Source organism: Hypanus sabinus, chromosome 5 (genome assembly GCF_030144855.1).
Source record: "Hypanus sabinus isolate sHypSab1 chromosome 5, sHypSab1.hap1, whole genome shotgun sequence".
Lineage (NCBI taxonomy): Eukaryota > Metazoa > Chordata > Chondrichthyes > Myliobatiformes > Dasyatidae > Hypanus > Hypanus sabinus.
In genome coordinates this window covers 138,445,070-138,733,427 of record NC_082710.1, presented here as the reverse complement: position 1 = coordinate 138,733,427, position 288,358 = coordinate 138,445,070, and the positions used below count along the sequence as shown (strand labels likewise).

Sequence of the window (288,358 nt, the reverse complement as noted above, 5' to 3'; positions counted from 1 at the left end):
TTGCTTCTGCAAGCAGATAGAAGGTAGACGAGCTTCAGGAATCATACCACCAGGTTTAGGAACAGTTATGATCCCTCAACCATTGGACTCCTGAACCAAAGGGGATAACTTCACTCAGCTTCACTTGTCCCATCACTCAATTGTTCCCACAACTTATGAACTCACTTTTAAGGAATTTTCATTTCATGTTCTCAATATTTATTGCTTATTTGTTTTATTATTATTACTGTATTTGCATAATGTGTTAACTTTTACATGTTAGTCGAAAACCAAGGTTGATACAGTCCTGCATTCATTCTGTTATGTTCATTATTCTATTATGGATTTATTGAGTATGCACGCAAGAAAATGAATATCAGGGTTTTATATGGTGACATATATGTACTTTGATAATAAATTTACTTTGTACTTTGAAGTCTGAAGCTTTTCCCTTACCTTATCTTAATGTACTGATGTGCTGAAATGAACTGAATGGATAGCAGACAAAACACATTCTTTCACTGCACATCAGCATTGGTGACACTAATAAATCAATTTATTAACTTACATCAATGAGTTTACATGACACATACAGGTCAGACTGGCTATGGATGATAAACTTATTTTTTATGAAGAACTCTAAAAGACCAGATGGGTTTTTATCAGATTCTAAAGGGTCAACAGTTACTGAGAATAGTTTTTTTTTTCACAAACGAATCTTGATTTATTTAATTATCTGAATTAAATTCTCCTTCTTTCAAAGTGTGATTAGAACTGGTATTTTATAATCAATAGAGACCTTCAGTTATTATTCCAATAAATTTAACCATAAATGAAAATCCATAAAATAAATTATAAATGCTGGCCATCTGAAATAAAAGCAGAGAATGCTGGGAAAACTCTACAGGTCAGGGAGCGTCTGTAGAAGGGGAAACAATTCACATTTCAGGCTCAGTCACTTTCTACCAAACCCACTAGAGGGTCCAATCCAGAAAAGGTAACAGTTTTTCCATTAACATTGCCTTACCTGCTAAGGGTTTACAGCATTTTCTGATTTTATCTCATATTTCCATCATCTGTAGTTACTTTTTTTGCGATTCATTTACTGGTTAAACTTGTTTAAAGCAACCATTTTCTGATTTTAATTAACTTTAACCACTTTAAACTTGCAATTTAAAAAAAATGCTGTAAAGTTGAATTGGTATTAAACTGCTTTTTATGAACAACCCCTTTACTGAAGGCTTTTATGTGACTCAAGCCACGAGCCTCAAACTTGACCTGTTGGATGTCTGGCAACAACTGAATTCTGATCAAGATGACACTGAGCTGCAATGTTTGTCAAGGCTGTGCAGCACACTTAATTGCTTTTAGGTTTTTAGGGATAGTTTGGGGAATAAAGTGAGGAGTTAAAGGTTAGGTTAGGGTTTAGAGACAGAGGTGAGGGTGATTTAGTGATCAGACTGGAGTCTCAGTCAAAGGACTGTGAAAGGATACTGGGTCAGCAAGTGCTGTGGATGAAGACCAGTGATCTGTGATCAATGACCGAGGTCGATGTACCCCAAGCACAAGGCCTGATGATCTTAGAGGTCAGTGTGTCTCCCATTTTGGCAGGTCCCAGGATCAAAGGTTTGTGCAGGCAGGAGGCAGGAAGGACAGTGACTCCTGCAGGTCAGTGAGTCCCGGGATCGGAGGTCTGTGCGAGTCTGGAGATTGTGGTTGTGTGTTGGGTGTGCCCTAGTGTTGAGACCAAAGGTTAAAGCACACATTCTGATGCCAATGTTGGCCATTGCATGCCTAATATTTCAGTAATATTTGAATAATATTGCAAATATCTTGTTTGATTAATTATTCTTTGAGGTTTATGTAATGCATTGCAGGTTATCTGCAAAAATAAGTAAATGACATATGTCATCACACCACTATGTCATACGTGTGTACCTCACTTAAAGTAAACATGAAGTTAGAATCGCACTTTGAACCCCCATCTTTTCCTTTCAATTAAATTTATGTTTTATAGTGACAAAAAATAACAGTGATGACAAGGTATTTTTATAATGAACCAGAGACAGCTACCTACATGTGGATGCACAGCAAGACGTTCAAGTTTAAAAAAAAAACGGACAGTGCTACATATCTTATTCAGAAGGGAAGACGGAAAATTCAAGAATTCATGGGCTCATGAGCAGTGAGTACCGGGTGATAATAATCATGAAAATGGAACAGAAATGAAAAGCATCGGAAAGATTGATGTATTCCATTACACAACAGATAACTGGATTTTGTATATTGAGTGAATTGAGCAGTATTTTAAAGTAAATGAAATAGATGATGAAAAACAAGTGCCAGTTTTGCTGAGTGAATTGGATTTAAAGGCATGTAGTGTTGCAACGAATGAGGTAAACCCAAACGCTGGACACAGGCACAGAGATTGAGTTAGGATGCAAAGGCAGGCATGAGCGTTGAACGACAAACAGGAGGGAGTGCAGGGAAGCAGAAGGCAGGCAGAACTTATCTTGACGTGGAGCATGGAAAGGGGAATGGCAAACAAAGCTTTTCTTAGCACAGAGAGATGGAGTTACACAGGTAAACCATGGTGCCGAAGTAAAACTTAGGATACTACCTTGACATGGAGAGACAGAGTTTCACAGGTAAATCTCAGTACAGAAGCAAAACTTAGAACGCACAATCCTAAACGGCTGGGAAACGTGAATTAGCACATTGGCAAAACTAGCAATCTGGCCACTTGTGGGTGTAAAGCTGGGGTTCTTATGCTGCAGGTCTTGATGAAAACCAGGTGTGCCGCTAACAAAGGAAATCAGGAGAAAATGGGGAATTAACGGTCAGAACCGTGGCATACAGTCTGTTTCGAAGTTTGACTGCTCCAACCAAACCAGCCAAGATGAGCTTTGTTGATATTGTGAACGTAATGCAGGAACATTTAGAACTGAAACTATTGTTGATTATGGAACACTTTAGGTTTCATAAGTGGAATCTAAAGGAAGAGAGTCCATTTCTGCATACATGGCTGAATAGAAGAGATTGGTTGCCTGTCAGGTCAATTATGGGTTTCAGGATGCAAATAGAGATCATTCACTTTGTGGTATCTTAAAAGAAAACATTCAAAAACAGCTCCTAACTGAAGCACAACTTATATTGTTAGAATAGTTAGAATTGTTAGAATGGAAACAGCGGGCATGAACAAAGTTGCAATGTCTAAACCGAAATTGACCTGGCCGAACAAATGGCGTTACCCCTGTGGCAGGGGCTCACATACACATGACCAATGTAGATTTAAAGGCGAAACTTGCAGAAAATGTAACAAAGTACTGTACATGCAAAGAACCTATTAGGGAGACAAAAATAAATAGACTGCACAGGGAAGAGAAACAGATTAAAAAGTCAAGTTGCAGTTTCAAAAAGAGTTCTAACATGCATGCTGTTGATGAAAAATCTGATAATAGTGAGTGTGTAGCCTTGAGATTTACAATGTGAAAACTAATAATAGACAAGCAATATGGTTTACACCAGAGGTGTATGGCAAATGAACTAAAGTAGAATTGAACACTGAATTGGCTGTTTCTGTCATTCTACAAATTGTGTTTGATTGACATTTCAAAGATACTAAACTGAAGCATGCAGATATCCAGATAATTCCTATGAGAATGACATTCATAACAGTGAAATAGAGCAACCAACAAGCCACATTGGGTTTCTATGTGGTAAAAACAGAAGGGCCAACATTGTGGGGTCATTTGTGGCTGAGAAAACTACAACTTGATTGGAGATCCATCCACAATTTACATATTACATCCCCAGCAATAGAGTCAACTGAATGCAAGTTATGAAAGGTACTGGAAGATACCACACTGTATACCATGAACTGTTGCCCAAAAGAGAGAAAACAGGTGTTAGTGTGTCTATGCCTCTGGTTGGAAAGAAGCATATCAGATCAAGGAAAGAGAATGCTGCTCAGAGGAATTGTGAAAGAGACAAAAACTGTGGTCTGACTGCAACAGACTTTTTTTGTTGGTAACAAATCTGGAAAACCATTTGATATGTTAATTAGGCAGTTACCTGTGAAATGTGGCTTGGTTTTAAGCGGGAAGAGAATTCAAGGAGCTTCAGGAAAATAGCAAGCACTTGGCTTTTGTGAGTATAAAGATTCAGAATCTGGTCTCTGTGCATTAAGACCAGAACTTCAAGTGGGAGACAAAAAAGCTGCTTGTGAAAGTAGAGGCAAAGATCAAAGACGGGCTGGATGAATGGAAGACCAAAAAGTAAGGAGTCCTCGGACCAAAAACAGAGGATTTGTCAGATGATATTGTGGATGAGGAAACACAGAGGAGAGGTCAGGTCATAAAGGGAGCAATAGAAAGATTAATAATAGAATACTCCAGTGAACTAAAGGCACCTCCCTAAGATCAAGATGCATATCCTAGAAAGAAAAAAAAGGAAAAAAAAGAGGAAAGGAAAGAGGATGATATTAGTTCCGTGGAAATGGAAAAGGAAAATGAGACCGAATTTCTCGAGAAATTAGAAAATTCAGAGATACTCACAAGCAACTAGAAGAAGAAAAAGGAAGGCAAGAAAAAGAAAGAAAATAAATTGAAAAGGAGAGAAGAGATAGAGAGAGAAAAAACCATGTGTTATGTGTGCTGAACAGACCTGATGGAAATGGGGTGCAGAGTTAACCATTCCCACCCCCCCGGAGAACTATGAACGATTGCTGTTGCTATGCTGCTAATGAGAGAGAGAGATGGAGCACAGAGGCAGGGACATCTGCTGCAGATAAGAGAGAGATGCACACACAGTTGATTTATGTATTTTGGCTCTTCACTGATTGTTTACCTTTTGCTATAAGGACATTATTTTGCTCGTTAACATTCCTAAGGAGACAGCAGGAGTGGCCTGATTTGATGGACATGGTCATTTTTAGTTGATGGATGGCTAATACCCCGTCAGAGGAAATGAAAGACAGGTGTGGGGACACCACTCAGACACACCAGTGGACACTGACTGAGTGTTGTACACCCACAGTAAGGTGGGGGCTTCAAGGACCGAATCAGGAGATCAGTCAGTAAAGCTCACAGTGTGACAGCAGGGCTGGTGGGGACTTGTGTGTGTGTCCACTCATGCCAGAGTGATGAGTCCACCACAGAAGAACGGTCTGGCCGAGGGCGGAGGGGTCATAACAGAATGACCACAAAGGTACGACGGAATCAGAATACAGCAGAAGGTTTGCTGGCTGCAGCTGCTCGATCTCTTGCTCGCTGTCTCTCTCCAACGAATTACAATACAACAACTGCAACTACCTCAGCACACATGAACTGAACTGAACTTTATATTCTTCAATGACAATTCATTTACCCCTAGACATTGATAGAGCTTGTTCGTTATTGTCGACTATTATTCCTACATTTCTATGTTTATTATTGCTAACCTGCTTTATATGTATATTTGCATTTTTGATACTGTATTGTGTAGTTTACTAATAAACACCTTTAGTTTTTGGTACCACCAGACTCCAACGGATTCTTCTATTTCTGCTGGTCTGTAAACCCAGTTACTGGGTACGTAACACATGATAGGGATCATTGGCGAGATGAAGAGAAGGAAATAAGCCTGGACATGGAGAGAAGCAAGGATTGAAGAAGATCCAGACAGGAAATGGGGAAGAAGTATGTCCAGAACTGTCAGAACCACTTGCAGTCATAGAGTCAGCTCCTACAATCACCATGGAGGAGGCTCCAGAACCTAAGATTGTTTTCACAATCATGTCTCATCTCCCTTGCCAGGATATCCTCCTGAGCAATTAAATAGGACAACTTAAAATTTATAATGCTGTGGATATCTGTATAGTAGTTGTATGATGTAGTTTACTGCATCTAGATGTTGAAGTGAGATGCCTGTGAATCTGCAAGTCCATTGAAGGCTGGAGGTCCAGAGACCTTGTGGTGGAGTCCTGACGGTATGAGTGAGTGGGTAGGTGGGCAGGGGGAAGGAAAGGGGCTTGTTTTACTGTGGTTTTGTTTTGTTGCTGTTGTTGTTTTGTTTTTGTTGCTTGTGTTGCTCTGATGAAAATTGTGGGCATGTTATATTGCCGTCAGAATGTGTGGCGACAATCGTGGCTGTCGCCAGCACATCCTCAGACTGTGTTGGTTGTTAACGCAAATGACACATTTTATTGTATGTGACAAATACTTGAATCTGAATCTGAATCCAACTACTTATTACTTTCAGCAACGTACAACTCAGTTGGTCAAACTGCATCTCGGAAGAACCATAGACAGTTGATGTTTCTAGTCAAGACCCTTCATCTATACTGGAAATAAAGTGAGGAGAGAGCCGGTATAAAAAGGTGAGGATTAGAGGTGGCCAAGATCTGTCTAGTGATTGGTGGATCCAGGTGAAGGGGTGAAAGGCTGGTGAGTGATGGGAGACTGATTTAAAAAGCTGGCAGGTGATAGGTGGAGGTAACAAAGGGCTAACAAAGATGGAGTACATTAGGAGAGGACAGTGGGGCATAGGATAAAGGAAAGGAGTTGGGGCTGGAGTGGAATATGCGAGTGATAGGTAAATGGAGAGAGAACAGAGAGAGGAAAGAGATAGGGGGATATGGACCAAGTAGGTTACAGAAAAATGCCAGACGTTATCAGAAGTTCAATATGTTTTTGTGATGTGGTTGCCTCAGGTGACACTGAGGGAGCAAATGGGGAAAAGTGGGGAGGCAGACACCTTGCAGTGAAGAACCACAATGGGACTCAAGTTCTCCTCCACATATCTGTATTTTGATACACAGATCCCCAGAATGTAACTCTGTACTGTATCTTCTCAGGTTGTTTAGCCAGTACAGTGTGGCAGCTTAGATACAAAGTTTGTAGTTCCTGCCTCACAACTTCACAAACCTAGGTTAATTCCTGACCTCGGATCATGCCTGCGTGGAATTTTACATTCTCCCTGTGACCACATGGATTTCCTCTGGGTGCTCTGGTTTCTACCCACTTCCTAAAAACTTTGTGCTGTATAACTCTATGACTCCCTGAAATTTGGGTAAGGATCCTATTGGGTTCTGTGTCAAAATACAAAAGATTCTGATTTAACTCAAAGCAACACCAGCAGCAACCAGCATCTACAGAGCAGCCAGAATGTAAAGAACTGTCCCATTGGAGGGTCATCAAGCAAATTAGTCCCATTAATTCTACAAAACATTCTACAGGAGTGTGTTAAGGCCATTTGGAAAATTATTGCAGTTGAATGATTGAGTGGTAATGCTCAGCATGATATGGTCTTTCCTAAGGCTATACCTTGCCCTATTAACGCAGCCAGCATAATCAAAGGCCCAGATATTCTCTCTTCTTCTCCTTCCCATTGGGCAGAGATACAAAACCCTGAAAGCATGTACCAACTGCTTCAAAGACAGCTTCCATCTCACTGTTATTGGACTCTAGAACCGAGCTCTTCTATGATAAGATGGACTCTTGACCTTACAATCTAACTTGCTATGACCTTATACTTTATTATTTACCTGTTCTGCACTTCCTCTGTAGCTGTTACACTTTGTTTCGCATTGTTATCATTTTACTCTGTTCTACCTCAATGCACTGTGTTATGATTTGATCTGGATGTGCAGAATGGAAGACAAGATTTTATACTGTATCTTGGCACATGTTACAATAACAAGTCAATACTAACATTAATATCCCAGCAGATCCCTTTCCACTGTTAATACCCACCCTTTCTCGCTTCCAGAAAATTAATGTGTTCAAACTTCTCTGTCTCACTTGGACAAGCTCCTACTTCATGCTGTAGGATCTGTTTTTCAAGAGGGGTATGAACAACAGAAGCTACAGTGAGCATTGTGTCATATAGTTATTTATCTTCCAATTAGCCTTAGCAAGAATCCCCTCAGAGAATGAAGTTAAATCTTAGGCTCAAACTCTGGTCTTTGTAATTGAGCATCAGTCAACAGAAAATGATCTGTATCTGCATGAGATGTTACACCATAATAGCTGACTGACTTCTCAGAATTTGCATTGAACCCCTGATTCTTTAGCCTCTTCCTGCATGCCGTCCTTCCAAATTCCCTGTAACTATTTCCCTCTTGATAATGGAATGTGTTTTATTATCATCAGTCATGTAATGTTGAATCCAGAAATTCTTTGAAAGTCCCAGAGTTTTTCTAGAGAAAATCTCACAGAATTGCCATGCTTTATCAATGCACTGTGTCCTTGCAATCAAAATGCTCCACGTGCAGCTGTTGCAGATAGTAGAGCTGCTGCTTCACAGGTCCTGTGACTCAGGTTCAATTCTGACCTCTGTCCAAAAGGTGTGTGTGCTTGGAGTTTAATAGACCGCTCCAAGTTGTATGTAGTGTGAGGAGCTGGTGGAAATTAAGAAAATATGGGGAAAATAGTTAAAGGCAAAATGTGCGGAGAATAGCTTACAGATAACCCCAGCTCAATACGTCAAATATTCTCCGTCTATGTCAAAGGGAAATAAGGAGAATAATTTTATGGAAAATTAATGCCTAAAATTTACTAAACTTATATTACTGCCAGTTTATAGCCTTGACTCTTAACTTATGAGGTCTTTGTGAGATCATTAACTGTCCTAATTGGAGCAAGATGCTAGCATGGCTATTATCACTGATCCTCTTCTGAGACCTTCTTCTGCATGGTACATGGCTGGCTGCCTTGCATTATTTCTTCTCATTCCCCGCTGATTAATCTGAGTTAGAATACTATAGCAGTGACAACCTATCCCCTTCCTCCAAAACTAAAATGTTCACAAAGTGTTGAAAAGAAAGTCTAATGAGTCCTTTAAGGATGTGCAGAATAAGAATCCAGTCAGGCTGTCTATCATCATCTTTTTTTATGTGAAATCTGTGGTTTTGCTGCAATAGTACAGTTCAAAGGTATACAATTATTATTATAAATTATAAAATAAATATATAGTACAAAAAAGGGAATATTGAGGTGCATAGTTCAGGGACCATTCAAAAATCTGAAGACAGAGGGGAAGAAGCTGTCCCTGAATCATTGAGTGTGGTTTGTCAAACTCCTGTATCTCAAGGGATATGAGGGCCAGAATCAGGTTAATTATCACTGACATAGGTCATCAAGTGTGTTGTTTTGCAGCAGCGGTACTGTGTAAAGCAAAAAATATAGTAAATTACAATAAATTGTAAGAGTGAGAAGAGCTAAAGATGATGCCAGGGGTTTTCATGGACCTGGGCGACTTCTTCCAGTTCATCCATAGAAGAGTTTAATTATTCTCTTCTCATGTCCTGATTTTTCTTTTCAAGGAGGCTGGGGTGCTGTCCGACCCCATGATTTACAGCAGAGCCAAACCACGGTTCTTCATGGGCAGTGTTTCTTGCTCTGCGAACTTGCCGAGTGGCATGGCGTTTCGATGTCTCCAGTTGTGGCCTGGAATTTGTATGCCTACAGGGTTTGGGCCAGTAGACGACTTGATTTCTTGCTAGTGTCGCTGACTGAAGCACTGCAGGGGATTGATATATCATGACAGCAGGCAGGCAACTGTTGAAAGAAAGCCTCTGCATTCCAACGACCCCCCCCCCCCCCCTTTCCCTCTCTCTGTCTCTTTCAATGGTGAGTTTCAGTCTGCTGGTCTCTGAGTCTGGGAATTTGGACAAGCAATGCAGCAGATTGTAACATTGAAACGGCAAGCAGCTGTTCCCCCTCTTGTTGTGGCAGGAGCAATAAATCTCTCTCACTCACTGGATAGAAAGAGAGACTGTCTGAAATGTTGACGTATTTTGTTAGACAATAGTTTTCTTTTGATGGGCTCTAGATCATGGGCTCTGGGGGTTTTGCTGCTGCTTGCATGATGGGTGGTGGGGGTTGATGCTTTTGCTGGAGCAAGTGGGGGTTAATACTTTGTTGTTCGTGTGTGGGAGGGGGGAGGGGCTTTTGGTGTTCCAATGTTCTCTGCCATTCATTCTTTTGTTTTTTTTTGTTTTGTGGATGTCTGTGAAGAGTAAGAGTTTCAGGTTGTATACTCTATGCATTCTCGGAAATTTAATTCAACCATTGACCATTGAAATAAATAAACAATGCGAAAGAGGAATTTTGAGGTTGTGTTCATGAGTTCATGTTCTGTCTAGCAATCTGATGGCAGAGAGGAAGAAGCTGTTCTTGAACCTTTCAGTGTGGGTCTTCAGATTCCTAGACATCCTCATTGATGGTAGTAATAAAAAGTGGGCATATCCCAGATGGTGAGGATCCTTAATGATAGATCTCAACTTCTTGAGGCATTATCTCTAGAAGATGTCCTCAATGGTGGGAAGGGCTGAGTCTATAACGCTCTGCAGCCTCCTGCAATGCTGTGCATTGGAGCCTCTATTGCAGGACGTGAAGCAGCCAGCCAGAGTGCTCTCCACTGAATATCCGTGGAAATTTGCAAGAGTCTTTGGCAACGGAAGGTCTTTCCAGGCAATGTCGCACTTTAGTTCACAAGACATCAGTCTGCACACAGCAAGAATCACGGCGACCAGATAATGTGTTTCAGGGATACTGATAAATGATGGCCAAGTCAGGAAGGATGGATGTACTGCCACAGCATGTTTTACACCTAGATGAAAGAAGAGATAGATTTAGTTTAATGAGTCACTTGAAATTCAGTGCCTCCTACAGTGCAGCACTCCCGTACTGTTTCTTTGGAATGTCAGCATAGATATTCAATCCCAGAAGGCAGGACTGTCTTACTCATCGTCCAGAGGGCTACCCACGTAGCTGCAGTATATTTCTACAAAGGAGATGCTTGCTGAGCAGAACACTTGAAATTCATCTAGCAGAGAGTGGATGAAGCCACAAGAGACTGCAGATACTGGAATCTGAGCAACACACACAAAATGGGAGGAACTCAACGGGTCAGGAAGTATCTAAGGAGGGAAAATGGACGGTTAGACCCTACATCTGAACACTGAACCATCAACTGTCCATTTCCCTCCATAGTTACTGCCATAGTTCCTCCATTGTGCTGTGTATTGCTTGAGTGTATGAAACCTACATTGTGTGGGTTGTCCAGTCACTCTGGGCTGTTGATAAAACATTCAGAGAAAATAGGAGAAAAGGTCAGATTTGTTTTCCACCCTGTGAAAAGATAGGTGGAGGGGCAGGTAGTGTTGATGAAGCAGTGAGTCGACAGAAGGTTTCGGACAGATTAGAAGAATGGACAAAGAAATGGCAGATGGAATACAATGTGCAGAAGTGTATGGTCATGCACTTTGATAGAAAGAATAAAGGCAACTAGTATTTTCTAAATTGCAAATGAATTCAGAAATTGGAATTGAAAAGAGACTTAGAAGCACCTGTGCAAGATTCCCTGAAGGTTAACATAGGTGAGTTGATTGTAAGGAAAGCAATGTTATCATTAATTTCAAGAGGACGAAAATATAAAAGCAAGGATATAATACTGAGTTTTTGGTCAGACTAAATTTGGAGTATTGTGAGCATTTTTGGGCCCCTTGTCTGAGAAAGGATGTGCTGTCGGTTCTATTCAGTGATCTTGGGGAAAGTGATCTTATCAATGGTGGAAATGCTGCGAATTTCACAGAACATTACCGCCATTCCCATTCCTCCCTTTATTTCCCAGCTCTTGCATTTGACAAGCAATGTTCACTGATTCTCCTGCCCTCAACACCAGGGGAAATAGCCAAATAGAGTATCTGCTGTTTGAGGATGTGACAGGAAACCAGCGCACCCAGAGGAAACCCACACAGCCATGTTAAGAATAGACATACTCCACACAGACAACACCAGATGCCAAAGTCCATCTTAGGTTTATTGCTATATGCACAAGTGCACGTGTGCACTGGTGCAAATAAAAACTTGCTCGCAGCAGCGTAGAGGCATATAGCATCAGACAAATCACATTCACAAGAAAAACATAAATTAAATATAAAACATACACAACTTTTACAAGAAACAACACAATTAGAATGAAAAAAAAACTATGAAGTTCATTTCAGAGCAAGCTGAACAAAATGGTCAGTGTTATTATTCTGGGTTAATGATTGGGGTTGTGCAGCTTGGTTCAAGAACCAAAGGGTTGAAGGGAGGAAGTTATTCTTGTGACTTTAGGCTTCTCTACCCAGGTTACTGAAACTGTGTGGAGCTATTCACTGACTATTCTACAATGCTCCAGCCCTATGCTTACTGCAATCTGCTTCCTTAATTATGCTTTCTGAGCAAATTTATTTTTTTCTTAATTGATCCTTTCACTGGACATGAATGTCATTGGTTTATTACCAACCCCTTCTTGAGTTCACCTCTGTGCAGAAGCCTGAAGGCATACATACAATGATTCAGGAACAGCTCTGCTGATTTCTCAATGGACATTGAACCCACGATCAGTACCTCAGTACTTTTTTATTTCTATTTTTGCACTACTTATTTAATTTAACAATTTTACTATTTTATATATACACACACACATACTGTAATGCATGTTTTCTTCTAGTATTATGTATTGCTTTGTACTTTTGCTGCAAAGGCAAAAAAATTAATAACATATGCTAGTGATATTAAACCTGATCCTGATTCTGATTATTTGAACTCCTGGTTGAGAATGGCAGATTTTCCTCTGAGAAAATGATTAACTTTTGTGATTTTCTGTGTGATTGAGATTAGCATTACTACTTTTAAAATTTGATAGTTATTTATTAATGAATTTAAATTGAACATCTCCTGTGGTGGAATTTGATCTCAGGTTCCCAGTCTATTAGTCTTCTAATATAACAATTACCTAACTTAGTACAGGCCTTTCTTGTGTTACAAGCATCCAATTTATAGGCATCACTACGTATACAAATCAGCTCAGATTATTAAAATCAAATTTCTGACACATGTATGTACATTCTTTCCTACAAATGGCAGAAATAGTTATCCTTTTCTCTTTGTCTCTCCCTCACTCTCTCTCTTTCTTTCTCCCTCTCGCTCTCTCTCTCCTCCCTTGCTTTTTCTCACCCCCTCTCTCTCTCTCTCTCTCTCTACGTCTTATGTGCTTTTTATGCCAATCATTACAATATTGTGTTAGTACAGTTATGCTACTAAGTAATTTTTGTGTACTTTCTAGTTTATGGACAAAAGTAACTTAAGGTCATTGGTTAAAATAGAACCCAATCATAAGCCATGGACAGCCTGTAGGTACAATATTTTGTATACGGTGTATCATACACCATCCTTCATTACCCCACTTTTCCACTTTAACAGAGTTTAACAGAGTTGTTGACAAATTCTTTGAAAATTCAGAATCCTTATCTGGGGCAGTTCACCAGACCACTGGACCAGTATAACAAAACTTAACTGTTAAAATGCCACAGCAGTAATACTTGTCTCAGGTAAAATAGCATTCCACTCTGTCATGCTTTGGTATCCTTCAATATATCTCTACATCAAGGATTTGTAGTCACTTGAAGTTCTGAGTTATAATTCATGAAGGCTGTAAAAATGCAAATGATGTTGCTTTGTCACTGCCTCAAAGTAGCATGCAATTTGTTGGCTTGTCTTGGTTATCAATTAGCATGTCACATCCATCGTGTTGGGGGGCTGTTACTGTCCAGGATTCATTTAAAAACAGCAGGTGAGGATTGCTGAAAAAATGCAAATACACTGACAGTCGAGTAAAAGCATTTTTCAAATAGAATGGTGCAATGTGAATAAAACAAGAAAAAGTTGGAAACACTTTGCAAGTCACGTAGCATCTGTGGAAAGTGAAACAGGGTTAATATTTCAGGTCAAAGTCAAAGTCAAATTTGGATTTATCACCATAGAGTCATGGAACACTACAATACAGAAAACAAGGACTTTCAGCCCATCTATTGTGGACCTGTACTCTTCCAGGTTGAAGAAGAGGGCGGGGAACATCATAAAGGACTCCTCCCATCCTGCTGTTTGAACTGCTTCCGTCTGGTAGGCGCTTCAGATCCCTCCAGACTAAGACTAATAGGCACTGGAGAAGTTTTTTCCCTACTGTGGTCACTTTGCTGAACAGTTAACTGCCGGTTAACTGTTGGCTAACTATTACTTGGATTGCACTACTTGTATGTATAATCTATATTTTCATTTATATTTATCATTATTATTGTTATGAGCAGAGAGACAACATCTGCCTGTATGTGTACAGGTACTTGGTGATTAAAGTCTGATTCTAATTCTGAACTAGTCCATGCCAAATCGTTAATCTGCCTAGTCCCATTGACCTGTACCTGGACCATAGCCCTCCATACCCCTCTCATCCATGTACCTATCCAAAATCCTCTTAAATGTTCAAATTGAACCCTCATCCACCATTGTCCAGGCTGCTTGTTCCACACTCTCACCATCCTCCGAGTGAAGAAGTTCCCCTTACACATTTGTCCTTTCATCTTTAACCCATGACCTCTAGTTCTAGTCTCACCCAACTTCAGTGGAAAAGGCCTGCTTGCATTTGTACCTATAAAATCTATACCTCTCATAATCTTGTATACCTCTTTCAAATCTATACCTCGCATAATTTTGTATACCTCTTTCAAATCTTTCCTCAATCTTCTTCATTCTAGATAATAAAGTTCTAACCTATTCGACTTTTCCCTACAACTCAGGGCATCAAGTCCTAATAAGATTCTTGTAAATTTTCTCTGCACTCTTTCAATCTTATTTGTATCATTCCTGTGGTTAGGTGACCAAAACCGCACATAATACTCCAAATTAGGCTTCACCAATGTCTTATACAATTTCAACATAACAGCTCAAATTATGAATGCCATTGTAAAAAGCGTTCTTTATGATCTTTCTACCTTCGGCACCACTATAAAGGAATTATAGATCTGTATTCAACTGTTCAAATGCAGTCCTCAGTGCCCTATCATTCTCCATGTAAGACATACCCTTGTTGGTCCTCCCAAAGTGCAATACCTCACACTTGACTGCATCATATTCTATGTCATTTTCCAGCCCATTTTTCCAGCTGGTCCAGATCCTGCTGCAAGCTGTGATAGTCTTCCTTGCGCTCACCTCCAATCTTGGTGTCATCTGCAAATTTGCTGATCTAGTTTACCACATTATCATCCAGATAACTGATATAGATGACAAACAATGAGGGATCCAGCACTGATCCCTGGAGCACATTACTAGTCACAGGCCTCCAGTCAGAGAGGCAACCATCTACTACCACTGTCTGGCTTTTCCCACAAAGCCAATGTCTAATCCAATTTACTACCTCGTCTTGAATGCCAAATGACTAAACCTTTCTGACCAACCTCCCATGCTAGACCTTGTAAAAGGCTTTGCTAAAGTCCAGGTAGGCAACATCCACTTCCCTGCCTTCATCAACTCTCCTGATATTGTCCTCAAAAACCTCTATTAGTATTGGTTAGTTCTGACCTGACTATCCTGAATCAGTCCCTGTCTATCCAAATCCTTATACATCCAGTCCCTTTGAATAACCTTCCCATTACTGATGTCAGGCTCACCAGCCTATAATTTCCTGAATTATTCTTAGAGACTTTCTTAAACAACAGAACAATATTAGCTATCCTCCAATCTTTCAGCACCTCACCTCCTCCAAACTTTGAGCACCTCACCCATAGATAAGGTCATTTTAACTATCTCCGCCAGGGCCCCTGCAGTTCTGCATTGGCCTCCTAGAAGGTCCAGGGGAACAACTTGTCAGGCTCTGGGAATTTACTCACCCTAATTTGCCTCAAGTCAGCAAATATCTCCTCCTTTATAATCTGTATAGGGTGCCTGACCTTGCTGCTGCAAGTCTATTGACTCTGAAAATCATCCAAGTAAATACAAATGCAAATAATCTGTCTAAGATACTCCCCCATCTTTTTCAGCTCCATACGTAGATTATCACTCTGATATACCAGAGCAGTAATTTTGTCCCTTGCTGTTAATATACCTCTAGAAGCCCTTCGGATTCTTGTCCACCTTGTCTGCCAGAGCAACCTCATGCCTTCTTTTAGCCCTCCTGATTTCTTTCTTAAATGTTCTCTTGCATTTCTTATACTCCTCAAGTGTCTCATTTGTTCCTGCCTGCCTATACCTGCTGTGCACCTCCTTTTTTTCTTAACCAGGGCCCCAATATCTCTCGAAAGACAAAGTTTGCTAAATCTGTTACCCTTGCCTTTTATTCTGACAGGAACATGCAAACTCTCTACTCTCAGAATTTCACTTTTGAACATCTCCCACTTACCAAAAACACAAACAAAATGCTGGTTCACTTTCCTTGTGGTTGCTAAAAGTCCTTCATCAGAATTAACAAGGATTACGTGTGGAGGAAACAATTTTGAAAAAGGATCTAGTGCTTTCCCAGCATATCTGACAAACAAAATTCTTTTTGGGCTTCCAACCAGTTACAGATATTGACTTTAATCAACGTTTCAATGACAAACTCTGCCATCTTCATCAAGGATGATGCCTGGACATGTCAAGTTCAGTGAGAATAATACCCCTGTAATCCATCCCTGCTGATTGGTTAGTCCTTATCCAATCAGGTTTCCACTGTCCCAACTTGTTTACAATCAAATTCCAGTTCTTACTTAGAGCAAGACCTTTGTCTTTGTTAAAATTCTTTTTCTTTAGTTTTATTTCAAAGGCTTCCTTCACCAGGCAGTCCCAAAAGCCATTGGTGCAGCACAGTAATTTTGTGCCACCAAAATCAATCCCACGGCCATTGCGAATGCAATATTTTCCTACTGCCAATTTCTCTAAATAACCCGAACAGATACGCCTCCTGTGCATCTTGATATGGGTTTCCACCATGCACCCCCTCTGGCTGATATACACTGTTCTGCATTCACAGGGAATCCTGTAAACATCAGCCATGCTGAGTCATCTTTGACCCACATAAGCTGTGATTTGAGCTTCCTTATGGGTTTGTGGATGGTGTTGATCCAGTATTTCTTCAGGATTCTGGCGATCCTTCCAGAAAACATGGAAATATAGGGAAGACAGGTGGTAGCGATGGGTTCCTCCTTGTTGTTAGGTTTCCTGGTTTTTCCTTCAGCCATCTTAAGGGTCTGATTGATTTCCTTCACCTTGTAGCCATTCTGTGGGAATGTCATGTGTAAGCAACCTATTTCCTTGCTGAGATTCTCCAGGTCCAAAATAGTTTTCATACAGTTAAACGAAGTAGAAAGAACCACTCTATGTTGGGAGGAAATGATGATAGCAGTTTTTGTTGTAGTATATGTCCGTGGAGCGGGTGTCCCTGAGATTACCATCCGGTTTCCATCATATTAGCATGTCCAGGAATGGAAGGTAGTCATTCTTCTCCATCTCCATCGTAAATTGAATGTTTGGATGTATGCTGTTCAGATGGTCATGGACCTGGTGAAATGCCTGGAGGCCATGAGGCCACACTACGAATCTGATAGGGCCATAGGATTGATTTTGATGGCACAAAACTACTATGCCATGCCAATGGCTTTTGGGACCATCTGGTGAAGGAAGCCATTGAAATAAAACTAGAGGAAAAGAATTTTAACAAATCAAAGGTCTCACTCGAAGCAAGTACTGGAATTCAATTAAAGACAGGATGGAGCAACGGAAGCCTAATTGGATGAGGATTAACCATTCAGGAGGGACAGATGACGGGAGTATAAATACCACCAGAGCAGACATGGCCAGGCATCAATCTTGATGAAGAAGGCAGAGCTTGTCATCGAAACATCAGTTAAAATTGGCATCTGTACTGGACTAGAAGCCTGAGATGAGATAATTCATAGAACTAATTCTGTCCCTGATATTAAGCACTCTGCATTGTGGGAGAATCAGTTTATTTGCAATATGGAGATAAAAGAGACTGCAGATGCTGGGATCTGGAATGAAAAACTAACTGCTGCAGGAACTCAGCGCGTCAAGCAGTATCTATGGAGGGAAATTTACAGTCAATGTTTCGGGTCGAGGCTCTTCATCAGGACTGAAAGATAAAGGAGAGATAGCCAGGATAAAAAGATGAAGAGGAAGGCTGGAGCAAGAGATGGGAGGTGATTGGTGATTCAGGAGAGGAGGAATAATAGGCTGATGGAGAAGGGAAGGGTGGAAACAGAGGCTGGGAGGTGACATCTACACCCAAAATATTGACGCACTTTCAGGCGTCAATCGTCTGATTCTGTTTCTCATACTTCTTTGGGGCCTTATTTTCTGCAGTCCCTTTAAAGTTAATAAATTTACTGGAAAATCTATTATTCTACCCTGCGTCATTAAAAAAATTAAAACTTCTCGGAATAGTATTGTATAAATAGAATAGAATAGATATTATTTAATAGAATAGTATCCAATTATCCAGAAAATCTGCTAATTCGGCATGACCATTGTCCTAACTATGCCAGATTAATTGGAGTTTTGCTGTAAAGCTACAGTTTCACTCTTATCCAATGTATTCAGTGATGATAGTTTTGTGATTTCATACTTATTACGTTAGACAAAGAAACATTCTGTAATTTAATAATTGTGGGGCCCGCTGAGATAGACATTTAATAATATGCATCCAGCTAGATGTCGAAGATTGCACAGACGAGGACATTTGCTTCTATAGAGGAACCTGGTTTAGCTTTCAAAATTGCAAACTTGTTTGCAAGGGCGGATATAGCAAAAATATTTCTACATGTTAGGGAGCATCAACTTTAGTTAAAATGTAAAATTATATCTAAGAAATCTAGCACATAATCTAACCTGGACTTATCTTCAAAGAGGCATTATAAAGAGATACGTGCTACCATATGTAGCAGTTGAGTTGAATTCCAACTAATGACATTGAGGCAAAGTTAAATGAATAGATGGAAATAAAGGTTATGCAGATAGAATGAGATGAGGCAGGGTGGGAGGAGGGTCATGCACATCAAAAGTAGGGATTTGATGGGCAAAATGAACTGTTTATCTAAAAGCAGCAGGACTTCTCTGAAAACAACAGTCAAGCAATAGCAATGGTTGATGCTTGGAGACTCAAAGTGGTGGTGTTGTGGTCCTGAGTCTTAAGCTGTGATATACATTGCACAAGGCTATCCATTTAACACAGTATACACCTAATATTTTGATTTATCATTTCAGGAGACCATTGAGTATGTTGAGGATCAGGATATCGAGTCTGAAGGTTTTCATGTCATTGAAAAGAGCTGTGTAATGCTTTGTATGTGTTTGCTTGGCCAGTCTTTTGAGATACAGTTTAGAAAATAAGGACTATGCAGTGTATACCACAAGGCAGCATGATTGATAGTTTATGTTTTGTGCAATGAATCAACAGCAAGTCATCTTGAGTGCCTGAGAGATGTGACAACAACAATGGATGATAGTCTCATAGAGTTGCAGAGAGATACAGCGCGATACAAGCCTTTGGCAACCCAGCCACACTAATCCTATATTAATACTGAATTTTATTTTCCACACATTCTGGAATCTCCAACTCACCTACACAGTAGTGCTGATTACCAGTAGCCAAGAAGCCTATGGATCTTCATGTCTGTGAGATGCCGGAGGAAAGCGGATGAAACCAATGAGGTCACAAGGAGAATGTGACATCTCCACATGGTCAGAAGTTGAGGTCAAGATCGTGCCCAGGTCACTGACGCGGCGAAGCAGTGACTCTACCAGCTGCACCACTGTGGATCCCAGTGGCCATCTTGATATGGTCAACCAGCAGAGAACAGCTCAAGCATGTAAAGGTCTCTGAGAGCATAAACTCAATACAAACAGTCCAAATTCCTGTCCCAAAATGGTTAACAACAGCATGGAGCTTACAGGCCAACTGTGCATCCGAAAGGTGTACGTGATGTTGAAAATGACATTTAGTGTTAGTTTATGATTGTCCAGCATGCTTCATACTTGAAGATGAACTCTTGACCTTACAATTGACCTGATCATGGCCCTTTCACCTTATTGTCAACCTGCATGGCACTTTCTTTGTTACTGTACACTATATTCTACATTCTCTTATTGCTTTTCCCTTGTACTACCTCAATAGATTTACAGTATGCTTTGAAATGGATGTTCTGCAGACTTGAGCATTTCAGTGCACCTTCTTTTATAGTGACAATAATAAACTGATACCTATAGCAAATTCGAAACGTACGCAGAGTTCTCAATATGCAAAGTCTGCAATTTCCCACAAAGGTAGTTGGTAGTATCTCCATCCATTTTCTCATTCTCCTTATACATTTATCCTGCCATGTCTGGATGAGGCCTTCCAGGTTGTGCTCCTTCACCAGACAAAGCTGTGGGTTATGCAATTCAGAACAGGTCTCCAGGCATATAATAAAGCACCGCTTTGTGTTGCTCAGACATTTGAAGTGATGATTCAAGATCCATACAGCATGCTTGAGATAGCTTGAATATATTATTGTTGATGCCCACGGTGTATAGTCATACCTCTCAAGAGGTATTCTTGAAATCCTACTCACTGTCCAATAATCCTGATTTATCTCCAGCTGCCTGGGAGTCAGGAGTTTCCTTGAAGTTTGCAATCAGGCTTATAAGCTGGAATTCAAAGGCAACACGAGTGAATTTGCTGATGCTGGAATTAAATAACAACACAAAATGCTGGCAGAACTCAGCAGGCCAGACAGCATCTATCGGAGGAGGTAGTGACGACGTTTCGGGCCGAAACCCTTCATCAGGAGTCATAGGAGTTCATAGCTGGAATCTTGTGATGTCACAAGGTTATAATAACATCCATTGTTTTGGATAGTGTTGGGGTACAGGGTGTGACTACTGCAGAGGAAAGCTACTGCAGTCAAGTCTCTGGGTCAGTGGCTCAGAATGGAAGAAGGGGAGGGCAGTAGTGATAGGAGAGTCATTAGTTTAGGAGAACAGACAAGAAATTCTGTGGGTGAGAATGAGACTTCTGGATGGCATGCTGCCTCCCAGGTTCCAGGGTCAGAGACATCTCAGATCAAAGAGGCAGGGTGAGTAGCCAGAGATCATTGTACTCACTGGGACCAGCAGCATAGCTCGGAAAAGGGATTTGGTCTTGAAGAGTGAATATAGGGAGTTTGGAAGGAAGCTGGAAAAGCAGGACCTTAGGGTAATCATTTCTGGATTCTGCTTGTACCATGCACCATTCAGAGTCAGAAAGGGATGAGTTAGCAAATGAATGTGTAACTGAAGAGTTAGTACAGGGGGCAGGGGGCAGGGCTTCAGATTTGTGGATCGTTGGGAAGTCATGACCAATACAAAAAAGATGGAGTCATCTGAACTCAAGAGGGACTTATATCTTTTTTGGGCAGGTTTGCCAAAGCTGTTGGGGAGTGTTTTAAGACCCTAAAAGCATAAGATATAGGAGCAGAGTTAGGCCATTTGGCCCATCGAGTTTGCTCTGCCATTTCATCATGGCAGAGATACATTTTCCCTCTCAACCCCTAACTCTTGCCTTCACCCCCCCCCTCCCTCCCCGTGTCCCTTGATGCCCTGACCAATGAATAATCTATCAACCTCTGCCTTAAATACACATAAAGCCTTGGCCTCCACAGCCGTCTGTGGCAACAAAGTCCACAGATTCACCACTCTCCGGCTAAAGAACTTCCTCCTCAATTTCCATTCTAAAAGGACACCCCTCTATTTTGAGCCTGTGTCCTCTGGTCTTTGAATTAAGAGGGTGTTCACAAGTGAAAGTGCAGGGACTGGAGGGATGTGCAGGCAGAAGAGATTTAGCTTAATTTGGCATTATCTTTTGCACAGACACTGTGGCTGTAGAGCATGTTCCCATATTATTGCCTCTCTCCACCCTGAGTCCTGATGTAAGGTTTTGACTAGAAATGTCTACAATTCCACCATCCCATCCACAGATGCTGCTCAGCCTGCTGAGATCCCCCAGCAGATTGCTTGTTGTTCCAGATTCCAGTATTTGTAATTGCTTGTGTACTTTCCGCATTAATCAGCCGTGTACAGCTATCCACGGTCAGTTTGGGAGAGACCTGATAATTATGCAGTCAAAACCGTCACGGAAATGATTCTAAAAATGCTGTGCACTGACATTCTTCCTGAAATGTAGGAGGTGCACGTTAAATGGTGACCTCCTGACAGCTGAGAAAGGGCGCTTGACCAGGAAGCGCAATGTCAGGTGGTTGCATTATTGATCACCTCTTGCCTGTCAACCTGTCAGCCTTGAGGGCACACCGTGTGGACTCTGCTCCCAGCAAGGAGCCCCAATCAACAGAGGCTGGGTAAAAGCATTTGACTTGGAGGTCAGCTCACCCGCCTCACTGACCCATGCTCCTGTTGTGAAGTTCCCGGCTGGTGATCTGCACTCACTGAATCTATCCTCTGCTGATGAACCTGCTGAGACCGGCAACTCACTATCTTTAAAAATCGCAACTACAAGTGTCAGCTATCAAGGCTGATCCGACCTGCATATTTCACTTCGTGGAACATGCTTTCAGGATATGTTCCTTGGATACCAACTGGTTTAAGTTGAGCTTGAAATTCCTGGAAACACGAAGGTGGGCCAATTAGAGCTATTAAATGGGGTAACCGCTGGAATTTAGATGCCTTCATGTCAAAGCTTTTCCTGTCATACGCCTTCTATGTGAAGGTTTTAATCATTTCTTGCATCTGAATAAGAAATCATTTCTCTTCTTCCTCTATCACTTGGAAATCTAAAGGTTTAGCACTCAGTAGACCTGTGTTCAATTTATAGCAAACAGGGAGTCAGCCACTTTAATTGATTTGATATTCAGGAAGGTAATATCTATCACCAAAGAACCCCACCATCTGGACCATGCTGCCTCTCGCAGCAACCATTGGGGAGGATGTACGTCCTACAATATCAGGTGAAAGAACAGATCTTTCCCTTCAACCATTTAGTTCTGCATACACCGACTCATCACTTCATGGTAGCAACACTATAATCATTTTGTACTACAATGGTGTTTTTTTGCTGTAAATGTCTTGTATAATTTTGAAACACTGATGTATAGAGTCAAAGAATCATAGAGTCATAGAGAAGTACAGCACAGACACAGGCTCTTCAATCCACCTAGTCCATGCTGAAATCATTTAAACTGTCTATTTCCATCTACATGTGCTGAGGGCAAGCCCTCCATTTCTCTACTATCCACATTCTTATACAATCTTCTCTCAAACATTGAAATTGAGCTTACATGCACTACTTGTGCTGGCAGTTCATTCCACACTCTCACAACCCTCTGAGTGAAGAAGTTTCCCCAATGTTCCCCCTTAAACTTCTCACTTTCACCCTTAACCTATGAATTCTGGTCATAAAATATATTTAATCTATGCTCTTTTTCTTGTAATGCCGTGCCTCTAGTGCAAAGTGCCAGTGATGATAATGAGGCGGCAGTGCTGCTGCAAGAAAGTTTTTCATTGAACCTGTGCAGACATGCACTTGTGCATATGGCAGTAAATGACTTGAAGACTTTCTCAAAACTTAAGAAAGAATTGCTTTCATATAGCTTGCTGAAATACTTCACAGTCAATTATGGTCTTGGAGCAAACAAAATGGTATGGAGCCACAATTGATAGATACATTCACCCCCTTGTTCCTGCTCAATTAGGCTGCTTAGCACACAAGCTATCCTAGGTGAAGTCTGTAGGACTCACCAGGAAATATCAGTTCCTTAATGGAGCTGCCAGTGATGCCTCATTTGCAAGTGCTGCTGGAATCTCTAAGTAGAACTCAGTCTCCTTCTTGCTTGGCGTCTCAGCCATTGGTGGGGTCGGGATCTGGGATACGATATCCAGCAATCAGAGACTTGGTGACCTTGCTGGAACTGATTCAATTCTCTGGGCCCAAGTTCAGCTCTCACCAGAGACGTATTGCAGTGATGGGCATCGGTACATCATTGTAAAAAAAGGCATACCATTGATGGGTTCATGTTTCCTCTTTTCTAACACTGGGGTATAATACTGGTGGGTGTAGGTCACATTACGTGGAGTTGTGAAAGGGTAGTGAAGAGCAGCAAGTGGGGAAGAGAGCGGAGAAGTGAGGACAATGTGTACTACGGTGAGAAGGATGGCATTCGTGTCCTTAGACGTGCCTGCAACTATTAATATTGAGTTAGACATGGATGAGTATCTGAAAGGAAAGTTTTGTTAGGCATAGGGGAGATGAAGGAGAAGAGAGGCTGGCTAGATGTCCTTTGTATAGAGCAGGTATACCCCGATGGCCTCCTTCCACAGTGCGCCCAGGCTGTGATCCTGAGACACAGTCCAGACTTGACATTCACATCATCTAGCTGCCCATGCTATTCTGCCTGTAGCCCAAGGGCAGACTGCACTGAACATTGTATCCAAGAGCTGCCCAGCAACGTGGAACTGGCTACAGCCACCAGGCAATGGATCTTGAGTTTCACCCTGAACTACTCCATCAGAAACACTTAAAAACAATTTAAATAGCAGAAAGTTGTAGAGTCAAACACCACGGAATCATGCCCCTCAGCCCATCTCAACCACGCAGCCAAAATGCCCAACAATCCGAACTAGTCCCATTTCCCTGTATTTGGCTGATATTTCTCTCAGTCTTAGTGTGGTAAAGTCATAAAGTCATAGAAAAGTAAAGCACATAAACAGGACCTCCAGCCCATCTGGTCTGTGTCAAACCACTTAAACTGCCTATCTCATCGACCTGCCTTCCATACCTCTACAATCCATGTACCTATCCAACCTTCTCATAAACATTGAAATCAAGCTTGCATGCACCACTAGTGCTGGCAGCTCATTCCACATCTCACATGCTTCTGAGTGAAGATGTTTCTCCTCATGTACCCTTTAAACTTTTCGCCTTTCACCCTCAGCTCATGATGTCTGGTTGTGGACCCACCCAGTCTCAGTGGAAAAAGCCTGCTTGCATTTACTCTATCGAAGACCCGTTCCTAAACATTGCAGTTGCACCCGCCTCTATCACTTCATCTTGCAACTCATTTTATACATCCTCCAGTTTACTGTGTGAACAAAAAATTTCCTCAGCTTCTTTTAAATAATTACCCTCTTATCTTAAATCCATGCCCTCGGGCTTAGATGTCCCTTCTCTGGGGAAAAGACTGTCATTATCCACCTTACCAATGTCCCTCATGTTTTCACCTCCATCTGTAAGGTCACCCCTCAGTCTCCGATGTTCTGGGGATAAAGGTTCCAGTCTACCCAGCTTTCCTTGTAGCTCAATTAAGCGCTGTGTACAGTTAAATTAAAATTATAGGCCAGATTATACTTTTCATTCTCCCCTTGAGAAATCTCACATTCATTAAGTCATAGAGTTAGCCTACTAGTTTCATTTTACTTATGTACCCTCGTTAATCCTAAAGTTTACAGATGACATGATTGTAGTTGGTCTCATCTCTAATAATGATGTGACCTGGTATCCAAGAGAGGTAGCCATCTTGCAGCATGGTGTGCTGCCAGCAACTTTGAGTTTAGTGCTATCAAGTGAATAGAAATGAGGATTAACTTTCACTCTCACCCTTTTACCTGCCACACCCCCCCCCCCCCCCCCAGTGAAAATTAATGATCAGGCTGTGTCAGTGGTCAGGTCATTTAATTTCCTGGGGACGTTGATCACCAATACACTGAAATGGGACAAACACATTATGGTCATCACTAGGAAATCCCAGCAAAGAGTGTTCTTCCTACACCACCTTAAGAAACTTAATATCTCAGGGCATATGTCACACCTCGTATCAGGTGTGGGTAAGCAGGTCCGACAAAGATCACCAGTTTGAAAAAAGAGCAGGTGCTAAGTCACAACAGCACAATAGTGCAAGGGATTTTATTTAGTGTCAGGTGAAAAAAAGAGCAAAAGCTGCCCAAAAGTTTTGAGGAAAAGAAGTATTTACAAATAGACAAATGAAAGCAAACATGTACAAAAGTTTACAAATATACAGAGGCTTTCTCCACGCCACACTTTGCTGTTAACTTTCCAGTATAACTACTCACCAACTGTCAAATCCAGTCTCCACACCCCTCAGCAAAGCCAAACTGAGGGTTTAAATCTGCCTGTTGCAGGAGTAGTGAACTCACTCCCAACAACCTAGGCATTATTTTAGGATGCCACAAACTGTCTTTCGGGTCCTTTTGGGGCCGTTCTGAAATCTACAAACTGACGTAACAGTGTGAGTGAAAATAAATAAAACTGGTTGGAATGCCTGTGTCTGGAATCCATACATTTTATGTGTATTAAACCAGTTGAGCACATTAACTGAAGGAATTGTTTTGATTAGCCAAGCTAGCAATTATTTTACTGTTGGGGTGTGCAGATGGCGAACTCCCAAGAACTGCAGAACTGGAGGGCAAAATGTGTGAATAATGGGGGAAACTAGACTAGGGACAGAACGAGGAGGAGTGAATAACCAGGCAAAGGAACAAGGTTATGGGGAGAATTAGCATTGCCAATCTCATCTGTCACCTCTTCTGGATTGCTCAAGGTGGGTAATCGGAAGAGATAATCTGCCCTGATGTTGTGCTGGCCTGCTTTATGACGAATGTTGAAATGGATTGATTGTAGAGCCATGTACCATCTCATGATGTGTGCATGTGGTCTTTCATGGAGTGGATGCAGGTGAGTGCTTTGTGGTCAGTCTCCAGAATAAATTCCCTGCCTAGCAGGCAATACTGGAAGCTCTCCAAGGTCCATTTTATGGCAAGAGTTTCCTTCTCCACACTGGAATACCTTGTCTCCTGTGGTAGCAGCTTCCAACTAAGGTAAAATACTAGCTGTTGTTTTCCCTCTTTCCCCTGGGCCAGGACTGCTCCAATCCCCACTGCTGAGGGATCAACTTGGATAGAGAATGGATTGGTAAAGTCTGGGATGATGAGGACCAGCTGGAAACACAAAGCCTCCTTACGAGTCACCAGAGCTTCCTCCATACTGTTAGTCCACTGGACCAGATTCTTCGCAGACTTTAGTGTTGGTTCTGTTAGTGGGACTAAACCGAGTGATAAAATGTCAATGTCAACAGGACTGGACCTGTTTCTTCATGCTGGGGTGGGGACTATTTCTGATGGCTTCAACCTTGTTGGCCAGAGGCTGAATTAGACAATAGACGATAGGTGCAGAAGTAGACCATTCGGCCCTTTGAGCCTGCACTGCCATTCTGAGATCATGGCTGATCATCTACTATCAATACCCGGTTCCTGCCTTGTTCCCATATCCCTTGATTCCCCTATCCATAAGATACCTATCTAGCTCCTTCTTGAAAGCATCCACAGAATTGGCCTCCACTGCCTTCCGAGGCCGTGCATTCCAGACCCACACAACTCTCTGGGAGAAGAAGTTTTTCCTTAACTCTGTCCTAAATGACCTACCCCTTATTCTCAAACCATGCCCTCTGGTACTGGACTCTCCCAGCATCTGGAACATATTTCCTGCCTCTATCTTGTCCAATCCTTTAATAATCTTATATGTTGCAATCAGATCCCCTCTCAATCTCCTTGATTCCAGCAGGTACAAGCCCAGTCTCTCTAGCCTCTCTGTGTAGGACAGTCCGGACATCCCAGGAATTAACCTCATTAATCTATGCTGCCCTTCCTCTATAGCCAGGATGTCCTTCCTTAACCCTGGAGACCAAAACTGTACACAATACTCCAGGTGTGGTCTCACCAGGGCCCTGTACAAATGCAAAAGAATTTCCTTGCTCTTGTACTCAATTCCCTTTGTAATAAAGGCCAACATTCCATTAGCCTTCTTCACTGCCTGCTGCACTTGCTCATTCACCTTCAGTGACTAATGAACAAGTACTCCTAGATCTCTTTGTATTTCTCCCTTACCAAACTCTACACCATTCAGATAATAATCTGCCTTCCTGTTCTTACTCCCAATGTGGATAACCTCACACTTATTCACATTAAACATCATCTGCCAAGTATCTGCCCACTCACTCAACCTACCCAAGTCACCCTGAATTCTCCTAAAATCCTCATCACATGTCACACTGCCACCCAGCTTAGTATCATCAGCAAACTTGCTGATGTTATTCTCAATGCCTTCATCTAAATCGTTGATGTAAATCATAAACAGCTGTGGTCCCAATTCCAAGCCCTGTGGCACCCCACTAGTCACCACCTGCCATTCCGAGAAACACCCATTCACTATTACCCTTTGCTTTCTATCTGCCAACCAGTTATCTATCCATGTCAATATCTTCCCCCTAATGCCTTGAGCTCTGATTTTACCTACCAGTCTCCTATGTGGGACCTTATCAAATGCCTTCTGAAAATCGAGGTACACTACATCCACTGGATCTCCCTTGTCTAACATCGTGGTTACATCCTCGAAAAACTCCAATAGTTTAGTCAAGCATGATTTGCCCTTGGTAAATCCATGCTGGCTCGGCCCAATCCTATCACTGCTATCTAGATATGCCACTATTTCATCTTTAAGAATGGACTCTAGCATCTTCCCCACCACTGATGTTAGGCTGACAGACGATAGTTCTCTGTTTTCTTCCTCCCTCCTTTCTTAAAATGTGGGATAACATTAGCTATTCTTCAATGCTCAGGAACTGATCCTGAATCTAAGGAACATTGGAAAATGATTACCAATGCATCTGCAATGCAAGGACTAACCAATTAGTCCTTGCCCTATCTGGTAGTCCAGATCCAATGTCTCAGCAGAGGCCCTCTCACACTACTCGATGTTTAATGATAAGCCAGGAGGTCAAATCTTCTTCAGAACATCCTCAAGGTGCTTCAGGTGTTCCTCTCAGCTGGTGCTGAAGATGGCCACATCATCCAGGTAGGCTGCACAATGTTTCTTGCATCCCCTCAGCACCTAGTCATTCAGCTGTTGGAAGGTCACTGGGGCTCTATGAAAGAGGCCAAGGGGAGTGCTGAATGTGGTTCTACTCACGAGAGTCCTTTGCCAGCGGGATCTGCCAATAAGCCTAACAGAAATCAAGAATGGTTATAAATTTGGCATGGCCCAACCTTTCCAGCAGCTTATCAACCTGTGGCATGGGGCAGCCACGGAAATTGGAAATGGCATTAATTTTTTGGAGGTCAATGCAAACCTTCAGGGACACATTAGGCTGTGGCATACCTACCACTGGGCTGCACTGCTCACTGTCAGAGGGCTAGACCACTCCCAAGTCCAACATGGTCAGGATCTCAGCCTTAAGTGGTTCCTCCAACCTCTTTCAGACTCAATGAAGTCACTGCTGGATGGGCTGTTGTCCTTCGAGCGAATGATGTGCTCTGCCATTGGTGTTTGGCCAGGGTGGGACTGGAAGAGAATGGGGAACTGCTTGAGAACTTCGTTCAGTCCGTCCTGTTGTTGAGGGATCATATAGCCCAGATTGGGCTTTTGAGAAGCAATCCAAGACTCCAGGTCTTCAGTCATCTCTCTCCTGTTTTCCTCTACCTTATGGATCATTCAGGAAAGCTTTATGCCCTCTCTTTCCTTCCATTCCCTCAGCAGGTTGACATGAGAAAATGTTTTTCTTTCCTCAGATGGAGCTCTTCATGGGTGACTGGACATTGTTTCCTCAGGACTTCAAAAGCCCCTTGTGACTTGGCCAAGAGCTTGTTGATGGGGGTGTGAAGTAGCGGAAGGGCCTTCTGACTGGGATGAACTCATCTTGCTGTACCTTACAGTCGTACCAACTCTTCTGATTCTGTGGGCCCCATTCCAGATAGCACAAAGCCTCCCCTCTGTTGGTCTCCAGGCATTCCCTCATTTGTGAGACATAAGAGACAATGCCTTCATCTGTGCTGCCTTGGGGCGTGACGTCCCACTGGTAGTGGAGCAAATTGAGGGGTCGTTGGACCCCTACAGAATACAGAACCTCAAACAGAGAGAAGCCGGTTGATGCCTGGGGAGTTTCCACAATATGCAAAAAGGAAGGCAGGCAGCCACTTATCCCAGGCTCTTCCTGTGTCAGACACAAACTTCCTCAGCATGTACCTAAGGGTTTCATTAAACCTTTCAACAAGGCCGTCAGTTTGGGCATGGTAGGGTGTGGTGTGGACACATGAAATACCCAAGATTGCAGTGGAGTCAACATTACCTAATAAACCCACCAGGACTGATAAATCACTACCAATTACCACATCTTTTGGAAAATCATCAACCATGCCCACCATCAGTTGGTATATATTGTCCTCCACCCCAAGAGTAACATCAGAAGTGGGATACCTTTAAACATCCCCATCCACACAATGAATCATAGTATGTTTGCAGAAATCAGCAAGATTAGGTGGTACAAATTCTGTTTTGACCAAGGTAACCTTGGAGATGTCCAGGAGAGCATGCAAACCCTGGCCATTCACCAAGACTAGTATTTCAGCAGAACATTTACCTGGTTCTCCTCCCTTGACACATAACAATAGCTTAGTTTAGTTTTTTTTGTTTCTATAGGTACATTTAATGTCAGAGAAATATATACAATATACATCCGAAAATTCTTTTTGTTCACAAACATCCAGGAAAACAGAGGAGTGGCCCAAAGAATGAATGACTTTAGAACTCCAAAGCCTCCTCTCACACACAAGCAGCAGCAAGACAAGACCCCCCACCCCTACCAACAAAAAAGCATCAGTATCCTCCACCAAGCACTCAAACATGCAGCTAGCATCAATAAAGACACAGACTTGCTGTGCCTCAACGACTACTCATTCACCCAGTAATTCGATGTACCACAGGCTCTCTCTCTCTCCTGAATAAGGGAAAAAGAGGTGTCCCGGTTTCACAGCGAAGGGGGAGACATAACAAACAACTGGTTGATTTACGATGTTAAAAGTCTGTTATGTTGCTTTTTTTGAGCTCTGTGCCCTGGCAGTTGGCCCCGGAAAAGTTGAGGTCCCTGGACGTTCAACTCATGGCAGCTAACCCGCTGCTCCTGATGTTCTCCTGCGATGCCTCAGCCAGGGGCACCGGCCTAGAATCAGCACATCTCCAGAACCATGAAAACCCGACACCCTGATCTTCCAGGCTGAGTCCTTGGGATATCAAAAAGCGGCCGGTCGTGAGGCCCTGAAAGCAGGTCCCATTCCAAAGAAGAACCAAAGTCATGTGTAACTCCAGGTCAGGGTCTTCACAAGAACCTTGAAAAGGAAAAAAAAGAGAATCAAAGATAGAAAAGATCTGTTTCCAAAGATGCAAGCAAAGGAGTTGCCATTTAGCGCCATCTTGACTTTGCTCCTCCCCTTCCAAACAGAAGCTTTGTAACTAACTTGTTGACAGTAATAGGAAGTTAGAGTAGTTCTAGGTTTTGCATTGTCTTTTATATCTTTGATTTGTGGACCATGGGTACATCCTAGTGGTTGCCGCTCCTGTGACTGAGCAGGAGATGATAAGGGTGCTTCTCTCCGTGCTTTGATGTATTGCTGGGCCAGCTGTACTGCAACCAGTCTAGAGGTGGTGGGGGGGGGGGTGTGACAGAACAGGTCGACAATATTAATTCTCCCGCTAACATTACCCCTTTGCGTTGTTAGTCACTCCTCCTTGTTCTGTCCCTGGTCTAGTTTCCCCACTTTACCTTCCTATTCTGCAGTTCTTGGGAGTTTACCAATTATTTATCCCAAAACTAAAACAATGGCTAGCTTGGCTAATCAAAACAAACCCTTCAGTTAATGTGCCCTGCTGGTTTATAACACATAAAAATAAGCATTCCAGACACAAGTATTCCAGACAGATTCATTTATTTTCACTCACACTGCTTCTTTAGATTGATTGGTAAACAGCAGAATGGGAGGCCAAAGTGTATGAACTACTGGGGAAACTAGACCAGGGTCAGAACAAGCAAAACTGACTAACCGGGCAAAACAGCAAGTTTAGGGGGAGAATATGCATTGCCAAACTGTTCTGTCACAGCATATCTTGTTGATTTTTTACTCAGCCATCATTGTGAGTATTGTGATCACCTCTATCACCATTTGGTTTCCCGCCACGTCCTCCCTCTCCTAGTCTGGGTTGCAGAGTGTGGTCTACTCACCTGAGAAGATTATCAGCTGTCAGCTACCAACATTAGAAGACCTTTCATCGCTAGACTGAAGAAAAGGGCTGAAACACTTACTGCTGACTCCACCCACCTGAGCAGTCACCTATATACCAAATTGCCATCAAGGAGATGTTACAAGTCCATCATCATCACAACTACACTTCATCTCCAAAGCTTCTTTCCTGTAGTTTTCCAGCATCTCAACAACTCACTTACGTGTAATAGCCTAAATGTTCCTGCACAGTATTTGTTAAACGGTCTTTCCTGCTCTCCTTGTTCTGTTGATAATTATTGAATCTGCTCAGATGTTTTCATTTATTTAATTTTTATTATTGACATTTGTGCATGTGATTGCTTTGCTAAATATCGATTGCTGATGGCTGCTTGCACTATTGTCTTGTAAGTTGTTGGTTGTTATTGTGTTGTCCATTATGGTATTGTCCTGTATTTTATGCTTGGCACCGAACCACAATCAATTCTGGTATGTTTCACATATTGGCAATAAAGTGATTCTGATCTGATTCATTAGGTTCAAAGCCTTCTCTGCTTTGGCTATTGAAGTGTCTGTTTAGATAAATGCTGTGATTGTTTCTAATTCTACCACCTCTTCTGGTGGTATGTTCCAGATAGCAAACACTCCCTTTGCGAAAAGGTACCCCCCCCCCCGTTCTTCTCTAAACTTCTTCCATAATACCATGAACCTATAATCTCTTGATTTAAACACACTTGTGGTGAGTAAAGGATTTTATTTACTCTTTCTATCCCTTATAATTATATACACCTATCAGGACATTTCTCAGCAGTATTTTATGGAGGGAAGGAGCCAATTTTGCACAATAACATTCCACAAGTAACAAAAGATTATGAGCAGATAAATTATTTCAAAGACTCAGTGCCGTGTGGAGTAACGTTGCCAAGCTGAAAGGAAACCTTCTATCTGGGCAGCTTCCATCCTGACAGCATGAACATTGATTTCGCTAACATTCGATAATTTCTCACAGCACCTCTCTCTTTTTCCAATCCCCATTCTGGCTCCCTGCTTACCTCTTTTCTTCTCCTCACATGCCTATCATCTTCCTCTGGTGCCCCTCCTCTTTCTCTTTCTCCCATGATCTACTCTGCTCTCTTATCAGATTTCTTCATCTTCAGCCCTTTATCTTTTTAACCTATCTCCTACCAGCTTCTCACTTCATCCGCCCATAAGCCATCCACCTACCTTCTCATTCACCTTTTTTCATCTATCATCTTCGTGCTTTTACTCCTTCCCTTCCCTCATCTTCTTATTCTGGCCTCTTCCCCCTTCTTTTTCACTCCTGATGAAGGGTCTCAACCAGAAATATTGATTCCTTTCTATTGATGCTGCCAAACTTCCTGAGTTCCTCCAGCACTTTGTATGTATTACTCAGGAAATTCACTCGACTCTTCTTCTCTGTCAAAAGACTGGCAGAAGTTTTCCCATTGATTTTCCCACTGGAAAGCAACTCCTTCCGAATAGCACTCCCTCAGCAGCGAACTACAGCGCAAGCTGAAGCTATTTTCTGAAATTTCAACAGCATTTCTCACCCAGACTCTAAGCCAGTATCAAGAGTGTCATCAACTTAAAACGCTTGTCTGAAGTCACTGTTGTAGCAAGATAATGTGGGTCAGAATCCAAGAGCTAAGAACATGAAATTGCTTCACAGGTTTCTGTTCTATGAAAGGAAAACTTTCAATGGTCCATAATTTGCAGTGAATTGCCACCAGTTCTATGCAGAAGTGTTGTCATCTCTCATAAATCTCAAGGCAATCCAAAATCTACAGCAACTCACACAAAATGCAGGAAGAACTATTTTCTCTTGTTGTGTCCAAAACCTACAGGCAGGTTTTAGCAGGGGGCATCCCGGCCCTTTGTTCCAGAGTGTAGTAGTAGGGCAAAATGTTACAGAATTTCCCCAGCACCCTGCTTTTGTTGAACCACCCCTTGAAGCTGGAGGGCAATGACTCCTGTGTTGCCTTTAAGGCATTTGTTTAGTTTATTATATTTTCGCTTTAGTAATTCATTTGTTACCGTTTTCTAGTTAAAGTTAAGGTTGTTTAAAGTAAATTTGTTGTCTGTGATATATCGCGGCATGCAATGACGTCACATCCGGTTTTGCCGCGTCTTGTGGGAAAACACTGGTTTGGAGAAACGGGAAGGAGGGAGCTCATATGTGCAGGATCAGCGTGAGAAAAGTTTTCTTTCTACGCACTAGAAACATCAGTGAAGCAACGCCATATGTTCATGAGATAATTGATATGTTGAATTAAAAATGTTAACGCTGATTCTGTTAAAAGTAATGACGGTTGATAAAGTTTATGGTTTTTGTTATTTAAAGAGTTGCGGATAGTTTGTGTTGAAGTGTATTTAAAGCCAGTCAATGGCGTAGGGAGATTCTGACTGTATGTTGCACTTTAATGTAATATAGTTGTTGTAGTTCTACTTTTGCAAGTATTTATGATGTAAATGTGATGTCAAGAAGGAAACAAATACTGTATATATTTTGTATTGTTTTATCAACAGTTTTCACCATACGTTAATGTGGAAGAGTGAACAGTAAACGCTTAATCTTACTGGGACCACCTCAGTGACTGGTTTATGCTTGGTGTTTAGTTCAGAGTTCTTTTACACCTGTGCGAGAACACTACAACTCCATTGATTTCACTGGAGATCAATGGTCACAATAGGTACAGTTAGTTTAATTTACAATTTTGCAAATTGTTCAATCTTTTAATTGCTCTCTTGTTGTGGACTTCCTCCCATTTATGAAAATAATTTGGCAAATGTGGGTGCCATTTTTAATTCATGCTCCTGAATATCTTCCAAAAATCTTGACAACATCAAAGATCTTTTATTTCTCTGTGGTTTTATGACAAGATTTACATTTGGAGATTTCGGCTTCTGGCGAGGGTCTCACTGTTGACAATGAAGCAGGCTTTCCACTTCATTTTGTCCTTGGAATATCTGCAGGTGATTTTCACTGACTACAAAGTCTCCTGGATAAGGCTCGTAATAAAATGATGGCACTTTGGTGCCGCTGAACTTGGATTCAAATGGCGGGCAGCAATTTTCAATAAAAGATGTTATTTTTAATTGCAATGGTATGAGTTCAGCAGGCTCATGGAGTGGAAATGAACTCATAAAGATTTTAAAAAAGAGACTAAGATGGGGATGCAAATCACCATTTAAGAATTTACATTCCGCACACACTAAAATTACCAGTCCAGGGAAGGTTTGTAACAAGTCTGTCATAATTCACTTCACACAAGGGCAGGTAGCTAATTACATTTCTTGGGCACCAGCTCATTGTTTACCACCAGCTAAACCTGGAAAAAGATTTTTAATCATTAAAGGAGTCTCCACCTTTTCAGCTGAGTGCAAGATGTCATGGAGTCTAGGGTAATTTACTTTTAATTTGGAAACTCAGCTTGAGAACATAAATTCGATTTATTCTGGACTGTGCTTTGATATCCAGTAGTTGATTCAAAATGAATGTCAATTTGCAGTTCAGTACAAAGTGACAGAGGCCCGATGAGAATAAAAAGAAATGCTGCAGTGTTTTGACCGTGCCTCGAGCACAGAAAATGCTGGGAGCACTTAGCAGATCAGGCAGTGTCCGTGGAAAGAAAAACTGTGGGAGGTTTTAGGTCTGGGAACTTTCATTCAAACTGTTTTTCTTTGCACAAATGCAGTGTAATTCCCAACACTTTCTTTCAAATTTTGATCATCTCCACTTTTTCAATGGGCTTATCGCTGCGTTATTAAGATCCTTTACAGGAAATATTCTGCAATCTCCAACTGTGCAAGCTGAAAATTCACAGACAAATGTATGGACATGCATGACCAAATTCTCCAGGCACACGCTAGACAGAACATGGTACAGAATACAACACAACACAGCACAGCACAGGATCAAGCCCTTTGGCCTAAAATGTTGTACAAATTAATTAAGCTAGTGACACCTAATTAAACTAATCCCTTCTGCCTGTGTAAGATCCATATACCTCCATTTTATTTTTGCATATTCATGTGTCTATTGAAGGACCTCTTGAATACCTCAATTGTATCTGCTTCCACCACCAACCCCCTCCACCCCCCCCCCCCCCCCGGCAATGCATTCCAGGTATCCACCATCCCTGTGTGTAAAAAAATATCCTGAACAATCCTGAAAACATCCTGAACTTTTCTTCTCTCGCATTAAATGATGGACTTCTATATTAGACATTTTGACCCTTGGAAAGTACGTTGACTGCCTACTCTATCTATGCCTTTCATAGATTTATACTGATCTATTAGGTTTCCCCTCAGCCTCCGCATTCCAGAGAAAACAACTCTAGTTTGTTCAAAGACATAAGAGACTGTGGATGCTGAGGAGAAAATTCAAGAAGTCAGATGCGCAAAGGGACTTGGGAGTGCTTGTGCAGATCCCCTAAAGGTTATCTTGTAGGTTGAATCGGTGGTAAGGAAGTAAATGTCAAATTAGCATTCATTTCAAGAGGACTATAATATAAAATTAAGGATATAATTTGTATAATGCTGTAATGTATTATCGTGAGCAGATTTTGACCACTTATCTAAATTAAGATGTGCTGGCATTGGAGAGGGTCCAGTGAGAATTCACAAGAATGATTCCAGGAATGAAAAGGTTAACAAACAATGAGCGCATGATGGCTCTGAACTTGTATTCAATTATTGATTATAAGAATGAAAGAGGATATCATTGAAACCTATTGAATATTGAAAGACCTAAATAGGGAGGGTGTTTTCTATGGTTTTCTAGCACTTTAAGGGGACAGCCTCAGAATAGAGGGATGTCCATTTAAAACAGAGATGAAGAGGAATTTCTTCATCCACAGGATAGTGAATCTATGGATTTTATTGCCACAAATGGCTGTGGAGGCTAAGTATATTTAAGGTGGAAGTTGATAGGTTCCTGAGTAGAGAGGGTGACAAAAGGTTATGGATAGAAGGCAGGAGATGGGATTGAGAGAGATTATAAACCAGCCGTGATGAAATGTCAGAGCAGATCTGATAGGCTGAATGGCCTAATTCTGTTGCTGTGGTTTCTGTACTTTGAAAACTGTCGACATTAACTCATAACACATGAAAAGCTGGAGGAACTCAGCAGATCAAGTAGCATCTATGAAAATAAATAAACAGTTGATGAACATTGATTTCTCCAACATCTGATAATGTTTCCCCCTCCCCATTCCTCTTCCTTAATTCCCCACTCTGGCCCCTCTCTTACCTCTTTTCTTCTCTTCACCTGCCTATCACTTTTTCCTGGAGCCCCTCCTCCTTCCCTTTCTCCCATGGTCCACTCTCGTCTCCTGTCAGATGCCTTCTTCTCCAGACTTTTCCCTAGCTGGCTTCACTTATCACCTTCTCAATTCCCCCTCCCCCCCCACATTTTTCTTCTGGCTTCTTCCAGTCCTGAAGAAGGGTCTTGGCCCAAAATGCCAGCTGTTTATTCATTTCCATAGATACTACATGACCTGCTGAGTTCCTCCAGCATTTTGTGTGTGTTGCTCTTGTTTGTTCAACTTCTCTTTCAGCACATGCCTTCTATTTTCTCTGCATCTTCTTCAAAGCCTCCACATTTTTTTCCATAATTATCAGGCCTGCACAGACAGCTGTTATGTTTTTTAACCCCAATACATTGAACTAATTGAAAGGAAAACAAGAGAGGCATGAGATGGAAGTCTTTGCACCTTCTTTTACTTTAAGTGAGGTGCGCTTGTATAACATGGTAGCATCATGACATATGCAATTCATATCTTTTTGCATATAACCTGTAACAACTTGTTTAAACAAACAATAATGCTTAATTAAACAATATTTACATTATTATTCATGTATTACTGAAGTACTAAATATGCAACAGTGGGCATCTCCCAGTCTCCATCAGCTAAAAGATGTTACATGTCACTCATTTGCAACTCATCACCTGCATCCTATTTAAACCCAGCTCTTATCCACAATCCTTGTTTACCTATTGAAACAGCCAACCTCAACAAGTTGCACCTTGTGTTCAGTTATATTGTTGCCTTTTCATATTAAGTATCTGTTATCATTTGTTTTGTGGCCCCTTGTGGCTTGTTATTTTGCAGTTTATTAGTAAAGTTATCGCTCACCACTAAATCATCTCTGGTGCTTTGCATTTGGGTCAAGCCTACTCTACATTTCCTGACAGGATGAGCGCCAACAATTGGCCGAGCAGAGTTTCCTTGCTTAAAGAATGTTGTCCGCTGACATGTGTACACAATCCAGAAGCAGCAGGAAAATGTTAACCATGTACCCACCACTCTCAACCAACTCCCCATCTCATTACGGCAACTATAAGTCAATCAACTCTTCCATCAGAGCCCCAGATTCCAGTGCTTGAATGCTTCGACAAGTCCCCAACCCAATGCTGCAGCTTCCTGTCCCAATGCGTCTGACACTTCGTGCTCGGTGTGCCTCTGTATTCCATGGACCAGGCCAAGATTGCCTTTGTTATTTTTCTCCTGAGTGGTGAGATCTGACCTGGGCCACCAGTAACTGGGACAGGAAAGCCACCAATTGCAATAGATATGAGGAATTTATTGCTCAGATGTGGCGCATTTTCGACCATCCAGGAAGACAGACAGACAGACATATTTTATTGATCCGAAGGGAAAATTGGGTTTCATTACAGTCACACCAATCAAGAATAGTGTAGAACTACAGCAATATAAAACCATAAATAAATAAATAAATAAATAAATAATAAGTAAATTATGCCAAGTGGAAATAAGCCCAGGACCAGCCTATTTGCTCAGAGTGTCTGACACTCCGAGGGAGGAGCTGTAAGGTTTGATGGCCACAGGCAGGAATGACTTTCTATGACACTCAGTGTTGCATCTCGGTGGAATGAGTCTCTGGCTGAATGTACTCCTGTGCCTAACCAGTACATTATGGAGCAGATGGAAGACAACAAGTGGAAAGAGGGTGGCAGATAGAATACTTTGCCTGCATCAAGGCTCAATGTTGGTGCTGGATTACACTGTAGAAATTAAAACCCATGCAGCGAAGGGGGACTGGAATGTGGAAGCACTGCTGGCCTATTACCATCACGGTCTTTCAGAGGACTTGAAAGATGAGTTGTCTACCTGGGAGATGCCCATCAACCTCAAAAGCCTTATCCCCAGGCCATCTGTATTGGAAAACATTTTATGGAACGACGCTTTAGAACTGAGAGACAATTTCAGGCTGCAGGATTTTCATCAGCATCGCCTCCAGTACCCATAAAGTTATGGAGAGCTTCCTTAACCCTTAACTCAGGAGTGTGTGTGTGCCAGTGGAGACACACCGTATGTGCTGATTGTGACAACAGACATCAAATGCCCACTGTGTCTAGGAAATCGGCACCACCAGGTAGAGACAAGGGGCCTTCTATCTAGTAAGATCCCCTAGTCCCTTGTGCCAACACCATAGCCTGACTCACTCTTTCTGTCCTCCTCCAGACTCCAATGGCTCGATGCACACAGGAGGCTCTGGTGGATTCCGGTACAGCAGGCATTTTTCTGGACTGAACTTTGTGTGTACAGGACTCTTAACTTAGCCTGTCCTTCATCCTTTCTGCATCGCAGCCAGTGACTGACATCCTTTGGAGTCTGGAGTGGTCAGAGCACGCACACGGTCTGTGCACACGAGCACCAGAGAGTACTGCAAGTCCATCCTATTCCTCCTGATAGAACCATAGAACATTACAACACAGAAACATGCCTTTTGGCCCTTCTTAGCTATGCTGAACCATTTTTCTGCCTAATCCCACTGGCCTGCACCTGGACCATATACTTCCATACACCTCTCATCCATGTACCTGTTCAAGTTTTCTTTTAAATATTAAAAATGAGCCCACATTTACCACTTCATCTGGCAGCTCATTTTACACTCCCACCACTCTCTGTGTGAAGAAGTCTCCCCTAATGTTCCTAATAAACTTTTCCCCCTTCACCCTTAACCCATGTCCTCTGTTAGAGGTCAGACTCGCCCAACATTCCTGTCATCTTGGGTTACCCCAGCTCTCCACTCATGATCCTCACTTTAACTGGTTGTTTGGTTCGCCTGCCAAATTGGGGACTCACCTATCAGGAAACACATTTGATCTCATCTTCTAAATCAGTGGAGATGGATGAATCCCAGAACTTCACCAAATTCCCACAGAAATACTATGACTTGACCATCACTTTCAGTAAAAAGGGAAAACAGCACCTTGCTACCTCTCAGAGGACATGACTGCACAATCATTCTTCTGGGAACCAACCCATCCTGAGGTCATCCATTCTCCCTGTCTGCTCCTGAGACCCAAGTCAAAGTGTGACTACATGGCTTCATTCAATCATCCAAGTCCTCAGCTGGTGTAGAGTTTTCTTTGTCTAAAAGAAAGATGGGGTCTCTGTCTCTGTATTGAACACAAGGACTCATCAAAAACAGCATTAAGAACCATTCCCTTTTCCCCTTAATGGATGGCACTCTGTGGGGCGCTGATCTTCACCAAACTGTATCTATAGAGTGAGCGCAACTTGATCCACCAGGAAGATGAGTGCAAGGTGGCATTCATAACACGATTGCCCACAACGAATACTTGGTGATACATTTTGTAATTTTTAACAGTCTAGCTGTTTTTCAAGTCTTCATTACCAAAATCCTCTGAGATGTGTTACACAAGTATGTGTTTGTCTACTGCAATGACATCTTCATCTTCTCCAAAGATCCCCAAGATGATGCTGGTCAAGTCCACACAATCCTTCAGTGTCTTCTGAAAACCAGCTGTATTCTAAGTTAGAAGAATGTCATTTCCACACCAGGCCTCCTAGCCCACCAAGAGCATGTGCCTATGTGTGATCTGTTCACTAATGTCACTTCTGGTTCCAGGTGAACCATCGCATTGCACACTGGGGATTGAAGTTCTTCATTATGTATACACATAATAACATATCTTCCTCTTTAAAGAAAACAAACACAACAGTATTCCCTCATAAACCTGAAAGACAATAATGCTTCCCACAGATATTTACTTTATCTCTAATTATAATAAACAAATAGAGTCCGTTATTCACTCATCCACTCTCTATCTGTCTCTGTGGTGGCTTAATGATCTGTTTTGGACTGCTATTTGTTTCTAGGATGGCTTGTTTTCCTTTGCTGCATTAATACCTGTGACCCATTGAGAACTCTGATCTACATGTTCATTTCTTGCACTCCCTTCTGCCAAGTTCCTATATTTTCATCTCTGTTCTTGTTCTTGATGTGTGACCATAATTTGCTCCACATGCCTCATAATGGAGCTCTGGACTACATATATGTGATAAGTGAGCTTTGCTGAAGTTCCAACTGATTCTGTCTCAATTCACAGAGCTCCCTCTGTTGACTGTATATAGTAGATGTCAACTCTTCCTGTTAGTTTGTGTTGAACTGTTGCTGTTGGTCTGACCTTTGGGTCTGTGTGGTTTCTCCATATTCCTTTTTATCCTTCCTCTTCAATTTCAGTGAGGATTGTGGATACATTTTTGATTTCCAATCTTCACCTGGAAGTCGATCAGAGACAGATTTTGAACTAAAGCTGCGTGATGTGGAAAGAAGACTGGTGACTTCTTCATCATAATCATTCTCCTCAGCACTGACATCCTGACTGTCATGCTGGTGTAGCTGGTACAGATGTCCATGGAAAGTAGAGCTCTTGTGCTTCTCCTGCATAACTTCTCTGAAGCTTTCATGGATGCTGTTATGTGTTTCTTGAACTATATCAGGTAATCATCCAAGTCCCTCGAAAACATTTGCGTACTCTTTATTGAGTGTTTCCTGGTCTGTGAAGCCATGACAAAAACTCTTTCCACCAGTTTGAAACTTTCACATGCAATCAGACTTAATATTGTTTGTACTGCTTTATCTATAATCAGGAACTCTGCCTTCAGGTGCTGCCCATTGTGCTTGAAGTTCATTGTACACCTTCCTTTTACTGCAATGTTCTCTCTGCAAAGCCTGTAACTTTTAATTTCACTGGGTACAGTTTGCTCTTTACTTTAAAAGTTTTGTAATCATCCATAGACAACAAACTCAGCTGGGCTCTGGTGTCAAGCTTGAATGGGATTACTGTCTCATTTACAGCCATTGGAACAATCCATTCTGTCTTACCAGCACCCACAGTGTGTAGAGAATCTACAAAGACTTCCTTCATTTCCTTGTCAACTGTATGCACCTTTCTCTTGGTAATTTTGCACCACTTTGTGAAATGACCCCTCTTCTTGCATTAGTTGCAGGACCTTCCATAAGCAGGACACTTCTTTGGGATGTGGCTACCTCCACATTTGCTGCACTTACTGTTTGATCCTTCCTCTTTGCACTGCTATTGCTTTGAGAAATGCCTTGTGCTCTGCTTCTCTGTTTTCACTACTGTTTCTGCCTTGAGCAGCTCCTTAGTTTGTGCTCACTTGGTCTCCACTGCCCTGCACATACTCACAGCCTTTTCTGGTGTTAAATCTTTTCCTCAGAGCAATCTTTCTCTGAGAACATTATCTGTGATTCCACAAACTATGTTGTCCCTGACTAGTGTGTCTCTCAAATCTCCAAACTCACAGGACTTGCTCTGTGTGTGAAGCTCAGCTCAGTATTGGTCAAAGGTGACATTTGTTTGTGGTCGCAGGAAAATAATTTATGCCTTTCAAGTGTGATCATTTTATTTGGGACAAAATACTCCTCAAAGTTTGTCATCAGAGTGCCCAAGCTAAAGATTGTCTCATCAATTAGAAAGCTGTTATAGATGTCCTACGCATCTTTGTCAATTATGTGTAGAAAGATAGACACTTACAATTTTTCATCTATACTTCTGACTCTACTCATTGCTAAATATATATTGAATCGCTGTTTGAAGCATTTTCAATTACCAGCTAAATTGCTGGTAAACTGCATTGTTGAAGGTGGACTTAGATTATCCATAACAGAATTTTTTGGGCTTCCCTCATCTCAGTTTCTTGGTGAGCTTCTAGACAAAAGGCTCACTTGCTGGCAGCTTTTCTCCATTGGAACCTAGTCTCTCTTTCTCAGTCACTTGTGGTATTTATTTATGGTCCATACTTAGACCTCATGGTGACTTCTGTTATGAGTCAGGTATGGAGATCCCATTGCACAGGATCAAAAAATGTTGCAGAGAATTATAGTTCCATCATGGGCCTCCCTACCATCAAAAGGCAGTGCCAAAAGAAGGTGCATCCATCACTAAGGACCCTCACCATCCAGGATATGGCCTCTACTCATTCCTACCATCAGTGAGGAGGTAGTGGAACATGAAGACGTACACTCAACATTTTAGGAACAGTTTTTCCCCCTGCACCATCAATATTCTGAACAATATATGAAAACCATCTTACTATTTTCCTCTCTTTTGCACTATTTATTTTGATATTTTGTAATCTTATAGTAATTTTTAATGTACTGCACTGTACTGCCTTTGCAAAGCACCAAATTTGATGACATATGAAAGTGATGATAAACCTGCTCTGATTCTGATGATCTGCTGCTCACCACTTTCCGGGGTGTTGGAAACAGAAACAATTGACATTTTGAAAAGGGAATAGAATAGGTTCTTGAAAGAAATAACTTTCAGGGAAAAAAGGAAAGAATGGTGAAATGAAACTGATGGGTTCACTCTCTAAGGAGACGATTCAATGAATGGGCTGAGTCATAAATTTTGCAAAGAAGCAATTCCTCATTTCAACTACACACACAGACAGGCCTACACAGTCACAACCAAACATACACACGGATATACAGAAATAAATACACAGACGTCAGAGGCAAATATACAGAAAAACACATACAGGCACACACATGCACAGAAACACACATGCACACATACAAACACACACACACACACACACATTCAAATATCAAGCAGAGGTTGATAAGTCCTTGATTAGAAAGGGCATCAAAGGTTATGGGGAGAAGGCAGGAGAATGGGTTTTAAAATGAGAAAATAAATCAGCCATGATTGAATGGTGGCGCAAATTTGATGGGACAAATGGCCTACTTTGTTCTTATGCCTTATGATGGACACACACCTATACACATATACACACACAAATGTAGACAGATGCAATGATACAAACACAGAAATGCATAAATAGACAGATAGACACACACACACACACACCAACACACCCAATGTATGGACACACATAAGAACAGAATTCTAGATATAAAGTAAATGCCACCCTACAGCGACACAGAGTTGAGACAGATAGAAGTTAAATCCCATGTTACAGATCATTTTTGTGGTTGGTTTGTACCAGTTTCTCGCTTGGGCACATCTCTGAGGCAGAGAGTGCACGAGGTCTCTGAGACTCCCAGTGTGTCCGAGAGGCTGAATCCATTTGGCAGTTTGTCAACACATTCTGCAACAGCAGCAAAATGGTTGAGTATTTGCAAGTTAATCACAGAATGTGGAAGTAATCTCTGACTACGGGTTTTTGGTGACCTTACAGTTTAAAGAGTATTTTCAGCAATCAGTTTATTTATAAGACAAAAACAGTTCGCTTCCGCCGTCTGCTTTTTAGTCCATTAATTTTGTAGGAGTTTCCTCTGCGCCACCGGCAATCCTGTTTAATTGTGACTTCAAGTGTGACCTCAGAATAGTTTGGGTTGGCCCGAGGTTCTCAAAGGTGCAATATACATGCAAATCTTACTTTTATTCCACAATTCACATTGCCTTTGTGTAAACTGGTTGATATTTTTCATACTTTGATCCAGTTTCTACATGTTCAAGTTGGATTACTGTCATTTCCTGTACACAAGTGTAAAGGAGAACAAAATAATTGTTACTTCAGAATAAGAATCAGGTTTAATATCACCGGCATATGTCATGAGGTAGTTAACTTTGTAGCAGCAGTACAATGCAAAAGATGTTAACAGAGAGAAAAAAAAATATATACAGTATATAAAGTAGTTAAATTTTAAAAGTAGTGCAAAAATAGAAATAAAAATGTAGTGAGGTTGTGTTCATGCCTCAATGTCCATTCAGAAATTGGACAGTCGAGGGGAAGAAGCTGTTCCTGGATCATTGAATGTGAGCCTTCAAGCTCCTGTACGTCTTTCCTGATGGTAGCAATTAAAAGAGAGCAAGCTCTGGGTGATGAGAGTCCTTAATAATGAACAACACTCTTTTGAGGCACTGCTCCTCGGATCCGATGCTGCATAAAAAGAAAACACAGAAGATAAAGAACATAATAACAGTAAAAACATAATAAAATTCTATACATAAGATAGCTTATACATAGATTGATTGTATGTCCATAAAGTGATACAAGACTGTACATAAGGTAAATAACAGGAAATCATAGAGTACTGGTGAAGTTAGTGGGTGGCAGTGTTGGTCAGCCTTACTCCTTGGGAAAAGTAATGTAAAATTAATCTTCCATTACCTGCAAATAATCTGGGACTTCTGAAAATCATGAGAAATGCCAAAGAAATGAATCGTTCTTGCTTTCCTATGTGCATATTTATTAATCTTTCTCCTCCATCTGTTCCGCCAAAGGACGGTCCAGATTTTGTTTTGAGCAATAGACCTGTTTTCCTGAATTGATTTTAATCCTTTAAAAGTGACTGTTAAGTTGAAAGATTTCAGCTCCTCCCTGTCTGCATGCTGAGTGTTTATTACAAATTCAATTTTCATTACCTGCCTCTCAGTCACTGCCTAAATCTCTAAGGGATTCAGCATCTGCAGAACAAGCCATTCTTTTAAAAATGGCATCGCTCAAACAGTAGAAGGTTAACAAGTACTACTGAAGCAATTTCACAACATTAAGAAATGGTTTGACAGCATTAAAATGCTTGCAGACCAATAAACTTATTAAAGCATTTCCATTTCTACTGTCCAGCCTTTACTTCCAAGGGAGACACCTAATGGAAGAAATTTGTGTGAAGCGAGACCGAGGCGAGAATGGTAAAGACACAATTGCTGGAGTATCAGAGACTAGAATTGAGACACGATACAAGACTGAGATAACAGGGACCAAGACAAGATGCTAGATGAAAATCCAAGGTACAGCTGACGATTGAACACCAAACCTCATTTCAGCTGCTTTTTCAATATTAAATCCTGGTGCCCGATCATGGCAACCAACTTGTGGGGTAGGCCTGTGTCTTTAAAATGGCCACACCAGGTATCCATATTTTGGAGAGACAAGCTGTCTTCTAAACGCTGGCTCAGTCATCTGCGTATCATAACAGGACCACCTCCTCTACAGCTGACTTCTGATAGCCCTGGCTGCTTGGAGAGACGATGAAGGTAGTTATCAATGCGAGCTGGATCCAAGATGTCTCTTTCAGGAACCCAGCACCTTTCCTTGGGTTCAACTCCTCCACAGTCTATGAAGAACTGCCACCCCCCATCCCCGAACAGTTCGTGAATCCAGAAGTCTTTTTACAGTGAAAACCTGCTCTCCATCCACAAATCTGGGTGGCGGCGGGGCTGATGGTGGTGGGGTTAAAGGACTGGTTTTAATTTGGAAATGTTGGATGTGGGATTGATCTTGAAGGCCTTGGAGAACTGCAAGGTGTAAGCCATTGGCTTCACTTTCATGAGAACTTTGAAAGGTTCAATGATTTTGGACACCAATTTCCTAGACTCCACCCAGAGAGATAAATTCTGAGTAGACAACCAGACCTTTGCCTGGACTGCCAAGCTGGTTCCTGTCTTCTCTTGCAGCTAGCCTTCATTTCATCCTTCTGAATAGGGACTAACAAAATCCCTTACCCTAATCCATTTTTCCTTGCAGCTTTGGACAAAATCTTCAGCCACAGGAACTTTGGTCTTCTGCTGAGGAATGAGTGGTGGAGAATAACCAATTGGCATTTGAACAGGGACATCCCATACACAGAATGCTGTGAAGTGTTGTGTATGACCTCTGCCTACATCAAATGGTCACACCACATGTCTGTTTTTCTCCCAAGGTCAGCATGTCATGGTTTGTTCCATATCCTTGTTCACCTGCTCCGTCTGTCAGTTGGACTGCAGGTGAAACCTAGAGGAGAAGCTTGCTGTAGCCTTGATCAACATACAGAATGCCTTCCAGAAATGTGATGCAAATTGGGTCCTACGATCTGACAGAATGTCTGCTGGAAATCCAATGATCCTGATGACTTGATGCAGGGCAAACTCAGCTGACTCCACCACTGATGGCAGTTTGTCCAATGCAATAAATTTTCAGGCTTTTGAGAAGCAATCCATAATTACCTCAATGATGATCTTCCCCTTGGATGGCGGAAGACCTCTGACTAAGTCCATGGAGATGTGCTCCCATGGTCTGTCAGGAACAGGTAGAGGGTGAAAAAGTCCTTGAGGTTCGTGTGGGGCTCTTTATTCCGGGTGCACACCTCACATGCCTACACATTTTGTTGGACCTATTTAGCTATTCTAGGCCAGTAGTATCTTCTCCTAATGAACTTGAGGGTTTTGGCAACCCCTGAGTGAGCAGTTATTCTGATGTGTGTCCCCATTGAAGTACCTTAGAGCTAACAGAAATTGAGATGAACAGATGACCTGGAGGACTGTTCTTGGGAATCTCCCCTTGCACCAGGGCCTTGCAAATAAGTGCATCGATTCCCCAACAAATGGGTGCTATCACTGGGGCAAAATGGTGGTAGGATGCTCCTCTCCTTTGGGGTCATCAATGTGCTGAGATAAGGCACTTTGACCTTGGTTGATAGGTCAGAATAAAATTGAACTGGTTGAAGAAATGAAATCACTTGGCCTACCTGGAAATCAGTCTTTTGGTCTTCTGAGTATAAGTAGGATTTTGTGGTCTGTGGCCAGTCTCTGACTGCCTGTGTCTTAGTAGGGTTCATCCTGAGATTGCAATAAGAGATGATAAAATCCAAAATTGAATCCAAGGTTAAGTGAAGCTCTGATTTCTTCAGCTTAACATGAAGTCCATGAGCTAGAAGCCTCTTTAAGATATCTCTGACGTGAGCGACATGCTCCTCCATTGCCTTTGAGAAAGTTAGGATGTCATCCAGGAATACAAATGCTTACATATGGAGAGCATGTCCTTTCTAACGCCTTGGATAACTGCTGGCACATTCACAAGGCCGAAAGGCATGGCCTGCTGGTGTGTTGAATGCTGTCTTCCACTCATCCCCTTCTTTTATCTTGATCAGATTGTATGCAATCCGCAAGTCTAACTTTGAGAATACTCCTGACCTTTGGAGAATCTTGAAGGCAGTGTTCTAGAGTGGAAAGGGGTAACGATTCTTGGCTGTTTTGTGATTTAGCCCTCCATAATCAATGCATGGCTGCAGGCTTTCATCCTTTCTCTGTAGAAGAATTGCTGTGGAGGAGGACATAAAGGAGACTTTTTGCAAAGGGATTCATGAGGACTTCCACCTCACAAGCCTGTGTAGGGTTGCCTCCATTGTGCTTCTCTCTGGGCCTGAAGGAGCATATAATTGACCCCGTGGAGGACAAGTACTGGGCAATAGGTCTATTGCACAGTCATAGGGTTGGTGTAGAATTGAGGCCTTTTCTTTGTTGAACAGCTCTTCCAAATCCTTGTAGATGGAGAGGATTTTGACTGGCTTAGATGTTGTAATTATCCCTGATATCCCTCAGAGGATAACTCCTGAGTATCCTTCAGTAACAAGGGTAATTCAGCAGATTTCAGAGTCTCCTCCCCATAGGTTCACCGGAGTCACTTGTCGAGACAGACTCCACATCTGAGTCCTTATCTGACTGTGGAGACTTGACCAAATCAGGTACAAATCTTCATCCATATCCTCAGATGATGGCAACAAGACACTACGACTAGTCTTTGTCCTCTTGAGACTAGGTTCGAAGGATCCGCATTTAAGAGTCTTTCCCTTAGACAGAGCCTGGCGACTGGTTCCCAGGATTCTTGGACACCTCTTTGCCACGCTTCTTGCTTCTGAACTAGAGACACTTTCTTTCCCATTCCAGCACATCCCTGATTAGACAAGGTTGGGGCTCACATGGCCCTGTTGACTGGAGCTGGCCTGTTTCTCCTTGAAGGTTTCAGGTTACCGCGAGCAAAAGTATACCTCCTCGTTGGCCACTCATCTCAGGAGAATCATGGGGTTGGAACGCCAAACAGAAAACATTCCCTCTTGCGATGACATAACTATGCACTGCTTCTCCCTGCCTCCCAGTATACAGATGGGTTATGCTTGGACTGTCAAGGATGCTTGAGGATCAGGGGTATGTGAGAAGAATCAATGATATGAAAACTAATGTCCTCTGCATGTTCCCTTATCTTCATTCGCAAAACTCTTGCCTGCTATAGAATCTGCCTGGATCCAGGATGATGGCTGTCCTGGGTAGCTGTAGTCACATGCTGGCTCAACTCCTGCAGAGTAACGTTGAGCAGACAGGCTGTCCCCAAGTCCACAAAATTACCAGCCGATCCAAAGTCCACAAAGGTATTCACTTCTTGCTGATCCTTTCTCTAGGAGTTCTCTGCCTTCAGCATCACACCAGAATCAGTAGGAATGGGAGTAATGTCTGCTACCATCATAGTTCTCCCAACACTAGAGTTCTCTCAACAGCCGAGGCTTCGGACATTCGGACTGCAGGTGACCTGCTTCCCCGCAGAAGTGCTGAATTCCGCATCAAGAACGTGGAAAACAGAGCAGTATACGGAGGAACAGGCCCTTTGGTCCAATGCTGCGCCAAACCAATTAAACGTGCAAATAAGTGTCTAACTAAACTAACTGATTCTAACACAATGCCCATGTCCCTCCATTCTCTGCTTATTCATCAGTCTGTCTAAGACCCTCTTAAGCACCTCTATTGTATTTGCTTCCACCACCACCCCTGTCAGCACATTCCTGGCACCCACACTCACTTACAAAAAGCTTGCCCTCTCACGTCTTTTAAACTTACCTCCTCTCATCTTAAATGGATGCCCTCTACTCAGTGACATTTTGCTTCTGAGAAAAAGATACTGGTAGTTTCCCTGTGCCTCTCATAATCTTACACACCTCTGTCACATCTTCCTTTCACCCCTGCTGCTCCAGAGAGATTGTCCAACCTCTCCTTACAGTGCATGACCCCTAAAACAGGTAGCATCCTGATAAAGCTTTTTTGCACCTCCTCTACCACCTTGTCAATCTGTGTAGCCAACTGTAATGAGCAACAAACTTGGACCCTAGGATCCTCCTTTGCATTAACACTTGAAGTGTTTTGCCATGAACAGTGTACTGTCTCTTTATAATTGATCTTCCAGAGTGCAATACTGTACACCTGGCCAGATTAGACTCCATCTGCCATTCCTCTGCCCAAAACTGCAACCAATCTACTGTACCTCCAACTGTATCCTTTAGCAATCTTCACTATCCACAACACCACCAATCTGCAAATTTACTCACCCACTCATCCATGTTTACATCCAGGTCATTTATATATTTTACAGACAGCAGAATTCCCATTACCAATCCCTGTGAAACTCTAGCAGTTACAGACCTCCAGCCAGAGTAAGTTCCATTGACCACTACCCACTGTCTTCTATAGGCGAGTCGATTTAGCATCCAAACGGACATGCCATTATGGATCCCATGCATCTTAATCTTCTATTGTAAGCCTCTCCTGATTAACTACATATGATATCTTTAGAGAACTGGGGAAGAAGTTCCTAAAAACTACTTGAGTCTTGGGAGGGGTGTGGAGTGGATGGCAGAGAAGGAGTGCCATGGGCGGGGTGTGGAATAGGTGCAGACACACCCTGCCCTGAGTCACCAGGCAAGGCCATTTTATTCTAAACAATTAGTTTGTTGATCCTTCTCCTCTCCCTTCCCTTATTCCCAACTATGATTCCGCTCTCCCTACCCCTTCTCAGTCCAAAATAGAGACGCATAATCAGGTTTATCATTACCTACATATGTCACGAGTTTTTAAATATTGTGGCAGCAGTACAGCGCAATACATAAAATTATTACAGTACTGTGTAAGAGTCTTAGGCACCCTAGCTAAGCGTATATGCCGAAGACTTTTGCACAGTACCGTACTTTACAACAAAGTGTTGTGCATTGCAGGGGAAAGCTTGAGGAACATTTGCTTTGCTGAGCTAATGGATCGAGTAAGGCTACCATGCGCTTGCTGAAGTTTTCACTTTGGGATGATTGGTAATTAACCAGTCGTTTTTCGGTTGATTTGGGCACTTTGTGGTTCATTTGAAGCAGCTGGTTCTACATATTGTGAATCCATGTGAGCCATTGCTGGTTCCGCTGCAGCAGATGACAGATTTATCGTCTGAGCACTTGGCACATTCCTGCAAAATCTTAAACCACCCTGTGCCAGCTGAATCAGTCGAGGAACATATCTCAGTGGGCATCGTAACAGACCAATTCATCATGATGAAGAAGTAAGTAATTTTCAATCAGACAGTGATTCTTCCATGGGATATCGGCATACTTCGTCAGGCAGAATTGATTGTTACTCCCTCCATCATCTTGGATAAGGTGGCGCTGTGCCACCTTCTTGAATCACAGCCATTCGGCGTTTTCTAGTTGACCCTCAGCAATTTTTATTGATGCACCATAGAAAGCTTCCTGTGCAGATGCATCACAGCTTGGTATGGCAAATGCTCAGCCCAAGACCATGAGAAACTGCAGACTGCGGTAGATATAGCTCAGTCCATCACACAAACCAGCCTTCCCTCCACAGGCTCTGTCTACACTTCTCGCTGCCTTTCCAAAGCAGCCAACATAATCAATCTGATCATTCTCTTTTCTTCCTCCTGCTTCCACTGGGCAGAAGATTTAAACATTTAGAAACATACAGCATCAGACTCAAGGACAGTTTCTCTCCCGCTCTTTTTAAGACTTAAACAAACCTCTTGTATGTAAATGATTAACTCTTGACATAACAACCAATCATGTCATAGCATTTTGCACCTTAATATTACCTACACTGCACTTTCTTATAGTTGTCACTATAATGCTATATTATGCATACTGTTATTGCTTTTCCCTTGTACTGCAATAATGTAATTATGCTTTGAAATAACCTGTATGGATAGCGTACACAACAAAGCTTTTCCCTGTACCTTGGTAGATATAACAATAATAAACCAATTCCAATTCCAGTTCAGACTCAAAGAGTTTATTATCATCTGCACAAGTACATGTATGTATAGGTGTAATGAAAAACGGACTTGCAGTTTTTCTGGTGAAAGTACTCCCACTGTGCTGTTAATGAAAAGAGTTCTTCAAAGTCAAAGTCAAAGCAAAAGTAAAATTTATTATCAGAGTACATTCATGCTTCAAAGTTTCAAAGTTTCAAAATGCATTTATTATCAAAGAATGTATAAATCATACAACCTTGAGATTTGTTTGCATACAGGCAGTCGCAAAGCAAGGAACCCAAAATAACCTAATTAAGAAAATAAGACCAACACCCCAGTGCCCACAGAGAAAGAGAAAGAAAACACAGAACTAATTATATAAACAATAGAAGCAAGCAACAACACCACTCCAAACCAGAATGAGTCCTTAGATCCAAAACCCTGGAGCAGCCTGGAGCAGGCCCAAAGCCTTGGTATTCAGTTCATCATATTAGCAGGGCAAATCGCTGCAAAGGAAACATTGCAGCCTGGGGTCATGGAGAGAGAAGACCCCAGACCACCTGGGCTCAGGTTTAAGTTGTCCGAACCTCGCACTCGGACCCGCCCCTGAGAATTTCTCTTGGCCTAGATTTCACTGCTAAAGGGGACATTCTTGACCTCTCTAAATTGACTCAGCCCCCAAAAATGATCCAACTTCACCTGACTCTCGCCACCCTGCCTTTGCCAGTCTACATGGGCCGGCATTTAGATCGTCCAAACAAAAAAAATGGGTCTCACATTAGACCCAGTTGTGGTGATTCACTCTGGGTCTTGAACATAATGCCCAGCATTTTGCTTCACACCTGGAATTCACTGCTGAAGAAGCCATTCTCAACCTCTCTAAATCAGCTTGGCATTTAGAGCCATCCACCCTTGTTCCTGGTGTAGTTGGACGCGTATTAGAAATCCTCTGTCCCCTCTTCTCCCCTTCTTCCTTCAGTCCAACCAGCACAGGCCCAACTCCAAGAGCGTCACCACATACAACCCTAAGGTTCTTTTTCTGCACGTATTCTTAGCAAATCTATAGAACACTACCTGTAAGAAGGATCAATGAACAACAAACTATGCAAATGCAGATATTGTGTAAAATAATAGCAATAAATAACAAGCATGAAATAACAAGATAAAAGAGCTCTTAAATGAGTGTGGTTTTCTCCTGTTGTTCAGGAGCCTGATGGTTGCAGGTTAGTAACTGTTTCTTGAACCTGGTGGTGTGAGTCCTGACACACTTGCACCTTCTACCTGATGGCAGCAGCGAGAAAAGAGCATGGTCTGGTTGGTGAGGATCTTTGATGATGAATGCTGCTTTCCTGCAGCAATGTTTCAAGCAGGTGTGCTCAATGGTTGGGAGGGTTTTACATGTGATGTACTGGACCAAACCCATGACCTTTTGTAGAATTTTCTGTTCAAAGGCACTGGTAATCGCAGATCAGGCCGTAATGCAGCCAGTCAGCACACATCTATAGAAGGTTGCCAAGGTTTTTGTTGACATGCCGAATCAATGCAGACTCCTGAGGAAGTAGAGGCACTGTCATGCTTTCTTCACAACTATATTTATATGATGGGTCCAGAACAGGTCTTCTGACGTGTTAACACTCAGGAATTAAAAGTTACTGACCATCTCTGTATCTGATCCTCTGATGACTGCTGTCTCACAGACCTCTTTTGAAGTGTACAATCAGTTCCTTGGTCTTGCTAACATGGAGTGAAACATTGCTCTTGTTACACCATTCAGCCAATTTTTCAATCTGCCTCCAATATGCTGATTCATCACCACCTTTGATACAGCCTACAACAATTGTGCCATCATCAAACTTGTATATGGTGTCGGAACTGTACTTAGCCACACAGTCATAGGTGTAAAGTGAGTGGAGCAGGGGATCTAAGCATACATCCCTATGGTGGTCCTGTGCTGATGGAGATTGTGGGAGAGATGTTTTTTGCCAAGCTGGACTACCTGCTGTCTACAAGTCATGAGATCTAGGATCCAACTGTAAAAGGGCGTATCGAGGCCCAGGTTTTGGAGTTTACTGAGGGAACGATGATATTAAATGCTGAGTAGCAATTGATAAAGGACATCCTGATGTATGTACCTTTGCTATCCAAATGTTCCAGGGTTGTGTGAAGAAGCAATGAGATAGCATCTCCTGTAGACTTGTTGCTTCAGTAGGCAAATTGGAGCAGACCCAAGTCGGCACTCAGACTGAAGCTGATAACACCAGCCTCTCAAAACACTTGATCTCTGTGGACTTAAGTGCCACTGGGCAATAGTCATTTAAACAGGTTACCATGCTCTTCTTCGGCACACTACAACTGATGCCTACTTGGAACATGTGGGTGAGCAATGTTTCCTCACAGTTCTAGTGAGGATTGGTGTTCTCAATCCAGAGATGAGGAGTGACAATGATTAACCCCCAAGGTCTGGACAGTGTTTGTTTGTTCAGCAATCTGCAGGAGGTGGTGTTCCACATGTAAGCTCTGCCTGCTTAGAGGGTAGAGGCTACAGGTTTGGTATAACAACAGAAAATACTGTAAATACCCAGCAGGTCAAACTACGTCTGTGGAGAAAAGAACAAAAACACCTTGATGGAATCAGGACCAAAACAAAAGGAAGTTGATAGAGGAATTCTGAGATTCAGGCAGCATCTTTCAGGAGACGGGTGGTGGAGGAAGAGTTGCCAACATTTCCCCATGCAAGGCTTATTGAGAAAGTAAAGAGGCATGGGATCCAAGGGCACATTGCTTTGTGGATCCAGAACTGGCCTGCCCACAGAAGTCAAAGAGTGGTTGTAGACAGGTCATATTCTGCATGGAGGTCGGTCACCAGTGGGGTGCCTCAGGGATCTGTTCTGGGACCCTTACTCTTTGTGATTTTTATAAATGACCTGGATGAGAAAGTGGAGGGATGGGTTAGTATGTTTGCTGATGACACAAAGGTTGGAGGTGTTGTGGATAGTGTGGAGGGCTGTCAGATGTTACCGCGGGACATTGATACGATACAGAACTGGGCTGAGAAGTGGCAGATGGAGTTCAACTCAGATAATTGAAAAGTGGTTCATTTTAGTAGGTCAAATATGATGTCAGAATATTGTATTAAAGGTAAGACTCTTGTTTGTGTGGAGGATTAGAGGGATCTTGGGGTCCATAGGACACTCAAGCAGCTGCACTGGTTGACTCTGTGGTTAAGAAGGCGTATAGTATATTGACATTTATCCATCATGGAATTGAATTTAGGAGCCAAGAGGTAATTTTGCAGCTATATAGGACTCTGGTCAGAGGACTGTGCTCAGTTCTGGTTGCCTCACTACAGGAAGGATGTGGAAGCCATAGAAAGGGTGAAGAGGAGATTTACAAGGATGTTGCCTGGATTGGGGAGCATGTCTTATGAGAATAGGTTGAGTAAAGTCGGCCTTTTCTCCTTGGAGCAACAGAGGATGAGCGGTGACCTGATAGAGGTGTATAAGATGATGAGAGGCATTGATCATGTGGATGGTCAGAGGCTTTTTCCCAGGGCTGAAATAGTTGCCACAAGAGGTCACAGGTTTAAGCTTCTGGGGAGCAGGTACAGAGGAGATGTCGGGTAAGTTTTTTACTCAGAGAGTGGTGAGTGCGTGGAATGGGCTGCTGGCAACGGTGGTGGAGGAGGATACGATAGGGCCTTTTAAGAGACTTTTAGATAGGTACATGGAGCTTAGTAAAATAGAGGGCTATAGGTAAGCCTAGTAATTTCTAAGGTAGGGACAAGTTTGGCACAACTTTGTGGGCCAAAGGGCCTGTATTGTGTTGTAGGTTTTCTATGTTTCAATGTTTCTATTTCAGATTGAGACCCTGCATCAGGACATAGATGATAGCCAGTATAAAGAAGCGGGGAAGGGAGTTACTGCTAAAAAATAGAGTTAACATAGTTACAGAGTTTATGTTTCAGGATGGTGCCTTGTTAAGCTGTTGAACATTATTTTTGCTCCTCTCGAGCTGCTGCTTGAGTATTTCTACCATTCTAAGTTTTCACTGTGTTCCTTTTAAATTTCAGCACCTGCAGAATCTTGCTCTTGAACCGCAAGCAGAAAATCATGGAAATTATGTGTCCTTATTTTGCACTAGCAAGATTATTCCTGGTAGTGCATTCATTTTTGATTTACGATATACTTACTTGCAAATAAATATCATTCCTGTTGGAGGTTATTTGTAATTAAAACCTCCCTATAATAATGTGTATGCAATAATGAGTAAGATCTAAATGAAAAACAGAGCTAGTGTTTCCCCAGCATATAAGATCTGAACGTTTGTCATTCAATGTGTTTGCACTCAGAGGCACAGAAAACATCCTTCCTGCATCGAGCCTGTCAAATCTGCTAAGGATTGTGTACTTTTCAATAAGATCATATCTCATTTTTCTAAACCTTTAGTGAATATTCATTATATTGATGCTGAGAAATTGTGACTAGATGATATTCCTTTCCCAACTCCAGGCAGGGAATTCTTAAATCAATGCCAAAGAATGGCATCGATTGCATTGGATCAGATTGTGTGAAGTAGAAGTACCTGATACTCCGGATCAGAAATGACACTTGTTTCAGAATTCACTACATAGTTAGCATGTTTTTTTTTGCAGAAAGAAGATGTGTTGGCCTTCATTACACAACTTGCATTGTCAGCTTTCAGTCATACTTGAGTTGACAGCTGTTGCATTCCATCTTTGACAGCCGCTATCTCTGATTCTTCTTATTGACATTAAGCATCAAGGTAATTTGAAGCTTAAACCCAAAATAAAAGTAATTTAAAAATACATTAACCTCTCTTCCCAGTGAGAATACTGCCGAGAATCCCAGTTCACACCCATTCGTGGCTGTCTGACAGTTTTGATGTTCCTCTGCTGTCTGCTTGCTAATATTCCAGTGATGAGATTGTATAATTGAGGTACACTTGGTTAACTTCCATATTTTCAGCTAGCATTCTTTTCTGTTTTGCTTATCTCTGTAAAAGGCATGTGCCATATCCTTCCAAATCAAATCAAAAAGGTGTCCAACATGATTTAAATCACCATTACTACATTGTTATCTGATTGTTCAGGGATTTGGAAATGCGATTAAAAAAATCATGGGATATCAGGTCAAAGCCATTTATAGCAAATTCTGCAACAGTGTTTCTCAACACTATTGATGCCAAGGAGTGACTTGCTATCTTCTTCATGAAAAAGAAATTTGGAATCTGAAATAAAAACTGTAAATGGTGAGGAAAATAACTTGCAGGTTAGGCGGCATCTATAGAAAAATTAACAACCAACTTCTTAGGACAAAGACCTTTCCCATTTCTGCCTGACCTGCTGGGATTTTCCTGCATACTTTGGCTACTTCTGTCTAATTTTTAACCGCCAGATTTGTGCGTATAATCTTGAAAGCAAATGAAAGCCATGCACTGGGGTTTAATTAAGTTGAATGATCTGAAGCTCAGTCTGTTGAGTTCAGATAACAATTAAGAAAATACTGTACTTATATCCTGTTGAAATATAAGACTCCTTAACGTAAAGAAAATGCTGTGACTGTGAAATGAGTGAATCACCAGAGACACTGAAGACAGTAGATATAAGGGCTGTTATTCATCTCAACAAGCCCACATTCTCTTGGAGACCCTCTCAGTAGGATCCATCTGAATTCAAAGTACATCAAGTTTTTTTTCACAAAGGTAACAGCAGGTGATTTCATTCAATTTCAGAAGCTGCAATGGTATGGTTTACTTTGATATTTTGAGTCTGACAGAAAGTTCAATTGAATTACGTGTTTACAACGGGAGCACACTGTAACTGGCAAGACCCCCTTGAATGTTCAAACACCTTTGCTGGAACAAAGTAACTCACACAAATGGTCCAAAAGCTTCTGAGGACTGAGAACCCAAATTCAATGTTGTGACAGTTGACTGGTTGCACAAATTTCCCAATTATTGCTGGAAGGAGCAAAAAATGCTTTTGGTAGTATTTGTTATGCTGGTGGTGCTTTGATGTAAACCAATTACTATTGTTCTGTTGTCTTATATTTGGCTCATGCATACAAAATGCCTCATGGTGACATTAACTTGCAAACTGTATCTCTTGAGCAGCCGCCTGCTGAGGGCTAGTGTTCTGTCGAGAGGACTATTTACTTACAGAGATGTCCTTTTAATTTGCAAAATGTTTACTGCTCATAATTACATTTGAAAGGATTTTTTTTTAGAAAACTAGTGCTTGTTTGTATTAGTTCCTGCCATCAATACAATTCCATTACTCATGAATCCTTAACAGAGAGGAAGATCACTTCATAGAATATAGCAGGTAGAACAGTACAGCACAGTGTGACCCTTAGGTCCACAATGCTATACTAATCTTCTAACTATTTTCACAATCAATCTAACCCTTCGCTCCCACATAACCCTCCATTTTTCTTTCGTTCATGTATCAAATAGTCTTTGAAAAGTCGCTAATTTATTCACCCCTACCATCACCCCTGGCAGGGTATTCAATGCTCTCTCTGTAAAAACCTCTGACATGCCCTCTATACTTTCTTAAACTCACCTTAAAATTATGCTCTCATATATTAACCATTACCACCATGGGAAAGAATATTTTCTGCCACTCTACCTATGCCTTTTATCAAATACATGTCCATAAAGTTACCTCTCATCCTCTTTCACTCTAAAGAGAAAAGCTGCAGTATGTTAACGTCTTCGTCATAAGACATTTGTCTAATTCAGGCAACATCCCGGTAAATCTCCTCTGCACCCTCTCCAAAGCTTCAACACCTTTCCTATAATGAGGTGACCAGAAGTGAATACTCTAAATGTGGTCTAAACAGAACGTTATAAAGCTAAAATATTATCTTGTGTCTTTTGATCTCAATCTCTTGACTAACGAACGTTACCACATCTACACTTTCTTAACCACCCAGCGGTTTTCATCTTAAGATGTAGGTCTCACCTCTCATGAAGGACCACTTTTTAAGGGGAGAAAAGCATTTATAAACAATACAAAGTATTGCATTACAACTATTAGACTTATTTAACAATATTGTAAACTATCTTGACATCGTCACTTTCACAATCAATTGTGTTTCAACACCCTCTGTAATTTCAGTGATTCTGTCTAAGTCGGTATCATTTGACAAGAAGAATGCCACTAATTTTTTTGACAGTTGTATCAACCATAACTGAATGACATTATTGAAGGCATTATTAAGTCTTCAACTACTGTAAATTTGGGAAAGGAGATATGATGCCTCTTACATGCCGTCAGTTCTCATTACTGCAGTAGTTTTTGTTAAGATGCCATTTCCACTGAATAATTCCAGTTGTCTTACTTTAAGGTCAGGATGTTTGATCTCCCAGTGACAGATGATGCTGGATGTTTTAATGGCTCAGAATCACACCACACATAATTCATTGTGGCTTGTGGCATTCCTCTTACTTGCTTGGAATAAATACATACTTTTTTTTACATATAGCTCCATATTTTATAGAATTGGACAGAAGAATGCATATATACAACAAGCTGTCCCTGGGTAACAAACATTTCCATATTTACTGAGGTCCATATTCAATTTTGTCCATAAGATGAAAATGCACAAAGATGTCTGTTGCTCCACGGTTTTCTAATGAACAATAAATTTCATGTCATATAAGTCAGTGCTGAAAAAGAAACCAATCGTGCTAATGATTCTGAAAGCACATAAGAGTGATAAGAAATAACAATTATTAAAAATGGAACAAAAATTAGCTCTGCTATTCACAAGAATGAAATTTGACTTTTGAATTTAACAACACTAGGGGAGCTTGTCTGTATGTAGGGCTGTCCATAAATTGAGTGTTTGTAATCTGATGACCTTTAATCCCATTTTCCAGCACTTAACAATTCATTTGTCCATCTAGATTTCTCTTAAATGTTGGAGAGTCTCCGCCTTCACCATTTATTTGGGCCGTTGTGTTCTAGGTATCTGCCTTTCCAAACTCTTCACTGTTCTATTCTCCTGTCCTATCAGATCCTTCCTTCTTCAGCCCTTTAACTTTTCCACTTATCAACTCCCACCTTTTACTTCCTTCCCTACCTATTTTTGTATTCTGGCTTCTCCTTCCTTCCTTTTCAGGCAGCATCTATAGACCAAAATGAACAGTCAATATTTTGGTCCTAGACTCTTCATCAAGTCTATTTTAGTGCAAAGAAATCAAAGTTGTCATAGTGTTGCCAAACTGTTATGATCAAGAATGTACTCATTAGAATAAGAAGTGAATGGCTGAAGGAAAATAATTGTTCTTGCACCTGGTGATGTGCGTCTTCAAAGCTTCTGTATCTCCTGCCCAATGGTAGCTGCAAGAAGATGGTATGGCCTAGATGCTGGGGAATGTTGATGATGTATGTTGCCTTCTGAAGATACTACTGATTGTGGAGAGATGTACTCATGATGTATTGGCCTGCATCCACTCCACTACTCTCCACAACTTGTTATGCTTCTGAACACTCAAATTGTTGTACCAGACCATGAAGCAATCAGTGAGCGTTCTTCTAGAAGTACATATGTAGATGCTCATTAAAGTGTTTGGAGACAATCAAGTCTCCTTAACATGTCTGGAACGTTGTGAGATGTTGCTCCACTCAGCGATTTGAGATTATTACATCATTTTTAAAATGTTCTTAATAACTTCTAAATATTGATTTTTGCTTCATTTCATTATACAAAATAAAAACAGTACTTGCTCATGGATTGTTTTTTGAGGAATGCTGTATAAAGTTTTGATTGTGGCAAAGCAGAGTTTAGAAATCCAAAGTTTTAAGGCCCTTAATTCTTGAAGAGATCAAGAAAGGTTACGTTCTTTATCTCTACATATAAAAAAAGGTGAAGGCTGTATTTAGCTGGTTAGGTAGGTACAGTTTTTCTTCAAGCCACAGAATGCACATCTGAAAACACAGCCCTGGAAAAAAAAAAATCAATAAAATGGCTTCTGCCAAAGATTAAAATAAAAACTTACCTATCTACAGGAAATATATCAATAAGACTGAAAAAATACAGAATAAATTTACAAGGAATTTGCTGGGACTTGAAGATCTGAGTTATCGGGAACGTTTGACCAGGTTTGGACTACATAGAAATTTGATAGAGGTATACAAAGAGTAAATACAAACAAGATTGTTCCACTGAGGTTAGGTGTGACTAAAATTAGTAGCTATAGGTTAAGGGTGAAAGGTAATATATTTAAGAGGAACCTAAGGGGAAAATTGCTGGTGATGCACTAACACCATACTTTGAGTGAAGAAGGATTATGTTAGTGCATCTCTGGTACCAGTGTACTCACCATCAAGTACATATAGATAAAAATGTGGTGGAGAAAGGACAGCAATATCATAAAGGATCCCATTCACCCTGCTTAAGGACTGTTTGTCACACTCTCATCAAGGCTATATAGCTTCCATACCAGGACTGCCAAACTCAAAACCAGTTACTTTTCCCAAGCAGAAAGGCTGTTTAACACCTCTGCCCACTAACCCACCTCACAACACCTCCCACCATAACTACTTTATCATTTCCTGTCAGGGTCACCTCATTTATAAACATTCCTCTACTGAGTGTCATGTTATGTATATATAATCAATCTATGTATGTCAGCTGTCTGATGGATTTAGATTTATTAATTGTTTTATTATTGTGTTCTTCATCTCATTGTGGTTTAGATATGCTGCATATGATCTGAGTAACAATTATTTAGTCCCCCATTACTCTTGGGCACTGGAGATGACATTAAACAATCTCGAATCTTGAATGTGGAATGAGCTGCCAGCCAAAGTGGTGGATGCAGGATCGATAGCCACATTTAAGAGAAGTTTGGATAAGTGCAGGGACTGGAGGTGCATGGAGGGCTATGTGCAGGTATTGGTCAACAGGACTAGGCAGAATAACAGTTCAGCACTGACTTGATGAACCAAGGGTCTGTTTCTGTGCTGTGGTACTCTGACTCTGTGAATCTAATGGTGCAAAATCAACACCCAATAACCACAATCATTGCTGGTTTGGAGAATGCACACATTTAATTGTATGTATATACTGTATTACTACATAATTATTATGATGTAGCATTGAATAGATTTTAAACTGTCAAAACAGTTACTGTTAATTCAAAACAAAAAAAAATGACAAATGGCCAAGCATCACTTTTAAGGCTTGAATGAAACGCTTGCTGGACACTTCAGATGCAGATATGAGTTCAGAATATTTCCAGCTGATGCTCCTATACTTGCTGTCTACTTACAGTATATTAAACAACTAAGATTTCTTTTGTAAAAGATATATCACTTTTGTAGTGGAAATAAATAACTGAAGCTCTGGAATCTCAAAGGTTTAAGGATCAAAGAGTTGAACGTAAAGTTTTAAATACTGTAAAAAGACATGCAATGAAAGTGATGCTACAAACCCTATTGCAAATGATTGTAACTAACATAAAGCTACAAATGTATACTTGACCATTTGGATTCAACAACTGATTAGATATATGCAGCTCAAGTTAAATATTCATGAGGATTACATTTTGTAGAATGAGTAATGGGTTTCAGACCTCAATACACTGATGAAATTAATTGATTTGTATGGATGGTATGCAAAACAAGCCTTTCACTGTATCTCAGTAACTGTGACAATAATAAACAAATTTACCAATTTACCAAGGTACAGGTGTCAGCAACTTTAAGGGGCAATGTCTGGAAAATGTTAGCAGTGGTCAAAATCATGATCAAAGAGAGACAGGCACACATTAGTGAATGCACTTCATTCCCCTTCAGGAGATCTCAAAGTGTTTGACAGCCCGTGAAATATTTTTATTGTTTTAATGAAGGAAATACACTGGCTAATTTATACATGGCATCTTCCCACAAACAACAATATGGTAATGATCAGGACAATCTTTTTTTTTTGCAATGCTTAGTTTGGAATAAATTGGTCAGACCTGAGTAATTTGCCACTCCCATAAATCTTGAAAATGGCAAAACTGAGGCTCACTTGTAACTACCCTGGCAGATGACTGTGGAAACATCTGGCCAGGAGAAGATAAGTTCTGCAAGTGAATTTGGTTTGGCTTTGCATCAAGCCAATTAAATGTTTTAACTATCCTTTTGATATCAATAGAATTGCTGAATATATATGCACCAGGCAAGACACTTAAGTACATAATGGTAGATGTATGACAAACATGCAAGATGTTTGTCGTTTTGGAAACATGAGTCAATTTTATGCCTGCTTAGCCAAGAGGTCTTTACTGGGATCGCATATCAGTAAGTTTATCCTTTGCTGTAACCTTTATATAACCTGCCCTTACTGCTCTAATTGTTTTGAAATTTATATTACCCTATGATGCTAAACGTTCAATGTCATTACTCCCTTGTCTTCCAGAGTTGACTGGGTATTAATTACTCTACATGTTTCTGTGCATTGTCACAACATGTTTTTTGATTAACTGAAGTACTATATTACAAAATCAAAATCATTACCATGCTTTTAGTGTGAAATTTATGACCCTGCTGAGGAAGCATCATGAATCATGACTCTACATGTTCAAAACTTAAGGTTGCCTGATGACATATCAAGAAGTGTTACTGCTAACAGAGTTAAATGGAAAGGACAGTTTTGTCAGATCTTCTGCACTTTGGTGTCACAACTGGCAATCACCGATACATTGCCTGTGAAAGTTAGACTAGGCTGACAATATTGAGATTAAATCAGTATGCACGTGCATCCTCTGTGTATCTTAGTAGAACACTGGTAATTATTTCAGTAGATTCAAGATTGTTTAATGTAATTCCCGGTACAAAAGTGTAAAGGAGAACAAAATAATTTCTCCGGATCTGATGCAGCACAAAAAAAATGCAAGATAAAGAATGGAACAATAACTTAAAAAACACAATAAATATAAGGTAAGAGAAAAACTTTATATAACTCAAAGAAAATTATTGTTGCAAGGCTGCACAGTGAGAAATATATACTTTAAAGTGCAAAATGTTAACATCAAAGTATGAAAAAAACTTAATATGCATTAAAAAGTAATGGTACAAAATACAATGTGCAATGAACCCTAACCCTAATAATTATACACTTGAGGAGGCGTTGTAGAGTCGTATAGCTACAGGGAGAAAGGATCTCCTGTGGCGTTCATTGGTGCACCTCTGTGGAATCAGGCTGTTACTGAAGCTGCTCCTCTGTTTGTCCAATATGTCATGAAGGGGGTGCGAGGGATTTCCATAATGCTCTGTAGCTTCTGCAGTATCATGCTCTCAGACACCCAAATACATAAGATAGCCTATAAACATAAATATATTTTCTGTCTATAAAGTGAAGTTAGGCACATGAGCACCTGTACATAAGGTGAGTGAAAGGAACAGATAAAATAGTGGTGATTCGGGGAGTGGTGGAGTTGATCAGCCTTACTCCTTGGGGAAAGTAATTGTTTTGGTTGTGTGGATTCTGGCATAGATGCTGCACCTACTTACAATGTAGTCCTAACAACTCTATCCACAACAATTTATACTTCCTTTCATGCAAAAATAAGACAAATGACCTTTTCATTACCTCTATGGTTCTTAATAACCTTCATACGTTCGCCATACCTTTAAACAACTCACAGAGTTGATAAACCAGAAAACTAGCCACCATGGATCAGAACTAAAGGTGCTTATTGGATGAATGGTGAGGCATCTTGATTTTCTATGTAGCTCTTACATTGTTATTGTTTTACTGTGTACTATCACAATGCATTGTGTTATGATCTGATCTGTATAAACAGTATGCAAGGCAAACTTTTCATTGTATCTTAGTACATGTGACCATAATAAATTAATTCCAAACTACCAGCAGAAGTAGGCCATCTGGTTCATTGAGCCCACTCTATCATTCCATAAGATCTTACCTGCTCTGACTGTGGGCTTAATCCCACCTACCAGACTTTTTCCCATAGCTCTTAATTCTCCTACTATACAAAAAGCTATCTAGAGTACCTCATAAAAGTATTCAGACCCCAGTTCTTTGTTCACAAGTGAGTATTACAACTGGGCATTTTAATTACATTAACTGAGAATTTTAAATGAGAATCACATGCTCCTTTTATTACAGAAGTGCCCAAAAAACTGGGGAAAATTGTAAACCATAAACAACATTTTAGAGATCTAGAAGATTATAAGGCTAATAGGAAGGAGCTTAAGAAGGAAATTAGGAGAGCCAGAAGGGGTGATGAGAATGCCTTGGCGGACAGGATTAAGGAAAATCCCAAGGCATGTTACCAGTATGTGAAGTGCAGGAAGATAAGACAGGAAAGAATAGGACCTATCAAGTGTATATGGAACTGGAGGAAATAGCTGGGGTGCCTAATGAATACTTTACTTCAGTATTCACTATGGAAAAGGATCTTGATTATTGTAGTGATGACTTGAAAAGATTGAGCATGTAGATATTAAGAAAGATGATGTGCTGGAGCATTTGGAAAGTATCAAGTTGGATAAGTCGCTGGGACCAGATGAGATGTACCCCAGGGTACTGTGGGAGGTGAGGGAGGAGATTGCTGAGCCCCTGCAATGATCTTTGCATCATCAATGGGGACAAGAGAGGTTCCAGAGGACTGGAGGGTTGTGGATGTTGTTACTTTATTCAAGAAAGCGAGAAGAGATAGCCCAAGAAATTATAAAGCAATGAGTCTGACCTCTGTGGTTGGTAAGTTGATGGAGAAGATCCAGAGAGGCAGGATTTATGAACATTTGGAGAGGTATAATATAATTAGGAATAGTCAGCATGGCTTTGTCAAAGACAGGTTGTGCCTTACGAGCCTGATTGAATTTTTTGAGGATGTGATTAAACACATCGTTGAAGGAAGAGCAGTAGATGTAGTGTATATGGATTTCAGCAAGGTATTTGATAAGGTACCCCACGCAAGGCTTATTGACAAAGTAAGGAAGCATAGGATCCAAGGGGACATTGCTTTGTGGATCCAGAACTGGCTTGCAAACAGAAGGCAAAGAGCGTTGCAGACGGATCATATTCTGCATGGAGGTCAGTGACCAGTGGTGTGCCTCAGAGATCCGTTCTTGGACACTTACTCTTCGTGATTTTTATAAATGACCTGAATGAGGAAGTGGAGGGATGGGTTAGTAAGTTTGCTGATGACACAAAGGTTGGGGGTGTTGTGGATAGTGTGGAAGGCTGTCAGAGGATACAGTGGGACATTGATAAGATGCAAAACTGGGCTGAGAAGTGGCAGATAGAGTTCAACCCAGATAAGTGTGGAGTGGTTCATTTTGGTAGGTCAAATATGATGGCAGAATATAGTATTAATGGTAAGACTCTTGTCAATGTGGGGGATCAGAGGGATTTTGGGGTCTCAAAGCAGCTGCACAGGTTGACTCTGTGGTTAAGAAGCCATATGGTGTATTGGCCTTCATCAATCGTGGAATTTAATTTAGGATCTGAGAGGTGATGTTGCAGCTCTATAGGACCCTGGTCAGACCGCACTTGGAGTACTGTGCTCAGTTCTGGTCGCCTCACTACAGGAAGGATGTGGAAGCCATTGTAAGGGTGCAGAGGAGATTTACAAGGATGTTGCCTGGATTAGGGAGATGCCTTATGAGAATAGATTGAGTGAACTCGGCCTTTTCTCCTTGGAGCGATGGAGGATGAGAGGTGACCTGATAGAATTGTATAAGATGATGAGAGGCATTGATCATGTGGATAGTCAGAGGCTTTTTCCCAGGGCTGAAATGGTTGCCACAAGAGGACACAGGTTTAAGGTGCTGGGGAGTAGGTACAGAGGAGATGTCAGGGGGAAATCTTTTCCTCAGAGAGTGGTGATTGCATGGAATGGGCTGGCAGTAATGGTGGTGGAGGCGGATACGATAGTGCCTTTTAAGAGACTTTTAGATAGGTACATGGAGCTTAGGAAAATAGGGGGCTATAGATAAGCGTTGTAATTTCAAAGGTAGGGACATGTTCGGCTCAACTTTATGGACCGAAGGGCTTGTATTGTGCTATAAGTTTTCTGTGTTCTGTAACTATAAGTTCAATAACTGAAATATCAGCAGATTTAAAGTATTCATCCCCCTTTGCTCACTTAGTTGAACTATGTTTCACAACTATCACAGCCAGTACCTTTATGGATATCTCACTGTTAGTTTTGCACAATGGTGCTGGAACAAGATTTGACTGTCCCTTCTTGTAAAATTGTTTAAGGAGTGCCAGATTAGTTGGGGAGCAGTGGTGGACAGCAATCCTGAGGTCCTACCAGAGATGTTTAATTGTGTAATGGTCAGGACTGTGACTGGATCATTCAAGGACATCACATTTTATTTCAGTTTGAAGCCACTTCGTGGTTACTCTGAAAGTATGCTGTGGGTCACTGTCCTGCTGAAAGATGAAATTCCTCCCCAGTTGAAGCTTTCTGGCAGAGTCTAGCAGGTATTTATCCATGATCTCTCTGTATTTAGCAACATTCATCTTCCTATCAATCCTGACCAGAATTCCAAACCCTGCTGCTGAAAAGCATCTCCATAGGATGATAACCACCAGTATACCTTACACTAGTGAAGGTATTACCAGGCTGATACACAGTATTAGATTTATGCCACATGTACTGCTTACTGTTGAGGCCAAAAAGTTCCACTTTAGTCTCCTCCAACCATAAATCTGACCACAAAGATCTTCCACATCCTTACAGTGTCTTCTAGGTGATGCTTTGCAAAGTCTTAACAGACACGGACATGATTTTTTTTTAAGCCAGTGTCTTTTCCTTGCCACTCTTCCATAAGTACCCTTTTCGAGCAAGGCCCTAGACGTTGTGGAACCATGATCTTTATCTCCAGTTGCTGCTATTGGTTTCTGCTGCTTACTCAGAATGAATGTTGGTATCCCAGTGGCCTCCTTTACAAGTACCATTCTTCTCCGGCTACAAGTTTGGAGGAGTAGACTGGCCATGGCAGTGTAGCTGTGGTTTCATATATTTTTCCACTTTTTCATGATAGACTGCCTTGAGCTCAAGGTACATTCAATGCCTTTGAGGTGTTATTGTGTCTTACCCCAGATCTTGGCTTTTCTATTATTATTTCCCTGAAGTATTTTGAATGATCTTCTGCCTTCATATTAGTTTGGTCTGTTGAAAATCTAGCATACAGTTGGACCTTACAGAGAGAGGGGGTATTTATTTTTATGAATTCATTAAAACCAGATGATCATCCAATCTTCTACATCAACAAATTGTGTGAGCTGGTAAGGTAATAAACAAAATTGCACCAAGGAAAGTTAGCATAGTAATTACAAATGGGATGAATACTTTTTCCAGCCTCATAATTTTGGTATTTAATTTTCAATAAGTTATTGACAGGTTTTGAAATTTCTTTTGATTTGACATGGTGTACAATGATTTCTAGATTACATCAAAAAATCCTACTTCAATATGCATTTGTATTTTTAATTTAGAAATTGAGACAGTAAAATGTGAAAATAGTTGTGCAGGCTGAATACATTTTCAAGGCATCATAATTGTGTCTTACATACATTTAAGGAAGTAGCCTCTACTGTTTCCCTGGCAGACAATTGCACAGATTCACTACCCTCTATGAAAAGCACTTCCTCCTCATCTCTGTCCTAAATATACTCCCCTGAATCTTGAGGCTATGTCCTCGAGTTTTATTCTAACACACCAGTGGAAATCACTTTTTAGCCTCTATTTTGTTTGTTCCTTTTATAATTTTATATATTTCTATTATATTCTGTCTCATTCTTTTGAATTCCAGCAAGTATATCCCCAGTCAATCCAATCTCTCACTTATGAGAGATTGAGTTGCCTGGGAATTCTTGTTCAATAATCTTGCACACGAGGATGAAATTCCTTTCAAAAGTTTACTGTAGCCACAAAAACCCAAGGAAAGAGAGTCGGTTAGGATATTTGACTCTACAAGTGTCCCTACTCTTTAATATGATCATGGCTGATCATTTCCTCTTCTGTGCCAATTCCTCAATTCAATAGACAATAGACAATAGGTGCAGAAGTAGACCATTCGGCCCCTCGAATCTGCACCACCATTCTGAGATCATGACTGATCATTCACTATCAATACCCAGTCCCTGCCTTGTCCCCATATCCATTGATTCCCTTATCCATCAGATATCTATCTAGCTCCTTCTTGAAAGCATCCAGAGAATTGGCCTCCACCGTCTTCCGAGGCAGTGCATTCCACACCTCCACAACTCTCTGGGAGAAGAAGTTCTTCCTCAACTCTGTTTTAAATAACTGACCTCTTATTCTCAATCCATGCCCTCTGGTACTGGACTCTCCCAACATCTGGAACATATTTCCTGCCTCAATCCTATCAAATCCTTTAATTATCTTAAAGGAATTATCTTTAATTCCTTTAGCTTTTTAACATTTATGCATTTCCACCTTAAGTACATGACCCAGCTTCCATCACCTCCTGTGGCAGAGAATTTCAGAAATTCACTACCATTTGAAAGAAGAAATTCCATTACATCTTAGTTTTAAATGACCAACCCCATGTTTTGGAATTATGGAAATTTATTATAATGTTGAAATTTGCAACTTTAACTTTGTTTGCCATTCAGTATTATTTACCTTGCTAATATTATGAAATGAGTTCGATGTTGGCTTGGTCTGGTAGCACTCTTAGCTCTGATCCAGTTTAATATAACCCATTATTTGAAGTTTGGTGTAACACTTGTGGCAACGTTACATTATCATAAATGATATTTTCTAGACCAGATACAATGATTAACTGGTCCCTTTCAGAATGGCAGGCTGTGACTAGTGGGGTACCGCAAGGCTCGGTGCTAGGACCCCAGCTATTTACAATATATATTAATGATTTGGATGAAGGGATTAAAAGTAACATTAGCAAATTTGCAGATGACACAAAGCTGGGTGGCAGTGTTAAATGTGAGGAGGATGTTATGAGAATGCAGGGTAACTTGGACAGGTTGGGTGAGTGGGCAGATGCAGTGTTATGTGGATAAAGGTGAGGTTATCCACTTTGGTGGCAAGAATAGGAAGGCAGATTACTATCTGAATGGTGTCAAGTTAGGAAAAGGGGAAGTACAACGAGATCTAGGTGTCCTTGTTAATCAGTCACTGGAAGTAAGCAAGCAGGTACAGCAGGCAGTAATGAAAGCTAATGGCATGTTGGCCTTCATAACAAGGGGAGTTGAGTTTAGGAGCAATGAGGTCCCGCTGCAGTTGTACAGGGCCCTCGTGAGACCATATCTGGATGATTGTGGGCAGTTTTGGTCTCCAAATTTGAGGAAGGACATTCTTGCTATCGAGGGAGTGCAGCGTAGGTTCACCAAGTGAATTCCCGGGATGGCAGAACTGCCATATGTTGAAAGATTGGAACTACTGGGCTTGTATTCACTGGAATTTAGAAGGAGGAGAGGGGACCTGATTGAAACATATAAGATTATTAAGGGCTTGGACACGCTAGAGACAGAAAACATGTTCCTGATGTTGGGGGAGTCCAGAACCAGAGGCCACGGTTTAAGAATAAGGGGTAGGCCATTTAGAATGGAGTTGAGGAAAAACTTTTTCACCCAAACAGTTGTGGATCTGTGGAATGCTCTGCCTCAGAAGGAATAGGAGGCCAATTCTTTGGATGCTTTCAAGAAAGAGTTAGATAGAGCTCTTAAAGATAGCAGAGTCAAGGGATATGGGGAGAAGGCAAGTACGGGGTACTGATTGTGGATAATCAGCCATGATCACAGTGAGTGGCGGTGCTGGTTCAAAGGGCCGAATGGCCTACTCCTGCACCTATTGTCTATTGATTAATTAGGTCATTGTTTAATCAGAGTAGCTGCTTATTAGGACAACTATTAAAGAACAAAATCTAATAAAAAAATAACCAGGATTCACTTCATTTATTTGAGACACTATGCCACTTAATTGGGCCAGGAGACTGTGCTGAATAGTTTCTAACTAACGTCAGTCATGTGCACTTGTGTGGCCATTAGAAAATACAACATGCTTAGACTGACCACTTTTTAAATAGCATCAATTGTGTTAAAAAATCAATGAATTTTGTCGCTGATTGCTGGCAAGAAGTAAGCAGCAACACAATTCAGAACTGTGTACTCACTGTTGTTTCAAGCATTCATCCTTGAAGATAGTTGAAAGGAAACAATTTTAGGGCCTCAACAAGTTAGAAACTATAAAGAATTGAAGGTATGGACAATCATCGTGAACGTTACACATGAATGATTAGGGAGATTTGGAAGATGGAATCATCGAAGGCATTGTATCAAGACAGTGCATTATCTACACTAGATGTCTGCACTGATTTTGCTCATTTGATGTTTGTTTGTCATACCCAATGACAACATGAAACCTGCACTGAATAGTCTTTAAACTGGTAAAACCACTGCACCGAGATAGTTCCACTCTCTCGACCTTAGAAGTCTAGGTCCAGTGGTATGAATAGTTATCACAACTGGGCTATCCTTGTGTCTCATCATGTCCTTTGCTCTCCATGGAGCATTGTAGAACTGCCGTTCTGGCTGTTGGATCTTACCGTAGGTTTCATCCATCCAGTCCACCAAGCTGATTTTGCATGGTAGGAAGGCATTTCCCTATCTCACTTGAGTGTGATGCCTGCTGGCTACCCTCATTTGGTTTAATTCACTCTTTGAAGCAAGGTACCAAGGTGTGGTGGCTGTCACATGCAGATAGATACTTGAAGCCACAGGTGAGAGATGAAAATCTGGAGGGTACCAAAGGTGAATGAGCTCACCCAGACCGGACACAATAAAGCCCTTTACCAGAGGTACCACCCCTTCCTGGACACCTCCTACACTCCTTTGTTCACAACAGCGTACTCTGGATCAAATTTTCCATCAATAACTAATAGAAAATAATAGTTATTGATGGAGGATTGAGGCACAACTGCACAGGTGTGTGGACATCAATAAGTTAGACCGGTGGGAAGAATTTAAAAAGAAGACAGCTTTATAGCGTGGGTGACAGAGTAGAGGGAGTCAGAATAGGAGGCCTTTAGCCCAGCCGGGCTTTGGAGATAGTGCGTTGAGGTGAGGAAAGTTACTTGCGAAGAATGGGAATAGGAAGTATGTTCCTGAGTCTAGTGTCCCATACTTAGTGTCAGATATGGGAAGTCCGGGAGACTCCCAGCCTTTGGATGACCATATCTGCTGCAGATGCATCGAGCTGCAGCTCCTTAGGGACCAGGTTAGGGAACTGGAGATGCAGCTTGATGACCTTCATTTGGCCAGGGAAAGTGAGGAGGTGATAGGAAGGAACTGTACGCAAGTAGTCACACTGGGGTCTTGGGAGACAGATAAATGGGTAACAGTCAGTAGAGGGAAAGGCAAGAGACATATACTAGAGAGTACCCCTGTGACTGTCCCTCTTAACAATAAGTACTCCTGTTTGAGTACTGTTGGGAGGGTCGGCCTACCTGGGGGAAGCAATAGTGGCCGCACCTCTGGCACAGAGTCTGGCCCTGTGGTTCAGAAGAGTAGTGAAAGGAAGAGGATGGCAGCTGTAATATGGGACTCTATAGTTAGGGGGTCAGATAGGTGATTCTGTGGATGCAGGAAAGAAGCACAGATGGTAGTTTGCCTCAGGTGCCAGGGTCCAGGATATTTCTGATCTCATCCACGATATCCTGAAGTGGGAAGGTGAACATCCAGAGGTTGTGATACATATTGGTACCAACAACATAGGTAGGAAAAGGGAGGAGGTCCTGAAAACAGATTACAGGGAGTTAGGAAGTAAGTTGAGAAGCAGGATCTCAAAGGTAGTAATCTCAGAATTACTGCCTATGCTGTGTGACAGTGAGTATGGCAATAAAGTGAGGTGGAGGATAAATGTGTGGCTGAGGAATTAGAGCAGGGGCAGGGATTCAGATTTCTGGATCATTGGGACCTCTTTTGGGACTGGTGTGATCTGTACAAAAAGGACAGTTTGCACTTGAATCTCAGGGGGACCAATATTCTGGCCAGGAGGTTTGCTAAGGCTGCTGGGGAGAGATTAAACTAGGTTTTCTGGGGTGTGGGAACTGATCTGAAGAGACGGAGGAAGGGGTGGTTGGCTCACAAATAGAGAAAGCTTATAGACAGTGCAAGAGGGAAGATGGGCAGGTGATAGAGAAGGGATGTGCTCAGACCGATGGCTTGAGATGTGTCTATATTAACACAAGGAGTATTATGGACAAAGCAGATGAGATTAGAGCATGGATCAGTTCTTGGGGCTAAGTTGTTGTGGCTATGACAGAGACTCGGATGGCTCAGGGGCAGGAATGGCTACTTAGAGTGCCAGGCTTTAGATGTTTCAGTAGAAGGACAGAGACAGAGGCCAAAGAGGTGGGGCGTGGCACTGCTGATCAGAGATACTGTCACGGCTGCAGAAAAGGAGGAAGTCATGGAGGGATTGTCTACTGAATCTCTGTGGATAGCAGTTAGGAATAAGAAAGGGTCAATAACTCTACTGGGTGTAACAGAGATATCGAGGTGCAGATAGGGAGACAGATTCTGGAAAGGTGCAATAATAACAGGGTTATCGAGGAGCAGATGGGGAGACAGATTCTGGAAAGATGCAATAATAACAGGGTTATCGTGGTGGGAGATTTTAATTTCCCAAATATTGATTTGCATCTCCCTAGCACAAAAGAGGTTTAGATGGGGTGGAGTTTGTTAGGTGTGTTCAGGAAGGATTCCAGTCACAATATGTAGATAAGCCGACGAGAGGATAAGCTGTACTTGATCTGGTATTGGGATATGAGCTGGTCAGGTGTCAGGTTTCTCAGTGGGAGAGCATCTTGGAGATAGGATTACAATTTGATCTCCTTTATCATACCATTGAGAGGGACAGGAACAGACAAGTTAGGAAAGTGTTTAATTGGATTAAGGGGAAATATGAAGCTATCAGACAGGAACTTGGAAGGATAAATTGGGAACAGATGTTCTCAGGGACATGTACTGCAGAAATGTGGCAAATGTTCAGGGGAAATTTGCATGGTGTCTACATAGGTACATTCCAATGAGACAAGGAAAGGATGGTAGGGTACAGGAACCATTGTGTACAAAGGCTGTTGTAAATCTAGTCAAGAAGAAAAGAAAAGCTTATGAAAGATTCAAAAAACTAGGTAACGATAGAGATCTAAAAAATTATAAGGCTAGCGGGAAGGAGATTAACAATGAAATTAGGAGAGCCAGAAGAGGCCATGAGAAGGCTTTGGCGAGCAGGTTTAAGGAAAGTCCCACGGCATTCTACAAGTATGTGAAGAGCAAGAGGATACGATATGAGAGAATAGGACCAATCAAGTGTGACAGTGGAAAAGTGTGTATGGAACCGCAGGAGATAGCAGAGGTAGTTAATGAATACTTTGCTTCAGTATTCACTACAGAAAAGGACATTGGTGATTGTAGGGATGACTTACAGCAGACTGAAAAGCTTGAGCATAGAGACATTAAGAAAGTGGATGTGTTGGAGCTTTTGGAAAGCATCAAGTTGGATAAGTCACCAGGACTGGACGAGTTGTACTCCAGATGAATGTGGGAGGCGAGGGAGGAGATTGCTGAGCACCTGCCAATGATTGTTGCATCAGCAATGGGGATGGGACAGGTTCCAGAGGATTGGATGTGTGCAGATGTTGTTCCCTTATTTAAGAAAGGGAGTAGAGATAGCCCAGGAAATTATAGACCAGTGAGTTTTGACTCAGTGGTTGGCAAGTTGATGGAGAAGATTCTGAGAGGCAGGATTTATAAACATTTGGAGAGGCATAATATGATTAGGAATTGTCAGCATGGCTTTGTCAAAGGCAGGTCGTGCCTGATGAGCCAGATTGAATTTTTTGAGGATGTGACTAAACACTTTGATGAAGGTAGAGCAGTAGATGTAGTGTATAGAAACATAGAAAATAGGTGCAGGAGTAGGCCATTTGGCCCTTTGAGCCTGCACCGCCATTCAGTATGATCATGGCTGATCATCCAACTCAGAACCCTGTACCTGCTTTCTCTCCATACCCCCTGATCCCTTTAGCCACAAGGGCCATATCTAACTTCCTCTTAAATATAGCCAATGAACCAGCCTCAACTATTTCCTGTGGCAGAGAATTCCACAGATTCACCACTCTCTGTGTGAAGAAATTTTTCCTCACCTCAGTCCTAAAAGGCTTCCCCTTTATCCTTAAACTGCGACCCCTCGTTCTGGACTTTCCCAACATTGGAAACAATCTTCCTGCATCTAGCCTGAATATGGATTTCAGCAAGGTATTTGATAAGATACCCCATGCAAGACTTATTAAGAAAGTAAGGAGACATGGGATCTAAGGGGACATTGCTTTGTGGATCTAGAATTGGCTTGCCCACAGAAGGCAAAGAGCGGTTGTAGACAGGTCATATTTGGCATGGAGGTTGGTCACCAATGGAGTTCCTCAGGGATCTGTTCTGGGACCCGTTCACTTTGTGATTTTTATAAATGACCTGGATGAGGAAATGGATGGATGGGTTAGTAAATTTGCTGATGTCACAAAGGTTGGGGGTGTTGTGGATTGTGTGGAGGGCTGACAGAGGTTACAGTGGAACATTGATAGGATGCAAAACTGGGCTATGAAGTGGCAGATGGAGTTTAACCCAGATAAGTGGGAGGTTGTTCATTTTGGTAGGGCAAATGGCAGAAAATAGTATTAATGGTAAGACTCTTGGCAATGTGGAGGATCAGAGGGATCTTGTGGTCCGAGTCCATAGGACACTCAAAGCTGCTGCGCAGGTTGACTCTGTGGTTAAGAAGGCATATGGTGCATTGATGGTGGGATTGAGTTTAAGAACCGAGAGGTAATGTTACAGCTATATAGGACTCTGGTCAGACCCCACTTGGAGTACTGTGCTCAGTTCTGGTTGCCTCACTACAGGAAGGATGTGGAAACCATAGAAAGGGTGCAGAGGAGATTTACAAGGATATTGCCTGGATTGGGGAAAACAAGTTAAGTGAACTTGGCCTTTTCTCCTTGGAGCGAAGGAGGCTGAGAGGAGACCTATTAAAGGTGTATAAGATGATGAAAGGTATTGATCGTGTGGATAATCAGAGTCTTCTTCCCAGGGCTGAAATGGGTAACATGAGGGGACACAGTTGCAAGGTTCTTGGAAACAGGTACAGAGGGGATATCAGGGGTAAGTTTTTTTAAGCAGAGAGTGGTGAGTGCGTGGAATGGGCTGCCAGCACCTGTGGTGGAGGCAGATTCAATAGGGTCTTTTAAGAGACCTCTGGATAGGTACATGGAGCTTCGAAAAATAGAGGGCTCTGGGTAACCCTAGGTAATTTCTAAAGTAAGTATATGTTCAACACAGCATTGTTGGCCATGGGACTTGTATTGTATTGTGGGTTTTCCATGTCTCTAATAGAGTTTGATCGTACTGTAGTAGTGTTGGTAATGTTCTAATTTTTTCTATATTTCATTTAAATGCGTGATTTTTTTACTTTCCTAAATAGTAGTTTAATTTTTTAATTCCGATTTATCAACTTCCAAGAAACTTTGGCTAATTGGGGCACTGCTTAATTAGGCCAAAATGCACTGGACCTTATGTGTCGCAATTAACTAGGATCCACTGTACAGAAAAATATATCATAATACAGTTCGGGCCTTGTAAAGAGGTTTTTCTCTACTGATCAGACAAACATATATTTTCAAAACACTAAAACAGATAATCCAGTCATTCCTTCACTACTGATTTTGCTTAATGTGCTGAGAGAAAAATAATTGTCTTGTTCCCTCTATTGTAAGTGGCCACATTTCCAAAGCATTTCATTGGTCATATCATTATTAAAAGCTGTGATGTATTGAGTTTGCTGACTGCAAGGTTTTAAGCTTGAACAAAGGCCTTGTACCCTATCCGATATAAATGGCCATGAGTCCTCTCACTGAAGTTGGGGGGCGGGGGGGGGGGGGGGGTGGGTATACTATAACTGCTCAATCTACAAAGACTAGTTCACATCCCTGTACATTTTCCATGGGGAGTTTAGCTGCTGTTACCATTCGCGTGGTGCATCCTCTCTCCCTACCAAGTAGATAGTGTTTCAAACACAGTTCATTCATTTTCAGCGATACTCATTCAAGTACTCACGGAAGATTGCTACCTTAAAAAATTTCAAATCACAAACCACTTTTAAAGCGTAAATGGTAAAACATTTCTAAAAATGCAAACGTTTTCTCAGACACAAAACATTTCCAAAACACAATTCCTATAAACTGAAACCACTAAGTTGCAGATGAACAAGTTGACTGTTGCAGAAACCAAAGCCAGAGGAATGGATTCTTGTTCACCCCTCATTTCTTTCATCGCTTCTTGATGTTCTTTACCCCATTTCTAATAAGCTTGAATTACTCACTGTACTTATACTCTTTTCACCCATTTGGGTGACTTCACATGCACGTTGCTCAGACATCTTTTTAAAACAAATGATTTAAAAGCTTTTTGGAGACGTAGACCTCAATATAATGTAAACAGTTTACAATTAATGCTGCAAACTCTGTACGACTAACTTCCTTGGGGCACATAAAACTTTCAAATATAAAGACATCAGTTATTGATAAGCTAAATTATATTATCCATTTGTTCTGCAAGTGTCCTTGAACAAAGTAACTTTAGAATCAGCTTGTTTGTTTGAAAGAACCCATTGTCTTACACTGTATCTTTCAAGTAGTAAAGCAGGTGCAGTGACCAGCTTCTGCTTCTACATACTCACAGGACCTTCTGTCTACTGAGCTTGTTTGCAAAGCTGTGCTTATAAATTTAAGCTGATTACTCATTTACATTTTAAGACCTGAGGACTAACTCTCAGTTACGATCAGAAGTTAAACTGTTGGTTGGAAGTGAACTCACCACTGCTTTTGATCTTACAGTATCATAACTGCTATTTAGAAAGCAAAGTCAGCAAAGAATAAGGAGTGAGTACCAATCACAAAACATTCTAAAATAAAGGGTATCAGAATCAGGTTTAATATCACCAGCATACGTCATGAAATGTGTTAACTTCGTGGCAGCAGTATGATGCAATACATGACTAATACAGAAATAAACCTTAAGTACAATAAGTGTTTAAATGTATATTAAATACTTAAATTAAGATGAGTAGTGCAAAAACAAATAAAAATAATATGTAATTATATTTTTTCTTATGTATGGGTAATGCACTTGAAAGTTATTGGAACGTTATAAATTATACTTGCATTATTAAAGCAAAATAAATACATTTATTACTCAAAGGTGCATGCAGTAAATACCATAAAATATGCTTTTTTCTTTCACCTCAGCCCTTACATTCTTCTTGGCCCCTGTTTTATGTCGTCTTTATCTTTAAAGTCCGTAAAGCTCCAGTATATAAAGGCCCTTTCAAAGCTTCCCAAGAATCACCTTGTCAGTAAAAACTTGCACCGAATGTTTAAACATTTTTATCTCTTTAGGTTCTTCCCACAGCAATGACTTAAGCTACTTGCTCTGAAGTTCTCACTAGGTCCCTGATTTGCAACAAGACAGAATGCTTTTTTTAACTTACCTATGCAAGCTGGTATAACATATGTTTATTTGGAATAGTAGCAAGTTGCACAAGAAAGTCTGCCAGTTAAAGCATCAGAACAAATTGTAACATCAGATGAAGGAGAACTGTCATGAAAAGTGAGGCTTGATAGTTGGATCCTTGGGATCTATGAACTTCATGTTGAAATCAACTATAATCTTTTTAAATTTGTGTGAAAATAATATTGACAGAATATAGCTGATTTTTGTAATACGATTTAGATCATTCTTACAATTCATATTTTCAGGAAGGTAAACACTTCAAAATATAAGTTTCTATTTGAGGAATTGTCTCTGACTTGTAATTTGCACTGAGAACTGGGTGATTTGTGAATGCAATTTCCAACACACTGATAAGAACTATGTAATTCTATGTAACCCAGAAGTTGATAGCTTTTCAGATATTTGAGGAATCAAGAATTATGTGGTATATACAAGTTAGTGAGGCAGAAGGTCAGCCATGATCTTATTAACTGGCAGAGCAAGAACAGAGCTGAAATGGACCCTATTCGTTGTGTTCCTTACCATCTTTTATGTCAAACAAAAGAAAAAAAAATCCAAATATACAGAGGTTGTGAATAACACATACAAAATGCTGGAGATACTCAGGGGGTCAAGCAGCATCTATGGAAAGGATAAAAATGATTGATAATTCAGGCCGAGACCCTTCATTGGGTGATGGGGAACCTAACGATGGATGCTGCCTTTTTGAGGCATTGGTCCTTGAAGATGACTGCAAAGAAAGGGGGAAGAAACCAAAATAAGTGGGGGAGGTGAAGAAATAAAAGCTAGAAGATTTTTTTAAACTTTTAAAAATTTTTATTGAACACACACAAAAGCAGAAACACTAAACATAAGCTAACAAATAGGGAATCACACATAAGCAGGAACAAATATATAACTATTAACTTTAAATATACAAATAAACAAGAAAATCCACTCTAAATACTGTTGGACAGAAGGAACTATATCTAAAAGGAGTCACAAAACAGAAACATTTACAGAGATAACCCGAAACATTGACAGATTTGTACAGTCTTTACAGCTTTCTGGTTATGGGAAGTTTTCAGAGTATTAACATATAGTTTGAAGTCTGACATAAAAAATATAAATGCAAATTTCTTATTGCTGTTTGCATTTATAGATATAAAATTTGCTGTAAATTAACAAAAGATTTATGATAAAGAAATGATTCCTATGAGATTTGGTATTAGGAGTAAACCCAAAATAGACGTTTTCAAAACAAAAAGTAAAATCCACATTAATATATTGATCTATAAATTGACAAACATCAACCCAAAATGATTTAACATATTCACAATCCCAAAACAGATTAAATAAATCCTCTGGATATAAACCACAAAAAGAACAGTTAGTTTCAATATCAGAATTAGTTTTTGGAATAGTTGCTTGGGGAATCTGAGGTTGAGGAGTATTTGGGGCTTATTTAATACATTTTTATTGAGGAATAAAATTAAAGAAATTTCATTTAAAATTATACATAGATATTATCCAACCAATGTTTATTTGACAAGCTATAAGGTGACAGATGAAGTCAGGTAAGGGGGAAGGATAGGTGGGGAAGAATTTGCTGTACAATTATTATTGAATAACGAATTGATCCACCAGTGAGCTAGTCAAGAAAGAAAGTGATTTGCATTACACATTATCATACCTCCCATCCGATCATTTGAAGTTCTGTGAGTTACCTTTTGAAGAATAGTCATGGTTGTAATGTGATACGAACGCTGTAACTGGGTCACTTACCAGCAAAGATGGAGACATCCATTGAAGTCTGATGATACTATTTTTAACAGTATTTATTAGTAAAAATGCACAAAAATAATATCAAGGCAAATATACAGATAATATACATCGTCAATACTAAATCTAAAAGTGCGGGTATAATAATAATCAATAAGAAATAGCTCTATCTTTGTCTAGGGGATAATGTATTGTCCGATGAAATATAAAATTCACTCAGTTCATGCAGGCTGCAGCATTTGGGGACCACTGCGTTGCAATGGTTGGAGAGAGAGAGAGATTTGGAGAAAAACTTGCCGACTTTCCTTTTATGACTTCGATCTGTCAGGAGTCTCGTTGTCGTGGCCTTTCACTTGTGGCCTCTCCTTTAGGTAAACCATTCTTCCGTGATGAGCCTGCCACCCCGGCAAGGGAGGACGCACACGAGCCCCCACCGGCTTTTGCTATAAAATGCCGTCACTGGATTTCCAGCGTTTCTCCTGGTGTGTCTAAAGGGGTTGTTCCCCAGACTCTCTTTTATCTTTACTCACAGGGTCTCAGATGTCAATCAGGTTGGGATGATGCAATCCCTCAACCAGACCACTCTGGTTGTCCCCTGAGGGGTTTCAATGACTAGTACAGTACTCAATACACAATTTAGTCTCCAAGAGACAATAGCCGTTATTAGTGGTTCCGTTTCGCTGAGGTCAGGACACATTCCAAACCTTGTGTATTCTGAACGTCTCTCTCTCATTTCCTGGGTCCCAGACCCAAATTAATAGCGATCTTGCGATTCTCAAAAAGGAGGGGGCGACTTTGTACCCTTTGGCCCCTCAGAGTTGCTTCACATTCGTAACAAATGCCAATTTGTGCAGCTGAAGCTCCCATGAAAGGTATTCTGTGAATGATTAACAAACTTATTCTTAACAATGCAAGGGATAAATATTGGAGTAAATATTGTGAAACCTCCATTTTCATGAGCCCTGTGGCATTCCGTAGAGTGTTGGGCTTCTAGGTTCCTTGAGCACCTGTATTTAATAATTGTTGTCTTAACTAGAGTTGTTAAGCTCTGGTGTTTTCTGCTTCATCTTATCAGGGTAATTGTTACTGGCATGGGCTTTCCATATTCTGTGATTATTGCAAGCGGACTTCCAATTAGAACTCATCATTGTGTTGAGAATGATTTGTTTCACGGTGTTGCTCTGTCATGCCACCAATTTTTTTTTTTGTGTGCCTCAGCGACCACTTTTTTTTCAAGTTGTTGTCTTTGAGGAAAGATTCTGTGAGTGGTCCCCCACGTCCTTCTCATAGCGCGGTTGTTTTTTTTACAAGGTTGAGTTGTGAGCTCGACACTTAACCCGGCACGGATGGAAAGCCTGCCCGGGGGCGGCCTGACCAGGTTTGAACTCGGGAACCTTCGCTCCGGAGTGTAGCACTGATGTCACTGCACCACCAGCTGGTCCTCATTCCGCCAATATTCTGTTATAATTCCTATGTATAATACCTTTGCTTCTGTCTCCGCCATTCCACCACACCTGGGTTCAGCCATTGTGAGCACGCATCGTGACATCCACTTTTATTTACTTGAAATGGTCAACAGAGATCTTTTGTTTTATGATAATGGAACAAAGATGACACCAGTAATAAGGCATGAGAATTGTGATGTAGACTTCTGTCTGATTACCAGATTGGATTTGAACATGGGATTATTATAAGGAGCAAAGTCTGAGAAGTATGAGTTATTTTATCAAGTTATTTTACATTTGTATACATTATTTAAAATTATATTCTACTAGTTATACACAATATAGATGTTATACATTATATATAATGTCTATTAAATCTCATTATATCAAACTGTATTAATACTTTATTCATCAAGCCCCTCTTCTACTGTCATGTAGGAATGGGTGGCACAATGATATAGTTCCAGAAAACTGGGACTAATCCTAAAAAATACACACAAAATTCTGGAGGAGCTCAACAAGTCAGGCAGCTTCTATGGAAACAAACAGGCAGTCAATGTTTTGAGCTGGGACCCTTCTTCAGGACTGAAATTGAAGGGAGAAGATGTCAGCATAACAAGGGGCAGGGAAGGGAAGGAGGAGAGCTGGAAGGTGATAGGTGAAACCAAGTGGGTGGGAAAGGTACAAGGCTGGAGATAAAGGAATCTGATAGGAGAGCAGAGTGGATCAAAGGAGAAGGGGAAGGAGGAGGCGACCCAGGAGGGAAGTAATAGGCAGGTGAGAAGAGGTAAAAGACAAGAGTGGGGAATAAAAGAAGAGGGAATGGGGAAAAATTCAGGAAGGAGAAATCGATATTCATGCCATCAGGTTGAAGGCTAGCCAGAAGGAATATAAGGCATTGCCCTCCACCCTGAGGGTGGTGTCATCTTGGCACGGGGAGGCCAAGGACCAAATGGTGGAACAGGAATGGGAATTGGAATTATGATGATTGATCCTGTCTTCTGGTTTAATTTAGTTTTTTTGTTATATAAACCAGGATGCAATGAATACTTTTGCTTTTATGAAGTTCACAGAATTAACAATTATCTGATACATAGCACCAATAAATGCAACATAAGTACAAAGATGTGCAAAATCAACAGAATGGTGCAAGGTACTGTAAAGAAAAATGAATTGGTAGTGTGAAAATAATGGGAAAATTAATGGCTTAAGAACGCATAAGCTTCACTGCAAAGGGGTCATGGAAGAGGTGATTGGCTTAAAGGTCTGACAGCATTGGGGAAGAAGCTGTTCTTGAGTCTGATCATCTGGACTTTCAACCTGCTGTATCTTCTCCCAGAGAAACAGGAACTGCAGGGTGGCAGGCATCCTTGACAAAAGTGTTATCTTTCCTGATGCAAAGCACTGCCATGTTGTCTGTGTGGAGTTAGGGTTTCTTTCTGCCTCCCAAAGAGTTGATAGATTAATTGGCAACTAATTTGTCCCTAGTGTGTGGATACCCTGAAGCAACAATACCTCAAAAAAGAGGCATCTATCATTAAGGAACCCCATCCCCAGGATGTGCCCCCTTCTCATTGCCACCATCAAGAATGTGGTACAGAAAGCCTGAAGTTACACTCTCAACAATTCTGTAACAGATTCTTCCCCTCTGCCATCTGATTTCTGAATGGACATTGAAACCATGAACATTACCTCAGTACCTGTTTGCACTACTTACTTAATTTATCTGGTTTATATACTGTACATGTAAGACCAAACAAACCAACCTAAGCTCAGCCTGGAACGACTACCAGAAAGCATAAGACTCAATGCCCCACACATGGATCCTGGAATGCCTGTCTCTGTACAAGGTCAACAAGCCACTAAGGTCCTTCATCAAGAACCCACTGGGCTGTTGAAGGACAATGCCAAAGGTTAACTTGAAACCAATAGCACGTGACCATCAGCTGTGAAATATACCAGAGTGATGCATTGTTGTTCTGCACAGGCTTAAACCCTCTCAGCCAGATCATCTCAAAGAGTGGAGATGGGTGCAGGTTCAAGAGTGGAGTGATGATCAGCCACTTCCTGTACGTGGATGGCATCAGGCTGTATGCCAGAAATGAAAGAGAAATTGACTCACTAGTCTACCTGACAAGGGTGCACAGCAGAGACATCAGGATGTCATTTGGACTGGAAAAGTGCAGCCAGGTGGTAGTAAAAAGAGGCAACCTCATCAAGACTGAAGGAGTCGAGTTACTTGAAGGATATATACCAGATATCTGGGGATCCTTCAGTCATGTGCAAGTCAAGATGAGGACAAAAGGAAGGCTGCAACATCAAAGAGTTAGACAGGTGCTAAAAAGCCACCTGAATGGGAAAAGCAAGATCAGAGCCATCAACACATTTGCCCTACCAGTCAACAAGTACCCAGCCACAATAGTGTGTTAGCCAATGAACGAACTGGAAGCCGCTGACATCAAGACCCAGAAGCAACTAACAAAACATGGAGGATTCCATCCAAATTCTGACATTGAGCAACTGTACACCCATCAGAATAAAGGGCAGTGGGGATTTGGAAGTGTCAAAGCCACAGTCCTGGAAGGATTGCAAAACATTCTGAATATATCAGGAAGATGGCCCCTAAGGATGAACTGCTAGGAGAATACCTCAGAAAGCAGGCAGGGTGTCTGGAAATGGAAGTGGGTGAAGCAGAGCCAGAGGACCAGAGGCCATGGCAGGACAAACCACTGCACAGGATGTACCATTGTTAGGTATTAGGGGTGGCTGACATAAGGGAAAGTCCTACTGTTGATTGGAAATGGCAGGGCTGAGGGACAGCACAAGAACAGGTGCTGAGCACAAGAGCAACAGAAGCAGGGGTTTATCACACCAAACAAGACCCAAGACTCTGCAAAGAATTTGCTGAGACCATCAAGCATATAATAGCAGGGTGCAAAATGCATTCAGGAACAACACTGAATGGCACAATCAAGTTACAGGAATTGTCTACAGGAACATCTATGCTGAGTATGGATTGGACATTCTCAGTTCTAAGTGGGAAACACCCGAGAAAGCTATGGGGAATGACAGATCTAAGGTCCTGTGGGGCTTCCAATTAAAGATTGATAAGCAGGTACTGGCTAACGAACCAGACATTGTAATACTGGACAAGGAACAGAAGAAAGCAATGGTAATAGATATGGTAATCCCAAATGACAGTAACATCAGAAAGAAAGAGTAAGGGAAGCTGGAGAAATACCAGGGCTTGAAAGAGCAAACAGAAAGGATGTGGAAGGTTAAAGCCAGAGTAATCCTGGTGGTGATTGGCGCACTTGGAGCTGTGGTACCTGGACTGGGAGAGTGGCTCTAACAAATTCCGGGAACACCATTTGAGAACTTGGTGCAGAAGATCGCACTACTGCACTGAATTTTCAGGCCTCAGGCCTCTGGTAGAGGACCAGAAATTGAGGGAAAAATACACATAATATACCACCCATAAGGGGTGAGGAAGAAATATATATTTTTAACTGTAATTCACTGTGTTTATTATTCTGTACTGCAATGCACTGCTGTCCCAAAGGTACAACATATTTCATGACACACAATATTAAATCTGATTCTGAAAATCTGTGAGATGTTTACATAAATGTAGAGAGAATAAAATGGGATGAGTTGATGGGAATGTCAAGAGGTAAAGATGGGATGAGTGTAGGATTAATGTAAAGAAGTACTGGATATTCACTATGAACCTAATGGGTCAAAGTGCCTGTTCCTCTCTTACTTGACTGTGTCTAAAATTTTGAATGTGCCAAGTACAAAATCATATAACCCACAATGAGGCCATTCATTCATTTTCATGCTAGAGCTTTTAACAATGTATTTCCTATATCTATTCCCACAAAAATACAGAATCATCAGTGTCGTCAACTCCGATCCTCTCAACATATATAAAATCAAAACTGGAAAATCAAATAGGCTTGAAACAGGGTCATATTACATCATATGAAAATATTGAATAAATGGTCTCCATATCTTTTCAAATTTAATAGAAGTATCAAATACACCAATTCTAAATTTTTTCTAAATTTAAACATAACATAGTTTGAGAAAACCAATAAAATACAGTAGGAGGATTAATTTCCTTCCAGTTCAACAAAATAGGTCTTCTAGCCATTAGTGTAAGAAACGCAATCATTCGACAGGCGGAAGAAGATAAATGAAGTGAGTCCATCATTGGTAAACCAAAAATTGCGGTAATAGGATGGGGTTGTAAATAAATGTTCAATACCGCAGAAATAATATCAAAAATATCTTTCCAATATTTTTTCAAAAGCGGACACGACCAAAAAATATGAGTTAAAGACGCTATTTCAGATTGACATCTATCGCAAGTAGGATTTATATAGGAATAAAAATGAGCCAATTTATCCTTGGACATATGGGCCCTATGTACGACCTTAAACTGTATTAATGTATGTTTGGCACATATAGATGATGTATTAACTAATTGAAGAATTCTATCCCAATTCTCAATAGGAATAATAAGGTCAACCCGATAGTTAAACATACTTTACATATATGGTTTCAATTTCGGAAATTTTTTGGGTTGACTCAGTTTGTTTTAAATATTCCTATTGTATCCAATTGTTTTTTCCACCCTTCAATTATAGACCAAGCTTATTCGGCTTGGAAGACTAAGGGATTACTATGATTTTCTGATTTATTTTTGGATAATTGTTTTATGTCTTTTGAGCAATTATCTAACAAATATAATTTGCCTAGATTTCATTTTTTTAGATACTTACAGATTAAGAATTTTTTAAATACTGTACTTCCTACTTTTCCAAATTTTGTGTCTTCAGGTATTTTGGAGAGTTTGTTTGAATTAAACCCCTTTCAAAAAAGGCTTATATCAAAACTTTATAATATAATTATGAAGATACTTTCAGAGCCCCTTTATAAGACAAAAAATGATTGGGAAAGAGAGCTTAACCTTATCTATATCTATTCCCTTCCTATTATTTTTGCATTTTTCTTTCATTTCCAGGCAACTAGTAAATTCTTTAAATGATATTATTCAAATTGCCATGTGTCAGGTTACTTGTCTACTGTAAACTGCCGCTAGTGTGTCAATCAGAGTTGGAAACTGGGGGTTATTGATGCAACATGGCAAGAAATAGAATTGGTTTCGATGAATACCTGATGATTGCCGTGAAAGCATTGGGCTGAAGGACCTGTTTCATTTCCATGTACATAATAAACTTCATAAATTATACTGTTGAAAATGCCACCACAAATTTTAAAGTGAGTTTATTCTTGACCTTAAAAAATGCTCTGAGTTTTAAAAAAAAGTCTTTTCTGCTCTCCTCAAGAACTTCTGTCAATTAGTTTAAATATGGACCTGTTCATTACTGACCCTGCTGCTAGTATGCACAGTTTCTCATTATTTAATCGATCAAAGCACATCATAATTTTGAACATTAATGATGATGTATGACCACTGTATATAAATAGTGAATGAGTTGGCTTTACATGGTTTTCTTCACAATATTAATAAAATTTATCTCTCCATGCTGACTCTCCAAATTACCCAAGGTTGTACATGCTTCTAACTATGGCAGCTGAGCAAATGAAATTCAGTTAATAATTTGGATTATAAAACAAAACTGCTGCCCTAAGCAATGGTGGACACAAAAAAAAACTGATTAACAAATGATTTGCTGGAGGAACTCAGCAGGTTGAGCAAGTTCAGTGGGAGGAAAGGAATTGTCAGTGTTTCAGGTCGAAGGCCTACATCAGAACTCATCTGATTATGTTGTTCCTTGTGGTGCATCGGGTGGTAACCTTGCAATTTCTTTAGCATTTTTGTCTGTTATTTTCATGAGGCTGAGTTGCTAGCTTGATGCTCAACCCAACTCAGATAGAAAATGGATGGATTCAAACCCAGGACTGCTCACCTTGACGTCCCGTGCGGACTCCAATGGCCTTCTCCTCATCTGATGCATCTGCCATTTCCTATTGCTTCAAAACCCTTGGACCATTGCAGAAACCTATTTGGTTCATTAATACCCTTTAGGGAAGGAGATGTGATCTGACCCGTGTGTGACTCCACATTGATCTCCATGGAACGGCCCAGCAAGTCATTCTGTTCAAAGACATTTAGGGTTAAGCAATAAATGTCAGCATACCCACATCCTGAAGACTGAATAAAACTAATAACCAAATTGGAATCTAAAGTCATGGAACTAGAATAGACCATTCTGCCCATCACTTCTGTTTTGCTAGCCAAGTCAAATTCATTGTCAGGTACACAAGTATGGGAGTTACAAATACAATGAAAAACTTACTTGCTGTAGCATTTCAGGTAAATAGGTAGAGACAACACATAGTACCCTCTCAGTGGCCACTTTATTAAGTTCACCTCTATACCTACACATTCGAGCAAATATCTAATCAGCCAATCACATGACAGCAACTCAATGCATAAAGACATGAAGTCATGGTTAAAAGGTTCAGTTGTTGTCCAGGCCAAACTTCAGAATGGTGGTGGGAGAGGAGGAGGATGAGGATGAGGAGGAGGAAATATTAAGTGATGTCTGAGCAAGAGAGTTTCCAAACATCCACCAGCCATAGACTTATACTTTCAAACACTGGAGTCCCACTCAAACCATGATAGGTGCTCACTCTTTCTAAAGGCGAATTCTTTAGGGGTCGACCATTGATGTTGTGAAACTCAAGCCAGAATAGTGAAATATGGAGAGCAAGCTGTTGCCCAGGTAGCGGGCTCCTCCTTTCACACAGCTGTTGAATGCAAAGGAATGGCAGAGACCGATACAGTTTGGCAACTGCGGCATCACAGGCATTGCCAGACAGTGTTGAACTCAGTGTAGGATTGCCTTAGGTATTCCAGCCCTGGATTTTTTCTTGAGGTTTACTCCTGAAGCCTCCCCTGTGAATTGGTATAGCCGCAAGGCAACAGAGATTTGAAATCAGAACTTTCCTTCTCCTAGATGACCTGACAACCATGGCTGACGATCTGCTTCTCAAGGGTAATGATCTCAGGATTGCTGCCTCTGCCATGCAACAGTAAGTGAGGATAGGAATGGAATGAGGTGGTGGATAAATATGTGGCTGAAGAATTGGAGCAGGGAGCAGGGATTCATATTTCTGGATCATTGCGACCTCTTCGGGGGCAGGTGTGACCTGTGCAAAAGGGACGGGTTGCAGTTGAATCTGAGGGGGATCAATATACTTGCGGGCAGGTTTGCTAGAGCTGTTGGGAGTGGTTTAAACCAATGAGGCAGGGAGATGAGAACGGATATCTTAGAGCTGAGGATGAGCCAGCAGGTTTACAAGTGGATGATGTACTATGAATGTAAGGAAGGACAGGCCAATGTTTGAGTACAACTGCAGACAGAGCAAAGAGTGAAGTTGTACCACAGAGGCAAGAATTCAGAAGGGTGAAGAATGGAGGACTGAAGCTGCTATATTTAACTGTGCATAGCATTCAGTAACAGGAAGAAGGTCTTGTGGCGCAATTAGAGATTGGTCATATGACATTGTGGGCATCAATAAGTCATGGCTGAAAGAAGGTCATAGCTGGGAGCTTAACTTCAAAGGATGTACTTGTATTGAAAGGACAGACAGGAAGGCATAGTCAGTGGTGTGGCTTTTTTGGTAAGAGATGGAATTACATCTTTGGAAGAGGTGGCATTGGGTCAGAGAATGTGGAATCTTTGTGGGTGAAGTTAAGAAACTGCAACGGTAATAAAAAATCATTATGGGATCATGTATTGGTCTCCAAATGGTAGGGATGAGATTGCAAAGGGAACTGGAAAAGGCATGTAAAAAGGGTAGTGACACAATTATAATGGGGGACTTCAATATACAAGCAGATTGGGAATATCAGGTTGGTGTTGGATTGCAAGAGAGGGAATTTGTTGAATTCCTGCACGATGGCTAATAGGGGAAAGGCTGTTTTAGACTGCGTGTTGTGTGATCACCCAGATTTGATTAGTCAGCTTAATGTAAAGAACCCTTAGGAGGCAGGGATTAAAATATGATTGAATTCATACTGCAATTTGAGAGGGAGAAGCATAACTCATATGTATCAGTATCACAATGAAAAAGGGGAATTACACAGGCAGGAGAGAGGAGCTTGCCCAGGTGGATTGGAGGAGGATACTGGCAGGGATGATGACAGAACAGAGGTGGCTGAAGTTTCTGGGAATAGTTCACAAAACACCAGATAGATGTGTCCAACCGAATAAGTTGTTGTCAAACGGCAGGACGAGGCAACCACCACTAACAAAGGAAGTTAAGGACTGCATAAAAGCCAAGGAAAGGACATATAAGGTAGCAAAAGTGAGTGGGAAGTTGGATGATAGGAAAGCTATTAAAATCCAACAAAAGGCAACTAAAAAATCTATAAGAAGGAAAAGATAAAATATGAAGGCAAATTAGCGGATCATATAAAGCAGGATAATAAAAGCTTTTTCAATTATATAAAGAATAAAAAGGTGTTGAGGGTTGATATTAAACCACTGGAAAATGATGCTAGTGAGGTAGTAATGGGGGATAAAGAAACGGCAGATGAACTTAGTGAGTACTTTGCTTCAGTCTTGACTGTGGAAGACACTAACTATATGCCAAAGATCCGTGAGTGTCAGGGAACAGGAGTGTGTGTCATTGGTATTACAAAGGAAAATTGTGAGGCAAACTGAAAGATCTTGGATAAGTCACCTGGGCCATATGGACTACATCCCAGAGTCCTGAAAGAGGTTGCTGAAAAGATAACAGATGCATTGGTCATGATCTTTCAAGAATCACTTGATTCTGGCATGGTCCCAGAGGACTGGAAAATTGCAAATGTCACTGCACCCTGTAAGAAGGGAGGATGACAAAAGAGGAAATTTAGGCCAGTTAGCCAAACATCAGTGGTTGGGAAGGTCTTGGAGTTCATCATTAAGGACGAGGTTTCGGGGTACTTGGAGACCAATGATAAAATAAGTCAAAGTCAGCATGATTTCTGTAAAGAGAAATCTTGCCTGACAAATTTGTTAGAATTCTTCGAGGAAGTAACGAGCATGGTAGACAAAAGAAAGGAAGTAGATGTCATTTACTTTGATTTTCAGAAAACATTCGATAAGGTGACTCTCATGAGGCTGCTTAACAAGATAAAATCCTGTGGTGTTGCAGGAAATATACTGGCATGTATAGAGGAATGACTGACAGGCAAGAAGCAGTGAGTGGGAATAGAAGGGGCCTCTTCTGGTTGGCTGCTTAGTGATATACCTCACGGTTCAGTATTGGGACTGCAGCTTTTCACATTGTCAGTAATTTAGATAATGGAATGGATGGCTTTGTGGCAAAACTAGTGCATGATACGAAGATAGGTGGAAGGGTAGGTAGTAATGAGGGGGCAATGTGATAGCAGCAGGACCTAGACAAATTGGATAAATGGGCAAAAAAGTGGCAGATCGAATAGTGTTAGGAAATGTATGATAATGCATTTTGGCAAAAGGAACAATAGTGCAGTCTATTATCTAAATGGGGAGAAAATTCAAACATCAGAGGTGCAGAGGGACTGGGGAATTTTCATGCAAGACTCCCAGAAGGTTAATTCACAGTTTGAGTTTGCAGTAAAGAAGGCATATGCAATGTTGTAATTTATTTCGTGGAGAGTAGAATATAAAAACAAGGAGATAATGCTGAAGCTTTAGAAGACACTAGTCAGGCGCACTTGGAGCACCTTATCTCATAAATGATGTACTGTTTTGTCATTGAGCTAGTCCAGAGGAAGACCACAAGGATGATTCCATGAATGAAGGGGAGGGGCATTTGGCAGCTTTTGGCCTGTACTCACTGGAATTTAGAAGAACGTGGGGGATCTCAGTGAAACCTACAGAATGTTGAAGGGACTAGATAGGGTGGATGTGGAGAGGATGTTCCCTCTGGTGGGGTATCCAGAACTAGAGAGCACAAACTCAAAATTGTGATTTAGCATAGAAGTAAGGACAAGTTATTTTTTAGTCAATGAGTGGAGAATCTGTGGAATGCTCCATCAGAGACTGTGATGGAGACCAAGTCCATGGGTATATTCAAAGCAAAAGTTGGTATCAAGGGATGTGGAGAGAGGGCAAGTGCCTGGGGTTGAATAGGATCCAGGATCAGCCATGATGAAATGGTGGAATGGACTCGATAGGCTGAATGGCCCAATACTGCTACTGTGTCTGATGGTCTTGTGGCCTTCTGCTCAACTGACTTGTTTTAATGTGTCAGTAGCCCACCTTTTCCCTTCCCCTGTCAGTAGAAATGGTTCCACCAGGCTTAGTATTTATCTACGGAGAAGAATAAACAGTCAGTGTTTTAATCTGAGACTTTTCATCAGGTCTGGAAATGAAGGGGGCGGTAGTCAGTGTAAGAAATTGGGTGAGGGAGAGGTGTAAAAGCTGGCAGGTGACAGATGAGAGCAGATAAGGCGAAGCTGAGTGTTTTGGGGAAGGCTGATGGTGTGAGAAGGTGACAGATGGAAGAGACAGAGGACTGAATAAGAAGGAATTTAACAGAGTGGACCATGGCAAAAAAGGAAGTGAGAAACCACAGGGAGCTGACGGGCAAGTTCTGAAGGTGGGGAAGGGGAAGTGAAGGGATGAAAGGGCTACGCCACTCGTTTCACCCAACACCTTGCATTTATTTGATGGTCTACCATATTCTCCTATTAAATTCCCCCTTCTTCAGAGTTTCACCTCTCACCACTGGCCCAGTCTGTGCCTGCCAGCTCCAAGTCAGCTCAGCCACAAGAAACCATGAAGTTGGTTGAAAGGACACTTGAAGCAGCTTGAGGGTAGTTTACACCCTGAAGATCTCATTACACCTGTACCTATGTGTTTCCTGACAGTAGCTTCAAACGCCTAACCTGCCAGCTGTAAATAGATAAACTTCAGCCGTTCAAGGTGTTTTTGAACCTGTATAAACCCATAGGTGTGAAGGTAAACACAGGCGTCATGGTCACCTTCCTTTCGCTGTATGATTAATCGCTGTGTGAGAGCTCCAAGCTGTGAATAGCCTGATATCAATGAAAAATGAGTGGTGACCATCGAGGGAATGAAAGCAACAAAGAAGCACAGAAATGTAGTCAATAAGAGTATTGCCATGATGCGGCAATGAAGTTTGATTTGGCAGATGCTTTGTCCATTAGACTATCAGTCCATCAGACACGATGATCAAAACATTGAAACTAGAAAAGAAGACCTTTAAACTGTGTACATTGATAGTTCCTTGATTTGTTGGGACTGTTTAGAATATTTATTTACCAGATGATGAAGATTCAGAACAGGCTATATGGTGATCACGTGTGCTCACTGATAAAATTGCCAGGACAATTTTGTGACATACACCAGGGTGCAATGAAATTCCTTGGTGACATAAGTATCAGATAATAAAAACAAAATCAATGACTACAGTAATGAATGCAAAACAGTTGACTCGTGTAAGGATTGTAGTGCAGCCTGAAGTTCTGCAAAAATAAATGCTGAAGCGATAATAATGAAGTCAGGTAGGGTTAAGAGTCTGAGGATATGGCAGCACCACCTGGAATTGGATGTGAAAGGTGTGATTGGTTCAGGAGTCTGATAGCAGTCGCAAAGAAGCTATTCTTGTCTGGCAATCCAGGCCTTCAAGTTCCCCTATGTTTTTCTGCAAAGGCTGTTTGCTAAATGTGCCAGTTCTGGGCTTGCTATTGGCCAGATATCGTCCTCAGTTTCTGAGCTTTGTTTCCATTAAAGTTGATGGAAGAGAGTTTCAGAAGCAAATTGCAAGGCGCAGTGGAGCAAGCAAACGTTCTGCAGGAAGAATTCAGCAAGGTTCAAAGTATGTATATGTAATACAACCTTGAGTTTCAACTCCTTACAGGCAACTACAAAACTAAACAAAGAAACCCAAAGGAGCCCATTAAAAAAAAGACTTTTAAACACACGTTTAAGAAAAAGACCGTCAAACGCCCAATCTGTAGTGCACAGAGAAAAGAAATCGAGTAGCATCTGTGGGAATAAATGAATTGCTACCCTTTCAGGATGAAACCCTACATCAGGCTGACCCCTATACCCTTCTCATTACCCCCTTCTCCTTTGCAGCGCCTGCTCTGACATGGATCCTATTAAGCCAAAGGTTCCAGGGATTGCATTAATGCTAATAGCATAGACTGAAACCTGCACTTGAATGGTCTGGTAGTCAATTTCCCCTGAAAGTTTGCTGGATTCGATGGGTTTTAGTTACTGTTGACTTCTTTGCATTTCTTTCTCTTTGCATCTTGAAGATCACAACTAAATTGTTCCAGTAGTCTGAGGCATTACCTGCAATTGACTCAGTGGCATATCTGACATGCTTGAGGAAACAGCTATTTACCTGATGTCACTTTTGTGACAAATTTTGCATAAACAGTTTATTCCAAGAGCGAACTAGGCCTACGCAGTCCCAAGAGGCAAATTCAACCACTGACTTGTAAAATTCTTCATGTAAATTGAATGATTTCTATTTCGAAGATTTCCTGATTAAACCTCCCGTTTACACATGGTATTGTTTTGTATAATAGAACATTAAAAATGAAACAATGAATAAATTATGCAGATTATAAAATGCATAGTGATATATTTTCACCTCCATGTGTTGTGTCAGAAAAATAGACATAGAATGTCCAACTGTCAGTGAATATATTAGTTCAGAATTAATTAGTTCAGAATGGTTGTAGACAGGTCATATTCTGCATGGAGGTCGGTCACCAGTGGAGTGCCTCAAGGATCTGTTCTGGGATCCTTACTCTTTGTGATTTTTATAGATGACCTGGATGAGGAAGTGGAGCGATAGTTAGTAAGTTTGCTGATGACACAAAGGTAGGGGGTGTTGTGGATAGTGTGGAGGGCTGTCAGAGGTTACAGCGGGACATTGCTAGGATGCAAAACTGGGCTGAGAAGTGGCAGATGGAGTTCAACCCAGATAAGTGTGAAGAGGTTCATTTTTGCAGGTCAAATATGATGGCAGAATATAGTATTAATGGTAAGACTCTTGGCAGTGTGGAGGATCAGAGGGATCTTGGGGTCCAAGACCATAAGACGTTCAAAGCAACTGTGCAGGTTGACTCTGTGGTTAAGAAGACATATGGTGCATTGGCCTTCATCAATTGTGGAATTGAATTTAGGAGCTGAGGGGTAATGTTGCAGCTATATAGGACCCTGGTCAGACCCCACTTGGAGTACTGTGCTCTGTTCTGGTCCCTCACTACAGGAAGGATGTGGAAGCCATAGAAAGGGTGCAGAGAAGATTTACAAGGTTGTTGCCTGGATTGGGGAGCATGCCTTATGAGAATAGGTTGAGTGAACTCAGTCTTTTCTCCTTGGAGTGAAAGAGGATGAGAGGTGACCTGATAGAGGTGTATAAGATGATGAGAGGCATTGATCATGTGGATAGTCAGAGGCTTTTTCCCAGGGCTGAAATGGTTGCCACAAGAGGATACAGGTTTAAGGTGTTGTGGAGTAGGTACAGAGGAGATGTCAGGGGTAAGTTTTTTACTCAGAGAATGGTGAGTGCATGGAATGGGCTTCCGGCAACAGTGGTGGAGGCGGGTATGATAGGGTCTTTTAAGAGGCTTTTAGATAGGTACATGGAGCTTAGTGAAATAGAGGGCTATAGGTCAGCCTAGTAATTTTTAAGGTCGGGACATGTTCAGCAGAACTTTGCGGGCCGAAGGGCCTGTATTGTGCTGTAGGTTTTCTATGTTTTGAACTGTTTTCAATTATAAATAAGTGGATTACTTTTTACTTTACTTTATACCTTACTTTATACCTTAAATTAGAAAATTACTGTAGAACTATCTTAAAGGAATTAACATGTAAACATGAGAGTGGAATTTCACTATTTGTAAGTAATGCCAAACAAGGAGATGAATTGTAAGAGGTTGACTTTCCCATGGTATTGTGAGGCTAGCAGGGTGGGCAGACTCGTGGTAGATGAAGTTTAATATGGAGAAGTGTGTTAGTGCAGAACTTGAGATAATAACCTGGATTTTTTTTTTTGACCAGCAATTTTAAATTGACCATAAGGGATATTATTTTCAAACTGTTTATTATTGATATTTTTACCCTTTTTTGGTAGAAGAGGCAGCAAGAAGTAAAGCAGATTTCATGGTACAGCTTTAAAAAATGCTGAGCTCTAGAGGCACTGAATGTAAGAGTTGAAATATATTGCAGCTGTACAAAACATTAGTGAGAACACACTCAGAATATTATATACACTTCTGGTGGTCTGGATAGAAGACTACCAGGTTCAGGTACAGTAACTCTCCTACACCCATGAAATTCTTACACTAACCTGAACATCCCCAAACTTACCTCAGCAATGGAACAACTACAGACCCTACCTTGTTCTCCCATTGACTTCTCTTTAATGTACCTTTATGTTCTTTTGCAATAAGGTCTTACTTTTGCAGAGACTTGTTTTCTCACTGCATTGTATAATATTATGCATAATTTACGTACACTTTAAATTCTGCGTGCTGTCTGTGATACCGTTTCAAGTAAATGTTTCATGCCACTGTACCTCACCATACTTGTACACATTACAATAAACTCAACCTGACTTTACTGAGTCTAGCAGGTTTAAGCTATGAATAAAGACAGGACAGGCTGGAATTTTTTTCCACCCACAGCACTGGAGGCTTGGAAGTAACCATATGAAGCTTCGTAAAACCATGAGGGGCAAAGATAAGGGGATAGATCAGAACTTTATTCCTAGACCAGGGGTGCCAAAAACTGGAGGGCTGAAAGGGAAAAGAATGAAAAGAGATCAGAGGGCAACAACAATGTGTGTGTATAGAATAATCTACTAGAAATTGATCAGGGCTGGTATCATTAAAATGGTTAAAGGACATTTACACAGGAACATGGTTAAAAAAAAGTTCAGAGTATGTCCCAAATGAAAGGAAATTAACTAGCTCAAGTGGACAAATTGGTTAGCACAGACAAATGGGCCGAATGGTCTGTTTTCATACTGTGCAGCTCTATGATTATAACCTTCGACTGTAATTTTCAGGAAGAGAGGAACCAAGTGTTGTGAATGTGTAGCACACAAAAGGAGTAGTTAGCAAAGGAGTGAAAATTTAAAAAAAAACTGCAGGTGATAGAAATCTGAAATAAAATTAGAAAATGCTGGAAAAATCTCAACAAGTCAGGCAGCACCTGCAAGAATGGAAAAAGAGCCAACTTTAAAGATCCTTCACCTGCAATGTTAACTCTGTTTCCCTTCAACCTAAAGCATTAATTTTTTTTTTCTCTTCCCACAGAAGCTGCTAATTGGTTGACTATTCCCTTCAATTCCTGTTTTTATTTCAGTTAATAAAGCTGGCTTCTTGCAGGAAGAGTGAAGGTACTTACTTGAGATTTTGGGCAAGAGACACGGGGAGGAGAGGAGAGTGTGAGTGAGGAGATAGTGAAGTTGAGGGGAAGTAGAGGGTGGTTACAATCTCGAACATTCTGCCTGTGAGACTGGTAGATGATCAAATGGGAATTGGATTGTTACCAAAAGTGAAGAAATCTACTGTGCTGCAGAGAGGGGTGGGAGTGGTGGAGAGGGAGGGAGGGAGAGAGTGTGTGTGTGTGATAGGGACAGAGAGAGAAAGTGAGAGAGAGATGGGGAAGTGAAGGAAGGAAAGGGAACTGATGAGATTACAGGATTACTCCAGAGAGATAGCATAACTGAAAGGGTCGAGTGGCTTCCTTCTGTGACACGATGCGATGAATCATTTCTTACAGAGACTATCTAGACGGCAGTCTTGTTATAGCTTTACCAATAGTACCACACAATTGATTTCTAATGCTCTCTGAAACTGTCACCAAATCTCATTTATTAATCTCCCTTGTGTTTGATGATCTATACTGTCCCCTGATCAAACAGTGCTCTGAGATGAAGCTTCTTACTACTGTTTTCAAATCTTGCAGCACTGCCACTCCTCCCTCTCTCTGCAGTCTTTCTGAACCGCTTAACATTTCTCTGCCCAACCAATTCTGCTCCCATGTGCAGCACTGAATGGCCCACACACTGGCAAGTGTCCCTTCACTATCTCTGGAACTTCCTCCCAATATAAAGTCATAGTCATCGAACAGCACAGCACAGTAACAGACCCTCCATATCTCTCCCACCCATGTACTTATCCAAACTTCCCTTAAATGTTGAAATTAAATCCACATCCACAACATCTGCTGGCAGCTTGCTCCACACTCTCACCACTCTCTAAGTGAAGAAGCTTCCCCTCATATTCCCCTTAAACATATTTCACCTTCCACCCTTAGCCCATGACCTCAAGTTCTAGTCTCAGCCAACCTCAGTGGAAAAAGCAAGCTTGTATTTACCCTGTCTATACCACTCATAATTTTATATGTCTCTACCAAATCTCCACTCATTCTCCTATATTCCAGGGAATAAAGCCTTAACCTGTTCCACCTTTCACTATAACTCAGGCATCAAGTCCCAGCAAAATACTTGCAAATTTTCTTAGCATTCTTTCAATCTTACTAATATCTTTCTAGTAAGTAGGTAACCAGAACTACACACAATACTCCAAATTAGACTTGACATGCATCTTGTATAACTTCAACATAACATCACAATTCAGTGCTTTGATTTATGAAGACCAATATGCCAAAAGCTCTCTCTGTCTCCACCATTTACCTCTCCTCTTTCCTTGAAAATCACTTCATAAAGTCCAACTCTTTATCCAAATCTTTAATGATCTGACTAAATACATTAGCCAGCAATGTTTGATAACACTCCTATGAAACCAATCTCTCGAACATGCTACAATATGTAAATAAAAATTGCAATTAAGGAATATTGATTGAGATTTATGGAAGACTGTCTTGTTTATTTTGTTTTTCTATGGGATAATTAGGAGTACAAAACACATTGACCTTTACGGTATTCCATTTTTAACAAATAATTTTATAATTTTTGAGTTATAATTATCTTTATTACAATACTCTTGGAAATATTCCATTCTTATCATTATCTTTAAATGCAAATGTATAAAATATTAAAGATTCTGTTGACTGGAGATTTTGAGAAAAAAGCTGCAAAATAGCCAGAAGCTTACCAAAATCTTTTCACTGTGCATTTCCAAACTGCTGAGTGGCGTGGGTCAAGTATTGTTGCTGACGAGCTACAAGCCATAAATTTTCAGACCGGTCTGACAGAAAGAGATGAGTGTTGATTTTCAAGTCATAGGCACAGAATACTGAGATGATCAAGAAACTGTTCTTGATATAGGAGATTTGTTTTGCTGATTTCCCTTGAGTTATGCACAATTTTCCAATATATTTAGGTGTAATGGTAGAGGATTCCAATTTTTTTTAGCAACTTTTCAAGTTCTAAAATAATCTATCTTCAATATCCTTAGATACTTCAACCTCTAACCTCATCCAGCAGGCAGATTAAGTTGAAATTCATTTTGGCAGCAATTTTAAACTGACCACAAGAGACATAAATTTAACTTGTTTTTAATTAACATATCCCCTTTACAAAGTATTAACCTTGATCTCTCCCAAAATATAACCAGGGGAATGCAAGTACTGGAATCTGGAGAAAAATATATCTGCTGGAAGAATTGTTACTAGTACTGGTATGGTTTATTAATGTCACATGTACTAAGATACAGTGAAAATCTTGTCTTGCATACAGTCATACAAATTATTACGCAAATAATTCAAATTCAAATCATTATGCAATGCTTTGAGCTAGAATAAGGTAAAACAATAACAATGCATAAAAACAAATGAAAAAGTGCAGTGCAGGTAAACTGTAAAATACAAGATCATAATGAGGTAGAATTTAATGGGTCGAGCTGCATCTGTGGTGGGAAAAGAATTGTTGATATTACACATCAAAGCTCTGCAGCAGACTTGGAGGCAGGAATGTTTATGTGTATTCTTTTCCTCCCACAGATGCTGCTTGACAAGCTCAGTTCCTCCAATAGATTATCTGTTGATCTCTCACAAATTTACTCTTCTGAAGTTTAGATCTATTACTTATCCTGGGTCTGGTGAATTTCATTCTAGCAGCAAACAATAGCCAGTATTTTGTGGAGAAATGAGGGAAGTTCCTTGTGGTACTGCAAGCATTTTCACATAGTAGTGTCACCAAGTCTGGAATTCCTGCCTTAATGCTGGAATCAGTAAAATCTCTGGATGACCTTCTCCAGTGATTTCCCAATTACACTCTGAAACTGGGTTCCTTATGGGTTATATAGCCTTGTATGAATTTGAGGCAGTGAACTCCATATTCCAACTTCTCTCTGTTCAGATGTTCCTCCTAAATCCCCGTTTACAACTAAGGCTTGCCCAGCCAAGTGCTTCTTTAATTTGTTCAAATTATTTTCCAATGCGACTGACATGAAATACAAGTTTACAAAATGCACAATAAAAATGAGGAAATATTTACAGGCTTAAATTATATTACCTTTCATCTGGTACATTAACATTTTAATGGCATATGTTGCCTTCTTATTATGATGGATATCCTCTACTATGTGAGAACTTTAATTACATTTCCTTAGCAGCTATCCTGGAGAAACTACCCCTCTCTCACCCTCCCTGAAGACAATCTGTCCTCTTGCCCACCTTCTCACCACCCACCCAACACTAAACCGCTCATAACATGTGGTATATTTAAAAAAAACGTATATTATTATCAAAGTGCAATGTTCCCATCAATGTACACATCCAATATTTCTCTTGAACTCAGTTGTGTTTCCCTTTCCTGATGGGATCAGAGAATTGTAATGGTATAAAATGAAGCCATTCAGCCCCCATCAAGACTATGCAAGGTTGACACAAGAAGAACCCTGATTCATTGAATTATTATTGGGTTTGAAAATTGATTTCCTTTTAGAAAGCCTTGGTGACAGGTGCTTCTTATAGACTCTTTTTTCATATTCTAAGAGATAATTCCCCATTACATTTTTAGGGAATGTTGGTCACAAAATACAGAAAGACAGATTATTTTAAATGCTTAGAGATTGAATAGTATTGGTGTTCAGAGGGACATTGTACAGAAAACCATGAGAACTAATATGCATGTTCCACAAGCAGTTAGGAAGACAGATGATAAATTTGACCTTCATAACAAGAGTGGAAAAGTCTTAGTCCAATTATAAAGAGGCTACATTGTTAATTACTTCCTATACCTAATAAAGTGGTCACTGTGTGTTTTTCTCGTAGTCTTCTGCTGCTGTCCACTTCGAGGTTTGATGTGTGTTTGGAGATGTTCTTCTGCACATTACTGTTGTAACATGTGGTTATTTGAGTTATTGTTGCCTTCCTGTCAGCTTGAACCAGTCTGGCCATTCTCATCTGACTTCTTTCATTAACAAGGCATTTTTGCCCACAGAACCGCTTTTCACTATTCAATCATGGCTGATTTATTATCCTTCTCAATCCCAGTAGGGGTTACTGTCCAGGCCAAAAATGAGGAGACATATTTTCAGCTAAAAGCAATAAATCTTTTTGAGATGTTGAGGCCCGATTTCTGATTATGTTCAGTTTGGGAAGGACAGGTTTGTACATCTTGAGAGAATCAAAGGATATATGGTTAAAGCAGAAAAGGGGTGTTGAGGCAAAAGATTAGTCATGATCGTAGTGAAATGTAGAGTAGGCATGAAAGAATTGACTTCTGCTTCTATATCATATCCTCTTATTCAGTCTTTCAGAGACATAGGGAGAGTGGGATCTCAGTGGAGTGTAGGAAAAGGACACAATGGAGGAAGAGTGTTGCATGCATTTATTTAATATATTTGAAATCAGAAGAGAGGGTTTCATTTGGAGAACAATTCAGTCATACCACAGCTTTGTTCATCACCTGGCTTCATTATTATACAACTGTTATATTTAACAGAGGCACAAAACTTTATCAAAGGTGACAGAGCCGTAAACAATTCTCTAGATGCTGGAAGTCTTGAGCAACACACCCAACTGTTGGTGGAATTTGATGGGTAAGACAGCATCTATGAAGCATCCTGAAGAAGAGTCTTGTCCCAAAGCATCAACCATTTATTTCCCTACATGGATGCTGCCTGACCTGCTGAGGTCCTTCAGTACTTTGTACGTGGTCATCAAAGTCAAAACATCCTCCCGTAATACTGCATTCATTGTTCAAGAACAGTGACATTAACTTATAGCTGTTGGAAAATGGGGTGCCAAATAGTTAAAATATGCAGTGAATAAAGTTACGAGGATACTACCACCCATGCTGCAAGATTTAATTTGTTTTTTTTTTAAACCCCCATATGTGCAGGAATATAATTGCATGCAATAACTTTTTTATTGAGTATTGAGCAGCATTGTGATGATGTTGTCAACATTATGCTTTCTGCATTCATAACTTCTCTGTCAGAAGTTTGAATACAGCCAGAAGGTCAAAGGAAAACTTTAAGCATCTAATGAATTGAACTACACTTAACAAACTCTACAATGGTTGCAGCTAATGTTCTGATTCATGTAACACGGGAGCCAATTGCAAAACATTCATTGCCTTGAACAGTTTTGTAAAATATTTCGAGAGTAACTTCGCAAAAGTAAAATAAATTAATAGACTTCATTATACTCAGATACACAATTCTTGTTGCCTGTCTCTGAAACAGTAATACTTTAACCTAATGCTGTTGAGAGGCACCTTTGAAAACCATTTTAAGATAGTGTTAATTATTGGAACACAGCAGCTAACACCAGCTAAATACTATCTGGATTGAAATGTTTCCCATTTGACTGGGAATTGAGAGCTGTCAGCCACTCATCATCAGGCTCTAAATGGTTTATACCTGATTGTTATTGGTGGCTTTTGGTCAGATTTATCTGGAGTTACGCAGTCTGCATCCAATTTAAGAGATTAGTCCATCTGGTTAAACAATTATTCTAACAGATCCTGGTGTTAGGTCAATGGAGTAAGTGTAAATTGACACAAAGATTGGTATATAAGGCACATTCTCGTGGGGTAGGGAGATAGGCAACTATTTGGAAAGAGACAGGAAATGAAGGTTGACTTTTTAAAAAGCTATCATGGAGGATAGATCTGCAATAAATGAACTGGCTTTTAGTAACCCGTAAGATTATTACACTCTCAGGTTGCATGTGTGGTTGAATTGTATCCTATAAGGTCGTTACCCCCTCTACTTATATTTGTGCTTGAAATGAAGCCAACAGATATTGACAATATTGATGCTTTTATTGAGTTGAAGGGAATTGTGAGTTTATGGGTAAGCGGCAGGGAAGTGGAGCTGAGGTCATTCAGATCCACCATGACCTTACTGACTGGCAGAGCAGGCTTAAAAGAGTTAAACACCCAAATCTCACTCTTAATTCCATCAGCTTCCTTCTAAATTCAATCATTCATAAACATGGTCTAAACATCTCAAGACTTATAAGATTCTGAATATTCTCTTGCCCTGAGCCTACTTTTGTGGCATGGATTCTCCCCTACCAATGACTCCTCCTGTCTTCCACCTTGCTCCTATTCTGTCAGCTTCCCACTCTGGATCTTTTTATCTGCATTTTGTATGTGACACTGAATATTAAGGATTTATTTGATCGGTTCTTTTGGGGTTTCTTTGTTTTGTGGCAGCCTGTAAAGAGACGGATCACCAGGTTGTATTTTTTGATAATAAATTTACTTTAAACTTTGAATTGTAAGAGAAAAAAAGGGAAAAGAATATCATAAATGGGAGGCAGTTAGAAAACTGGAAGGAGGTATAGGCTGGTATGAGCTATCTGCACTGAAGTCTTGAAAAAGATGAGATGAAGCAGAATGGTTTATAAGAGGTGGGATAAAAAAGGAAGGGAAAAGCAAGGGTACCAGATTCAACACAGACATTTCTCAGTCATGAGAGGGGGAGGAAATTGTTCAACATAATGTCCAGGGCTTTAACCAACCAGACTTTGCAGGAAAAATTGTTTCTTTTCTCACCAATAAAACTCTGTGCAGGTAATAAATACCAATCACACAGACTTTGCATTTTCATTCCTTTTTCTATTAGAATGCTGTGCATGGCTTTTATGCAGACCATCAAACAATTCCATTTGTTTGAGAGGTCTCTTGGTCAGTGCTGTAAGGGAAAGGAAAAAATGCTTTTGAATAAAAAAAAATCTGTCTGGGATTGGTGGGAAAAATAAAATATGCTCATAAATATGAAGGGCAATGAAGGCTTCAGAAAAATAATTAAGTTTAACTCTGAACTAGTTCTAAATCACAGTTGTTATTGATAATATTTCAGCCTGATATTCTGGTCACTGAAACTTGATTCAACGTGAGCAATATTTTTACACTAACTAAAAGTATCTCATTTTGTCAAACACAAGTAAACATAAAAACCCCCCTACAAATTAGATCAAAAACAGACAAAAAATTTCAAGTGTAAATGATATCTCAGGAAGGATATCATATATTTTACTGATCAATATAATGTCCGAATATGTGTTTGTTATTATTATTTTGTTGACTTATCTTCATTGGGGGGAGGGTTTGTAATTATGGAAAAGTAGAAAAATGCAGCCAAATGAAAACAGCTTGGGTTTTTGTTTTCCTGTCCCTTTATTACAGTGAGTTGCCCCAGAACTTAGATACAACTCAGATAAGATGGAAGCAATGGACTAAGCCATCGTCGCCATCAGAGATTCTGCTCACATGCTCACACCTGGGAGTTGCTCTGCAAATAGAAAAAGTGAAAAAATTCAGAGCAACAGGCAAAACTTCCATTTCAAACTGGTGAGAGGACTTCCACTGATAAATATTGCAGCACAGATGGCAAATTTGCTATTTCCTGACAGGATTCTGTTCATCTTGGACGCAAAAATATGTGTTATTAAGTAAAATATTGCTGTAGTGCAAACCTGATGACTAATTTTACCCCATTTTTTTGTTGATTGAGGCTGTTGTGATGTTGCAATCTATCAACTTTCCCTATAATAATTCCCTCTATGCTGAGTCTCTTGTTGATATTGCACTTAGCCTGGAAGTTTCACAAAAAAAAATACTGCAAGTGATATTTGTGTGTGTTTCCCTCAGTCACAGATTGCCCAGGGATTCTGGTGTATTTATAGCTTGGGAGTCTAGCTAATGCATGGGATATACAAAACAACTATCTCAATGAATGACAATGCATAGCCCAGAGCAATAAAGTGAATGGTATGGGGAATGGGGGAATCAACTCACTTTTGAGAGTCACTCTTCCTCTCAGAGGAATCATCTACTGTAAAACTCTTTCCAGTCGTACTTAATATAGTGTTGATCTTCAGTGGTGCTCCTGTGAGCTTTAGCTAATCGATATTCAGATTGATTCTGTCCAACATAGGCTAATTTTAACATTGTACAAGAAATTCTAGACTTGAATATTTGATCCTGCTTCTTGGCCAAAAAGAAATGGTATGCTTGAGAGACCTGTGCTTCACGCTGAGGCTGTGAAGGTTATGATGATTAACGTCGTCATGGTAGCTGGAACGTAGGCAAAATTCAGCTTTCTATGTCACCATTACTGGAAAATTTGTTACTTTAAGCATTCCTTCATCTTTTTTCAACGGTACAATGGAAAAAGAAGGAATTTAAAACACTTTTCACAACTACAGAATATCAAGTCAAGTCAAGTCAAGTCAAATCACTTTTTATTGTCATTTCGACCATAACTGCTGGTACAGTATACAGTAAGAAGGAGACAATGTTTTTCAGGACCATGGTGCTACAAGAAACAGTACAAAAACTACACTGAGCTATGTAAAAACAACACAGAAAAAAACTACACTAGACTATAGACTGCATAAAGTGTGCAAAACATTGCAGACATTACAATAACTAATAATCAAGGCAATAGACACAATGGAGGGCAGTAAGCTGTTGACAGTCCAGGCTCTGGGTATTGAGGAGTCTGATGTCTTGGGGGAAGAAACTGTTACATAGTCTGGTCGTGAGAGCCTGAATGCTTCGGTGCCTTTTTCCAGATGATAGGTGGGAGAAGAGTTTGTATGAGGGGTGTGTGGGTTCCTTCATAATGCTGTTGGCTTTGCAGATGCAGCGTGTAGTGCAAATGTCTGTAATTGTGGGAAGAGAGACCCCGATAATCTTCTCAGTTGATCTCACTATCTGCTGCAGGGTCTTGCGATCTGAGATGGTGCAATTTTCAAAGCAGGCAGTGATGCAGCTGCTCAGGATGCTCTCAATACAACCCCTGTAGAATGTGATGAGGGTGGGTGGGGGGAGATGGACTTTCCTCAGCCTTCACGAAAATAGAGATGCTGTTGGGCTTTCTTTGCTATGGAGCAGGTGTTGAGGGACCAGGTGAGATGCTCCGCCAGGTGAACACCCAAGAAATTTGGAGCTCTTTACAATCTCTACCGAGGAGCCGTCGATGTTCAGTGGGGAGTGATTGCTCCACGCTCTCCTGAAGTTAACAACCTTGGCTATGTTACAAGTGACAAGGCCTTCATAAGGTTGAGTCCAAACTATCATGAAGGAAAACAGATCTATTGCTTCTACCCAAGGCAACAGAACTGGGATTTGGTTTAACCCAAAAAGCTGGACCCACTTAAGTGACAGACCTATGCCTCAGAGAAATAGGTGCAGGATCAGAATCAGGTTTATTGTCACTGAATCAGTCATGAAATATGTTGTTTGCAGGCAACAGTACAGTGCAGGCATAACAAATTCCTATAAGTTACAATAAAAAAAGTGCAAAAGAAGAATAGTGAGTTAGTGCTCATGAACTGTCTAGAAATTAGATGGTGGTGGGGGGGGGGGTGTAGTAATTGGGTAAAAGCTGTTCCTAAAATGTTGAGTTTTGGATCTTCAGGCTCCTGTACCTCCTCCCTGTTGCTTGTAATGAGAAGAGGGCATATCCTTGATAGTGAGGATCCTTAATGATGGCACTTTCTTGAGGATGTCTTCAATGGTGGTGAGTCTTGTGTCTATGATGGAGCTGGATGAGTCTACAGCCTTTTGAACCCTCTTATGATCCTATGGTACCTCCATACCAGAGATGCAAAGAAGTCAGAATGCTCTCCACAATACTTTGGAAGAAATTTGCTAGAGTCTTTGGTGATGTACCAAATCTCCTCAAACGCCTTGTGAAGTATAGTTGCTGTCTTGCCTTCGTCGTGATTGCATCAATATTGTAGGTCCAGAAAAATGTGATCCTCAAGATCATGAAACTGCTCTACAGTAAACTGGTGTCAGTTTTATTTGTTTATTGTGTGGACCTTTATTGTGGTGAGATTGAAGTCTAAAGGAGTTTCATTTTAAACAAGTTTGGTGAAATAGTTTATTATTCTCACTTCTTTTTTTTTTCACTTCTGAAGAGGTTAGATGAAAAGCTTTTTCTGCATGCCATCAACATAAAACAACAGCCCATTGATGACCATGTAAGAGTCATGGAGTCATGCAGCAAGGAAATAGATCCTTCAGCCCACTGTGTCCATGCTCACCAACAACTACCCAACTACCCACTTATACTTATCCTACATTAATAGCTTTTGCTTCATTCTCTCACATTCCCAACAACTTCCCCCTGATTCTACCACCCACCAACACACCAGGGGCAATTTACAGTGGTTAATTAACCGACTAAGCTGCATGTTCTTGGGATGTGGGATGAAACGAGGTCACACTGAGGCCACAGTTACAGGGAGAACCTGCAAGGGCCACACAGCCAGTAACCAAAGGCAGGCTTAAACCCAGTGAAAGGCTTTGTTTGCACACCATTGGTACAGTTCATTTCATCACATCAGCACATCAACGTAGTACAAGAGAAAAGCAATAGCAGAATGCAGAATACAGTGTTACAGTTATAGATAATGTACTGCGCAGCAGGCAATAAGTGAAAATAACATAATGCAATGAATTTTGAGTTTAGTGGGTGGTGGGGTGGAGATATGTCTCTACTAAAGGAGGTGTAATGTGTTCAAACTCACCACTGGACTACAGGTCACCCTTGGGCATGGTGTAGCACCTGCTTGGCCTCTATATCAGGGTTACATGAAGCCATGGGTGCATGTGAGCTGCTGGTGCATATTACAAGTCCTGGTTATCTGACCACTGATGCCCGGCAGACAATCTCTGAAGAGTATTGATAAGAGCTGAGGTCACCTATCTTGTAAAGATATTGCCCAGAAGAATACAATGGCAAACCACTTCTGTAGAAGAAGTTGCCAAGAACAATCATGGTCCAAGACCATGATGACCTACATGACTGAGATGGCACATAATGATAATGATGATGATGTGAGGTTAAGACTCCACCTTATCATACGAAAGGTCAGTTCAATAACATGACAGAAGCCATCCTTGAAACTGATCGTTTGTGATTACAGAGTTATGTATCACCTGCTCGATGGGAGGGGAGAGAAGAAAGAATAGCTGGGGTGGTGAGAATCTTTGATTATGTTGGCTGTTTTACCAAGAAACGTAGGAAGAGTCCATGAAGGGGAGGCTAGTTTCCATGATGTGCTAAGCAGTGTCCACACTCTGCAATTACTTGTAGAGTAGTTGCCATACCAACTCATGATACATGCTCGGGATGCTTTTGCAAGTGCATCTATAAAAAATGAGGAGGGTCAATAAACCAGGTTTTTTTTTAGCTTCTGAAGGAAGAAGAATCACTGTTGTGTTTTCTTGATCATGGAGTCTAAGTGTTTTTCTAGGGCAGGCTATTAATGATGTTTACTGCTAAATATTTGAAGCTCTCCGCCATCTCCACCTCAGCACAGTTGATGCAAACAGAAGCATGTGCAGCACCCACCTTCCTGAAGTTAATGATTCAGTCTTTCTATTATCAAGCAAAACATCTTCATCAAAGGTCAGTCTGGTGGTACAGTAGTATATTAGTTCTAATGTTTCACAGCTGTAGTGATCCAGATTCTGATCCTGACCTTGTGTGGAGGTTACATGCTCTTACTGTGACTGCGTGCATTTCCTCCCAAATCTCAAAGACAGGCGGCTTGCTAGATTAATTGACAGTTAAACCTCATGTCAAAAGGTCAAACTGATTTAGAGCGGAGATAAGGAAAGTGTGAGAGCAAAGAGGTTACTGTAATAAAAGAATGGGAGCTTCGTAGCCATAATCTATTTCTTGAGAAAATATGCAAAATGTAAATATCAGATGGACATTGGTCAGGACCCAAGGACCACTGTGCTACCTTGGGAACAATAAAGCAAAAAATTGCCAAAGAGCAAAATTATTTTTGGATAGATTTCTGGACTTTAAGAAAGCAGGTTGCATTTAAAAGGAAGTTAGTCAGAGGAATGACATTTTAAATCATTGGCTTCAAACAGTCAGAACATTATTGAAATGCTGAAATTAAACTTTCAGTTAATTGAAATTAATTTTAATGTGCTTTATAATAGGAGCCAATAGATCTTTAATGGCATCGGTCGAATTTAGTTTGGGCCGTGAGATACATTTGTCTAGATATTGGATCAATTAGGCCAGATTTTTAAATGCTAATCATGCAATAATCAATCTTATCCAGAATAGGTTGTGCTGGAGATTGATGCTGGGGGAGAATTTATCCAGTATAAAGTTAGACAGGGCACTTCCAGAAGCTATACATGTAAGGGTGCCTGGAGCTTGTGCTGTCTGAGATGTTTATGAAATAGCTTCCCACAGTCAGCATCATACCATTGCTCTAGTTACAACTGAATTAGAACTTCAGCTGGGAGAAGGACCATCAGATTCAACCAAAGAGAAAACAAGAAGCACAGATTTTCTAAAGCCCCCACTGAGGCACATATTAACAGGCCTCATTTTGATGGTGCTTTTGATCACAATATCTGCTGGACTACCATTCTCATCATCAATACGTTTATCCAATCATTCCTTTCTTGTTCCATCACTATTTGCAGCCTTTTGTGTATTGCGCATCCTGATGCATCTTGATGCTATACTTTCCTCACCGATCACAGAACATCACAGTCCTGGAACAGGCCCTTCAGCTCACAACATCTGCACTGACCATGAAGCCAGTCTAAACTAATCCCTCTGCCTGTATTTGGTTCATGTCCCTCCATTCCCTGCCTGTTCATGTGTCACCCTGAGCATTGCAGTGGCATTTCGACCACTCTTAACAAGGGGCTTCAGCAAATAGGTTGAATTGGGGGCTGCCATATGTGCCAAAGATCAACACTCACTTACTTATTTTCCCATGCAGTAGGGATAAATTATTTGCATTTCAACAATCTTTCTGGTTCATGTTTCGACAAAGTCATGGCAATTACAATATTCCAAACATATGCCAGAATGCAAAGCTTCTATTACGTGATGAGCAATCATCACGATTCCAGTAGTCCTTGGAACCAATTTTGCCATTTTTCAGAAGACTTGACATAGCACTTGCATCCAATTTAACATCATTCTAGTGCACATGAATGAGTTTAATCTAATTTCTAAGCAATTGTTCTGTATATTCAAATGATGCAAGTGTTTAGAAACAGCTGATGTTTTATTTCTCAACCATGACCTTGAAATCTATTGTCACTGCTACAAGAAATGAATAAAGATAAATTCAATTTCATATTCTGCGTGTAGTTTTTGTACTTGAATGGCTAAATCCTCTGGATTTATGACATAGACACAGACTCATAAGCATCTGCTGTGATGGTATTCCAGGCAGGATTTTGGAATTGTAACAGGAGAGTAACTTCCACTGTAAAATTGACCAGCAACTTCTGATGAATGCAATTGAGCAGTCAAGCATATGAATCCAGCACTGCTGTGTACAATTCCATGTTCCTCTGCAGGGAGTATCGTTTTCTACTTTCTCCAGCAAACTCCTCATGAATCAATGATCTAGTGAGAGATTCATCGCTGACCACCAATCCCAGGCCAGTTTGCTACCTTGCTCTCTCAGAGAGCTCTTGGTCTCTTTCTTGTTGCAATCTCAATGGTTGTCAAAAAGACAACTAAATCACAGGGATGCCTCAGCAAAGAAATAAAATTCAGTGCCCAAATGAAACAGCAGCAGATGTGTATTTTTAAAGGTCTGCTTAACAATAATTTTAGCTTCAATCATAATAGTGGGACTAATGTCTGTCAACTGTGGGACTACTGTTTAACTTTGAACAGGCATGACATGTTAGAACAAAATAGAAACTAACTGAAGGACACAGCGCTGTAAGACTTGGTGAAGCCCTTATTCAATAGTAAAATTTTGAAATAGCTTTTTTATTGTTTATCATAGCCTACCAGCTTTCACAATGGATGTCGTGTAACCATTAAATATTAGTTTCAGTATCTACTGAGGCACTAATTATAGCTCTCTTGAGTGCTTTGTTACAGTGAAAATGTTCTTAAATTGGAAATATTTTACTTCATTGATCTGGAAACATTACATTGCTGGGATTTGTTGAAAAGCAGAAGAAAATAATCCTGATATAAAATATATTACCAGAAATTGATTCTTTTTAATGCTTAGCCAAGTCTGTATATCAAGCAATGCCAGACAATGCTCCTTAAAAGTCTGTTCCTGGGAATATATTCACTATTAGGTGAATGTCTAAGAGGAGTTGCTTCAGAGTTTGCACTCTTGCTACTTATACCAGAGTGTGTCTGGAGTAAACCACTTGTTGAACAATGCCGTCAACTCTCTGAGTGCCAGAAATGATGTGAGTTTGTTCTCAGCCTTGGATTCTGGTACTGAATAAATGAATGAGGGTTGATACTGCAGTGGTAGGATTGAGTAGCACCAGTACTTCAATTGGAGAAATGTTCTGAATTTTAATGAATGCACTGTCTATTAATTGTACCTCCAAGGGGTCTTGAATGTGAGACTGTTCCTCCATCTTTAAGTAACTGTAACAACAAATATAGTGTATTTTTTCAGTGCATTTCAAACTCTAGAATTGCTTGCATGTTAGGAATAATAAGTTAGTTACTTCTTGCAAATTAGGAATGTCTGGCAACATCAAAAATATCTAATGACACAAGGCAAATGATTAGTTTCCAGTATATTTTTTCACCAGTGTTTTAATGGAAACATTAAAGTATATTAAGTGTTAATCTACTATTACGATCAGCAATAATGATTGCCACACTTGAGGTTTCTGACGTTCCCTAACCAGGGGTAATTTTATGAAGCAATATTAATTACATTTTTCAACTAAACAGACTACTTAATGTTTGAATCTTAGATTTTGCAAACAACATTAAGTCTGAAAAGATTCCCAGCAAATCTTTTGGCTTGAAGGAAAGAGCATGTTGATATTTGTGCCAAAGCTTAGAAAGCAAATTTTCCCATGTAATGACCAACAGTTTTTGGCAAATTTTATATCAAAAATACACTTTTGAAATGATTTCTGAATTTTAATCAGTTTCCAGACTGTTGAATAAATATAAATGGTGAAATAAATCATTGCTCACAGAAATTATATTGGAACAAAGTTTATTGGAGTATCAGACTGCTAAATAAAGGAAACCTTGCATTTAAACGCCAAACATCATAATCTCAGGATGTCACTGAAGGATTTGGAAATCATAAAGTGTTTTGTTAGGTGCTTGAAAGGATTGTGGTGTGCTTGCCATTGTTGGCAGAGGTAAAAGGATCAAGAGTGGGAGACATGTGTTTTGTATATCAAGAATACTTTATCCATAAAGCATCTTGTACACCTTATCCAGTTTCCTTGTCACTGCACTGCTGGAACAATGTGACAGAGTTGGAAAAGAGGTTTACGTGAATACTGCCAGCACTGGAGAACTGAGAAATGTGTGCTTAAGTTAGCTTTATTTTTTTTTCTACAAGGGAGAGTGAGAGGCTGTTTTAATGATGGTAAACATAGTTTCAGCGTTCAGGACAAGTGCTTTCGAATTGTGTGAGTGAAAGAGATCAATAGCTAGGGGAAATAAATTTAATTAGTTGGTAGAAGGATTGGAGAGGAGTTAAAATAAACCATTTTCATCAAACATCTGTGAGGCAGAGAAAGCAGGGCCAGCGAGACTAAGGTAGAACGATATGCAGCACTTGTTGGACTACAAAAGATGCACTGAATACTGTTCTTGTCACTACATTACAAGAAAAATGTGCTCGAACTGGAAGGAGTTGCTGAAGGTGTGTACTCTGATGGAGTCAGGACTGGAAGTTGTTATTCCTGAAAAAAAAAAATTGGTTAAACTGAGATTATTTTCCTTGGAACAGGAGAAATAGAATTGAGTGAAACAAAATCCTGTGAGTGGTCGACGGGAAGAAGCTTTTATCATTGGCTCTCGTGTTTAAGACCATTGATTTAATTGACGAGTTAGCTGAGATCTGAGGAAAGAGTTTTACATTTGTGTCTTTGAAATCTGGAATATAGATCTTGAGAAGTTCCTTAAATTCCTTCTGTCAGTAGTATTGAACATAAGTAGCATTTCATCCTTTCCAAGCCCTAATACTGGTGCTCCCCAGAGTCATCTCCATCCCCTGATACAAAACAACTTGAACTCAATCTTGAAATTTGCTGTTGACATCAGTATTAGAGACTAGATCAAGAACAATGGAGAGATGGGGTTCAGGAAAATGATCACAAGTCCTGTGTCAATAAACTGGTGTAGCTCATAACATCTGCATGGTGAGAGAAATAGTTGTTGAGGCAAGGAAGTGGTGGATAGTAGCTTAGTAGGTGAACATAAATCTATTCTCATCAGTGATGCTTACAGAGAAATGCCACAGGTTCAGTTTCCTAGGCACTCATTTCACCAGCAGTCTGGCTTGATCCCTCCATACCAGTGATTAGGATAGTGCATCAGCATAATTACTATTTGAAGGTTCTAAGAAAGTTCAGCCTGCTCACTTCTGTGAACTTCAGTTCTGAATGTTTTTTGCTTACTGTGAAGGTATGGATGATCTTTTTCTGCATGTTGGGAGTTTGATGATCTTCTTTTAATGGGTTCTTTTGGATTTCTTTGTTTTACATTTGTCTCTAAGAAAACAAATTTCCAAAGCTGTATATAGTATGTATGATTAGATATTAAATGCATTTTGAACTTCCAACTTTAAGATTCTCTCCACCTTCCAACACTTCTAAGTATCCTGACGATCTTCATCTGAGCCTGTCATAGTATCTCCTCTGCTCTGGACCAGTGCAACCAGCAGAGAGTGATAAACACTGACCAGTTGCATGCTTGTTACTTCCTTTCATCCTGCTCATCTTCACATTGTTGCTTCAGGAAGGATAGTAGTGGGATGTCTGCCACCCTACCCATTTCCTTTATCCTCTTTCACCTTCTGGGAGAAGAAGCAGGAGCTTGAAAACCTGATGACCAGAAACAAACACATCTTCTTCTCCATGACTATCAGACTTCTGAGCTGCTGGCCTCTATTGCATCCCCTTCCCAGTGGTACTGCCATATTCTTGCATCTTTTAAATCTACTGCTTCCATCATTGTCACTCCAGCAATGCTATTTGCACCACTTCATAGTGGGTATATAGAAATGCCATTCAGCTGTACATTACACCACTTGTTCTATTTAGATATCATAATCAGCATTAGTTTTACTGTCTCTGACATAAGTGGTGAAATTTGTTGTTTTGTGGCAGCAGTATAGTGCAAGGCATAAAAATAACTCTGTTACAAAATGACTAAATATATAATGCAATAGAGAAATAACGAGATTGGGTTCATGGACCATTCAGAAATTTGATGGCAGAGGGGAAGAAGCTATTACTAAAATGTTGAGTGTGTGTCTTTGGGCTCCTCTATCTTTCCTTGATGCTACCTCTTCCCTGGTTTCCGTGACTGGGAGCAGGCAGTGGAAGTTTGCAGCCTCTATTTGAACATCTGAAGGGGCTGCTCCTATAATTCTGGCTGCACTTTAGCTGAACATTCCTGATCTTCGGCTCCTGGGGCAATGAGTAGAGTGTGGGAGGCTGGGTCACCTGGAATCTCCTGGTCAAATTTGAAGGCAGAATGCAGGGTCAATGGCAGTATTCTTAGCAGTGTGGAAGAGCAGAGGAATCTTCAGTTCCATAGATCCCTCAGAGTTGCTGGGCACATTGATAGAGTTGTTTATAAGTCATATGGTATGTTGGCATTCAAACATTGGGGAATTGAGTTCAAAAGCTGTGGAATATTGTGTTTAGTTCTAGTTGCTTCATTATAGGAAGGATGTGGAAGCTTTAGAGAGCATGCAGTAGAGATTTACCAGAATGTTGCCTGGGTAAGAGAGCATCTCTTATGAGTAAGCTAGGGCTTTTCTCTCAGGAGTGAAGGAAGATGAAAGTTGGTTGATGAAGTTGTACAAGATGGTAATAGGCATAGATTGAATGGATAGCCAGAGACTTTTTCACCAGGATGAAAATGGCTAATATGAGAGGGCATAATTTTAAGCCAATTGGTGGAAAGTATGGGTAAGTTTTCTTTACACTCAAAATGGTGGGTGCATGGAAAATGCTGCCAGGCATGATGGTAGAAGCAAGTACATTAGTGAGATATAAGATACTTTTGCATAGGTACATGGGTGACAGAAAATTTGAGGGAGATGTGGGAGGGAAAGAGTTAGATTGATTTTAGAGTAGGTTAAAATGTTGGCTTAATGGTAGGTATTGTGCTGCAATGTTTTATGTTCTAAACCCCTTTGCACTGCTCTCCAGTGCTAAGCGCTAAGCCCATTTACCACCACTTTGTTCATAACCTTTTGCACCCTGACTAGGATGCTCTTATTGTGTTCCTGATTCCAATCACCCTCTAGCTGAAAAATGTCTTCCTCCTATCTCCTCTTACTTATCATATACCTTTTCCATGTCAGATGGCACCTGCTTTGGGGAGAGAAAAGAGTACCCAATCTCTACTCAACTCTGTCTTTGCCCCTCATCATTTTCTGTAACTGTATACAGTGTCTCCGGTGACAACACTAGGAGAGACATTACATTAGGAATCAGGGAAGCAGTCGGATATTGTGGGTAAGTTCCACTGGTCTTCTGAATGGATAGTTTGGGTGCTTGAGCCACTCTGGGGACACCTTGCAAGGAACATTCAGCAGTTCTGCAAAGTCTGCACCTGGAGAACTGTATGCAGTTCTGCTCTTCTTGAGGAAAGATGTACTGACTTTGAAGTCAGTGCGGAGAAAGTTCATGAGGTTGATTCTGGAAATGAGGGAGTTAGCCTATCATGAGAGATTGAGTCACCTGTGTCTATAATCACTGGAATTCAGAAGAATGAGAGGGGATGTTATAGAAGCAGATAAAATTATGAAAAGGATAGATAAGATAGAGGCAGGAAAGTTGTTTCCATTGCTAGGTGAGATTAGAACTAGGAGACATTTTAAGACTTGGAGGAAGAGATTGAGGAAAGAGATGAGGAAGCAGCAGAGGCTATCTCATTAAATATATTTAAAAGACTGAGATAGATTTTTGGATAGCAGGGGAATTAATGATCATGGGGAAAAGGCAGGTAGATGGAGCTGTGTCTATGACCAGCTCAGTCACAGCTTATTGAATGGCAGAGCTGGTTTGACTGACCAATAGGCCTACTCCTGCTCCTATTCCTTACATTATTTTGTACTTCAACATGGTATGCTATCTGCAATACACACTGGATAACTGAAGACTTCGCTGGTGTCAGCAATATAGCATGCACTCAAGAATATGATACACAGGCTGAAAAGCAGCAAGATTAAAAAAGAGGAGGAGGAGGAGGAGGAGGAGGAAGAAGGTCAAAAAGAAATTCCAGCAGAACATCAACAGTCTTATCTGAAAACAGAATGGAGGAGGTTGGCATTGGCCGAATAGGCATGAAAGATCTGGCAAAGCCAAAGACCCTAGCATAGACATTTGAATCCATAACACCAATTCAGGTCACTATTAATCAGCTAGGAGATCAGACCGCGCATAATAATCCCTTCCATCCAACCCCACATCTAACTTTTTCCATCCTCTTCATATACAGTAGCTCATAACCTCTAATCCAGGCAGCACCCTGGTAAAAATTTTCCAAAACCTCTCGAAATTTGAATAAGACCATAAGACGTAGGAGCAGAATTTATGCCTTCTGGCCCATTGAGTCTGCTCCACTATTCAATCATGGCTCATCATGTTTTTCTGTCTCCTCCTCAACACTAGTTCTCGGTCCTTCTCCCCAGAACATTTGATGCCAATGTCCAATCAAGAACCTATCAATCTCTGCCTTAAATATACCCAGCAACCTGGCCTCCACAGCTGCATGTGGCAACAAATTCCTCAAATTCACCTTTGGCGAAAGAAATTTCTCCACATCTCTGTTTTGAAAGGGTGTCCCTCTATCCTGAGTTTATGCCCTCTTGTCCTCAACTCCCCCACCATGGGAAACATCCTTTCCACATCTACTCTGTCTAGGCCTTTCACCATTTGAAAGGTTTCAATGAGATCCCTCCTCATGCTTCTGAATGATAATCTCATTTACAAGCAGTTTGTCATAATCTTTCATTCCTTGGTTATAGTATGCTTCTGTGAATTACTTTACAGATCAGGGAATTAGTGATCTCTTTTCCCCCCCGATGGATAGTGCCTTGCTTCCACAACTGTGGCCTCTCCGATGATTAGGTTAAATCTAACAGGAGTAAGCATTGTGCATCATTATTGGGTGTTCAAGAAGGCCACTTGGAGTATTTTTAAAGTTTTATCTAAAGATATAGCACAGTAACAGAGCCTTTGAGCCCAGTGAGTCTGCATCACACAATTAGGCCTATGTGGTCAATTCACCTATTAACACACATAACTTTGCAATGTATGAGAGAACTGGAGCAACTGGAGGATACCCACATGTTCATGGGGAGAATGTACCAACTTTGTAGAGACAGCGGTAGAATTGAACCAGACAAGTGGCATAGTAATAGTGCAATGTTAACCATGACATTACCAATATTCTGTGTGATACCTTTATTTGAGTGTGATATCAAAGAGCCCTAGCAAAAATGAAGTCAATGAGAATCAATGAGAAAACTCTCTTTCAGCAAGAATCATATCTCATTCAGAAGAAAGTGATTGTTGGCAGTCAGTTGTCTGTGCTCAATGACATTACTATAAGTGTTGCTAAGGTCAGAGTCTTTGCCTTTCCTATATTTAACTGCTTGAACCATTTCTTTCGGTTGTAAGATGAGGAGTGGCAATATTAGGTAATGTGACACCATATTCCATTCCATTCCCAACTCCTCAGAAAATAAAGCCATTCATGCAGCAAACTGAATGTGTGCAAATACGGCTCAATATGCAGTAAGTCACCTTTGCACAATGTCAATGCCAGGCAATGGGTGTCTTGAAGAAGAGGTAACCTAATCATCTCTCCTTCATGCTCAGCAGCATTAACATCACTGACTCTGCCACCTTTTGCATCCTGGGTTTATCAGAGAACCAAAACTCAAATGTAATACTAACATAAAACTGGAGCTACAATGGAACTGACTGATAGGTGACAAGAGTCTGGTCTCGAAACTTTTGCATCAAATACAAGGCATGAGTTAGCAGTAATCCCCATGTAATACCCTTAAATATGCTTTGATCAGCATGGTGCTAGACATTGGAGATGACATTTCAATCTAGTGCTAGATATAATAAATCACTAGGCTCTCCATTAAAGGGTCATCTTAAGCTGATTGTTTCAAAAAGCCATTGAAGTACAACTGCAGAAGTATTAGTCATGAAGCAACCTGTGCTTTTAGTTAACTCACAACTGGATCCGAGCAGCGTAGCCTCCTGCAGAGGTCATCATTGTTGTTTAGACAATCACAACCCTTTCCATCTCCATGCAGAAGTGGTGAATGAATCATAATTATGATAGTTATTAACCTCTCAATGAGGATCAGATTAAATTATTGCTCCATCACCTGGGCAGTTGTGACATGATTTCCAAATGTTACACTTTCATGTGATTTTCTGCAATTTTAATGGGAAAGCATTGCCACAATGTAGAGGTGCAACTGAGGTGCAGACTGAGCACTTTTACAGCCTTCTTCTCAGGAAGAAATGGGAGGATCTGAAATATTGGCACCAGCTGCCACACCAGTGTCACTTATCTCTGCGCTATTAAGCATGTCATTGACAGTAAATGAGAATGTTCTGCAACAGTACCGTTGCCTTGAGAATACTTTATAGCTGTGGAAAATGAAAACACGGCATCTCAGGAATCATAATATTTTTCAGTAATGTGAATCTTCTCTGTTTGCAACACATCCAAGATGCCGGAGGAAAGCAGTGAGTCAGGTAGCATCTCTGGAGGGGAATAAATAGTCGACATTTCAGGATGAGACCCTTCATCAGAATGGTTCCCCTGCATACTTCCTTTCCAGTCCTGGTGAATTTCCAAAACATAGAAGGTTGTTCAAAGTTCAAGTTCAAAGTATATTCATTGCTGAAGTATGTATACATTATTCAATCTTGAGATTCATCTCCTAACAGGCAGCCACAAAACAAAGAAACCCAAGAGAATCCATTAAAAAAAGACCAATAAACACCCATTGTGCAGAGACAGAGAGAAAAACAAATTGTGGAAACAATAAAAGTAAACAAATAGCATTTAGAGTAAAAGTGAGTCCATTGACAAAAAAGTCCAGAACAGCCATAGCAGAGTAAACATCACGGAACCCACAGACACGAAACCCAGAGCAGCGAAAACAGGTCACAGCCTCAGACTCAGAGCAGAGTAAACATTATAGAGCAGCTAGCAGAGCTGTCTGATCCTTACACAGAGTTTCAGCTGTGTGTGGAGAACCAACTCGTTGCCCAGTGCCACATCCTACTAATTAACCTCATCCACTCAAAGTGCCATGGAGTGTTACAAGATACAATGACGCATTGTGATCTCCAGTCTCACGATCATCAATTTCTTCCTCCACCATTCCCTTCTGCTCAATGTCCCATTTAGGGGGAGGGATGAAACCTGGGCATTAAAGTAGTTAACTTTAAGGTTATAGTTAGTTACATTAACTATTGGGGAAGGCATTGATGGGCATATGTGAAAAAGAATGAACTTTAATAGTATGGTATTTCTATAAAAAGAGAGGGAATGAATTGGAGATAGATGGACCATCAGGTTCTCGAACCAACACTCGCTTCCCCATCCATTGAGATGTTCCAATAATCAGTGATCTCACTTCAATTATTTTTTATCTTGTTATCTCATGTTCTCACTGTTTATTTGTATTTGCATTTGCACAGTTTGATCTTTCATTGATCCTATTATAGTTAGTTACTATTCGAAAGATTTGCTGAGTATGCCCACAAGAAAATGATTCTCAGGGTTGTACATCATGACAGATGCATAGTTAGATAATAAAATTTACTTTGAAAATGGTGAATTCTGAGATTACCTCATTCGTGAGCCAGCATGGACCCAATCAGCTGAATGGCCTCCTTCAGTGTAATAAGGTTTGTAGGCATATCCTAATTCATGAAGAGGAAAGTTAGAAAACAAATGTATACCTGAACCTTTGAAATTAGCTTTGTACTGATCCAATGCTTGGGCTTCGAAATGGTAGTATTCTTTGTGTTGTAAGAAACAGAGAGAGCAGAGTAAAGCTACAAACAGAACAACCTTTACTGACGGTAATAACTCCAAACCTGACAACAGAGACTTTGAGTACAAACATGTATCTAGAGCAGCAAACAATCTTCTGGAAGAAGTCAGCTGGTTGAGCTGCATCAATGGGAGGAAAGGAATATTGACATTTCAGGTGGAAACCTTGAGTTAGTACCCAAAACCTTGTCATCAAGCCTGTGGACAAGGGCAGTGCCATTGTGATGTGGTGGACTGACCCCTAAACTTGCAGCGGCCAAATGATAGCACTCAGATACTTCTTGTTACCAACCTACCAACAAGAACCAAGCCTTCATCTCCTGTATTGTCACAGATCACTTCACAGCCTCTAACCTCTTAGTGCCTCAGCCCCACACTTCCTGGTTTTATCTCTTGTCTCAGTGTATCAAGACCTAGAGTAGGTGATGGAACATAGCTCCAAAGGTATATATAAAGTCCACAAAATCTTATCAGGATTGAATTCTAACAGAACCACCAGAAAAGATTAAGGAAGGCAGATGACTACTCTTGCATGTATCTAAAACTTGAAGGTTGGAGAATTGTGAGTTTGGTGCAGATTACACAAGAGGAATGCATTGCTTCTGTTACCGGCCCTCAGCAAAGGAACAAACAATGGTGTTTTATTGCAACTTGTATTTTGCCTAAAGGATCTGTGGGTCTATGCAGCTGGACAGATTGTACAAAAAGCTCTAGGAAAATAAAGGCTTCTGTTCAAGAGCAACTATTATAATGAGACAAATAATTTCCTGGCCGATCTGCCGAGGTGTCATCGAACAGACAATCTCCTGGCCAGGCTGAATAGGTGTCAGCAGACAGGTTCACTCTCACTGGTTCTTTGTTCTTCTTGTTGTATTGACACAGTTTGTTTAAGGAAACTGAATATGATGGCAAAACAGCTTCACCGTTGGCCTAAGATCCCAAATGTGTCTGTTCCATACAAAGTTTGCTGAAAATGCACATTTGAAAGCAAAACATTACAAGTGCTGGAAATCTACACTAATAATTTGCAATATTCTTCTTGCAATAGAAAAATGGTAAGAGTATATGTTCTTGAAGTGTCAACTCTATTTCTCTCTCCGTTGTTGCTTATTGAAAAATTCTAGTGTTTTGTTAAAAAAATTACTTTTCTAAGACTTTTCAAATGACCAGATACATAATTGGTCAGAATGAGAAAGAAATAGATTTTTTAAATCTAAAATTTATATTCTTTTTAATGCAGTGACATCCTAATATTAAAATAAATGAAACAAGCATAAACAATCCAAAGAAAAATAACTTACTGACATTCAGTTCTGAACAAAGGTTATTAACCTGAAACATAGAATACTACAGCAGGGTACAGGTCCCTTGGCCCATGTTGCTATGCCAATGTTTAACCCCACTCTAAGATCAAACTAACCCTTCCCACCTACATTGCTCTCCGTTTTTCTATCATCCATATACCTATTTAAGAGCTTTTTAAATGTCCCTAATATATCAGCTTCAACCACCACCCTTGTCAGGAAGTTGCATGCACCCTCTCTGTGTTTAAAAAAAACTCTGACATCTTCCTTATACTCTCTTCCAATCATCTTAAAAGTATGCTCCTTCGAATTAGCCATTTCTTTCCAGATCTGCTGCCTGAGCTATTGGGTGTCACCAACATTTTCCATTTTTTGATCTTCTGGTTTACTTTGATGCTGAGGACACAGTTACATGGGCAGACTTTGGAATGTCCAACACAACATCTGCAGATTCAGCCCAAACTGTGAATGCCATATTCGATAGCATACTGGTTCTACCCCATTTGATTACACATCATGTTTCTTTGTTTATCCAGCTGTCCTTCATAAGCTACTCTCTAAACTCATTTCCATCATGGAGGCAGCAACAACAGCAACATTCCATAGCCAATTGCTGGGAATTGAAATTGCTCTTGAATTTCCTATTAGAGTAAGAAACCATCCTACCTTCATGGTTGCTGGTGTTATCTTCTTCTATAAATGAAAGAACTTATTGACATCTATATAACTAATTATTCAAAGTTTCTAAAGTGATCTATGAAGTTAATCCTGTCTTTCTTGGAGAATTGATAATGGCTGGGTGTCACCCATCTAGTAAAGACACTGCCTAGAAGAAGACAACGGCAAATGAATTTGTTAGAAAAATTTGCCAAGCACAATCATGATCAAAGACCATGATTGCCCATGTCATGACATGGAATGTAATGATGACAATGATTTGTCCCCACTCTAAGAGAAAAAATACATTATTAACATGATGGTGGTCTCTTCTGTACATAGAACATAGAACAGATCTTTCAGCCCATGATATCTATGCCGATCACGAAGCCAAATTAAAGTAAATCTCTTTTGTCTGTACATGATCCATAACCTTCCATGTACATTTGTGTGCTTTAAGTATCATATCTGCTTTCTTCTCTGGCAATGTATTCCAGGCACTCACCATTCTCTGTGTAAAATAACATTTTGGCCTGTATGTCTCCTTTAAGCTTTACCCCTCTCATCTTACATGCACATCCTCGGTATTTTACATTTCTTATGTGGGAGAAAGACTTGACCGTTCAACCTATCTATGCCTATCACAAATATATGAATTTCTATCAGGTAAACACTGATGGAAATCATGGGGTGGAATGGTAGCATAGCACAATGCTTTACAGCACAGGTTGTAATGTCGAGATCCAAGTCCCACTGCTGCCTCTGTGGAGTCAGTATGCTCTCCTATATCTGCTTGGAGTTCCTCCACATTGCAAAGATTACACTTGGGGTTAGTAAGTTGTGGGCATGCTGTGTTCGCACTGGGAATGAGGTGAGACTTGTGAACCGCCCTGCACTAACCACACAGACTTGATTTGATGCTGTTACATACCCCGTAACTGGGTGTCTAACCAGCAGAGAAAGAAGAATCCGTTGGAGTCTGGTGGTACCAAACTAAAGGTCTTTATTAATAAAAATAAGCAAAACCATATCAATAATGCAAATATACATATAAAACAAGTTAGCAATAATAAACCTAAAAGTGTAGGAATAATAATAATCAATAATAAACAAGCTCTATCGATGTCTAGGGGTAAATAAATTGTCATAGAAAAGTATATAGTTCAGTTCAGTTCATGAGTGCTGATGTAGTTATGGTTGTTGTATTATAATCATTGGAGAGAGAGAGCGAGCGAGCAAGATGTAACAGCTACTGCAGCCAAACCTTCCTTTGCTTTCTTAATCCGTTGTATCAGTGTGGTCATTCAGTTATGACCTCTCCGTCCTTCTGCTAGGCCGTTCTTCTGTGTTGGACTCGTCACTCTGGCATGAGTGGACACACACACAAGTCCCCACTGGCCCTGCTTTTACACTGATAGCCTTACTGACCTCCTGGTTCGGTCTCTGAAACCCCCACCTTTCTTGTGGGTTCCAACACTCAATCAGTGTCCACTGGCATGTCTGGAGGGTGTCTCTCCAGACCTGTCTTTTTATCCCTACTCACGGGGACTCAGCTATCCATCACTTCTGAATGACTGAGTCCATCAAATAAGGCCACTCCTTCAGTCCACTGAGGAATGTTTATGAGCAAACTATTGTCCTTGCAGCGAGACAGTAAATAATTCAAAAAAGGAGTCACAATACAGTTAATCAGCAATTTCCCCCTCTCTCTTATCTGTCGCCGATGTTCTTGCCTGTTTTTCGTCTTTCTCATGGTCAGCATAGCAACAGTAATAGTTTGTGTTTCTCGGGGGGGGGATGGTTAACTCTGTACCCCATTGTCCATCAGTTCTGTTCATCACTCATTACAATGCAAAGAAGCATTTCACATTATGTTTTGATGCCCATGTTACAAATAAAGCTGATCTTCTTATAATTTAAAATTAAGCACCCAAGAAACAATAGCTAAGTTGTTCATATTTCACCTCAAATCTTAAATAATAAGACTCTGATTCAATAACAATCCAGAAGAGTTAAAGAAAAGGTTTTATGATTTGAAACTTAACGAATAAAAGAAATTGGGTAAATCCTTCAACAGGAGAAATCTTCAGGGCAATGAGAACAGGAATAATTGTGTGGCATTTTAAAAGCATCATTTTTGTGACAATGGGGCATGTGTCACCATTCTGTGCGTTATAATTCTATGAGGTCAGAAACATCCCCGAAGGGTGAAACAATATAATTGGCTTGGGAACCGAAACCACTATTCTTGCAGCAGAGTCCAGGGAGGAGATGAATCAAGGGAAAATTGAGAATCTCATGCTTCATCTTTTTGGAGCTGTATCATTCTATAATATCTGAAACAGAGTCCAGAAGAGTTTAATAAGGCTCCTATCCACAGGAATCCACAGCAAAATCCTTTGTTTTGTCATATAAGCTGAACACATTATTTGAAATTGAAAATATATGTGCTCTTAAATACATATCAGTCTAGCTTTTCTCAGTATGTTTAATCAACATTTTTCGTCGACTATTCCCAGAGGGTTGCTTAAACAAATGTACTGTTGAGTGATGCTATTAGCATATCAGAAATGAAACTGCTGGTTATTAATAATCTGCAGTGACAGCCTTGGCTGTTCATCAATGTTCTTGCAATGCCTGACACATTTTAAATATTAAAAAATTAAAATGCCCTAATCAAATGAAAAATGTCCAACTGTAGATGAGAGTCAGTCACAATTTCAAATGCAACATTTATGGTTTAATAAAATATTTCAGAAATAAGATTTATAAAATTTCTGGCATGGTGTTATGTGACAGTAAAGCTGATGTCTGGCCACACTCTGAATAAAAGCTCAATTCCCTCTTTCTCCCTTTGATCCTCAAACACTGGCTTTAACATACATATACATTCAATGGTCAATTTATAAGGTACTGTACATTTCCACACCTGCTCGTTAAGGCAAGTATCTAATCAGCCAAGAATATGGCAGCAAATTGATGCATAAAAGCATGCAGCCAGGTTCGGGAGGTTCAAAACATTAGAATGGGGAAGAAATGTGATACGTGACTTTGACTATGGAATAAATGTTGGTGTCAGACAGGGTAGTTTGAGTATCTTATAAACTGCTGATCTCCAGGGATTTTCATGCAGAGTTCACAGAGGATGCTGCAAGAAACAAAAGAGATCCAATGAGCAGCAGTTTTGTGGGTGAAAACACCTTGTTAATGAGAGAGGTTAGAAGAGAATGGCCAGATTCGTTCAAGCTGACAGGAGGGTGACAGTAACTCAGCCAACCATGCATTACAACAGCAGTGTGCAAAACAGCATCTCAACACTACAAACCTTGAAGTGGATGGGCTACAGTAGCAGAAGACCATGATCATACACTCAGTGGCCAGTTTATTGGGTAATAAAGTATCTGTTGGTTGTCTTTTGTTACAAGGTGTATAACAAAGAAAAGGAAAACCTGATTGGAACAGGTCATTTTGCCAGTAAGATGTTGACGTGCTTGGATGCAGCATTCACTCCAGGTTCAATCAAGGCATATTTGTTCATCCTGTATGACTTTGTTATGATTATCTGTCACTGCTGAATACAAAGAACGTCATGTAATGCAGGACTACTCCATCAGTGAGTTTCTCAATACCAATGAAGCTGGACTCATTGTGTACTGTGCTGCGTTGTTGCCTAGACTTGTGGTGTACTGTTGTGCTAAATGGTATGCAGTCTGTGTGATTTACTTGGATGTTTTTATTGTGATGGCAAGACCATGTCAATCATTGGTACTGTAGAATATTGCAAGTCTGGTTCCCTGGTTTGTTGGTGAGACTGACTGTGGGGAAGCTGCACTGCCTTGGTTGAGGCAAGGTCTAGGCTAGGTCTAGTGCATGTTTATTGAAGGTGCCCAGAAGTGGAGACACAGGAGGTGATGTGGGAAAGAGCAGAGGCCTCTGTGGGGTGTGCTGGAATCTGTGCTGTGTTGGGGACAGGCCCCCTACTGTCAGTGTTGTCCTCTGGTGTTTGCTTTGACCTGTCCATTAGTGTTTGCCAGGACATCTAACCACCAATCCACACTCATGTCACTTAGGGAATGTGGCTATATTATTTTTTTCTCCTTTTGACTATATGCTTTCCTGAAAACATAACTGTTGCGTCAGTGCACAACTATATACATATTAGATAAAAGCACATGCATGGGAGATGGGAGGACGGAGGGAGGGGGAGGGAGACAGAGAAAACAACATGCATGCATAGACAATAGATCAATATATCGTGCTAAGGGGGGAGTCATTGCTCTAAAAGAAATACAGTAGATCAGTACATTACATTTCCTCCCCCTTTAGAATAATGCAACATAAAACCTTTTATACACAAAACATTGAACTTCACATTCATAAACCCATATTCCAAATAAACATGCTTCACAGTTCTAAGAGTTCAGTCTAATGGGTGGCACTCGGTTTCTTTCAGGATAGCGCCTCTGGACCTGTGGAGTGGCATCAGGTCTGGTAGGTGTCTTGTCAACAATAACATTCTCGGTTTCCGATATTATGCTGCTGTCAGTGACGTGATCATCACTGAGAGGTAATTCCGGTGACTGTAATGTGTCCACCTTGTTGGATGCAATTGACTCAGGTGTGTTTTCCAGTAGAACCATCTTGTATCTGGTCCACATGATGACTCAATGTCCGATTTCCAACATCCACCGTGTATATCAGTGGTCCAGTTCTTGTAGCTATCCTACCGGGTGCACACCTGACTTCTTGGTAATCACGCGACAGGAGTTCCTGTCCTATCTCAAAGATCCTTGCTGCTTCACTTGGCAACTGGATGAACTGTTTATTCTGTACTTCCCTTTGCTCCTTGGTTTCAGGAAGTCTATGTGAGATCCTAGATTCCTGTTCATGAACAACATTGGAGTGTTTGATTTCTCTTTGCATGAACAGAGTTATGATAGATGAAAAGGAAGTTATCTACTTTGCGCTATAGAGAAATTTCCTCCTTGTCCTTTGCTTTAATGGACCTCTTGAAGGTTTGGATAAACCTTTCAACCCATTCATTGTTGGGAGAGGAGAAACTGTCTTGAAATATCTGATGCCATTTTTCTTCATGAACAGTCAGAGTTTTTACAATGTGCATTGTTTGGGAGAGCCATTTCTGGTGAAGATAGACCTCAGAGCCAAGACAGTCATTGCTGAGGTGGTTGACTTCATTGGTATAACCTCCAGCCACTTCAAATGAACATCCATAGCAATCAGAATCATGGAGTCCATGAATGGCCCAGCAGTCAATATGTACTCTGCGCCATGGTGAAGATGGCCCCTCCCACAGGTGTAACAGTGTCTGTGGGGGTGCATTTTTATCATTTTGACATTCTGAACAGCTTTTGGCCAAATCTTCGGTCCGTTTGTCAATTCTCCTCTCAATCACCTTCTGATTAGCGTTAAGCAGCTGTGGCAGCAGCTGTTAAGTGCTACCATTTGAGCTGCAGTTGCCTGTTGATACCACGTTGAGAACTTTGATTGAGAGGTAGACTTGTAGGATTTTTCTCAACCATTCACATCTGCAAAGCGCTGTCCCTCCACTTTTTGATACATAAAGCTCCAACTGTTGAGTTTGGGTGCCATATGTCACATTTGCTTTTAGTGTGTCTCTGTGAGATATTTTTTTCACCTGTGTAAGTCTTTAGTATCACGGAGGTCTTCTCGAATGGTATCATAGAAAACAGTCTGTTGCAGTCAGCCTCTGGAATTATGGACACTGTTGACCCTGTATCCAGCTCCATTTTCAGTTTTATGCCGGACTAATCTATTGTGATCCAAATTATTTTGTTAGAGGCTTCAGTTATACTATGCAGTTCACCTTTGTCAGACTCCATGTTGTCCGATTCTGTTTTACATTCCGTAACTGTATGCTTAGTTTAGTGTTTAAGACTGTTCACTTGGTTGTGTTTTTTCTCTGCCTTGCACATTTTATGTGACCTTGTCTGTGACACTTTCTGTGGATTATTTTCTTTGAATCAATAGTCATTTGCATCATGGGAGGATTTGGCACGTTGTTAACATCTTTGGCTTTTTGCACCATTCAGTGACATTTCTGTGAATTTTACATTCTAATCGACTTTTCTGTAGTTGTGCTGCATCCTTTGATGCAGTCTCTAATGATATTTCAATAGTCAATGCCTGTTCTAAGATTAGGTCTCTATTGGACAGTAGCCACTTTTGAGTGCTTTGACTATGCATGCCACAAACAAGCCTGTCCCTTAATGGATCAGAAAGTCCATCTCTAAAGTCACAGTACAGGGAAAGTGTGTGCAGTTCTGCAATGTATTCAGAAATGCTTACATCTTTTGACTGGTTCCTTTTGTAAAATCTAAATCACTCAGCTATTACCAGCAGTTTAGGGCTCAAGTAATTTTGTAAAATTGCAACAATTTTGTTGAACATCTTACTTGCTGGCCTTTCAGGGGTTACTAGGTTGCTTAGAGTTTCTACTTTCTTAGGCCCATTAAGCTAAGAAGTGTAGGGGCTTTCTTTTGCTCTTCCAAGTAGTTTGCATTACAATACAGTTTAACCCAACTCCCAGTCTTCATCAGCACTATCAAATTCATCAACATTTCTAAATGAAGCTATCACTAAGTTATTTTCACTTTAAATTTAACTTGTCTTTCACTGTTAGCAATCTGTGATGGCTTTCTTGTGCTGTTTAACTCTCAGTTTCACCCTGTAACAGTCGGTGCAGTTTGTGATATTTTCTGACATTCGGATTCATACTCATCGCCAATTTGTTGTGTCTGTGTACTACCACATATAGATTCAAATAAATTAAATAAAAGCCAATACATAGGAGATGACTTTAACTGTGTATTCACATTGCAGCAAGAGAGAGAGGGAGAAAGAGAGAGATATGCATGAACAACAGAACAATATGTAGAGCTAAGGGGAAGACATTGCTCTAAAAGAAATAGATCCATACATTACAGTAACCATATGTGCTATGTGTGCAGTGTGCTGCTGCTAAAGTGGTTTTCACCCCGGCCCAAGAGGAAATGCTGCTTTGTTTAGCTCTATTTATGTATGGTGTAATGATAATCAAACTTGAACTGGAACAAAAGAAGCAAGTTCTGGAAACACTCTAGAGGTATGGCAGATGTGTAGTTAGGCAGATATCAAGATCAGTGGAGGGGCAAGTAGTTTAGCGGAAGTAGCAGGGCTACAGAAGGACATAGACAGATTCGGAGAATGGATAAAGAAGTGGGAGATGAAGTATAGAGTTAGGAAGTGTATGGTCCTACACTATGGTAGAAGAACAGAAAGGATTGCCTATTTTCTAAATGGAGAGAAAACACAAAAAAAAACTGAGGTACAAAGGAATTTAGGAGAGCTTGCATAGGATTTCCTAAAGGTTAATTTGCAGGTTGAGTCTGTAGTGAGGAAGGTAAATGCAATGTTAGCATTCATTTCAAGAGGAATGCTAGAATATAAAGAATATAAAATCAAGGATGTAATGTTAGGCTTTTTAAAGCCCTGGTGAGGCCTCACTTGAAGAATAATGAGTAGTTTTAGGTCACTTATCTTAGAAAGGATGAAATGGAACTGGAGAGGGTTCAAAGGTGGTTCACGAAAAAGATTCCAAGATTGATTGGCTTGTCACGTGAAGAACATTTGATGGCTCTGGCCTGTATTTACTAGAATTCGGAAGAGTGGGGGTGACCTCATTGAAAGGTGAAGGCTTTGATGGAATGGATGAGGATAAGATGTTTCCTATGGTGGGTGAGTCTAAGACCAGAGGATGCAGCCTCAGAGTAGGGAGAGGGGCATCCCTTTAGAATAGAGAAGAGGAGGAATTTCTTTAGCCAGAAAGTGGTGAATCCATGGAATTCTTTGTCACTGGCAGCTATGAAGGCTAAATATTTATGTATATTTAAGGGAGAGGTTGATAGATTCTTGATTGGTCAGGGCATGAAGGGATACAGGAAGAAGGCAAGAGATTGAGGCTGGGAGGAAAATTGGATCACCCATGATGAAATGGCACAGCAGACTTGATGGGCCAAATGGACAAATTATTTTCCTATATCTTATGGCCTTTTGGAATCTATGAAAAGGGAGACAGGACTAACAATTCACTTCCATAATTTTTGTAAGGTGATTGAATTCTTTTTTTTTCCTCTCTGTGGATAACATCTGACTTGCTGAGTATTTCCAGCATTTTCCTACTTGTATTTCAGATTTCCAGTGAATTTGTTTGATGAAATGACAATCTGATTGTGAGGGAGCAAAAGCAAATGTTGCAGTGCTATGAGAAAGTTTGCTGATCTGATAGTCAAGGGAAGCAGAAATGTGCTGTCCAGTACAATCTGAGGGAAAATATAATCTGAGAACTCAGTCTGAGAAGAGAACCTGGCAGGAGGTGTAACAAAACGCAAGCTCAATTATGTTTGCTCCATTGAGTTAATTCCATTTCAATAGCATTTAACTCAACTCCATCTAGGATAAAGCAGCCAAATTGATTAGCATTTGGCCTCTCCACTACAGACACACAATGGCTGCAGATTGAATCATTAATAAAATACTGTTATTTGCATGTGTATCAATGGGCCACTCTGACTGTTACCAGGGCGTGTAATAATCACCTCCCCCATCTGTATGTGATTGAGTGGGCACAGTTACTGGTCTAGGTTACTTCACCAGCTCCTCCCCAGTTGGTGGCCTCCACCACCAAGAAGGTCTAGTGAAAGCAGGTAAATATGAGTGTAGGTTTTCGCAAGTAAAATGAAGTGAAGGATTTTATATTTAAATAAACCCATAATACATTTTATTAAACTTCAAAACCTAGACACAAAAAAGTGCTAAACTTCTTTATATAATGATGTCATCACATCAGACCAGCCTCATAAAGTGAAATCCCAACTCAATGTCACTAGAAGTGAACTAGGTACAATTTTCCCAATTATGTTATCCTATAGAGGCCCTCACAGTATTCACTAAAACCAGCATTGTGATCCTGTCTGGAGCTCGGAGGAGCTGCCTGGTTCGGGTCTGGTGTTCCATGGGTGGAGGAACCTCAGGTCACACTTACAGTCATGTTGTGATGTCAGATCATGGGAGTGGAATACTCCAAATCTTGGTGGGCCGGTTTCAGGCTATCTACCCAAATATGTTTAGATTACCCCTCTTATCTATGATAAAAGTCTTTTCTCCCCTGCTAGAGCTCAGAACTGCTCCAAGACAACCTGCAGTGATCCACGGCTGAGCCGGCATACATGTAGCCTTTACGAGTGCCAGGCAATTTCATTCCTGACACCGCGACTGCCTGATCAGCCTCTCAAAACAATTCCACCTTCCTCAGTAAATTCAATTCTTTTTCACATATTCCTCCCTCTAATCATGACATACAACACTCTTGGGTTCCTATTGACCTACACTCCACCTCATTTCTTTTCATCCGCCATAACGCACATCAACATCCTCTTAGGCCCAGTTTAGGTCCATGATGACAGATGAGAAAAGCTTGTTTAACTCAACAGCCGTATTTATTGTGATAAGCACAAAAACAGACCGGGTGCTCTAATGCAGGGAGAGGACCCATTCAGTCACAAACAGATGGGGAAGGTGGTTACTACACACCCCAGTTACAGTCAGAGTGGCCCATAAATACACATGCAAATAACTGTATAACACAAGGCAAAATGTAGCAATAAATGAACTTGAACAGCCCACCATAATCCCACAAAAGCATTTTAACACAAAAATAATAAATAGCGGTGCTCATCAGGAATGCTGGGGTGGGCTGTCGACCACATGCCCCAGGAGCACCACACTGCCCCGCCTGAGCAATCAGCTGTCCCCGGCAGCTCCCCAAGCCGAGTCCACAACAAACTCCAAGAGTCCCAGTGATGGTCGATGCTGCCGCCTTGGGCACTGGGGACTTTCTGGAGACTCACTGGGGAGGCACTGCTTGGTGAAGCAAGAAACAGGGCACTCAGAGTATCACTTCCTTCCTGCAACCTCACTGGGCTGGTGGTGGCTGAGGGTCGATACGGTGCAAGCTGTTCCTGGTGTAGCAAGACTGCCTTCCACCACTCGATGTACCACATCGGAGATGCATTGCAGCACCTCTCCCGGCCCCTTCCACTTGCTTCCCAGCTCCTTCTTCTGGGAGGGGCAGTAATTGCATACTGGGGGCCCCCACTATGTACTGCTGCGTCGGTGCCCTAGACTGGTGGTTTGGCCCCTTCTAGGATGTGTAAGTGTCACAGTAGTGCCTGAATAGCTGCAACCAACGTCTTTGAAATCCCGAAATTCCCGGTCCCCAGCAGCATGTGCACTTGGTCAGCACCGTAGCACGGAGCTCCCAGGGATCCAACAGCTGCAGGAGATGTCTGCCACCATCAGGAAACTGCCGCCAGGGGTACAGCAACCTGCCGCGCACCTCCAGCGTTCTCACTGAGAGTATAGGGCTTTGGAGTCTGGATCTATGGCGGAGACTTCCACCCTCTCCGGCCACCATCCCACACTCAGCCATCCAGGATCATTTGGCAAATTAATGTGCGGCTGAGTAGCTGGTGCAGTGGTGGGGGGGGGGGCAGGGCTTAGATCACTGGGTCACTTCTGGGGGAGGTATGACCTTTACAAAAGTAACAGATTGAACCTGAATCCAAGAGGATCGATATTCTCGCGGGCAGGTTAATTAGAGCTGTTCGGGAACGGGTTGGGAACCGGAATGGAGGCACTCAGGATAGTACTGATGGTGCGAAAGCAAAGATAGCCTGCAGTCAGACTGTCAGGAAGGGCGGGCAGTTGAAAGGACAGAATTGCAGCCAGCAGCTTGAGTATCAATGCATTAGTGATACAGAAACAAAATGGGTAGCAAATACAGTGCTCAGAGTATTGCATCTCAATGCACGGAGTGTAAGAAATAAGGTGGATGATCTTGTTGCACTATTACAGGTTGTCAGGTATGATGCGGCCATCACTGAATCACAGCTGAAGGATTGTTGTAGTTGAGAGTTGAATGTCCAATGTTACACATTATATCAGAGGGATAGAAAGATAGGCAGAGGGGGTGGCAAGTCTCTGCTGGTAAAGAATAGCACCAAATCAGTAGAAAGATATGACGTAGAATTGGAAGATGTTGAATCCCTGTGGGGTGAGTTAGGAAAAAAGGACCCCGATGGCAGTGATCCGGTCTCCCAGCGGTAGCTGGGATGTGGATCACAGATTACAGTGGGAAATAAAAATGACATGTCAAAAGGGCAATGTTATGATAGTCAGGAGAGATTTGAACATGCAGGTTGATTGGGAAAATCAGGTTAGAAATGGATTTCAAGAGAGTGAGTTTGTTGAATGCCTATGAAATAGTTTTTTTTAAAGCAGTTTGTCATTTAGCCTATTAAGGGATCAACTGTACTGGATTGTGTGATATGTAATGAGCCAGAGGTGATTAGGGAGCTTAAGGTAAAAATGCCCTTAGGAGGCAATGATCACAATATGATAGAGTTCAACTTGAAATTTGATAAAAAGAAAGTAAAGTCTGGTATAGCAGTATTTCAGTGGAGTAAAGGAAACTACAGTGGTATGAGAGAGGACTTGGCCAAAGTAAATTGGAAGGAATTACTGGCAGTGATGACAGCAGAGCTGCAAAGGTGTGAGTTTCTGGGGAAAAATGAGGAATGTGCAAGATATATATATTCCAAAAATGAAAAAATACTCAAGTGGCAAAATAGGCAAGGGAAGTAATGTAATTGCTAATGTAAAAGCAAAAGAGAGGGCATTCAACAAAGCAAAAATTAGTGGGAAGATAGAGGACTCAGAAGCTTTTAGAAACCTACAGAAAGCAACTAAATGAATCACTAGGAAGGAAAAGATGAAATATGAAAGCAAGCTAGCAAACAATATCAGAATGGATAATAAAAGCTTATTCAAGTATGTAAAAATGGAAGAGAGATGAGAGTGGATATAGGACTGCTAGAAAATAAGGCCAGCAAAATAGTAAGAAGGGTCAAGGAGATGACAGATGAACTAAAAGAGAAATTTTGCATCAGTCTTCACTGTGGAAGACATTAGCCATGTGCCAGATGTTGAAGGGTGTGAGGTAGGAGTAGTGAGTGTAGATACTATTACAAGGGAGAAGGTGCCCAAAAAACTGAAAGACGCAAGGATACAGGGAGAATGCTGAGGAGTGGGATTGAAGAAGGAAAAAAAGGATCAGCCATGATTGAATGGCAGAGCAGACTCAATGGGCCACGTGGCCAATTCTGCTTCTATATCTTATGGTCTCATGGTCTTATCTCCTCACCCGGGCCAGCATGGAATCACTCACCTTCTGGCTGCGCTGATGCAGGTCTTTTGTCGGGAGGTCTATCTCGCCATCAATTGCTACCTCAAGTGCTGCCATTTCTGTTTGCCCCGGGTTCTGCTGTGTTGCACTAGGCCACTGCACAGTATGTTGCTCTGTGATGGGCCGCTGTGGGACCAATGCTGGTTGTTGCCCTGCCTGTCTGGTCTGTTTCCCAGAGCTATTGTGCCGGAGAGCCACTGTTTCAGCGCCGAGGTAGGCAGCATATCCCCAGGGGTTCCCCAGCAGGACAGAAGCTCCAGGCCAACGATGCACGACTCTCAGATATTGGCTAGTCATACTTCATGCTCATCTGTGTCTGTCCCCACTGTGACGTGCAGCTAACTCTTCCCTCTCATCGGTGCATAGTCGTCGGTGACCGAATCCAGCTGGATCGTTGTTGTTGTCCACCCAGGCAGGGATGGCTGGTCCACGTTGGGGAGGACTCCTGGATGGATGATGGAGATGGTTGATCTTGTGTCCTCTATCGCAGAGCAACTGAGGCATGCAGTCCACGTATAAGCCTTGCTCTTCACGCAAACAGCCCACCAGCGCTGGGCTTTGACGTGGTGCTGCTGCCGGGCAGTGCCAGGTCACAAGGCCGGTCTCACCACACCAGAAGCAGAGTTTTCTCTGTGGCATGTGGTGGGACCAGCATGGTGAGGGTTGGGCCTGTCTGACAGGTTCCTCCTCATCAGCTTTCCTCTCCGTCTTGGGACACAAGCATGGCTTGTTGGCGTGCAGGATAATGCTAGTATGCCTTGGGCTGTTAAAGTTCTTTCTGCCTTCTCCGCCTCGGCCAGTGATGATGCTGACGTCAGGTGAACATGCTGAAGGCGGCGCTCTGGCGCCAGTACCTTTACAAAGGTGTGGAGGGCAAGCTCTTCCTGGGCCACAGGAGGGAACTGGCGGGTAGCCATGCCGAGCACTGGGGTGGAGCTCTGATGCAAATGCCCCCAGGCTTTCTCCCACATGGCGCTGTCTGTGCCCTGATCTTTCCTCATTGCTTCCTCCAATGGCCTCTGCTCGAATCGCCACCCCAACACCGTTACGAGGGCTCTGGGGTCATGCTACTCAGCCGGATCTGGGTTAAGGAGGCCGGCAGGGCATGCACTTCCAGCAACCCCATCCTCTACCCCCCCCCCCCCCCCCCGCAACACCACAATATTTGGGTACAAACTGACTCAAAAATATATCCCTAACCTTTCATCTTCATGTGGTCTAAATCCTTGAACTCGCAGCACTACAAATTGTGCTAGGATCTTCACCAGAAGTACTGCGGCTGTTCAAGAGGATGACAAACTATCACCTTTTCTATAGCAATTTGGGAGAATCAGTAAAACTGACTTTGCCAGTGACATGCATATTAGATTTATACAGCGAACTAATGTTATCTATATTAACCGAGGAGTATGAATTCTTCTAGCATCTCACTATTAACATTACACGCTGACCTGTAATTAGCTTCATTAACCTTTATTTGAGTACAGTAATTAATGTGTTCCACTTCAAAGGTATTTACAGCTGTACAAATCAAAAGTGGTTGGAACACCAGGCAGCATCCATACAGGAAGAACTAGAGCCAGGACTTCAGATTGAGGGTTTTTTGTTAGAACTGGGAGAAGTTGGAGATGTAGGAAGAGTGAAGTGTGTCCAGAGAGAGTAAGGGGGAGCAGGAAGTTCATAGGCGCATAAAAACTTACAGAATAAATTGAACAGCCTCCTGAGTCTTTGCCATCATTCAGTAAGATAATATTTTATTTAACTGACCTCACTTTCCTTCATTCCCTACAACTTCTGTGGTCTAAAACTCAATAAGTAAATGATTTGAGGAAGTAACGGAAGATAAAAAGGGGATGGTATAATAATAATCGAGGTTCACCAGTGGTGTGGCTGAAGTCATTTTGCATGCCGCAAAATCATCCTATATACCTTGGACATAGAAATTGATTTTCCAAAGGGTAACATATAGCAGGAAATGCCAAGTCCAATTTTCCAAATGATATAAAGTCATTTGTAAATGGTCGTTACCCTTTCTGGTTCTGGTGAAAAAAAAATACTGTCCCAAATTACATATGCTGAAGAGCTTGTTTTAGAGAAGTGAATTTCTGGGAAGATGTCCATTTGCACGTTGTTATCTTTGTTTTGAGATTCGGAAAGTAAAGGGGTAAGATCCCTGAGTAAGACACAGGAACCAAATCATCCAAGACAGGGGTTGAGAAACAAGGCTGAATATTATTGAGTAGCTCTTCGCACAGCATTTTATTCCATTCAGAGACTTCTTTGGTTGAAAATAATTAGTAGATGAATGCTTCTTCAAATCCCTATTTAATTCCTCAAAGCATCTGCTTGTTGAGTCTCCAAAGATGGTATAAAGATTAGACTAATCAAAATGCACATTGCTTGTGTGTCCTGAGGGGTATTAGTCATTCCACGGCACGATGCTAATGCAATTGCAGACTGTGCTAAGGAATTGGGTTTTTATGCTGTGCACGGATAATGTGCTACTTACTGCAGTGTAACCAACTACACAAAATAGATTAATGGCCAAATTATTTAATAGAATATCTCTAGTGTTTCAATGTGACTTATCTGCATCAATAGAGCTCCACTGCACATTGATGATGCCCGACTGCAAAACACAACATTATAGAGTGCACCAAGGTGTAATTAAAATGAATTTTGCTGCACATTTTGGCAGATAGCATCAGTAGCAATAATAACAAAAAAAACTATTATTTCATCATCAATGATATCATTCATAAAAAATTTGCATGCAAATGAAATTGACTGGCAGAAAAGAGCAGCTAATTCCCTGGAACCAGAATGGCATCTTGGTGTGTGAGGTAGCTACCATGTAATATGTTTGATTGTTCTCTGGTTATTAGTATTGGATGGCTTTCCAAGAAGTTAATATCATTGTAATTGGACAGCACCAGCCCGTCGGCCAGGCAAGCCCATTCCCATGCTGAAACTCTAAATAAATAGCATAACTTACACTGGACTGAATCACATTGGACATCGTCATGCCCGATCCACACCTCTCACTGGATGGTCAGGCTGCATTGATGTGTTGCATCTGCACTTCTCCCATTGGCTCAGCAGCACTTCAGCCCATCATATTACAGGACTTCCTATTGGCAAGGCTGTAGGATGAGTACGACACGTCGGATGGGTCCGCAGTGCTTTAGCATTGTGGTGCAGAAAGACAGAAGTTGGGAATGGATAACTAGTAGTGCTTCTCCACTCAGACAGCAAAAAGGTTCAGTCAGGCTATTAAAATATTAGATATCCCTTGAACAGTTTCACCCACAACTGTGACTTAGACTTGACACAGCAGTACAATGCAGTGTATGTGTGCCACTGATTAAGGTGCAAACCTTTGAGTAAGGATGTGTCAGGACACTGGAGCAGGGTTCCAATCGCAGACACAGCGCTGTGCACAAAAGTGATATTAATTGAGTAACAAATCCTGAGGTGCAAGATTACAGACCCAGTGCAGGAAGGTAAAATTAGCTGGAGAATATTTTTTCTTTGGCTGGCAGAAATGCAGTGGATCAAAAGAACTCATTTTGTGCCACAGATGTTCTATGACTGGAGTGGAAAGGACTAATATTATTATCTGGAAGGTGCTTCAGGGTCTGGAACTCATGACATGAAAGTTTGGCGAAGAAGTGAACTCAGGGGTCTGGAAGATATTTGCAGTTCTGTAAAACTTTTCTCAGACAAAATCTACAAAGCTGCATTCAGTTCTGGTCATCTGATTATAGAAAGGAGGCAGAGGCTTTGCAGAGGGCACAAAAGATACATGCTGCCTGGATTGGAGGGTATGTGATACAAGGAGAGGTCAGACAAACTAAGGTTGTCATCTCTGGTGTGGTGGAGGCTGAGGTCATACCTGGCAGAATTTTATAAAATCATGAGAGGCATAAATAGAATAGATACCCGCTATCTTTTACCCAGGGTTAAAATTACCAAAACTAGAGTGAAAATATTTAATATAAGAGAGGGCAAGTTCAAAATTGATGTTAGGGGCATGTTTTATTTAGAACACAGGGTGGAGGATGCCTGGAATGTACTACCAGAGGTGTTAGTAGGGGCAGATGTAATGGAGGCATTTAAGAGGCAAATGAATATATAGAGAATGGAGGAATATGGACCATGATCAGTTTAATTGGTTGGGAATCACATTGTGGAAGATGGGGACCATTCCTGTGCTGGACTACCCTACATTCCATGTTCTAGGAGTCACCTCATTTAAGAGCAACACACAACAAAATTCTGGAGGAAGTCAGCAAATCAGGCAGCATCTGTGGAGAGGATTTTGGGCTGAAGTGTTCCATAGATGCTGCCTAACTTGCTGAATTTATCCAGCTCTCTCTGTGTGTTGCTTAAGATTTCCGGCATATGCATGAACTGTGTTTATGGATTGTTGCCCCATTTAAAATCTACCTGGTGCATTCTCCAAGGGAGCAGATAGGAGCTGGAAAATGGGGTTAGGCTGCAGTCTTTCAGAATGGTTTTGATGGGCTGAATGTCTTCGTTCTGTGACTTAACTTATGTTCTGAGGAGGATTAAGTGTCAGCCACACTGATACACAGCACTGAATTGTAATGTGAGCCTTTGTATCCCTGTTCTATGTGTTGTCTTTGAATATAATAAATCTATAAGCCCACTCTTTATAACCAAACATTTGCAAGATGACACCGAGCCAACAGCTTCTTCCCTGATTTGAGCAGCTTATCTCTCCGAAATGTTACCTGTAACTTATCAGTGCAAGCATGCAGACTTGAGCCAGGGCTGCTGTTATTAACGATGTTTATGGATATCATGATGGCATTCACATTTTACAGGTAGCGAGCAATAGGGAAAAGTAAAGGGAAGATAAATTTCAGAGAATGTCATAATATTATTAACTGGATGAATGAGCATCCATTTGTGCTCAGTACTGAGAAATGTAATAACACTGGAAATGAAAATAAAACTACTATAGATACTAGAAATATGAAATAAAACCATAAACTGTTGAAAGGACTCAGGAGGTCAAGCAGCATCTGTAGAAAGTGATACAGAATTAATCAAGTTCAAAGGGTGTTCAGCCTGATACTTTTATCAGTCTGCTTCTCTTTCCACAGACACTGACTGACCTGCTGTGCATTTCCAGCATTTTATGGATTTATTAAAGAATCAATAACAGTGTTCAGAATTGGAAATCAAGACTAAGACCTCCTTCCCCAGGGATCGCTTTCTGAGACATTAAAAATCTTATCCACCTGTGTTGGCACATGACTGTCAAGTTCAGAAACAGATTGTGAGAAGGTGACAAATGATAAATCATTTGAAAATGGCAAGGATTAACAGTGATAAGTATGCTACTTAGAGTAAAACAAGACAGATCTGCTTTTGTGCAGCACTTTTCAGAACAACCCAGAGTAGTGCAGTCAGCAGAGTACTTTCTAGTTTTTTCAATGAGATGTACATGAGGTAGCTCCCACTGATGACATTGGATCTACTTAGGGAGGTCAGTTGATTCGATCATTGTTATATCAACGTTTGTGACAGTCATTATGCACACTGGAAGCTCCTATAAATCATGACATGTTAATGACCTAATCATCCTCAGGGATGTCTTCCTGAAATTATTCTTCATGGACTCTGCAATGAGACTTTCACTCACTTAAAAGAACCAGTTTCCACCTACTGATTCAGCCCTTCCGACCGTCTAATCATCCCATGACCTGGGCCTAAATCACTGTCAGTAGAACTCTTTCAAATTCCTGAAAATCCTTTAGCACCACCCTGCCTACTGAACACAGCCTGGCCTTTTCTTCCCACCCTGGCCCATTCATTTTCCTGACCTACTGGTTCATGTTTATTGAGATACTGGAGGACTCAATGGATGTGACAATTGTTTACTCAGGGGGAGGGGTCCTTGGAGAAGATGAGGATGTCATCGAGGTAGATAAACATGTGTAGCACGTCTCAAAGGGTCTTGTTAATGATGACTTGAAAAACAGCTGGACTGTTGAAAGTCTGAAAGGCATCACCAAGTATTCTTAGTAGCCAGTGGGTGTTATGAATGGCATCTTCCATTCATTCCCCAATGGATGTAGTTCAGGTCGTACTTGCTCCATAGATCTATTTTGATGAAGACCTGGGACCGCAGAGTGTTATGAATGCACTATCAAAGAGAGAGGGTAACAGTTAATGGCGGTTTTGTTCAGTCCCTGTAGCCAATGCATGGATAAAGACTCCAATCTTACTTTTTGATAAAGAAGGATCCTGCACCAACTAGGGACTGGAATGGTCAAATGAAGCCATGTTGAAGTGGCTTGGCAATGTAGTCATCCATGGCTTGGGTCTCAGGAGGAGAGAGGAATATCAGATGGCATCAGGAAGGGGTGACACCTTGGAGAAGGTTGATCGTGCAGTTCAGAATTAGAATCAGGTTTATTATCACAAGTATAAGACCATAAGATATAGGAGCAGAAGTAGGCCCGTCAGTCTAATGAGTCTGCTCCACCACTCAATCATGGGCTGATCCAATTCCTCCAATCATCCCAACACCCCTGCTTTCACCCCATACCCTTTGATGCCCTGGCTAATCAAGAATCTATTATCTCTGCCTTCAATACACCCAATGACATGGCCTCTACAGTCATTTGTGGCAACAATTTCCACAGATTTACCACCCTCTGACTAAAGTAATTCCTCTGCATCTCAGTTCTAAAAGGATTTCCTTCAATCCTGAAGTTGTGCCCTCTTCTCCCAGACTCCCCTACCATGGGAAATAATTTTGTCAAGTCTAATTTGTTTAGGCCTTTTAACATTCGGAATGTTTCTATGAGATCCCCCCTCATTCTCCTGAACTCCAGGGAATACAGCCCAAGAGCTGCCACATGTTCCTCACACGATAACCCTTTCCTTCCTGGAATCATTCTTGTGACCCCTCTCCATTCTCAGTATATCCTTTCTTAAATAAGGAGCCCAAAACTGCACACAATACTCCAAGTGTGGTCTCACGAGTGCAAGTCCCTTTGCATCTCTGCATTTTGAATTCTATCCCCAACTAAATAATAGTCTGTCCATTCATTTCTTCCACCAAAGTGCATGACCATACACTTTCCAACATTGTATTTCATTTCCTACTTCTTTGCCCATTCCCCAAACTATCTAAGTCTCTCTCTGATGTGAAATTTGTTAATTTAGCAGCAGCAGTTCAATGCAATATATAATAGAGAAAAAAAACAAAATAAAATAATAATAAATAAATTACAGTATACGTATATTGAATAGATTAAAATTGTGCAGAAAACAGAAATGCTATATATTTAAAAAAGTGAGGTATTGCCTAAGGGTTCAATATCCATTTAGGAATTAGATGGCGGAGGGGAAGAAGCAGTTCCTGAATCGCTGAGTGTGTGCCTTCAGGCTTCTGTACCTCCTACCTGATGGTAACAATGGAAAAGGACATGCCCTGGGTGTGCTGGAGGTCCTTAATAATGGACATTGCCTTTCTGAGATACCGCTCCTTGAAGATGTCCTGGATACATTGTAGGCTCGTACTCGAAATGGAACTGACTAGATTGACAACGCTTTGCAGCTTCTTTCAGTACTATACAGTAGCCCCTCCATACCAGACTGTGAAGCAACCTGTCAGAATGCTCTCCACGGTACATCTACAGAAGTTTTTAAAAGTATTTGTTGACATACCAAATCTCTTCAAACTCCTAATGAAGTATAGCCACTGTCTTGCCTTCTTAATAACTGCATCAAAATGTTGGGACCAGGTTAGATCCTCAAAGATCTTGACACCTAGGAACTTGAAACTGCTCACTCTCTCCACTTCTGATCCCTCTATGAAGGATGTGTTTCTTCGTCTTATCCTTCCTGTGGTCTATAAGGCTGATTTATCTTTTTCTGAAGGTTATGGCGTGGTGGTAATATTCCTGTGGGGGTTTTGTGAGGTTAGGGCTTCCTCCTTTGTAGGCAGGTGAGTCCACAACTCAGGAGGTAACCAAATGACTAGATGAAGTGAGGATTGTGAGTGGAGACCCATGATCAGAGGAGAGTTGGGTGAGTCGATTAGATGTAATTTGGATGAACTCATGGTGCTCTCCGACACTCATGTGCGCAGGCCACATGCAGGCTCTGACTGTCATAAAGCACAAGGGATAGCCATCAATGGGGGTGCTGCATAGCTTTGCCAGGGAGTTCAAAGTGCATACATAGAAGTTTTGTGCATTCATATTCTAACCTCCTGTTCTGTAGTTCTGCTGCATCCTTTGCTGCAGCCTCTAATGATATTGCAATGATCAATGCTCATTCTACGGTTGGGTCTCTTTTGGATAATAGCCTCTTTTGAGTGCTTTGACTACACACGCCACATATAAGCCTGACCCTTGAAAGTCAGCAGGCCAAAACATCTATGGTACTTCTTTCCAGAGATGTGGACTGAGCTGCTTAGCTCCTCCAGCATTTCGTGTGTGTTGCTCGGATTCCGGCATCTGCAGGCTGACTCTCGTTTGCAAGCCTGTCCCTTAATGCATCAGAATGTTTGCTGGCTTTTCGGGGGTTCCTAAGTTGCATAAGAGACTGTATGTTCTTGGGGCCATTAAGCTAAGAAGTGTAGGGGCTTTCTTTGGCAACTCCACATTGTTTGCATTACAATTAAATTCAACTCTCTCAATATACAACTCCCAGCCTTTATTAGTGTGATCAAATCCATCAACCTCCCTGACTAAGGCCATCGACACGTTATTTTCACTTTAACTTCAGTGCGTCTTTCACTATGGCTCACGACTCCTTCTGTTTTCTCATACTGCAACTCTTGCTGTTTCGTCCCTTAACTGTCAGTGTAGTTGATGATATCCTCTGACATTCAGGTTCGTACTCATCGCCAATTTGTTGTGTCTGTGCACAACGACATGTATATTGAATAAAAACATTTACTTAAAGTGGGAGATGGCTTTAACTGGTGTATTCATATTGCAGCGAGAAAAGGAGAACAAAGCACCTGTGTAGATGACAGCACAAGGACGGACAACAGATCAATACATAATGCTAAGTGGGGGGGGGGGGGTGGTATCTTTGCTTTAAAAGAAATAGATCCGTACATTACAGTTTCCTGCTGCTTCTAGGTTATGTACTCACGTCAGTGGATGACCACCTTTAAGTGAGCCCACTCTGCTGGGTCAATTGAAGTTTCATTCATCCTGTCAGGAAATGTAGAGGAGTCTTGACCCAAGAGCAGAGCAGCAGAGGTGATTCAGCGGTGAATGATAACTTTAATACTGGACAGCAAAATAACAAGCCAAATACCAAGAGAAAACAAAAGGTAAACAGAAAAGGGGCCTAAGAACAACCGGTTGAGGCTGGCCAATTTTATGAGTGAACAAGGACTGTGGATGAGAACTGGGGTTAAATAGGCTGCAGGTGATGAGTCTGGAGTGAGTGTCAGGGGATTTTTATTTGATGAGTGGAGACTGGGAAGTGCCTGGAGGAGGTGGACTGACATTCTGCTGCCATAGCCCATCTACTTCAAGGTTCACACACAAAATACTGGAGGAAATCAGTTGGCCAGGCAGCATCTGTTGAAAAGAGTATAGTTGATGTTTTGGGCCAAAACCCTTCACCGGGACCTGAGGAAAAATGATGAGGAGTCAGAGTTAGAAGGAGGGGGGAGGGGAGGAAAAAACACAATGTGATATTTGAAACCTGGAGGGAAGAGAGTGGGGAGAGATGAAGTAAAGAGCTGGGAAGTAGATTGGTGAAGGAGATACAGGGATGGAGAAGAAGGAATATGACAGCAGAGGACAAACAGCCATGGAAGATAGAAAAGTAGGGAGGAGTGCCAGAGGAAGGTGGGGTCAGTGGATGATGGAACGTTCGAGAAATTAATGCTCATGCCATCAGGCTGGAAGGCTACCCTGATGGATTATAAGGTGTTGCTCCTCCAGCCTGAGTGTGGCCTCATACAACAGCAGAGGAGGCCATGGGCTGACATGTCGGAATGGGAATGGGAAGTGGAATTAAGATGGATGGCCACCGGAAGATCCTGCTTTTTCTGGAAGATGGAGCATAGGTGCTCAATGAGGTGGAGTCCTAGACTACGTTGGGTCTCACTGATATACAAGAGGCCACACCAGGAGCACCGGATACAGTAGATGATACCAGCAGACTCACAGGTGAAGAATTGCCTCACCTGGAAGGGCTGTTTGAGGCCCTGCATGGTAGTAAGAGAGAAAGTGTAGGGGCAGGTGTAGTGGTTGTTCCACTTGCAAGGATAAGTGCCATGAGAGAGATCAGGAAGGAGGGATGAACAGACAAGGGAGTTGCATAAGGAGAGATCCCTGTGGAAAACAAAGTGGGGGGTGGGGGAAGAGAAAGATGTGCCTGGTGGTAGATCCTGTTAGAGATGGTGGAAGTTATGGAGAATTATGTGCCGGACATGAAGCTTGGTGGGGTGGTAAGTGAGGAAAAGAGGAACCCTATCCCTGGTGGGGTGTGGAGGATGGGGTGAGGGCTGATATGCGTAAAATGGAAGCGGTGCGGTTGAGGGTAGGGTTGATGGTGGATGAAGGGAAGCCCCTTTCTTTGAAGAAGGAGGACATCTTCAGTCTGGAATGAAAAGCCTCATCCTGAAAGAAGGAGATTGCATTTTTACAAGTAATGGGGTGGGAAGAGGTATAGTCCAGGCAGCTGTGACAGTCAGTGGGTTTAGAGACAGAGAGATCGAGAATGGGGAGGGAAGTGCCAGAAATGGACCAGGTCAATTTGAGGGCAGGGTGGAAGTTGGAGTCTAAGTTGATGAAGCTCTGCATGGGTGCAAGAAGCAGCACCAATGCAGCTGTCGATGTAGTGAAGGAAAAGTTGGGGAGTGACATCAGCGTAGGCTTGGAACATAGACTGTTCCGCACAGCTGACAAAAAGGCAGGCATAGCTGGGACCCATGTGAGTACCCAGGGCTACACATTTGCTTTGAAGGAAGTGGGAGGAGCCAAAGGAGAAATTATTGAGAGCGAGGTCAAGTTCCACCAGACAGAGGAGAGTGGTGGTGAAGGGAAATGGGTTGGCTCTGGTGTCCAGAAAGAAATAGAGAGCTCTGAGGCCTTGCTGATTGGGCATGGAGGAGTATAGGGACTGGACATGCACAGTAAAAATAAAATGCTCTGGCATAGGTAATGTGAAATTATTGAAAAGATTAAGAGCGTTTGGTCATGGATGTAGGCAGAAGTGACTGAAATGGGAGTGGTGTGGAGGTGGGGGGGGGGGGGGGTAAACCTGAGTTAAGGTATGCAGATATGAGTTCAGCAGGGCAGAAACAAGTAGAAACAATGAGCAGAAACAATTGCTGTACCTGGACAGGCAGTTTTGTGGATCTTGGGTAGGAGGTAGAAATGGGAGATGTGGGATAAATGAACCACGAGTGTGTTGGCAGTGAATAGGAGATTCCCAGAGTTAATAAGATTGATGATGGTGTGGGAGACAATGGTCTGCTGCTCCATAGTGGGATCCTGTTCGAGGGGTAAGAGAAGGTGTCAGTCAGCAAGATAGAGGTCAGTCTGCCAGATTACTATGGCACCCCCTTATCTGTGCATTTGAAGGTGAGGTTAAGATTAGTGCAAAGAGAGTGGAGAGCAGAATGTTCGGAGGGAGTGAGGTTGGACTTGGAGAGAAGAGTGGTGAAGTTGAGACAGTTGATGTCCCTTTGGCAGTTGGCAATGAAAAGTTCCAGAGCAGGCAGAAGACCAGAGTGGGCTGTCCTGGAAGAGGAGGAAGGTTGAAGACAGGACAAGGGGGTCATCAGTAATGCTACTGCATTATACTCCGTGACCACATTATTAGGTAAACCTGCTTGTGAATGGGATATCGTAAAGCAGCCAGTCAAGAGCCCCTGGGAGCAGATCCCACCACTGCAAAGAACCTAAGTCTGAGTGGAACTACAGGACACAGTCTTCAACAGGACCCCATTCGCCCTGAAAAGGAACAAGGGAGACAAAGGTAAAAATGTCTACAAAAAAGAATACCATTAGAACCCAAACAAAAAAGTATATTGTGGTGCCAAGTGGTCATGGCGTTTCTTATGCTGATATGGTGATAAGGGTTGTGCAGTTTGGTTCAAGATCTGATTTGTTGAAGGGAAGTACATAGCTGTGTGTGGTAGCTCAAGCTTCAGCACCTCCTACCCAATGGTGGCTGCGAAACAATGGCATGGCCTGTACGGTGAGGATCTTTGACTGTTGATGTTGCCATCTTGATGTAACCCTTGATGTAGATACTACTGATGGTGGGTGGGAGTGGGATAGGACATATGACGTTTTGGGAGACTAGGTCCTTCCATTCCTGTACATTTGAATTACCAGACCAAGATTTGGATTTGGATTTCCTGGATACCTTTGACAGTACATCATAGAATTTACTTAGAACCAGCTCTGATCTTTCAACCATCCCATCACTGAGATTTTCCCACATATGGATTTGTCTCATGTTAGGTGAGTCCAGGGTTGGCCTCAGTTGAATTAACTTTTGTTGGTCGACTCCTGAAGCACCACGACAACTATTTAACAAACACTGAATATGCAGAGTATATGCAGAGGATCTTGTTCTGATTCACGTTTTTTTAAAGTGATTTTTAGCCAAGAATCCTAAGAAAGCAACTGGTTGCTCTTGGATAAGGAAGATCAAAACAATTATAATGAATGATAGCAATCAATGGGTGATTGTAGATAGGGTTTCTTCACAGAAGCTGAGGAATCAATAAGAGCTAACAGAATCATGGGTGTTAAACAAGGGAGATCTTGAAGATGTTCATTAGCAGAATTGAATGAGTGTTGGAACAGTGCAATTTGGTCCTTAGACTTTAGGGATGCACACAGTTTTGTTGCTGTGAAAATCTTGCGTATGGGCTGCCTCAGCATTGCAACGGGCTTGAATTATGCAAGTGTAGAATGTGTGATTGTAGCATCAATCAGATGGAGGAGGAAGGGGAGCTATCCTGCACTCTGATGAGATGTAAAGCTAATCCTTTTCTCTCCTGGGTAAGGGATCACATTAAGGAGACAACCTTCCTGCAACAAGCACCTCAGACATCATTAATTATGGAAACACTGAGATTAGAGTGAGACTAACAGCCATTTCTCTTTGAAATACATTTAGAGATGGGGCAAGGGCCATACTTAATTGTTTATTTCACAAATGTTCTACATTATTTGTGCCATTTTGGTTCTTGAAAGATGTTAAATATTCCTGTACTTAACTGCTCTATTTTACCATTACTATTTACATGTACTTTCAGAATCAGATTTATTATCATCGATTTATATAATGTAAAAATTGTTGTTGGAGACAGCAGTACAGTGTAAAGTTATAACTATTACATGAATTACAAAATAAATAAAACAGAACAAAAATAGGAATAGGAAGACAGTAAACAAGAGATGCTGGAAATCCAAATCAACACACACACACAAAATGCTGGAGGAACTCAGAACTCAGCAGGTCAGGCAGTAGCTATAGAAATGAATAAACAGTTGATGTTTTGGGCCAAGACCTTTCTTCAGGTGTGTTAAGGAAGGGGGAAGACACCAGAAGATGGTTTTCATGGGTTCTTCATCTGTTCTGAAATCTGGTGGTGGAAGCGAAGGAGCTGTTCCTAAACCATTGAGTGTGGGTTTTTTAGGCTTCTGTACCACCTCCCCGATGGTCACGACCAGTAGAAGGCATATCCTGGATGCTGAGGGTTATTACTGATTGATGTTGCCTTCTTGACACACTGACATTCATTCCTGTCTTTGTTTTGAACTCATACAGTATGGCAACAGAGCCTTCAACCAACCAAGTCTATGTTGTTCATCGAGTACCCAATTTCTCTAAACCTCCATTAATACTTGTACTTCCATCAGCTCCTCCCCAGATTCTGCCACACACATACACTAGGGGCAATTTTACAGCAGCCAAGTAATCTACCAACTTGTGCCTGTTTGGGATTTGAGGGGAAACCAGAGTACATGGAGGAAGACCACATGGTAACGGGAGAACTTTCAAACCCTACACAGACAGCAGCCAAGGGTGGGATCAAAACTGTGTTACTCCAGCTAGGGGGCAGCAGCTGAAGTAAGTATGACCCCATGCTATTTTTACATGTTATCAACATGCAAATTGATAAAAAAAATAGAAGAATTCTAGATGGAGTATTCAAATCGTGGTAGAGTGGTACAGTTGTTATTACACATGGTTCATAGCCGCAGGACCCAGGTTTAATTCTGACTTTGGGTGATATCACTTTAGGTTTTGCACATTCTATTCATAACCATCTCAGTCACCCCACAGAGTGCTTTGACCATTTCCAACACCCAAAGATCAAAAGGTTATAATACAGAGGAGCAGAATTAAGACATGTGGCCATTGAGTCTGATCTACCATCCAATCATAGTTGTTCTTAACCCCTTTCTCCTGTCTTTGCCCCATAACATTTTGATGCCATTACTAATCAAGAATCTATCAGCCTCTGCTTTAATTATACCCAATAGCTTGGCCTTCACTGACATCTGTGGTAATGAATTCCATCAATTCACCACCATCCAGCAAAAGAATTCTTCCTAATCTCTGTTCTAAAGATACACACCTATATTCCAAGGCTGTGCCCTCCAGTTCTGGACTCCCCCACTACAGGAAACACTCTCTCCTCCTCCACTCTATCCAAGTCTTTCAATTGTCTACTGGAATGATCCTCTCAGTGTTGGTTAATAATAGATCAAATCAAAGGAACCTTGTGTGAGAGCAAATACAGAAGTAAACAAAGGGATGAGAATAGGGCTAATGGGATTGCTTCATGGAGAATGGCATAAAATAGATGGGCCAAATGGCTGCTTTATGTGTCATTCACTCATACAGTCCCTTTATCTCATTTTGTCTCTGCTAGCCTTCACCATTGTGTCTATACTGCTCCTAGTTTTGTTTTATTCTTGAATTACTGATATTTTCTTTCTTAGAAAGTTATTAAATTCAATTACAGCTCCATGGATGACATTTTCAGTTTATTTAAGTTATTTGTATGTTGCAATTCTGCTATTATGCATTAATCTTTTTACAGAAAACAGATCACAACCTCCTTAGAAACACAATAAAATATTGAGCTGTTAACATCAAGCGCTACTTTCATGATTATGTTGCTTATTCCTGAGTTAATTAACATCCGCTGAAGATACTTACATCTGCAGACTAGAGCACCTGTGAAAGACAGTAAAATATGAACATTCTAATTATAAATCTTCTGTGGTGAAACCAAGATTCTGTCAATTATTTTGGTTTTGTAAATTATCATTAACTTTATATCCATGCTATTGATCCAAACTGGTCTGAAGTAATGTGGTATTCTTCCTTTCCAGGCTGTATGGTTGTAACAAAATACTGCTGCATGGATATTGAAACATATTTCCTCATTTGTCAAAAACTTACACCAGTCTTCTCTCCCCAGATTAAGAACAGAGGAATTTCCTCTGCTGGAATATGCCAACAATTCCCTCAAGAACAGTGCGCTCTTATCCACATAAATACAAATGAAATGGTGGCTGCATGGGTATTCTGGCCAGGCTGTTGTTTATTTCCCCATGAAGAACTCAAAAATAGATCACAAACCTGTTGGGATTATTTGATTAAAACATCATGGAAGGAAGCCACTTGGACCATCAGGTTCCTGCCAGCTCAAACAAAACAAGCTTCATCACTATTTCTGCTCTCTTTATTCCCCTATGGTTTTGCAACTTACTTTCTTTCACACGGCCATCAGCTCTCATTGCTACTTACCTACTCACAGGGTAAGCTGTCATCGCTAATTAACCTGCCGGAATTAGGCTGTGGAGGGAAAACAGGACATGCAGGAAAAGTGTCACTGGGAAAACATGCAAGCTCCACATAGACAATATCAGAGGTCAGGCTCAAAGCCAAGTCTATCGATGCAGAGATAACTGCTGCGCCCCTCTCCACTGGGGATCCTACCACCCCCATTGTGTCCTTGGTCCTGCCATGTCCTCACTGATTGGGCCCTGGGTGCTCTTGTTCAGCATTGCTATGGGCTGAGAGTGAGGAACGCCCCACACTGTAAAGTCAAGTCATTTTTATTGTCATTTCGACCATAACTGCTGGTACAGTACATAGTAAAAATGAGACAATGCTTTTCAGGACCATGGTGTTACATGACACAGTACAAAAACTAGACTGAACTACATAAAAAAAAAACACAGAGAAAGCTACACTAGACTACAGACCTACACAGGACTGCGTAAAGTGCACAAAAACAGAGCAGGCATTACAATAAATAATAAATAGGACAACAGGGCGGTAAGGTGTTATCCAGGCTCTGGGTATTGAGGAGTCTGATAGCTTGGGGGAAGAAACTGTTACATAGTCTGGTCGTGAGAGCCCGAATGCTTCAGAGCCTTTTCCCAGACAGCAGGAGGGAGAAGAGATTGTATGAGGGGTGCATGGGGTCCTTCATAATGCTGTTTCCTTTGCGGATGCAGTGTGTAGTGTAAATATCCATGATGGTGGGAAGAGAGACCCCGATGATCTTCTCAGCTGACCTCACTATCCTCTGCTGGGTCTTGCGATCCAAGATGGTGCAATTTCCGAACCAGGCAGTGATGCAGCTACTCAGGATGTTCTCAATAGAACCCCTATAGAAAGTGATGAGGATGTGGGGTGGGAGATGGACTTTCCTCAGCCTTCGCAGAAAGTAGAGTCACTGCTGGGCTTTCTTTGCTATGGAGCTGGTGTTCAGGAACCAGGTGAGATTCTCCGTCAGGTGGACACCAAGAAATTTGGTGCTCTTTACGATCTCTACCGAGGAGCCGTCGATGTTCAGTGGGGAGTGATCATTCCATGCTCTCCTGAAGTCAACAACCATCTCTTTTGTTTTGTTCATATTAAGGGACAGGTTGTTGGCTCTGCACCAGTTTGTTAGACGCTGCACCTCCTCTCTGTAAGCTGACTCATTGTTCTTGCTGATGAGACCCACCATTGTCATGTCATCGGTGAATTTGATGATGTGGTTCGAGCTGTGTGTTGCAGCACAGTCATGGGTCAGCAGAGTGAGCAGCAGTGGACTGAGCATGCAGCCCTGGGGAGCCCCCGTGCTCAGTGTGATTATGTTGGAGATGCTGCTCCCAATCCGGACCGACTGAGGTCTCCCAGTTAGGAAGTCTAGGATCCAGTTGCAGAGGGAGGTGTTCAGGCCCAGTAGGCTCAGCTTTCTAATCAGTCCATTGCAATGAATAGCTTTAGCATTTTATTTCATGTTATTGTGAGCCCAGGAACACATGGCATGCAAGTTTATCAAGAAGCTCTAATGTAATGTATTGGGGACAAACCCATTTCCAGATGTTTGTACTGAGGATTAAAAAAAAACAAGAATGAAAAGGAGATGGATTTGCACCATTGGCTAATGTCCTGGGTTTGACAGCTAATGAAACACCAGAGGAATGGAAAAGATAATGGCCTGGGGAGAATGTACAAAATCCTTACATGCAGCAGCGGGAATTGAACCTCAATCAGTGATCACTCAGCAATGGAAAGTGATGTGCTAACCTCTATGCTGCCATACCAGGTCGAATTTAAAGGCAGAGTACTGGCTTAATGAGAGGATTCTTAGCAGTGAGGAGAAATGAAGGATCTCGGGGTTCAAGGTCCATGCAAGTTGATAGGTTGATTAAAAAGGTATGTGGCTTGCTGGCCTTCATTACTCAGTGGACAGAGTTCAAGAGCAGCAAAGTTGCAGTTCTACCAATTCTGCTCGGAGCACGGTGTTCATTTCTGGTGAGATTGGCCAGAATGTTGGCTGGATTAGAGGAAATGTTTTATGAGGATAGGTTGAGCGAGCTAGGACTTACCCCTTCGTAGCAGAGGAGGATGAGAGATAATAGAGGAGTACAAAATGATAGATTTGTCAGCCAGAGACTTTTTTTCCCGGGGTGGAAATGACTAATACGTCACTATCATTCTGTGGTACGTCCTATTGCAGGGGTGATCGTGGTCCTCTATTTGTCTTTAATCTGCTAATTCCTTTCTCTAATTCTATGATCATGATTGTACTTGGCAATTTTTTTCTACAGGAGTGGTTTGCCATTGCCTTCTTCTGGGCAGGGCCTTGACAAGATGGGTGACCCCAGTCATTAGCAGTACTCTTATCCGATTGCCTGCCTGGCCTCAGTGTTTGCATAAACAGGACTTGTGATAATCACCAGCTGCTCACAAGAACATCCCCCCACCTGCTCCTATCGCTTCACGTGACCCTAATTAAGGGCGCTATGCAGATACTACACCTTGTCAAAGAGTGACCAGCAGGTAAGTGGAGGGAAGTAGAGATGCGTCTCCACCCCACCACCTTGGACTGATACAAGGCGGCATGATTTTAAGGTGACTGGATGAAAGTACAGGGGATGTTAAAGGTAGGTATTTTACACAGAGTGGTGAGTAAATGGAATGTGCTACTGGCGGTGATGGTAGAGTCAGATACATTAAGGACACATAGAAGACTCTTAGATAGGCACATGAATGAAATAAAATTTGGAAGGGAAGCGTTAAATGGCTCTTTAGAGTAGGTTAAAAGGTTGGCACAACATCACGGATAAAACTGTTTTATGTTCTAAAAGTGTTCACTATTAATGAAGTGTAAATTGAACAGCAATTATTACTAATGGTTAATCAGGGAAATTAAGGAATGAGGGCAATCAAATTGAGATGTTCCTTGTGAAGCTGTTACAGAAAAAATATTCTGCTGTTACACTCAGAGTGTGGTGAATCTGTGGAATTGTTTGCCACAGATGGCTGTGGAGGTCAAGTTACTGGGTATATTTAAAACAGGTGTGTTAAAGGTTTGGGGGGAAAGAAAGGGAATGGGGTTGAAAGGGAAAATAAATCAGCCATGATCAAATGGCAGAGCGGACTTAATGGTCTGAAAGGCTTAATTACCCTCATACAATCTCTTCTACCTCCTGCCGTCTGGGAAAAGGCTCCGAAGCATTCAGGCTCTCACGACCAGACTATGTAACAGATTCTTCCCTCAAACTATCAGACTCCACAATACCGGAAGCCTAGACTGAGACCTTACTGCCCTACTGTCCTGTTTATTATTTATTGTAATGCCTGCACTGTTTTTGTGCACTTTATGCAGTCCAGTGTAGGTCTGTATTCCAGTGTAGTTTTCTCTGTGTTGTTTTTTTTTTATTATGTAGTTCAGTCTAGTTTTTGTACTGTGTCATGTAACACCATGGCCCTGAAAAACGTTGTATCATTTTTACTGTGCACTGTACCAGCAGTTATGGTCGAAGTGACAATAAAAGTTGACTTGACTTGACTTAAGTTAATCTTTCAGGCAACATAGACAGCACCTTACCAGGCAAAAACCTCTACTACAGAGAATGTCAACAGCAGCAAGCTTTTGAGACACTGCCAACTGCAGGTTCCCATCTACGTACATCATGCCACCCCATGGCAGAAGTATATCACTGCCTTACATGCTGAGTACTCCTGTCACAACCACAGATTCGGCAGCACAGTAGATTTGGCAATTGTGCTCATGAGTATGCACGTGTCAGGTAATTATTGTTTCATTGTGATTGTATTTAACTCCATTCATTCTGTTGTAGTGCTTGTCAAGACTCAGACACAGTAACACTTCACTGCCTGCTTGCATTCTGCCTTGCCTGAGAAATTGGACTGTCGAGTCAGCTGACTCTGAAGACGAGCAGTATTCATTTAATCCTTAGTTGTTCTTTTCAGCCGCAGTGTAGGCTTTGTTTTCCATTTGAGGGTTTTAGTTAATGGCCCTGTTTAGCCTAGAGTTTATTGTTTTCTTTTCCTTTTAACATTGTCCGCATTAAAGTCTGTAAACTATTGACCTGCTTCAGTGTCTCTCACTCTGCACTTGGGCCATATACAAAACAGAAGACAACTCCCTGCATATTCTGATTTTATTTTAGATTTAGGGCATCTGTATTATTTTTCTTGAGGTATATTTTGGATGATGAAATGGTAATCTGATATGTGAAGGCGAGAGAACAAAATGGAGAAGGTTTGTTGAGGAACTGTGAGAAACATTGACAGATCTGGCAGTCAAAGGAAGCAGAGCTGGAGAAAAACTGAGAACTCAGAGAAGTGAAATTGGCACAGGATGAAATAATTGGGGTTAGTAGAATTCGTCAGAGAAACAGGCCCTTCAGCCCAACTTGTTCATGCCAACCAAAATACCTCTTTAAGCTAGTCCCATTGCCAATGTTTCATGCGTATCCCTCTAAATCTTTCCTATCCATGTGCCTTGCCCAGGTAACTTTTAAACATCAAAACTTTACCTGCCTCAACCGCTTCTGGCAACTAATTACAGGCATGCCCTGCACTCTACGTAAGCCTGAGGTCCCATCTAAATCTTTTCTCTCTGGCCTTAAATCCATTCCCTCTAGTTTTTGATTCATGTTCCCTGGGATAAAGACTATGTGCCCTTCTGTGCTCCTCATGACTTTGTACACCTCTATAAAGTCACTACTCATTCTCCAAGGAATAATGTTCTAGGCTGACCAGCCTTTCCCTACAAGTCAGGCGCATGAGTCCTGGCAACTTCCTTGTAAATCTTTTCTGCACTCTTTTCGGCTGAAAGAAACAGGCTAACCCAGGCTGTAAATGATAATTCAGGTGCAGGCTTATTAATGTCTTGTACAATTGAAATGGTTCAGAAGGTCCAAATATTCATTTATTGTCAAAGTATACAACACTGATTTTTTTTTCTTCTCTAGGTAACCATGAAACCAAGAAAGAGTAAAGGCAGCACAATCATCAACCCCCAAAATCCCCCCTCCCTGCACAAACAAACAAACAAAATGGAACAGATACATTGACCCCTTGCAGGACAATGTCCCAACTACTAGTCACTGATCAAAACCAGTATGACAAACACCTTGTCTATCTGTGATGCTGTACTCAAGACACACTGAACTTTTACTCTGTTCTGTAATATTCCCTAGAGCTCTACCATTGACTGTGTAAATCTTATACTGGTTTGACTTCAAAGTATGGCAAATTTTCTGTGGAGGTATACTTTAGAACACAGAACTTTACAGCATAGGAACAATCCCTTCGGCCAATGATGTTATGCCAAATTCATTAATATAGTAACTAGAAATATACTAAACTGTCCCTTCTGCTGACACAAGTCCATATCACTCCATTCTCATTATATTGATATGTCCATCTAAGAGTCTCTTAAACAGCTCTATGGTATTTGCCTCCACACACACTGTGTGTGTGTGTGTGTGTGTGTGTGTGTGTGTGTGTGTGTGTGTGTGTGTCTGTGTGTCTGTGTGTCTGTGTGTGTGTGTGTCTGTGTGTGTCTGTGTGTGTCTGTGTGTGTCTGTGTGTGTGTGTGTGTGTCTGTGTGTGTGTGTGTGTGTGTGTGTGTGTGTGTGTCTCATAACCACAGGCTCTGCTGCGGGCTGTGTAGCAGGTTCAGCAGTTGACTATGACTATGCATGTTCCAGCTAATAACTATTTCAGTATGGCGGTATTTAACTCCCTTCTTTTCGTTATAGTCTTGTCGAGACTCAAGTACAGCAACCTTATGGTCCCTGAGGACTACCATTTCAACTGGCACTGTAAAGGAGTGATATATATTTAGTATTTGGTTATTCTTTTCAGCCGTGGTGTTGGCATTTTACTTTCAGTTTGAAAGTTTTAGTTAATGGCCCTGTTGGCCCTGCACTTATTGTTTTCCTTTCCCTTAAAATTTTGCGTCTGTTCTCATTAAAGTCAGTGAACTGCCAGCCCGCTTCAGTGTGCCTCTCCCTCTATGCACTTGGGCCATATCCAAACATTCTGACACTGACAGTGCATTTTAGGCACCACTACTCTCTGTGTCAAAAAAAATTTGCCTCACACATCTTTTTTTAAACTTAATCCCTCTAACCTACAACATATGCCCTGTAGTATGAGACATTTCGACCTTGGGATAAGATACTGACCAGCCACTCTCTAATGTCTCTCATTATCTTATATTCTTCTATCAAGTCTCCTCTCAACAATTGCTTCCTCTATTTTCTCTCAGTCTAGAGAAAGCAGTCTAAATTTGTTTGACCTCTCCTTATAGCACACAGCATCTAATCCAGGCAGAATCCCAGTAGATCTCCTCTGTACCCTCTCCAAAGCCTCCACATCCTTCCTGTACTGGGGAGCAATGCTCCAGAAGCAGACAGACCAGAGTGAACATAGGCATTTTGCGTCATGAAATGACAGTCTATGAGTCATGGTAGTGAAAGAACAGAAATAAAAAATGTATGTTGAAAGAAACATTGACTGACCTGATAGTCCAAGGAAGCAGAGCTGAAGAGAACCCAAGAGTTCAGTCAGAGAAGAGAAACTGGCACAGATCCTGAAATGAAATGAAATATAAATGGGATTAGTGGATAAAAGATGTGGCACTTTATTTCCCTGGAATCATTTCCATGGCATCTAATAGAGATAGAATTTCAGTAACATCTGAGCACTTCAATGCCATCCAGCAAAAGTGATTATCACCATGTCTAACACCTAACCACTTATTCCTTCCAACCCCAGACTGCAATCTAAACAGTACGAACCCTTTATAAAATGCAGTGCAGTTACTTAGTTTGACTGCTCCTCAAGTAGTAACCTCTACCATCAAACTGGGCAGTAGGTGCACAGAGGATCACCACCAGTGGCTTCCCTCTAGGTTTTCACAAAAGTCTGGGTTCAGAATTAGAATCAGAGTTAGATTTATTATCAATAATATATTGCCAGTACCTCCAGTTGAACTCTGTCTTTTTGTGTGTGTTTACCCCTAGCTGTCAGTCTATGGTTTTTTATTGCCTTGTGCTCCTGTCCCTGCTCCTGCTCTACACCGGCTCCTGTATCACTGAGTACTCCATCTCTCACCTGTTTCTCATTATTACCTGTATTGCTGCCACTTCTGTCTCATTGTGCTCCACCTATCATCTGCCTCTCTGTTTATTGCTCAGTGTATTTCAGTCCTGTTTTCACCTGTTTGTTACCAGATTGTGCTAGTGAGTTTTCCTGAGTCTTTCCAGCTTGCCTGTCAACTCTGCTTGTTTCCTGATTCTGGTTTTTGGATTTCTCTGCATGTTTTGATCTTTGCCTGAACTTTGATGCTGACTTTGTTTGCACCTTGGGATTTGTTACTCAATTAATATCACTGTGTGCACAGTACTGGGTCTGTGATTGATTCCTGCTCCAGTGCCCTGACGTATATTCCATGAAGTTTATTTGGTGGCAGCAGACATTATAAGTTGTGATAAGCCAGAAACGAACAAACAGAGTGAGTTCTGGTTAATTGGGGCACATTGGGATCAGTATATTTTGGCCCAATTAAGTGGCTACTTCAAAGGTATAAAAAAGACACACTACAATTTAACTGAATAACAACTTATGAACTTAAGTGAAATACAGAATAAATTAGAATTCTACCTAAACTACAACAGTATTATTAAGCTGTGTATCAATTCTTAATAGTTATCAATGGAGGTACTATTTCAGTGTATGCTGATGTGTTGTTTTAATTGATTGTAAATGAACAATATCAGCACAGATGCCTAATACAGATAAAGGACTGGCTCCAAACAATGTGTTCAATGACTGCATCCTCCAAATCTTCATTTTAATTGTAACATTCAAGATAATTGTTGTTACCTTCAAATTCTCTGTCGTTCCTAACTTGCTGAAGTAGTGAAATTATTTCATTTTCACTCCCGGTCATTTCTGGCATCTCCAGGTTTGAATGCTTGAAACCAGGACACGTCTGATTTGTCTTACTGTTTATTATTTGCCAACTATCAGTGACAAAAATAATTGCTTTTTGAATGCAAGTGACACAAGTGATGCTAATTAAAAACTATTTGCTCTAAGCATAGTGTCTAATAGCCACAGGACATACACACAACTGACGCTAGTTAGAACATGTTCAGCAACAGTCTCCTGCCCCAATTAAGTGGCATAGTGTCCCAAATAAATGAAGGCAATGTCTTCTATTTTCTCAATGTGTTTTTGTTCTTTAAGAGTTGTCTTAAATAAGTGGCTTCCCCGATTAGCTGTTAGGCCAATTAACCGGAATCCACTGTAGTTCAAATGACAAATAATGAAGTAGTGCTCATTGGTTCATAAGCCATTCTGATTTCTGACGGCTCAGGGAAAGAAATTGTTTCTAAGACATTGCTGTGGATCTTCAGGCTCCTGTATCTCATCCCTGATGGTAGTAATATGAAGAGGGCACTTTCCACATGATGAAGATCTTTAACGTTCTCAATGCCAGGAAAGCGTGTGCCCATGATGGAGCTAGCTGAACCTACAACCCCCTGCAGCCTCCAGCAAGCCTGTACATTAGAGGCTGCACACCAGATGGTGATGCTACCAGTCAGAATGCTCTCCACCAACATCTACAGACGTTTGCAAGAGTACCTGGTGCCATACCAATATGCTTCAAACTCTCAATGAATTAAAACTGCTGGCTTGCCTTCTTTGCAATTGCATCAAAATATTGGGACTGGATAGAAAATATGTCACTAGTTGTTCATCATCATTAGGTTAAAGTCCTGGAACCATCTGTTTTGCAATACTGGGGAGCACATTCACCAGATGTCTGGCACCTTATAAAGGAGGTGGTTTCCCCATTACTTTCTCAGGAGCTATTAGTTATGCGCAATAGGTGCTGCCCTTGCCAGTGGTTGAGCAGATTTTGAAATGTGAATAACCACAAATAGGCATCACTCTGGGAGACTTGGGAATATATCCGTGGAATTCTGTGAGCTCCTCGCTCTTGTATGATTGATGTCCATTCAATTGCCAAAAACTTCTGCTCTTTGCTTTTAGCCAGTAGTTCCCTGCAAAAGCTGCTGGGGAAGTCCTCCTCATTGCCTTGCTTGTCTTCACATCTGCACAATGCATGGCAGCAGTCTTTATGTCAGGGTAGGACAGTCTAAAAGAGCATAAATTTAAGCTGAGAGATGAAAGATTTAAAAAGGAATTGAGGGGCAGGTCATTCACACAGTGAGTAGTGTGTATGTGGAATGAGCTGCTAGAGGAAACTGTTTATTTGGACAGGTACATAGTCAGGAAAGGCTTGGAGGGACATGGGACAAACTGTAGGCAAATGGGACCAGCATGGAAGACATCTTGGGTGGTGTGGATGTTGGGCCAAAAGGTCCATTCTAGTGATCTATGACCTAAGTGTGAACTGGTGGTGTGATGTTGATTCACCTGACTTCTTGCTTCATCGTTGAACTGTGCATACTCTCCAACAGATGTGTAGAGCTGAGGAGCATGTTGCAACCAATCCTCAGGCCAAAGACAGGACAGGCCAACTGAATTTGAATGGTGTGACTAACTCTTTAGTGAATAATTAAGTACAAGCAAGTTGTTCATTAGATTCTCCAAACGATTTTTTAAGGTGTATAATGAATATCTGGGCATTTAAAGCATACTCAGCGTTATTACGCCAGTAGCAAACATGTAATGAATGCTATAGAAGTTGCAGAAACAGTCCGTAGGCATGCAGCCTGCACTGGAGGGTCTGAGTTATGGGGAGATGAGATGGGCTGGGACAATATTTCCTGAAGTGATTGAGGCTGAGGGGCGACTTGACAAAACCATGACAGGGATAGATCGTTCATGACATACTTTTCCCAGTATTGCCATTCTAAAGCCAGAGGACATAAGCTGAAGGCAAGAGGGGAAGGACTGGAAAGGGAGCTGAGGAGCAGGATTATCAAAAAGTGGACAGTGAAGTTCATGGAACAAGAAACTGCTGGAGGCAGGTCCATTTACAATTTTAAAATGCCTTTAGACAGGTACATATAAGAAAGGTTTGAAGGGAGAAGGGCCAAATGCAGAGAAATAGGACTTGCTTTGACAGTTATCTTGACTGGCAAGTTGAGTTAGGCCTGTTCCCATTGTCCCTGACACTGATTCTATTTGAATTGTTTTAAAATGTTTCTGATTGTTAAGCATTGCAGGGTGAGACCTGAGATATGTGGCCAGCTCCATCTTGATTGGGACAATGTTCAGCTCAGCCTGCCCTTGGGTTCCAAACAGGTACTGTGAGCAGGAGGACGGTGCTGATAGTTGTACTACTGGATCACAAAATGGCTTCACTGCAGAAGGAAGATAGTTGGCTCATTTGAGCCTATACCCATTCTATGCAACATCAATCTAGCTAGCACCATTTCTCTTTCATTTCCCCAGAGCCCTGCAAATCTTTCCTTTCAGATATTTATCCAGCTCCATTTTAAACACTTCAGTTAAACAAGCCCCCGCTACTGCTGACGGTGCATTTCAGATCCCACTCAATACCACACCATCACTCTATACCTGATCCAACATATCACTGATTTAATCTGCCATTCATTATATTTCATATTTCAGTGCTGGTACTAACAATTAATGTTTGTGACTTTATACCATTCTGCACATTTTTATTGTGACTAGAGATTTTTTAAAAGTACGATAATATAAAAGCTTCATTTCCTTCTTGTCTTTTTATCTACCTCTTTATACAATATATTTTTCCATATTCTATTGAAGATCTGTTTTTATTTTCTCTTTCCAGCTCTAAGCTCAGTAAGAATTCTTTAACCTCACTGATTAGAACCTGTCACGAGTTGTGTATTTAATATTTCAGTAATATTTGAGTAATCTTGTATATACAGTATATTGGTTGATTAAGCATTTCTTTTCATTTAAATAATTAATTAAGGGTTATATGTATAAACACTTCAATCGCATACATCACCCTACCACGAAACATGCGCACCTTGCTTAAAGTAAGCCTGATGTTAGACTCGCATTTCAGATTCCGATGCCTTCTTTTGTAATAGTTTAATGTTTTGAAAACATACCAACATGGTTAATTCCCTGTTCACACATATCCCAGCATTCCTCTCTGTGTATCTCAGCAAAATAGGAACTAATCAAAAGTTCTAGAGCAAGAGCATATATATAAAAAAATTGCTGGCCATCTGTGGCTGAAATAAACAGCAAGCGCCACATGTTTGGCCAGTGAATGCACATTCTTTCCTCAGGGGTCCAACAGTTTGTCATCCCAGGAATAACCACATTTGGGGAGTATTATTTTAAATGGTTGGCTTGACAAAGTGTAAAATGACATGTCACACAGCCCATTGGGAACTTGGCTAATACAATATAGAGGAATGGACAGGGGAATTAACAGAGGTTTCAGGCTAAAGAGAAGAAAAACAAAATTGCTAGGGAGAGGGGGAAGGATGAAAGATTGTGTAACTTTGTATTGCAACCACATTTCTCTTGTCTCAATGCTCTATCTGACCTTTTACTCTTTGGCCTTCTGCATTCTTCCAAGAGACTTCAACACATGCACAAACAGCACTTCTTTATCTTCATGTCATGGACTTTTCTGCTTTCTGGGGGGGGGGGGGGGGGAGAGAGAGAGAGAGAGAGAGAGAGAGAGAGAGAGAGAGAGAGAGAGAGAGAGAGAGAGGGAGAGAGAGAGAGAGAGAGGGAGGGAGAGGGAGAGGGAGAGGGAGAGGGAGAGAGGGAGAGAGAGAGAGTTCAGCGAGCTCCACATTGTACTCCAGCGAGAATGTCTTTCCTTCCAACCTGAAATGCCGTCTGAGTGGAGAACATAAGCACTTGTCAAGATTACTTTTATAGACCAGAGGTTCCCCGGCCTCTGGCAAAATGCAACATCAGTCATGAACAGAGTATCGATGTGGATGAACTTGGGGGTTTCCCAGAGCAGTTGAAAGAGGTGGCTCACGAGTAGCCTGATCAATAGACGACTTGTGTTTCTGTTTTGAAATGTTAAGCTTGAGAAATTCAGGGTTTTTTTATGGCAGTGTTGTGAAAGTGCTTTTACAATTCAATCTTCTCATGCTGATACCCCCGTTAAAATGCTGAGTTATGGTTTCTGATTCTGGAAAATAACTCCTCATTTTAGAGCTATAATTCAGACATGAATCCTTTCATCCAGCAATGCAAAAGGTCGGAAAGATTGAGATCACAATTTCTTTATTTTCTACTCTATCCCATAAAGGATTTTGCAGAGATTTTTATTTTACTGTTTTCTAAGGCACTATTTAACATTTAGATACATTTAGTTTTATGCTCATTAAACACTAAATGTGAATGTGAACGAAAGGCGGTGGCCTGACCTCTTGATCTTCTAATCCCCCAACTTCCAGTGAGACCAACCACTTACAGTTTCACCCAATGTCAGTATTGTCCGTGTCCAGTAGCAGATGAGACCGCTGAATGGTTTCCTGTCTGTTACGCATTTCCTTTTAGTTCTCATGTCTCATAAAAGCTCAATTATGTAATGACTGCCTATTTATCCATAGTAAACATTAATAAACAAGTAGAGGTAGTATCTTTCTATGACTCATTTCCAATGTTTTTAAGAATATTATTCAAATTCTCCATCCATTGTAAGGAAACTGTAATTCACATTGCTTATACAATTAGTCCATATCACTGAACAGCTAGCCCAATAAAGTTCCAGATTCAAGGTCCAATGCAGCATAAAAATATTAATTACCAAAATAAGTGTGAAAACACAATAAATGTAATTATTCAAAATAATTCTATAAAGCACAATGCACAAGTAACTGTTATATACACAGACTGATTGTATGTACATAATGTGACCCTAGATGATGTGTACATAGTGAAAGTTTGGTGATGAAGGATGGGTTCATGGGTAGAGGTGTCGAAAAGCTTGATTGAAATAACAGTTGGGGGAAGTAACAGTTTTTGAGAACAGAGGTCCTGACATAGATGCTGCATACCCTCTTCCCCTGATGGGAGTAGGATAAACAGTCCATAAACAGGTAGGGAGGGATCCTTCATTATATTGGTGGTCTTTTACAGGCATCTTTCTGTAAATGTGCCCTTACCATTGTAGTCAGGGTTCTAGTTACCTGCTAACATCTTCTTATGGATGATAGGGCCAGTAAGACGCAAAATATTGTTATACACTGGAGATAGGCTCACTAGGAAATAACATTCAGTGGACAACTCTGTTTGCAATTGTTTTGTTGAAAGACTTTGCTGATTATGAGTTTACGATGGAGGAGCGTGATACCTTTCAGGAGCCAACCTTGGCTCGTAACTTGAATCTCACCATCATTACCAATTAATGAAAATCAATATATCCCCAGGCAGTGCTGTTCTCAAAGCTGACCATAAGCTTGAGTATTTGTGAATTTCTCCATTTGTAAACCATCAAAGACATTCAGAAAAGATTAAAAATTAAACATACTATTAAAAATGTAAGAAATAGCATTAAAAATTAAATAAAGACACTTAATACACCAGAAAACAATTACATCAATTAAAATCATTTAGAATAACCAATTTAAATAAAGAAAGGGTAAATTACTTGAAACATGTGCCTCTCCATCATTAATATTCCTCTCCATTCATTGAATAGAGAGGAACGTGGAACTGCTGGTTCAACAAACAGGTTCTCCAATGTAATGGGTTGGAGTGTGCATTTGAGGAGACCTAGGCTGAACACATTCCTAGTGATCCCTCCCCCCACCTCTGTTTTCATTCCCTTCTCCCTTATTTTGTCTTCCTTTATCCCTGTACCCTTTGTGACTTCCCTCATGACCTGCACAATGGCTTTACCTTCCTCTCCCAGTCCCCTACATTCTTTCCTTTTATTTCATGGTCTAAACTCATGGAGTCATAGAACAATCCAGCAAGCCATCCAGTGCATCCTGTCAGTGTCGACCTCTTCATCTGTCTAGTCCCACCTACCTGCACATGGACTATAGCCCTACATATTCCTCCCATCCATGTTCTGACCCAAACTTATCCCAAATGTTGTAACAGAACCCACATCCACTGTTTCTGCTGGCAGCTTGCTTCACACCCGCACCATAACCTGACTGAAGAAGTTCCTCTTCAGCTTCTCTTATAATGCTTCACCTTTCACCCTAAACATAAGAGCTCTAATTCTTGTTTCACTTGACCTCAACGGAAAATGCCTGCTTGCATCCAAACATATCTATACCCCTCATAATTTTGTATATGTCTATAAGTTCTCCCCTCATTCCCTACACTCTAAGGAATAAAGTCTTAACATTTTCAGCCTTTCCCCACAACTCAGTTCTCAAGTCCCAGCAACATCCTTGTAATTTTTTCTGCTTGTCTACTTTAATTTCCTATCAGATTCCTCTTTTTTCAGCCCTTTTGCCTTTCCCATTTATCACTTTTCAGCTTCTTACATTATTCTCTTTTATCCCCCTCCCACCAATTTCCTGCCTTCTCTCTCTCACCTAGATTCCTGCCGGCTCCTGTTCCTCCTTTTTCCCCTACTCCTTTATTTTGGCTTCATTACCAGCGCAGATGAAGGGTCTCAGCCCAAAACATCAAATGTTTATCTCTCACCATACGTGCTGCCTGAACCATCGAGTTCCTCCAGCATTTTCTGTGTGTCAATCTAGATTTCCAGCCATCTACAGTCCCTCTTGCATCTGCATTGTGAAACTTTTGGCCTTTGGCTTGCTTTGGAATGGTGAGTGTGCAGAGTTGAGAAGCTGAAGCTTGCAGCACTTCAAGGAACTTAAATCTCTTTATTATAGATGTTGAACCATTACAATTTGTGTTTCTGTTTCTAGTGATCCAAAGCTCTCGTAGAATGATCTAAAGCTGTGCTAAAATCCCATCAAGGAAGCTAGAGACTTTAAGATCAATAAAGCAGGAATAACAATAAATTGGGATAATGAAACAACCCTCTCATTATTGTCTTTAGTAAAGAAAATCTGATCTTCTTATTATATATAGTACAAATATAATTTTAGGAAAATTCTGCAAAGGAATAGCGGTTCTCTGAGTTCAGTTTCATAGGGATGATCAATAGGTCCTTCTTCTATTTGTGTAATCCCTCTAGATATAGCTTCACTTGCTTCCTCTCCAGCTCTGTGGGTTCTGATGTGATGATTGAAGGAACCACAGGTAGATCTGGAGATATCAGGAATGGGAGGTAGATGTTTTCTTGTTAGGTGGTCGACCCCTTCTACCACTTACACATGCTATCTATGTGCTGTCAGTGTATAGCTCTGAAGTTCTTAATACACAGTCAGATGTTCCTACGCTTTGGTCATGAGCCAGAGATTCCCAGCAGGCCAAGCCCACAGTAATATACGGATTGATAGGGTGAATGCCTATGCCATGCACAACTTCATAGGTGTGGCAATATGAGTTATAATATTATGCGGTAACTTTTCAAAACTTGGTTTGGCTGTACTTGGAGTATTATGTATTGCTTTGGTCACCATATTGTAGGAAAGTGTCACTGTACTGAAGCGATGATGATGATAATGACGTCAACTCAGGCCTGAGAGGCCAGGGTCGGGCATTTTCATGCCTTACAAGGCGCAGAATGGGAAACTGTGTGGCACATCACTCCTCACACAGACATTTTGCGGTATTTTTTCTTTATTTTACAAGGTTGAGTTGTGAGCTCAACACACACCCCAGCATGGATGGAAAGCATACTTGGGAATGGCACAACTGGATTCGAACTCGGGAACCTCCGTTCTGGAGTCTGGCGCTGATGTCACTATGCCACAAACCAACCATTCCCTCTAACTTACTGTACTGAAGAGAATGCAGGGTAATTCAACAAGATATTGCTTGGACTGGAAGATTTTAGTCATGGGGAGTAATAGGATAATCGGTGCTTGTTTTTCCTTGAGTGAAAGAGGCTGAGGGGTGCCCAGATAGATCTATATATGAGATTATGAGAGGAACAGATATGGTTTATTGTCATAATCTTTTCTAATATCAGAAGGCATTGCCTGAAGGTGAGAGAAAAGAGTTTTCATGGAGAATTTCTGGGTTTTTTTTGACAGAGATTGGTTGCTATTTGGAACACACTGTCAGAGGAAAAGGTGAAACAAGATACGATCACGCCAAACAGGCAGCAGTTAGTCAATCTCTTAAATAGAAGGGTACAGTCTTAATGTGAAAAATGGGACTAGTTTATAAGAGCAACAAGATTGGCATGGATATGCTGGCCAGAATGGCTTGTTTCTGTGTTTCAGGGTTCCATGATTCCATGAATCAGTCAGGATTCTGCTCCTCTTTGAGGATGCTTTGACATTGAACCTAGCAATACAAGTCTATAATTCCTTGTAAGTGACAACACAGGTAAATAGGGTCATAAAGAAAGCTTTTAGCACATTGGCCTTCATAGATCAGGGCACTGAGGAAAGGAGTTGGGATGTTATGTTGAAGTTATACAAGACATTGGCGAGGCAGGATTTAGAATATTGTATGCAGTTCTGGGCCGCTAGCTGCAGGAAAAATATCAATGACATTGAAAGAGTTTGCACAAAACTCGTAAGGACTTTGCCAGGTCTAGAGGTTCCGAGTTTGAGGGAAAGGTTGAATAGGTTTGGACTTTATTCCCAGCTCAAGAAAATGCAAGGAGATCCTATTGTGTATACAAAATTATGAAGGGTATAGCTGAAGTGAGTGCTTGCAAGCTTTTTCCTCAGGTTAGGAGAGGCTAGAACTAGAGGTCATGGGTTTAGGGAGAAAAGTAAAATATTTAAGGGAATCTGAAGGATGGTGTGAGTGCGGAATGAGCTGGTAGATGGCAGGCTCATTGTAATGTCTAAGAGAAATTTGAATAGCTAAGGATGAGAGGGGTATGGCGGAGATGTGGTCCAGGTGTAGGTAGATAGGGCGAGGCAGGAGATCAGATCAGCATCAGTCAGATGGGTCAAAGAGCCTGTTTCTGTGTTGTGGTACTCTGTGACTCTATAAACGTAATCTGGTGTTTATCTGGTAACAGAATCACTGAGTTATACGACACAGAAACAGGCCCTTCAACCCCTCATGTTCAGACTGATCAGCATGTATCTGTTTATTCTAGTGCTATCTACCAGCACTTGGTCTACAGCCCTCCACACTTGTGATGTTTGTTCAGGTGCTTCTCAGATGTACCTGCATCCGTTCATTCTCAGGCTGTCTGTTCCACACTGCAGTGCCCTCTGGATGAATCTCCAGCTATGGAATTGCGGAAAGTGTTGCCACTGAGGAAGCCATCACAAGAAGTCTGCACAACATACCTCTCCCAGAGGCAGAAGATCCGCTGTCCAAGTTAGTGTGGATTCTACTAAGTATTTATATATCGAGATACAGCGTGGATTAGGCACTTCTAGCCCTTTGAGCTACACCGCCCAGCAACCCCTGAGTTAATCTGAGCCTAGTATAGGAACATTTACAATCCGCAATGAACCTACCAACCGGTACATCTTTGGATTGTGGGAGGAAACACACACAATCACAGGGAGAGTGTACAAACTGCTTACAGGCAATGGCAGGAATGTCTATCTAGAAACAATAGTCTTGACACTTGACAACTCCAAGAAAAATGAAGGGAACAGTACCAGCCTCTGCTCCTTCTTTTTTGCATTACTTATTAAATTTAACTCATATATACTGTAATTCATTTTTTTCTGTAATTATGCATTTTAATGTATTGGTGCCATATAGACAACAAATTTCATGACATACATTGGTGATATTAAACCGAATTATGATATAACCACACCAAAGCCTTTAACCCCATCAACTGTAAAATAAATACCAATCTGACCTGCAATGTCTATTTCTCATGTATGAATTACTCCTGAAAGATGAAAAATGCCAAATCTATAAATTAACTTTAACTTGCCATTAATTCTCATTCAAGTTACTTTATTCATTTCTGTCTGTCTTCTGCAGTTACATTCTGAATTTCAGTGAAGCCAGACATGCAAAATTGTCAGCGTTGCTTTTACTAGGAAAATACAAGGATCCTGAGATGCTGAGCTGGGCTGAGAAATGGCAGATGGAGTTCAGCCTGGTGAAGTGTGAAGTGATTCATAGTGTAAGATCAAATTTAAGAGCAGAATGCAGAGTAATGGCAGGATTCTTGGAAGTGTGGAGGAACAGAGTGATCTTGGGGTCCAATAGATCTCTCAAAGTTGCCATGTAGGTTGATAGGGTTAAGAAGGCATATGGTATGTCTGTCTTCATTAGTTGGAGGATTGAGTTCAAAAGCTGCAAGGTAACGTTGAGGCTCCATAAAACCCTTGTTAGACCACACTTGGAATATTGTGTTCCGTTCTGGTCGCCTCACGTGAAACCTTTTGAGAGGGTGCAGAGGAAGTTTATTAGGATTCTACTTGGACCGAAGGGTATGTATTATGAAGAAGATTTGAACAAGTTAGGGCTTTTCACTTTGGAAACAAGAGGTGACTTGACAGTGATGTATAAAATGTTAAGAGGCCTAGATCATTAGCTGGAGACTTTTTCCCAGGATGGATGTGGCTAATGCAAGGAGGCATAATTATAGGTGATCGGAAGAAAGTACAGTATGGGAGGGGGATGTCAAAATTATGTTTTTTTACACAGAGAGCGGTGGGTGTATGGATCACCCTGCCAGGGGTGGAGGTAGAGTCAGATACATTAAGGGCATTTTAAGAAACTTTTAGATAAACACATAGAAATATGGGGGGTTATGTAGGATGGTTGATAAGGTTGATCATAGATAGGTTAAAAAGCCAGCATAATATTGTAGGGCAAAGGATCTCTAGTGAGCTTTAATGCTCTATATCATCAGCGGAAGTGTGTTATTAAGTATTGTATTTGTGTAAGCCTTGTTACATGTCAGCCAGTTGAATCTATGCTGGTTCCTGGTGCTCACTCTTCAGTCCAATTTGCCCCATTTATTTCTTGTGAAATAATTCTTCTCCATATTCCCTTTCGCATTCTCTTTTACTTAATTTCATTGGTGGTAGTTTTGCAGTGGCCAATTAACCAACCAGTCCACCTTTCTTAAGGATGCAGAAAGAAACTGGAGCACCCAGGAGAAGACACACAAAATGGGGGAGGGACTCAGCAGGCCAGGCAACATCCATAGAAAGGGTCAAGGCGTCAACATTTCAGCAGAGTTACTCTGGATTTCCGGCAACTGCAGAATCTCTCGTATTTGTGATTTGTATAAACCAAGGGAGACATTTGTGGTTTCAGTGAAAGTCTGCGATCTTCATATGGAGGTCAGGAGAACCGAGGCCAGTTCATTCAAACATAGAACGTTAATGTTATAGTCATTGATTGTGGGTTGCTGGTCTATTTCAGAATGGAGTTTATGGTCAATTGTGTGGCTGTGTGCTGAGAGTCCAGAGCAGATAATGATGCCAGAGCTCTGGACAGTGTTTCTCACCCTCTGTTTGCTGAACAGAGGAGCACTATTTGTAATAGACTAAAACAATTGCACTGCTCCAAAGAGGTAATTCTTACCCTTGGTCATTATGCTCTATAATGAGTCACCTTATAGCTGGGGAAGTGAGAAGCCCCTCCAGTTAGTCTGTTTGCGGTAACTTATTTTTTATTCTTTCTTAGTTCTCTTCTAATATTTATATATCTGTACACTTGTAATGCTATTGGGACACTGTAATTTCCTTTGGGATCAATAAAGATAGATAATATATCAATAGATAATCAATCAATAGATTAATAATAATAATAATAATAATAATAATAATAATAATAATAATAATAATAATAATAATAATAATCTACTTAAAGAGCATTAATGAGCCAGTGTGCTGTTTAAAACACAGTTTCACCAGGAAAGCAAGATGTAGGAAAGTTGAACCTGTTTTACCACATACTAAGATCATGACTGATTTAGGGCAACAGAGTAGTACAGAAGGTAGAGCTCCAGTAACCCAGGTGCCAACGTGTCATTGGGCGCTGGATGTGTGGAGTTCATGCAGTCTGCTACGTGAGCTTCCTGTGTTGTTCTATTTTCCTCTCAAGGACAGCAGTGTGATAAATTGATTGACGCTATGAAAGATCCCTTACGCCAATGAGTGAGAAGGGTTTGGCGGTTTGATAGGAATGTGAAGACAATAAAAAAGGACTATTGTAAATGGATAGTTGCATGGCATGAAAATGGAATCAACCAATGGGTCTGCTCCGATACTACGTGTCTCTTCTATTATTGGTGTGAGCTTTCCTGGTCACATTCAGTTAATAAACTAACATCTTTGATGAGATTTGAAGTTATGTTTCCCAGTCATCAAGACAGTTCTCCAGATTATTAACCCAGTCTGCTATGCTGCCATAGTGTGGTGGGTTAGGTTAACAGACCAGCAGCTAGATTTCTAGACCATTGATTCATGACCTGACTTCAAATCCCACAACAGCAGCTGCAGAATTGATATTCAACTAATTAAATGAATGTAGAATTTAAATCAAAAGGCGCTTCTAGTTCTGGCAACCATGAAACGATGAGACTGCTGTAATGAAAGAATATTCGGTTCGCTAACGTTATTCAGGAGAGAAAATTTGCCGTCTTTACCCAGTCCGGTCAATATGTTTACCTCTTAACTGTCTTCTTAGTTCAGGGGCAATTAATGATGAGCAAAGAATGCCAAAATTCTCAATAATATTTCTTGAGTCATCAAGTAATAGAGCATGAAAAACAAGCCCTTGGGCCAAATTTGTCCATGCTGACCATTGTCTACTTGAAGTAATCCCATTTCCCTACATTTGGCCTTTTAAATCTTTCCCATCCGTGTACCTGTCTAATGGTCCTTTAAACATTGTAATTGTATCCAACTCTACCATTTCCGCTGGCAGATTTTTCCATATATCCACATACTAGTATATGGAAAAAGTTGCTCCCTGGAACCCTTTTAAATCTTTCCCCTCTTTCAAATCATTTGACAAAAAAAATGTAAAGTAAATATCACCCACAACATCAGTTTAGTCAATAATAATAAATTGGATAAAAATATTTGCAATGAGTACAGATGATAAAACAAGCTTTGCCTTGATAAACTTGTACCATTTTGGATTGATAGAAAAAGCAAGCTTCTGAAGTGCTATGCTAAGACAGCCTTGTTCTTTTCTGCTGACTGTAGAAATCAGGCTAATGTTCAGAATACATGAATAGAAATGAAAAAAAATATTAGATTCTCTATTAATTTGGAGTGGTTGTTTCACTAAAAAGGTTCTCTTTTTTTTTTGAAACATTGAGACAATAATTCTTACCTCCTTAAAAGATAACTTGAAATTTGAATTATTGGTGAAATGTCAGAGATTTAAGGCGTTTTTTTCCCCTCTTTGCTGGATATTGCATTTTCTCATGAGCTTTAACGGCAAATAAAACATTCCTAAGAAAATGTAGCACATGGCTGGAATGTAAATAGTCCATTCCTGTAAGCACTTTGCATTATTCATAAATATAGTGGGACTGGCTCTTAGAGTATAGTCAAACATAAATGATGCAGAAACATTTTTGTTCAAGTGCAATGTTACTAAATTATACAAAACATAGTGTAGTTTAGTACTTTAAGTACAGTGCATTTTTAAATGCAATATGAAAAATTAAAGTCCCATCTTAAAGGCTTTTCTTCCAAATAATCTGATTTACTAGCATTAACAGTTATTTCCTACCATTTTACAGATAGGAACAAAGTTATAGTAGTCTTCACTCAGAGTATTTAAAAAAAAATCCTTCACTGAAAGCCACAATAGTTCTAGGAGGTTTTATTCATTGATATCTTACTGATTGACTGACTGCTGTTTCACAAGTAATTGAAATGCTAAGGAGGAAGCATATTTCGATTTTACACTTGAAAGACTAGCAGTTGATTTGAGTTTCAAATTGGATACACAGAACTATTAATTTTGAATCCTGTGTTGTACTTTAGTTAACTCTGCTGTACAAAGAAATCAGCAATGACATTGGAAGCACACATTTGATTATCTATTTATGCTAGCCAGATTGAACAGAGCTTTTCAAGTCATTCCTTTTCTAAAGGACAGGGTTAAGAGATTGGTTGTGCACAGTGTTTATTGGTATTTTATCACCAAGGTGCTATTTAATGCAATGTTGGCAGCAAAGTGGCACAGCTGGTAGAGCTGCTGTCTCAGAGCTCCGGTGAGCCAGGTTCAATGCTGTCCTCTGGTGCTATTAGTGTGCAGTTTACACACCATTCCTGTGACCATGTTGGTTTCCTTGAAATGCTCTAGTTCCTTCCAGATTCCTAAAATATGTATATTGGTAGGTGAATTGCCTGCTGTAAACCATCCCTGGTATATTAATAAGTAGAATCTGGTGAGGAAGGGACAATCAGAATGTGGGATGAATAAAGTCAAAGCCAATGCCCAGTTCATTTTTGTCTGCTCAAGTTATACGTATGCCCAGGGGCACTGAAAAATATACAGCAGCATCACAGACATATTGCATTATATAAGCAGCACTTACAATAAAAAAAACAATCATAATATTCAAAATTACACAGAAAAGAACACAATTTGAGCAAAAAGTAGTTTATTATAGTGCAACGTGGTCTTAATGTTGTGCAGTAGTGATTTGGGTTGTATCTGGTTGGGGTAGAATTAGTGTAGATAAAGGGTGTTTAATGATTAGCATAGTTTCAGAGGGCCGAAAGGCCTGTTTCCCTCTCACTGTGACTGCGCTATCAGAAAGCATAACTCTTTAAAGAAATGCTTCTGTTTTGTTTTGCTGTTCGCATCTTTAGATGTGCCAAAGGGAAGTTGAAGAATGAACTCTGGGCCAGTCTATTGCCTGGGATCACTGTCTGTGCTTAGCTGGGCCAGATGTGGGCTAAACCCACTGAGTATCTTCACACCTATTACATTCATGCCCCCCCCCCCCCCACCATCTCAGCTAGTAACTAGGTGTCAGAAGTTTTCTGATGACTCTGCCGTAGTTGGATGCATCAGCAAGGGAGATGAGGCTGAGTACAGGGCTACAGTGGGAAATTTTGTCACATGGTGTGAGCAGAATCTTCTGCAGCTTAATGTGAAAAGACTAAGGAGCTGGTGGAGGACCTGAGGAGGGCTAAGGCACCGGTGACCCCTGTTTCCATCCAAGGGGTCAGTGTGGACATGGTGGAGGATTACAAATACCTGCGGATACGAATGGACAATAAACTGGACTGGTCAAAGAACACTGACGCTGTCTACAAGAAGGGTCAGAGCCATCTCTATTTCCTGAGGAGACTGAGGTCCTTTAACATCTGCCGGACGATGCTGAGGATGTTCTACAAGTCTGTGGTGGCCAGTGCTATCATGTTTGCTGTTGAGTTCTGGGGCAGCAGGCTGAGGGTAGCAGACACCAAGAGAATTAACAAACTCATTCATAAGGCCAGTGATGTTGTGGGGGTGGAACTAGACTCTGACGGTGGTGTCTGAAAAGAGGATGCTGTCCAAGTTGCATGCCATCTTGGACAATGACTCCCATCCACTCCATAATGTACTGGTTAGGCACAGGAGTACATTCAGCCAGAGACTTATTCCACCGAGATGTAACACTGAGCGTCGCAGGAATTCATTCCTGCCTGTGGCCATCAAACTTTACAACTCCTCCCTCGGAGTGTCAGACACCCTTGCCAATAGTCTGGTCCTGGACTTATTTCCACTTGGCATGATTAACTTATTATTATTTAATTATTTATGGTTTTATATTGTTATATTTCTTCACTATTATTGGTTGGTGTGGCTGCAACAAAACCCAATTTCCCTTGGGATCAATAAAGTATGTCTGTCTGTCTGTCTGTCTGTAATGTGAGGACCACAGAATGAGTCTGGTGGATAAGTGGAGTGCAAAGCATTATCCTCTATAAAACCTGTGAAGAAATCTTACAGCTTGTAAGTGAATCTGTCATTTCAAAACAACTAAAATTAATGCAAATATACAGAAGGAACAGTATAAAAAAATGAACACTACGTTAATCACCTGGCCAAACCGATCTTGCCTTACCAATATCTAGGGCTCCAAACAGCCCTTCCAGTTGAGGCGACACTTCACCTGCGAGTCTGTTGTGGTCATTCGCTATGTCAGGTGTTCTAGCTGTGGCTTCTTCTGCTGTTCCTGGTGCTCCCGGTGTGGAGACCTAGCACAGCTTAATGGACTGCTTTGTCAAGCACCTTCGCTCTGTGTGCCACGACAGTCAGGATCTCCCACTGGCTATCCATTTCAATTTGACTTCCCATTCCTATTTTGTCATATCTGGCCATTGCCTCCTCTAATGCCAGGATGAGGGGGAATGCAGGTTGGCGGAGCAACACCTCGTATTCCATTTGGGCAGCCTCCACCATGATGGCATGAACATTGATATCTTTAACTTCTGGTACTTTATACCCCTCCCCCCTTGCCCATCTCTCTTTTTCCATTCCGAATTCTGATTACCCTCCTACCCCTTCTCTTCTTCTTACCTGCCCATCACCTCCCTCTGTTCCCCTCTTCCTTCCTTTTCTTCCATGGTTCACCGGCCTCTCCCATTAGATTCCTTCTTCTTTACCCCTCTACCTCTTCCCACCGATCCCCTCTCAGCTTCTTTCTCATCCCCCCCTTCTTCCCGCTCACCTGGTCTCACCTGTTACCTCCCTCCATCTTCTAATTCTGGCTTCTGCACCCTTCGTTTCCAGTCCGGATGAAGGCCCAAAACATCAACAATTTTATTTTCCTCTGAGGATGCTGCCTGACCTGCTGAGTTCCTCCTGCACTTTGTGTGTGTTACTCAAGATTTTGTAGCATCTACAGAATCACTTCTGTATATATACATATATGCATCAAATTTGCTGGAATAATTGAAAATATTAAACCAAAGCACAGATAAAACTTTTCCATTCCCAGTGCCCTCAAATCAAGAGGATTTGAATCACCATTAAATTTTTTGAGATCTCAGATCCAATGTCAGGTCTGATGAGAAGCTGGAACTGCGTGGCCTTTCCCTGGCATTTTGCTGGAAAGTCCGAGCAAGCTTATGCTCCACTGTAGAACTCCACGTGCAGCCCAGCGACAGAGTAAGTGACAGATGTAGCACCACCTGTTTTCAGTAAGTCCTGAGCTTCCATGTTTGCCAGCGTAACTGCCAAAGTCCAAGGCTTAGTAAAGCTTAAACGGCTGACTAGCCAGCCACTCCGAGAGGGAGAGTTGATTTCAGCCCGGGAGATCTGCCCCACTCTGCTTCCCTGCAGCCCAACTCAAAGACGGACAAGACTAACAGACTTTCCTACATATCCCCCAAGTGCAGTAAACTTTCCAGAACTGAAAAGGATAATTCTTTTTCTTTTAGTTGATTTGACACTGACATTATCCATACCATATATTCAACTTTCTTCCCTCACCAATTGTTTAAATTAAAGGGAACAATTAATAAAACCTTATTTTGATTCACTTTGTCATATTAGCATTAATACTGAAGAATGCATGTGAAATGAAATAAAGCCAATTTGGGTATCTCTTTGAAAAAATGTTTCCTGTTGCAGCGAAGAATGCTGTTTGGCCCATTGAGTTCGTGCTAGCTCTTTGACAGAAATTCCAAAATTGATCCTATTAACTTTGGCCTTTCCTGATGGTTCAGTAAATTCAGTTTTTCGCACTCACTAATTCCAACTCCTTGAATGGTACCATTCAGTTGACTGTCCCTTCATACAATGCTTTATTGATAATAAGTTAACGTGTAATTGCTTCAAAAATATAATAACTTCAATTGATCAAGAATTAGGCTAATGTGCATTTAAAAAAAATCCAAATTAATGACAGAGTAGTTGAGGATCAAGAGACTGTAAAACACGAGAAGTCAGCTCTTCTCAGTCACTGCAAGGAACCTTGCAAGTAGACTGACAGTCTGGCTTGTTGACAAATCGCTACAACAAAATGTTACTGAGTTCAGCAGGGCTTGTGTCAGAAGCACCTGCAGATTAATGCAAGTGATTAAGTGTGGCTCATAGAATGTGTATTACTTAAATCAAAATAATGAGTTCAAAACTCTCTTTGCTCACTTTGAACATTAAATCATTTCTGGAATATTATAAATTCATTAGTGTCTCCTGACATTAGGTTCTACCGAAGACACTGGAACCAAATATCAAAGGGGAGTACTCTCACACTCATTTAACACTGACAACCAGTGCTGAGTTTCTGCAAGATGTTTTCTGTTTACTCTCAATAATGAAACGTATTGGTCAAACTGCATTAACTGTGAGAAAAGCTTTCTTCATTTTGTATTACTTAAATAAGCATGGTAGATTTAACAGGACAGATCATGTTTTGAGGATCCCTGCTAAATTATATTGGCATGTTACATTAACTAAATTATATATTTAGGATCTGACTGTGAATTTCCATGCAAAACTTGGGTCATTTATCACCAAGGCAGTTTAAGTATATAACTAGGCAAGATAGGGAACAATATTTATTGGTAAACCTTGATAAATGTTCATTTCATGTCACAGTGGTATGTCAGTTAGACTTTTGAATATTAATAATCAAAATTAATTAAAGAGTCAATAAAAAACCTTCTTAAAATGGAGCAGATGGTCCATTTGGATTATGTACCACCCCATCAGCCTCTGCATCATCTTCCCTCCGCAACATCCGCGGTCTCTAAAGGGATCCTACTACGATCCATATCTCTGTCTTCCCCCCACACTCCACTTTCTGCAACGATTGCTGCCTCCACACTTCCCTTGTCCACTCATCCCACCCCATTAATCTCCTTCCAGGCACTTATCCCTGCAAGCAGCTCAAATGATACATCTGCCCCTACATCTCCTCCCTCGCCAGCATTCAGGGCCACAGGCAGCTCTTCCAGGTGAAGCTGCTGGGGTCTATTGGGTCCAGTGCTCCCGATGTGGTCTTCACTACAGCGACGAGTACCTCTGCACCATCTGCCACAAGTGGGACACCCTGGTGGCCAAACATTTTAATTCTTATTCCCATTCCTATTCTGATGTGTAGATCCATGACCTCCTCTTGTGCCAAGAGGATTGAGGAGCAACAACAGGATACCTTCCAAACTGATTGTATGAATATTGATTTCTCCTTCTGGTAAACAAATTCTACCTCCCCGTCTTCCTCTATTCCCCACTCTGACCTTTCACTTCTTCACAACCTGCCTATTACTTCCATCTAGGTCCCCTCCTCCGTCCTTTTCTCTTATGGTCCTATGGCTCCTATATTTTCCTCTCCGATCAGATACTTTCTTCTCGAGCCCTTGACGTTTCCCACCCACCTGGCTTCACCATCACCACCCAGCTAGCCTCTTTCCCTTCCCCCTACCTTTTATTCTGGCATTATCCCCCTTCATTCTCAGTTCTAAAGAAGGGGCTCGGCCCGAAGTGTCGACTGGTTCTGCTTATCCATTGATGCTGCCTGACCTACTGACTTCCTCCTGCATTTTGCGTGTGTTGCTTTAGGTTGGCTTTGTAGACTTTATCATTGTTCTAGAGTTTGTATTTGGACTTCCGATTTTTTTTTTCCGCTCTCACAGATGGAACTTAACTGCAAATAAACAGAATTATTTGAAGCATGCAAGATTTATATATTTATATTAGGAATATTTGATATTTATATTTGGAAATGTGATTATATAAAGCCTTTCATTGTTTGTCCCGCAGTTCTCATCCTGTACAAACTTGTAAGTGCAAATTGGTAAATATTGAAATAAAAGCTAAAAATAAAGATTACTTTGTCCTTTCAAAATCATGAACAAATGAAAGTAATGAATTTGGCCTATATATAATAAAATCACAGCATTGTACAATATGTACAAGGTAATGAATTCTACTATCACGAATGCAAAACAGAATCTACATGTAGCAAAACCAACGAGGAGGTAATACTTACCACACTGTGTGTTGAAATAATGCAATGCAAAGACAGAGGCATAACTAATAACATTGCACCAAGAGTGTGAAAAATGATAAACATTAATAGACTGTAATATTTTTGGCAAATGCCCAGAGATCTACAAGGTAGCTTGTCTCCATATTTGGAGCATTTCTGAGACACTCCAGTATCAGGACAATATCACTTGAAAATTTGATTTTGTGAGACAATCTTTGTTTTAAGGTGGTAGCTTGAAATTAGAGTAGATCCACACAAGACACTCCATTTGCTCAGTAGGAATGTGTGATGGTGTATTACTGAAACTATAAGTCCTTTGCACTTGGCTGAAGAGATCTCAATACCTACGCAATATTAAGTTCATCATTTTGTGAATTATGGAGCATGTGAAAGAATTGTGTAAAGCCAAATAGCCAGATTTGGATAAGACAAACTTATATCAATTAAAACCATTTCCACAAGTCCCATGCAACTGAAAATAACACAAATTTCATAAGTTATGTCAGTGGCAATAAAGCTGATCCTGATTCATCTTCACATTCTGATTCTAACACACTCCTTACTGAACTGATTTCTAAATTTAAAGTTTATACAATTTTAATTCCTTCTTATTAGCTGACCAAATACAAATCTGTGACCTGTTTAAATTGAATATCATAGTACTAATTACACATGCAAATTATAGTAGATTAAAACAAAATCCTGGAGACCCATCAGCTCAATTGACTAACACCTTAGGTGATTGAGAAGGAGAGATTTCATTCTGTGCTGGTAGACAGCCAAACAGGTTATTTAAACAGTGAGATGTGCTGTTTGTCCAAATTCCAATAGTTAGCTTAGTCTGCGGCTCATGGTGATTGGCAGGTCGACAGCTTGAGCGCTTGACCTCCAAGGCTTAAAGGATGCTGCCTCTCAAGCAGAGTAGATGAGATTGCTTAAGCAGCTAGGAACGCAAGTTCTGGAGCAGCTAGCTTTCGAATAGCTTAACATGAAAGTAAGCCTTTGCCTGGGGAAATAAGTGAAATTGGAATTTTTCTATTTTCATTGAGAAAACAATTCTTACTTTATGTCACATAATCTAATTTATTGATTTGAAGTTGGCCTCATCTCAATAAATAGTCTCCCAGTTCACAGTCCTTGAGCGAACACACATGATAGCACATTTATAACTGAAAGTATACCAAGAAGCACAAATGGCCTGTATTATGATCCTTAGGTGATACTCTCACTTAGCTAGATGGGATAGAATTTGACTTACATTCCTGGTTATATTGCACAGGAGCCCACTTACAGGAATTAGCAATAAAATTGAATCCAAATAAATAAAAGGGGAAAAAAGATTGAATTTATTAACTCCTTTTTTACGATGTGTAAAAGCATCAAGGAACTAATCCCAAAGTAACTTAGTCACCAGTGAAAATCCTTGCTCTTCATTTAAAGTGGTTGTGTGAGTTTACAAATTTATGTAAGGAAAAAAAATGAAACAAGAATGGACCAATTGGCCAATTGTGCCTTACACTGTTCAATAAGATCCTTCCTGACTTTTTGTCTCAGCAACATTTTCTTCCACTCACCTATTATCTCTTGATTTCCCTTGATCGCTTGATCTATACCTTGAATAGACTCAGAGGCTGAGCCTTCACAGAGATTCTGCAAATGCTGATAATCTTGAAGGAACTCAGCAAATCAGGCAGCAACTATGGAGGGAATTAGGTAGTGAATGTTTCAAGCTGAGGCACTTCATCAGTATTGGAAAGGAAGGGGCACATCATCAGTCCTTTCCCAGCCCCCATCTTCTCCCTTACCTAGTCTCATCTGTTACCTACCAACTTGAACTGTCCCCAACTACTTATTCTGGCTTCTGCCCCTCATTTCCAATCTGGTTGCTGCCTATAGATGCTGCCTAACCTAATGAGTCCATTCATCACTCTGAGAGTGATGACATTACCAACTTCCATGGTAGAATATGCCAAAGATCTTCAACCACCCTCAGATGAAAAGTTTCTTTTTATGGAGAGAGAAGAGAGTGCAGATGCTAGAATCTGGAGCAACACTTAAAACTGTTGACTGTTTATTCCCCTTCATCAATGCTGCCTGACCTGCTAAGTTCCTCCAGCATTTTGTATGTTGTTCAAGATACCCAGGATCTGTAAAATCCCTTGAGACTCAAAAAAGCTGGAGGAGCTCGGCAAGAGGGAAATAGAAATTCAAGGTTTTGGTTCGAGACCCTTCATCTGGACTGAACTAATAGAGAGGAGATGGCCAGTATAAATAACAATGGAGGCAGTTTTCACCTCTGTTCTGTAATATTGTGACCTTTCATTCCATTCAATGGTAGCATCTACTAAGCATTTACCACATACATCCCCATTTTGTTTTCTCTGCCCTTCCAGAAGATACAGAAGCACATAACATCAGGCTCAAGAACAATTTCTGTCCTGATGTTATACAAGAGTTGAACCCTAGAAGGATAAAATGAATACTTGCCTCACAATGTAACTTGCTGTGACCGTTCACCCTTTTGTCTAACAGTGCTGAGCTTTCAGATTCAGGTTCATTTATTTATTATATGTACATCAAAGCCTACAGTGAAGTGCATCATTTGTGTTTACAACCACACAAGCCAAGGATGCGTTAGGAGCAGACCGAAAGTGTTGTCACACATTTCTGCACCAATATAGCTCACCATGTTCTCAGAACAACACAAGATGCAACAGCAATAGAGCCGAAGAAGCAAAACCAGAACACCCCATCCACCCACCCACCCATGCACATGCACAGATTGTCTCTGTAGCTTTATCACTTTATACTGCATTCTGTCATTGTTTTTCCCTTCTAACACCTTCATGTACTGATGCAGGGGGATGGAAACCAGAGCAGTAGAGCAGGTAGTGCAGCAGCTGTGTGAGAAGATGGTGTTACATCCACATACAAAGTCAGGAATCAACAGTTTTAGCATGGTGCAACTAATGTTCTAAGTTGTGTATGCAAGAAATATTGCATGAAAGGCAGATGAGCTTATGGCATTGATATGCATGTGGAATAATAATATTGTAACCATTACAAGAGACATGGATGCAGGAAGGGCAAGACTGCAGCTCAGTGTTCCAGGATTCCAATGATTTAGATGTGATCGAGTGGGAGGGATTAAAGGTGTCATTTCTATTCAGGGAAAATAGCACAGCAATGCTCATTCAGGACAGAATGGAGAACTTATCTACTGAACCTGCATGGGTAGAACTGAGGAATAAGAAAGATGACCACATTAATGGGATTATATTACAGATCACCCAATAGTCAACAGCATTTAGGGGAGTAAATATGTAGAGAGATCGCAAACTTGCTAAAAAGCTTAAGGTTGTGATAGGTTCCACATGTTGACTGGGACTCTCAAACTATAAAAGGGCTGGATGGGCAGTTTGTCAAATGTGTTGAGGAAAATTTCCTTAATATGTAGAGATCCCAACTGGAGTAAGTGCGATACTAGATGTTCTATTATAGAATGAGACAGGACAAGTGACAGAGATCTTTGGAGGGGGACACATTACATCTATTGATTATATTGCTATTAGTTTCAAGATACATATGGAAAATAATAGGACTGGTCCTTGGTTTGTGATTCTAAAGTGGAGAAAGGCAAATTCTGCAGGTATCAGAAAGGATCCAGCAAGTGTGGATTGGTACAGTGTTTTTTCTGGCAAAGATGAGCTTGGTAAGTGAGAAACCTTCAGGGGTGAAATTTTGAGAGTACAGAGTTTGTATGCACCTATCAGAATAAAAGGAAAGGATAACAGTTCTAAGTAACCTTGGTTTTTGAGAGATTTTGAGGCTCTGGTTAAGAAGAGGAAGGAGGTGTGCAGCAGCTCTAGGCAGGGAGGAAGAAATGAGATACTTGAGCAGTTTCAGAAATGCAAGAGAACACTAATGAAGGAAATCAGGAGGACTGAAAGAAGGAATGACGTCGTTCCAGCAGAGAAGGTGAAGGAGTATCCCAAAGTCTTCTACAGGTATAATAAGAAAAGGATATGCATGGTACAAAATTGGTTTTCTTGAAGATGAGAGTGGTGTCTATGCACAGAGATGAAAGATATGGGGGAGACCCTAAATGGATATTTTGCAAAGACAAGAGAACCTGCAGATGCAACTTAAAATTCTAGAGGAACTCAGCATTTACGGAAATGAATAAACTGTTGACATTTTGATCCAATACTCTTCTTCAGGATTGGAAAGAAGGGGGAATGATGTCAGAATAAAAAGTGGAAGGAGTGGAAGGAAGACTATAAAGAAGGTGAGAGTTGAAGCTAGGTGGGTGGGAAAACTGAAGGGCTGAAGATGCAGGAATATGATAGGTGAAAGTAGTCCAAGAGAGTGTGGTAGAATAGAGAGATCTGGGAATACAGATCCATAAATCCTTGAAAGTACTTTCACAGATAGATAGGGCCCTAAAGAGAACTTCTGGCACGTTGGCCTTAATAAATCAAAATATTGAGTACAGGAGATGGGATGTTATGCTGAAGCCATATACAAGTTGGTGAGGCCTAAAGTGGAGTGTTGTATGCAGTTATGGTCACCTACATACAGGAAAAATATCAATATAATTGAAAGAATGCAGAGAAAAATTTACAAGGATGTTGCCAGGACTTGAATTAAAGGGAATGGTTAAATAGGTAAGGTCTGTATTCTCCAGAGCATGGAAGCTTCAGGGAAGACTTGCTAGATGTATACAAAATTATGAGAATTATTGTAGCGTAAATGTACCGAGGCATTTTCCACTGAAGTTGGGTGAGTTAAGAACTAGAGGTCATGGGTTAAGAGGTGAAAGGTGAAATGCTTAAGGGAAACATGAGGGAGAACTTCTTCATTCAGAGTGATCAGAGTGTGGAATGAGCCTCCAGCAGAAGTGGTGGATATGGGATTGATTTCGAAATTTAAACAAAATTTGTTTTTTGCTGTTTGTACAATTTGTTCTTTTTTGTGTATTGGACATTTGTTTTTTTTAATGGATTCCATGGCGTTACTTTCTTTTGTGGCTGTCTGTGAGAAGATGAATTCCAGGATGTATGTATACTGCATACATACTTTAATAATAAATATACTTTGAATCTTGGATAAGTATGTGGATGAGAATGGTTTGGAAGGATATGGTCTCAATACGGGGCTAGGCAGATTAATAGATTGGTACAGACTAGATGGGCTAAAGGGCCCATTTCTATGCTGCAGTTTTCTATGACAATGGCTGTGTGATGGAACATTCCGGATGGATGGCATGCAAAACAGTTTTTCATTCTACCTGCTACATATGGCAATAATAAGTCAATTTACCATGGCTATGCATGGTTCCTCTCTCATCCTCTGTGTCCATTATAGTCCATGTATGCACAGACTGCAGCACAAAACAGATGTGGTGCTGAAATGGGAGGAACTTAGCACGTGGACTGTCACCCTACATATATTACATTTCCTACTTGCATGGTCCAGATTCCAATACCAGTACAGTGCAGGAAGAGTGATTAGGGAGACAGAGGAGATGGGCCTCTCGTCTGGCCATTCTTATGCTTTAAACTCTAAATAATTCTTTCCAACACCCATTTTCATTGCACTTCCAATGGACTCATTCCACTGCTTCATCCTGGTGCATTTGTTTGTTATATTTGTTAGAGGTAGCTCATGTTTCAAAAATAATGATGTTCTCATTTCCAAAACACTAAGAACAGATTGGCGATGCAAATTGAGCAATATACAAATAAAACAGAATAGAAAATTGATGCAAAGTGGCACCAGTACATGACAACTTATTGTTAACTGCTTCCCTACTTAAAGTCACAGAGCACTACAGCACAGAAGCTACATTTTCAGTCCAGCTTGTCCATGCCAAACTGTTATTCTGCCTAGTCCCAGTGACCTGCACCTGGACTGCTGCTCTCCACTCCTTTCCCATGCCTACTCCTTACTTATCCAAACTTCTCTTAAGTGTAGAAATCAAATTTGCATCTGCTACTTCTAATGGCAGCTCATTCGCATTCTCAGCACCCTCTGAGCTAAGAAGTGCCCTCTTAGCTTTCCCTTAAATATCTGCTGTACATAACTTATGACCTTTAGTTCTTATTTCAATCTCAGTAAAAAACATGCTTGCAATTACCCTATCTGTACCCCTCATAATTTTGTATACCTCTATCGAATCTCCCCTCATTTTTCTACATTCCAAGGAGTAAACCTAACCTATTCAATCTTTAGCTGTAACTCAGGTACTCAACTTCCATTATAATCTATTATAATCAGTTCCTCTCCCTTTAGTGCAATGTGCAATGAATTGATCCGTATGAACAGTATGTAAAACAAGTTTTTCACTATATCTTGGTGCATGTGACAACAATAAACCAATACCAAAAATTCATTTAGGCATATGTGGAATTTTGGATAGTGATACCAGTGCATACATATTCCTCCTCCTTCAAGTTCCAGGGGTGCAGGTCATAAAGTCCTTGGAATTTATCCCATTTATATCCATTCATTTCTCCAGTACCACATAGTATTAATACCATACTTTAAGCCTCTTTCTTACATTGGATGTTAAGCCTGATGCTGCTTATAGAGTCATAGAACACTATAACACAAAATCAGGCCCTTCAGTCCATCTAGTCCATGCTGAACTATTTATTTGCTTATTTCTATCATCCTAGACCCAGACAGTATCCCTCCATACACCTCATATCCAAGCTTATATCCACTACTTCCATTGGCAGCTCATTGCACACTCTCACCACCTTCTGAATGAAGAAATTTCCCCTTATGTTTCCCTCAAGCATTTCATGTTTCACCCTTAACCCATGACCTTTAGGTTCTAGTCTCACCTAATCTCAGTGGAAAAAGCCTACTTGCATTTACCTAATCTATATCCTTCATAATTTTGTACAATACTATGAAATCTCACCTCACTTATCTGCACTATAGGGAATAAAGTTTGAAACTATTCAACTTTTCTCTATAATTCAGTTTCTCAAGTCCCAGCAACATCCTTGTAAATTTTTGCTGCACTCTTTCAATCTTATTTATATCTTTCTTGTAGATAGGTGGCTAAAACTGCACACAATACTCCAAATTAGGCTTCACCAATGTCTTATACAAATTCGACATAATATCCTGAATCCTGTACTCACTATTTTGATTTATGAAGACCAATGTATAAAATGGCCAATGTGAAGCTCTCTTTTGGACTGTCTACCTGAAATGCCATTTTCAAAGTATCTGTATTCCCAGATCTCTCTGCTCTACCACACTCCTCAGTGCTCTACCATTCACTGTATATCTTCTAACTGTCTTGTTCTCCCAAAGTGCATCACCTTACACTTGTCTAATAAACTACATCTGGCATATTTCAGCTCATTTTTCTTGCTGGTCAAATCCCACTGTAAGCTTTGATAATCTTCCTCACTGTCCACTACACCTCCAAACTTGGTGTCATCTGCAAATTTGCTGATCCAGTTTATCACATTATCATCCAGATCGTAGATATACATGGATGATAAACAACAGACCTAGCACTGATCCCTGCAGCACACCATTAGTCAGAGAGGCAACCATCTACCTCCACCCTCTACCTTCTCCTGTGAAGCCAATCCCCAGTCCAAATTACTATTTCATCTTGAATGCCAAGCAATGGAATCTTATTGACAAGCTTCCTATGTGAGACCTTGTCAAGTGCCCTGTGCCATATAGACAACTTCCAAGAAGTTTTGCAAATCTTTGTCAAGGTGATAGATACATTATTTGTTTTGGACACAAAGGAGATTGCAGATGTTGGAAGCTGGAGCAAAAGACAAACTGCTGGAGGAACTCACTGGGTCAAGCAGCATCTGTGGCGGGGGATGTGGGAGGGAATTCTGGTAGTGCAGAGTGGAGTTCCCTCAGGTTGAAGGCTGTGGAGAGGGGGTTTCCTGATATGATGAAATTCCTGACAGTGCAGGAGACAATGGCCTAATGTCTAGGTGTTGCTTTGGTTTAGTACCTGATGTAGCGTCTTGATGCAAAATATTTCTTTGATTCACAGATGTTGCTCATCTCACTGAATACCTCCTGCAGTTTGTTGTTTAGAACATTTATTTTGATTACTTGTCTCTTACAATATCAGTGTTTTTGGCCATTGGTCTAACAGATTTCATGCTAGAATAGAACTTCATCATTGTAAAACTCTGGACTATAGACTCATGGAACACTGTCACTTTTTAATCTAATATTTGCACAATTTCCTGGGGTGAATGAATGAAAATAACTCTGTGCTTTAATATTCTTTTTGGTATATAATGTGAAGTGGACTCCTGTACATGTTCTCATGAAGACCTTGGTCTGAAACATTGACTGTTTATTAATTTCCATCAATGCTGCCTGACCTGCTGAGTTCTTTCAGCATTTTAGACATAAGACACAGGAGGAGAATTAGGCCATTCGACCGATCAAGTCTGCACCAACACTCTATTTTTTTAACCCTCTCAATCCCATTTGCCTGCCTTCATCCAGTACAATTTTACATCATACTCACAAATCAACAAAAATAACCACCCCACTAAATGAATGAAGCACTTCATGAAAATACAAAATGCTAATAAATGAGATGGATTAATCAGGTTGAAGAAGAAAGGTTTCAGATTGGGGGAACTACAGAACACAATGGATAATGACATGGCCACAAGTGCGGGACTACCTAAATTCAGAAAAGTGGAGACACAAATGACTGTAGATGTTAAAATAGGAAAAAAAAATCAAACCACTGGAGAAACTCAGTAGGTCAGGCAGCATTTGTGGAGGGAAAGGATTTTCAGAACATACGCAAGGTATTGACCAAAAATGGCGTCAATTCTCCTGCCACAGATGCTGCTCGACTTGTAGAGTTTTTCCAGCAGTTTGCTTTGTGCTCAGGGGATTGCGAAGCACAATTTAAGAATTGGAATTCAGTGTGGCTATCTGAATTGAGAGGCAAAGGGGGAACAATGGACTTCTTAGCAGTGGGCAGGCAAACCACAGCAGAAATGAGCTAACTGATGCTTCAGATCTGCAATTCACCTTGGAGCCTTGAAGCACATCACTGCATTATTCTATTGTTAGGAAATCCTGATAGTTCAGTATCTGATGGGGAGATCTCACTTGAAAGTGAGCAGAGCATGGTGAACTGCTGCCCAGGAGGGTGGTGGGAGATGTAGTACAGATGCAGGCAGATACAATTTAGATGGAAGGAATGGAAGGTTATGAGGAATTGGCATGGAAATTGTAATGTCAGCATAAATCAAATATGATAATATTGAATGTTGGGTCTTGGGGTGTCAAAAGACCTACTCCTGCTCCTATTTTCCCGTGTCCTTGTAACGTACATGTGAGAACAATCAACATTTCCATTTGTTTCTGAAGGGCAGGGAACAGGCAAGAAATTTGCTGGAAGCTTGGTAGCAGATAGGTGAGAGTACAGTGCAGTGAGTGCAGTGCCATCCTACTACACAACAGCAGTGACACTGGGAAGGTAGAGGTCTGTTTTACTACTTCATAGGTCGAAGGAGGAAATTATCTTTATCACACATAACTACAGAATGAAATTAAGAGCTCAATTGGCACTGACAAATGCTTTTGAAGAGACAAGAATTTGGAGGGGGGGGGCAGGAGTTTAATGATAGAGAGGCCAAGAGTTTGAGAGGGGCAATAATGATGAAAGGGAACAGTCACACGTGGAGATCTGCAGATTCTGGAAATTCAAGCAACACAAAACATCAACTCTACTTCTTCCTATAGATGCTGCCTTACCTGCTGCATTCCACCAGCATTTTCTGTGTGTGTCAAAGGAATTGTCAGTTTAGATTGGATTGTTGACCAATGGTGTTTCCAGAGATCTATAGCATTCCAGTTGTCTAAACCAATATCACCAATTTGCTATGGAGAAGGCAAAGCTCAATAACCCCAGCTTGAGTTGACAGGGCAGTGTACAGACACCAACAGTCATGAAAAGAAGATTTCAAGGTGTAATTAGCTGAACTCATCCATGGATGGAAATAATAGGAAAATGGGTTACTCTTTAGAATGGCAAGATTGACATGTGTTGGTGCACAGAGGCACCTGGGTGTGCTTGTACACAAATCACTGCAGATATGATAGCGCTGGCCATTATCATTAGGATAGACTTGTTACTGAAATTATATGGACATAAGGGTACTAACCCAGGCTAAAACAAAGTGCAGTAAAGTTTCCTGCATCACTTCCTCAATTGGGGTCCAAGAGATCAGTGAAGACTCAGTCACAAAGTATAATTCCAAAAGGCTGCCTCGGAAAATGATGCATTGCCATCTAGAATTGCTAATGGTGCCAAGGTCAACATTAACAATTCAAAGTTCAAAGTAAATTTTATAATCAAAGTACACATATGTTATCACATAAAACCTGAGATTCATTTTCTTGTGGGCATACTCAAAAAAACTCATAGAATAATAACTAGAACAGAATCAATGAAAGACCGCTCAACTAGGGTGTTCAACCAGAATGCTGAAGACAGCTTTATGTTTAAATTCAAAAAGAAGAAACAATAGCATAAATAAGTAATAAATATCAAGAACATGTGAAGAAGCGTCCTTGAAAGTCAGTCCATAGGTTGTGAGAATATTTCAATAATGGGGCAAGTGAAGTTGAGTGAAGTTATCTCACTTTTAAGGCCATAAGACCATTAGATATAGGAACAGAATTAGGCCATGTGGCTCATCAAGTCTGCTCCACTATTTCATCATGGCTGTTCCAATTTTCCACACAGCCCCAGTCTCCTGCCTTTTCCCCATATCTCTTCATGCCCTGACCAATCAAGACTCTATCAACCTCTACCTTAAATAGACATTAAGACTTGACCCCTTCAACTGCTCGTGGCAAAGAATTCCACAGATTCGCCACTCTCTAGCAAAAGAATTTCCTCTTCATCTCCATTCTAAGAGGACACTCTATTCTGACACTGTGTCTTCTAGTCTTAGACATTGCCACCATAGGAAACATCCTCTCCATATCCACTGTATCAAAGCCTTTCACCATTCAATAGTTTTCAATTAGGTAACCCTTCATTCTTCTGAATTCTGATGAATGCAGGACCAGAGCCATCAAACGCTCATCATATAACAAGCCATTCAATCCTGGAATCATTTTCATGAACCTCCTTTAAACACTCTCCAGCTTCAGCTCCTCCCTTTCTAAGATAAATGGCTATAAATTGTTCACAATACACCAAGTGAGACCTCACCAATCCTATATAAAGTCTCAATATTACACCCTTGCTTTCATGTTCTAGTCCTCTTGAAATGAATGCTAACATTGCATTTGCCTTCCTCACCAAAGACTCAACCTGCAAATTAACCTTCAGAGGATCCCGCACAAAGACTCCCAAGTCCCTTTGCACCTCAGCTTTTTTAGTATTTTCTCTCCACTTCGAAAATAGGCAACCTTTTCATTTCTTTTACCAGTGCATGACCATAAACTTCCAGATATTATATTCCATCTGCTTTTTTTGCCCATTCTCTTAATCTGTCCAAGTCCTTCTGTAGCCTCTCTACTTCGTCGAAACTATCTGCCCCTCCACCTACATCATATAATCTGCAAACTTTGCAACAAAGCTATCAATTCCATCATTCAAATCATCAACATATACCGTAAAAAGTATTGGTCCCAATACAAACCCTTGTGAACACACTAGTCACTGGCAGCCAACTAGAAAAGGCTCCCTTGATTCCCTTTGTTTGCCTCCTGCCAATCAACCATTGCTTTATCCATGCTAGAATCTTTCCTATAATACCATGGACTCATAGCTTGTTAAGCAGCCTCATGTGTGGCACCTTGTCAAAAGCCTTCCAAAAATCCAAGTACACAATGTTAAACAATTCTCCTTTTATATATCCTGTTTGTTGTTACTTCAAAGAATTCCAACAGATTTTTCAGACAAGATATTCCCTTGAGGAAACTAATGCTGACTATGGCCTAAATCTTGTCAGCCTCATGAACTGCCTTGAAGACATAAAGTGTTGGATGGCACAAAATTCCCTACAGCTGAATGAAGGCAAATCTGAAGTTGTCCTACTTGGCCCCCCTGACTCCATCAAAGTGATTAGCAACAGTCTTGGAAACCTGTCCAACCTTGTCAAACCCCATCTCAAAAACCTTGGTGTGATACTTGATTCCGCCTTTAAGTTTGACAAGCAAGTTAATGTAGTAGTAAAAACCAGTTTTTTCCAGCTTCGTACTATTGCTAAACTCAAGCCATTTCTCTCTTTCAAAGATCTTGAGAAAGTCATCCACGCCCTTATATATTCCCACTTGGACTATTCCAGCTCCCTATATACAGTACTGGGATTAGTCAGTCATCCCTGTCCCACCTGCAACTGGTCCAGAACGCTGCAGCCAGGCTCCTGACAGGTGCCCAGAAGAGGGACCAATATTACTGCTATCCTGGCCTCTTTCCACTGGCTACCAGTATGGTTTAGAATTGAATTTAAGGTTCTCCTTTTGCTTTATAATGCCCTAAATGGGCTGGCCCCCTCCTAAATTGCAGACCTTCTAACCCCTTATTCTACTTCCAGGTCCCTCAGGTTGGTTAATTTGGGGCTCCTGGCTGTCCCGCGATCTAAATTTAAGTTCAGGAGTGACCGCGCCTTTGCTGTTGCATCCCCTAGACTGTGGAACAGCATTCCCCTCCTTATCAGATCTGCCCCCTCCATTCACTCTTTTAAGTCCAGGCTCAAAACTTACCTCTATTCACTCGCTTTTGAATTTTCCTGATGTGGCTGATATTTGGCTTGTGCCTAGGCTCATGTGTTGTTCATTTTGTGCCTATAAGCTGAGTGCCTTGTTGTTTATATCTGTGTTTCTTGTATTTGTGATTTTAGCTACCTGTTATGGTTTGTACAGCACTTTGCTCAACATGGGTTGTTTTTAAATGTGCCTTATGAATAAATTTGACTTGACTTGCCTATTTTATCGTGCACCCCAAAATACCCTGAGACCTCATCCTTGATAATCCCCTCCAACATCTTCCCATCCACTGCGGCTAAATTAACTGGTCTATAGTTTCCTATTTTTCTGCTTCTCTCCCTTCTTGAAGACTGGAATGTCATTTCCAATTTTCCAGTCCAGAATCTAGTGATTCTTTAAAGATCATTACTCATACCTCCACAATCTCTTCAGCCACCTCTTTCAGAACCGTGGGGTGTACAGCATCTGATCCAGGTGACTTATTTACCTTCAGACTTTTCAGTTTTCCAAAAACCTTCGTTCTAGTAATGGTAACTTCACACAATTCATAACCTCTGACAACTGGAACTTTCACCATACTGCTAGTGAAAAGTGAAGACTGAAACAAAATACTTATTCAGTTCCTCCACCATTTCATTGTCTCATATTAATACCTCTCCAGCATTGTTACCCAGCTGTCCAATATCCACTCTTACCTTTCTGTTACACTTTATGTATCTGAAACTATTATTTCTGCCCATGGATAATTTCAACTATTTTCACCTTGTATTTCTCTTCCTATGACCATCCCCGTTAGACTATATTCACTGCCACTGCTTTGGTTTCTCTGTAGCAAAGTGTTGATATAGGTTGAGGACCAATGTGATGAAGCAGTTCCTTGGAACACCTTCGGTTAACCTAACTTTTTGAATCCTCTTTAATATTATTGACTAGTTTGCTTTTGTATTCCAGCTTTACTTTCTTAATGACTTTTTAGTTGTCTTCTTTTGGTTTTTAATAGCCAAAAGAGCTAACTTCCCACTAATTTTTGCTCTATTGAATGCCCCCCCCCACTTTGGCTTTTATGCTAATTTTGACTTCTCTTGTTAGCTATGGTTGTGTCATCTTTCCTTTAGAATAACCTTTCCTCTTTAGAATGTATATTCCTCCACCTTCCGAATTGCTTCCAGAAATTCCAACCATTGTTGCTCTGTTGTCATCCCTTCCAATGTTGTTTTCCAATCATTTCTGGGGGTTCCTTTACCTTAAGCTTCCTAATCAATTCTGATTTGTTGCACAACTCCCAATCTAGAATAGCTGATCCCCTAGTGCGGGGGTCGGCAACCCGCGGCTCCCGAGCCATTTGTGGCTCTTTCACCTCTGTGCTGCGGCTCCCTGTGGCTTTGGGAAATAATTGGTCAGTATTTAATTAAAATGTATTTTATGTTAGTTTGTTAGCTTTTGAAATGTAATTCTAAATTTGAAGATTATGGTGATCTTGTACAATCTAAATGTGGCGACACATTTCCTGGCACATCCAAAACGGCTCACAATTAGCCAGCATTCCGGCTAAGGGAGATAGCCTACGGGGGTTTGTGAGTACGCGTCTTTTGCAGCATCTGCGTCCATGGGGGCTGGGTTGAGGGAGGCTTAAAAGCAAGGCTGTTTAGTTCGAATAAAGTTATTCGACTGCAGTTTACTGACTGCGTGAGCACACCGCTACAACGTGTTTTTATCGCTATTAATATACGTCACCACTGCCAATACCTGACACCCGCCAGTGCGCGATTTCTTTAATTTTTCGATCCAAGGTAAGCCAACTATGGAGAATTCTAAAAAAAGAAAAGTGACTGAAGAAAACAGAACGTTTAATGATACGTGGACAGATTCATTTGCTTTCACTGTTGACGAGACTGGTTTACCGGTATGCTTAATATGCAATGAGAAACTAGCAAACAACAAAAAGTCAAATGTCGCAAGGCATTTCCAGAGTAAACACGCAGCCTTTGCTCAAAAATATCCAGATGGAGATGAGAGAAAAAAAGCCGTTTCGGAACTGATGCGGAAGGTTGATCTGAGCAAAAATCATTTCCAGAAATGGATGAAGTCTGGAAAATCAACGACATACGCCAGTTATATTGCCGCTCAGGAAATAGTCAGGCATAGGAAGCAGTTTACAGATGGTGAATATATAAAAGAATCTTTCATTAAGATTTCAGAACATCTATTCACGGACTTTAAAAACAAGAGTGAAATTGTGCAGAAAATCAGGGATATGCCCCTCTCTGCAAAGACTGTCAAAGACAGAACCATAAAAATGGCAGAAGACATCACAAGACAGCAAATTAAAGACATCAATTCAGCTGTGGCCTACTCGATTGCCTGTGACGAGTCTAAAGACAAAGGTGATAATGAACAAATAGCGTTGTTCTGCCGGTATGTAAACTCTGCCGGGCCACAGGAAGAACTGATTGAGTTGATACCTCTAAAAGACCAAACACGGGGGGAGGACATCTGTGAGGCTGTCTTGAATTGTTTAAGAGCCAAAGGAATAAAGACCACCCATCTGGTGTCAGTAGCTACTGATGGGGCTCCGAATATGACGGGAACGCACAAGGGATTTGTGGCTTTACTGCAGAAGTCGCTGGACAGAAAGCTGCTGACTTTTCACTGCATCTTGCACCAAGAGGCACTGTGCGCTCAAACATTTCCTCCGGAATGCACAGAAGTAATGGATGTTGTCATTCAGATTGTCAATAAAATAATGGCAAAAAGTTTAAATCACCGTCAATTCCGTTTGTTACTGGACGAGATGGAAAGCGCATATTCTGATCTCCTGCTGCACAACAAAGTCCGGTGGCTGTCCAAAGGGGAGGTGCTGAAACGCTTTGTCGCGTGTCTGGAAGAAGTGAAAACTTTCCTGGGCAGCAAAGGGCTCACCTTTCCTGAGCTGGAACAGCCAGAGTGGCTGGAAAAGCTACACTTCATGGTAGACATGACAGCGCACCTGAACACGCTGAACACAGCTCTTCAGGGGAAAGGACGCACAGCCCTGCACATGTTGGAGGATGTTTTGGCATTCGAGCGCAAGTTGACAGTGCTTGCCAGAGATTTACAGAAAGGCACTTTGTCTCACTTCCCCAATTTGAGAGAGTTCAAACAAGGTCACGACATGATAATTTCGGAGTATTTACATTCTGCAATCATCGCAATGCAAACATCGTTTGGGAAACGCTTCTGTGAGTTCAGAGAGGAAAAAAACACATTATCCTTCCCGGTCACTCCCTTAAGCATCGATCCTTCCCTACTGAATACGACTGCATTGGCAGGTGTGAGTCAACCTGATCTTGAGATGGAACTGGCCGACATAGCCGACAAAGACATATGGGTGTCCAAGTTTAGACGCTTGACAGCAGACCTTGAAGATGTTGCCCGTCAGAAGGCCGTTCTTGCTCAGAATCACAAATGGAGTGATATTGAAAACCTTCCAAAACCGGACAAACTTGTGTTCGAAACATGGAATGCTATGCCCGACATTTATGTAAACATGAAAAAGTATGCGCTTGGAGTCCTGTCGATCTTTGGATCCACATATGTATGTGAGCAGGTGTTCTCCAACATGAACTTTATTAAAAACAAACATCGCGCACGCCTCACAGATGACAGCTTGCGATCCTGTGTAAAGATGAAGGTGACGTCATACAGCCCTGATGTGCAGACGCTGTGCGCTGAGGTCCAGGAGCAGAAATCCCATTAACCAAGTATGATAAATATTTTAATTGCCTATTATTTTATGTATATTCATATTTTTTCATTGTTCAGTGAAATAGTCCTTTTATTTTTCAGGCTGACAGCTGGCTGATGTTATTTTTGGTTTGCTGCTGGCGGCAAATTTAAGTTTGGCGTTTTTCATAAATACAAGAAGGACTCAAATAGACGTTGAGTATTTTACTTAAAAGTAACCTTCAACCCAACGTCTTTTTTTCGGAGTTCAAAATGTTTTTGTTGCATGCAGAAATGTAATTTCGTTTTCTCTGCAGGAGTTCATCAATTTCATAAATGCAACACATTATAGTTTGTTTATACATAGCATAAAGGCAAAAAAAACGTTGTATGCAGTGTTATTTCATTTTAAATGTCAAACGGGTTTTGCGGCTCCCAGTGTTTTCTTTTTTGTGGGAAACGGGTCCAAGTGGCTCTTTCAGTGGTAAAGGTTGCTGACCCCTGCCCTAGTGGGTTCAACCACAAGCTGCTTTAAAAAGCTACCTCATAGGCACTCTAGAAACTCTCTCTCCTGGAATCCAGCACCAACCTGATTTTCCCAATTTACCTGCATATTGAAATCCACCATGCCTTTCGTAATATTGCCCTTTAGCAAGCATTTTCTATGTTCCATTGTAATTTGTAGACCACATCCTTACTACAATTTGGGGGTAAGGCAACATTCATTAGGGTTTGTTTTTTTATCCTTGCAGTTCATTAGCTCTATGCACAATGATTCACCACATTTCAACATTTTTTCTTCCTTCATCTCTTTCTAATGATTTGATTTCATTTTTTACAAACAGAACACCACTGACCCTCTGCCTTCCTGCCTGTCCTATTGATACAATGTGTATGCTTGGATATTAAGCTCCCAGCTATAATCTTTTTTGAGCCGTGATTCAATGATGCTGGCAACATCATACCTGCCAATCTACAACTGTGCTACAGTTTCAAATACATTATTCCATACACTGCGCACATTCAAATATAACACCTTCAGTTCTGTATTCACCATTTTCAGTTTTGTCTACCTTTTACATTGCAACTCATTCTGCTGACTGTAATTTTGCCCTATCAACAGCCTCTCTTTGTAACCCACCTACCTCATCTTTAGCACTATCATTCAGCTTTCCTACGATACTTCTTACATTGAAATATACACCATTCAGTGCACTAGTCGCAGCATGCTCAACCTTTCGTTCCTAACTTTCTCTGAGGTGTACCAACTGTTCTGGCTCTCTGGCTCCCATCCGCTTGCAACTCTAGTTTAAACCCCACTGTGCAGCATTAAGAAGTCTTCCCACTTGGATATTGGTCCCCCTCAATTTAGGTGCAAATCACCCTTCTGTACAGGTCCCACTTTCCCCGGAAGAGAGCCCATTAATCCAAAAATCTTATGCCCTCCCTCCTACACCAACTCCTTAGCCATGTATTAAACTGTATAATCTTCCGAGTTCTGGCCTTAGTAGAACATGGCACAGGTAACAATCCTGAGATCACGACCCATTAATGTAGCACCTAACTCCTTGAACTCCGTATGCAGAACTTTGTCACTCATCATACCCATGTCATTGGTACCTAAGTGGACCACAACTTCTGGCTGTTCACATTCCCATTTTAAGAGTGCCAAAGACTTGATCTGAAATACCCTGGATTCTGGCACCCATGAGGCAATATACCATCCAGGATTCTCGATCTCACCTAAAGAACCTCCTCTCCATTCCCCTAACTAATGAATCCTTTATTACCATAGCGTGCATCTTCTCCCCTTTCCCTTCTGAGGCAGAGAGGCAGACTCAGTGCCAGAGACCTGACCACTGTGCCTCTCCTCTTTTAGTCAACCTTTCCTCTTTTAGGTCAACAGTGGTACTCTGCATTTTAGGTGTTACACCTCTCTACATGTCCAATCTGTCACCCACTTAGCCTCCTGAATGACCTGGGGTTATCCAGTTCCAGCTCCAACTCCTTAATGTGGATTGTTAGAAGCTGCAGCTGGATGCACTTCTTGTAGTTGTGGTTAGGAATACTGGAGCTCTCCCTGGCTTCCCACATCCTGCAAGAGGAGCATTCACTATCCTATCTGGCATCTCTACTGTCCTAGCTGAGCAGATATAAAAAAGGGAAGGAAAAAAAAACTTAGCCTAGAGTTTTTCTTTTGCTTTTTCTGACTGAAGCCTTTCTTTGCTGAATCCTCAAAGAGCTAAAGCTTCAAGACGACCACTCTGACTCTGTCCACTGAAATGATGTCTGCTGCAATGATGGCCACTGTGCTTGCCACTGCCTTCTTTTAATTTGCTCTTGCTAATCAATCCCAAATGCCGATTTGTCACTGCTCAAAGCATTTCTTTTTTTTGTAAATTGAGCTCTGCTTTTAAATTTTTTCTTCAAGGGCCTGATGGTTGAGAGGCAGTAACCATCCCGGACCTGGTGGTGAGAGTCCTGAGGCTCTTGTACCTTCTTATTCATGGCAGCAGTGAGAAGAGAGCAGGTCCAGGGTGGTGGGGGCTCCTGACGATGGGTGCTGCTTTCTTGTGACAGCATTTTATGTAGGTGTGCTCAAAGGTGGGGAAGATTTTTTTTATCCGTAATGGACTCAGCTGTAGCCATTAACTTTTGTAGGATTTTCCATTCAAGGGCACTGGTGTTTCCATAGCAGGCTGTGATGCGGATAGTCAGTACACTCTCCAGTACTGATTTATAGAAGTTTGTCACAGTTTTAATATCATGCTGGATCCCTGCAAGCTCCTAAGTAAGTAGAGGCACTGCTCTGCTTTCTTCATAATTGCACTTATGCGCTGAGCCCAAGACAAAATAATAACATTTAGGATTTTAAAATTGTTAATCCTACCTAACTCTGATCCTCTGATGAAACTGGCTCACGGACCTCTAGTTTCCTTCTACTGAAGTTTATAATCAGTTCCCTGTCTTGTTGACATTGAGTGAGAGGTTGTTATGACACCACTGAGCTAGGTTTTCAGTCTCGCTCCTATATTCTGATTTAAATATGGCTTTGGAGTTGTGCTTAGCCACACATCCATAAGTGTAAAGCGAATAGAGCAGGGGACTAAGCACACAGCCTTGTGGTGTGTCTGTGCTGATGGAGATCATGGGGGAGGTGTTGTTGCCAATCCTAAGTGACTGGGGTTTGCAAGTGAGGAAATTGAGGATCCAATGGCACGAAGAGGCATTGGGTCCAAATCTTGGAGCTTATAGGTTAGCTTTGAGGGGATGGTGTCATTGAATGCTGAGCTGTAGTCGATCATGTGCATCCTGATGTATGCATCTTTGCTGTCCAGATGTTTCAGGTTTGAGTGAAGAGCCAATGAGATGGCATGTGCTGTGGATCTGTTGCTCTGGTAGGCAATTTGGAGTGGATCTAAGTCACTTCTCAGGAAGGAGTTGATATGTTTCATCACCAACCCTTAAAATTCTTCATCACTGTGGATGTAAGTGCAACTGAGTGATAGTCATTGAGGAAGGAAACCATGCTCTTCTTGGGCATCAGTGTACTCGAAGCCTGCTTGAGGCAGGTGGGTACCACACACTGCCAAAGTGAGAGGTTAAAGTTCTCAGTGAACACACCAGCTAATCGATCAGAACAGGTCTTTAATACATGGCCCGGTATCCCATCTGGGCCAATGCTTTTTGTGGGTTCAGCTCCAGAAGGCTGCTCGCACATTGACTTCAGAGACAAAAATTGTAGGAACATGGGAGGATGCGGAAGGTTGTGATCATTTCTCCATGGTTTGATGGTCAAAGTGAGCATAGAAGCCATTGAGCTCATCTGGAAGCATAGTGCTGCTGTCTCCCCTGTCACTTGATATAACTTTATTCAAGCCCCGTCACAATTGCTAAGCATTCATCATTCATTAAGTTTGGTCTGGGATTTCCACTTCATTTGTGAGATGGCTTTCCAGAGATCATACCTGGACCTCTTGTAATTTTCTTGCTCACTAGACTTGAATGCCTTTGATCTGGCTCTCAGAAGACTTCAGATCTTGTGTGTGTTGCTCTAGATTTCGAACATCTGCAAAATCCATCGAGTCTGCTCTGCCATTTCACTATGGTTGATCCACTTCCCTGTCAACCCCATTTTCCTGCCCTTGAAAAGCCCAAACTAATCAAGAACTTTTCAATCTCCACCTTAAATATACCCAATGACCTGGCTTCCACAGCCGCCTGTGGCAACGAAATCCACAGATTCACAATTCCCTAGCCAAAAATATTCCACCTAATCTCCATTTTAAATGGACATCCCTCTATTCTGAGGCTGTGCCCTCTGGTTGCTAGATTCCCTCATGATGGGAAACATCTGCTCCACATCCACTCTACCTAGCCCTTTCATAATCCGATAGGTTTCAATGAAATACCCCCTCATTCTTCTAAATGCTAGCGAATAAATGCCCAGAGCCATCAATCACTCCACATATGATAATGCCTGGAATTATTCTTGTAAACCTCCTCTGACCCCTCTCCAATGTCAGCACATCCTTTCTGAAATAAGGGGCCCAAAACTGCTCACAATAATCCAAGTGAGGCCTCATCAATATCTTATAAAGCCTTGGCACTGCACTATTGTTTTTATATTCTAGTCATCTCAAAATGATTGCTAACATTGCATCTGCTTTCCTAGCCATTGACGAAACCTGTAAATTAACCCTTTGGGAATCATGCACAAGGACTCTCAAGTCCCTTTGCAACTCTGACTTTTGAATTTTCTCCCAGTTCAGATAATAGTCTCTGCTTTAATTCCTTCTGCCAAAGTGCACGACAAGACACTTCTTGTCTCCTGATCCTGGAGTCAGCTGAGAGAAGGGAAGCATTGTTTGAGATTTTAACTCCACACCTTAACAATATGGCCAGCTAAAAGGAGCTCTCAAGATATTCATTTCAGTGGGATGATTTATATCCCCAAAGGGCACTGGATCTGCTATTTTCGCTGAAAGATGTAATGTTCATGTACAGTGTTTAACTACCAACAATTAAGGTAATTGCCTAGAAATCTGATCATGGTGCACACCTGCGTTTATCCTTCAATCAGCTGAATAGAGGTGGGGTTGGTGGGGAATGAATAAGGAGAACCCAGTGCATTAATGTTCTTTTACCACACAATGTGAAATTGACCCCTCCACGTATGCTGCACCATGTCTGCAGGCAATGGATGTGCAGAACTGACATCAATCAGCACCCAATGTGTAGCTGATATTACAATACTTAGTGTGATTACAAGAGCAGCCCTTCATGAATATAAAATGGTGAGCTAAGGAGCCCATACTTCCTTTAATCGAGCTCAGTAAATAAATGTATGAAGCAATGTGTAGTAAAACATTTACACTCAGTTTCTATATTTTTAAAAAAACAATTGGTGTTCCAAGAAAAGAAAGGCAGCAAAATAGGACAGATGTTAGAGTCTCACCACTTTAGAGACCCGGATACCATCTTGCCTTGCCAGAGACATGTGGGTTGGTAGGTTAATTAGCTATTATAATTGTCCTAGAGTGCAAATGAGTGGTAAGTTCTGGGATGAACTCATTGGAATGTGGGGTAAATAAGAAAAGGTAGAGGGAGGTTACTCATAGTAATGGTGGTTTGATGGTTAGCACAGAAATGATGGTCAGAAGGAATTATTTTGTTTGTGTGTCCCTCCATAATTATATTACTGTCATGGTCCCATCTGGCAATTCCCCACCTTGTTATTACCTCAGTAATTGGGCCTCAATCCCCTCATCTAATTTCCAATCATCCCCAGTTCCACTAATAACATACACATGCCTTCCATCAATAAATGCAGGATAAAACTCTGTAATCACAACAAGGAGCTGCCAGTTCGTTGGTCGACTCTTGTATGAGTAACCTTGTTTCATGGTTCTTTAAGACTGTCAGTTCTAAGTTCTGCATCATTTTCCTGGATTCTCTATGTGAACCTTGTCTCTGTGTCAAGACTCTCCTAGATACCTATTCCTCGCTCGCGATTGTGCTAGCGCCTTTCAATCCTGCCTCCATGTCTGTGTCCAGCACTTGGGTTCCCCCCCCCCCCCGCAGCCACATCCTTGTTACAATTGCATTTCCTACAGAGAATTTGGTTGCTACAATTGCTAACTTGGAACTGTTCACTATTGTCATGTGCTGAAATGCTATGAGAGGCTTTTGTCTGCATGCCATCCGGACAGATCATTCCATACATGAGTACACTGAGGTATTATCAAAGGGGCATAAAGAAACAGAATACAAGATTTAATTTTACAATTGCAGAGAGAGTGAAGTGCAGACAATAAGGCGCAAGAGCTGTGAAAAGGTAAATTCTGTGATCAAAAGTTCATTTGTCTTCATATTATAGGGGTGGCCAAATCACAGCTCGCGAGCCCCATGCAGCTCTTTGGCGTTCAATGTGTGGCTCATGGAAATATGTTGGTTGACCTCCTTTTTATCACGTGCTGCTATTGCATAGAAACAAATAGGAGGTGTTGGAGTTGTTAAAATACATTAGGATGGATAAGTCCCCGGAGCCTGATGGAATATTCCCCAGGCTGCTCCACGAGGCAAGGGAAAAGATTGCTGAGCCTCTGGCTAGGATCTTTATGTCCTCGTTGTCCACGGGAATGGTACCGGAGGATTGGAGGGAGGCGAATGTTGTCCCCTTGTTCATAAAAGGCAGTAGGGATAATCTGGGTAATTATAGACCAGTGAGCCTTACGTCTGTGGTGGGAAAGCTGTTGGAAAAGATTCTTAGAACTAGAATCTAACGGCATTTAGAGAATCATGTTCTGATCACGGACAGTCAGCATGGCTTTGGGAAGGGCTGTTTGTGTCTAACAAGCCTGATAGAGTTCTTTGAGGAGGTGACCAGGCATATAGATGAGGGTAGTGCAGTGGGTATGATCTACATGGATTTTAGTAAGGCATTTGACAAGGTACCACATGGTAGGCTTATTCAGAAGGTCAGAAGGCATGGGATCCAGGGAAGTTTGGCCAGGTGGCTTCAGAATTGGCTTGCCTGCAGAAAGCAGAGGGTTGTCGTGGAGGGAGTACATTCGGATTGGAGGGTTGTGACTAGTGGTGTCCCACAACGACCAGTTCTGTGGCGTCTACTTCTCGTGATTTTTATTAACAACCTGGATGTGGGGGTAGAAGGGGGGGTTGGCAAGTTTGCAGACGACACCAAGGTTGGTGGTGTTGTAGATAGTGTTGAGGATTGTCGAAGATTGTAGAGAGACATTGATAGGATGCAGAAGTGGCTGAGAAGTGGCAGATGGAGTTCAACACGGAAAAGTGTGAGGTGGTACACTTTGGAAGGACAAACTCCAAGGCAACGTACAAAGTAAATGGCAGGATACTTGAGAGTGTCGAGGAGCAGATCCCTGGAATTTTCCTCACAGGTAGATAGGGTAGTTAAGAAAGCTTATGGAGTGCTAGCTTTCATAAGTTGAGGGATAGCGTTTAAGAGTCGCGGGGTAATGATGAGCTCTATAAAACTTTGGTTAGGCTACATTTGGAGTACTGTGTCCAGTTCTGGTTGCCTCACTATAGGAACGATGTGAAAGCATTGGAAAGGGTACAGAGGAGATTTACCAGGATGCCGCCTGGTTTAGAGAGTATGGATTATGATCAGAGATTAAGGGGGCTAGAGCTTTACTCTTTGGAGAGAAGCAGGATGAGAGGAGACATAATAGAGGTGTACAAGATATTAAGAGGAATAGACAGAGTGGACAGCTAGCGCCTCTTCCCCAGGGTACCACTGCTCAGTACAAGAGGACATGGCTTTAAGGTAAAGGGATGGAAGTTCAAGGGGGATATTAGAGGAAGGTTTTTCACTCAGAGAGTGGTTGGTGTGTGGAATGTACTGCCTGAGTCAGTGGTGGAGGCAAATACACTAGTGAAATTTAAGAGACTACTAGACAAGTATATGGAGATCTTTAAGGTGGAGAGTTATATGGGAGGCAGAGTTTAAGGGTCAGCACAACATTATGGGCCGAATGGCCTGTACTGTGCCGTATTGTTCTACGTTCTATGTTCTTTGTTCTTAACCTTTGTGTCTTATCTGCAATGTGTCACTCAGTCATTATAAAGCCAGTAATTTGAAATGCCACTTTGAAAAAAATCACAAAAACTTTTCGGCTGATTATCCTCGTAAATCCGAATTACGGAAAAACAAATTAACTGTGTTAAAATCATCTCTAAGTAGCCAGCAGACACTGTTGACAACATTCAGTAAGGAAGCCGATACAACGACTGAAGCTAGTTTCATTATGTCATGGAATATTGCTCGTGCTAAACGCCCATATTCTGATGGCGAATTTGTTAAGAAGAATATAGCTGAAGTTGTTGCTGAGTTAGATCCAAATAACACAAAACTTCAGCAACAAATAGCACAAACACCAGTTTCACGTCACACTGCAGAGAGGCATATCTCCCATATCAGTGCTGATGTTGCAGGCAAAATGCAAAATGATGTAAAGAATTCCCTTGCATTCAGCCTAGCTCTTGATGAATCTATGTCTTAGACAAGTGAATATCATTTAAAATATCTCAGTTTTTTCCCTTTTATTTTTATTTTTGGCAGTTTAATCTTATGTTATTGAAATGAAAATTTGCATATTTTTCTTACATGTTCCTGGAGTTCATTATCGTATTAAATACGCTCAATATAGTTATAACAATCATCAGTCAAGATTTTGAAAACATTTGGTATATATGTACGTTATGAGTACTGAAACAAATACAAATTAACAGTTAAAAAAACTACATGCATGAATAAATATTATTGTGTACAAATATTTCTTAACATTTATATAAAATTTTTGTAACAAAATGTGTATGTAACAATAAAAACGTACGTGTAAATTTTGTTCATGTCTTGCGGCTCTCAAACATCTGAAGTTAATCGTATGTGGCTCTTATATTAAGTAAGTCTGGCCACCCCTGTCATATAAGAAACTGATTACAGTGGTGTAATAGCTGTTGAGGTAGGGAAGGAAAAGCAGATTGCAGAATATACACTTAGAGGCCTCTTTATTAGGTGCACCTGTACACCAACACACACACTCACTAATGCAAATATACAATCAGCCAATCATGAACCAGCTACTCAATGCATAAAAGCATGCAGATGTGATCAAGAGATTCAGTTGTTGTTCAGATCAAACAGCAAAATGGTTAAGGAATGTTATCTAATTGATTTTGACCATGCAATGATTAATCAGTGCCAAGCACGGTGGTTTGAGTTTCTCAGAACTGCTGATCCCCTGGGATTTTCACATAGATAAGGCTGAAGAGTTTACAGATAATGGTGCAATAAAAAAACCAAAAAAAAATCTTGTGATTGGCAATTCTGAGGGCATAAATGCCCTGTTAATAAGAAAGATCAGAGGAGAATGGCCAGCCATTTTCAAGCTGATAGGAAGGAAATAATTGCTCAGATAACCATGTGCTACAACTGTGGACTGCAGAAGAGCATCTCTGAATGCACAATACGTCAAACCTTGATGTGGATGGGCTACAGCAGCAGAAGACCATAAACATACTCTCAATGGCCACTTTATTAGGTATAGGGGTACTAAATATTATGGCAACTTAGTGTAGTTTTGTGTCTACAGAAAAAAAAGTGCAGTGCAGGTGGGCTAGAAAAAGTGGGCAAAAGTCAAGATAAATTGGGAGACAAAGAATTGTTAGCACTTTAGAGGTCTTTTGAAGAGTCTATTTCTGATAATAGCAGAGAGAAATTATCCTTGAGTCTAGTGAAATAACCTTTCAAGCTTTTGTACATTCTGACTAATGGGAGGGGGAGGAAAAGGGAGAATAAACTTGGCAGGAAGGGTCATTGATTATTGGCTACATTCCCAGACAGTGGGAAGAGTAGACAGAGTCAGTGGAGGGGCAGCTGTTTATTCATGATGGATTTATTTATAATAGTACAGCTTAAAATGTACATTAAAAGGACTGAAGCATCAATTCTGCTGCAACTTTAGCGCAGTCTTTGATAGTGCCTTCCAATTCACATCCTTCTACTCATGGATGGATTAGCTTTGCAGATGTATGGAAGCAGAACCATCTCCAAAGCCCCTTCCAAGTTCAACACTGTCATGAAAGAGACACACATTCCGTCATTGTCACTGGAACTTGCATTGAAACACAGATAAAAGCAAAATATGTTTTCAAATGTTCAAAAGTTGTGGAGGCACTTGAGGATGGAGGAAACAAATGTGCTGACGTTCAGGTCAGTGATATTTCAACGGAGATGTAAAAAAATGTTCTGAAACTCTAACTCTCTCCCTTTCTCTACAGATCCTGCCAGATCTGAAATAATTAGCTTTTTGGGATTCCAAGCATCTGCATATTTTTGCTTCTGCATGCACAACTCTGTGCATTCATTCTTCAAGTGTCTGCAATGGTTCAAGAAGTCAATTCACCACCATCTTCTCAAGAGCAGAATACTGTATAAGAAAAATATTATGCTGAGGTAATTCATTTCTTATTCAACTCTACAACAATTATCAAAGATAATTTCTGTGGATATCATTTCAATAACATAAAATCCTATTTTAATTGCCTAACGACTGCACAAACTGAAATTCTATTTCGTGGCCATAGCAATTGTTTTTTTAACTATGTCGACTATGTAGTGAAAACTTATCATATACAGAGTAGAAAATTGCAGTTTTATTCTCTGCTCATCACCACTGAGATTGCTATGCATGGCTAAAATTAATATGCATTCCAAGTCATACTATATCTACTCAGCAATTTGTCTACCTAACTCCCTTGAGCTTTGGGGCTTGGAATGGGACTTTGCTTGCATACGATAGCAAACAAACAAAAAATAAATATTAAGTTTATCAGGACACATGAATTACAAAAGGCATTTTAGAGGGGAAAAAAATTGTTGTGCATTTTTGCATTGCAAATGAGCTCTCTTTTCTTAAATTTCTGCAACGCTGTTACTGTTAAGTCACATACTTTGGCCCAGTTGTTGTGGATTCTCTGGATTGACAAATTGAATCCAAACTGGTGGCCAAATTCTTGTGCACAGTGTTTGACAGGTGTTGGTATTCCAGCAGCTGGGACTCACTGGAAAAATGAATTGAATTGAATTGATTTTATTTCTTACATCCTTCATGTACATGAGGAGTAAGAATCTTTATGCTATGTCCGCTATCTCTCTGTCTAAGTAAATAGAATGGTCAATGTAACTTAGAAATACACTGAAATCAGAATGAGTTAATCAGTCTGATGGCCTAGTGTAAGAAGCTGTCCCAGAGCCTGTTGGTCCTGGCTTTTATGCTGCAGTACTGTTTCCCAGATGATAGCAGCTGAAATAGATTGTGGTTGGGGTGACTTGGGGCCCCAATGATCCTTCGGGCCCTTTTTTCACACCCATCTTTGTAAATGTCCTGAATCATGGGAAGTTCACAACTACAGATATGCTGGGCTGTCTATACCACTCTCTGCAGAAACCTGTGATTAAGGGAGGTACAGTTCCCATACCAGGCAGTAATGTAGCCAGTCAGAACACTCTCAAATGTGTCCCTGTAGAAAGTTCTTAGGATTTGGGGGCCCATACCAAACTTCCTCAACCGTCTGAGGTGAAAGAGGCTCTGTTGTGCCCTTTTCACCACACAACTGGTATGTACAGACCACGAGAGGTCCTCGGTGATGTGGATGCTGAGGAACTTAAAGCTGTTTACCCTCTCAACCCCAGATCCATTGATGTCAATAGGGGTTAGCCCGTCTCCATTCCTCCTGTAATCCATAACTAGCTCCTTTGTTTTTGCGACATTGAGGGAGAGGTTGTTTTTCTTGCCACCACTGTGCCAGAGAGATGATTTCATCCCTGTAGGCCACCTCACTATTGTTTGAGATAAGGCCAATCAATGTAGTGTTGTCAGCAAATGTAATTTGCAGATTAGAGCTGTGGGTGGAGACGCAGGCATGGGTATACAGGGAGTAAAGGATGATAGTGATAGGAGATAGTGCTGTTGAGTGGTACAGAAGGCTCATTTGGTTGACCTTCCTCCAACTGCTCCCAGACGAAGAGTAGTTAAGCAAGAAGAGCTAATTACCTCCATTGCTTGAAGGAACCACCAACCTCACGCAGCTTAGCTGCTGACTGATTTCTGATGGTAGTTGCAACAACTTTGTAAGAGGCTTGCCCTTTATGAAATGGTGCCAGGCTCCAGGGAGGTGGAGGCTGGTGGATTTGATGCCACTGCCAAGGTTCTGATCTTGTGAGTTAACCTCAGTATGCAATGCATTAATACACACTACCCTGGAGAAGCGGATGACTAAAAGATGAGGGAAGAATGCAACTTATATCAGGGGTGTAGTGCAGGAAAATCACCAAACTGATTTCAGAAAGCACGTATGTGAAATAGTTACATCTCGGTAATAAGATCCATTTCTGCAAGGATGTTCCCATGCCAGAGCTTTCAGCTACATTCTCTGAGCTCAAGGCTTGCATTATCAGTGACTGTGAAAGTACAATCACCATTGAATTTTGCATTAGTCTCCTTCCAGGCTGGAACTGTAATATTCTTAAGGTTTCAAGAGTTTTCTGTTCTCTGTGGCAGAAAGGAGGTCACATTGTAAAGAGCAGACGGCAGGGAAAGAAGAACTAAATGGTACAAAATACTATCAAATGTTCACACTTTACTTTGCAGATTTTGTACAGTAGTACTGGGGTGAGTTGAGTGGGTTGGGTCCAGGGAGATGTGTGATAGAAAGTTACTGTTGATGTTTTGGATTATTCTGAGTGGAAATGAATACTACTTCACTGGTTTTGCCTTTTTATGTACAACTTATTTAATTTATTTGAAAATATGTATCTTTCTTATAGAATTTACAGTTTTTAAATATATTGCACTGTACTTAAAATCCAACAAGTAGCAGTGACAAAATCCGTAAGAAGGGAGAAGATGATATCTTTTGGCAGATGGAGTTCAACCAAGATAAGTGTGAGGTGGTTCATTCTGGTAGGTCAATTATGATGGCAGAATATAGTATTAATGGTAAAACTCTTGGCAGTGTGGAGGATCAGAGGGATCTTAGGGTCCAATTCCATAGGATATTCAATGTTGCTGCACAAGTCGACTCTGTGGTTAAGAAGACATATGGTGCATTGGCCTTCATCAATCGTGGGGTTGAGTTTAGGAGCTGAGAAGTAATGTTGCAGCTATATAGGACCCTGGTCAGACCTTACTTGAAGTACTGTACTCAATTCTGGTTGCCTCACTACAGCAAGGATGTGGAAACCATAGAAAGGGTGCAGAGGAGATTTACAAAAGCTAAAAGCTAAGGATAAAGCTAAGAGCTGGAAAGGTGATTGGCGAAAGTGATACAGAGCTGGAGAAGGGAAAGGATCATGGGACAGGAGGCCTCAGGAGAAAGAAAGGGGGGGGGGAGCACCAGAAGGAGATGGAGAACATGCAAACAATTAAATATGTCAGAGATGGGGTAAGCTTCATCCCACCCCCTCCGGTCTACTCCTATCATTTCGCATTTCCCCCTCCCACCTCTACTTTCAAATCTCTTACTATCTTTCCTTTCGGTTAGTCCTGACGAAGGGTCTCGGCCCGAAACGTCGACATCGCTTCTCCCTATAGATGCTGCCTAGCCTGCTGAATTCCACCATAATTTTGTGTGTTTTGTTTGAATTTCCAGCACCAGTCCCTCCATGTCCAACATATAATTCTCTGTAACTTCCACCACCGTCAACGGGATCACACTACAAAGCACATCTTTCCCTCCCCCCCCCCTTCTGCTTTCAGCAGGGATCACTCCCTACGCGACTCCCTTGTCCACTCGTCCCCCCCATCCCTTCCTACCGATCTCCCTCCTGGCACTTATCCTTGTAAGCAGAATAAGTGCTACATCCACCCTTACACTTCCTCCCTCACCACCATTCAGTGCCCCAGACAGTCCTTCCAGGTGAGGCGACACTTCACCTGTGAGTCAGCTGGAGTGGTATACTGTGTCCGGTGCTCCCGGTGTAGTCTTTTATATATTGGTGAGAACCAACGCAGACTGGGAGACCTTTTCACTGAACACCTACACTCGATCTGCCAGAGAAAGCAGGATCTCCCAGTGGCCACACATTTTATTCCATGTCCTATTCCCATTCTGATATGTCTATCCATGGCCTCCTCTATTATCAAAATGAATCCAAACTCAGGTTGGAGGAACAACACCTTATATACCGGCTGGGTAGCCTCCAACCTGATGGCGTGAACATTGACTTCTCTAACTTCCGTTAATGCCTCTCCTCCCCTTCTTACCCCATCCCTGACATATTTAGTTGTTTGTCTGTTCTCCATCTCCCTCTGGTGCTTCCCCCCACTTTCTTTCTCCCGAGGCCTCCCGTCCCATGATCCTTTCCCTTCTCCAGCTCTGTATCACTTTTGCCAATCATCTTTCTAGCTCTTAGCTTCATCCCACCCCCTCCGGTCTTCTCCTATCATTTCCCATTTCCCCCTCCCCCCACTACTTTCAAATCTCTTACTATCTTTCCTTTCAGTTAGACCTGACGAAGGGTCTCGGCCCGAAACTTCGACAGTTCTTCTCCTTATAGATGCTGCCTGGCCTGTTGTGTTCCACCAACATTTTGAGGGCTATGGGTTAGCCTAGGTAGCTTTAAGGTAAGGACATGTTTGGCACAGCTTTCTGGGCCGAAGGGCCTGTGTTATGCTGTAGGTTTTCTATATTTCTATGAAGCATGAGGGCAAACTAGCCAGCAATATAAAGCAAGATACTAAGAGTTTTTTCACTTATATAACAAGAAAAAGGAGGTGAGGATTGATATTGGACTGCAGGCAAATTATCCTTGTGAGGTTGTAATGGAGGGGTGATGGTGGGGCAAGAAATGACAGATAAACTTAATGGGTACTTTGCATCAGTCTTCAATATGGAAGACACTGGCAGTGTGCCAAAGGTGTGTGAGTGTCAGGGAGCGGAGTGAGTGTCGTTGCTACTACAAAGGAGTATGCAAACTCAAAGGACTTAAGGTGGATAAGTCACCTGGACCAGTTGGACTGCATCCAAGAGTCCAGTGAGAGGTTGCTGAGGAGATAACAGATGTATTGGTCATGATATTACAATAATCACTTGATACTGACATGGATCTGGAGGACTGGAAGATTGCAACTGCCACTCCACTCTTTAAGGAGGGAGGAAGGCAAATGAAAGGAAATTATAGGCCAGATGGTCTAACTCTAGGGGTTGGGAAAATGTGGGAGTCCATTATTAAGGATGATATTTTGGGGTACTTGGAGACTAATGATAAAATACATCGAAGTCAGCATGGTTTCTGTCACAGGGAATCTTGTCTGACACATCTATTAGAGTTCTTTGAGGAAGAATCAAGTAGTGCAGGTTATTTAATTGGATTTTCAGAAGGCATTGTATGAAGTGCCTCACGTGAGACTGCTTAACAAGATAAAATCCTATGGTGTTACAGGAAAGATACTGGCTAAAGGAATGGCTGACAAGCAGGAGCTAGCGAGTGTGAATTAAGGGGATCTTTTCTGGTTGGCAGCCAGTGACTAGTGGTGTTCCTCAGAGGTTAGTATTGGGACTGCTATTTTCACATTCTTTGTCAATGATTTGGATAATGGAATTGGTGGCTTTGTGGCAAAGTTTGATGATGATACAAAGGTAGGTGAAGGGGTAGGTAATGCTGAGGAAGCAATGTGATTCAGCAGGACTAAGACAAATTGGAAGAATAGACCAAAAAAGTGGTGGATAGAATACAGTGTTGGGAAATATATGATAATGCATTTTGATAAAAGGAGCAATAGTGCAGACTAATATCTAAATAATCAGAAAGTTCAAACATCAGAGGTGCTGAGTTACTTTAGAGTCCTTATGCATCACCTAGAAGGTAGATTTACAGGTTGAGTCTGTGCTAAAGAAGGCAAATGCAATGTTGGCATTTATTTCAAGGGGAGCAGGAGATAATGCTGAGGCTTAGTAAGACACCGGTCAGGCTGCACTTGGAGTATTGTCACCAGGTTTGCGCCCCACATCTCAGAAACGATGTGTTGTCATTGGAGAGGGTCCAGAGGAGGTTCACAAGGATGATTCTGGGAATGAATGGGTTAATATAAGAAGTGGCTGGCAGCCTAGGGCCTGTTCTCACTGGAATTTAGAAGAATGCAGGGGGATCTCATTGAAGCCTACTGAATGTTGAAAGGACTAGATAGGGTGAATGCAGAGAGGATGTTTCCTGTGGTGGGGGTATCCAGAACTGGAGAACACAGCCTCAAAATTGAGTGGCAACCTTTTAGGAAAGAGGTAAGGAGGAAATTTTTAGCCAGAGAGTAATGAATCTGTAAAATGCTCTGCCACACACTGTGGAGGAGTCCAAGTCCAGGAATATACAGTACTTAAAGTGGAAGTTGATAGTTTCCTGATTGGTCAGGGCTTCAAAGGGTAGCAGAGCAGACTTAATGGGTGGAATGGCCCAATTCTGTTTCTATGTCTTATTGTCTTACTGCTGCCACCAAACAACACATTTCACAACATACTGTATGACAGTGATAATAAGCCTGATTCTGATTCTGAACTCTGCCTATCCATTCTCAGTCCTGGTACAAAGTTTTGACTGGAAGCATCTACAGTTCCTTTCCTTCAAAGGAAAAGGAAGAAAAATCTAATGTTTGTTGCTCATCATGTGTGTGAGGCTTTTGTATGTGCCATTAACCAATGTCTATTTGTCTTCACAGGTCCAACCAATAAATAATTATTTTTGTTATTCCTCTCCACGCCTTGTGGTGCATTGGAATTTCTTTAGTATTTTCTCTTTTTTTAGATGAGGCTGAGTTGCTGGCTCAACACTCAACCCTACAAGGAGACAGCCGGACTCGAACCTGGGACCACTTGCCTCGAACTCCAGTGCTGATGACACTGCCAGCCATCTAAGTGATTCTTGCAGCATGGTCAATTTTACATGTTGAAATCCATTTCTAAACATCTACAGTATTCAGGAAATGTTGTAGTGTGTGACTATATAGTGTGTTTAGAGTTGATAATACAAATATTGCCCCATTGACAGCTGTTTAATAAATATTTAATAAATAAAACTTAATGCAAGTAGTTGTATTCCAAATACTATTTCCATTGTTTACATGTTTGCAGTCCATTTTAATAATTCATTTGCAGCAGAATGCTGTTGAAGGAATGGTAAATATATATGTAAGTTCCCAGCTGCCATCAGGAATTGATCAAAACCAATTATTTTGCACAGTTGAATAACATATATTTGTTTACTTCCTTAAATGTCTCCACAAAATTATTTTCCATGCCGGACAACAATGTCATTTGCCCTCACTATCCAAACTTAATGGCTGCACTGCACTATACACCCTATCATGTCCATGCATGTTCGTTGAAAGAACTAGAAGCTGTAGAAGTTACAATCAGTTTGAAAACAAATTGCACATAAGTTATATCAGCATTACCAGAGCAAAGGGAACACATTGCCACTTTCCTGAGAAGTGCAATGTGGTAAGTTGTTGTAAGAAACTTTATTTTATGTATCCTTTGGTCCTGATGACATTTGTATGACAATACCATTTAAGTTGGAAATGCTTGTTGAAAGAACTAACCATTTTTGTGACATTCCTCTGGCCTCTCCTCTCATCCTTGAACATCTCCCGGTTCAATTCCCTTTTTAAAATGACTTTCAAGTTATCTTAGTAGGACTTAGTAGGAATCATAGAGAGACATAGCCCAGAAAGAGGCTCATAGGCTCATCTAATCTGTTCCAACCATCTCCTTGTTCCATTGACAGTAGTCCTGCACTAATCCCATTTTAATCTCTCTACAATTTATTCAGCTTCCCCAGATTCTATCATTCACATTCATGGTTAAGGCAATTTAGGGCAGCCATACAAGTAATACAAATCAGCTTTTTGCAATGGCATCATGATACATTAAAAACATAAATTACAAAATTAAGATAAATTATGTGTAACTTACAGTACATGATACAATGAACAAAACTAACATGTCAACGTGAGTGTAGGTTGAGGGAAATATATGTAGTCAGAAGAAATGTTGGTTTTGGCCTTTCAGGTCAGTTCAAGGGCCTGGTTGGAACGGGGAAGAACCTTCTGTTGAACCTCAAGAAGAGGGTCTTCAAGCTCTTGTACGTTCTGCTTGATGGCAGCAATGAGAAGAGGGCATACCCAGATTGTGGGGATTCTTAATGATGGATGTTGACTTCTTAAGATATTGCCTCTTGCGGATGTCCCCACTGGTGGGGAGAACTGATCCCTGATGGAAATAGCTGAGTCGACCACTCTCTGTCGCCTCTTGCAGTCCTGTGCATTGGAGTTCCCATACCTGGTGTGATATAACCATACAGAATGCTTTCCACTGCATGTCTGTAAAAGATTTTATAGTTTTTGATGATATGTCAAATCTCCTTAAACTTCTGAGAAAGTGGAGATCTTTTTTCATGAAAAGTGCCAGGCTGTAATGAAATAACATAAGTAAAGGAGATTTTGCCTTCAGCATTGAACTTATATTGAACTAAAAGGAGTTGTACTGCAAATGTGAAATTTACAACAGCACTATTTCCACTTCCATCAATAAACGTTGTCGTCATCTCCCATTTGTACATGTCCCTTTTTTGATACAAGCGCTTAAAAATGCATCAACATGTGCTAGATAAATGTAAAAGGTCATGGTGATCCACGATCTAACAAAAGGTTATTGTGTTAATTGGATCTATGTCTGATGACATATTAACTATAACTGATATATTGGGCAGAGAACAAGAGGCAATTTTAGGTCCAGCTAAAGTGATTGAAATCAAGTTCTCGTAGATCATGCCCTAAGTTGTCTCTGATTGAGGAAATGTAGGGTTCAAATCCCACTTAAGTGGCATACAATTTAGGCTTGTAGTACTACTGTTGTAGCAAGTCTGCGTTATATCGTGAGGGGTGCTGACTGTTGAAAAACATGTGAAACCCACACCGAACCTATCCTCTGAGGTGAAAACAACAAGTTTGATTGCCAGTATTTTAGAGAAATATTGAAGATTTTTTCTGGGTTAATAGTTCAAATTCTGTCTAATCTCCATATTATTTTTTTCTCCAAACTGTGTTTGTGTCATGTTTGAGCTTCATAGTTTTCATTTCAGGGAAACTCCCTTGCTGTTCCATGGAGAAGTTCAGCTGGTTATTAATACTGCTTGGGGGTTATAATTGCATGCCTGTACTTTTATGTAAACACCCACCCATTCAAAATCTGCCAGAGGTTTAAATTGCACTCGAAGGCCTAAGGGACCAGAGTTTAAAGATCATGTTTAACTTTTTCAGACACCAGTTGAGTATCTCCTCCTCAGTGGAAGATTGAAGTTGGATTATTGCTGAAATAAGGTTCTCTGCTACCAGAGTCATTTACTTCAATCCTAACCAAGGACTCTGATAGTAAATCCATTTTGTAGTATTGTTTGATTTGATTCACATGAACACCCACTATCTAATGTTGAGTGCACATGTATGCAAGATGTAAGTATATCCTGAGACTTGCTGGTAAAAATCCTTTTCTTGTGACCAGCCCTACCCTTCCAACTTCGCTTTGTTCTTGAATCCACAGAGATCAGAAACAAAATCAGAGAATGCAAAAAGTAGTCAGCAGGTCAGTCAGCATCTGTGAAGAGAGATACACCATTAGTGATTCAGGTCAATTACCTTTAATTTGAACTGGTAAGGTGAGAAAACCATGGTATATTTTAATTTACAGAGAGCTGGAGAGAATAGGTGGAATGTTTGTGACCGTCGTTGTCAAAGTAAATATGACTTTAGCTACTGTGTGTGAGAGACACAAAACCTAACCACTCCAGCAACATGGAAGCAAAAGTTGCCAGTGAACTGGTATTGTGGATCTCAGCAGAACCTTGCATGTTGGAATGTGCCCAGCTGGAAGAAAACTTGAGTGGTCACCAGACTGGGACCTTGATTGTAAGGATCTTACTGCCTGTTATGTATATTAATGCCATAATGTGGGGCCAATCCTTACTCTGCAGAGTGAGCCTAAATTGCTTTGAAACACGAGGTAACACCAAGGAGCCAAATGAAAAGTGGCCATTTATCTACTGAAGTAGAAAACATGTATGCTTGAAAATCCAAATGTTTAACTTTGACAAAGGAATAAATCCTGATAAGAAATCTTGTCTTGAAAAATGCCTGATAAGAAGAAGCATAAAAATACTTCACTTACCAGCTTTACAGCTATAGGTACACTCAGTGATGTGTCTGATCATTTTGGCTGCATGTTTTATCTATAAACCAAAACAGAATAAAACAGCAGTCACCACATATATCACCATACTTTGGCAGTTTATGATCAGTTAAAAGACTATAGGGAAAGCAGGAAGAGGTAAATCATTAATAGGGTCACTGATGGGTTCAAAAGGAGTCTCCATAAGAGATAATGTACTCGTTTCATTCCAATGGGAATCCTCGTTTATGCAATCTGCTGAAATGTAAAAGGTAAACTCACTGACCCTTTTCATTCTTTATGTAAAATTAAGGCTCTGGCAATCTTGATGAGAAAAATAGTTATCTGTTTAATGCACGATTTATGTCAAAAACCTAGTAATAGGAGGAAGAGATTTAACAAAATTTTAGGGAAGTTTAAGATGGATTTCAGGCTGTTAAGGGTACTGATATTTTCACATAGGAGGGGGAATAATATTCTCCTTTCATGAACACCACTGTTTTCTTTGCGCTATTTACTTTTGTAATTTATAATAACTTAATGTTTTTGCACTATACAATGGACTTCATGTCATATAAACTGGCAGTACTAAGTCTGATTCTGATTGTGATCACTTGAAGTGATAAAAGAACTTATGAGTTATGTTTCAAAAGAATCTTTGAAATTACCTCCTAGTAAAGTCAAGCTATAAAACCACAAAGATAAAAATGAAGTTTGAGACAATTGTATCTGCACTGAAGTATTTGATGAAATCTGTTCCAAGAATAATCCAAGTAATGAAAAGCTCGCATAAGCAAATGATAAAGGAAATTATTTATAAGTGGTGGGAATCTTCAAATCCATTAACCTATATTCTATGAGCTCAAGATGGACATGCTTCTCTACTTGGAACGTTGACATTTTAGCAGCGTGATTGTATCCATGACATTCACAGAAAATCTGAGATACATGAGACTGTGATTGCTAGAAACTGAAGGAACAAACAATCTGCTGGAACAGCTCAGTGGGTCAAGCAGCATCTGTGGGATAACAGGTGTTGCTGACTGATGCAAGGTTTTCAATAGATATATTGACAATTCCTTTCTTCCCAGTATACTACATCTGCGTGGTCCAGAGCAGTACAAGAGCCCTTCCAATGTAAGAGGCTCTCCATGCTGATAACATTGTCTGTTAGTGAAGAATTGGGCCCAAGCTCAGTGACTGTCAAATCCATCATTAACGTTGAATGCTTTCTCTTTTCCAACGAATGAAGAAATTTAAACAACATCTAAAAACTGACAATAATATTCAAATTGAAATTATTAATAAAGTTAAAAGAGCATTGCATTGCAGTCACGTAAACTTGAAAGATATTATATATGTTTAGATTAATTGAATTAAACAAAGTGAAATGTTTTACTTATCATTCTTATCATTAAGGATGATCCTGACCAAAAACATCAGAAGCTCCTTTCCTCCATCAGATGCTGCTCGATACGCTGAGTTCTCCCAGCAAATTGCATCCAACAGCTATTTATTCCCATTGCTTTCTGGAAGATGTGTATTTAACATTTCAGTAGTATTTAAGTAATATTGTAAATACATTGTTTAATTAAGCTTTCTTGTTTGTTTACATAATTCATTATGAGTCATGTAAAAGCATGTGAATTGTATATGTCATGACGCTAGCATGTGATACACATGCACCTCACTTAAAGTAATACATGAAATTAGACTTGCATTCCTGGCTCTTTTGGTTAATGCTTAATTAGTTTAATGTTTTGGAGTTACAAAACATAACAGTGGTGATGAGGTATTTTTAACATGAACCTGAGAAAACTACTTACCTGTGGAAGCACAGCGAGACCTTCAAGTTAAAAAAAAAGCAGCACAGCACATGTTCTCCAGAAGGGATAGAGTTTTTAAAAAAGCTGATTTCATGGGTTCATAAACATTGAGTACCGGGTGTTAAAAATCATTAAAAAAAAGAGCAGAAATGTCTGGGTATATCAGAAAGATTGATGCGATTAATTATACAACAGATGACTGGATTTTATATACTGAGCAGATCAAGTAGTATTTTAAAACAAATAGAATAGCCAATGAGAAACAAATGCCAATTTTCCTGAGTGCATTCAATTTAGAAGTATATAGCTTGCTTAAGAATTTAACTGCTCCAACCAAAACAGCAGAAATGAGCTTTGCTGATATTGTGAAAATAATGCAGGAACAGTTAGAACTGTTAATTGCAGAACACATTAGATTTTGCAAGTGGAGTCTAAAGGAAAAGGAGTCCACTTCAGAGTACATACTGAATTGAAGAGTTTGTCTGAGCATTGTCAGTTCAATGATGGGCTTAATGATGCTCAGAGAGATTGTTTACTTTGTGGTTTTTTACAAGAAAGCAATCAAAAATGGCTTCTAATTGAAGCACATCTTACATTTAAAGGATCAGATGAAATCGCTGTATCAATGGAAACTGCAGCCAGAGATGCAATTGAGCTACAATCAGGAATGAAAGCACGGGTGAACAAAATTGTCATGGCTAAACAGAATCCAGCCAAGACAAACAAATTGTGTTACCATTGTTGCAGGGGCTCGTATATACCAGACAAGTGCATGGTTAAAGATAAAACTTACAGGAAATGCAATAAAGTAGGAGGCATACAAAGAGCATATTGGGCAGAGAAAAATAAATGGACTGGACAGGGAAGGAAAAAAGCTAATTTGATTGGAGATACATCCATCATTTGCACACCACATCCTCTGCAATAGAGTCAACTGAAAGGAAATTAAGATATGTAATGGATGATGCCACAACTGTTTTCATGCCTACCATGAACCATTGCCCACCAAAGGGCAAACAGGTGATGGTGCAACTTCTGCGCCTCTGGTTAGAAAGCATATTGGATCAAGGAAGTGCCATGCTGCACAGAGAAAACATGAATGCAATGAAAGTGATGAAAGCAGTGGTCCAGCTACAGCAGTTTTTGTACGTAACGTATCTGAGAAACCCACTTATATGTTCATCAGGAAGTTACGTGGGAAATTTGCTTTGGTTTTAAGCTGCAAGAGAGTTCAAGGAGCTTTAGAAAAGTTGAAGGAATTCAGCCTTTGTAAGTGTAAAGAACCAGAATCTACTCTGCGTGCATTAAGGTTATTGTATGATCTTCAAATGGAAGACAAAAAGCAAAGACCAAAGCCCGGCTGGAGGAATGGATGACCAAAAAGAAAGGAGTGAATACTGATATGAAAACAGAAGATTTGTCAGATGATGCTGTGGATCAGGAAACTAAGGGGACAGTTCAAATCATCAATAAAAGGATTAATTTGTAATCAAGTGAATTAAATGCACCTTCCCAAGATCAAAATGCACACCCTTGAAGGAAGGAAAAGGAAAAGAAAGAGAAAGGTGTGAAAGAGAGAAGGAACGTGAGAAAGAAAAAGAGTAAGAATGAGAGCTTAAGAGGAACTGAGACTGTTAAAGGGGTTGAGAGAAGAATACGGAGTGAAAAAGAAGCTGGGACTAGGAGAGCAGTAAGGATGGAAATAGATCCAGAGGGAAAAGCTGCGAGAAGGAGATGATAGATATCAAGAGTTGTCAGAACCACTTCCTGCCATCTCAGAGTCAACTTCTACAACTACCACAGAGGAGGCTCTAAAGCCTAAGATTTTTTTTTTCACAGTCACAAGTCTAACCTGTCAGGCAGACTGATTCGCCCTGTCAGGAAACACATTATCCCACAAGAGTAAGAAAGTCTCCACAGTGATTTAATCTTTAGACCTGAATGTGACAATCTAAAATTTACAATGTGATGGATGTCTGTATAATAGTTGTATAATATAGTATACTGAGTATATCATGGAGATGCATTCTATATTGAGAAGGAGTTTATAGCTAAGCAGGGAGGAGCATTGTGCATTTAATAGTTCAGTAGCATTGAGTAATATTGTACGTATTTTCAAAATGCTGGTGGAATGCAGCAGACCAGGCATCATCTATAGGAAGCCTGGCCTGCTGTGTCCCACCAGTATTTTGTGTGTGTTGCTTGAATTTCCAGCATCTGTAGATTTCCTCATGTTTATACTTATATTGTTTGGTTAAGGATTCTTCTTTTTATTTTAAAAATTCATTACAAATTATATGTAAAAATAAGTGAGTTGTATATTTTATGTTGCTAACACATGATACATGCATGACTCACTTAAAGTCAAAGTTTGACCAGCATTCCCAGCTCAGTCTTTTTCTAGCAATTAAATTTAATGCTTTGGAGTTACAGAACTTAACAAAGGTCTGTAGGGATTTGAGGCAAAGGAGATGAGGCCTGGGCTAGATCAGCCATGATAACATTGAATGATGAGTCTTGATGGGCCTGAGATCCTCCTTCTGTTCTATTTTCTTGTGGCCTTGTACCTGATGCAGGCTCAGTGGTTAGGTTTCTCATCCTAACTCAAGGAGATCTGTGGGCCTTCAAACTGCCCTGTTAGTCTACATGGGAAATCAGCTGTTACAGTGCAGAGTCAATGGATAACAAAAGGAGCTCGGGTGGAAGATACCGGTGTTGAGTGAAACCAGGATTATCAGAGAGAAATACAAATAATCCGGACAGATACACTGCGCTTAGGTAGAAGATCTGTCCTTAAGTGTTTGAAATTTAACAACATATTTTGAAAGGAACAATGCAAATGAAAGGAAGATGTTCTAATCACGGAACTGGCTTCAACATCTTGTCACATAAAACACAAAACAAAAGATAAGAAAATATTTGACTAATTATCTGAAACAATAACATTTAATAGCACAAATTTTTTTCACACATGCATGGTTAGCAAGAAGAATTCAGGGAGTGGGGGGCTTCTCAAGTCCATGCATCAGTTGCACACAGAATACCTGTATAAGTGGTAGATGGAAAGCACCCTCATAAAGTTAACCAATTCCTTAGTCCATCAGTGGAAGACTTTGTGCTACAGCACTGGCCTCATCATTCACTGTAAACTCAGCAGACTAGAATGGAAGCAATTCATCCTAGATACCTTGGATGTCTTCAGATCAAGATGAAGTAAATTTCTCTGCCATAAACTATTATAAATGTTTAAATCTTTGCTAATCCATCCATTTATACTTAAAATCTATTCTGCTGCCTATATTTTTTTTGACCACGCATACAATGCTTCCTGGGTCATGGGCTCTCTTCTTTTTGCCAAGCCTAGCTTTCTAAACACAGCAGCTGCCACTTGTAAAGATCAAATGGTTGAAAGTTAAACTTCCAGTTATATTCATTGTTTAGCTTCTGGTCATAAAGGGGAGCCAGTCTTCAGTCTTTAATGTAAGTAGAAAGCAGTAATCAATAATGAGCTTGAAAACACATTTTTGTAAATAAGCAATGCATAAAGCTACAGATCTGCCGGCTCATAGTAGGAGGTTGACTGCTGAAGAAGTGTGGTATAAGACAATGGGTTATTTGATTTGGCTTGTTTACACTGTATAATGCTGGTTACATTGTTTAGTTCATTGAAGCTTGCAGGCCAGATGGAAAAAAATCATTTAGCATATCGATAACTGGTCTATTAATAAATTGAAAGGTTTATGTACACAGGGAATCAGCTTCACAGCATTAATTGTGGGTACCTTGGATTTTTATCACAATGAAGCTTCGGACCACTTGTAGTAAAAGGCACCTGAAAGAATAAAATATATATGCGAAGTCATCCAAGAGGCAGAAAAAAGGTATAAATGTAAAAAGCAGTTCGGGCTTCCTGCTCCAACATACCATACTCATTATTTATCATACTTTGGAATACTTTGGAATGTGGGAGAAAACTGGAGCACCTGGAGGAATCCCATGTGGTCACAGAGAGAACATACAAATTGATTTTCGACAATCGGTTTACGTCTATACAGCATATATCATGTTAAATACAATGAGTCCTCTCAGAATCCCATTTGATTGCAAATATCTCTCCTTATTGTAAATTCTTTTACTTTTTTTCTGGTGTAAATGTAACAACAATTTTCTTTTCTCTTCCCTTAATGAAAGTAAACTGGATTTGGGGTTATTCTAAATATGCCATTCAAGACTGTGAGTTTCGGTGTGTCAAGTATATTTATCTTAATTTATAAGCTTTTTGAGAACTTTTCAAACAAATTACTTCAATGTTTTTAAAGCTTCGCCCTCAGCCCTGTTCTGGCTTTTCAAACAAAGTGTTAACTCACCAACTTCTGACTACTGGACATTAACCTGAAGACTAAATCAACTTCCAATCCATAACAGTTACTATTTGCAGTTTTCTATTACTATTTGTAATACTCATAACTTCGTTCACAATTTTATTTGTAAAGGAATTAGTGAAACATATGGCCAAAAGGCAACTATCTCAGTCCCACAAACATGTTTGAACTTTTAATTTTCAACATTGTTCTTCACTTGTCCTGTTGAACTAAATGTTGAAATTTAGGAAGCACTTAACAGGTCAAGAAGCATGTGTGGAAAAAGCAAGAGAGCCAATGTTTCAGGTGGGAGACTCATTTATCAAAACTGTTTCTGCCCAATCACAAGCAGCCTATCTGCTTCAAAAGATCTCCTACCTCTGTTAAAAATGCAAACACGAGGAAATCTGCAGATGGTGGAAATTCAAACAACACACACAAAATGCTGGTGGAACACAGCAGGCCAGGCAGCATTTATAGGAAGAAGTACAGCTGACGTTTCGGGCCGAGACCTTTCGTCAGGACAGACGAAGGGTCTCGTCCTGAAACGACGACTGTACTCCTTCCTAGAGATGCTGCCTGGCCTGCTGCGTTCCACCAGCATTTTGTGTGTCCTTCCTCTTTTGCATTGTTACCTCTGAAAATCCTCATCATTCCTCTAGTGCTCGATTCATTTTCCCATCTACACAGAACATTGAACAGTACAGCACAGGAACAGGCCCTATGCCAAATACAGTGCCAAATTAAACTAAATCTCTTCTGCCTGCGCATGATCTATAAACCTCCATCTCTACTGTGTTCCCATGAAAATACTACTATCTTATCTGCTTCCACCATTAACACTCATTGTATAATAAAAATCTTATCCCACACATCTCCATTGAACTTTCCCCTTCTCACTTTAAAGTGGATATCTTATATTCAACATCTCCTTATATAGTTATGTCAAATTTTGAAAAAGAAATTAAAACTGCAGATGCCTGAAGTCTCCAATAAAAGGAGAGACAGCTGGATGACCTGAACCATTAACCCTGCTGCTTGTTCCATAGTGTTTCCAGCACTGCTTTTATTTGTATCAAATTGTGTCTGATAACACGAACAAACAAGCATGTGAAATTGGAACAGGAGTCGGCCACTTATCCTTTCAGCCTGCTCTACCATTCAATCAGATCAAAACTGATCTGAGTGTATCCCTTCTCTGCATTCCTACCTACACCCTTTGTCCCTCCCTTATCAATATCTATATCTGCCTTAAAACTATCCAAAGACTCAGTATCCACAGCTACGCTGATTTTTCCATTTGCCTTGAGATTTTCTGAATAACCTGACACATTGTCTTTGATCGCTGTTATTAAACAGCATTTTCAAATCAACTGGCTTGTTTTCTGCTCTCTGTTTCCTTTCCCCCTAACACTCCTTGGGATATCTTACCATGTTCAATGTGCTCTATAAATGCAAGTTGCTTTTTGTTGATTTGGAGCAGGTCTAAAGAAGCAAATTTACTGCATTACTATTCCACAGAGTGTACAATGTCATTTAAAACTATACCATGGTTCAAAATGTGTGTGTTCCGGCAACAGAACAGTGTCAAATGGGTAGCTGATGGCAATCAATTCATCAGGCTTCCATTCCATTCATTGTCTGCAGGAAATGCACTTCCAGGAAAACGTTCCCCAATATTTAGGGATATTTTTCCAGTCTCATCAAACTCTAAATGACAAGAGGAAGCCATTTTGTCTCCCATTCACTTTTTCCTTCATGTTGGTTGAACACCCTGTGCCAATTCAGCCATTCTAAAGCTATGTCTTTTAGTCCTAGACTTGGCCATTATTTAAAACATCATCTTCATATCCACTCTAGGTTTCAGTGAGATCCCCTCATTCATCTAAAGTCCAGCAAATACAGGCCCAGAGCCAGCAAACGAGTCTCACATGTTAACCATTTTATTTTTGGGGTCATTCTTGTAATCTTCCCCTGGACTCTCTCCAGTCTAACATATCCTTTCTTAGAACTGGGACCTAAAACCTGCCCCTAATACTCCTAAAGTGGTCTGACCAATGCATTAACAAGTCTGCATCACATCCCTGCTTTTATATTCTAGTTATCATGAAACAAATGCTAAAACTGAATTTGCCTTCCGTACTACTCAAGCAACCTGTAAGGTAACCTTTACATCGATGGGCCAGATGGCCCGATTCTGTTCCTGTGTCTTATGGTCTCATGGCCTTTAGGGGATCCTGTACTTAGACTCCCAAATCCCTTTATACCTCTGATTTCTGAATTCACTCCCTGTTTAGAAATTAGTCCACCTCTTCATTCCTTCCACCAAAGTTCATGACTGAACACTTCCCCACACTATATCCTATACAGACTTTATTCCATCAAGTGTACAGTATATCTGTAATAAGATTTTCTGTGATAGCCATTCATTCCTGCCATTCCATTCCAGACCACAACAATTCACTGACCGCATTTCATCACCCAAGGGTTACTTTGGATTTTTAATCATGTATTACAGTCCTTTTGCCAATGGTAATACTCCCTCCTTATTTACTCAACCAAACCCTTCAGGACTTGGGACATCTCTACAGATTCCCGTTAATCTTCTTTGCTCTAAGGAAGACTATTGTACCTTCTCACATTTCTTCATATAATTGAAGTTCCTTTAATCTGGTATCATTCTAATAAAAATCCTCTCCAGGACATGACTTCTCTCCTGCAATGTGCTTAACAGACTTGCCACAATGCTCCTGCCGAGTCACATCTGTGATTAATAAATGCTTGGCATCTGGATATTTAGCTGACAGTCTAAATACGTGTCCAGCTAGACCCACAACTGTAGAAGGGAAACCAAGTGAAAGTCCAGGCAGAAAATGGCATCCTACTAAAGGTCAAATCCAAAGCTGAGTTTGTTGTGAAAAATGCAAGTAAAGCACAGCTGCAGTGAAAAACATGCAGCAGCAGCAAAGACACCTTGCATGAGGTATACAATTTTCACAATAAAACATAAATTAAATATAAATTATGCAGATGTTTCACATAAAGAACACAAAAAAAAAACAAGTCTATTGTACTGAAAAGTGATCAAAGTGTGATCATGTTGATATACTGAGGTGGTGATTATAGTTGTGACAGATGGTTCAGGAATCAAATGATCGAAGAGAGTAATTGTTCTTCAATTTGATAGTATGCGACCTCAGGTTTCTATACCTCCTACCTCCTTCTGTAGCTGTGAGAAGATGGCATGGCCTGAATGGTGGGGATCTTTGATGATGGATGTTGCTTTATTGAGGTGGCTACTGAGGCTACTGAGGTGGCTACTGAGCCACTGAGGTGGCTATTGAGGTGGCTAGATGTAGATGCTACTGACAGAAGGAACAGATGGACTCATGATGTATTAAGCTGAATCCACTGCTCTCTGCAGCATCTTACATTCCTCTGCAATGAAATTGCCATTCCAGATCGTGAGTCAACCAGTCAGGGACCTTATTCTGGTAGAACTGATTAATACTGTCATGTAACCAGCTGGCAACTTCACCAACAATCCAGGTAGCTACCTATTCCAAACATTCATGTGAACATCATAATGCAAGTGTCACAGGCTGGTACCTCTCAGTTTCCACTCAGTTAACAGAAGTCACTTGCCACTCATTTCCAATGTATCACTTGCAGCCTATTTTAACCCAGTTCTCTTCCACAATCCTTGTTCACCCATCAAACCAGCCAGCTTCAACCAGTTGCTCCTGACCTTCAGTTCCCTTGTTGCTTTGTCATATTAAGAATCTCTTCTCTCTTGTTTTGTGGCATCTCATGGCTTGTTACTGTGCAGTTTATATTATTAGTGATTTAGTTCTTCAGTAAATCATCTCTGCTGCTCTGCTTTTGTGTCAAGCCTCCTCTACATTTCCTGACCCAGCAGAGTTTGCTCACCTAAAGGAACTTACCTGCATTAACGAGTACACAACCCAGACGCAGCAGCAAACCCTTTGCTTACCACTCTCAACCAACTCACCATCCTATTACAACAACCCCGCACCAGTCAGCCTTCTCCCTCAGAGCCCCAGATCCCAGTCCTGAATGTTTTGACCAATCCCCAACCAAATGCCGCAACTTCCAGTACAGTTTGCATTTCAAGCTGCTGCCATCTCTGTATCTTATGGACAGAGCCAAGATCGTCTCCGTCACCTCTCTCTTGACTGTGCGAGCTCTGACTTGAGTTGCCACTAACTGGGGCAATAAAACCCCCATCTGCAATAAATATGAGGAATTCACTACTAAGATGCGCCGGGTTTTTGACCATATGGGAAGTAGAAGGGAGGCAGAGGACTGGACACTTTGCTTGCATCAAGCCTCATGCTTGGTCTCGAATGACACCGTTGGATCCAGGACTTTGCTGGTAGAGTGCAGCAGGCATGCAGAAGTGATGCTAGCTTATTACCATTGCGACCTCTTGGAATGCTTGAAAGACGAGCTGTCGATCTGAAAGATGCCCATTGACATATCACTCTGCCTCTCCATGTTGACAAGCATCTTATAGAACAACTCCTCTTATCACCAGCCAGACTCCCAATTTCATTCCTAGAGCCATGTCAGGCTGCAGGATCCTCATCAGCAGTACCACCAGAACTCCAGTGCAGTTAGGCTGAGTTCCCTTAACCCCTAAAGAGCATGAGCATTGGTGGAGAAACAATTTGTGTCCTTTCTATACTTCAGTAAAAGGGAAGCCATCAAGAACCCGTTTGCCTCACAGGCGTCAAGATTGCACGATCAACCTACTGCCAAGCACCACCCATGCTCAAGTCATTGTTTTCCCTCTCCCCTCCTGAGACAAGCCGTGAATGACTACATTGCTACAGCATGTCTTCGTTGGACCATCCCTGAGATTCTACTTTATCAAAAGGAATAAATGGGATCTCCATCCCTGCATCGATTACTGTAGACTCAACAGAATCACTATTAAGAACTACTACTGTCTCCCCTTGATGGAAAATGCATTCAAAGCACTTGGTGGGCCAGGATCTTCACCAAACTGGATCTATGGAGTGCGTATAACCTGATCCACAACAGCCAGAGAGATGACTAGAGGATGGTGTTCGTAACATCCATTGGCTGCTAAAAATACTTGGTGATGACTCCCAGACTTTCCTGTAGTCCAGCAATTTTCCAACCCTCCATTCATGTGCTCCTCTGAGACATGCCTCACAGGTGTATGTTCGTCTACCTCAACAACATCTTCATCTTCTCCGAGGACCCCACAAAACCTCTTACATAGTTCAATCCTTCAGTGTCGCTTTGAAAATCAATTGTACTGCAATTTAAAAAAATGCTCGTTCCACACCCCAGTCATTTCCTTCCTTCCACCCTAAGGTATGTATGACCATGGACCCAGAGAAATTGTGTGCCATCGCTGAGTGACCCTGACCATGCTTTCTCAAATAGCTACAGTGCTTCTTGTGCATCTCCAACTTCAATCTCCATTTTATCAGGAACAATAGCTAATTCGGAGCTCCATGCATCTCCTTCCTCAAATCACCTGACTCACAGATAACCATGTCTGCTGCTGTGGACCCTGCTTATGAAGAGGTAAAGAGATGCTTTACCACCTCTCCCATTCTCTACCACCCGAACCCCTCCAGAGCTTTTGTGTGTGAGGTAGCTGATTTGGGCACTGTAGCCGCCCTATCCCAGCGAGGGCAGAGTGGGAAGATACACACCTCTGCCTTCTTTTTGAGCAAGTGCAACCCTCCACTGTGCCATTATGGTATAAGAGACAGCAAGCTGCTAACCATTAAATGGGGCTTCGATGAATAGAGATATTGGCTATGGCGAATGCCAAGCCCTTCCTGATATGGACTGAGTACCAAAACCTCATATCCACTCAACAGACCTGTCAACTCAACTCACACCAGGATTGCCAGGCCCTCTTCTTCGAGCAATTAAACTTGACCATCTCCTACTGAACCAACAGCAAGGTGGACATGCTGTCATGACAGTTTGACCCTGCTGAAATGGAGATCAACCCTCAGCCCATCCATTCAGTCCTACCAGGTACTTGCCCTGATCAACAAGGATCTTGAGATCTGGATCTGCCAAGCCCTACAGCACAAGCCCGCTCTGGTTGACACACTGACATGTGCATGTAAGTGCCAGAGGTCGTGTACTCTGAGTCACTCCAGCAGGTCCACTCCTCTCTGTCAACCAGGCTCATGATGGACCCTGAATTTTCTATGATGCCAGTTCTGGTGGCCCACTGTCACTACCTGCACTCTATGTGCCCAATACAAATCTGACAACCAGTGGTCCTCTGGGCTATAGCAGTCTCTACTGGTCCCTCGATGACCATGGTCCCTTATTGCAATGGATTTCAACATGGGTTTTCCATCTTCTGATGTGACCACAACGATCATGACTGTGGTGGACACATTCTCCAAGATGGTCCACTTCCCAGACTTCTATTAGCTGCTGAGACTGCGGACCTGGTTCTCCAACATGTAGTTTGCCTCCAGGGTTTCCCTTGGGACATTGAATCAGACTGGAGCCCACAATTCTTCTCCCGCTTCTCCGCACCTCAGTGAGTTTGTCCTTTGGTTATCATCCGCAGACCAATAGTCAATCAGGAAGAGCAAATCAGCAGTTGGAGAAGGTTCTGCGATGTTTCACCACCTCTAAACTTTCCATATGGAAGAAGTATCTGCTCTGGGCCGAAATGTCCCATAACCTACACACCTCCTCTGCCAAGGGTATGTCACCCTTTGAATCGCTTCATGGCTACCAACCCTCATTGTTAACTGTCGGGGAGCCATTGGTAGAGGTCCTGTCCACTGATGCCCTGTTTTCACTGCTGCCACGTGCTTAGAGGAGGGCACAGAGGGCTAGCCTAACTGGCAACCATGTTACTGCTGCCAGGTCAACTACTCCCACCAGAGGACTCTACCTGGCTGCTCAGCTGAGATCTGCCCTTGCATGCCAACTATCACAGCTCCTGCCCCCATTCATCAGTCCTTTCAAAGTCACCCATTACCTCAACCCAGTCACTTACCATTTCCAGCCTCCACCATCCCTCAGGATCATACCTAATTTCATGTGAACTGCCTCAGGGCTGTCCCTCCATAGCAGTCACCTGCCACTCATTTCCAACTCATCACTGGCAGCCTACTTTAACCCAGCTCTCATCCACAGAACTCGTTCACGCTTCGAACTAGCCAGTTGCAGTTAGCCTTCAGTTAAATTGCTACCTTCTCCTGTTACCTATCCATTCTCAATGTTTTGTGGGCCCTCATGGCTTGTTATTTTACAGTTTCTTAATAAAGTGATCACTCACTGTTAACTCACTTCTACTTCTCTGCGTTTGGATCAAGTCTCCTCTATATTTCCCGATCATGGCTGCGCCACTTGCAATCTCAGTAGGTTTTCCTGTTCACATGCAATCTTGCTTTAGTTTTAAAATTTTTTATGGAGTTGTTCAAATATCTTATCATCACTGTGAATGAGGAATGTGCCACTATTGACCAGGGATTCAAATGGACCAGCAGTATAAAAGAATAGCTACAGGAGAAAGGTATGGTCTGGGTGCTCTGTGGGAAATGATTCACCTTCTTGGGCCCCAAACCTTTCACCCACAAATCACAAGTTAGGAGCTTGAAAGAATATTTTACATCTACCTTGATATCAGGAGAGCTCCAATAATGTCAAGAAGCTTGAACACCCCACACATCGACTGGAACATCTGTACTTCCTTCCACAATCACCACATAGTGCACAATTAAATGACATTTGGTTTGTTCTAATTGTGTTCATTTTTACAGCAGTTATAATCATTTATGTTGAATATGTATTATTCCTTGAGAAGGTTACTTATGATTGCTGCAGCAAGTAAATTTTTCATTGCAGCTGTGCATACACGTGCCTGTGTATATGACAGTAAACAATGTATTGCATTTTGCCACAGCATCAATGATAACAGATCATTTGGAACTACCACCTGCAGGTTCCCCTCCAAGTCACAGACCACCCTGTCTTGGAAATATATTGCTCTTCCTTCATAGTCAATGGATTTAACTTCTAGAAATTTGCACTTGGCAACTCTGGGTGTGCTTTCATCAGAAGATCTCTACTGGTTGAAGAAAAGCTGCAACATTATTGGTTCAACGTCACCAATTTAGGAGGGTCCAATTGCAAGTGGGAAGTCTAAAATCCTTTAAAAATATAAATTGCTGGGGAGAAAAAACAGGTAACATCTGGTTGGAGAGAAATAAAATTAATTTTTATGGGCAATGACCTTTGAGCAAAGGTAGAAACATTGTCCTATTCCCCATCCGATTTGTTCAAGCATAAATGAACAGACTGTAATTTCTGCATGTCCCAGATGTTGTACAGAGTTTCAGTATTGCGAGTCAATTTGAATGCAAATTTCAATGTCTTTTTATTGGAGTTCATTCAAGCTTAGCAGAAGTACTTGGTGTGTGAAATGTTACCTGTGTCAAAAAAAAGTGTAAGTTTGTCAACAAATGAGTGGAAAAACTTTTGGCTTTCTTGATACAAACTCCTCCATAGTCAGATCCTATATTCCTTGGGAGTAGGCAATGGGAAAAGATTAGACCCTAGAAATAATGGAAAAATCACTAGCAGACTCAACATAAGCATAACCAGCAAATGTTAAAACAAAGAAGCTGCTGGAGGAGCTTTCAGTCAGGCAGTGTCTCTGAAGGGAAATGAACAGTTGACAGTTTGGGTTGAGTTCTCTTCCCCTGAACTAGAGGGAAGTGGCTGGTATAAAGATGTGGGGGATAGGGGTGGAGCAGGAGCTATTGAGCAATGGGCAAGGAAGTGTTGTTTGGCAGGTGGAGTCAGGTGAGGGATGGAAAGGTGAAGATATCAACAGAGGCTGGGAGATGATCGGTGGAACCAACAATGAGTTGCAGGTGATGGAATTTGCCAAAAGAAGAAAGTGCAAACTACAATCAGACAGTTAGGTGGGCAGTTAGGAACAGCAGGGAGAGGGCACCCAAGGGTGGAGTTTGTGGGTGGTGGGCAGATAGAGCTAATGCAAGACTGGAATCTCTTGTGTCTCCATAAATATAAGCAAACACTGGGGAAAGAAAGCAATCTGCTTTCCTGTAACACCTTTTAATATCCCAAAATATCACATAGTCAAATTGGACTCCAACCATACCCTTGTTTTAGGGAAAATAGTCAAAGCCTTTCTCCATCATAGCTTGTAAAATCTGTGTTGGTGATTGCTAAGATTCTATGATGGTTTAAGACAAGGATCACATTCATTCCAGGCCACAACACAGCCAGTAACTGAGCTCACATTAGCAAACACTAAGTCCCAGGTAACTTTTGTACAGGATTACAGTTATTTAACTAAATTCTCTTGTGTGTCCCATCATTAACGTCTAGGGATTATTCCCTGTAGCAAAGATGAACAATGAATGAAGGATTAAAACAGTTATGTTGATATAGCGATGAATGATTGGTCAAAAATATCATATAGATGGTTATGAGGTTGCAGTTTTCGGCTCTCCATTGTATCAGGTAGCTACTAGTCTATTGGAATAAACTGAGGTTAGAAACACTCAGCAGGTGAAGATAGTAACAAAGTTCAAAGGTTCAAGTAAGAAGTCCACAGTGTGAAACATTAACTTTTTCTCTTCCCTCAAAAATGTCCTGAACTGCTGAGTGTTTTGTGTTTTTTTTAAATTTCAGATTATTGGTATCTGCATTTCTTTGATTATCATGCATATGATTATTGGTCTTCTGCTATTTCTGGCCCTCTATTTTCTTTCGGCCAGATTTTCTTTGGCCTTTGCTGGATTTAATGTCCTTTTGAAAACACACTTTGGTACTGTTGACAGGTATTGCAAGAAAGAATCGCTACAGTGACCACCTGTTCTCTTGCTGTTGAGATGTTGTGAGAACTTGCCAGAAGTCAGTATGTGTCTGAAGAAATGCTGCTTTGCACAATATATGTTCAGTTTGCAAATAAATCACCTTTGTATTTTTGTTCTCCAGTATACAAGGGGAAGAAAGGGAGGTTACTGAGACATGGTCCCGGAATAGCTAGTTCATGAAACTGAGGTTTGGCTATAAATTCTGAATGAAAATAAAGAATGCTTGGCTGGTTCTTCCCAACAGGGATGAACTTTGGGTAAATACTCTACAATCATCAATGAGCTATGAGATCTGAATGAGTTGCTATACTAGGGATCAAGTGAAAACATCTGAGCTGCTTGATTTCCAGGCAAGTGATCATATAAGTAATAGAAAGAGTGGAAAGAAGTCTCTTGTTATACAGAAAATTTCTGAGATACAGGTATCCTGACTTATGGAAATCAGGCTTTATACAAATACACCCAAATTTCTTGAAAGCATTTTTTTCAAGCTAATAATAATAGTAGTAGTAATAACAGCAATAATAAAATGTTTCATGGTAATCATTTATGACTGGATTTAATATATATTTCATTAGTTTAATTATAGATCAACATGGTACACATTGGAAGAACTCAGTGTGTCAAGCAGAATCTATGAAGGGAAATGGGCAGTCAACATTTCAGATCGAGATCCTTCATCAGTGCTGTTGACGAGTTCCTCCAGCATTTTGTGTGTTGCCCCATGTTCCTGTACCTACAGTCTCTCTTCTGTCCCCAGAGTAGTTATTGATAAGGCTAAGGTTCAATGAAATGAAAGAATTATAACAAGTATAGCTAAAGTGATACCATGTGGGTAGTTATAGAAAACAGTTATTTCTAACTTACAGGGAAATCAGCCTATGGACTGCTTACAGGAGCAGAACCCTTATTAAACTTGGATACTGCCTGTATATTGATTTGGTTATCACAGATAAGTCAAATTACACAAAAGTTAAAATGTTATTGCACCTGGTTGGCCAAAGGGTGGAGAGTCACACCATACCATAAATTTCTTATTGATATCCTGCAAACTGACCTTACAGGCTTGGAAAACAGCATTACTGATGTTGACTCACAATTAATTGTGTGTAAGACCTTTTGAAAATTGGTAGGAGATAAATCTTCAGCAAGTGGAACCGTATTGTTTTGGAGACACATGGCATGGAAATAGGTCCTTCAGCCCATTGAGTCTGTACTATCCATCAATGATCCATTTATACTATTTCTACATTCATCTCATTTTAATTTCCTAATATTCCCTTTAATTCTTCCCTGGAACCTGCCACTCCACTCATACACCAGGGGCAATTTACAGAGATCAATTATACTAACAACTTGCATGCCTTTGGAATGTGGGAGGAAGCAGGGGCACCTGGAGGAATCCCACATGCTCAGAGTGAGAGACCATGACTGAACGCAGGCCTCTGACATGCTAAAAGAGCTGTCCTACAAACCAGGCCAGAATGCTGCAATAAGTATACAGTAATTTCTCAGATTTGAAAAACTTACTCACTGATAGTGTATTAAAGATTCAAAGATTCAATATACATTTATTATAAAAGTATGTATACAGTATACAGCTCTGAGATTCCTCTTCTCACAGACTGCCACTAAAGAAAGAAAAACCATGGAACCTGCTGAAAGGAAAACATCAAACTCCCAAAGCACAAAATAAAGAACAAATCATGTAAATGGCAAAAAAAGAGAAACACTGACGTCTCTGATTTGAAAGACTTGCTCATTGAGAGTTCATGGTAGAATCTGGGAGACCAGGTTGAGACTGCGACCAGTGTAACATTATTATGATCAGTTTAGACTGGGTATCTAGAAGGAAGCTCTATATACCAAAAGCCACAGTTGTAAAGTTTTCAGTAAGAGTTACAAAAGAGGGGAATGTAAAGAAAACATTTCAATATGTGGTAATGATTTGGAACTAGCTCCTGTGAGGATGCTGAAAGCAGAACAATCCAGTACCTTCACCAAACAATTGGATAAGCACTTGAGAGAGAATAATTTGCATTGAAGTGGAAAATGAGCAGACCAATAGGACTAACACTGCAAACTAGTACAGAATTGATTGGCTGAATGGTCCCCTGAATTGGTTAACATTATGAATTCATGACCAACCTACCTAATTCTCCCCTGATTAGGAAGTACAGACTTAAAACTCCCAGCAAAACTAATCCTAGCAGTGGACATGAAATCCTGATATGAGTGATGTGGTAAAAAGGAAAGGTGCATTCAGCATTGAGGCTGTAGCAATCAGTTAACAACATTTCCAACAAAAGAAGCATTTAATTAATCCTCTGTAATATACGTTCACTTTGATTGAATTGCTGCAATTGCACAGTGCCTTGGTGACATTGCACCTGGAGAACTGTCAACAGCTCTGGCCTCCTCATCTAAAAATAGATATTCTTGTCAGAATACAATGAAGATACAATAGCCTGCTTCCTGGGTTGATATATTTGCCACATGAGGAGGTATTTATTATTTATTATTTTGAGACACAGCATGGTAAAAGTTTCTTCAGCTCCATTGAACCCAAGTCGCCCAATTGTACTCGTGACCCAATTAACCCACTGTGTTTGAAATGTGGGAGGGAACAGACGCTCCTGGAGGAAACCTGCGTAGTCATGGGAAAAATAGATATCTCCTTTCAGGCAGTGGTGGATTACACTATCTGCTACATTACCATGCTATCCCGAATTAATGAATAAGTTCATCTTTTATTTTCTGGATTTGATGGAGGAGAGGTGATCTCATTATAGGATGTACAACTGTACAATTAGGAATATTTCCTTGGTCCGACATACCTACACTGAACATAGCATCAATCTAACTAATGCCATTTGCCTGCTGTCATGTGAAATCAGCTTCACTAGTTCGGTGAGTGGGGACAGAAGACACTCGCTATTGGTAAGTTAGTTAACTATTTATTTGCAAGGCAAGACTGATACTAAGCATTTAGTAAACTGTTCAGGTTACACTCAGTTACAAATATTTATCCAAACTGAGCGTCCAAAGTGGCAGGACAAAATAGACACTAAACATACATACAATGGCAAGGACAAATACTTATGTAAAGTGTGCACTCTGGGCTTCTTTACTGCAGCGCCCCTACTCTGTTTTCTGTTTCTACAGCATCAGCCTCCACTCCCAGCCCATGGTGACCTGGACAGAGATAAAGAGTTACATGGTTTCCGCGTGCTAGTTTTCAAATCTACTGGTGCTGTATAGTCTTCAGCTAAATGGCAGCTGGAGGAAGGAGCTACATGTTCCTTACACAGTCAGACCACTTCTATTACAGGGGAGTGGCTTTTGTTGAGTGGGTAAATTTGACACTCACTATAATATTCTACCCCTGGAAAGACACAACACCATGCTTGGACTGCAGGCTAATATAAACCCTGCAGACATCCCATTATGCTACACACTTAAATATTACACAATAATACCCAGAATTATCAGCCCACTAGTTGCCACCCAGTGTACTGCATTAGTCCAGCAACCTCCCAAAACCTTGTCTTGGTGTTTGGTTGATACACATGTGACTATCTCAAGGCTGTCATTTTGCAAAGGTATGCTTTAAACTTCAATGTACTGAACATTGGTTCGTACTTGAATTAATATCCGCTACCTTCACATAACTCCAGAATACTCCCTAGCATACCATGCTCTTGGCCACTGGACTCAAATACATTCCAGGAAGACCAGATTTTAAGTCGGATCTGGTAAAGTAAGGCAGCAGAGTGAATGGAAATGAATGCCCTTCATTCAGATCCCTTTCCCAATTTCTAATCCATCATGTCCCTATGTGCACGTATATCTACACTATTTATCATTCTTAATTGGCTCTCTAGGAGACTGAGCAGAGATGGTAATAAAATATTCCATAAATTTGATGACATCCTCTCATTGGACATTTTTGTTTTCTTGATTTCAACCAATCTTTAAATTGCAGCCGGGTCATTCGTATGCATTTTGTCTGATTCCTACTGGCCCAGTACACTTTGATCACCTTGAAAATCTGATAGCTAAAACTCTAAGTAATTGGCTATCTGTAGTTACTCTGTGGACAGGGGCATCAGCAAGGTAACTTTGTTTCAGGTTCACAAGCAACAGATCACATTCCATGCCATGATAGAGGATTATCGGAAAGATCAGACATGGGCCAATACTTCTTACATGGGCTAATCCCTGCTTTCAATGAGTAGGTAGGTTTGACAATTACTGCAACACATGCACAGGGACTTTATTTCCCTAATCCCTGCCTGTTTATGTGCCTGTATAACTGCTTCTAAAATGATACTATAATGGAATATCTGCACCTAATATCTCCTCTGGCCATGTGTTCCTGTCATTCTCTGTGTAAAGAAGTACATGCCAAATTTCTTCCTCTCACCATAAACTTATATTGTCTAGTAGTGAACATTGCCATTCTGGGGGAAGAAGGACTCTGATCCAGTTAGTCTATCTATGCCTCTCATAGTCTGATATAGTTTTATCAGTTTTCCACTCAGTTTCCAACACCCTAGAGAAGATAATCCAAGATTGTCCAACCTCTTCTTACAGTACCATTCTTGTGAACGTCTTCCGCACCCTCTTCAATGCCTCCACATCCTGCCAGTAGTTTGGTGAAATGAACAGCACAGAGAACTTAAAAGTTAGGACTGCAACCCTATGTTCAGTCCTATCCTTCACCATAATTATAAAGTTAGGTAACGGTTACGGTACCAGTGACATGGGTTCAATTCCACTTTTGCCCTTAAGGAATTAGTATGTTTTCCCCGTGACCACATTTGTTTCCTCTGGGTGCCCTGGTTTCCTCCTACATTCCAAGGGCATATGGGTTAGTAGGTTCATTGGTCACAGGAGGTAATTGGACAGCACAGGCTCTTTGGGCTAGAACCCATTACCATGCTATATCTCTACGTCTCTGAAATGAAAATCTAAATATGACCTGATCGAAGTTTTGTACAGCTGCAACCTAACATACTAATTTTTATATACAATGCCCCAGCTGATGAAGACAAGCCATGCCAAATGCATTCTTTACCATCTTCTCTTTTTGTGTTCTCACCACCAAGGAGCTTAGACTTGCATCCTCAAATTCCTCCGTACTTCAATGCTCTCAAGTTCTTCCCATCTACTGCATACTTTCCTCTTGCATTTGATCTTCAAAAACGTAACACCTCACACTGGCCTGCATTATGTTCCATTTGCTATTTTGCCACCCAAATTTCCAACTGATCTATATCCTGTTGTACTTTTGGTCAACCTTCCTCACAATACATATCTCACCCAAGTTCCATGCTGTCCACAGCTTTTTTAATCAAAAAACCTACTTTTTCATTCAGATTATTCATATATATTGCAGACAGCACAGGTCCTGTTACTGATCTTTTCAGAACACCACTGATTGTGATTGTGATCACAGGGTTGTGATTGTGGGAGTTGTTAATTTTCCACTTATAGACTGGGAAGCCCATACTGTAAAAGGGCTGGATGGTTTGGCGTTCGTAAAATGTATGCAGGATAGTTTTTTGCAGCAATACATGGAGGTACCAAATAGAGAAGGGGCAGTGTTGGACCTCCAGTTAGAGAATGAGATAGGTTAGGTGACGGAGGTATGGTTTGGGGAGCACTTCAGGTCCAGTGATCACAAGGCCAATAGTTTCAATATAATTATGGTGAAGGATAGGACTGGACATAGGGTTGAGATTTTTGATTGAAGAAAGGCTAACTTTGAGGAGATGCGAAAGGATTTAGAGCGAGTGGATTGGGAAAATTTGTTTTACAGGAAGGATGTAATAGAGAAATGGAGGTCATTTAAAGGTGAAAATTTGAGGGTACAGAAACTTTATGTTCCTGTTAGGTTGAAAGGAAAGGTTAAAAGTTTGAGAGATCCATGGTTTTCAAGGGATATTGGAAACTTGAATTGGAAAAAGAAAGAGATCTACAATAAATATAGGCAGCATGTAGTAAAAGAGGTGCTTGAGGAATATAAAGAATATAAAAAGAATCTTAAGAAAGAAATTAGAAAAGCTAAAAGAAGATACGAGTTTGCTTTGGCAAGTAAGGTGAAAATAAATCCAAAGGGTTTCCACAGTTATATTAATAGCAAAAGGATACTGAGGGATAAAATTGGTCCCTTAGAGAATCAGAGTGGACAGCTATGTATGGAGTCAAAACAGATAGGGGAGATTTTGAACAATTTATTTTCTTTGAAATTCACTAAGGAGAAGGATATTGAATTGTGTAAGGTAAGGGAAACAAGTAGGGAAGCTATGGAAACTATGAGGATTAAAGAGAAGGAAGTACTGGTGCTTTTAAGGAATATAAAAGTGGATAAATCTCCAGATCCTGACAGGATATTCTCTAGGACCTTGAGGGAAGTTAGTGTAGAAATAGCAGGGGCTCTGACAGAAGTATTTCAAATGTCATTAGTAACGGGGATGGTGCCAGAGGATTGGGGTATTGCTCATGTTGTTCTATTGTTTAAAAAGGGTTCTAAGAGTAAATCTAGCAATTATAGGCCTGTAAGTCTGACGTCAGTGGTGGGTAAATTCATGGAAAGTATTCTTAGAGATGGTATATATAATTATCTGGATAAACAGGGTCTGATTAGGAACAGTCAACATTGATTTGTGCGTAGAAGGTCATGTTTGACAAATCTTATTGAATTACTGATAAGTGTGAGGTGCTACATTTTGGTAGGAATAATCCAAATAGGATATACATGGTAAATTGGTAGGGCATTGAAGAATGCAGTAGAACAGAGTGATCTAGGAATAATGGTACATAGTTCCCTGAAGGTGGAATCTCATGTGGATAGGGTGGTGAAGAAAGCTTTCGGTTTGCTGGCCTTTATAAATCAGAGCATTAAGTATAGGAGTTGGGATGTAATGTTAAAATTGTACAAGGCATTGGTGAGGCCAAATTTGGAGTATTGTTTACAGTTCTGGTCACCGAATTATAGGAAAGATGTCAACAAAATAGAGAGAGTACAGTGAAGATTTACTAGAATGCTACCTGGGTTTCAGCACCTAAGTTACAGAGAAAGGTTGAGCAAGTTAGGTCTTTATGCTTTGGAGCATTAGAAGGTTGAGGGAGGACTTTATAGGGTATTTAAAGTTATGAGGGGTATAGATAGAGTTGACACGGATAGGCTTTTTCCATTGAGAGTAGGGGAGATTCAAACAAGAGGACTTGAGTTGAGAGTTAGGGGGCAAAAGTTTAGGTGTAACACAAGGGGGAATGTCTTTACTCAGAGAGTGGTAGCTGTGTGGAACCAGTAGAAGTGGCAGAGGCAGGTTCGGTATTGTCATTGAAAGTAAAATTGGATAGGTATATGGACAGGAAAGGAATGGAGGGTTATGGGCTGAGTGCAGGTTGGTGGGACCAGATGAGAGTAAGCATTTGGCAAGAACTAGAAGGGCCGAGATGGCCTGTTTCTGTGCTGTAATTGTTATATGGTTATATGATCATACACCCTAAGTCAGGGAAACAGCCTTTCGCCATTACCTTCTGCCTTTGATTTGACCAAACCAACTTTCTATTCAACTTACGGACTCCCATATGACTTAATTTTCTGATCCCACTTACCATGAAGGACCATGACTAAAGCAATCGTGAACTCCATATAGACAGCATACACAGCCCTATCCTCATCCATCCTATTTGCCAGTTTCTCAGAAAAACTCAATCAAACTGGTGAAACATGTTTCCCCTGCACAAAGCCATACTGACTATTTCTAGTAAGTCAGTGCTTTTCCAAATGTGAGTAAATGCTATCACAAAGAATTTTCAATAATTTCCCTGTCACTGATGTTAGGTCTCTCTTCCCTTCCCTCCCTCTTCCTTCTTCTTCAGCTCTTTCCCTTTTCCACTTACTGCCTCCCAGATTCTCATTTCATATTGCCTCCTCCACCTACATATTTTACTCTTCACATCACCCCACCTATCAAGTGCCAGCATATGCACCTCAACCTACCTCCCACCTTCATACTCAACCCCTTTCATTTTCAGTCCTGATAAAGGGTCTCAGCCCGAAATCCAGACTGTTTATTCCTATGCAGAAGTGCTGCCTGATCTGTTGAGTGCCTCCAGCATTTTGTCTGCCACTCTGGATTTCCAGCACCTGCTGAATCTCTTGTATTTTGGATTTGGCAGGGCAGATCCATAGAGGAAGTTTGCCCTTGCTAAGGATGCGAGATCCAGGAGTCACTGAATAGGAATGAGATGAGAAGTTTTTTTTTCATTGAGAGGGTGGTAATCTTCAGGATTTTTGACCTGGAACCTCAGTTGGTGACTTTATTCAAAACAAAGATCACTACATTTCGGGGATATTAAGGATAGCAAGAGAAATGGAACAAAGCAGAGGAAAAAGAGAATTTAAAAAAAAACAGTGGATGCCAGAAATAAAAACAGAAATTGCTGGAAATGCTCACGTCTGGGGGGAGAGAAACAGAATTAATGTTTTGGGATGAAAAGCAGGAAAGTGGTGCTGAGGTATGAATGGAGAAGCTGGAAGAGTTTGATGGTCCAGCCCAGCTTCTACTACATAAGAAGGTGAGAATCTTCTTTCATAGCTCTACTCTCCGTACATTTAAGACGGTGTGGCTAAGCACAGCTCCAATGCCATATTCAAGTTTGCTAATGATGCCGTAGTGTGAATCAAAGGTGGTGATGAATCTGCATATAGGAGGCAGATTGAAAATCTATCTTTGTGGTGTCATAACAACAACATCTTACTCAGTACCAGCAAGGCCAAGGAACTAATTATTGACTTCAGAAGGAGGAAGCCAGGGATCCATGCACCAGTCCTCATCAGAGGATCAGAAGCGGAGAAGGTTAGCTGCTTTAAAATCCTAGGTGTTATTATTTTAGAGGACCTGTCCTGAGCCCAGCACATAAGTGCATTAACAAAGAAAGCATGTCCTTGCCTTTACTTTCTTAGGAGTTTGTGGAAATTCATCACGATATCTAAATCTTTGACAAAGTTCTATAGATGTGTACTGGAGACTATATTGACCACTACTTCATGGCCTGGTATAGAAACACAATACCATTGAACAGGAATTCTATAAAAGGTTGTGGATATGGCCCAATCCATCACGGGTAAACCCTCCAAACCATTGAACGCATCTACATGAAAAACTGTTGCAGGAAAACAACATCCATTATCGAGGACCCCCACCAACCAGGACATGTTCTCTTCTCACTGCTGCCATCAGGAAGAAGATACAAGAACCTTAGAACTTACACTACCAGGTTTAGTAACAGTTACTACCCCTCAATCATCAGGGTCTTGCACAAAGGGGATAACTTCACTCAACTTCACTTGCCCCAACAGTGAAATGATCCCACAAACAATAACTAATTTTCAAGAACTCTTGATCTCATGTTCTAGATTTTTTTTGTTTATTTATTTATATTATTGTTTCTTCTTTTTGCATTAGCACAGTTTGCTATCTTCTGCTCTCTGATTGAAAGCGCTAGTTTGGTGGTTGGTCATTGATTATGTTATAGTTACTATTCTATAGAATTGTTGAGTATGCCCACAAGTAAATGAATCTCAGGGTTATGTATGGAGACATATACGTACTCTGATAATAAAATTTTTCTTTGAACTTTGTTTTGAACAGTCAGAACTGTAGGACAGTACATTTTCCTTCTGTTGAACTTGTACTATGCAAATGAAAACCATTGACTGGAGAATTATAGTCTATTTGCTGCTTTCCTCTTATCTGGGTAAACCATTAAGGGGCCGAGACTAACAATCTGGATATTTAAGATCAAACAAGTTAATTAAATAAACAGCAAGTCTGAAAAAAATGCCTCAATAATGATGACCATAAAACCATGAGATTGATCTAAAATTAGTTTATTTGTGTTCCTGAGAGGGAACTGTTGTCTTCACAGGGGTTAGCTTATACGTGTCTCTAGACCAACATCAATGTGCTTGACTTTTAACAACCCTTCACAGTGGCAGGACACTGAGCACCAATTTTCTACCCACATCCGGAAGGCATGAGGGTTGGTAGGTTACCTGTTCACTGAAACCTTCTACTATTGGGGAATTGGTGGGAAGTTGATAAGAATGTGTGGATAATAACAAATTGGGATTAATGTGAAATTAGTGTAAATAGGAGATTGTAAGCTGGCATGAATTCTAAGGTCTGAAGAACCTATTCCCATGCTGTATCTCTCTATCACTTGAAGACAATAAGAAATGGGGTGGGGGGGCAAGTTTTTCACACGGAGGGTGGAGGGTATATGGAATGAGCTGCAAAAAGTAGCGGTACAGCATGTTCACTAACAGCATTAAAAGTAATTTGGACAGATACTGTACACTGATAGGAAAGGCTTAGAGGGACGTTGGGAAAATAGCTTAGTAGGTTACTTGGTTGACATGGATTTGTTTCTATGACAACTAGTGATAAGCAGTAAATGTTGTTCTTGCTGGTGATTCCAGAATCCTCAAAACTGAAATTTTAAAATGATGACTGTGAAATCAATTGAATAATTATAAAATTCTCTCTTCTTCCTATCCAGTTGGACATAAGATACAAAAGCCTGAAGGCAAAGGAACAAATTTCATGTATAAAAAGATAGACACTTGACCTCACAATCTATATTAACAAGACTCCTAAACCTTATTGCCTGCCAGCACTGCACTATATTCTGCATTTTGTTATTAATTTTCCCTTGCACTACATTGATGTGCTGATGTGATGGAACAATTAGTATGCAAAACAAAAATTTTCACTACACCACAGTACATGTGACAATAGTAAACCAATTATCAATTAACAGTTAAAACAGATGGTGTTATTCACTTATGTCCTGAAAGCAAGAAGGTCTGCCTTCTTAATCCAGTTTTGTCTATGTGCAACTCCACATTCAGCAATTGATTCTGATCTGCCCTCTGCAGTGAGTCAAGAACAGTCACATTATGTACCCATGGAGCAGGTGAAGAAGTGAGACAGCAGAGTCTTCTCAAGGGCAGCTCGGAATATGCAGTAAATGCTAGCTTAGCCAATGAGAGCTGTATTTAATAAGGAATGAAATGGAAGGAAATTAGAGAAAAGATATCTTCGCTCAGTGTCAAAGGTTTAGAAAAATCTACCAAGCATTAAATAGAAGCGAAAGCACTCAAGTTATTCAAAATACGATTATGTAGCATAATGAGGATGTTAATGTACTGGCTGGATGAGTTTCAGTGGTCAAAGTAGCTTTCCTTCATCCTTCACTGATGCACTAATGTCAGTTTGAACAGGAATATAAAACTTATCACAGATGTGTTAGATGAATTCCAGTGGTGGTCTGCCCTAGGGATCCTTTTTATCTTCTGAATTTCTGAACTTGACAACTCACAGAAAAAAAAACAATATTCCTGGATCTTCCAACTTAATTCTCCAAATCTGCCAGCAATCTCTTTCCATCTCCATCTCCATGTTGTCAACAAGCACTTGTCAAAGATATAAAGGGCCCACTTTTTGTTGTTACCCAGCAAGTGTGAACTGCTCCCTGTAGATCTGCGGCTGCCTACTCTACTGCTTTTATTTTTCGGTCAGGCTGTTGCTCCAACTGGCAGTGATGGAGCAGTCTGTTGTAGTTAGTTACAAGGGATATCTGACATTGATGTCAGGTCATCCTTTATCTTCTGGCCTTACCTGATTTACCGACTATTGCCACTCTCTTATGCTGCTGCATCATCTAGCCCTCATAAATCGCAAATGTTCGACCAAATCACACTGATGGCCAGCTAGCTAATGGTTTGGCAGAGAGTTGCTAAGGTCCTGAGGGGCAAGATCTACAGTCAGTCATGGCCTTATCAGGAATTGTTAGTTCATTCTTCAGGAGTTTTTTGAAGAGGTAACTAAAGAGATAGAGGAAGATAGGGTAGAGTATTTTCTCTATATCAATTTTAGTTAGACTTTATACAAAATCCCATATGGCAGTTGTCTCTGGAAGATCAGGTCCATAGTATCCAGGACATCTTCAAGGAGTAATGTCTCAGGTCATGCCTTGCTTTCATACCTGCTGTCAGGGAGGAGGTACAGAAACCTGAAAGCACACCCTCAATGATTCAGAAACCGCTTCTTCCCTTAATGGACTTTGAACCCATGTACAGTACCTCACTGCTTTTTAAAATTTTCTATTTTGCACTACTTAATTAATTTAACTGTTCTAAAGGGTTGCAAAATTGCAAATGTCACTCCACTTTTTAATAAAGGAGGAAGACAGCAGAAAGGAGATTATAGACCAGTTAGTCTGACCTCAGTGTTTGGAAAGATGTTGGAGTCATTTTTTTAAGGATGATGTTATGGAGTACATGGAGAAAGGACAAAGTCAGCATGGTTTCCTTCAGGGAAAATCTTGCTTGGTGAACCTGTTTGGAATTCTTTGAGGAAATTACACATAGGATATGTAACATGCTGTAAGGTTTCACTGATAATGTAATGGTTTCTCTAGAGCAGCAATGTTTGGTTAATGACTAGATATAACAGGGTTTGGAATGCTGTTGTTCTTTCTTGTGAGTCTGGAAGAGAGATTTTCATGGTCTTTTGCCAGGGAGAGATGAAGAGAGAAGATGCAAATTGAAGAGAGTTGGTAGACCGCAGGATGGGGTTGACATGGAGCGAGGGTCTGAAAGGCAGTGACGAATGGGGGAGGTCGATGGTGGTCAATCAGCTTATCGGTGAGCTCCAAAATTGTGCAATGTTTGATAAAATTGGGCCCTTTTTCTTTTTTTTCGTTTTTTTTTTACTAACCATACAGTCAAAGTAAGAATTATAAAGTTTAATTGTTTAATCGCATATTGTGTATTGTTTGTTATTTTGGGGTACTGACTTGTAACAGGGGACACATTGCGCAGCATCCACTCAAACGAGATTTCTTATTTGGCCGGGCCGGGGGCTATCACCCCCTATATTAAGCCGCTAGCCAAAGTGAGAGTTACAATTGTGGGGTCTACGTTCGGGATTGATTCTGTTGGATGCTGTGTGATTACCCTGAGCAATGAACCAATGGGGCAGAAATTTGTACTCCAGATGAATTGTTAATTCACCTGTTAAGTGCTGTTGAAGTAGCGATTGTGGGCGGAGGTTTGATAAAACGGCTGGCGCAGCTCTCGTTTTAATGCAGACCAGCACTGAGAGAGCGGTATCTGGGGGGCAGAGATTCCAAAGACATAGTTCTCCCTTTTCTGATTAGTGAGGGGAAAGAGCGGTCGGAGTTGGATTGTCTAATTAGTACACACCTCCGATGAAGAGTGAGAATTCTCAGCGCTGGTCTGCATTAAAACGAGAGCTCCGCCAGCCGTTTTATCAAACATCCCCCTATAATGAGGTGACCAGAGCTGAACACAATACTCAAAACAATACAACACAATAAGTGTGGTCTCACCAGAGATTTGTAGAGTTCCAACATGACTTCTCTACTCTTGAACTCAATCCCCCTATTAATGAAGCCTAGCATCCCATAGATCTCCTTATCTATCCTATCAGCCTGTGCAGTGACCTTGAGGGATGTATGGATTTAAACTGCAACGTCCCTCTGTTCATCCACACTCTTAAGTAACTGACCATTAACTGACAGAGATCAGTTGAAAGTTTGAATGGGTGGGCTGCTGACGTTGTGAGAGCTGTCAGGTTGAAATATCTGGTAGTGATAGATGACAATTAAGTGTAAGCACTGAACAATGCTTTTGGCCCAACTGGAAGCCCAATGGAGCTCATGGTGGGGTTTCAGAATATATGTCAGGAGAAGGGGGAAAAGCTTTCTGCTTTTATTTTGTGGCTAGAGAGGCAGCTAAATTGCTTGTGGCACAGACGGGTCAGTAAGGCAGCTGAGGTGGATCAGCTAAGAATGGACCAGATAGTCAGGGGCGCCCAGTCTCATGACCTGATTGCTTGGGGTCTCCGGCAGTCTTGTATGACGTGCCCCCCTCCATCTTTTGTTGAGCTGATCAGAGAGGTACAGGAAGAGGAGAACGCATGGGAGGACTCCGTCAGCAAGGTACAGTCCTCGATAGTAGTCCCCTGTGGTGAAGTGACCACAGATAGCCTACCCCGGGGAGCGGTAGAGGAAATTGTGGCAGAGTTGAGAACAGAGATATGTCAGCTGTTATCAGCGGGTGTGACCCCCCCCATATGATGGAGCTGACGGGTAGGGGGTGTGGATTTCCCAAGGGGCTGAACAATGAGGAGGGCTGCTGGCAGCAGGTGTCACGCCAGAAAAAGAGTGAGCCCCTGGTTATCTAAACATGGAGAGTCGTTGGGAAAACCTAGAGGAGTCCCAGTGAGGGAACAGTCGAGTGTCTCTAGGGCAACACGTTCCCAGCAATTTACCCAGGAATCCCCGAATGGGAAAGGCCCAATTCCTGAAGGCTTAGTGGGTCCACGCTCCAGTGTGTTGCTACAAATAGAGGGTATTTATGCTAAAGCCATACACAACACCGGGTTGCAGTTCACTTTGTTGTACTGTTCGTTTTGGCTTACACCAAAAGTGAGTGACAAACTAATTAAATGAATTGATCACTTGCTCTGCTGCTTCTTCAAAATGAATTTGAGCAGCATTTCAAATATACTGAACTGAAGACTGCAGGTATCCAACTAAGAATGTTTACTTGCGGGAATGACATTTGTAACAGTGAAATACAGCAATCAATTAGCCACAGGGGGCTTGTATGTGGTAAAAACAGAAGGGCCCGCATTGTGAGGCCGTGGTTGGCTGACATAATTGCAAATTGGTTGGCGATCCATCCATATCCAGTGCAATAGTGCTTCTATATCTTGTGGTCTTATAGGAGATTGGGGCTGATAGGAATAATGGATCAGCCATGATGACATAGCGCAGCAGGTATGTGGGGGCAAATGGCTTAATTCTCCTCCTATATCTTATGGTCTTAAAGCCTGCTTGCATCACGTTCCCTTACCACTGTACAGAAAAATTACATAGTCTGGTTTGGGGTATAAACACTTCAACCATTACTTGCAAGGGAGAGAGTTTACACTTATTACTGATCAACAACTAGTGTTCCTTTTCAATCTATGGAAGTGCGTACCACTAACAGCAGCAGCACAAGTGCAGAGATGGGCTCTGTTTCTTGGACAGCACAACTACAAGAACAAATTCAGGAGGGCAACTGGTCATGGAAATGCTAATAGATTGTCTTGACTATCTTTGGCAAAGGAAACACCTGAGGAAGTTACATCCTGTGGATTTATTTTCCCTAACACAAATCAAAAGTCCCCCTATTAAGGAAGAGAAGCTCCAAAGGGAGATCAGCGAAGACCCCACACTGCCTCAGCTCTACATGGTGACCTAAAATGCTTGGAAAGTGCAGCATGAATTCCAGTTTCCGCATTTTTACCAGTGCTGGAATGAACTTGCCCTTGATTTGTATTACCTAATGTGGGGATTGGGAGTTGTTGTACCATCCAACCTGAGAAGTAAGGTAGAAATCTGAAAAAACAGGACCTCCAGGGTAGTAGTCTCTGGATTGCTACCTGTTCCCTGCACCAGTGAGGGTAAGAATTGGATGACTTGGCAGATGAATGAGTGGCTGAAGGTTTGGTGTGGATGCAGGGATTCAGATTTCTGAATCATTGGGATCTCTTACGGGGAAGTTATGACCCCTAGAAAAGGGACGAATTACACCTAAATCCAAGAGGGACCAAAATCCTTCTGCTCTGGCTTGTAGAACTGTTTGGGAAGGGTTAAATTAAATTGGCAGTGAGATGGGAATCTGATAGGGCTGAAGAAGGAGTGTGTTGAGAATGTGAGGAAGGACAGATACATGATAAAGCAACATTGCAGTCAATGGGATAAGCTTAAGTGTAACATGGCGCAACATCAAAGAAGGTGATGAATACAAGACTGAAAGTTTTGTATTTGAATACATGCAGTATGCAGAATAAGGTAGATGATTTTGTAGCACATTTAGAGATTGGCAGCTATTGTATTATGGGCATTGTTGAGCTGTGGCTGAAAGAAAATTGTAGTTGAGTGCTAAACATCCAAGGATACGCATTGCATCAAAAGGATAGGCAAGTAGGCAGAAGTGGTCTAGTGGCTTTGTTGATAAAAAAAATTAAAGAGGTGACATAGGATCAGAAGATATCAAATATTTGTGAGTAGGGCTGAGAAACTGCAAGGGTAAAGAGACCCTGATGAGAGTTAACGCATTTACAGACCTTGGAACTGTAGTGAGGATGTGGGATTCAAATTACAATTGAAGACATAAAAATCATATAAAAAGGGCAATGTTATGATAGTCATGGTGGATTTTAATATACAGATAGATTGGAAAAATCAGTTTGGTCCTAAATCCCAAAAGAGGGAATTCGTAGAATGATAAGATATGGCTTTTCAGAGAAACTTGTGGTTGAGCCCACTAAGGAAAAAAAACAAATGGATTGGGTAATGAACCAGATTTGCTAAGGGAGCTTAAAGTAAAGGAACCATTGGGAGGCAGTGATCATAATATGGTAGACTTATCCTCCTAGTTTGAGAGGGAGAAAATAAAGTCAGATACATCAATATTCCAGTGGAGTAAAGAGAATTACAGAGGCATGAGAGAGTAGACGATGAAAGTTGACTGGAAGGGGAACTAGCAGGGACGATGACAGAACAGCAATGGTTCGAGTTTCTGGGGAAAACTCAGAAGGCAGATGACAGATAGATCCCAAAAATGAAGAAGTATGCTAAAGGGAGGATGAGGCAACCATGACAAACAAGGAAAGTCAAAGACAGCATAATAAAAAGGAAAAATAAACAAGAGAAAACCTGCATATTCTTAAAATCCAAGCAACAAAATGCTGAAGGAACTCAGCAGGCCAGGCAGCATCTATGGAAAAGAGTACAGTCGATATTTTGGGCCAAAACCATTCAGCAGGACTGGAGAGATGAAAAGATGAGGAGCAGATTTGAAAGGTACCGGAGGGATGGAAGAAACACAAGGTGGTGGGTGAAACTGGGAGGGGGAATAGTGAAGTAAAGAGATATGAAGTTGATTGGTGAAAGAGATAAAGGTCTGGAGAAGGGGGAATCTGCTAGTAGAGGTCAGAAGGCCATGGAAGAAAGAGAAAGGGGGTGGAGCACCAGAGAGAGGCGATGGGCTGACAAGGAGATTAGGTGAGGGAGGGAAAAGGGGATGGGCAATGGTGAAGGTGGGGGCACTACCAGAAGTTCGAGAAATCGATGTTCATGCCATCAGGTTGGACTCTACTCATAAGGAATATAAGGTGTTGTTCTTCCAAACTAAGTGTGGCTTCATCATAACAGTAGAGGAGGCCAAGGATATACAAATCAGAATGAGAATGGGATGTGGAATAAAAATGGGTGGCTATTGTGAGATTCTGCTTCTTTTGGTGGATGGAGTGTAGGTGCTCGGCAAAGCAATCTCCAAATCTGTATCAGATCTCACTGACATATAGGAGGCTACACCAGGAGTTCTGGACATGGTATATGACCCTAATAGATTCACAGGCAAAGTGTTGCCTCACCTAAAAGGACTGTTTGGGGCCCTGAATAGTAGTGAGGGAGGAAGTGTAGGGGCAGGTGTAGCAGTTGTTCTTCATGCAAGATAAAATAACTAAGCAAGTAAATAAGTAAGTAATTACGAATGAATGACATATTATTTAGCAAAATTAGTGAGAAGATAAAGGATAGGAAGCGCTTATCAAACCAACAGAAGACAACTAAAAAAAACCTTAAGGAGAGAAAAGATGAAATATGAAGGTAAGCTAGCCAGTAATACAAAAGAGGATACCAAGAGATTTTTCAGATATATAAAGTGGAAAAGAGAGTCAAGAGTGGATATTGGACTGCTGGAGATTATGCTGAACGGGTAGTATTGGGGAACAAAAAAGGGCAAAAGAAATTAATAAGTATTTTGTGACAGCCTTCACTGTGGAAGACACTAGCAGTGTGCCAAAAATTCAACAGTGTCAAGGTGCAGCTATTATTAATAAGAAAGTGTTTGGGAAGCTGAACTGTCTGAAGATAGATAAGTCACCTGGACCAGATGGACTACACCCCAGGGCCCTGAAAGAGGTAGCTGAAAAGATTGTGAAGGCATTTGTAATAATCTTTCAAGAATCACTTGATTCTGGAACGGACCCAGAAGACTTGAAATTAGAAAATGCCATTCCACTCTTCACGAAGGGAGAGAGGCAGAAAAAAAAGGAACTATAGGACAGTTAGCCTGACTTCAATGATTGGAAAGATGTTGGAGTCGATTGGTAAGGATAGGTGGAGGGTCAGGTAGTGTTGCAGCAAGGAGAGTGTAGAAAGACTTAGACAGATTGGGAGAATGAGCAAAGAAGTGGCAGATGGATCTAGTGTAGGGATGCATATGGTGATGCACTTTGGCAGAAAGTATAAAGGCTATTTTGTAAATGGGGAGAAAATTCAAAAATTGAATGCAAAAGGACTTAGGAGTCTTGGGAGTCCTGCTGAAGGGATTAGGCCCAATACGTCAAATGTCCTTTTTCCATAGATGCTGCCTGGCCTGCTGAGTCCCTCCAGCATATTGTGAGTGTTGCTCGGGAGACTTTGTGCAGGATTCCCAAAAAGCTAACTTGCAGGTTGAGTTGGTGTTAAGGATGGCAAATGCAATGTTAACATTCATTTAGAGAGGTCTTGAACATAAGAGCAAAGATGTGATGCTGAGGCCTTATAAGGCAATGGCCAGACTACAGGGAGTTAGGTGAACAATTTTGGACACTTCATCTAAAAAAAAGATGTGCCTGCTTTGGGGAGTGTGCAGAAGAGGTTCACAAGAATGATTCTGGGAATAAAAGGGTTAAGAGATGAGGAGTGTTGATGGCTTTGGGTCTGTAACTCACTGGAGTTTAAAAAATGAATGGTGGGGGCGGGATCTCATTGAAACCTATTGAATTCTGAAAGGCCTAGATCAAGTGGATGTGGATAGGATATGGAGTGAGTTGAGTCTAGAGGGCACAGCCGCTGAATAGAGGGATGTCTGTTCAGAACAGAAATGAAGAATTTCTTTAACCAGAGGTTAGTGAATTTTTGGAATTTGTAGCTACTGACAGATGTAGAAATCAAGTCATTAAGTATATTTGAAGTGAATATTATTGGGTTCTTGATTTGTCAGGGTGTCAAACGTTACAGGGAGAAGGCCAAGGAATGGGGTTGAGAGGGATAATAAATCAGCCATGATTGAATGACACAGCAGACTCGATGAGCTGAATGGCCTAATCCTGCTCCTGTGTCTCATTGTCGTATGGAAACTGCAACATTTAAGAGGCAGTTGCATAGGTGCATTGTAGGGGAAGGGCTTAGAATGTTATGTGCCAAAGACATGCAACTGGGGCTTGTGGGAAGGGTGCTACAGACAGTTGGCATGGGGATCAATTGGGCTGAATGGCGTATTTCCATGATGTACGATTCTATGACCCTGTGTCTCTATGATTCAAATGTATGCAGAACTGAAAGAGGTCAGATACTGAGTCCATTGATGTTCCTGGTCAAGCTGAGCTGAAAGCCCAAACACACTTCACACATGGTCCCTCAACTCTGTACCATTTATTGTTTCTCCCATCTATAGCAGCCCTATTCAAAAGGTTTCCCATCTTCGCTAAAGATATAAATTTAAGGGATTGTAATGAAAAGCAACTAATCCTCAATATTGTAAATCAGAAATAAATTCTGGAATTTGCACATCAACACCAGCAAGAATAAAAACAGGGTTTTAGGTCAAACACTCTGTTAGAATTGCAAAAGAAAACAGGTTAGTTCTAACTTACAGAGAAGACAGGAGAAATGTGTTACTTGAATTTATTATGTGAACTTGTTACTTCCTTTTAGCTCAGGACTTATTACTTAAACTGATTAAACCTTCATATAATGTCATTAATTTAATGTGACCATTGGCAACTGAGTCCTGCCCATTAGAGATCAAAGTTAATACCCTCTCTCTTTCTCAATAATGTAAGTTTTCAACAATTTATTTCAGATAGCAATAATCTGCAGCATTTTCCCTTTCCATTCCAAATCCCCACCTCATTTCACCTTCCATCTTCAAAACATACAATTAAAATCTCAGAAGAGTCAAGGCACTCACCCAAATATTTTGTCAGTGTCATCCATTCTGAAGGAAAAGCTTTAGTGAGTACTTAATGAAACAGAAAAATGTTTTAGGTTGTCAGTAAATTTTCCACAAAGTGACATCTCGCTTGTAAAGAAAGTGATCAGATGTAATGTCATATTTTAGACAAGGTCTGATTTCTATGCCCCTAGCCATACAGTGCAGCTCCCATTGAAATTACTTTATATAGATAAGAATTATGCAAAAATAAAATGATAGGGTCACATTAAGTTAATTATATCACAATAAGATTTAATCAGTTTCAGCTGTAAATCCTGTACTACAAGGTGGAAAAATATCTATGTAATAAATCAAAGCAACAGTCTATGCAGGTTTTTGTGTCCTTGACTGATGTCCAATTAGATATATGACGAGTTGTGTGCAACATCTATTTGTCACAGGCAGTCCCTCAAAGTCAAGGAAAACTTGCTTCCAGAAGAGCTAAGTGGTGGAGTAAATGTATGTGTGTGTGTGACTTTTACGATGAGGTGGCCAATGCCAATCAGCTCATATTTAAACTTGGCAGTGGAAGGTCAAGGAGGAACAAAAGGTTGAGCAAGAGATTCTGCACTTAAACATAATATATCCTCCCCTTCCTCCTTCTCCTCTGAGCTGATCTAGGATGACTCTCTTCCACTCAGTGCAGCGATTGCTGCACCTTCCAAATTACTGCCAGAAGTTCATGAGCCAGCCTTCATTAGGGGATCAGAGGTGGAGATGATTGGTAACTTTAAATTTATTGGTGTTATCAGGTTAGAGGATCTGTCCTGGGACCAGCATGACAGAGCCTCTACTTTTTCAGAAGTTTGCACAGATTCAGAATGGCATCTGCTTCATCAACAAACTTCTATGGATGCACAATGGCAAGCATCTTGAAAGAAAACAATGCCAATGAATGGAAAAGAATCAGATTTAATATCACCGGCATACATCATGAAACTTGGTAACATTTTTGGCAGTAGTACAATGAAATACATGACAAATAACTATATAGAAAAAGCTCAGTTACATATATATCTATTAAATATTTAAGTTAAAATTAGTATTACAAAAAAAAACTAGAAATAAAAAAAGTAGTGAAGTATTGTTGATGGGTTCAATGTCCGGTTGGTCAGTCCTGATGAAGGGCCTCGGCTTGAAACATTGACTGTGCTTCTTCCTATAGATGCTGCCTGGCCTGCTGCGTTCCACCAGCATCTTGTGTGTGTTACAACTACTTTTTTGGGTTTTAAGTCCTTTATCTGTTTTAGATGTTTTAGTGCCAGAAGAGGGTCTTAAAGCAAAGCGTATGACTTACAATCAGGTCCTGCTGTTACAATCTCCATTTAACCTTCCATCCACACACTTTTGTATTGACGGATTGTGTATGCAGTATAAAAATACATAAAGAAAACTGCACAAAACTAATACAGTACTAATACCGTAGTGGCAATTCCGAAAGAACACAATACAAACAACATTAGAATCCTCCCAACCCTGTATCTTATACATAGCAACGAAAAATGTAAGTGAATGCATTTCATCTAAGCCGTCTACTCCCGCACATACTTAAATTGCAAACAGAGACTAAACATTCATGTTATACTGTTACATTCACAGTCTGTCATGATACAATAAAGTTATACAAAATGTACACTTTGGCACAATTTTTACATGATATTGCTTGGTAGTTAAATTACAGGAAGACCGACCTACTCAGCCTGAGAGGAACGTTGCACAAGCCACGCTAAGCTCGTCGATGCCTTCACTATTGAAAATCTAAAGCATCCACATGTAAAACATGTCAGATTACCGATATTCAGCTTAAGCTCCCTAATCAAGTCTAGTTCATAACACAACACACAATCCAGACTTGCTATTTTCCTAGTAGGCTTAAACACAGGCTGCTCTAAAAAGAACATCTCATAGGCATTCTACAACCTCCTTCTCTTTGGATCCAGCACCAACTTAACTTTCCCAATCTATCTGCATATTGAAGTACCTTATTAGGCATCTGTTAGTCTCAAGAGACCATGGATTTGCAACTTGGAAAGTTTCCAGGGCACAGGCCTGGGCAGGGTTGTATGGGAGACCGGCAGTTGCCCATGCTGCAAGTCTCCCCTCTCCACGCCCCTGATGTTGTCCAAGGGAAGGGCAAGGGCTGATACAGCTTGGCACCGGTGTCGTCGCAGAGCAATGTGTGGTTAAGTGCCTTGCTCAAGGACACAACACGCTGAGGCTTGCACAAGTGACCTTCAGATAACTAGACCAATGCCTTAACCACTTGGCCATTATAATATGGTCCTTTTTACATGCCTTTTCTATCTCCCTTTCTAATTTTGTATCCTATATCCTGGTTAGCATTCAGAGACCTTTATAAAACTCCTATTCAATTTCTTAACTCTACCCACAAGGATTCTATAGCTTCAAATCCTATGTCAATTCTTTCTAAGGATTTGATTTAATGTTTCACCAACAGAGCCAAACCAACCACTCTGTCCACTTAGCTGTTCTTTAATATGTGTCTTCTTGGATGTTAAGCTCCTAGCCATGACCTTGCTTCAGTCACAACTCAGTGATGCTCATGATGTTGTACCTACATTAGAAAATCATCTCCCTTTTGTATACTGCATGCATTTAAGTATAACACTTTCGGTCTTATACTCACCTCCCTTCTTTTCAATTGTGTCTCCATTTTCCCTGAAGTTAAATTCTTACCTCTTTCTAAACTTTAGCCTTATTCTTTATTCTGGGGACGTCAGTAATCTCTCCTGCACTCTCCTTTCCTTTTACTTCATGCATACTTTACCAAGCTATCAAAACCACCTCCCTTCTATTTAGTTTAAAACCCTATTCACAACCTTGTTATGTGATTCACAAGAACTCTATTCCCAGCATGGTTCTGGTAGACCCTGTCCCATTAGAACAGCTCCTTCCTTCTACAATACTAGTGCCAATGTCCCATGAATTCAAACACACTTTGCCCACACATTTTGAGCCACACATTTAGTTTTCTGATTTTATTACCCCTCTGTCAATTTGCATGTGGCTCTGATTTTGTGAAGGGTTGGTGATACTGTTGACATTTTGGATCAACTAAGCTGAAGATTTTCCTCCATTAATGCTACTGGACTTGCAGAGTACCACCAGCATTTTATGTGTGTTGTTGAAGATTTCCAGAATCAGCTGAATCTTTTGTGTTTATGATTTCTTCCTCTGTAAAAGATTATATTATCCTCATGCCCATTAACCAAAGCCCCATCTGCTCTCTCAGACAGATGCAGAAGATCTCATTGCAACAACAAGGAGAAGGTCGTCCAGGTGATATTGACATCTCATCTGGTTAACCGCACTTTGTGGTTGATGGGCTCTTGCTGAGTATAAGTCGGACCACTTTTCACACAAATGAAAACATTGAAACATTATTTGTTTATTTATTGAGATACAGCATGGAGCAGACTTTCCAAGCCACGCTGCCCAGCAATCCCCCGATTTAATCTGCCCTTAATCACTTTCAATCTTATACTCAACACCCTTCTTTTCAATTTTGACTCCACTTCGCCTGCAGTTAAATTCTTGTCTCTTTCTAAACTTCTGGTCTTATACTTTATACTGGAGACTATTTAATGTACTAATCAGTATGTCTTTAGATTATGGGAGGAAACTGGAGTGCTTAGAGGAAATCCACACGATTATGGGGAAAACTGTCATGGCGGGAATTGAACCTGCGTTGCCTATACTGTAAAGTGTTGTATTAACCACTACGCTACTGTGCTGCTTGCCATTTCAGTTGCAGTAAAGCATTTGAGCAATATCCTGAAAAAGCTGTACACAAAAGGAAGTTCTTCCAACAATTTATTTTTGATGCAGCTGAATATTGAACTGCTGCAGGATATTGCCAAGGAGGATATCCCTGGAATATATGAGATAATAGTGCGCTGATGATGGTATGCTGATTAACTTCAAAGCCCAGGTGCCACGTAGGGCTGTGTTTCTGTATCACAGCAGACAACAGATGATACACAGCTTACAAATGAGATGAGAAACAATGGAACATGATGGAGCCAGTCTAAGGCTGTGAAACACTTTGCTGAATATGAATTAATGTGGGCTACAGCTAAATGCGTGCAAATTAACAGAGGCAGCTGAATCACCAATGGGTATCAAATCAAGACAACGAACAGGGAAATGCTTTGCCATATGACAACTGCATTTTAAAAGAGCATATATTAGAATAAAGTTAACATGTACCTCTCTGCATGTATGCACATCAAATTGACTGGACTTAAAATTTAAACGAGAGGGTTTTTCCTATGGAAAATAGGCCAGAATGTTTAATTTTGAAAAAGCAGATGTTTACTTGGGGTAACTGGGAACAATCAAGTCTATATTTACTTGACTCTAAGTAGTGTTGTTAAATTATATATATGCATCCACAAGGATTTGCTTTTTTATGGTGCAGTTAACATGATCAAATGTCCCAAAGTATTTTCACAAAAGGGTTTATCAAACAAGAGCTTACGTTGAAATACATTATTAGATTATTGCTCAGAAAGTTGTGCAAAGGGTGTTAAACAATATATATATATAACAGAGGGAGAGGGAGAGGTACAGAAGAAGAGTTCAAAGTCTATGAACTTAGATGCTAAAGGCATGAGTTCGTAGTTAGTCAAAACCAGAGTTGGTGTAACAATTGAATATAGAATTGAGCCTGAGGACAAAATGTGAGGGCCACAGGGATTAAGAGTTGTAAGAGTGGAGGAAGGCAGAACAGAGCATTGGAGGCTTCTGGAAAACAATGTTGAACATTTTACGGGGAACATGAGGAAATCTGCAGATGCTGGAAATTCAAGCAACACACACAAAATTCTGGTGGAATGCAGCAGGCCAGGCAGCATCTATAGGGAGAAACGTCGACAACACTTCTCCCTACAGATGCTGCCTGGCCTGTTGCATTCCACCAGCATTTTTTGTGTATTGCTTGAACATTTTATATTTGACAGTTTATTAGAGTGCTTCAAAACAATAACTTTGTAATGATGCAACAATTTGCTGAAGGAAATCAGTGGGGCAAGCAGAACCTCTGGTGGGAGGGAAATTATCAGTGTTTCAGGTCAAAGATTAGCTTTATTTAAAGATAAAGATTAAATTAAAGATCAGTTTTTATTTGTTACATGTTCATTGAAATACCAAAACATACAGTAACATGCTTTGTTTGCGTCAATGATGAATGAAGTCTGAAGATGTGCCTGGGGGCATCCCAAAGTGTAACCAACATGCCATCCCTTATTGGTACATCTTTGGAATGTGAAAGGAAACTGTAGCACCTGTTGGAAACCTTGTGGTCATGGGAAAAGCATATAAGCTCCTTAAAGACAGTGGCAGGAATTGAACCTCAATCTTCCGATTGCAGGCACTATAAGTCTTTATGCTGTCCTCTATGCAGCTGTGTCACCCATGCATCAAGACGGCTTTCATCTTAGTGGATGGTTTTGACCTGAAACATTAACAAATCCTCATCTCCTCCACAGATGCTGCTCAACCCACTCAACTTCTCTAGCAGGTTGTTGGTTACTCCAGGTGCCAACATCTGTAGTCTCCTGAGTCTCCACCTTATAATAATGCAACCATTTCTTTAAACGCAGAGCACCCCAAAAATTAACACAGCCAACAATATCCTTTTGAAATATTGGCACTGGAAAACATTATGAGATCTGTTCTTTCTAGGCTGCACGGGTGAATGGCTGCGCAGTAACAGAAATGCTCTGACACACATAACCTTTGTTGCTGCACAGATGAGATTTTCTTTTATATAATTTTAATATAATTTTGAAATATAATGTTAATTTAATTGTGAAATACCTTGTAATTAATTATGTGTTCATGAATATAATCCATAAATGTTCAAAGTAATAAGATTGAACACAACCTTTAAGCAATTTTAGAGCTTCAACATATTTACATTGTCAACGTTTCAAGTTACAACACTTACAAATTGTAACAAAAACACAGAATATAAGTCAGTAACTCATTGTTAATAAACTGCCGGCTTCTGGAACGCCAATGCCATCTAGTCAAAACATCTTATTTTTGCTATTGTGCCTGTCAGTTGTTTTAACTGCTTGACATTATTTACTTATGATGTAGTTGATGAGGTGCCAGGGTTTGGAGTGTGGATGCTGCCAGGAAACTTTGTGCCTGTTTTTCTGGTGAAGTAGGGTGTTTGTAATTACCAGGTTGTGTTCAGCACATTTGGTGAGGAGGAGTGTTCCACTGGCGCTGACCCTGCCAACTCCTTCCTTGCTTCTTATTTCAGTCCAGTGCTTATGATCTTTCCCGACTCTGGCATTGAAGTCTCCAAAAGAATGATCTTGTCATTGTTAGGAACAGAGAAAAGGATGTCGTCAAGTTGGGCGTAGAAGTTTATCTTTACTTCATCCTCAGCGTCCAGAGTTGGACTGTAGGTGCTGATGATAGTGGCGTGTTGGTTCTTGATGAGCTGGATTCGCAGAGTCCTGAGATGTTCGTTGGTTCCCAATGGTTGCTCTGTCAGCTTCTGAAGTAGGCTGTTTTGAATGGCAAAACCTACTCCATGGATCCTCGGTTGTTCAGGATCAAGTCCTTTCCAGAAAAAGGCGTATTGACCTTGCTCTTCATTTAGTTGCCCTTCTCCAGCTCTGTGGGTCTCACTCAGAGACTCACTCATGGTCTCACTCACTCAATGTCAAATTTGAATTTTTGGAGTTCCCCGGCACCAAAGGCAGTTCTCCTGTCTGGTCATTCTGAGTTTGGGTTATCCCGCAGAGTTCATATATTCCAGGTTCCAAATTTCATAGTTTCACTTCTCGATGTTTCTTAACCACACAATGGTGATCCCTCTGGTCGTGGCCTTCCAGACGGGAGGGGGGTGAAGCAGAATATTTTTAGGTCACCTTTTCCAACCCCCTTCCAGTGCAGGGTGAGCACAGTGGATCCTAAATAGGGCTGCTCAGACGTGAATACTGCTATACCAAAAAACTTTCCTGCTTCTGTCCAAAAGTTGAGCGACTGAATCAAGTATTCACCGCTTTTGTGCCGGTTCTTGACTAGGAACTTCCAGCCATCACATTGCCTGCTCCCGTCGCCCTCTCCCGATCGCCGAAGGAGTTGAAGGTGTGGCCCACAGAGTGAAGAAGTCTGTGCGTGTATTTGTTTAATGTGTACTTGATGTTGCACTCCAAGAAGCTCACGATACTTCACAAATCAACCAACTGATTCCACTGGCATGGAAACCATGATGATTGGAGCTGATGGATTTGTTGCAGCCTTCATCCGCCTTCACAGCCATTGTGTTCGAAGTAACTTCATCCACCTGTTCCACCGTTGAGGTCTTGGTTGGATTGTTCTTTGTCAGGGACCTCACCCTCGACCTTACTGCCATGGGTGACCTTAGCAGGAGCATAGCTCCAGGCAGCATTGCTCTCGGGATCTCAGGACCACACAAGCTTTTCCACCACAACAAGGTGACAATCCACGGAGAACACTGGCACTTCATCGACTACATTGTCGTATGATCTTTGGATCAACATGATGCACTGATAACAAGAGCTGTTACTGGGCAGACCATCAACTCATCTTGTCCACCATGAGCGTGAAGATTCGGCCCAAAAGGAAACACCAAATCAGAACACTATTAAGAAATTCAATGTTGACATCCTTCAAGACATCAACCATGTACAGAAGTTCCAACAAAACCTTCAAGAACAACTGCCTCAACAAATCCCACCATCTGTAGAAGAACATTGGAATCAACTGAAGAATGCTATCATCATCTCCTGCAAAGAAACAATTGGGTTCAAGACGAAAAAACATCAGGAATGGTTTGATGAAAATGACAAACTATTCCAACAACTCATCGGCGAAATGAGAAAAGCTTTTATCCTCTTACAAAATGACCAACAATCAGCTACCAAAAGGAAACACTATCAAGAATGCAAGGCCGCAGTCCAGAAGAGCACCAGAAGCCTGAAAAACCAATGGTGGATGAAGAAAACTTAGGAAATCCAGCAATTAGCAGATGCTAATGACACTCGAGGTTTTTTCAAACCAACTAAAGCTATTTTTGGCCCATCCACTTACAGTCAAGCCCCTCTCAAAAGCAAAGATGGTTCAACCATCCTAAAGTGCAACACTGGCATCAATTCTAGATGGAGGGAGCACTTTGAAGATCTTCTAAATCAAACCGTCTCATTTGACAGGAATGTGATTAACAACATTCCAAAACAACCTGTTGATGACTCTCTAAGGAAAGTACCAACACTTGACGAAGTCAAGGAAGCCATGAAAATCTTGAAAAACAACAAAGCCATTGGACTCGATGGAATACCAGCCAAGGTCTACAAATTTGGAGGTAACTTGCTTCATTACCAACTGCATCAACTTCTCATCAAGATCTGGATAAATGAAGATGTACCAGCAGACTTTAGAGACTCAGCAATTGTTACCATCTACAAAAGGAAAGGTGATTGATTCGAATGCGGAAACTATCGTGGAATTTCCCTGTTAGCAACAGCAGGAAAGATCCTCATATGCATCATGAACAACCGGCTCAAGCCTTTAGCCAAGAAGATCCTTCTGGAGACACAAGCCACTTTTAAACCATCACGTGGAGCAATCGACATGATCTTCACAATGCGACAACTACAAGAAAAATGTCATGTACAACTTAAACCTTTGTACATGGCATTCATCGACCTCCCCAAAGCCTTTGACTCGGTATCAAAGGAACTCCCATGGGATGTCCTATCTACCTATGGATGCCCTGAAAAGTACATTCGAATGCTGAGACTCCTCCACGATGGCATTCTTGCCACTGTCATGGTCAGCAATCGTAACTATGAGCTTTTTCAAGTCAGATCAGGAGTTAAACAGGGATGTGTGATTGCCCCAACATTGTTCACCATCTTCATTGCGACAATCATCCACATCATCAAGGACGACCTGCCCCCAGGAATCGTAATTATGTACAGAACAGATGGCAGACTTTTTAATGTTGCCCGTCTCAAGTCCAAAAACAAGACATCCAAGGGTTCCCTCATCAACTTCCAATACGCAGATGACAATGGTTTTGCAGCTCTCACAGAAAACCACCTACAACAGATTCTGACTGCCTTCAACCATGCATACAGGAAACTTGGACTTACCATCAATTCTAAGAAGACAGTTTGGATAGAACCAACAATTCAACTTGGTGAAACAATCCTGGAAAACATGGATCACTTTCCGTATCTTGGAAGTCACGTCTCCTCCAATATCGACTTTAATAACTAGATCCAACATTGTCTTAAATGCGCTGGAACAGCTTTTGGACATCTCCGAACAAGGGTCTTTCATGATCGTGACATACGAACAGACACCAAAATGTTAATGTGCAAAGCAGTGGTGATCCCAAAGCTCCTGTATGCATCAGAAACCTGGACAATATACCGATGACATCTGAAAGCACTTCAAAAATTCCATCAATGCTGTCTTTGAAACATCTTAAATATCAAATGGGAAGATAGAAGAACCAACATCAGCATGCTAAATGAAGCAAAAACAATGAGCATTGACGCCTATGTCACCAAGAACCAACTAAGATGGAGCGGTCATGTTGTTCGGATGAATGACGAACGTCTGACGAAACAAATCTTCTACTCCCAGCTTAATGAAGGCAAATGTCAAAGAAGTGGACAACAGAAGAGATTCAAAGATGACTTAGAAGCCAATATGTAGAAATGGTAACATCACCATCAACAATTGGGAAACCAATGCCAAGGACAGGAAACTCTGACAAACCATCATCCGAGAAGGAACAGCAACTTTTGAAGCCAACAGATGTGCAGAATTAGAAGAAGAGAGGAGAAAATGGAAAGAGAGGCAGCAACAACCAACACCTGATCTGCCATCTGGAACTACCTGTCCTGAATGCAGAAGAACTTTCAAAGCCAAGATTGGACTCATAAGCTACTTGAGAGCCCACAAATCAATCAACAGAATGAAGACCATCATCCGCAACCTCAAGGGATAGCCACGACGACAACAATTTACTTATGTTGTGAGTGTGGTTTGAATTGTTTACCTTTGTTGCACTGAATTTCATTATGATTTTCAATTGAAAAATAAAGTTAAAAATACATATTTTTGATATTTCATTCTAAATACAGTATTCATATTCATAGAAATATTACAAAAACATTCAAAGTGCTCACTTTTATCAGGCCATGTAAAACTTTCATGCTCAGATCAATAGTTAGTCTCCGCATCTGTAAGGTAAATTAAAGGGAATGTTGGTTATAAATTATTTGAGCAGTAAATTTAGAAAGGACAACAAAATTCAAGGGGCGTATAGCCCGAAGGGAGTTCGGGGAGCTGGATTAAGCACAATAGAGAGTGATTTAAACAGAGAGAGGAGAAATGGGCTAAAAGTTCTATATCTGAATGCACGAAGTGTCAGAAATAAGGCGGATGAGCTTGAAGCTCAGGTGCGAATGGGTAACTATGATGTTGTTGGGATAACGGTGACATGGCTGCAGGGAGATCAGACCTGGGAAATGAATGTACAAGGATATATGTGCTATCGTAGGGTATTGTAAGGTAATGTCGCAGTAGTTATGGGGGATTTCAACATGCAGGTGAACTGGGAGAATCAGGTTCATGCTGGACCCCAGGATAGGGAGTTTGTAGAGTGCCTACGGGATGCATTCTTGGAACAGCTTGTACAAGAGCTGACCAGGGACAAGGCTATTCTGGATTTAGTCTTGTGTAATGAACAGGATTTGATAAGCGATCTTGAAGTAAAGCAGCCATTAAGAGGTAGTGACCATAATATGATAAGTTTTTATCTGCAATTTGAGAAGGATAAGGGCAGCTCGGAGGTGTCAGTGTTGCAGTTGAACAGGGGAACCTATGGAGCCATGAGGGAGGAGCTGGCCAAAGTTAACTGGACAGATATCCTAGCAGAAAAGACAGTGGAACAGCAATGGCAGGTATTCTTGGGAATAATGCACAAGGTGCAAAATCAGTTCATCCCCTGGAGAAGGAAGGATTCAAAAGGGGGAAAGGGGCCACAATGGTTGACAAAAGAAGTCAGATATTGCATAGCATTAAAAAAAAAGGAAATATGACAGAGCTAAGGTGAGTGGGAGGACAGATGATTGGGAAATTTTTAAGGAACAACAGAACTTAACTAAAAAGGCAATACGGGGAGAAAAAAATGAGGTATGAACACAAGCTAGCCAGGAATATAAAGGAGGATAGCAAAAGCTTTTTTAGGTATGTGAAGAGAAAGAAGATAGTTAAGAACAATGTTGGGCCCTTGAAGAATGAATTGGGTGAAATTGTTATGGGAAACAGAGAAATGGCAGAAGAATTTAATGAGTACTTTAGATCTGTCTTCACTAGGGAAGACACAAGCAATCTCAGAGATGTATGGATGGGCCAAGGACATAGGGTAGCAGAGGAAATGAAACAGATTGACATTAGGAGGGAAACGGTGATGAGTAGATTGACGGGACTGAAGGCTGACAAATCCCCAGGTCCAGATGGTCTGCATCCTGGGGTACTAAAGGAGGTGGCCCCGGAAATTGCAGATGCATTTGTAATCATTTTCCAATGTCCTTAGATTCACAATCAGTTCCTGAGGATTGGAGAATGGCTAATGTTATCCCACTTTTTAAGAAAGGAGGGAGGGAGAAAACAAAGAACTATTGTCCTGTCAGCAGTGTCCTGTCAGTAGTGGGGAAGATGCTAGAGTCCATTATTAAAGATGAAATAGTGGCATATCTAGATAGCAGTGATAGGATTAGGCCGAGCCAGCATGGATTTACCAAGGGCAAATCATGCTTGACTAATCTATTGGAGTTTTTTGAGGATGTAACCAGGAAGTTAGACAAGGGAGATCCAGTGGATGTAGTGTACATCGATTTTCAGAAGGCATTTGATAAGGTCCCACATAGGAGATTGGTGGATAAAATCAGAGCTCATGGCATTGGGGGGAAAATGTTGGCATGGATAGAAAACTGATTGGCAGATAGAAAGCAAAGAGTAACGGTGAACGGGTGTTTCTCGGAATGGCAGGTGATGACTAGTGGGGTGCCACAGGGCTCGGTATTGGGACCACAGCTGTTTATGATTTACATCAATGATTTAGATGAAGGCATTGAGAATAACGTCAGCAAGTTTGCTGATGATACTAAGCTGGGTGACATGTGATGAGGATGTTAGGAGAATTCAGGATAGGCTGAGTGAGTGGGCAGATACTTGGCAGATGACGTTTAATGTGAATAAGTGTGAGGTTATCCACTTTGTGAGTAAGAACAGGAACGCAGATTATTATCTGAATGGTGTAGAGTTAGGTAAGGGAGAAATACAAAGAGGTCTAGGAGTTCTTGTTCATCAGTCACTGAAGGTGAATGAGCAAGTGCAGCAGGCAGTGAAGAAGGTTAATGGAATGTTGGCCTTTATTACAAAGGGAATTGAGTACAAGAGCAAGGAAATCCTTTTGCATTTGTACAGGGCCCTGGTGAGACCACACCTGGAGTATTGTGTACAGTTTTGTTCTCCAGGGTTAAGGAAGGACATCTTGGTTGTAGAGGAAGTGCAGCGTAGATTCACGAGGTTAATTCCTGGGATGTCCGGACTGATTTACACAGAGAGGTTAGGGAGACTGGGCTTGTACACGCTGGAATTAAGGAGATTGAGAGGGGATCTGATTGCAATTTATAAGATTATTAAGGGATTGGACAAGATAGAGGCAGGAAATATGTTCCAAATGCTTGGGAGAGTCTAGTACCAGAGGGCATGGCTTGAGAATAAGGGGTAGGTCATTTAGGACAGAGTTAAGGAAAAACTTCTTCTCCCAGAGAGTTGTAGGGGTCTGGAATGCACTGCCTCGGAAGGCAGTGGAGGCCAATTCTCTGAATGCTTTCAAGAAGGACCTAGATAGGTATCTTATGGATAGGGGAATATAGGGATATGGGGACAAGGCAGGAACTGTGTATTGATAGTAGATGATTAGCCATGATCTCAGAATGGCAGTGCAGGCTCAAAGGGCCGAATGGTCTACTTCTGCACCTATTGTCTATATGGATAAGAAAGGTTTAGATACATGTGAACCAAATGTGGACAAATGGAACTTGATTTGGTATCATGGTTGGCATGGATGAGTTGCCCTGAAAGGTCTGTTTCTATAAATCTATGACTATGAAATCCAAAGACAAATTTTATGCACCCACAAAAAACTATTCTCTAATTAATACTAATGTCTGTTTTAATGTATTAGGTGTGAAATAAATACTGTACATTACACCAAAGAAAGCTCCCTTACCTTTTTTTTTAGTAGTACAGTTCTGGGTGCAGAGAGGCCCTGGTTTAGACCATAAAACAGAGGAGGAGGATTACACCATTCATCCCATTGAGTGTGATCTGCCATTTGATCATGGCTGATTGATTTTCCTTTTCAAACCTATTCTCCACCTTCTCCCTGTAACTTCGATACCCTTTACTAATCAAGAACCTATCAATCTCTGCCTTAAAATTATCTATTGATTTGGCTCCGAAGCTATCTGTGAGAATGGATTGCACAGATTTGCCATTCTCTGGATAAAGAAATTCTCTGTTCTAAGAGAACAACCTTGTATTCTGTTGCTGTGTTCTCTGGTCCTAGATTACTATTGTAGTTATCCACACCCACCTTATCTACTCTCTCCAGGCCTTTCAATGTTCAGTAGGTTTAGCATCACAACCAGACTGGATGTGATACTATCTGTTTGGGAGAATTAAATGTTGGTGGTGTGTTGGCCTTCATTATTCAGGTGACTGAGTTCAAAGGCCATGAGGAAATGTTGCAGTTCGATAAAACTCTGGTTAGATCATACTTGGAATATTCCTTCCCCCTCCCCCACCCCAAAACACACCTCCTTGCATCAATGTCTCGTCTTTCCTTCCAGTCCTGATGAAGGGTCTTGGTCTGAAATGTCGACTGCACCCTTTTCCATAGATGCTGCCTGGCCTGCTGAGTTCCTCAAGCATTTTGTATATGTGTTGCTTGGAATATTGTGTCCAGTTCTAATCACCTCATTCTATGAAGAATAGTGCAAACTTTGGAGAAAGTACAGAGGAAAATTACAAGGATGCCACCTGAATTAGAGACTGTGTCTTATGAAAATCAGTTGAAGGAGCTGGGGATTTTCATTTTGAAGTAGGATGCTAGGTGACTTCATATAGATGTATAAGATAATAAGGTGCATAGATAGATTGGACAACTAATAACATTTTCCCACAGTGGACTGGCTAATATGAGAAGGCATTACTGTAAAGTAATTGGAGGAAAGTATTGGGGATGTCAGAGGAAGGTTTTTTTACACAGAGAGTGGTTGCTGCATAGAGCACACTGCCAGGAGTGGTGGCAGAAGAAGGTATATTAGGGACATTTAAGAAATTCTTAGATAGGCACATGGAGGAAAGATAAATGGAGGGCTATGTCGAGGTATGGGTTAGCTTAGTTGTGGAGTAGTTTAAAAGGTCAACACAACATTAGGCCTGTGATGTGCTGTACTATCCTATGTAACTGAACTGCAATAGAGAGATTACAAGTGCACAGTTTATTAGCACATTAAATGGACAGACTGTGGTTGGTGACTGAAGCAGATGGTGTGAGCGGCGTCTCTCATTCAGCTGCAGAACTCCCATGTGGAATACCTGGTTCAGATTCCAGACTGTGGCGGCTTCATTGAAGCAGTGAGAAGTGTGGACGACACACTCTGTCTATACCTCGCTGTCTCCATACAGCAGTCAGTATAACCAAAGTCTCCACCCACCCCAAACATTCTCCCTTCTCCCCTTGGGATATAGATACAAAAGCCTGAAAGCATGGCCCACCTGGCTCTCCCTGCTGTTGGAAGACTATTAAATGATTCCCTAGTAAGAAATGATGAACTCTTGACTCCACAATCTATCTGGTTATGAACGTGCACCTTATTGTTTACCTGCATTGCATGTTCCCTTATTACATTTGTAGGTTCTGTGGCCCACTTACTCCCGATCACCTAGGGTGAACCCCGTCGACCCCGCCAACAGTGCAATCGCTTCGCTGCGGATATGGTGTGATGTACCCCAGTACAAGCCCGCAACACAAAATATCAGACAACACACCAAAGGTGAGTAAATGATTACAACTTTATAATGATCTCTTAGTGATGGATTAGTAGAAACAGATAAAATAAAGTCGCCAAACCAGTAAGTTTATCAGTTTTGTGCACATAATATTTTAATAATTTGGAGCTCATGCCTTCGATTCCATCCACCACAACCTTCTGTGCCTTTGGCCACCGTTCGAACCGCCAACATCCAGTATCACTGCCCTGGAACTGCTGTCCTCTCCCCACACATCCGTCCTCTTCACTCGCCTCTCCAAAAGATCATAAACTCCTGCTCAGCTCACACTTACAAGATAGCATAACAACTCTCCATTGGTTAGTTCCCCCTTATCTGCAGTTATAACCCAAACATTCCACCTACAGAAACCCATTACAGCATTAAGTAACATTATAGAGAAGCCATTTCATTATAATGATACAGAGAAGCCATTTTATTAGCCTTAACAGTTAACATCACAATTAATAGTACTGAGAACCCTACACAGTTATTACAGTTCATTCCACATTATTTTTTCTTCAACCTTCCCTCGCGCTGTATAATGATCTGATCTGCATGAACAGCATGCAAGGTGAGCTTTTCAGCATATCGTGATACATATGACAATACCAAACCAATTCCAAATCCATTTCCAGTTCCACTCATCATTGTCAGTGTGTTCAGTCTTATTGGGTTCTGTATCTCCATCTCTGCAAGTGGATCCTTAACTTCCTCATAGGGAGACCACAGTGTGAATTAGACATAACATCTCCTCCTTGCAGACAAACAACTCTGGAGCACCTCAAGAATGTGTGCATGGCCCACTGCACTATTCTTCCTACACCCATGACTATGTGACTAGGCCCATCTATAGTGCCATCTACTCATTTTCCAATGCCACAACTATTGTTGACAGAATTTCAGATGGTGTTGAGGAGGTGCAATGGAATGAGGTAGATCAGCTGGATGAGTGGTGTCATGATAATAACTTTGCACTCAATGTCGGTAAGACCGAGGAATTGATTGTGGACTTCAGAAAGGGAAAGTTGAGGGAACACACCAGTCCTCACTGAGGGATCAGTAGTGGAAAGGGTGAGCAGTTTCAAGTTTCTGGGTGTCTGCCCTGGTCCCAACATATTGATGCAAATACAAAGAAGGTATGACAGCAACTATATTTTTAGAGTTTCAGGAGGCTTGATATGCCGCCAAAAACTCGAGCAAATTTTTACTGATGTATTGTGGAAAGCATCCACACTGGTTGTATTATCATCTGATGTGGAGGTGCCCCTGTACAGGACTGGAAAAAGCTGCCAATTCAGCCAGCTCCATCATGGGCACTAGCTTCCCCAGCACTGAGGACATCTGCCAAAGGCAATGCCTCAAAAAGGGCAACTATCATACTCCTTTCTCATTGTTACTATCAAGGAGGAGATACAGGAGGCTGAAGACACATAACTTGATGCACCAATACACATGCGCACAATACTGACAGTACTGTCCAAAAGTCTTAGGTGCATGCGCACGCGCACACGCACACACACACACACACGCACACACACACACACACACACACACACACACACACACACGCACACACACACACACACACACACACACACACACACACACACACACACCAAGCGTGCCTCAGACATTTGCACAATACAGTGGTACTTGTATATATTGCACTGTACTGCTACTGCTGCAAAAAAAAATTATCACAGCCTGGTGTCCCAGAGCTGATTCTCTTTGCACCCATGCCATCCCCAATTCAGCACTCCTTCTCTGCCATCTGTCCCACTCCCTCCCACTGGTCTACACCCTCACTATTCCCAACATCCTTTGCTCTTGACAGATTTACAGATTCATTCTCTTTTCCATGTTGACAAATACAGAATTGTGCAAATGACTTCGGCACCCTAGCTATTTATATATAAAAGAAAAGCTTACAAAACATTCAGAGGGCTAGGTAATGTTAGAGATCTAGAAGATTATAAGTCTAACAGGAAGGAGCTCAGAAAGGAAATTAGGAAATTAGGAAAGCCAAAAGGGGCCATGAGAAAGCCTTGGCGGGCAGGATTAAGGAAAACCCCAAGGCATTCTACAAGTATGTGAAGAGCAAGAGGATAAGATGTGAAAGAATAGGACCTATCAAGTGTGACAGTGGGAAAGTGTATGGAACCAGAGGGAATAGCAGAGGTACTAAATTAATACTTTACTTCTATATTCACTATGGAAAAGGTTCTTGGTGATTGTAGTGATGACTTTCAGTGGATTGAAAAGTTTGAGCATGTAGTTATTAAGAAAGAGGATGTGCTGGAACTTTTGGAAAGCATCAGGTTGGATAAGTTTCCAGGACCGGATGAGATGTACCGCAGGTTACTGTTGGAGGCAAGGGAGGAGATTGCTGAGCCTCTGGCAATGATCTTTGCATCATCAATGGGGATGGGAGAGGTTCTAGAGGATTGGAGGGTTGTGGATGTTGTTCCTTTATTCAAGAAAGGGAGTAGAGACAGCCTAGGAAATTATAGACCAGTGAGTCTTACTTCAGTGATGGGTAAGTTGATGGAGAAGATCCTGAGAGGCAGGATTTAAGGACATTTGGAGAGGTATAATATGATTAGGAATAGTCAGCATGGCTTTGTCATGTTGTGCCTTATGAGCCTGATTGAATTTTTGAGGATGTGACTAAACACATTGATGAAGAAAGAGCAGTAGATGTAGTATATATGGATTTCATCAAGGCATTTGATAAGGTACCCCATGCAAGGCTTATTGAGAAAGTAAGGAGTCATGGGATCCAAGGGGACATTGCTTTGTGGATCCAGAACTGGCTTGCCCACAGAAGGCAAGAGTGTTTGTAGATGGGTCATATACTGCATGGAGGTTGGTGACCAGCGGAGTGCTTCAGGGATCTGTTCTTGGACCCTTACTCTTTGTGATTTTTATAAATGACCTGGATGAGGAAGTGGAGGGATGGGTTAGTAACTTTGCTGATGACACAAAGGTTGGAGGTGTTGTGGAGGTTACAGTGGGACATTGATAGGATGCAAAACTGGGCTAAGAAGTTGCAGATGGAGTTCAAGTGTGAAGTAGTTCATTTTGGTAGATCAAATATGATGGCAGAATATAGTATTAATGGTAAGACTCCTGGCAATGTGGAGGATCAGAGGGATCTTGGGGTTCGAGTCTATTGGACACTCAAAGCAGCTGCACAGGTTGACTCTGTGGTTATGAAGGAGTATGGTGTATTGACCTTCATCAATCGTGGAATTGAATTTAGGAGCCGAGAGGTAACGTTGCAGCTATATAGGACCCTGTCAGACCCCACTGGGAGTACTGTACTCAGTTCTGGTCGCCTCACTACAAGAAGGATTTGGAAGCCATAGAAAGGGTGCAGAGGAGATTTACAAGTATGTTGCATGGATTGGGGAGCATGCCTTATGAGAATAGGTTGAATGAATTCAACCTTTTCTCTTTGGAGTGACAGAGGATGAGAGGTGACCTGATAGAGGTGTATAAGATGATGAGAGGCATTGATTGTGTGATAGTCAGGGGCTTTTTCCCATGGCTGAAATGGGTACCACAAGAGGTTTAAGGTGCTGGGAAGTAGGTACAGAGGAGATGTCAGGGGTAAGTTTTATACTCAGAGAGTGGTGAGTGCGTGGAATGGGCTGCCGGCAATGGTGGTGTGTGTGTGTGTATATATATATACACATGTGTATGCATATATTCTTGTTGTAATTTGTAGTCATTTTTTTATCATGTGTTGCATTCTACTGCTGCTGCAAAGCAACAAATTTTGTGATACATGCATGTGATATTAAGGCTAATTCTGAATCTGATTTAGTACCACTTAACAGCACAATGTAACCTCATTTAAGATAAGGTAGCCCAAAGTCAAAATTAAAATATCAGCTTGTTAACAAAAGAGAAGTGTTGGTTTCTGAGGATGTGGTTAAGAACAATATAAATAGAGCATTAAGGTTGTTATTCTGCATCTAAAGTAATTTTATTTTGTTACATACTCGTGACACATGACAGTGGTGCCCTTGTCATGTGACTGGGGTTGAAGCTGTACTGGACTTGAGGTGATGGTCTTGTGATGGTGGAATGACGTCATTTTCCCGCCAGTAGAGATCATGTGATGGGTTTTTTACAGGTTATAAAAGGTAGACCCCACCCTGTGAGGAGGGGCAGTTCGTGGCTGGATTTGCCAAGTTGACTTCATGCCACTGCGTGTTTGAAGTGATGACGCAGTTTAGTTGAAGGATGAAGTTTTTATTTAATGCCTAAAGTTTAAAAGGTTAATGCCAACAGGTTTTTTATGATTCTGTTAGTTTGAGAATTAAAGGAGAGTGAAGATTCAAGGTTGGAAGTTAAAAATCGAGGAGAATCGCTTTCTACGGTGAAACGGGGGCGACCTTTGTTTGATCCTTATTTGGAAGGATTTCGTTGACTATCTTCGTGTTAATCCCTAGGTTTACCTAGAAAGGATTGAAGGTAGTGGAGAAGGAAAGGTCAGTGCCTTTAAGCCGTTCTGTTTCGTAAATTCTTCGTGGGAATTTCGACGTCGGGAATCGAAGCAAGCGACGAGAAAGAGAACTTAAATCGTCCTGTAAAGTCTCTCCTTTTAAATGGACTGTGAGCATATCGAACTTTTGGCAATATCACTTTAAGAACTGTTTTGGAATATCACTTTAAGAACTGTTTTGGAATATCACTTTAAGAACTGTTTTGGAATATCACTTTAAGAACTGTTTTGGAATATCACTTTACGAACTGTTTGAACAGCCGCTCAGCAGCTGTTTCCGGTTACGGTAGTGTTTGTTTACTTTTGGGGGGTTTGTTTTCTGTGTTTAATAAACGTGTTGTTTGTTATAAGAAACCCTTGTCGAACTCATATATTTATTGTTGCCTGAATACGTAACAATTTGTACCAATCTGAAGCTTTCCCATCATTGATCTTTAAAAATGCACCAAAATCATATTAGTAGTACATTTACCTAATACCTGGTTAGTTCAAGTTTTGTGCACATGTAACCACTCCCTGCTTCTCTCTTCTGCCTGACTGTCGTAAGTGCCATCGTATCTCTCCAAGCAATGATCTCACCACCTTAACCGTTCTTGGCTTAAAACCTAACTTTTACTCCTCAGGAGAAAGTGAAACAATGCAAATGAACTCAAGCACTGGGTGTTCTGTCATTGCACATTTACACAGAACAGTACTGCGTACTGAATGAGGATGTATATACTCACAGTGAGACCAGTGCAGTATTAATTCACCACATTGATTCCAGAGAGGAACAGATGGACCTGTAAAGAAGGTTTGAGTAAGATTTAGCTGCAGCAACTGAACTTGACTAGTTTGAGAAATGATCATATTGAGATATTCTATATCCAGAAAAGGAGGTGGAGGTTTAGCAGGAAAAATGCTGAGAAGCAGCTGAGAAGGGATGCCAGTGAACAACGCAACCAAGGGCAACATCGTTCAAATGGTTCATGAAACTACTTCTTTCGCTTCGTCTTTTCTTCTTCCAAATCTGATTGTGCCGTTGTTGGAGTCTCTGAACTACATTTTGATGTTGTATTTTTGGGCCAATTGAGCAATCTGGCACCTTGCTGTCTCTGATGGATTTCGGTCAGGTTTTGAGCAAATATGTGCAGTATAGACACGTAGGAGCCTGGAAATGGGGCGTGAGCCTATTGTTAACTCCATTTCTTGCAGATCTCACTGATCAAAACTTTGAGCAAGACTGAAATTATTAAGCCGAGAGTGAAGGTGAGCTGGTGTTCTGCATGCTCTACCAGCCCCTCACTCACTGCTGATGAAGGAAGGTCCCTGCATTTGAATGGTCTCTCTCTCCTTTTTGTTCAGTGCTGCTGAAGGATGGTACCAGAGGCCTGGTTCTTGAGGATGGTTTAATTGACGTGGTCTGTAGTTCATATTATAATGTGTTTCTGGTTTCTTGCTGCTCATTTACTTTTGTTACTAACATGTACGATTTTGTCTGGGCTGGATTGGCTCTGAAGGTGATGTACAACACAGTGCCGGATTTAGGTGAACTGAGTTGGGCTGAATATGCCTGGACCCTATCGATAATTTTGGTGTTTTGGTGTGTTATGTTCTACACTTGTTGCTCTTTTTATGTGCAATGTGCGTGATTTGTTCTTTTTTTGTTGTGTTGAGAGTCTGATCTTTTTCTTTAAATGGGTTCCATGCAGTTTCTTTGCTTCATGGCTGCCTGACACAGGGTTGTATACTGCATACCTTCTTTGATATTGTTTATTGAAACTTTGAATCTTTTCACTATATTATGGTACATGGCAAACTCAATGCACATACATGGCTCCTCTGTGGAGAGAGAGTTAGGATCATTATGTTTCTGGGAGTACAGATGAGACAATCTCATCTGGTCTTTCTACATTACCTCTTTGGTCGAGAAAACATAGCAGCGTCTCCAATTCCTGAGAAAATTGAGGTGAGTGAAATTTTCCCTGTCAACCATTTTAACTAATTTTTACAGTAGCTCCATCGAGAGTGTCCTGACAAGCTGCATCACTTCTTCTTCTGACTTTTCATGGCGGTTGGCAGTCCAACTTAAAGGTGCTTTACTGTCAGCAGCTGGACTGGAATGTGGTGTAGAGTTGGGAAATAAAACCCCTAGTCGCTCTTTATCAAATGAAAATTTAATTACCCTAAAATGCCCTCTTGATTGTAAGTAATGAAAGACAATATTGTGAATTAAATTAGTCCCTTCCAAATAACTTCATAAAGTTTTAAAATGTAACTATCAACCACCAAGATAGTGGTACAGCCTTCACTTGCTTAATTTCAACCTGATATGCTTCATATTGTAAAAGAATGTGTTCAACTGTTTCAAAATGATGACAAAACAGCACACCTCAGAGTGATATTTTCCAACAATATTATAATGAATAATTAAGCATAGTATGCCCAATTCTAAGTCAAATCAATATAATCTCTTCCCTTCTTGTTTTACACCCCTTCCCCCATTAATCCAACAGTTTTATATATTCTGTACAAGTGCCTCCCTTTATGCTCATTGTCCCATAACCCAAAACCCCCAAGTTTTGCCATAACCCCCTAATTTACCAATCCCTTAGCTTCTGATTTGCTAAAAGGAAGATCTAGATCCACAGGTGAACTTTTAATGAATTTTTTGACCAAACAATTAATCTGCTTATTCCCCTCAACACCTCTATGTACAGGGGCCTATAAAAAGAGACAGGTAAAGCAATACTTAGAATATGAAATAAAGTTTGAAGAGCTTCCAGCAGTAAATCTGACCTACTGCTAGAATGACCTGTTTTAAAACAAGTCAAAACCAAAAAAGAATCTCAACAGATTATAAATTTACAAAGACATATTTCCTCCCCCCACTGTAGGCTCAAAATGATGGCTGTATGTAATGGTAAATGGTCAGTAAGATGTTTCTTTATTGTTACCTGCAATCTGGGCCACACAGCCACACCAACATTCTCAGTTAAATTATCTTTTGAATCATCAGTAAAAATGGTTAACATATTCACAATAATTTTCCTTAACATATTGATGATCCAACAGAATCTCAGGCATATCAGGATCCATGGACTTCATTAAATCATGCAACCTAAAACTAACTAAAGTAATTGGAAAAAACCATGGTGAGGTTACTGAAAAAGCTACAATGGGGCATACTGCATAATTGATCAAACCCATCTTCCTAGCATGATAAGAACTCAGCCATCCAAAATTGGAAACACTCATCTTGGGATTTTCCCAACAGTCTTCCACCATACTTTTAACAGAGTAGTTATTTCTCTACCCCTTCAAATTAATCCAGAATGTTATCATCAACTTCAACCTCTGCAACTGTGAGGGTAGTTATCCCATTTCAACCAGTAAAGCTGAAACAGGGGATGACCTTACTGCACCATAACACAGTCTTAAACCGTGTGCTTGTATCTCATCCAGACATTTTAAATTTGAAGATGAAGCTGATCCATTAGTTACACAGCCACAAATAAGCACAGATCTAATTAAACACATTAGCGATCTTTTTGTAGCTGTCCAAAAATACCCACATGGACACAGAAGGATATATAATGCCCCTTTATGTGATATGGGAATTGTAAGGCATCTGTCTGCAAGTCCCTACAAAGGATTGCAAGGACAGCTGAGAGGATCATTGGGGTCTTTGTTCCACCCATTAAAGATATTTATCAGGAGCACTGCATACCACAGGGCCTTTGGCTTTGGCAATGATCCCTCCCATCTGTCCAACAATCTCTTTGACCTCCTACCATCCAGCAGGAGGTACCATAGCATTAGGACAAGAATGGTTAGGACAAGAAACAGCTTCTTCCCTCAGGTTGTAACACTACTGAACTCCCTGCCACCATCCATGTCTCATCATGTATGAAGCGACAATTGTGTTATGCTGTTTACTTTTTAACTTGTATCATAAATGCACCTTATTATTTGTTAACTTATTTGTGGTAATATTACCTTATGTGTGTGAGTCTCATGTCCTGTGTTGTGTACCTTGGTCCGGAGAAACTTTGTTTCATTTCTATAGATGTATAGAGCAGAATGACTGAACCAGAATGTGAATACAGTTTAGTTGGGGGTATAAAAACCTAGGAATTGAATCTCAGGATAAGGGAGTGACCTCTGAGGACTGTGACAAGGAGAAATTTCTTTACACCTAACCGTATTGTAGTAAATCCTTGGAATTCTCCCACCAGGGGGCTATGGATAGTCATTCATTCAGTACATTCATAGTTGAGATCACTTTTTGGTTGCTAACTGAATCAGGGTAGGGGCATTGATTGTGAAAATAAATAATACAGGAGCCAGGATCTCATTAAAGGATGGAAAAGGGTTGAGAGGCTGAAAGGAAATCAAAGAAGCTGCAGACGCTGGAAATCTGACATCAAAATGGAAAATGTGGTAATACCCATCAGGTCAGGCAGCAACTGTGGAAAGAGAAGTACTTCAGATCACTTTGGAGGAAATGGAAAGAACATTGTTTCGCCTTTCATAGTTCTGATGAAATCTGACACCTAACGGGGAACTGTTTATCTTAATATGATGCCTAATCTGGTGAAAGTTTGTACCATTTTTTACAGGTTGAATTGCCCACTTCTATGATCAATGCATGTTTAAAGTGAAAAAAAAAAGGCCCATATCAGCATACTCATGATCCTTGCTATTTCTGATAGATTGGATGACAGTGTGCATGAGATCACCACAGTTCTTCCAAGTAAGGCCAAAGAATGCCATTTCCATAACCACTGTGATTACACTTACGTTTTGCTTTGAGATATTGAGAAGAAATTGTGTGATGGTCAGCAGAGGCATTGTGGACCGAATATTATATTGAACTTTGCTTCCTTGTGACATAGAGTTCCCTTGCTCCTTGTGCTCATCTACTCCATTTCAGCTCTCGTACTACAAACTTACATCAAGGTAATTTACACTAGCCAACTAACCTGTCAATACGTCTTTAGGATGTGGGATGAAACCAGGTGTATCCTGGGGAAACCCACATGGTCACAGGGAGAACATGTAAACACCAGACAGACAGTGTCAGGGGTTGGGATTGAACTTGAGTCTTTGAAGCTTTAAGGCAGGAGCTCTACCAATAACACCATGCTGTTGATGAAAGTATTGGGAAATTAGACTTCTAGGCATATCCATGTAAATGTATGATTCATGTGTATGATATATGCACACTAGAAGAACTTAAGTGGAGAGTTGAATGGACTAATCCCACATGCCTAGTTCCTCTTTGCGTCTCTTTACTTCTCGGTTTCAGGCAGGGTTCAATATTGAACGAAATAGTTGACAATGAATGATACCAGATGCCAGCTTCTAAACATCTTTTGCTAGAATTTGCCAGAATTACTGCTGGATGTGTTCTGTCAAGTGCAAGTGCTCAGTGGAACGTGGATGCAGAGAGTTGCTGGTTTTTACGGTTAATCTACACTACTCAGCTTGCACTTCAGTAAAGCAGCTAATGTAGTCAAAATCCCACCTAACTCGGACATCCTCACTTCTTCCTCTTCGTATCAGGCAGAAGATGCAGAAGCCTGAATGCAGGTACCACTAGGGTCAAGGGGAGCCTCCATTCCACTCTTAAAAGACTATTGAACTGACCCCTAGTACAATAAGATAGATATTTGGCATCATTAATTACCTTGTTATGGCCTTGGATCTTATTGTCTACCTGTGATGTACTTCCTTTGTACCTGCAACACTATTCCAAATTGATTTTCATTATTCCTTCTCAATGCATGATGTGATGTAATGATCTGTACAGGTGGCATGCAAAACAAAGTCTTATATTGTACCTCTCTACATGTGGCTATAATTATAAAGCATTTCTATGCCAGCAAGGATATTTTAAGCTGTAGTAGCAATATACTACAAGATACAAGATTCTCATAATAGTCTTTGCAAACAAGAGCATGTTCTAATGGCCATAAGGACTGAACAGTGTATTTTCAACATTGGAATAAATACTCATGCAGTTTTATGAATGCAAATTTAAAGGTCAAAAGAAACACATATTTGTGCAATCAAAGGGATGTACTGACGGCCACAAGTACTGAGAAATGAGTCTTCAAATCTCAGAGTAAATGCTCAGGCAGTTGCATGAATACAGACTTAAAGGTCAAAAGAAGCAAGGGTGCATTCATTCAGAAAGAAGTAGTTTGTCTTGGGCTAAAAGTAGATGTCAATGCACTACAACTTGTCAGATAAAAGTTGGAAGCAATTATGAGGGCAAGGATACCTGAAAACATGGCACAATACCATACTAGAATTTTGCCAGGTCTTGCTATAGGGCTGAAAACACTAAAGGAAGAAGATACATTTAATTGGAACAAAGTGCAACAAAAGGCATATGACTTGGAGGAGAATCGAATGAGAAGTGTGGAGTGAGTCCTGGCAAGATCACCATGATGAAGCATATGTTTTGAAACTTGTGCACAGTGCTTTAATTTGTGTTGTAGATGTAATCAGTTACTTAAAGGATGATGTTCAAGAATGAAGTTACTTCAAAGAATGTAATCTGCTTTCTTAACACAGTCTTACCTAAGTGTAATCCAGACCAACCAGTGTGGCTGCAATCAAAACACCATCAAGCAATGCATACAAAATACAACTCTGCATTACTGGAGGCATCTATGGAAGAAGATAACCTGTTGATATTTCAGGCTGAGACACTTCAACAGGACTGAAAATGAAAGGGGGTTTATCTTTACCATCTCCAAGCTTCTTACATCATTACCCATCCTCCACCCACTCACCTGCCAATCTGTACTCCCCCCTCCAATCAGCTGTTCTCCTCCCTTGCCCCACCCTATTATTCTAGCTTCTGCCCTGTCTTCCAGTCCTGATGAAGTGCCCTGGCCCAAAGCTTTGTCTGTTTATTTCTTTCCATAGATGTTGCCGTACCTGCTAACTTCCTCCAGCATTTTGTGTGTTTGTGTTGCTCCAGATTTCTAGCATTTGCAGAATCTCCAGTGAATAAAATACCATAGATGTAGGAGATTGGAAATTAAATCAGAAACTGCTGGAATCACTCACACAGCATCTGTAGAGAGGGAAATTTGGCTCAATGACCTACTTCAGTACTGCAGGATGTTGTAATTCTTTCTAACCTCAGTATATACTTTATCACTGTTTGCAAAGGAACAAGGTCTCATTACCGGAAACCTGAAAGAGAGAAAAAAAAATTAAAAAGATGGAAATACTCAGCATGTTAGACAGTTTCTCCGGAGAGGGAAACAATATTTCAGCTTAGTTAAACCAGCACAATTCAAAGATTCAAAGTGCACTTATTACCAAAGAATGAATAAATGATGCACCTTGAGATTTGTCTGCTTACAGGCAGCCACAAAGTGAGAAACCCAAAGAAGTCAATTAAAAAAAAGAAAGGCTGTAACCACTGCACAAAGAGTGGAAAAAAACCCAAACATCATGCAAAGAGTAGAAACGAACGACAGCATTCCAAACCAGATTGAGCCCTTAGATCCACTCTCTCGAGTAGGCCCAAGGCTTGATCTCAGTTCATCACTCTAGTGGGCCAAAACACATGAAAACCACAACGACAGCAGCTGCCAAAGCAGTCCACAGGCTTGGTGCCACGTAGAGAGGAACGAATATTGTGGGAGTGCGAATGAAATCTGCCTGACCTTCACACCAGTCTATATGGGCTGGTAATGTATATACATTGTCCAGGCACCAGGTAGTGTCTCACTCAATGGCCCAGACCCCGGAACAGTGGCTCACCAAGGTTGCTCAGCCTGAAGCTGTTCTCGATCTCACCAAATGGGCTCGATGCCTGGAGTGAACCAAACACGCAACTGGGTTAAGTGAACAAGAATCAAAACTCTTCCGCATGCATCGACTCCTCTCTAAATCACTCACTTCAACCCCATCTTGGACACATTGTGCTTCGGTTTTGTGATGTACCAGCATGGCTTATTCTTCAAACTCGCTCGCTTCCGCTTACTTCCCCATGGTTTGAAGTGATAGTTTATCACAATTTACTTCAGAAGATGGGTTTTTAGTAATGCTTTTAGTCATAATTCTTGCCTTCTGAATGATCAATAATCTGTCGCAGAGCTTCAGTAGCACCATCTTAAATTGGAAATCATAAGCTACTTATTTTTTCATATTTTTATCCTATTTTTTTAATCTAACATTCTATTTTCTTTCTTTGTGAATAGTCATTTTCAGTCTATGATGACATGTTATAAAATGCTTCTTTTGAAATGATTCATCTCTCAGCTTCTTGATTCTTTTCCCCCAATGCCCACACATCCCCGTTCCCTCTTACATATCACTTGACAGTTTGTAGCTGTTCACCGTCCCCCCCCCCCCCCACTCACATTCTTTTTCTGGCTTCTGTATCCTTCTTTACCACTCTTGACGAAGAGTCTTGGCTCAAAACATCTACTGTTTTTATCTCTCCATAGATGATGTCTGACCTACTGAGTTCCTCCAACATTTTGTGTGTGTGCTCAAGACTGCCACCATCCACAGAACCTCCTGCATTATTGAAAGGTTATCATCTATTTCCATGCACTAGCTGACAGAGTTTGAACAGTCTTGTTGGCCACAAAGAACACAGTCTGCAAATTAGTAAATTTAAATGAATCAAAGGCAGTGGAAGCAGACAGACTAATTGTCTTTTTTCTTGCTATGAGAGAGGAGATAGAGGCTGCCATTTTATGAAGATGCTTTGTTCTCTATTTTGTGAGCTTAAGTGATTTGGCTTGATCGGTGTTTTAAAGAAGACACAATAATGTTCTAGGTAATCTCTTGAACTGGAGTTAATTTCCAAATAAGAAGTTATTTGCAATTTGCCTATCGCCACAATAAGTCAACGGCAAATGCAATCTCAATGGCTCTTCACGTAGCCTTAGACCACCTGGACAAAACAAACACCGATGTCAGGATGCTGTTAGTTGACTATAGCTCAGCATTTAACACCATCATTCCCACAATTCTGATTGAGAATTTATAGAATCTGGGGCTCTGTATCTCCCCCTGCAATTGTATCCTTGACTTCCTAACCCGAATACTACAAACTGCACGGATTGTTGATAACATTTCCTCCTTGCTGAGGATCAACACTGGTGCACTTCAGGGGTGTGTGCTTAGCCCACTGCTCTACTCTCTCTATACCCATGACTGTGTGGCTAGGCATAGCTCAAATACCATCTATAAATTTGCTGATGATACAACCATTGTTGGTAGAATCTCAGATAGAGATGAGAGGGCATACAGGGCTGAGATATACCAACTAGTGGAGTGGGGTCGCAGCAGCAACCTGGCACTTAATGTCAGTAAGACGAAAGAGCACTGACAGTGGTCTCCAGGAAGGGTAAGATGAAGGAAAACATACCAAGCCTCATAGAGGGGTCAGAAGTGAAGAGAGTGAGCAATTTCAAGTTTCTGGGTGCCAAGATCTCTGACGATCTAACCTAGTCCCAACATATCGATATAGTTTATAAAGAAAGCAAGACAGCAGCTATACTTCACTTGGAGTTTGAAAGTATTTGGAGAGAAATACCATGGAGAGAATTCTGACAGGCTGCATCTCTGTCAGGTATGGGAGGTGGGTACTGCACAGGACCGAAAGAAGCTGCAGAGGGTTGTAAATTTAGTTGACTCCATCTTGGGTACTGGCCTACAAAGTACCCAGGACACCTTCAAGGAGCAATGACTCAGAAAGGCAGCAACCATTATTAAGGATATCCAGCACCCAGGGCATGCCTTTTTCTCACTGTTACCATCAGGTAGGAGGTACAGAAGCCTGAAGGCACACACTCAGTGATACAGGAGCAGCTTCTTCCCCTCTCCCATCCGATTCCTAAATGGACATTGAACCCGTGAACACTACCTCACTTTATATATATAAATTATTTCTGTTTTTTTGCACAATTTTTAGTCTATTCAATATATGTATTTTGTAACTTATTTTATTATTATTATTATTATTATTATATCATTTTTTTTCTTCTTCTATATTACGTATTTCATTGAACTGCTGCTGCTATGTTAACTAATTTCACAACACATGCCGGTGATAATAAACCTAATACTGATTTGTGAAATGTTCTTTGGTTGGATATAACAAGCTGGGTTTTGGCTGTTGGAATCAATATTTGCAGTGTGTGATTCAAGCTGGTTGCTGATTGAAAACAACAAGCCATGTATATCCGATTGTTATTTGCTGGGAAGGGGGGTAATAAGTGGACGCTGGCCTTGAGTAGAGCCAATAAAAAGGTGTTAACTGTCAGACACATGACCTGCAGCCATTGGCACTGGAATGTACCATTTGAATTGGTAAGGAATGAATATAAAAGCAGACGCTTCAACTGGGCTGGCAATGGTAACTCTGTCCAACAACTATTGTGGATGTGAGCTGCCCCACAGACGTGGAGATAACAAACGGGTCTACGAAGAACATGTGGCCAGTAGTAGAAACTCCTTTTTAACTGATATTATATTTTTTTGTTCTTTGACTACTCATGGAATGTCAGGAAAACTTAGCTGGGTGTGCACACAGGTATCGGTTGTTAAGTTCACATGTTCGTCTGCTGAGATAACAAGGGCACTTGTCAGTAAATACAGATTCTCTCTGTACCACACTGATCATTATTACAAGGGGTGACTCTTGTTGCACAAAGAAACACAAAGAAAGAAAATAGAAGGTTATCTCTAAAAGTAGTATTAAGAGATATGAAGCAAAAGTGAATTCCGTTGAAATTTTACCAAGCTCAAGCACCAGCTCTATTTCTCTCTCCGTCAAAGTTGTTTGGTCTTTCCAGTATTTTCCATTTCTCCTTCAGATTTTCAGTAATAAGAGTTTGTTGCTTGAGTACAATAATTTTCATCAATTCAAACCCATGATATGGTAAAATCAAACAAAAGATGATGCATTTGCTGTTGAATCTCACTTCAGCTAAAGCTTGGAAATTAGGTTCCTTGAATGGAACCCTTCCCAATGCTTCCACTCTACCTTTCCTTTCCTTCCATCCTTGCTAACACACACCTCTTTGAATTTGACTTTTGTCCTAATCTACAGTATACCTGGGTTCCGATATTCACTGTCATTTTGTGAAATGCTGTGCATTTGCCAAAGGCAAGTGGGTCTTAAGAAGAACACCAGGTTCAAAGTGAATTTATCTTCAAAGCAAAGTACATATATGTCACTATATGCGACTGTAAGATTCATTTTCTTGTGGGCCTACTCAATATATCCATAGAAGAATAATAGCCGTAACAGGATCAATGAAAGACCCCACTAACTTGGGTGTTCAACCAACGTGCAAAAGACAACAAATTGTGCAAAGTCAAAAAGAAAGAATAAATAAATAGACAGATAAGAAACAGACAGACAGACAAATAAATAAATAAATAAATAAACAATAAATATCGAGAACATGAAATGAAGAGCTCTTGAAAACAAATCCATGGGTGTAGGAACATTTCAACGATGGGCAAAATGAAGTTGTGTGAAGTTATCCCATTTGGTTCAAGGTTTCAGTCTTGAATTTTTTTTAATGATCATTAAACTCTATCGAATAGAGGAATTACTTATATCCCTCTGGGAGAAAACAATCCCTCCTCTTCTCTCGATTAAATGATGACCTGTGACAATACTTCCCAGATTTTATTGAACATAGAACAGCACAACCCAGGAAATGTTCCTTCAGCCCACAATGTTCTACTGAACTAATTAAGCCAATGATACCCCATAGGCCCTTCCACTTCATACTCTCCCTAATTGTGTACTTAATTATCTCTATGCATCTGCCTCCACTACCACCTCAGGCATTCTAGACACCCACAGCTATCATTGTGAAAATATAACTTGCCCTGCACATCTCCATCAAAATTTTCCCATCAACTTAAATGCATGTTCAGTAGGATTAGATATATTGGCCATGGGATAAAGATATTGTCTGTCCAGTCTAAATATGCTCCTCAGAATTTTATAAACTTCCATTAGCTCTACACTCAGCCTCAACCACTCCAAAGACTCACTCTCAGCATCTTCTGTTACGTGTTTTAGTCTTACAGTATATGTTTCATGCTTCTAAACTCCACAAAGCATCAGCCCAACTTACTCACTTATTCTTCATAATACAATCCCTAAACTACTGAAAAGGAACAAGCTTGGGAAACCTTCTTATAAAATTTATCAAAGTGAAGAGGACAGATAATTGATTAATGAATATATTTCATGGTTTTCCAAGATATTTTCTGAAAGAAAAAAAAGAGATTATTTCTGCCAATCAATTGAACTTGGAACAACCGTTCACTGAAATGTGTTGTTACTGGGTGATCTTATCCTCCTGTGGGGAATAGAGTGAAAGACATAATAGCCTGTTACATCATCCATTTGGGATTGGAGGTACAGCACGCTGAAGGAACAACTCTTGTGTTCTGGTTGAAACAGTGAACAAATTAGAATGTTCCCTAATGACACCGAATATTCTTTGAAAAAAAAATCTAGGAGCTGAATAAAATCTATAATCTATGTTTAATAAGAACCCTGCAGTAAGCACACCAGATGCTGCATAATTACACCTCTTAATTACTGTAGAAAGAAAACAATCAAGAAAGAAAGCCTAGTGATAAACCATAAAACATAACAAAGGTTTACTGAGGAATACATACAGGGAAATAAATAATTTCGAAGAGGAATGCTGTTTCATGGACTTCACCTTTCCTACCTGATGAATGACTCTCCTGTGTGTTTTAAAGAAAGTGCTACTTGAATATACATTGCAAGAGCCGGGCTGTGATCGTATTCTTTTGCTGCAAGCTTTACGTGCAGGGCAGATATTTGAGCATTTGTTTTTTTTTGAATACCCACTTGCACCTGTTTTTAAGCAATGTTTGGACATCAGTAATTGAGTGACACAAAGAATTACAGCAATAATTTACAGTACATTGGGCAGAGTTACTAATTCAAGGAGTGAAGGAACTCAAAGAAAATTTTTAAAATAGTAAATGCAAATACAGATGTTTGTATATCAAACTGACTGCAAGTGCTTTGATTGTGCATGTATATGATAGAGAGCTAGAGAGAGGACAGAGTTTCATTCAAATTTATCATTTATAACTGTGTGCATCGCTGGTCAGCCAATATTGTGTTTCAAACTCCTAATTGTCCCAGAGAAGTCAATGCTGAAGGGCCTTCCTGAATTTCTGGAGTTCTGGTGGGGTACAACTCTCAGGGTGTAGACTTTGTGATGATGAAGGATTGACAATATGTCTGAGAAAGGGCAGTGTGGAACTTGGGGAGGAATACAAAGATGAGGATGTTTCCACGCACATTCTGCCGTTGTCTTTCAATGGGTTGAAGTCACGGACGCGGATGGTGCTGCTGAGATTTATATGCATTATGCACAACTGCAACCTCACAAGGAAGATGATGGAAGAATTAATTGTTGCCAAAGTGAAAAGTATTTTATTTTTGCTGATCATACAGTCCTGTATACTAGCCCTTCAACTCAGTGAGATCTTGGCAAATATCTAACATACATTCACACCAATCCTATATTATTTCTTCTTTTTAAGTTCTTCTTATATTCCCATCAACCCCCAGATTCCACTTCTTATATGCACGTAAGGATGACTTACAGTGGATAATTAAACAGTGATAATCCACAAGTCTTTGGGATATTGGAAGAAACAGACCCTCTGGAGGAAGCCCATGTGGTCACAGAGAGAATATACAATACATCTCATTTGGCAACCAGCATATTCACTGTTGGCATGCTAGTGGTTAGCACAATGCTTTCCTACTGCTGGCTGTAAGGAGTTTGTATGTTCTCCCCATGACCGTGTGGATTTCTTCTGGGTACTCCAACTTCTTCCCACAGTCCAAAGAAGTACCAGTTAGTAGGCGAATTGGGCATTGTCAATTGTCCCATGATTCAGCTATGATTAAATTAGAGAGTTGCTGGGCGGTGCAGCTCAAAGGACTGGAAGGGTCTATTCCACACTGTATCTCAATAAATAAGTAAACTCTAATGCTGTTTGCCTCCTATGCTCCTTTCAGTCTCAGGAAACTTCTGTCCATTACACTGTCAACAACTTGTTGATAGTGAAAGGCTTTGGGCAATTCTTGACCAAGTTTCAACTAGAAAATGAGAGCAATTACTGATTAAGAAGTACAGAACAGTGAAAGTAAGTTTATTTTGTCAAAAAAAAACAGGAGGCGAGGAATATAGTGAGAGGAGAGAGAATTTGATATTTCTAATACAGATTAATTTATTTTGCATGACATGCTTTTCCTGAGAATATTTAAAACTGAGTGTCAAGGTCATTGACTTTCCAGAATTTGCTTTTTAATCAAGGTATTAACACACATAAGATAAAGTAATTAACATGTCCGCTATTTCACAAGACTTGGAGAAGCCATGTAAACACACATAGCACTTAGTAAAGCTACGTTATATGTCCTGCTAATATCAGCAGCAATCATTTCTAAGCTTTAATGTTCTTCTGGATATGTAATTTGAGAACATTTAAGTTAGGAGCAATTTCACTATGCTAATGTTTAATTTTAAACCATTGATTAACGCTGCAGGTAATTCCTGTTACTAATATACAATGAACAATGTGAGAAAATATTGGGTTCACAAATGTTTTCATTCATTTATGATTACTACACATGTACAAGAAATGTAAACACAAGGAAAGAACATCCACATCTTTATTATCTTTGGAGGTTAAGGGGATTAGGCACGTCACCAGACACTCTAACAAACTTCTACAGATGTATTGTTGAAATGTTCCTGATGAGTCACATCATGGTTTTCAAGAGCAATGTGAATGTGCAGGAATTTTACGAAGCTGCAGAGAGCAGTGGATTCTGTCAATATATCATGGGCACATCCCAGCCAGCCACCGGTAGTGTACAGAGCCTCAGGAGGGCAAAATCTATCATCAAAGATCCCCACTATCCAGACCATGCCATTTTCTCACAGGTATCATTAAGTAGGATATATCGAAGTTTGATACCAGGCTTACAAACTGCAATTTCCCTTCAACCAATTAATTCTAGAACCAAATGACAGAAGATCACAAAATTATGACTATTTAATTACTGTGGACAAATATAGATTATTGTGCTCCTTCTTGTAAAAGTGTGTATAATTTATATTTAATTTCTGTTTTTCTTCTGAATTCTGCTTATACAGTATGATGTTTCTGATACTGCTAAAATAAGTTTTTTATTGCATCTATCCAGACATGTATTTGTGCATATGACAATAAAGTTGACTTTGATGTAATTAACCTCCACTTCTAATATATTTTCATTCTGGATTCCTAACCCTATAGTGTCACACTGAAAGCATCTCACCAATTCTGTGTTGACAACCCATCAGTCAAGGAAACTGTTCCCCCGTCACAGTAAAGATGCAATTTACAATATATCAGCTTAGTACCAGGAATGTTGCCTAGCAATGTGTTGCCTGATTGTATTCTCTGTCTGTGTCTGTATCACTAGAGAGAGAAAAAAAAAACTGTTGTTTACTGTAGTTTCTATCTTCTAATCATGAGATGGGTTATGGCAAACAATTAAAAGAAAATCTCTTTTTAGACTTTAGTGTTCTTAAGACCCTGATTTTCAATCCTAATTCTACCCCAGATTTAGGTTATTGTGATGTCCGTAAAGTAGATGTGAATGGTTTAGATGAGGGTGTAGACTGAATATATGGTGCAGACCTCATAGTCCAGGGATTAAGCTCTGTCTTGATGGAGCAAATTCAAAGGACAATCAAAAGTATGAAAAGCCAATTATTCTTCTGGTCTTTGTGGTAAAATATTTGTAAAAAAAATCTGATCGCCAAGCTGCCATTCAACAGTCGATATAAAGCCTGAAATCATTAAGTGCAGGCTCAAGGACAGCTCCTATCCCACTGTTAAAAGACAATTGAGTGATAAGATTGACTCTTAACCTCACAATCTGCAGTACTGTCTTAGGCACCCTAAATCCATGACTTCAGATGTCTACTTATTTTGCACTTGTTCTGCAGCTGTAACATTTGATTCTGGTTTTTTTTAACTTATTCTGTCTGAGGACACCATGTAATAATCTGATCTGCGCGAAAGGTATGCAAGACAGGTTTTCCTCTTTATCTTGGTGCATGTAACTATAATGAACCAATACCAATACCTTGTGCACTGAAAGAGCATTTCTGTATCTATGACTTGGATGACATGGAGTCTACAGGAATTCAGAATGATATCATGAGGATGTACATTGCAGGTCTGGTCTCCATGTTGTGAAGTCATACTACACTGAGACAGACTACTATGCTCACTTTGCCCAAGTTGGGTTTCAAGTCCTATCCATGAGTGTATATGTAGGATCGATGCACACCCAGGGTAAGGGCACCTAAAACTAGGGGGCATAGGTTTAAGGCAAGAGGAAAGCAAATTGAAAGGGACCTACGGGGTAAACTTCTTCAAGCAGAGGGTGGTGCATATATGAAACAAGCTACCAGAGGAAATTGTTGAGACAAGTATAAAAACAACATTTGAAGTAAAAAATATGTTTGCTAGGAAGATGGACAAGAAAGTTTTCCAGGGGCCCCCAACCTTTTTTATGCCACGGACCAATACCATTCAGCAAGGGGCCAGTGGACCACAGATTGGGAACCTATGGCTTTGAGGGATATTGGCAAATTTGGACAAGTGGAACTAGTTTTGATGGGAATCACAGGTGACATGGATGAGTTGGACTACAGGGCCTATTTATGTGGTGTATTACACTGTCACCCCCTGACCCTCTCTATACTAAGCCTGTTTACTGACACTTGTTTCCATAATTTTTTATGCCTTGGTAATTCATGTGCTTGTCCAGATGCTTCAGAACTGTAATGAGCATATCTGCCTCCACTTCCATTTCAGGCAGTGTGGTCCAGATTACAACCGTCCTCTTGTTAAAAAGAAGTTCTTCCTTAGATTCCCTCAATTCCTTTTAATCCTTACCCTACATCTATGATCTTTGATCTTAGATGCCTCTGTTCAAAATCCTGCTGGGCATTGCGATGGCAGACAGTTTGCAGTAGTTGAGAGTCTGTTGAACATCTGGTACCATCTGATCTCCCTGTATATCTTCATCAGTCATTCTCCTGTGTAAGTATACTGAACCTATTCACATCTCCTGTCATGAAACTGCAGGAAGAAACAATGATCTATGTATATTTGAAGGATAATTGTTGACAGCAGTAACATTGCTAGGTTGTAGATGTTATTGTAAATGGATTATATACATACCAGGTTTATAGCAAATGTTTTCTTCATTATGTCTTAATTTGAATAAAACTTTGGAGCCCTATGAAGTTCTCAATAGTGTTGAACTCTCAGAAGTGCTATATTTTGAACAAAGTATTAGGCTGATAGCTTAACTGTTTTTACA

At 40.9% G+C, this 288,358-nt stretch overlaps 1 long non-coding RNA gene across 1 annotated transcript; it reads left to right on the top strand.

Annotated features, from left to right (window-relative positions):
• Nucleotides 1-204,977: 204,977 nt before the first annotated feature.
• Nucleotides 204,978-212,090, top strand: LOC132393773 (uncharacterized). The gene is made up of 3 exons (XR_009512081.1): nucleotides 204,978-205,022; nucleotides 205,091-205,265; nucleotides 211,608-212,090. It is a non-coding gene; the product is annotated as an uncharacterized LOC132393773 (long non-coding RNA).
• Nucleotides 212,091-288,358: the final 76,268 nt, after the last annotated feature.